The 209,675-nt window shown below is 44.4% G+C and overlaps 2 protein-coding genes and 1 pseudogene across 5 annotated transcripts; 2 read left to right on the forward strand and 1 right to left on the reverse strand.

Annotated features, from left to right (window-relative positions):
* Nucleotides 1-1,734: 1,734 nt before the first annotated feature.
* On the forward strand, nucleotides 1,735-147,362 carry NRF1 (nuclear respiratory factor 1). 4 transcript variants are annotated; one of them, XM_039243645.1, is made up of 12 exons: nucleotides 1,735-1,838; nucleotides 52,783-53,014; nucleotides 59,502-59,616; nucleotides 63,373-63,499; nucleotides 81,677-81,817; nucleotides 100,281-100,439; nucleotides 101,228-101,425; nucleotides 102,076-102,177; nucleotides 105,858-106,016; nucleotides 108,421-108,578; nucleotides 116,468-116,592; nucleotides 147,054-147,362. In XM_039243645.1, exons 2-12 carry the CDS (start codon nucleotides 52,792-52,794, stop codon nucleotides 147,215-147,217), a joined length of 1,671 nt encoding a protein of 556 aa, XP_039099576.1. In that variant the 5' UTR covers nucleotides 1,735-1,838; nucleotides 52,783-52,791; the 3' UTR covers nucleotides 147,218-147,362. The 4 variants fall into 4 exon arrangements, with proteins under 4 accessions (XP_039099576.1, XP_039099585.1, XP_039099593.1 ...); XM_039243654.1 differs by having other exon boundaries at nucleotides 105,858-106,004; XM_039243662.1 differs by lacking the exon at nucleotides 147,054-147,362 and adding an exon at nucleotides 122,560-122,881.
* Nucleotides 139,560-139,657, forward strand: LOC120239668 (annotated as a pseudogene).
* A 7,573-nt stretch (nucleotides 147,363-154,935) lies between the features above and the next one.
* Nucleotides 154,936-172,955, reverse strand: LOC120238970. The gene is made up of 5 exons (XM_039243042.1): nucleotides 172,944-172,955; nucleotides 172,701-172,771; nucleotides 171,703-172,229; nucleotides 155,214-155,271; nucleotides 154,936-154,966 (listed from the first exon to the last, which is right to left on the reverse strand). The coding sequence occupies exons 1-5, from the start codon at nucleotides 172,953-172,955 to the stop codon at nucleotides 154,954-154,956; spliced, it is 681 nt and encodes a 226-aa protein (XP_039098973.1). The 3' UTR covers nucleotides 154,936-154,953.
* Between the last annotated feature and the right edge of the window lie 36,720 nt (nucleotides 172,956-209,675).

Genomic DNA, 209,675 nt, shown 5'->3' on the forward strand with positions numbered 1-209,675 from the left:
ACATGGAAATCCTAAGAATGGTTAAGAGCATAACTCCGTTGTTATGCTGATGGCTTTCAGACCTGGCTTCACCTCTATCAGGATTTGAGTGAGTAATTTCTACAAGCCCTTGTTCTCTATCTGCAAAATGAGATAATAATGACAGTAATATCTGCCTTGTGGACTCTCCTTGGGAATTAAATGAGAAAGGAGATAATGTGTGTAAAGGACTAAAAACAGGGCCTGACACAGCATGGGTGCTCAATAAGCACGGGTGAGCACAGAATTTTCTGGGTATGATTATGGAAGAGTCAAAGCACTCAACTGGGGTGATGGGAGAATGCTTCTTGCAGGAAATGGCATTAATGTTGAGACCTTAAGAAGTAGCAGGAATTATTCAGGTTTGAGTAGGTGACTAGGAGTAAAGAGTGAGAAGAAAGTTCTGTGCAGAGACAGCAGCCCTTGCAAAAATTATGAGGTGGGAGAACTTCCTCCCTTGTATGAATTGAGAGCTTCCCAAGTTGGCTGCAGTCTCAGAGAAGTCTGTGGCAGATGAGGTCAAAGATGGCAGCAAGGGTGAGGTCTCCAAGGGCTCTGAAACCAACTCAAAAGAATTTTAGGCTTTAACTTATGTGCCCTGGGATCTTATTAAGCCTGTCAAGTAGGGAAATGACATGATTTACTTTTTTGAAAGACCACTCAAACTGTAGGGTGGAGAATGGATTAGAGAGGGCAATGCCTGCGGCAGGGAGATCATGAAGTCTTTTGCAGTATCTTGATTAGAGATGATAAGAATAGCCTGAACTAACCATGCATCCTAATGCAATGGTTCTTAAATTATGGTGTCCATAAGAATCATCAGGGCAACGTGTGAGTAGGCGGCTTTTAAAAATGCAGGTTCCTGGGCTACCTACCAAGTCAAGATTGTGGCGACCCAGGATTTAAGTAATCATTGCTAGTGGTTCTGATGCATGTAGTTTCCTGATCATACTTTTAAAAACCAAGAACACAAACTACCTCTCCTATGTCTCTAACATTAGATTGTTTTTCTGCTACCCACTCCTCTTTACTTCTCAGCACTTGCTTGGTGGTGGTGGTGGGGAGTCCCTATTGCTTCGGAGTCCCTGCACTCAACGTACAAACTCGAGAGAAAGGACTCCATCTTCCTAACAGGTGCATCTCCAGTGTGCCCAGAGCAAAACTGGCACAGAAAGGGCCCTCTAGAAATGTTCGCCCAAAGAATAAATGAGCAGATAAATTAATATATTGCTTTGTACAAAAATTTTTGCTTTTAAATACCTGAGCAGGGCTTGGAATCGGGAAACAAAGGTCATTCCATAAGAGGATGTAGCTACGACTAGCAAGGCTGAGGAAACTGTGGGAAAGCCCGTTACCGAATGACGAGGCTCATTCAGGAGCTGCTAATTCTTGGGGCTGGGGGGCGAGAAAGGTTACTATTTCCAGATTAGCAACCATCTTGGGCTGCTTGCGCCACTCTCCCGAGAGTCCACACTCGACTAATCCAGTTGCCTCCGTGGTTGCGGCCTCATCTAGTCCTTTGAAGGTAAATGTGGACTCGAGGAGGCCGAGGGGACCGGCCGGGACCCTAGCCCAGAAGCCCCTCCAGGGCAGACCCGCCGAGGCAGCTCCGACCTCCCCATCATGGCGGCCGCCGGGCGGGGAAGCCGAGCCCGTGCGTCGCGTGCGTGCCTCCTCTCCCTCCCCTCCCCCTCCTCGGCGGCGGCGGCGGCGGCAGAGGCGGCAGCGCTCGCCATTGCCGCTGGTGGCAGGAGGCTGCGAGGAGCCGGCGCGGTCGCAGTCTCCACGGCGCAGGCCCACGGTAGCGCAGCCGCTCTGAGGTGAGTGCCCTACCGCGCAATCTCCAGCTATTTCAGCCCCGGCGCAGCCGCAACACGCCGCCCGCCCGCCGGCCGGCCGGCCCGCCCCGCAGCCTGCACCCTGCCGCCCCCGGCTCCGGGCCTGGGCCCCCGCTGGATTCGGCCCGCCTCGGGCGGGGGGCCCCGGCCCGGCCCAGTCAAACCGCCACCCCGAGGATGCGCAGGCCGCACTAGGCCCCAGGCGTCCTGGCGGGCTCGGGAGGGAGGCGCTGCCCTCCCGAGAGCCCCAGGGTTCCGGCCTCCCCCGCCGCCTGAGGCTCTAGGGGCCGCGGCCTCCTCTCCACCGTGGAACCCGGGGCCCGGGCCAGGCCTTCCCGCGGGCTCGGGAGCGGGAGGCCCTGGAGAGCGCGCCGGGCCCGGGAGCGGGAGGTGGGCGGGCTGCGCGGGACCGGAGCCGCGGCTCCCCGCTCGCCCCCTCGGCCCTTCCCGGGGCTGGTCTGCGGGCGGCGCGGCGGGCTGGGCCGGGGCGCGGGAGCTGCTGTCTCCTGCGGGAGAGGAGGCTGGCTCCTGGGCGGCTTCCGAAGCTTCCCTCCCGCCGGGGTGGCGTGGGCTTGTTACCCAGGTAGACCGGGGGACGCTGGAATATGGCGCGTTGCCCACCTTCTTGCAAGTTAGGAGGCGGCCCGGGCAGCAGCGGCGGCAGTTCGAGGAGGAGGGCGCAAAGTCCTTTTGTACGCAGAAATAAGGAGCGACATTGTGTTATCTTCCCCAGCTGAGATGCTGCCCGTGGCGGGGCCTCGGTTCTTCCTGTGCCTGGGGTGCTGGGTCCCCTGGGTGAGGAGAGGGGGAGTGGCGCGACCCTCGGAAGGAACAGAACTGTTGCCACTGTAAAGACCGGGTCTTGGCCTTGTGCATGGGAATTATCTCACGTCCCCAGCCTTACGGGGGAACTCAAGGGTTTGCCCCTGCATGTTGTCCACCTCCCTGTGCAGTGATGTCCACCGCCTCTCTCACCTGTTGTGTCGTTGCTGCTGGTCTCAAAGTTTTACAGTGCATCTGACTGTACCCATCAGAACTTGGAGTTGTTTAAAAAATCGTAATATTTTTAGGGCTTCAAATGATAATCTGCTCCAGCCAGTTGGAGGAGCTGTTGCCTGATCTCCATCCCTTCTTAAACGTTAGATTAGAATATATTAATTGCTTACTTTAAAGCTGGTGTCGGTTGTGCTTAATTCTTTCTGTGGTCAGAGCAAAATTCACATTTTCTTAAGTGTGGAGAGACGAGGTATTGGGAAACTTCTAAAGTGAAGATAGTGGAAGTGAAGCTGTCAGCTTGGACAGTGGTCACAGGAGAATGGGTATGCGCATCTCACCTTTTTCCCCAGGGCATCATCTGTGCCCACAGCGATCCTTTTCCTATTTCATCTTGGTCCAGGCTTTTAAAAAAAAGTCCTTTTACTCTGGCTTCTAACAGTAAGTTATTGGGCTGTTTTTCACTCAAGGAAAGAGAGGAGGAGGGACCTTGGAGATGCTGGGGTTTTTTTTTTTGTTTTTGTTTTTAAAATTTAGTAGTAGTATCCCGAATCCCTAGAATTGTGTTTGAAAGTAGTTGACGTGTTCTCTCATAAGGTAGTGAAAATATGACTAGTTCTATCTGCGCATGAGTGTAATTGCCTTGTTTTATGAGAGGGAGAGGAAACATACAGTTATCACATGTAGTGTAGTGTATTTATTCTTGGGTCCTAAATTGTGTGCAGAATTGTGTCAAGTGACTTTTTATTTTCTTCTGACGAGTTAGATGTGACTTTCAACTGGGTCCATGACAAAGACAAAAAATAATATAATGAGATTAAGAAATACTGCTTACTATATTTTGGCGCATCCTTATTTGAAGTCCTTTGATTTCATCCTATGTGCCTTTCCCCTCCCCCCATCTCAGACTCAACATATATGACAGAAAATGACTTTTTGCTTAGTAGTTGTCATTTTTCTCATTTAGCCAAGAAAGAAAAAAAATCTTATCCTCAAGCCAAGAGTTTTCATGGAAATAGATTTCTTACCAGGTTTTAAGGAAATTTAGCTCCTGGATTTAGGAAGTAACTATAAGAACAGGAAATAATGAGAGCCCTTGTCCAGATATACAAAGGACTTCAGGTTTCCCTTTCAATTCATGTATATTCCAGTGGAACCCAAAATTACAGGTTACTTGTTTTTATTAAGTCACAAAAGTATACATCCATCTCTAATTTTGTTAGGGAGCTGAAGACAAACTCCCTATGATTTAAATACCCAAATTTGCATTGCCTATATGCTGTGAATTCAACCAGACCCCTGGGTTGTCTTCAAGATGTATTTTATGTGAAGTAATCACAAATGGGTGACTGTTTTAAGGGGCATTTAAGCTCCTTGGGGGTCCGGGATTAAATTTTTTATGCCTCCTTCTTACATACAATGATAGTTAGTAAATAATTGGGGAATAATAATGATGAACAGTAATTTTTGAAATTAAACATTTTTTTCCACAAGTATTTGAAAAGACATCCTGACTTTTGGGTTTTGAAAGGGCTATGAATTGTCAGCCTATGGAAGCACACCCTCCAGTCCTCTGGATAACAGGAAGGTACTGCATATGTTCAGCTCCTGTCAGACCTCTTTAGGCAAGCCCAGAGTTTTGTGTGGCAGTGGCCTTGTTCATCCACTTAGTGCCACTGTGAGAAATTGGGAGTGTAAAGCCGGAACTCTGGGTTGTTGAGACTCAGGAGTGTCTACTCCAAACTCAAGAATTTCAGTGCACACTCTTGGGATGTAATTAGTCCAGGAAATGTGATATTTGAATTTAGATGTTTGTATGTGACTGTGTGATGCTTATTAATTATACAATTATATATGTGTCTGTGTGTATATATGTGTGTGTGTGTGTGTATACATATAGTGTAGATTGTATTTGGAAATTCAGTTTTAAAAGAAATACCAATCTTTTGTAAAAAAAAAAATATATATATATATATTAGAAAATTTTCTCTGTTCTTTCATGTTTTTCTTCAGAGTTAAAGCTAGTGTTTTCAGCCTGAGTTTACCCAAATATAATTCTCCATAAATGCTCAGTAAAACAGCAATGAAAAAGAAATCTACATGTTAGGCTTATTTTAGAAACATTTAGACCAAGCCCAATCATTGGTTGTTTTGTTTTGTTGTTTTTTTTTTTGAGGCTCCGATACATGTTAATTTTTGTACATTATGTATCATAGTTCCTTTCTTATTAGCCAGGGATAGATTATCCACTTTCTGGACTTTTCAGTTAGAACTTTTGTCCATCCGTATCCTCCTAAGGTGAACAGGCTGGAAGAGAAATAATAAAAGGAGGTGAAACAATCAATTTCAGGTGTTTCTAGATTATAATCACATTGAGCTATTGGAAACTTTTAATCCTGGAGCAACAAGAATGCTTTGTCTGAAGTTATTTTGATGTAATATGGACAAAACTTGGAAAATTAAAAGAATTTTTGACTGCTTAAGAAAAATAAGTGGATTTGGGGCACCTGGGTGGCTCAGTCAGTTAAGCGTCCAACTTCGGCTCAGGTCATGATCTCATGGTTCGTGGGTTTGAGCCCGGTGTCAGGCTCTGTGCTGACAGCCAGCTCAGACTGGAGCCTGTTTTGGATTCTGTCTCCTCCTCTCTCTGACCCTCCCCTGCTCACGCTGTCTCTCTCTCTCTCTCGCTCACTCTCAGAAATAAATAAAAATTAAAAAAAAAAAAAGAAAAATAAGTGAATTGTATATGCTTTGGAGTATATATTTTTTTCTGAAGTGCAGTTCAGAATTAGGCTAATGAGGTTTCTTTTTTTTTTTTTTTTTAAATGTTTATTCTTAAGAGAGAGCAACAGAGCATGAGCAGGGGAGGGGCAGAGGGAGAGGGAGATACAGAATCTGAAGCAGGCTTCAGGCTATCAACACAGAGCCTGATGCAGGACTCGAACCCATGAACCAAGAGATCATGACCTGAGGGCTGAAGTCAGATGCTTAACCGACTGAGAAACCCAGGCTCTCTCCCCCGCCCCCTCCTTTTTTTTTTTTTTTTTTTTTAAGGCTAATGAATTTTTGACCCTATTCAATGTAGTTTAGTTACCGAAGCTGCAAACACATTTCATTGTGTGGTGTTTGTTTGTTTGTTTTTGGCCTTTTCACCAGGTCTGTATGCCTAAAATGTGAACATTTTTATGACTTGAAGAAAAGACAGAAATACAACTTTAGAGAGAGATTCTAGTAGATTTTAAAAGACAACAAAAAAAGTAGGGGGCAGTTGTGGCGGGTCTACCATATTTGTGATCCCTTGAGGCAAATCTGTATTTCGTCACCAACAGCAGTCTCTTAGAAGATAATTGTATCATACAGAATCTTCTCCAGAATCTCAGACCTTGTAGCCTGCCTTATCAAACTGGTACTGAGCCATCAGATAATTTCTTGAGGAAACCAGGTCTATTAAGGGAGGTGTGTTTGTGTGTGTGTGTGTCTTGGGAAAGTTGGTGGGGAAAAGAGGGGAAAGAATGATATTGATAAAAGAATCTAGTTTTATAGGTTGGGATGATCACTGGAATTTTGGACATGTATTTTTAAAAGAAGCTAAAAGAGCTACTTATGTATGGGTCATCTGGTGATTTAAACTATTTATAGTGTATTTAGTATACAAGCATATTATTTAGATTAATTCATGCATGCTGATTGCTATGGTTATAAATGTGAAAATTTTGGCTGAGAGTTTAAGTGGACATATTCTTCAGAACTCTTAAATGGTATCTGTTGGATAAACTATGCCAAACCTTTTTAAGAGTCTTGAAGAATGAGGTTTGTATGCATAAACGTTAAGACTATTTTTAAAAAGGAGCTTGTATTTTACTATTGGTAATTGTGAAGTCTTTGCTTTTTAGAATTTGGAGAGTCTGTTTTGTTGCTGCTCCTGAATGCTAATGTGGTTAGGCTGGCAGCTAAACCTACAGAGAACAAGAGGAAGTGAGGAAATGTCCCCATGAAACATTGCGTAAAACTAAGCAGTAGACTAGAAATGGGGAGTGAGGGACTAGGGGGTTTAATTATTGTTTTATGTTCAAAAGGGGGCATACCCTCCATTGAGAAATAACTTGAACTATGTCCTAACTTTGGAAGTTTGCCATTCATTCACCAGACATTGATTAAAGACATACTATACTGCAGACATGTATTAAGTGCTGCGGTAACATATAAACCAGAGACAGGCCTTCTCCACTAGGGGAGAAAGATTAGGGCTCAACTGTCTAAAATATAGCATGTTGAGAAGTAAAATAAAGAAAAATTGGTGTGAAATTTATAGAGGGAGAGGGTGAGTGATGCGGGTAGAATAAGTGAGGTTAGGGAAGACTTTGTGTAGGAGATCTTTAAGTAGGACTTGGAAAGGTGAGTAGCTGTTTCACCTGGTGGAAGAGAAGAGGCTAGAGGAAGGCCATTGATAGTCTGAGAAATAGCAAGTAGACTTTTCTGTACTTGGGGAGTAGTGGAAAATGAAGCTGATGAGATTGTGACCTGATTGGGAAAAGCATGGGTGAGTTCAAAGACTATAGTTTGTTAATGAATGATGATGCCTTTAATTAAGATAGGGGATGTATTGGAAAAACAGAATTTGAGAAAGAAGCTAATAGGGTATGATTCTAGATGTGGGAATCAAGATAGGTCAAATAGGTCCCTATTGAGAAATTTGGGCTGGAGCAGAAAGGGAAGGGGGGATCGATGAAGAGATTTGTATTCGTTAGCACAATGTCTTATAGAAACTGCCAAAGAGTATAATATCAGGGCTGAAGAAAAGACTGAGGGCGACCTTGCCAAGCATCTATATTTGTAGGTCAAGTGGAAGAAGAGGGGCCTGTGAGGGAGGTTGAAAAAGAATGGCTAAAGAGATAAGATAAATGGTATGGGGTTGAAGAAGCTGAGGATGAGGGTAAGGGAATTTTAGAAGGGAATTTAGCAATCTGAAATACTACAGAGAGCTCGTTAGGATGAAAACTGGATTTGGCAATTAAGAGATAAAAGGAATTTCCTGTGTGTGTGTGTGTGCGCGCGCGTGCGCGCGTGCATATGCATGTGTGTTGCTATGCCAGGAATCAGGATAGTTGAAACACAATAGATTTCTGGAGCGTTATTGAATACAGAGGTAAGGCTCATAAAACCCAATTTAATACATGACCCATGCTTAGAAATAGGTCCTATTCTTCCCCTTCTCTTATGGGAATTACAGTATAAAAGCTTTGGGAGAAGAGTTAAATTATAACAATTAGAGTTTATAGATTTGGGTCACCTGAGTGGCTCAGTCGGTTAAGCATCCAGCTTTGGCTCTTGTGGTTCATGAGTTCGAGCCCCATGTGGGTTCTGTGTTGACAGCTCAGAGACTGGAGCCTGCTTTGGATTCTGTGTCTCCCTCTCTCTCTGCCCCCCCCCCCCCCGCCTCCCACGGTGTATCTGTCTGTCTCTCATAAATAAACATTAAAAAATAATAGATTTTATAGATTTGAGTGTATATAGTATAGCATGTTTTTTTAAAAAAAAATTTTTTTTTAATTTCTAGGAGAGAGAGAGAGAGTGAGCGTGAGCAGGGGAGGGTCAGAGAGAGAGGGAGTCACAGACTGAAACAGGCTCCACGCTCTGAGCTGGCAGTCAGCACAGAGCCCGACGCAGGGCTCGAACCCACGAACAGCGAGATCATGACCTAAGCGAAAGTCGGATGCTCAACCGACTAAGCCACCCAGGCGCCCCGTATAGCATGTTTGAGTTTATAGTATGTTCAAGTTTACAGTCTCTTAAAATGCAAATTCCTCTTGAAGGGTTTTGAGGTTTTATAATATTTAAATGTTAAGTGCAGAGGTGTTTTAACCTGGCTTTTATAGTTCTGAGACTCATGGATATATTTTGGCCATGTAACCCTGACCTCTTGAAATTATATGAAAAATTTTGTATGTGTGTGTGATTTTTCCGGGGAGAGAGTCTATAACTTTTCTGAGATTCTCAAAGCATTCTTGACACACAGAAAAGTCAAAGGCCTTTTCAGTATTGGTAATTCAGTCAGATACTGATTGTGTTGTCTGAAATCAGTTAACCGTATTGAATGGGACAGGCCAAGGGGAAGAAATTTTGAGTATTTCAAGTGAGGAACTTTGGGAAGATCTGAGGCACCTCTAGGAGATAGGACTATGAGCACCAGAAGGAAGGTGGGAGGAATGTCAAAGCAAAGCTTAACCAGTTTCAGAATCTTGCCGTGTCTTCTGAATTCCTTGTTTGTTTTCTGTTTTTTGTTTTTTATACTCCAGGATTCACACTAGTAAATGACTCTTCAGGCACTATATACAGTGAAGTGGGTGGGCTTTGTGGGCGATCAAATTATTATTTTAAAGAGAAAGTAAATTTTGAAAGAAATCTAATGGGTTCATAGATTGCACTCAGAATTTTTTAAGTTGGGAGCTGCTTGTACTTTGGAAATTTTCTAAAATGTACAAATGTTTTAGTCTAGTCATTTGGGTCAAGAAATTCTTTCCTTGCTTAATCTTTCTGACCATGAATTGAAAATACCATTAGCCTATTTTATAGGGTCTTTCATAAGTATGACAGTTATGGCGTGCTTTGAGATTTATGATGATTTAATGCTAACAGATTGCTAGTGTTCAAATTTCTTAAGTTATTAATCTAGAAACTTAAACAATTTTTTTAAATGTCTGTTTTTGAGAGATAGAGACAGAGAGAGAGAGAGAATATGAGTGGGAGAGGGGCAGAGAAAAGGGGACAGAGCATCTGAAGCAAATTCTGTGCTGACAGCAGTGAGCCCCATGTGGGCTCGACTCACAAACCAATCATGACCTGAGCCAAAGTTGGACGCTCAACTGACTGAGTCACTCAGCACCGCAGAAATTTAAGCAAATTAAAAAAAAAAATTTTTTTTTTTAATGTTTATTTACTTTTGAGAGAGACAGAGCATGAACAGGAGAGGAGCAGAGAGAGACAGGGAGACAGAATCCAAAGCAGGCTTCAGGCTCCAAGCTGTCAGCACAGAGCCTGACGCGGGGCTTGAACTCACGAACAGTGAGATCATGACCTGAGCCGAAGTCAGACGCTTAACCAACTGAGCCATTCAGGTGCCCCAGTCATGTTTTTTCTATAAGTAATGCCAGTAATGTTTTTCTAAAATGCTTGTTTATTTATTTATTTTAAAAGATATGTTTATTTTTGAGAGAGAGAGTACACACACACACCTGGGGTAAGGGCAGAAAGAGAGGGAGACAGGATCCAAGGCTGGCTCCATGCTGACAGCACAGAGTCCGATGCTGGGCTTGAACTCCTGAACCATGAGATCAGGACCTAAGCTGAAGTTGGATGCTTAACTGACTGAGCCACTTAGGCAACCCAATGCCAGCAATGTTTTATAGAACACCCTATAAAAGTATTGGTAAATACAAGAAAGCAATGAATAAATACATTGTGTAATCTTAAACATTGAAAATTCGTGTTTATATAACTCATAATTAGCTTGTGTTTGTGGATTATCTCTATGTTCACTAAGTCTACAAAGAAGATCCCTAAATAGAATTGAAGTATTTTATCTTTTTCCTTTGTTCACTACTTTTTGGTCCTTTGTCTTTTTTTTTTTTTAAACAGACTTTTTAAAAATGTTTATTTGCTTTTGGGAGAGTGGAAAGGCAGGAGGAGGGGCAGGCGCCTGGGTGGCTCAGTCGGTTAAGCATCTGACTTTCGCTTAGGTCATGATCTCGTGGTTCGTGGGTTCGATCCCCGCGTCGGGCTCTGTGCTGACTGCCATCTCGGAACCTGGAGCCTGTTTCAGAGTCTGTGTCTCCCTCTCTCTCTGACCCTCCCCTGCTCACGCTGTCTCTCTCTCTCTCCTAGAAATAAATAAAACATTAAAAAAAATTAAAAAAAAAAAAAAAAGGAAAGGCAGGAGGAGCAGACAGAGGGGATAGAGGATCGGAAGCAGGCTTTGTGCTGACAGACTTACAGCAGGGAGCCCGGTGTGGGGCTTGATGCTCAACCGACTGAGCCACCAGGTGCCCCCCGTCCTTTGTCTTTTTTAAACAACAATGAAATAAAATTCCTACTAAGTGATCTCCTACATAAAAATAAACCACCAGTTAAAGAACCCAAGGTTTGCTAAATAAAAATGCCATCATAGAACTTGTCTTTTGATCCCAAACTGGCTTCAGGTACTAAGCCTAAGAGAGCAATAATTCTGACATCACTAGTTACATGACTGAATGTTAAAATTTTTATCTTTACTTCCTTAATTTTTGCTTCTGTATCTTAAAAGTTTTCCTACATTGAAAATAATTTTTGTAGTGAGCGATTTAAGGAAGAAAAACCAAAAAATCCTCCAAACTAAATGATTATCTTTGATTTATAAGCAAATAGGTGATTTTCATTTTCTTTCTTGTAACTTCCAAACTATCTTTAGTGAAAATGCATTAACTTTTATAGACACCCCCCCTCCCCCGCCCCGCAACACACACACAAGCATGGATGATATAATTATGGACCTAAGGACTCACTGTGAGACTTGGGGCAGGCAAGTCACTTATCCTCACTGGGCCTGTTGTCCCACTTGAAAAATGAAGAGGAGAGAAATGGCATCTAAAATTTCTTCTGAATAAAAATTTCTTTTAAAATTAATTCTGAGTCTGTGTCCTTCATGTTAATGAATATGGTATTCTTAAAGTAAAAAGGTATGTATATGTGTTTATTGTAGGATAGCAAAAAGAAGAAAATTTTGAATATAATTATACAAAAATAGTAATATTTTAGTTTTAGAAGTATATATGCATGTGCATGCACACATACACTGTGCATGCGTGTACTGTTTATGATAAATGGAATTCTACTCTGCATGTCGTTTTGAACCAAAAATGTCTAAGGATATTTAATTCATCTGTTTATTTTTGCCCTGAAAATTCTTAGTGGGGCAGTTGTAAATCCGTTTGTTTTAATGAAATATAAAAGATACTTAAGAGTTTCTCTCCAAATCCAAATGTGTTCAGGAAATGATTGCTGTCTGTTTGGTGCTGTGTGTGGTTTTGCTGAGGTAAGGATAACTTGGAGTAAGGGCGAAAGGGCTTGCCTGTGAGAGTGTACTTAGTGAAGAATGAAAACTAAATCCTGGGTTAACCTCAATTTCATTCACATAATAATTGGTTTTTTCTCCACTCTGCTCTCATACTTCCTGAGCTAAGATTTCTCTTTGCAGGAAAGTTTCTGAAGTGAACAAGTTTATCTCATTATTGGTTTTTATTTTATACACTGGGACCTTCTGAGTTGTTCTGTTCCTATTGAGAGAAAATTAGATATTAGTAGCATCAGTAGTAGAATACAGAAGTATTAAAAATAATTGGGTTTTTAAGCATTATCTATGGGGATTTCAAAAGATTTTATATATGTAAAATACAAATATATGTACAAATATAAAATGTTATGTAATCTCATTTGTGCTTTCCCTCAGTGCTGTACGTGGTATATATACTTCTAATTTTATGTAAAAATAACGATTTTTATCAAAGTTAACTTCTTAAAGATTTTTATACAGTGTATTCTCTTTGCAGTTGGTAATATAACCCAGTTTTCCTGCCTTCTCATTTAGGTCTGTCTTTACTCCCTCTGGTAGTTTGCTTTTTGTTTTTTATACAAAATGGAAAACAAATCTAGGGTAAATGGTTCCTTAGTTACGGCGACTAATATCCAAAGCAATTTAGTCCTTTTTAGAGCAAGTATAGTATAGAGCCTATGGAAGTGTGTGTCAGAAGAAAAAAGTCTGATTTGTTTATTCTCTTCCCTTTTACTTTGAAGATTAGGATCTTTTCAAGGAGAAAAACGATACCTGACAGTTAAGATGCTTAAGTCAGGGGACCCTGGATGTCTCAGCTGGTTAAAGCATCCAACTTTGGCTCAGGTCATGATCTCACGATTTGTGGGTTTGAGCCGCGCATTGGGCTCTGTGCTGACATCTCAGAGCCTGGAGCCTGCTTGGTATTCTGTGTCTCCCTCTCTCTCTCTGCCTCTCCCCTGCTCAGGCTCTGTCTCTATCTCACATGTAAACATTAAAAGAAAAAAAAAGTTTTTTAAAGATGCTTAAATCAATGTCTTCCAGACAGCAAGAGGTAGAAAATCTGGGAATAATACAAACTTCTTGCCTCTTAAACTCATTTTCAGTTTTTGTGTCCAAAACAGTTGAGAACAGTAATTTTTTTTTAAGAAATGCTTTTTTTTTTTTTAATGTTTATTTATTTTTGAGACAGAGACAGAGTGTGAGCAGGGGAGGGTCAGAGAGAGAGGGAGGCACAGAATCCGAAGCAGGCTCCAGGCTCCTAGCTGTCAGCACAAAGTCTGACATGTGGTTCAAACCCACAGACGGCGAGATCATAACCTGAGCTGAAGTCGGACACTTAACCGACTAAGCCACCCAGGCACCCCAGAGAACAGTAGCTAATTCAAAGTTGAGAGTCCACCAGGATGACTTGTCTTTATTCTGAAGAAATCGTTTTGTAGCCAGAGAGTGGTATATATCCAAATATCCAGTGCCCTTTATAATCTTTGTTTAGTATTAATTTAGGGCTTTGGGTATAGTAGTGATTCTTGTCTTTTAGATTAGCATGATTTTGAAGTTATCTTTTTTTTTTTTTAAGAATAATGATTACTTTGTAACAGTAATTGGTTTTCCTTAATGATAAAAGTCTGTTCAGTTTTTCATGTAAATATGCATGCTCAGATTTGGCCCACGATAAGGCTTCAGAACCCTGTTTCCAGGGTCCCAGTTGGCATTTCTCGGGTGCTTCAACGCACTTCTCAAAATGAAATTCCCTTATCAAACTTGGTCCTGTTCAGCTCTGGCTCACCTCAGTGAATGGTATCACCATTTCATCTGGTTTCTTAGAGCAGAAACTTTTGTCTTCAGTGCCACCACATCCTTTAGAAAGTTTATTTAACTTTTTAAACTCAACTTGCCCTCTTCATTTCACCATTATGACTTATGTCTGAGTTGCTATTGTTTCCTTCTTGGACTGTCGGAATAACTTCTCACTGGTCCACCTGCATCCACTCTGGCTAAGCCCTAGTCCGTTCTCCTCAGTGCAGCCAGAATGAATTGATTTTTTTCTAAATACACACCCCTGGTCGTTTTCCCCTTTGAATTCAGGACAAAGACAAAGCTCTTCAATGTGGCACCTAATAACTCTTGGACTCATTTTGTATCAGCCATGCTCCCCTAACCATAAGGTCTTTCCTGTTGGTGTTCCTTCTGCCTGGAAAGCGTTTCCCTTTCTTCTCTAGTAAAATCATATATACATTTTATTCAGGTCTCTCCTCAAGCATAATTTCCTCGGGAAATTTTCTTAGATCACCCTCATTTTTGCACTTTACCATATGTGTTATACATGTCATTTTACCCTTGTTTGTATGTAACTTGATAAGTATCTTCACACCAGATTGTAAAGCTTTATAATTGTAGATACAAACACAGTGTTTATTATCAACCATGGTGCCTGACACATAGCACGCAGTTAGTATTTATTTGAATGATGGTGGATACCTTGCAAAATTCATTTCATATATTCCCTTATTACCACACTTTGTGGTGCCATCTAATACTTTATAATTTCTAGGAAATCAGGGTGGAACCAGATTCTGAGTCATCTAAGCCACCCTTCTTCCCCAAAGTTACATGATCATCAGTGTCTCCTTGAACACATCCAATAATAGGAAATTTACTACTTACCCAAAATCTGTCTAATCTTTAAGACATCCAGATGGTTAGCTTAATTTCAACTGAAATTTCTCCCTGTAAGTTTTACCTACTGGTCTTACCTTCTGTTCTCTAGGACTTCCCAAATCAACATTTTATATTTTCTTTATAAAGTCCTCTGAATTGTCTTTTTTTTTAAAAAAAAGTTTATTTTTGAGAGAGACAGAGAGAGGGGGAGAGAGCATGAGTGCAAGTAGGAGAGGGGCAGAGAGAGAGAGAGAGAGAGAGAGAATCCCAAGCAGGCTCTGCACGGTCAGTGTGGAGCCTGATGCCATGGGGCTGGATCCCACGAAACTGACATCATGACCTGACCTGAAATCAAGAATCGGATGCTTAACCTACTGAGTCATCCAGGTACCCCTTCTGAGTTGTCTCTTGTTTAAATGTCCCTGGGACCTTCAGCCTTCTCTGAAAGGTAATGGGGTATGCTGGAAAGAGAGAGAGTTGAGGGGGCTGTTTCCTAGGCCTACCATAACAAATTGCCGTAAATTAAGTGCCTTAAAATAACGGGAATTTATTTTCTCATAATTCTGGAGCCCAGAAGTCCGGAATCAGGTGTTTGTAAGGCCACAATCGCTCTGGAGGCTCTAGGGAGGAATCTTTTCTTTATCACTTCCTGCTTTTGGTGGCTGCTAGTGTTCCTTGACTTGTCACTATATGCCTCTGTGAGCACATTGTCTCTATATAATCTCTGTTGGCCTCACTCCTATAAGGGTACTTGTCATTGGATTTTGGACCAACCTGGATAATCCAGGGTTATCTCCTCATCTCAAGATGCTTAGTTTAGTTGTAACTGAAAGACCCTTTTTAAAATTTTTTTTCCAAATAAGGTAACATTTGCAGTTCCAGGAATTAGGATGTGGACTTATCTTTTGGGGAGCCACCATTCAACCCATTTCAGGGGCTCTGGGGTTAAATCCTGATAATGCAAAGTTGCATGCAAATTTGAGCATGTTACTTGCCCTTTCTTAGTATGATTCTCCCTAATTTTAAGACAGGGATAGTAATGCCTGTATCATTGATAATGTGAAGATTTAAGAAAAATTCATGTGAAGGAGGGTGCCTGAGTAGCGTAGTTGGTTAAGTGTCCCAGCTTCAATTCAGGTCATGATCTCGTAGTTCATGAGTGTGAGCCCCACATCAGGCTCTGTGCAGACAGCTCAGAACCTGGAGCCTGCTTCAGATTCTCTCTCTCTGTCCCTCCCCTGCTTCCACTCTGTCTCTTAAAAATAAATAAACATTAAAAAGTTTTAAAAATTCATGTGAAGTACTTTACACATAATAGCTAACTCATTAAATGTTGCCTTCCACATGTCAAACTTTTCTGACCCTACTGTGCTTTGTTAGGGTCTCTAGATGTTATGTGTGGCCTAGAACCCAGCACAAGTTGTAAGATTGGCCTGATCAGTACAAACTACAGTGGGCATTTATATTCTGGGCACTGTGTAGCCACTATGATTAATATAGCCCTTGTTTGAATTATGTATATTATAGCTACATCATAAGATTGGCTTGTTAAACTGGGAATTAGTTAAAACCCCCATTGTTTTTCATTGGCAATGGTGTAACTATTAAATCTATACTGTGTAGTTAGGTTTTAGATCCAGGTGTACATTGTCACATGTTACATTGTGTGTTACAAGTGTTACATTATCAAATCATAGTGCCTAGTGCATAGTAGTAGCTATATTCTGAATTTTTATGTTACTGCATGGTTTAAAGGAATCTTTAAACTGACCTAGTTTGGTGGTATTCCAAGAATATTTCTTAAGCAAATGCTGTAGTGAATATAAAAAAGAAAAAAGTTACCATTGAAGTAGCAACTATATCAATACTGAGCAGATGGATAGCATTGTTAGGTACTCCTGTAATCAGGTAATCAGTGACTGATCACTTCTTGGTTGCTAGACAGGTTGCTTTTGATTCTTCTGTTGGGTATATGAAATATATGTTTATGCATTTAATGATCTAAATATCTACTAGTATTTGGAATGTGCATTTGAGATAAAAGACTAGAGGAATGGATGATGTAGATGCGATGTTTTAAAAATAATTGTTTTGGGGCGACTGGGTGGCTTAGTCGGTTAAGGATCCGACTTTCGCCTAGGTCATGATCTCGCGGTTCGTGGGTTCGAGCCCCGCGTCGGGCTCTGTGCTGACTGCCAGCTCAGAGCCTGGAGCCTGTTTCAGTCTGTGACTCCCTCTCTCTCTGACCCTCCCCTGCTCACGCACTCTCTCTCTCTCTCTCCTAGAAATAAATAAAAATTAAAAAAATAAAATAAATAAAAAAATAAAAATATTTGTTTTGGGGGCACCTGGGTGGTTCAGTCGGTTGGGTATCAGACTTTGATTCAAGTCATGATCTCGTGGTCCCTTGTGTTCGAGCCCCATGTCAAGCTCTTTGCTGACAACTCAGAGCTGGAGCTTGCTTCACATTCTCTCTCACGCGCTCGCTCGCTCTGTCAAAAATGCATAAACATTAAAAAATTAAAAATATTTATTTTTGAATAAGTTTTATATGCATATGGCTAAAAGGTCAAGCAATATAAAAGGAATACAAGTGAAAAGTGAGTTTCTCTTCCAGTCTCCCTCTCCAGAAATCACCACCACTGCCAGTTTCTTGTGTAACCTCTAAGGTAGGCTGAGTAAAAAGTATGTTTGTATCTCCCTTTTTAAAAATACAAATGATTGCTTATGTGCACATGGTCCTTTAGAACGTGCTTCCCTTCCACCCCCTTTTTGGAGTGACATCTTTTGTGTCCTGATCTCCAGCACCAGTGTAGGATTTCTAGGGGTCCCCCCCTTATTGTTGAGAGGCAGAGAACCAAATTCCATAGCTTTCCATTACTAATTTGATTGTGTGGGATGCATTTCCAATGGAGTTGTATATTATATAGTCCTTTGTGAAAGACTTTTCTTTATAGGCTAAGTTTATACCAGGGAAATAAAACCAATTTAATTCAGGCCATTTGTTTAGAAAACTAGTAAAGAAAAAACTATCATTTCAAATTGGTTTAACGTATTATCTTGGTATTGCTTAAGCCCTTTTTATGCTTGCTTAAAGACTTACTCATTTTGATTATATTGCCAGCAGGACCAAATACTTTCAAGAGCCTGGTAGGTAGTACAGGCCTAGTTTAGGAAGAGCTGGGCTGCCCAAGAACAGAAGGGCTATGACGGTCATCACACTTTCGACCTTGGGTTATGATTTGTGTTTTCTCTTTTTCTCTCCTATTATACAGATTCTTAATCTTTGGTCTCAGGACCCTTTTATATCCTTAAAAATTACTGAGGACTCAAGGGCTTTTGTTTATGTGGGTTATAACTTTTGATATTTATAAGAAATTAAAACAATACTTTAATGTTTATTCATTCAAAAATAATAGTACACTCACTACATGTTATAGAAATAACTATATTTCCCAAAACAAAAGTTTAATGATGAGTATTGTTTAACAGTTTGCAAATCTTTTCAATATCTGGCTTAATGGAAGACAGCTGGATTCTCTGTTTTTGCATTCAGTCTGCTGAGTATGTTGCTTTAGTAGAAGTATATGGAAAAGATTTCATTTCATACCATATATGTAGTTGGAAAAGGAAAGAGCATTTTAAGAGCCTTTTAGGATAATTGTGGATACTCTTCATTGATATTATACCAAAACCCAGCAGTATTAATTTCTTAAAGGTGAGTTGCCATGTAGATTCAGAAACCATAATTATACTTTGTTTGGTTCCAGTCTATTGGCGTATCATAGACTTTGAATGAATCTTTTAACCCATGAATGATCTTACAACATCATACATTGGTCATTTTGGAAAATATCAGTTTACTGAGTTAGGCATATCTTCCAAATATTGACACGAAAGTCATGTTCATTAACACTACCACTGATCTCCTCCAAAAAGGCTTTTTAAAAGTAAGGGAAAGCTGTCAGGTTCACTGTGGCAAATACAAGTTTTCTGAAATCCTTATTATCACTTGAAATACCAAATTTTATCATTGGCAACAAATACTGTCAGTTATTTTCCTTGAAGTAAGAGGCTCACTTTGTTATTTTTGAAAAAAATATCTGTCCTTTATCCAGGTCTGAATAACCATATAGTTTGTCTGTTAGCTGCCCTTAGAAATGATGTTTTTTGGGAAAAATGACTAATTGAGTTTGCAGGTCAAAGCATGATACGTCTGCTTTCGAAACAGCACATTTCTGAATGCAGAATTGCGTTATGAATATTTTCCATTTGGTTATCCAGAAGAGTAAAAAGACGAACTCAAGAGTGAAGATTTAATAAAATTAGTAATTTTTACTTTTTCATCAACACATTCTTCAATAAAATTGACCGTTTTACTCTGGGCACATGAAGATGCAGTGTATGTTGTGCTAAGGCAACAGTAGTTTTACCTACCATTGCTCTTGCACTGTAAGTGCAAATATAAGCACAGTGTCTGTTAAATTGTTCTGAAACCAATTTTTTTAAATGTTTTTATTTATTTTTGAGGGGGGCGGGGTAACAGAAGATCTGAAGTTAGCTTCACACTGACAGCAGAGAGCCCAATATGGGCACAAACTCACAAGCCACGAGATCATGACCTAAGCTGAAGTCGGAAGCTTCAACTGACTGAACCACCCAGGTACCACGAGACCGGTTCTGATGTATGGTGTGTGTGTGTGTGTGTGTGTGTGTGTGTGAGAGAGAGAGAGAGAGAGAGAGAGAGAGAGAGAGAGAGAGAGAGGTGGTTTCCTACACATAGAACCAAGCTGTTTTGGGCACCAGCAGGGTATCCAAGAATTCAAGTCAATTCTGACACTTTTGACCCTTGACCTGGAGAGAGCATCAGATCCCATAGGTTAAGGGCTCAGTCCCATAAGACTGTCTCCTGACTGCCTACTTCAGACACCAATCACAACCCAACTGGCTGCAGACTGGAGGTTGCAATGACTCCCTCCCACTCAGAATGGTAATCACAAGATCAGCTTGTTACCTATTCTTCTAACTGGCTGGCTGTAAATCAGTCCCACAACCTCCTTAGGTTTTATTAATTTGTTAGAGAGGCTTGCAGAACTGAGGGAAACACTTAATTTTACCAGTTTATTAAAAGATATGGTAAAGGAAATGAATCAACAGCCAGGTAAAGAGACGTATCAGACAAGGGATGGGGAGAGGGTGGAGAGGGCACGGGGTTTCTGAGCCCTCTACAGGCGTGCCACTCTCCCAGCATTTCTGTATGTTCACCAACCTAGAAACTGGACCCAGTCCTGTGGGTTGTTATGGAAGCTTAGTCATGATTGACTAAGTCACTGGCCACTGGTTGATTCAACCTTCAGCCCTTCTCCCCTCCCTGGAGGTGGAGGGTGGGGCCAAAAGTTCCACCCTGCCTGTTTGCAGGCTCCCAAGCTGCCTTCATTAACATAACACAAGAGACAGTATGGTTGGTTGACCTTATCACCAGAAATTGCAAGGGTTTTAGGAGCTGTGAGCCAGGAACTGTGCATGGAGATCAAAATATAAATGGTTCCTTCAAAAGTTAAAACTCGAATTACCCTATCATACAGTAATCTCACTACTGGGCATTTACCCCCATAATACAGAAACACTAATTTATGGGGTTCCTGGGTAGCTCAGTCCAGCACTGAGCTGACAGGTAGCTCGGAGCCTGAAGCCTGCTTCAGATTTTGTCTCCCTCTCTCTCTGTCCCTCCCCTGCTTATATTCTCTTTCTCAAAAATAAATAAGTAAACATTAAACACACACATTCAAACTGGTTTTTTGTTTTTGAGGGAGAGCGTGGGGGAGGGGCAGAAGGAGAGGGAGAGAGAACCATAAGCAGACTCCACCCTCAGCACAGCTCTGCCCTACCTGGGGCTTAATCTCATGACTGAGATCATGAAATCAAGAGTCACATGCTTAGCCATCTGAGCCACTCAGGCACCCCCAGAAACACTAATTCAAAAAGATATATGCATTCCTATGTTTATTGCAGCATTATGTACAATAGTCAAGATATGGAAGTAGCCCAAGTGTCCATCTATAGATAAATGGATAATGAAGATGTGGTATATACACACAATGGAATATTATCCAGCCGTGAAAGAAAATGAAATCTTAACCATTTGCAACAACATGGGTAGAGCTAGAGAATATAATGCTAACGAAAATAAGTCATTCAGAGAAAGGCAAATACCGTATGATTGCATTCATATGTGAACTTTAAGAAACAAATGAACAAAAAAAGAAGAGACAAATCAAGAAATAGACTCTTAACTGGAGAACAAATTGATGGCTACAGAGGGGGGATGGATGAAACAGGTGACAGGGATCACTTACTGTGATGAGCACTCAGTAATGTATAGAATTATTGAATCACTATATTGTATACCTGAAACTAATATAACACTGTATGTTAACTCTAGTGGAACTAAAGTAAAAACCTGTAAAAGTATATATGTGGATGTATGCCCCCACCCAATTATCTGGATGACTAAATATATATTTCTTATAAATCACAATATCACAGTTACTACACAAATAGATTTATCTCATGGATCCCTTGAAAAAGTCTCAGGGGCCATAGGGTTCATTCCACTGTTCACTTTGAGAACTGCTATAAACTAATTATTCAGAGGTCCTTCAGTTTCTGCTCCAGGATTTTACACAGAAAAGGTGCTTAAAGAATATTTGTTTAGTGAATAGGATATAACATTTAAACAAGACAGAACTTGGTGAGTAAAATAATGTAGGCAGTCTTGAATAGGCAGCTTTTCCACAGACTGTTCTTGAGGATAAGAAGGTCAAATGAAGCATGGATGATAATATATTTGGCAAATGCAAATTATGAAGTAACTAAATATAAGGTGATATTGAAATCAGAATTAGCAGGTTTCAGAGAAGCACAGGGAACGGACACACATGTACAAGTACCTGTGGAGCCAACAATTCCAGTCTTGTTAGGCTTCTAATAAGGAGTCTTCTAGTTGTTGGGTCTTTACATTTGTAGTGGTCTAAGAGAGGATCCTCAAGTCCAGTGGATATGATCTGAAAAGCAAAAGTGTCATTTAAATTTCAATAGGTCACTGCTTGATCTAGTAAAATCTTTCCAAAAAGGGTCACATAAGGTGAATGTTAAAAACAAATCACTTTTTATGAAGAATGGCCAACAAAAGCCTTGTGTTCCTATAAACTGCAGATCCAGGTAGGTGGTTTTAACTGAGTCATTCTCCCCGTTAGGGAGCCTGTCTGATGCATACCCTAACTGTGATTATGGACTATTGTTTTCTCCTTTTGTTTGGGGCAAAGAATTGGGTTCTAAAAATGGCATGGTATATCCTTTTCTTTTAGTATGGAAGCCTCAATCGATCTTGCTACGTTTTGAGTAATTCAGTTTGCTAAATAGTACTCCTTTTGTTTTCTGGTGATTTGTTTGTAACAGTCTGTTTCTGGTTTAGGTCGTAGGAATGGGCAGTGACATTAAAGTTGGAAATAGGGAGGAGCAGTGCTAGGTCTTCTTAAACCATGCAGGTCTTTCCCTATCCCCACCCCCATCCTTACTTTTGAAACCTTTTACTCCTATCCCAAGTGGAGAGTGTAAGAGATAAGCAAGGCATTTCTAATGATCAAAACAGTACACTTTTTGGTTTCACGTTAAAAGTTACTGGATCTTCTTTAAGGAGGTTTTGTTTTGTTTTGTTTTGTTTTGTTTTTTAAGATCTTGTGAATTTACCTTTTGTCCTTGAAAGTCTCTGCTTCAAATTATAGTGGATACCACGGAAAACTTGAGTAGGATAGGCATTACCTAAACTTTGGTCATTATCATAGCTATGTAACCATGTGAGAGGATGTAGCTAATATAGGGGTTGTGTTACTATGTGAGCCACTTCTGTGGCCTTTCTTGTGATAAATGTCATGTCCTGGTTAGAATCCATTTTAAATCCACCAAGTTGGAAAATACCAGTTCAGAAATTAATCTTATTTTTACAACATCTTTAAAAGTCTACTGTTTTTAAACTGGCTAAAGGAAAAAGTCTGCTTTCAAATAGGGTTGTAAGTGGAAATGTAAATTCCTCATGTAAATATAAATTCCTCATGTAAAATGAGGCCATACCCAAAATAATTTATATATTACATTGGACAGATATAATTTTGAGTTTATGTGCAAAGTACAGATTAGAATGTTTGCTACAGATATTTTATGGAATATAGATTTCAGATTGTTATTTACTTGTAAGTATACACATGAAAACCTACCTTAAGGACCCCTGCTTTAAAATTGCCAAAGAATTTTCTCAATTATAAAGGATACATTTCTCTCTTTTATCCTCCAGTACCATATTCCATTTAAGTAGTTTGAAGAGATCGGGGTTAAGTACTACTGCTTTGGCCTGACTTCTGTAGCTGCTGCTTTAAAAAAATTTTGAAATACTCCAGGCATAAAGAAGGATATAGAACAATATAATGAATACCATGTATGTACTACCCAGCTTAAGAAATAAAGCATCGTAGGTTTTATTGAAGCCTCCTGAACACTCCTTCTCCTACCTAGTCCCTGTCCTTCCCAGCACGACCATTATTCTGAATTTGGTGTTTATCATTCTCCTGCATTAAAAAAATTTTTTTTAACATTTATTTTTGAGACAGAGAGAGACATACTATAAGCGGGAAAGGGGCAGAGAGAGAGGGAGACAGAATCCGAAGCTGGCTCCAGGTTCCGAGCTATCAGCACAGAGCCCGACATGGGGCTCGAACTCACAAACCGTGAGATCAAGACCTAAGACGAATTTGGACACCCAACTGACTGAGCCACCCAGGCATTTTAAAAAACTTTTTCTCCCGATTTAAAAAAACTTTCTCTTTATGTGTTGTATCTGTGGAAAAGACATAATATTTATATGTTTTCACATTTTACACAAGGGATTAATCTTTATTGATCTATGTAGTTATAGTTTGCTCATTTAACATGCTGTAAATATTTGATTTAATGGAGTTGTGAAAATAATATGTGATCTTTGTAGAGAATTTTTAAAATAAAGTACTAAAATGAAAATATTTGTAACCCTGCCATCCAGAGATGCTGCAGTTACTATTTGGGTATGTTTGTTTGTTTGTTGCCTTCCCCCTTCTTACTTAAGTTTATGTATTTTTTCGTACCTTTTAATATTTAAGAAATAGAGTTTTATGAATTAAACAGAATTGCAAAACAGCCATATAAGGGCTGTAGCCCCATTTTAGTTGATTCTTTGTTGGGAATAGAAAATGAGTGAGCATTATATGTTAGACATATACCTGGTAAATTTACTATCTATACCAAATATTGTGGGATATTTTTTAGTATAGAAACACTGTATACATTGCATCTGACGGCACCTGGGTGGCTCAGTCAGTTAGGCTAAGCATCTGATTCTTTGTTCCAGCTCAGGTCATGATCTCACAGTTCTTGAGTTCGAGCCCACATCAGGCTCTGTATTAATAAGCCTGTTTAGGATTCTCTCTCTCTCTCTCTCGCTCTCTCTCTCTCTCTCTCTCCCCCCATCCCTCCCCTGCCTGCTCTGTCTCTGTCTCTCTCAAAAATAAACTTATTAGAAAAAATAAATGGCATCTGAAAAGAGTAGTATCATTTAACATATTTTTAAACTTACATGAGAAATTTTTTTTAATAATTTGTATTTTATTATTTATTTATTTTTTTTTTTACAAATAGTTTATTGTCAAATTAGTTTCCACATAACACTCAGTGCTCATCCCCACAAGTGTCCTCCTCCATGCCCATCCCCCCCTCCCCCCCACATCCATCAGTCCTCAGTTTTTGTCAGCATTCAAGAGTCTCTCATGGTTTGCCTTACATGAGAAATTTTTATACTGAACAGATTTACTAGGTAAGTGATGCTTGTCTCTAAACCTAAGAACTATTTTGGTTTTAACCATTTTTTATTAAAAAAATGAAAAAGATGAAATACTTAGGTATACATATAACAAAATAAGGACAGAATCTATATGAGAAAAATTTTTAAACTGATGAAAGAAATCCAAGAAGAACTAGAGATTCCATAGTCATGGATGGGAAGACTCAATATTGTCAGGATGTCATAACTTGATCCCATGGGTTCTGTCCCCATGCCTTAGTTAAAACACCTTTTGATCTATAGATTCAGTGCAATCCCAGTCAAAGTCCTAGTAAGTTATTTTATGGATACTGACAATCTGATTCTAAAGTTTATATGGAGAGGCAAAAGACCCAAAATAAGTAACACAGAATTGAAAGATAAGAACAAAGCTGGAAGACTGATACTACTTGACTGAGTGTAAAGCTATAGTGGCAGTGTGGTATTGAAGGAATAGATAGACAAATCAATGGAACAGAATAGAGATCCCAGAAATAGATCCCTATAAATACAGTCAACTGATCTTTGACAGAGGAGCAAAGGCAATACACTGGAGCAAAGAGAACCTCTTCAACAAATGGTGCTAGAACAATTGGATATCCACATGCCAAAATATGAACCTAAACACAGACTTTACGCTCTTCCCCCAAATTAACTCAAAGTGGATCATAGTCCTAAATGTAAAATATAAAACTACAAAACCCCTGTAAGATGACATAGAAAATCTAGATGATCGGGGTGCCTGGGTGGCTCAGTCAGTTAAGTGTCTGCCTTCAGCTCAGGTCATAATCTTGTACCTTGTGGGTTCGAGCCCCACATTAGGCTCTGTGCTGACAGCTCAAAGCCTGGAGTCTGCTTTGGATTCTGTGTTTCCCTCTCTCTCTCCCCCTCCCTTGCTCATGCTCTCTCTCTCTCTCTCTCTCTCTCAAAAATGAATAAAAATTAAAACAAAATTTTAAAAAGAAAGAAAATCTAGATGATCAAGGGTATGGTGAAGACTTTTTAGGGACAACACCAAAGGCAAGATCTGTGAAAGAAAGAATCAATAACGAGTACATCCATACAATGGAATATTAATCAGCACTCAAAAGAAATGAGCTATCAAGCCATGAAAAGACATGGAAGAACCTTAAATGCGTATTATTAAGCAAAAGAAGTCAATCTGAAAAGGCTACATGCTATATGATTCTAACTATATGAGATTCTAGAAAAGGCAGAACTATGAAAAAAAGAAAAAGATTAGTGGTGGCCAGTGGTGGACTTAGGGGGAATGAATAGGCAGAACACAGAAGGCTTTTAGGGTAGTGAACTCTATCATATAGTGATGAATGTGTCATTTGTTTAAACCCAGACAATATAAGAGTAAACACTAAGTTAAAAAAAAAAAAAAACCTTTTTTAAGTAGCTCCATGCCCAACATGAGACTTGAAGTCATGACCCTAAGATTCACAGTTGCATGCTATACTGACTGAGCCAGCCAGGTGCCCCCCAAAAAAGTCTTAAAATGAGAAAAGCCTGCAATGTGTATTTCTGTACAGTTTCAACAAGAATACTGTGTACTTTTTATAATTTTATCTTTTCTTGGCAACTTGATTTCGCTGTGGAAAGCACTGATTACTGAACTGTTTTGGAACTCCTTTTGGCCTCAGTGCCTCTGAACTCTTGTGCACTTCTTAGTTGAACTTTATTGGCAGTGTTGGGAAAGCTTTAACAGCAACCCCTGATTGCTCTTAAATCATCTCTTCATTAGGGGCGCCTGGGTGGCTTAGTCGGTTAAGCGTCCGACTTTCGCTTAGGTCATGATCTCGCGGTTCGTGGGTTCGAGCCCCGCGTCGGGCTCTGTGCTGACTGCCAGCTCGGAGCCTGGAGCCTGTTTCAGTCTGTGACTCCCTCTCTCTCTGACCCTCCCCTGCTCACGCTATCTCTCTCTCTCCTAGAAATAAATAAAAAATATTAAAAAAAAAATCATCTCTTCATTAGATGAAGCTGCCTCAACCCCTGATTTCTCTAGTCTTTACTACCACCATATATTCCATATATTCAAATGTAGCACTGTGTAATTATTATAAATGATAAGCTATGTATACATTTTACATATAAGCCATATTTTAAGGATATATATTATATGTAAGCTATGAAAATAAATATCACACATAAGTAATATATTGGTATTCAGCATTATGTGACTATAGGCTATGGTGATTTAGATTAGAGGAACTCCTGGCTGTGCCTGAAAGTTCCTGTCCCCCACCTCTACCATGATTTCTTATGGGAACTGATTTTTGACATATAGTTAAAAAATGGATATACTTCATTTTATAGAGCAGTTTTAGTAGAAAAATAGTAAGTTCCTGTCTACTCCCTCGCCACCCCATCCTTCTATTAACATCTTGCTTAAGTGTGGTAAATTTCTTATAGTTGATGACCAACATTAACTAAAGGCCATAGTTTACATTAGGATTCACTACAATGTACAGCTTGTGGGTTTTGACAAGTTTTGACAAGTGTATTATGATGTGTCATCCATTATGGTAACATACAGAATGGTTTTAGTGCCCCCCAAACCTCCTCTGGTCCTTTCTTCCCTTTTTTCAAACCATAATCTTTTTACTATGTGCCTAGTTTTGCCTTTTACAGACTGTCATATAGTTGGAATTATTATAGTATGTAAGCTTTTTCAGATTGGTTTCTTTCACTTAGCAATGCGCACTTAAGTTTCCTCCATGATAGCCCATTTCTTTTTACAGCTAAATAACATCCCATTTTCTGGGTGCACCACAATTTGTTTAGTAATTCACCTATTGAAGGACATCCTGGTTTGGCAATTATGAATAAAGCTACTATAAACATTAATGTGCCAGTGTTTGCGTCTATGTAAGCTTTCAACTTACTTCACTAAATACCAAGTGTAATTGCTAGATCTATAGTAAGAGTGCGTTTAGTTTTGTAATAAAGCTAAACTGTCTCCCAGAGTGACTGCCATATGTATTTTAGGTTGCTCATGCATTGTGAAAAACACATTACTCAGATATGTAAAGGAATGCTTATCCTGTGATAGAATTATGCCCTTATAAGCAGTTGAGGTCTGTAGGGCCAGCTGTCCCTCCATAATACCAGCTTGTGGTACCTTGTTCTTGTCCATTTGTTTTTTGTTCTTACCCGCTTTACCTCGCTTTATCACTTCTCCTGCGTTAGCCTGGGGAATCAGAACTACACTTGTTAGAATAGCATACAAATTTAAAAGGCAAAGTAAGTCAAAACTAAAATCCTTTCCCAGGCTCTCTTGACTATATTATGGGTGACTGAGATTACAGCATTCAGTAAAAGTGTTGTTACATTATCATTTTCATTGTACATAATCTTCAGAGATGAAGCAATGCATTAATAAATTAAATTAAAGCAATGCTTTCCTTAGCAATTTGTTAATAAGGAAGTTATATAAAATGTTTTAAGCCTATGACAGCAGAAGGATTTTGGTGTTTTCCTACAGTTCTCTAGTAAAGCCTTTCAGCTTCTCCTGTTACAGTTCTCAGAGAAGACTCACCCTTTGGTTAAAGCTAGTTTTATACAACGTGCATGATTCTGTTTGCGTGTACATTTGCACACACCCCCAAATGCAGTGGAATTATAGATCAAAAGATTATATGCTCCCAATAAGTGAAGGGCAGGGACTGAATCACATTTTATTTGGGGTATGGATCCATTTTGCCTGAGGCAGCCTCCCAGATATATACTCCATGATGGACCCCATGGTGCAGAATCTGAGTTTTTTGCTCCCTTAGTTTCTGCATACATAGTTTGAGTCAGGGTATGCACAAGCCCACCTCTCCAGTGTCCCCAAGTGGTTATGTGTGCTTTGCATGCCAGTGTCTAGTGATGGGAGAACTTCTGTTTTCTGACAACTCACTGTCTTCATACCCCTGTTAGGTAAGTGATCTGTTGGCCAGAATTCTGCCCTTCCTACCCTAATACCTAATACCTAATACCTAATACCTTCTGGCCTATTTTTTCTTATTGGGGCCATACGTTGTTTATAATTCCTCTTCCTTATGATAGCCCTTTAATATTTGGGAGGTCATTTTCCTAAAGTCCTTTCTTCTCTAGGCTTAGACATCTCTATTTTTTCCAACTGTTTCTTATAATATTGGGGGTTTTCTACATCCTTAAAAAGTAAAGTGCCTACTTGATGGGAGGAGCACTGGGTGTTACATATAAGTGATGAATCACTAAATTCTACTCCTGAAATCAATACCACACTATGTGTTAACTAACTTGTGGTCAAGCTGATGCAGAAGCCACCTTTGATTATCCACATTTACATGTGTTGCTTGTCATATGCTCATTTACATACTAAATTTAGTGTGAACCAAACCCTTGAATCTTTTTTTTTAAGGTTGGTTTGTTTGTTTGTTTTGAGAGAAAGATAGAGAATCCCAAGCAGGCTCCACGCTATCAGTGCAGAGCCCAACACAAACCGTGAGATCATGACCTGAGCCAAGATTGAGTTGGACACTTAACCAATCGCCACCCAGGCGCTCCAACCCCCTGAATGTTTTGTGTGTGTGTTGTGATAGTGATACAAATCTTTATCACCCTATGTTTTTCTGCAATGATTTTTTTTTTATGTTTTATTTATTTCTGAGAGAGAGAGAGAGCATGAGCAAGGGAGGGTCAGAGAGGGAGATAACAGAACCTGAAAAAGGCTCCAGGCTCTGAGCTAGCTGTCAGCACAGAGCCCGAAGCGGGCCTCAAACCCATGAACCGTGAGATCATGACCTGAGCCAAAGTCGGATGCCTAACCAACTGAGCCAACCAGTCGCCCCAGCAATGATTGTTTTTTTAGACCAAAGTTCAGAGTGGTATGTTTATTCTTAAAATTTATCCTATGAGATTTTATTATTTTTAGACCGTTTAGAGTCTTTATGGAATTCAATTTTACCCTTCAGGGATGGACTCTACTATCTTTTGCGTCTTTAGAGATGCTACTTGACCTTCATACTTTTCTGACACTTTAGTCTCAAACTGTCCCATTGCTGCCTTGTTTCCAATCCCGTTTTCTCAGTGACAGATTCCAGCTTCCATTACTTTGATGGATATGTATGGCTAAACATGAGAAAAACATACAGTTGCAAAGCTACTACGAAGTTGTGGTGTCTTGAATCATGTCGAATACCAAGAACCTCTATGTTTCTTCTTCCTTTTTTGGACATTTATACATTAATTTTAATTATGTGCTGTTCTTTTGGTATTTTGGAGCCAATGCATCTGTCTTTTCTGCTTTCTGTAAACTATTCTGTATGTATTTTAAAAAGATATGGCTCAGGGACTATGCCTATCATGACTAGCAGATAAAATGACCCTGGGGCCAGTCTGTAAGGCAGTGGCCTTAACAGGAAACTAATCCTTGGGCCTCAATTTCCCAACTGCACAATAGAAGACTTGCATTAATCAGGAGTTTCCACTTGTGCTCTCTGGAGTCCTAAGGAGCCTCAGAAGGCCTTGCAAGAGAGGAGGAGGATGAATGGGTATAGCTGTCTATGTTTCCCAGCTCTCTCAATAAGAGGAGTTCTACTTTATCTTAGGTTTTCAGGTTCCAGGTAGGATTCTGCTTAAAGAATTCCCACAGAACATGCAGCCTTGAAAGCGTCTCTGCGATTCCATGAGCTTGGAGGCCATCCTCAGATTGTCCATTTGGTAAAGGGAGAGAGAAAGTCTTATTGTGGTATTTGTCCTTTCTTTCCTAGGCCTAAAAATCACCACCTTCACCCCCATTATAAAAGTAATTACATACTTATTATTTTAAAGGGAAAAATTATATTAAAAAATAAAGTCTTCAAAATTCCATTATGCACAGAAGGATTCTTAATAGTTTCTGTATATCTTTCTAGATTATTTTGTTTGCTCATAACCATATCCAAACCTTTTTTTCTTTTTAATGAGACCACACTCATTTTGGTAGATTTTATCATCTATTTTTTTTTTTCCAATTTCAAACATATATTGTGGACGTTTTCTAGGTCAAGACATATCTGTCCACCTCACACTTTACTACTTCCGTAGTATTCCTCCTATACTAAGTCGGAGTGAATATTCCTTGTTGCATAACACATGGGATCAGTTGTAAAGTATAACCCTAGTTGTATTTACATATTGCTACTGGCATAGTTTTTTTTTTTTTAATGGTTTACTCTTTATTCACTCTTCCTTTTTTTTTTTCTTTTTTTTCCCAATTAGTTCACTTTCCTCTGGTCTGATTACCGATCAAGACCTCAGAAATACTATTCCAATTAAGCTACAGATGTAGATAGTCCTTTTCTTTTAAGCAATAGCTCTAATTTAATGTCCCCTTTAATAGTTACAAGTCTGTTCTTAAGAACAAAATCTTGGCAGCCAGAATTATACTTGACACTTCTATTCCAGTATATTACTGCTGGTGAGAAAGGCAGTTGACTTGTTTTGACCTCAGTGAGTTTAGTTCTAAGAGATTAGGAAGGTGGGTGACAAGCAGCTTTTAGTGGTTTGACAGCCAGCTGCAGGGTGTCTATTGTGGCCAGGGCCAAGTGGCTGCTCATAAATGTATATGGTAAATTACATTTGACGGTCCCTTTTCCCCTTCTGATTTTTAGAATGTTATCAAAGATCACATTGGGAAACTGGTAGTGAAAAAAAATTATTTATTCTTACAGGATGATTATTATCTTCTTTGTACAGCGCTCTGTAATCCTTCAAATACTTAGTCTAAATGGATGCAACATTTGATAGTCATGGAAAAAATTGTTTTTTTTTTTAATAGAGAATATAGTATAAGTGTTATTTACGGAGCTTTTGTTCCTTCAGAAACTTAGGGTAGCATTCCCCTCCCCCTGTCAGCTTAGGGATATCCTGTACAGGTTAAACATATTCTAAAAGGGAAGTGTTATTCCTAATTTTAAGTGAAGGCATTTTAATTTTACATTCAACCACTTTCTAAATTTCATTTATTTCAGTCCTGAAACATATGTGCCTTTTTACTTTTCTCTAACTTCCTTTTCTAATCTAGGATTCTAAGATGATTTTTTTCCTTCTTACTACAGTTTGTAACTTTGATTATACGTGATCCTAAATTTAATTTTGTAAGTAATTCAAAATATAATTTAGTTTAATGGATGGATTACTCACAAAGCAAATATGGGGATTTTTATTTCTGAATGGGTAGTATTCAACATTTAGACATCTGACACTTCTTGAAATGTTTATGGGTAGAAACTGTTACTATCTTATACCATTCAGAAAGGTGGTTTTATTTGCTATTGTTTACATTACAAAGTCTCTGGATACTATTTATCTGTGTGTTAAAATGTGTTTCATGTATTCTTGTCCAAGTAATTTAAGAAGTTCTAATTTCTCAAGTTTTCAGCAAATGAATTTGAATGATTACTGTGAGCTTTGGATAGTTTCTAGGTGCTGAGGATACAGCACTGAATAAAACAGAAAACTTTGCCCTCGTGAGCTTACTTTCTATGGGCTGAGAAAATATTACATCAGATGGTGATCAGTGCTATGGGGGAAAATGATGTCTGCTTGAGATTGTCTCCGTAACTTTCAGAAGATTAAGCCTCGAAATAGCAAGGCTGCAAATAGAAACGTGGGATATTTATAATGGACATATATATAATGGACTTTTTGTTGACTCTTGATTATTAATTGATATATAGTTTGAGTGGATTCCTGTATATATAGTCTGATTCCTTTAATACTTTGAGTATCACAGTTGTATTAGTAATTCATTTTTCTTTTTTAAAGTTTGTTTATTTTTGAGAAAGAGAGAGAGAATCCAGGAGGAGCAGACAGAGAGGGAGCGGGAGAGAATCCCAATCTACAGTGCAGAGCCCAACACAGGGCTCGAACTTGGTAACTGTGAGATCATGACCTGAGCTGAAACCAAGTCAGACACTTAACTGACTGAGCCACCCAGGCGCCCTGTATTAAGAATTGTTAGTGTGGTTCTATTTGTTCTTGCCTAAGATAATATCTTCCATAGTGTCTTACAGTTTAAAAAAATTTCATATTTTCATTTTTTAAGGTGGCTAGAACATAATAAAGTCGAACCATATGAAATTGATTTGACTGTTTTGGACCCACAGAAGGCAATTTCATTTTTTCTAATACTGTGCTATACCTATTTAAAAATAATAAGATGTGAACACGCATTGTAAACTATAAAGCAGTATGCATATTGTCAAGATTTAAATTTTGTTTCTGCTACTCCCTATTTGCCCTAGAACAATTACTTAATCTTATTGTGCTTCATTTCATCTTATATCATTGAGGATAATAATTAACAATACCTAATTGAGTTGAGCATTACATGAGATTATATATGTAAAAGTCTTAGAAGAGCATCCAGCATATAGTTGTAAGGACTCAATAAATGTTAGCTATTACTACCATGTGAGGTGGGCATTATTATTCTCAGTTTTGCAGATGGTAAAACAGAAGCTCATGGAAATTTTAGGATTTTCCCACCCAAGGTTATGCAACTAGAAGTCAAAACCAAGCATTTCTGGTTCTGCTCCAAATCTCCAGGTTCTGCTTTCTTTCTGTTTACACTACAGCAGCTCTTAGGGAAAGAAAGAAAAGAGAATAAAGAAAGAATACTTATATAGTAATTTATAGAGCACATTCCCGAGTCTCTCCAGTGGTTGCTTTAACTTATTTATGGATACATAGATAGCTTTTGTTGATTGTTTATCTCCCTCTGGTAGGATGTAAAATCCAAGAAGGCAGGGATTTGTTTTGTTCATTGCTGTCTCTTCTGTCTGCATCAGTGTTTCACGTAGTAGGTGGTAATCATGCATGTATTGAATGAATGAAATGTCTTGAATCTTTTGCATTGTCTTGGTAATTTAAAATAAGTAACGCTGGGTAGTTAAAGAATGGTTTGAGTGAACTGAGGCTAGGAGGCAGTCCAGCCAGTCAGGTAGCTAATTCAGGGGTCCCTGAGGAAGCACCCATGGGCACCTGAGCTAAGACAGTGGGGAGGCAAAGAATGTGGTAAATATTGAGGTGGTGAAAATGGAAGGACTTCGTGAACAACTGGGTGTGAACGGTGAGAGTAAAGGCAGTCCAGGGTGATGCCCACGTTTCTGGCAGCGTTAGCGAGTGGCTCGTTAACAAGGCGAGGAGCAGTAAGAGAGCAGAATGGCAGAGGAAACAGTTCATGACAACAGTCACATGAGCTATCCCCACAGACACCCAGAGCTGGAGCCGTGATGCATAGCTACTGTGTTCTTCAATTGCTCAAGCCCCAAAAACCTTGGAGTCATTCTGGACTCACTCTCTTTCACTCTACCCTGCATCAAATCATCCCAAAATCCAAGGAGCTCTGCCCTCAACACATGCAAAACTTAACTACATCTCACTGCCTCCACAGCTGCTCCTCTGGTCCAGCCATGATTATCTTTCAGTAGTCTTCTAATTGGTCTTCAAGCTTCCACCCTTTCCCCTCACGTCAGTCTGCTCTCATAGAGCAGGCCAAGTGAGCCTTTAAAAACATAAATCAGAAAATCAGACTCCATCTCTGCCTGCTCAAAACCTTCCAGACAGCCCATCGCATTCAGAGTAAAATCCAAGGATCTTATGTAGCCCTTAAAGCCCCACAAGCCTGACCCTGGCAAACCTCTCTGACCTCATCGGCCCCTTCTCCCCGAATTTGAGGGCACTTTAGGCATATGGGCCATTTTGCTAGTCCTCCATCACACCAGGCATGCTCCTCCTTCGGCATATTTGCATTAGCTGTTCTCACTGCCTGGGATCATCTTCCCTCAAGTATTCAATGCTACCTCCCTCATTTCCTGCAAATCTGAGCTCAGATATCTGGTCAGAAAGGCATTCCTTAACCAGCACCCTCCCCTGCCCACTTCTATTCTTTCTGAAATATTTCGTGAGTGTGTGTGTGTGTGTGTGTGTGTGTGTGTGTGTGTGTGTGTATGTGTATGGCTTTTGTTGATTGTTTATCTCCCTCTGGTAGGGTGTAAAATCCAAGAACGCAGGGATTTGTTTTGTTCATTGCTGTCTCCTCTGTCTGCATCAGTGTTTCACGTACTAGGTGATAATCACTCATGTGTTGAATGAATGAAATGTCTTAAATCTCTAGGCAAGTTGTTATCTCAACTCTTCTTTCACTGTATTCGGTATCATTGACTTCTCCCTTCATTTGGCTACCCTGGCACTTATGTCTTCTGATTCTCATTTTTTCTTCTAACCTTCTCATTCTTCTTTGTATGTTACTGGTTTTTCCCCTTTATATACCCTTTGATTATTCCCCAAGTTTCCCTGCTTCTTTTGTTGTCCAACTTTACATATTTACAACTGTTACATTCATGTCCTGGTCAGTTTTATTCATGCTGTCTGCTTTCTCTGCCATCTCCTTGTGGAATCCCAAACTTACATCTGCATCACGGCTCCAGCTCTGGGTGTCTGTGGGGATAGCTCATGTGACTGTTGTCATGAACTGTTTCCTCTGCCATTCTGCTCTCTTACTGCTCCTCGCCTTGTTAACGAGCCACTCGCTAACGCTGCCAGAAACGTGGGCATCACCCTGGACTGCCTTTACTCTCACCGTTCACACCCAGTTGTTCACGAAGTCCTTCCATTTTCACCACCTCAATATTTACCACATTCTTTGCCTCCCCACTGTCTTAGCTCAGGTGCCCATGGGTGCTTCCTCAGGGACCCCTGAATTAGCTACCTGACTGGCTGGACTGCCTCCTAGCCTCAGTTCACTCAAACCATTCTTTAACTACCCAGCGTTACTTATTTTAAATTACCAAGACAATGAATACACAAATTGTACACAATTTATGGAAAATACAGTAGAAACTGGGGTTTTGGTTATTAGCTCTTGACCATTCTGCATATACTTGATTTCCAGTGATTAGTCTGATCCCCATTTTTACATGTGTTTTATTTTCTTGTTTCCATAATCTATATAAATAAGAGGGACTTTCATACCAATTTAAAAAAATTTTTTAATGTTTTATTCATTTCTGAGAGAAAGAGAGAGAGAGACAGCATGAGCAGGGGAGAGGGAGACACAGGCCAGGCTCTGAGCTGACAGCACAGAGCCTGACGCGGCGCTCAAACTCACGAACCAAGAGATCATGCCCTGAGCTGAAGTCCAATGCTTAACTGACTGAGCCTCCTAGGTGCCCCCAACATGCATATTTATAACACAAATTTATTATAATACAAATTCACTGTACCCTGAGTAAAAGCCAAATTTTGGCTTGAAGATATACACATAATAGTGTAGGATAGCAGTTAAGGAGCCCACGCCAATAATAGATTGTACGCCAGGACAAAGGGTAGGTCTCTGCTGGAAGGAAAGGAGCACTTGATTGGAAGGCAAGAGATGTGGGTTTGAATTTTGGTTTTGCCACTAACTAGAGAAGGGACTTTGAGTACCTCATGTCACTTTTCTGGGTCTCAACTAAATCCATAAAATGAGAAAAGTCAGACTAGATGGTCTCAAAGATCTTAAGTATTTTTAAGTTTGCCTCTGGTTAAAGGAAAGTACTGTGAGCAGTTGAGTCTGACTATCAAGATAGAGGGATATGGGGGCTCCTGGGTGGCTCAGTCAGTTAAGCATCCAACTGTTGATTTGGTCTCAGATGGGATGGGATCCAGCCCTGCATTGGGCTCCATGCTGATCTTGGAGCCGGCTTAAGATAATCTTTCACTCCTATTCTCTCTGCCCCTCTTTCCCACTCGCATGCTCTCTCTCAAAAAAATAAAGTAACATAAAATAAAAAAGGATAGAAGGATATAGTTAATGGGAGTCGAAGTGAATAGTTACAGATTTTTTTTAAGTTTATGTATTTATTTTGAGAGAGAGAGCATGAGCCTATAGGGGCATAAAAGGGGGGCAGGGCCAGACAGAGGTGGAGAGAGAGAGAATCCCAAGCAGACTTCTGCACTGCCAACATGGAGCCCGATATGAGGCTTGAGTCCACAAACCATGAGATCATGGTGTCAGCAGAGCTGAAATCCAGAGTCAGATGCTCAACCAACTGAGCCACCCAGCCACCCCAATAGTTACAGATTCTTTAACCAGCCTTCATCTGGATGTTAAAAAATCGAAAAGAGGGAGAAGCTAATGATGAAAAAAACATGTCTCCTGCCTCATCTCTTTTATTCCCACCCCCAGCCTTTCCATCTAAAGACAATGTTTAAAAACTATTTCACTGGGACACCTGGATGGCTAGTCGGTTAAGTTAACTGAATTCAGCTCAGGTCATCATCTCACTATTCATGAGTTTGAGCCCTGCATCAGGCTCTCTGCTGTCAGCCCAGGAGTCCACTTTAGATCATCTGCCCCCCCCTGCCCCCACTTCCCCTGCTCGTTCATGCTCTCTCTCTCTCAAAAATAAATATTTAAAAAAACATTTCACTATTTCTGTTTTTTTAAAAAAAAATTTAACATTTATTTATTTTCGAGAGAGTGCATGTACAAAGGAGGGGCAGAGAAAAGGGGACAGAGGATCTGAAGCGGGCTCTGCACTGACAGCCTGATGTAACCAATTAACTCACTTTTACTGCCTCTTCCTGTCTCCATCTCCTATTCATTGAGATGAATTCATTGTATTATTTTTAGACTCTGATTATCTTTCAACTTTTAGGAGATAAATTTTTATTTTTTGATCTGTCAACTTTCAGTATGGTCTCAACTTGTCATTCTGTAACATGGTGTGAGTACCCCTGCACTTACTTCCCTCTTGCTATGTTCCACCTTCTGGGGGCCCTGCCTTCCTTTTTCATTGTCAAGGTTAATATTTTCATTCTGGCCTCCATCCATTGCCAGGTATGTGCTTACTTTTATGTCTAGATTGCTGTTTTTACTGCGTTACCTTTCCATGCTTGTTATGATCGCAAGTCCAGAATTATAACTGTGTGATTAAACAAAGTTTCATGTCCTTTAGAAGCTAAGGACATAATCAGGTATATGCAAAGACTTAGCTTAGTAAATCACTCGTTTGCTCATTTATTCAGCAGATATTTATTGAATATCAGAATTGTCATCACAGTGCTGTTTATATAGTGAAAATTTGGAAACAACCTAAATGATTGACTCTAGGGAATTAGTAAAATAACTACTGTACAATTTTACAGGGAAATGCTCTGTAAACATTAAAAAAGAATGTGAAAATGTTAAAAACATGAGCAATTTTATTATATAATAAATTTTAAAATATTTTTAAAATGGTGCGTGCACTTAGGATGCCTGACTGGCTCAGTCATGGAGCATGTGACCCTTAATCTCAGGGTTGTGAGTTCAAACCCCATGTTGACTGTAGAGATTACTTAAAAATAAAATCTTAAATAGTATGTACACTGTAGCCCCACTTTTGTTTTTAAAATAAAGAAAACAAAACCAACCACATAAGAAACTTGGCAGCAGGGGGAAGAGGGATGCTAGAAACATACACCAAATGGTTAACTTGGTAACGTGGTCATCTCAGGTTGTAGTGACTCCTGTTTCTTTTTTGTTTTTCTCACCTGTGTTTTCTCAATTACCCAAACAATCGCTTCTATAATAAGACTTTTTTTTAACTAAAAATAAAAAGTTAAGAGCTTCCAGTCATAGTTTTTCTTGGAATGCTATTGCTAAAATAACCTAGGAGTACCCAATAAGAATTCAGTGAATATTTCTTTTTTAAAAATCTTTAATGTTTTTATTTATTATTGAGAGACAGAGAGAGACAGAGCATGAGCAGGGAAGGGTCAGAAAGAGGGGGTGACACAGAATCTGAAGGAGGCTCCAGGCTCTGAGCCGTCAGCACAGAGCCTGACATAGGGCTCAAACTCACAAACCGCGAGATCATGAGCTGAAGTCTTTTTTTTTTATAATTTTTTTTAATGTTTTATTTATTTCTAGGAGAGAGAGAGAGACAGCGTGAGGAGGGGAGGGTCAGAGAGAGAGGGAGTCACAGACTGAAACAGGCTCCAGGCTCTGAGCTGGCAGTCAGCACAGAGCCCGACGCGGGGCTCGAACCCACGAACCGTGAGATCATGACCTAAGCGAAGGTCGGACGCTTAACCGACTAAGCCACCCAGGCACCCCTTCAGTGAATATTTCCAAAACGAGTGAGAGGATGACTGAATTGCTAATTCCTAGATTTGTAGTACTGACACTTCTTCCTTCATTATTTTATCCGGAGCCTGGTGTTAGTATAGTTATCTCAAGAGAAAAATGATGGGTTGAACTGTCCGCCGGGATCTAAGAGAACACTTTCGCTGGATGTTGGCTGTGTAAAGGCAGGTCCAGCAGGACTCGGCCCACCACAGAAGCAGCCAGGCAACAAGGCCATGTTTCATGGAAAATAGGGTCTGAACTAAAAGTGTCCTTTGTGCTTGTCTGAGATGGAGGGATGGGACTTCTAGCAATTTAACGTATTTCTCCTTCATGGAAATCGAGGCAGCCTCTGATCTTGCTATCACATGACAAGTACTTATTTGATTTTTGGTGATTTGGGGAACAGCTGTGGACAAACGATTTTTCTGCTAAAAAGAGCCAGCTGCGTTCTGACGCGTTAGCGAATGCTGGGGCATACTAAACTCCCCCATCCACCATGTTTCTAATCCGGGGAGAGCTTCAGCAACTCACCTGCTTTTTATTGATATTCGTGGCAGATAAAAGCATCTGAGGGGTGCCTGGGTGGCTCGGTCGGTTGAATGTCCGACTTCGGCTCAGGTCATGATCTCGCGGGTCGCGGGTTCGAGCCCCACATCGGGCTCTCTGCTGACAGCTAGCTCAGAGCCTAGAGCCTGCTTCTGATTCTGTGTTTCCCTCTCTCTCTGACCCTCCCCTGCTCACGCTGTCTGTCTTTCTCTCTCAAAAAAATAAATAAAACATTAAAAAAAACATCTGAATAGTTGCAAATGCATTTTCTAATCTTTTTTTTTTTTTTTTTTTTTTTAAATCATTGTCATCAGCATTCAGTTAGGTACCTTTTCCATTCAGGGCACTGTGATTGACACAAGGTTGTGAGATGTTTTACGATGTGGATAGACTACTTTTCTCCGGTGGGTCAGCATTAGCTTTATTTTTAGCAGATGAAATCACTGTAGAAAGAATGTGAAGTGAAGGCAGCCGAGAGCTGTGCTCCTTAGGTCCTCCAACTTTTCGGAGTTTGCTATCTGGGTGGTCATGGATGCCCCTTCTTATGCCATGTGATTCACAGGCTGTTGCCTCTGCCTTCTTTCATTCTGGCACCTGACGAACTCCTGGCTGAAGACTTCTTCGTGACAGCCACTTGATGTCCTCGCAGCTTGTCTTCTCTGTGCTTCCTTAGCCCCTTGGTGTGTTTTTCACTAGAATGTGGTTTTGCTTTTTTAAATGGCAAATGACTTCTTACTTAACTTTATTAATTTGTGCTTCTATCGTTCAGCTCTTATAACTCGGAGGATTAAGAAACACACTAGGGGAATTGGGTAGGTAGGGTCTTCTATAATGGGTAAAAAAAAAAAAAAGCTTTACTTTTGGTTGTGAACATCTGTAGGGCAGCTGAGAGAGTCTTTTCTACCATTGCAGTGTTGAATTTTCACGAGGGACAGTTGGGTCTGAATTCTTGTATAAGCCTACTCTATTAGCAGTTTCTTTAACAATGCTGTATAATGCCTGTGAGTAGAAGCAAGCCATTTCAAAACGTAAAAATAGAACATAGAGCTGCACTCTTCAGTGTGGTAGCCACAGCCACATGTGGTTATTAAAGTTAAAATCAATTAAAACTAAATAAAATTTTAATTTTAATGCCTTAGTCATAGTTGTCACATTTTCGTGTGGTTGATAGCCACACGTAGTTAGTGGCTTCTGTTTTGGACAGTGCAAATTTAGAATATTTCCATCACAGAAATTTCTGTTGGATGGTGCCCATCTAGATCCTATAGAAAAGTTCATGTATTTTAAAGCATTGGGTGAAGTAGATTCACCCAGTTCTTCTTTTCTGTGGAAGGATGTTTCTTTCAGTTGAAGAATTTGAAGCAATCTGAAATTCCCTCTGCTTTCTTTACATTTTTCTTTGGTTGTGGCACCCTCTAGTGTTTCAGCTTTGGTGTAGATGCATTATCATGAAATAATCTGTGATTTGAGTCCAAGAGCACTGAAATATTTTGGAAAATTCTGTGTATGTATGCGTTTTTATAGGGAGGAGGTCTGTAGCTTTCACCTATCCTCAGAAGGGTTCATAATCCAAAAAAGGCCAAGAACTACTCTGAATAGAGGTGCTTATAAGGCCCGAACTTGTTTTTTTTTTTAAAGATTTTATTTTTAAGTAATCTCTACACCCAATGTGGGACTCGAACGCACATCCCCAAGATCAAGAGTCACATGTTCCACTGACTGAGCCAGCCAGGTGCCCCTGGCCAAAACCTTTTGGTTTGTGATCTATAAGCATTTTTTCCCCCAATATAAAAATAAATCCTGTAACTTTCCTTTTGACATTTCTATGCTTTGCTTATATTTCTATGTAGAATTAATAATAATAATAGGTAACACTTAAACAGGACTTGTTATACACCATGTCCTGTTTTAAGCCCTTGTACCTATTAACTTACTTGGTCCCCAGTAATTCTAGTAAGTAGGTTCTATTAATCTCCCCATTTGAGAGCTGGTGAAACAAAAGCATAGAAGTCAAGTGGAACTTGTCTAAGGCGCTAGTGAATGGCAGGGCAAAGACGTGAATCCAGTAATACTTCAGCTTCAGACTCTGTACTCTTTGACCACCTCGCTCTAGGAGTGAGGTTAAGCCTTTAAGCAGGTATGAGATAGAAAGGAGTGGAGACTTCGCACACCCTGTACACTTTGTGTCCAGTTCTATTGTAAGAAAAAATAACAACTCTAAATTGCTGCAAGCCACACTGGAAATTATAGATAGTACCCTCTGTTGATTTCCAATAGGTATGCAGAGATCTGTGCAGCCTGCCAAGAACTTAGAGCAGTAGATGAAGGTCAAAACTTTGCTGCCACATTTTCTTTGATTGGTCCAGACCCTTAAACTAGTCTATTAATTGAATATGACAAATATTTTCGTGAATAATAGTTTGTCACTATTATTTCCATAAAAATACATTTATTGTATTACCGTGATGTTGATTTTAAGGTTTCTGGAATATTAGACTTATTATAGGTGCACGCGGCTGGTTCAGTTGGTAGAGCATGCAACTCTTGATCTCAGGGTCCTGAGTTTAAGCCCCATATTGGGTGTAGAGCTTATTAAAAATAAAAAAAAAAGAGTAGGTAAGATATATTCAAATAGATACAAGTTTATATTTATATCTCCTACCTCCCTTACTGTCTGTATCCTCTTCTTAACTTGTAAGTGTTACATTTCTCTCTTCATGAGTCATATTATACTCTCTAACTTGGCCTTGTTTTAATGACTCATTAGACCCAAGATTTTGAATTCAACTTCCATCAGTGTATGGAAACAAACCCTAGTTGTGGTCTTACCAGAAAATGTCCTTAGCATCTACTTTATTGACAGTATAAGATGTCAGTACCTTTTGTTATATTGACTTATACAAGGCAATATATAAAGTTTTGCTGCTTACCAGCACCCTATGAGTTATTTCTGATGAGGGTACATAGTTTCTTCCCTTTGTATCAATCCAGGCCTAGTAAATCATAGGAGGTATTTCAGGGCATTTAATTCTGGGAGGGGGGGTTACCCAGGGCCTGGAAGACTGAAGGGGCAAAAAGTAGACACCGAGGTAATCCAGATACTAAGATCTACGGGAGGCAGCTACCACCCCTAGGGCTAGAGGAACAGAAGAGAAGACTCTAGGAGTTCAGAGCCTCCCCTCCCCCCCTTCAGCTGGTAATTGGATCTCTGACTAGGATGCCAGGCAGCTGGTACTCACCCACCAGGGGAGAAGGGGCGCGGCTGGAGTTGGGAGATGGAGCTGTCCTCGCTGGAGCAACATTGATAGGAATGAGAACTGCAAGGAAATCCCCTTTCCCTCCCTCCTCCTAGTTGACACTTTTGTCTCCCCTTGGGGAAACCTAACAGGAAGCTGGCTGGTAAGCTTGGTAAAGGGTGGCTGACCCAGCCCAAAGCTGGGTACACAGCACTTCAGCACAGGAATAGAAGGGCTTAGGAGTGAAGGACAAGCAATGAATAGCCATCACAACCTTATAGGGACAGGACGGAAACTGTAATGCTGGGCTTCTGCTTTAGTAATTAAAACATGCAATCAATTATACACCCAAACATTTATTAAAGAGCAAATTATGACAGCTGCTATTCCTAGAGACTTGATGGACCCAAGCGCTGCCTTCAGTGAGCTTACAGTGCTGTTTTGACAATACTGTGGGTGGATACTCATCCTTAAGTCATTATGACGTTGTGTACGGAGCTTGTTTTTCGCACTTATTATGTTAACCGTGCTATTATTAACTGGATTCTTGGGTAAATAATTAATGAATATTTACAAAGTTTATCAACATATCAGAATGAAAAATATTATGATTGCAGTCATACAAAATTTTGTTACTTTCAAATGCTCCAAACTAAGATAAGAAGTTGCTCTTATGCAAGGCAAGATAGTTTCTAAACTTAATCTGTGCTGCTCTCTTGATTCTTAGTGTAAGATAGGAATTTGATTTTTCTTTTTTAAAAAAAAATTTTAGTATCTATTTATTTATTTCTGAGAGAGAGAGAGACAGAGTAGAAGCAGGGGAGGGGCAGAAAGAGAGGGAGATACAGAATCTGAAGCAGGCTCCAGGCTCTGAGCTGTCTGCACGGAGCCCGATGTGGGGCTCAAACTTACGAACCATGGGATCATGACCTGAGCCGAAGTTGGACACTTAACCGACTGAGCCACCCAGGTGCCGTTGGAATTTGATTCTTCTAGTGACATTTGCTATGGTATGTCACTTAAATTTCAAAAGGCTCAATTTGGAAGGCCATCTTCTAGTTATTTGTTTTAAAAGTTTATTTTGGTGGAAGTCAAAGTATATACTCATATGATAAAAAATCAAGTAGAAGGATTTATAATAAAAACCTGTGGCCTTTGCCACACTCTTCCCTACCCCCTGAAAAGTACTACTTTTCATAGATAATTATTCATTTTTGTTTATAATTTAACTATTTTGTTTATGGTATTGTCAAACAATAATTACTGCATAACTCTAAATAATATGTGAATACCATTTCCTGGCTTATCAAATGTGGACATTTTTTATTTCCTTTTGTGTAAGGAGGGGAGCACAGGGAAGACAGTGCTAGTCTAGTTTTGATGGTTACATTGTCATACTGAGTTCTTCCATCAGCTTTTTTTTTGTTTTTAGAGAGAGAGAGAGACTGTGTGTATGTGTGTGTGAATGCGGCAGAGGGACAGAGAGAAAGAGAAAGAGAGAATCTTAAGCAGACTTCACACTCAGCACAGAGCCCCATGTGGGGCTTGATCCCATGACCCTGGGATCATGACCTGAGCTAAAATAGAGAGTCCGGTTGAGCCACTGAGGTGCCCCTTCCATTAGCTCTTGATAGCATCTCCTGACTCCCTCACTGCATGAAGATAGGATGTCAGTGCTTCTAGCCATTCCTCCACTTCCCCACCCTTAACCTCATTTCTCTCAGCTTTATCTGTGCTTTTACATGGTCATGGTTCATAACCCTTACATTCTATTTTGTACTATATTTAATTTTCTGCATTTTTACCTATAGTTGAAGTCTGAAAATGGAAAACAGTGAACTGCCTACACGACTGTGGCTTCATTTTTCCCCCCTCTTTGGAGAGCCCAGTGGTGTGGGAGGATGTTTTTTTTTTTTCAAGTCCAGTATCCCCCTGGGCTATTTGAAAGAGACTATTCCTAGGAAGGTCAAATGGATTCTTCTTGTCTTAAGCTACATTTATTACTCAGAATTAAGCTATATTTTTACCCTTACTTCTCTTTTCACCTTGACTTTCTTGTGCAGTTTTTTTTTTTCCTGCTGTGTTGAGATTTTGATCCATTTCTTTACATTCTCCCAAGAATCAAATCCTACTGTTAACTTTAGGCTTTTTTGAGAAAGGCTCTTCTGTTGTGCAAAATTTCTCTCCCAGTTATGGAGTTTAGATTCTGGCCATGTCTGAGATAAGTTGAACCTCTTGGTTTTCCTGTGCCTGGTTTGGACTTTCCCTTCAGCAGTTCTTGCAGTTTTTCTTTTGATATGATAATGCTATTGATTAGACTGTGCTTTCCTTTACATTGAGTTATACCTTGATTAGATTTCCTGGCCTGCTCTTTATACTTTGATTTTTTTTTTTAATACTCTACACTTAATCTTTTCCATTGTGTGTGGATTAGATTAAATTGAACTCTGTTGGACATGTCATCCAAATTCCAGTAGCTTCCTAGGCATTATTGACTTCAAATACCAGGGTGCTTGGAGACAGGCCAATCCGGTTTTTTGTGCCCTTTTCATTACCTTTCAGTCTTGCCCTTCCTGGCCCAGAATGGCAAGAGGAGGAACTCCTCCATTCCAGGCCACTTCCTCCCTAGCCCCATGATGATCCAGCTAAGGAGGAAGTTTTAGTAAACATATTAAATGCCATGTTATCGTTTTGGGGAATGACTTTCTTGAATGGAGTGTTGACTAATCTGTTGGACATCATTGGCTCCACGTGTGCCTTTGTTTGGATGCGGTAGTTAGAGTGACACGTTGCTTTCACCTTGCTTCTCATGTCTGTTTGGAGGAATCACTGATAGACTCATCTCCTGGCTCTTCATTTTGTGCACTCTCATGAAATTATGCAGGAGCTGTGGGTTCTCAACAGTTTCCTTATGTATAGGAGGACAGTATCTCAGTTGCTAGAGTTAGGATAATAAGGAAGAGCTTTTTAGATGCCCGACTCTGAGTCTTTTGCCCACAACTAAGAAACCCGTATTCTCAGAGGTGGATGTCTCCTGTAAAGATGAAGAAACTGAGGCCCGATCCTTGCAAGACTAGTCAGGGATTGAGTCAAGAAGTGTATGACCGTAAAGGGTATGAGGAAATCTGATGTCATCATCATAATTAATATTGAGCATTTATATGCCAGGCACTGTGTTTCTTTCTCACTTTATCTAGATGATATCGTTTAATCTCATATCCTTTGAGGACAGGTACTGTCGTTTTCTTTTCATTTAAAAACAAATATTGAATTTTATTGAACAAATTGAACAAATATTTCTTTTATTTAAAAACAAATCAGTAACTTGTCCCAAGCGTCTGATAATAGCCTGTTTTTAAAAATTCTTACTCTTCTGTTTTCATTTATTAGCATTTCCTATCAGTTTTGCTGTCCACGGAATCTGACTCTGAGTGGATGAAAGCTAAAATGCTTTACTAGAAACGATGCCCTCCAGCAGTGTGTATATGCCGGTCATATCTGGCTTGAAACACCCCATTTTAAGTATTATTTTATGAAAACATCGAAAGCGTCATATGCAAGTAACTCTCTCTGGTTCAGAGAAGTCTGAAATATCTTTGCCTTCGGTTTTTACAGAGTGCTGAATAAAAATGGTTAGAGAGGCTGCAGGGTGGGATGGGGAGAGAGGTGAGAAGAGATGCGGCCCTGGGCACAAGTGACAGGCCTGTGAAACAGGCCTGTTGATTTATGCCTGAACCGCATTCTGCAGGAGAGAATGGAAATCCATTCCACCAAGTGCACAGCAGACAAATCCCTTTGAAAAGCAGTTAGATTGCCATCTAATCCCAAATCATTTAAAAACAATTTTGAACAACCCAGAATTTTAAAATGCCCTAAGTAGTTTGTCTCTCACACTAGAAGAACACTGAAATGGATGGAAAAACAGTACTTTCATGGTGTTTTCTTCTCATATATTGTGTTTCATTGTGCAACTTAAATAGTGTGTTCAAGTTGCATTTTGGAAATGTGCAAACCTGGTGGGTAGAATATAGTGCCTTGAATATTTCTGAAACACACCAAACTTAAAGGATAGGGAAGAAACCTTACTAGATACCCTTCTTTAAATAAAGAAAAAAGAAAGAAAGAAAAAAATTTATTTCAACATTATTTTAGACTTTTAGAAAAGTTGCAAAAATAGTATAAAGATCTCTCATTACTCACATTTCCCAAATGTTAACATTTTACCTTGTTTTATTTATTTATTTTTCTCACTCTTATTAAACACATACTGTTTTACCAGGTACCTTCCAAAGCTCTGTTTGAAGGAACAATCCTGAAGGCATTATGCCTCACAGAGCTACAGGCCTGGGAAGATGACCTCGAGCAGAAAGAACGTGTGGAAAGAGGGGGTCAGATGATAGCCAACTGATTCCTAACCATTTCGGATTTGAGGCCTCGTGTGGCGGTTTTATTTTGTAATTAAGGGAATTTTTTTTAAATATTTTTATTTATTTCTAGGAGAGAGAGAGAGAAAGACAGCATGATCATGGGAGGGACAGAGAGAGAGGGAGATACAGACTCCGAAATAGGCTCCAGGCTCTGAGCTGGCAGTCAGCACAGAGCCCGACGCGGGGCTCGAACTCACGAACTGCGAGATCATGACCTAAGCGAAAGTCGGTCGCTTAACCGACTAAGCCACCCAGGCGCCCCAAAGCGCCTGTATTTTAGGAAATACAGAATACTCTTGGAGGTAACGGAATGTTCCCAAAGAATCAAGATTAGAAGGATGAGTTGTTACATGTATAGTGGTGTGAGAATGACAGAAGGTAATTAAAAGTTAGAGCAAAAAAAAAATTTTTTTTGGACACAGCACAAGAATATGAAACAAATCAAGAGCCTCTGAAAGGTGAAAACCTGGTCATCTACATGGAACCTATTGACCTGAAGAAGAAAGACATAACAAAATGGAGCTTAAGAAAACTCTCTGGAGGGGTAAGGGCAGGCATAGGCGTCTAGGGAAAAGAAAGAAAGAAAGCAATCACTCAGAGAACCCAAGGATTTCAGAAGTCTTCAAAGAAGGAAAAGGAAAGTTTTACAGTAGAGTGGAATAAAAATGGTAGAAGAATTTTGCATGAGTAGATAAGTGTGTCCTTCTTACTTGTAGCCGTAAGGGTTATATCTGTCTGGCCGCCTTTCTTTTTTTTACTGGTAAACTCTAGATAGGCAGTGCTATATCCTGTTGCATGCTGGTTGAATTCCAGACTGGGGGTGAATGGGTGGATGGGTTATACAAGTAGAGATTAAACACTCAGCTTGTCAGTAAGCATCAATTTCAAATATGTATACTCTTGATTGAGAAATTTTACCTTTAAGAATTTTGTTTTAATTAGAATTATTTTTAAATTTTAATTACAATATAGTTAGCATATAGTGTTATATTAGTTTCAGATGTACAATAAAGTGTTTTAACAACTCCATACATTATTCAGTGACTCTTATCCCCTTCATGTATTCCACCCATCTCCCCCCCCCCCCCCCTTCTGGTAATCATCTGTTTGTTCTCTGTAGTTAAGAGTCTGTTTCTTGATTTGTCTCTTTTTTCTTTGTTCATTTGTTTCTTAAATTCCACATATAAGTGAAATCATGGCATTTGTCTTTTTCTGACTGACTTATTTCAGAGTATTGTACTCTTTTTTTTTTAAGTTTATTTATTTTGAGAGAGACAGAGACAATACGAGCAGGGGAAAGACAGAGAAACAGAGAGGGAGAGAATCCCAAGCAGGTTCCCCACTCACAGTGCAGAGCCTGATGCAGGGCTTGATCCCACAAACCATGAGATCCTGACCTGAACCAAAACCGAGAGTTGGATACTTAACCAACTAAGCCACTGAGGTACCCCTGTACCCCACCTTTTTTAAATCAAACAATATGCAGGATTTTTTTTTTTTTTTAAAGATAATGGCTAGTTTTATTATTCTGATGTCATCTATCCTTCACACAGTAGTTACACTGGTGTCAGGCATGATTTTTTTTAATTGTGGGAAAATATACATAACATAAAATGTACTTACCACCTTAACCATTTCGTAGTGTACAGTTCAGTAGTGTCAAGTACATTCACATTGTTATGTAATCTCCAGGACTCTTTTCATCTTGCAAAACTGAAACTCCTGTGAGGCAGTCCCTCTGTTTTCCCTCTCCTCTCAGCCCCTTGCAGCTACCCTTCTACTTTCTATGAATTTGAGACTACTTTAGAGACTTCATCTAAGTGGAATCATACAGTATTTGTCCTTTTTAACTACCTTATTTCCCTTAGCAGAGTATCTTCAAGTTCATCTATGTGGTAGCATGTGTCGGAATTTCTTTTCTTCTTTAACCTTTATTAAGGTATAATTGACAAATAGAGGGGAGAGCATAGTTTTCCCATGTACCCCCCCTCTCATCCCCACACTGGCCCAGCCTCCAGTACCAACACCCCCCATAGCAGAGTGGTGCATTTGTTCTAATAGATCAGCCTACATGGACATACTATTATCATCCTGTAATTCACATTATGGCTTGCTCTTTGTGTTTTACATTTTATGGGTTTGGATAAATGCTTGATGACATACTTTCTACCATTATGGTATCACACACAGTAGTTTTTTCCCCCTATAATATTTGTGCTTCACCTGTTGATTCTTACCCTCATCCCTGGCAACCACTGATTCTTTTACTGTCTTCATAGTTTTGCCTTTTCCAGACCCTTCGTCCAGTTGCAATCATACACTATGTAGCCTTTTAACATTGACTTCTTTCACTTAGCTGTGCATTTAAGGTTCCTCCATGTCTTTTCATAGCTTAATAACCCATATCTTTGTAGTGCTGAATAATATCCCATTATCTGAATATTCCACAGTTAGTTTATCCATTCACCTGTTGGAGGATATTTCAGTTACTTCCCAGGTGTAGCAGTTAGGAATATGCTATGACATCTCTTTACAGGTTTTTTTCGTGAACATAAGTTTTTAACTTCTTAGGTAAATACCAAAGAGCACAATTACTGGATTGTGTGGTAAGAAAATATTTAGTTTTGTAATAAACTTCCAAACCACCTCCCAAAGTATCTGTACCATTTTGCATTTCCACTATTAATAAATGAGAATTCCTGTTGCTTCCCATCCTAACAAGCATTTGGTAGTATTGGTAATTTGGATTTTAGTCATTCCAGTAGATGTATGGTATTATCTCGTTTTAATTTGCAGTTCCCTAATGACATGATTGAACATCTTTTCACGTGCTTATCTGCTATCTGTATAACTTTTTGGTGAGGTGTCCAGGTCTTTTGCCATTTTTTAATCAGATGGTTCATTTTCTCATGGTTTAAAGAGTTCTTTGTACATTTTGGAAAATAGTCCTTTATCCGATGACTTTTACAAATATCTTCTCCCAGTCTGTGACTCGTCTTCTCATTATCTTCATAGAAGGCACTTTCCATAGAGCAGAAATTTTTAATGATGTCTGGCTTCTCAATTATTTCTTTCATGGATCAAGCACTTGATGTTGTCTCTAAAAAGACATCACCAGAGCAAAGGTTATCTAAATTCTCTCCTATGTTATCTTCTAGGAGTCTTATAGTTTTGCATGTTACATTTAGGTCTGTGATCCATTTTGAGTTCATTTTTGGAAGGGTGTAAAGTTTGTCCAGATTCAGTTTTGACATGTGATGCCCATTTGTTCTAGCACCGTTTGTTGAGGAGACTCTTTTTGGCTCCATTATATTGCCTTTGCCTCAGTCAAAGATCAGCAGACTGTATTTATGGGGATCAATTTCTGGTCTCTCTATTCTGTTGATTTGTTTGTTCTTTCACCAATTCCACACTGTTGATTACTGTAGCTTTATAATAAGTCTTGAAGCAGATTATCATGAGTCTTCCATATAAACGTTAGAGTCAGTTTATTGATATCCATCAGATAATTTGCTGGGATTTCAGTTAGGATTGCATTGAATCCGTGGATGAATTTAGGACCTCTTGACAATATTGAGTCTTCCTATCCATGAACATGGAATCTGTTTTCTATTATTTAGTTCTTCTTTGATTTCCTTCATCAGAGTTTTATAGTTTTCCTCAAATGGATCTTGTCCATATTTTGTTAGATTTATACCTAAGTATTCTGTTTTTTGTCTTTTGGGGTTTTCATTTGTTTGTTTGCCTGCTAGTGTAAATGGCATTGTGTTTTAAATTCAAATTCTATTTGTTTATTGCTGGAATATAGGAAAGCAATTGACTTTTGTATATGAACTTTGTATCCTGCAACGTTACTGTAATTACTGATTAGTTTCAGGAGGTTTTTTGCTTCTTTTGGATTTCCTGCATTAGACAATCATATCATCTTGAACAATCACATTTATTTTTCCTTCCCACTCAATAAACCGTTTATTTCTTTTCCTTGTCTTACTGGACTAGTCTAGGACTTTGAGTTCAATGTTGAAAAAGAGGGGTGAGAGGGAACATCCTTATTCCTGTTATTAGCAGGAAAGCTTCTAGTTTCTCAGCATTAAATATGATGCTGGCTGTAGATTTTTTATATATTTTAAGAGTTAAGGAAGTTCTTTCTCTTTTTAGTTTGCATTCCTTTTTGAAGGCTGAATACCATTCTAGTGTGTGTATGTGTGTATGTATGTATGTATGTATATACACACATATTTTGTTTATCCATTCATCCATCAGGGGATAGTTGGGTTGCTTCTATCTTTCTAGCTATTGTGAATAATTGTGCTGTGAAAATGGGTGTACAAATAGCTCTTTGAGACCCTGTGTTCAGTTCTTCTAGGTATATACCCAGAAGTGGAATTGCTGGATCATATGGTAATATTTTTCAGTTTATTGAGGATCCAGTATGCAAAATTTTATATGCATGGATATTCACTGCCCTGATGTGTATAATAGAAACATTTGGAAGCAGCCTTGCTATGCATCAGTAGGTGTTCGATTACATAATGATGGCACATCCATACAATGAAGTATGTACTGCAGCTGTTTAGAAAGATCTGTAAGTTTTGACATGTCAAAATGTCTAAATAGATTGTAATATGAAACAACAGACGATAAAATAATATATATAACATGAACCTGTTTTTATTTAAAATCATATATATATATATATATGTATGTATGTATGCTTCAAAAACATTTTTTTAAGGATAACACACTTCTGTAGGTTAAAAGGGAAGAGGGGACAGATTAAAATTGCCGTAGAAGTATAAACCTTTATCTTGTGACTGCATCATGGGGCGCCTGGGTAGCTGAGTCCATTGAGCATTGGACTCTTGATTTTGGCTCAGGTCATGATCTCACAGTTCATGAGATTGAGCCCCAAGTTGGGCCCTGTGCTGATAGTGCAGAGCCTGCTTGGGATTCTCTCCCTCTCTTTCCGTCCCCTGTTCTCTCTCTCTTTCTCTCTCTCTCAAAATAAATGAATAAACTTAAAGAAAATTACTACATCACATCAAGGTTTATAAGAAGCAATTTTATAAGCAGAAAAACCAATTTAAGTGATAGTATTTTTGGAAAAAATAAAGCTTAACTTCTGTTTGTCTGAAATACAAAGAAAATGTTTAAGTGTTCATTTACTTATTAAGTGGTTTTTCTTAAAGTTCATTTATTTATTTTGAGAGAGAAAGAGAGAGCAAATGGGAGAGGGGCAGAAAGAGAGGGAGAGAGAATCCCAAGCAGCTGTGTTATCAGCACAGAGCCCAATACACGGCTCAATTCCACAAACTGAACCACGAGATCATGACCTGAGCTGAAATCAACAGTTGGATGCTTTATCAAATGAGCCACCCACATGCCCCATGGGTGATTTTATGTCTACAATTTCTTTTTTTTAATTTTTTTAATTTTTTTTAAATTTATTTCTAGGAGAGAGAGAAAGAGACAGCATGAGCAGGGGAGGGTCAGAGAGAGAGGGAGTCACAGACTGAAACAGGCTCCAGGCTCTGAGCTGGCAGTCAGCACAGAGCCCGACGTGGGGCCCGAACCCACGAACCGTGAGATCATGACCTAAACGAAAGTCGGACGCTCAACCGACTAAGCCACCCAGGCGCCCCAATGTCTACAATTTCAAATGCAAGTCATTGAGATCTTTAAATATCTTTTTACTGTTATATGTAATATCAAGAGTACTTCCTATTTTGTGACCTGAGGCATAAAATTAGCACAATGAATTTCTGTCAAAATTGTTTTAAACAAGGAAAATGTTCTACCATTTTTAGGTTATATTTGAATGGTGCTTTCCATTTCCTATGACTTGGTGTAGTGAAGTAGGTAGTGAAATTGTAGGCTTCCTCTGCTCTTGAGGAAAATATTGCTAGTATAAGTGTTGTGTTACATTGCACCCTGAATTCTGTTCTTTGCCTTTGCTTCTGAAAGTAAATCTTCATGGAGGAACACGGAGTGACCCAAACTGAACACATGGCTACCATAGAAGCCCATGCAGTTGCCCAGCAAGTGCAGCAGGTCCATGTGGCCACCTACACTGAGCACAGTATGCTGAGTGCTGATGAGGACTCTCCCTCCTCTCCAGAGGACACTTCTTACGATGATTCAGACATCCTCAACTCCACGGCAGCTGATGAGGTCACAGCTCATCTGGCTGCTGCAGGTAATGTTGTTTAGATTGAATGCTCTTCACATGTTGCTTACCTTCAGTACTGTGCATGTCTGCGAGGGCCTAGGGTGCAGGTACTTTCACATACATCTTCATATTGTACCCACATGCTGTTTTTTTAAGCCTTGCATTTACAATTTGTGCCTGTATTATACTGAAACCAAAGCTCTAGAATCATATCCTATTAATGATATGACTTTGGTTTTGTTTTTTCATTCATTCCAACAATCTTTTGACTTTTTAACTAAAGCATTTAGTCCATTTACATTAAATGTAGTCACTATATTTAGATTTAAATGTATCATGTTTACTATATGCTTTCTCTTCATCCCGCTTACTCTTTGTTTATATTCCCTTCATGTTTTAGAGGGCCTGGAAAATTTTTAATTTTTTTTCTTGTTAGTTTGAAAGTTATACATACTTTTACAATTAGTGGTACCCCAGAAATGATAATACATCCTTAATTTATTTCAGAGTCTTCTGTAATTGGTACTTTTGTCCTCTTTAGGGATAATGCAATTTTCTTGGAACACTGGATTTTATTCCTCTGCCCCTGACCTGTATGCTGTTGTTGTTCTGTATATTAATTCTTTGTATATTTTAAGCCATACAAGACATTTTTTATACATAGTTAGTGTTCATTTTTTCCCTTTATATCCAAGTTGCCTCCTGAGAATTTTTCTTCTACTTAAAGATGCCATTTAGTATTTCCTTCATCATAGAAGTCTCTCAGTTTTCACTTCTCTGAGAATGTTCTTATTTAACCTTTAATCTCAAAGGATATTCTCACTGGGTATAGAATCCTAGGTAGGTACTTTCCCCTTCATATTGAAGACACTGTTCCCACTGTCCTGGTTTTCATCCTTGCTTTTCGGAATTCAACTGTTTCATTCTAACAGCTACTCCTTTGAAGGTTATCTCCGTCATAGGCCCTACCTCCAGCTGTTCTTAAGATCTTCTCTGTCTTCAGTTTTGTTTTGTTTTGTTTTCCCGGTGTTCAGTTTTTGTGATATATGTGGACTTCTCATTTAATTCTCTTTAGGATTCTTTGAACATCTTGAATCTGTGGATTGATGTCTTTCATCATTTCCAGAAAATCTTAGTCACGATTTTGCTTTGGTTTTGCTTTTGCTCCATTCTGTCTCTTCCTTCTCTGACTCCAGTGAAATATGTTTTCCTCATCAAGTCCTTTGTGTCTCTTACCTTCTATTCTGTATTGCTATCATTTTGTTTCTCTCTGCTTTGGTCTATGGAGTTTCTTCAGACTGTCTTCCAGTTTATTAATTTTCCTCTCCATCTAAGGTGCTTTTAAATCTGTCCACTGAGCTACTAATTTTAGTAATAGTTAATAGTTTTATTTATTTTTTTGTTTTAGAATTTCTAGTATGTTTTTTAGTTCCCAAATTTGTACTATTATTGTTTCTAGTTATAATAGGAAAAAAAGTCTTTTTACTTTCCATGAGTGAAGTAGCATCATGATTTTAAAGTAAATTTGGTAATTCTACTCTCTCAAGTGCCTGTGGGTCTTTTTCTGTTATATGTTGTTAGTGCTATTTCTTGTTTACATTGGTTTTCTCTTCATGTATTGGTTATATTTAAATGAATGCCGGATGGTATGTTTGAAAATTTATTTTTAGAAATAATTTGGAGTCTAGAATATTATTGTCCTCTAGAGAGGATTTTTGTTTGCTTCTGCCAGCTGCCCGAGGACAGTAGCAATCCTGGATTATCTTAATCCAGTTTAAGGTTTTGAGATTTTCTGGGCCACTAACTGACTTAAAGCTGGGCTATATTTTGTACCATTCTCTTTGCTATTTACATTGTATATTTAGCACTATGTAGAAGACTCCAGTGTAAGCCATACCTGGATGGATTTGATATTGTATAGGAACACTGATCTTAGAAGATATTTGGGGAAAGCTGAACAGTAAATCAATTATTGGGAATAGCCAACATATTTCATCTTTTTAATATTTGCTATGTTTAAAGGGAAGAAGACAAGTGTAATGAAAAAGAACCCAGTGACTCTCAGTTATCATCCACTGTGTATTTCTGGAATTGTGAATTTAAAATAAAATTTAGTGGCAGAACACATATAAAATGTTTGTAAAATATATTTTGAAATTTTTATACTTCCCAGAAGAGGGCATCCTAACATAATGAATCCAGGTCAACTTCTTTCCTAGGAAGGAAGATGCTTTTGAGACCTAGTTTTGCTGTATTATCATATGTACTGCATTGCCATAGTGCTAAAATTAGGAAAGGACTTTAATCTAACATTTTCATGTGGCAAATGTGGAAACTGAGGCCTAGCTAGTAGAAATGATTTACCATTTAACCATTCAACAATTACTGAGGAATTACTATATACTCTCTGTCACTATATATAGATACTACAAACAAGACAGGGAAAACCTTGCTCTTATAGTAGCTTACAGACCAGTGGTGGAGAGAAGGGTACAAATAATAAAGTAAAATAAAAAGCACTGAGTACTCTAGAGGAAATAATAGGGTAAGGTGAATGGAGAGGGTTACTGCTTTTTTTTTAAATTCTATTCTTTTCTCTCCCTCCACTGAGGTAACCACTATTCTAAATTTGATCTTTGTCATTCTCATGCATTTCTTTTATACTTCTGCTATATATGTATGTATCAATAAACAATACTTAGCATTGTTGGCATGTTTTAAATTTTATATAAATGATATCATTTCTTATCCTCTCTGTAACATTGTTTATTTTATTCGGTATTCTTTTTTTGAGATTTCATTCATACTGATGATGTCGCAGTTTTATTTTGACTGTTATTTGATATTCCATTGGTCATCTAAATATGTCATATATCATTATAACAGTTAAGTTGTTTATAAGTTTTTGCTATTACAATAACTCCAAATGAAAATCATTTTATGTTTTCTTGTATAAATTGTGAAGAATTTCTTTTGGCATTGGTTTTCAAACTCTGGACATTTCCCACACTGATACATTTTACCATGTGATCTAGGAGAAATGAATACACATATAACTGGAATAACAGTTTCTCGTGGCATAATACTTATCCCTCTGCAAGTGACACACCCTCTGATATGTTCTAGTATCTTTCACTTTATTCCATTTTATTTAAAAAACAAACAATTACTCATGAACCACCAAAGAACAGAAACTTGCAGTTTGAAAACAATGCTGAAGGGCATACCCACACAGAGAATTAGAGGGCAAAGATGGGCACATTTTCAAATTTACTAAATGTTTCAAATGTCTTTCCAGAACATTGTATGGACTTACATTCCCAAAAGCAATATGCTGGAGTGCCTCTCACTTCCAGTCCCTACCAGATTTCATATGGTCAATCGTTTTCTGTTTTTGCCAGTCGGATGAATATGAAATAACATCTCACTGTTGGTTAAATTTACTTATGTCTGAGCAAGAGGTTCCAGACAGTACAGGAAGACAAGTTAGAGCACCATTTCAGATCTTTATTCACTGTTCATTTTTCTTCTTTTGCACATTTCCTGTTTATGCCTTAGTCCATTTGGGTTATCATTTCTTTCTTACCGATTTGTCAGAGTTATTGATATATTTTTAATACTGTTCTTTTCTTAATAATATGTATTGCATTTATTATCTTCTCCCAATTTGTTGACCACTCCTTTCCCTAAGTTTTTATTATTTCTTTTTGTCCATAAAGGTTTTAATTTATATTATTATGAAATTTATTAGCTTCATCAGGTCATGATCTCACGGCTCATGGGTTTGAACCCCATGTCGGGCTCTGTGCTGACAGCCAGCTCAGAGCCTGGAGCCTGCTTCAGATTCTGTATCTCCCTCTCTCTCTGACCCTCCCCTGCTCATGCTGTCTCTCTTTCTCTCAGAAATAAATAAAACATTAAAAAAAATTTTAACGGTTTTTGCTATGTTGGGTTTAAAAATTTTGTTTTCTAATGTTTATCTTTTTTTTTTTTTTTTGAAAGAGAGAGAGAACACAAGCGGGGGAGGAGCAGAGAGAGGGGGAGACACAGAATGTGAAGAGTATCTAGACTCAGAGCTGTCAGCACAGAGCCCAGTGCAGGGCTTTTACTGTGAGATCATGGCTTGAGCCAAAATCAAGAGTCAGACACTCAACTGACTGAGCCACACAGGTGCCCTTGTCCCAGTACTATTTTTTTTTTTTTTTAATTTTAAAAAATGTTTGTTTATTTTTGAGAGAGGGACAGCATGCAAGAAGGGGAGGGGCAGAGAGAGGGCGAAACAGAATCTAAAGCAGGCTCCAGGCTCTGAGCTGTCAGCACAAATCCCGACGCGGGGCTCAAGCCCATGAACTGTGAGATTATGACCTGAGCTGAAGTCAGATGCTTAACCAACTGAGTCACCCATGTGCACTCCAGTACCATATTTTTAATAATTGATCTTTTTCCCACTTTGGTCTTCTGACACAAGAAGATGTTTGTGAACTCTTAATTCAGTTGCACTGGTGTGTCTATCCTTCAGGCAGTTCCACAGTGTCTTAATGACTATAGCTTTATAGTAACTACTGATATTTGGTAGGAGGACACCTTTTAAAATTCTTAAAAATTGTTTTGTGTTTAATGTTTTATTTATTTCTGAGAGAGAGACAGTATGAACAGGGGAGGGTCAGAGAGAAAGGGAGACACAAAAATCTGAAGCAGGCTCCAGGCTCTGAGCTAGCGGTCAGCACAGAGCCCGACGTGGGGCTTGAACCCACGAACCGTGAGATCATCACCTGAGCCAAAGTTGGATGCCCAACTGACTGAGCCACCCAGACACCCCTAAAATTCTTAAAATTCTTTTTATTTTATTTTATTTTACAAATAGTTTATTGTCAAATTAGTTTCCACATAACACCCAGTGCTCATCCCCACAAGTGCCCTCCTCCATGCCGATCCCTCCCTTCCCCCCACATCCATCAGTCCTCAGTTTTTGTCAGCATTCAAGAGTCTCTCATGGTTTGCCTCTCTCCCTATCCCCCACCATTTCCCCCCTTCTTCTCCCCTTTGTTCCTCAGTTAAGTCCCTCCTAATCCTCTTATACGTGCAAACATATGATATTTGTCCTTCTCTGCCTTATTTCACTCAGCATAACACCCTCAAGGTCCATCCATGTTGCTACACATGGCCAGATTTCACTGTTTCTCATTGCCATGTAGTATTCCATGGTATAGATAGACCACATCTTCTTGATCCATTCATCCGTGGATGGACACTTAGGCTCTTTCCATGTTTTAGCTATTGTTGAGAGTGCTGCTATGAACTAAAATTCTTAAAATTCTTAACAATTATTCTGGCGGTTCTTGACCTTTTGTGTTTCCATTTAAATTTTAAGATCAATTTCTCAATTTCCACAAAAACTTATACCAGGACTTTTATTTGAATTGTATTGAATTCATAAATTAATTAAGCATTTTTTTTAACATTTATTCATTTTTGGAGAGAGAGTGCGAGTAGGGGAGGGGCAGAGAGAAGGAGACACAGAATCTGAAGCAGGCTCCATGCTCTGAGCTGTCAGCACAGAGCCCTACACAAGGCTTGAACCCATGAGCGGTGAGATCACGACCTGAGCCGAAGTCGGATGCTTAACAGACAGCCATCTAGGTGCCAGCAGAGAGGCTTATTTTAGTTGAGCCACTTAGAACATATATAATACATATGCGAGTATAAATGTGATTAGTTAAATATAATTTTCATTTTAGTTTTTTACAGCGTTTACAAAAAAGAATAAAAGTGTTTAAAAAAGAAAAAAAAATGGAATGTCCTTGATATGTTGAGATTCCATGGATCAGAGACTCCAATAATTCCTTAGGGCCTACGCTTCATTTTAATAATTATTTTCACAGCAAGCGAGACCAACTTTTATTATTATGTTTCCCTTAGAATGGGATAGTTTTCATCTCTTTCCTGCCACCATCAATTTTTTTTGTGATCCACAACTCCATTTTAGGCACATTTCTCAGATATTTAAAAAAAAAATTCTGATTGAGATAATATTCTTCCCGATATTCCTCTTATGGGCGTTGTTGTTACTATTTGAGTCCCAAGTACAAGTGATTGTCTCTGACTTCTTTAACTTGGGGTCATGGAAAGAGGGGCACAGGGGATGGAAATAAAATTTGAATCTGTGATTTTGTTTTCTTTTGTCAAGCTCTTCTCAGTGCTGTAGTCTCATCTAGCGCCTCTGAGACTATTGCCTCCACAGGAAAGGCACGCTGGCAAAGCAAAACATGAAGTAAAACTGAGCTAGAGTATGGTGGGGAGGTGTTTCAGTCCATCCCCCTTTCAGAGTCATGGTACGTTTCATTGGTAAACGAAAATATGATCGTGTTGAACAGTAGTGAAGTATGTTGATCCTGTCAGGAACACTCTGTGTTGAGGGGATATGAGGAAATAAGTGCTGCCTTTTCTGTACCTGTTTTCTGTCTTGTACGGTTCACGGGCCTTGCCTGATCTCATGCACACGTTGTTATTTCAGGTCCTGTGGGAATGGCAGCGGCGGCTGCTGTAGCAACAGGAAAGAAGCGGAAACGGCCTCATGTGTTTGAGTCTAATCCATCTATCCGGAAGAGACAGCAAACACGTTTGCTTCGGTGAGGCCTCCCCTATCCATACCGTTGCTGGTCCTCAAGCACTTCATGGTGCAGGCGACAGAGATAGAACCTACGATACTAGGTGCATCGAGGATCCAAAGTTAGACCCCTCAATGGCAGAGTTAGACTTCAGAGTACTCCTGGGGAATTAGGTACATGAAACTAGAAATGATGAACCGATGTATAATATCACATCAGTGCCTTCAGAGAAAATTTTTAGGCCTGCTCTGTGCAGACATTGTTCTGGGCCTTGGGAATATCAGAGTGAGCAAAACAGCATCCCTTAAGGAGCTCTTAGTCTAGCGGCGGGAAAAGAAAAATGTCAAATGAAGATAAGTACTTTGGGAAAAAATGAAGTGGAGTAAGGAAAAGAGATTGGGGCTTGGGGAGATACAGAGGTCTGGGAAGTCCTCTTTGATAGGTAGACTTTGAACAGAGACCTGAAGTAAGTGAAAGGACATTGTTGTGTCTGGGGGAAGAGCTTTTCAGACAGAGGGAATAGCAAAAGCAAAGTTTCTGAAGTCGGATGGAACATGATCGTCTTGTTTGGGGAACAGCCAGGGAGAGAATAAGAGGAGACTGAGACAGAGTAGGAGTATATATGATAAGGGGTGCTGGGGTGGCTCAGTCGTTTGAGAGTCTAGCTCTTGATTTTGGCTCAGGTCATGATCTCAGGGTTATGTGATCAAACCCTGCATCAGCTCCGTGCTAGATGTGGAGGCTGCTTAAAATTTTCTCTCTCCCCCCCCACCCCCCTCACTTTCTATCTTAAAAAAAAAAAAAAAAAAGAAGAAGTAGTATGTCATGGGGTCTTTGGTTCAGTATAAGGGCTTTGACTCTTGTTCTGAGTGGAAGGGGCAATCAGTGAAAGCTTTTTTTTTTTAAGTTTATTTATTTATTTTGAGAGAGAGTGAGAGTGGAGAAGAGGCAGAGAAAGAGAGGGAAAGAGAGAAAATCCCAGTCAAGCCCCACACTGTCAACATGGAGCCCATTGTGGGGTTCAAGCCCACAAACTGTGAGATCATGGCTAAGGCAAAATCAAGTGGGACGCTTAACTGACTGAGCCACCCAGGTGCCCCAAGAAGTCAGTGAAGGCTTTTGACTAAAGCGGTGATATGGTCTGATTTATATTTTATTTTAATTATTTTAAATGTTTATTTATTTTGAGAGAGAGAGTGTGAGTAGAGAAAGAGCAGAGGGAGAGGGGGAAAGAGAGTATGGGAAAGGGGAGTGGTAGAGGGGTACAGGAAGAGAAAGAGAATCCCAAGCAGGCTCTGAGCTGTCAGTGCAGAACCCGACAAGGGGCTTGATCTCATAAACTGTGAGATCCCCTAATTTATATATATATATATATATTTTAATTTTTTACATTTATTTATTTTTAAGAGACAGAGTAAGCCAGAGAGTGAGTGGGGGAGGGGCAAAGAGAGAAGGAGACACAGAATCTGAAACAGGCTCCAGGCTCTGAGCAAGCATTCAGAACAGAACCTGATGCGGGGCTCGAACCCATGAACTGCGAGATCATGACCTAAGCCGAAGTCGGATGCTCAACTGACTGAACCACTAGGCGCCCCCCCCCCCAATTTATATTTTAAAAGGATCCCTCAGGCTGTGATGTTGAGAATAGAATTTAGGTGTTTGAGAAAGGAACCAGGGAGAGTAATTAGGAGGTTATTGTAATAATCCAGGACAGAAATTATAGTGTCTTAAAACTAATATAGCAACAGCAAAGGAAGTAATACATCAAGTCCTGAATGTATTTCGGAAGCCAACTCCAGCACGAATAATTAATGGGTTGGATGTGGGGTGTGAGAGCAAAAAAAAAAAAAAAGGAGTGAAGGGTGACCTCAAGACTTTTGGTCCGATTACTAGAAAGACTGAGATGACACTGGAAGAGGAACGTATAGGAAGAAGGGTAGGGAAGACTCAGGAATTTGGTTTTAGGCACAGGAGATTTGTGATACATCTTAAACATTAAGTGGAGGTACAGAAAAGTAGTTGATGCATGAGTCTGGAATTCAAAGGAGGGATCTCTGCTGAAGAAAGAAGCATGTAGGCAGTATCTAAGACTGTGAGACTGGAAGAGCTCACCTAGGGAGTGAGTGCAGACTGAGGCCTGAACTACCCGGTAGAGGCTGGAGAGTGGAAAGGAACGAACAGAGGAGTCCAAGAAGCTACCAGCAAATCCGAAGGAAAACTAAAAGAGCAGTATCCTGGAAACCAAGTGCAGAAAGAGTTTTAAGAAGGAAGGCATGTGATTGGCTGTGTCAAATGCTGCTGACAGGTTGAGCAAGATGCAAACTGACCATTAGATTTAGCGACATGGAGGTCATGATTGAAGTTGACAAGAGCTTTTTCAAAGGAGCGTAAGGATGAAAGAATTGGGAGTGTCTGCAAGAAAGAATGGGAAGAGAAGAATTGGAGACCGTGAATATAGACCATTCCTTTGTGAATATAGACCATTCCTTTAAGGAGTGCTGCCAAGTTTCTTGTTTGGTGTATGTTCCTTTGCTCATTTCTGTTTTCTCTGAAGAGTTTGTAGGTTGCAAAGAAAGATTACCACCCAAGCACGGTACACAGAGGACTTAATATTTTTGGTTGCACAACATCCATACATACTGGATTAGAAATTTCATCTACAAAATGTTCTAGATGGTTTTGTTCTTGTAGTATTTTAAATATTATATCCAAATTCTCTAGGTGTCTATTGGAATGTTGAATCCAAATGGAGGGCCAGCACATGTAAATGATATGTGATAAAAGCTAGAAAACACAGTTTATACTAAGGACAGAAGAAGAAGACTATAAGAAACTGACGGAAAAACCCAAAAAGTACTGAACAGTAGCTTTCAACAAACAAAGATTTTATATACCACTAGACAGGCAATTTTTCTCATTTCCTTTCATGATGGTAAAGGCAGGAGTAATTAGAATGTAGTCTATAGAGAAATATCTTTGCTATAAGGGACATAGACATGACAGTACATGCTTTTGGATAAAAATGGAAAACGAGATAGGCTCATTTTGTTTCACTTGAATTGCCATTACTCGCCAGTGCGTTGAAAGAATAGATTGTGTTCCCAGAAGAATTACGGAATGTAGAACTTTAAAATAATCTCCCGTGATTTCAATGGCAAAGGACAGCGTTTGTGTTTCATACAGTGTTGATATTTGAAAAAGCTCTTTTACTTCTTCCTCATTTGTAAAATACTGCAGGACCAAGAATTATTGTTTATCTGCAGTGAAAATCTGGAAATGACAACATTTTTGAAGTAGTACTTTTGGGTAAAATTATGTCAGTGGGAAATAAACAGTGACTAATCAAAGAAATTAGAAGCAGCTCATTTAAGCCCCTTTCATTAAGCATGAAGATGATATGGTAAGTCTAGAAGAAAACTTCTCAGCAGTAATCTTTATTATTATTATAAGTAGCAGTAAGAGAAAACCCCTTTGGTGTTGCTGAGATCAGGAAGAATTATACGCTCCATGTTCAACATTGTGTCATGTCTGTATCCTGAAGCAAACTTGTAGCTGACCAGTATGTCAGTGGGCTGTCGTTGGTCTTTAGGACAGAGGTATGCACATATTTTTAATGAGCAACCATTATAATATCCAACCTCACACTCCCCTTTTCACATTTCAGGTAAAAAAAAAAAACTGTATCAGAATAAATCGTCAGAGTAAGTTTTGTTTCCATGTCACTGTAATCTCTATCTTCTTTAACTGTTTTTAATCTTTTTTCACTCTCTAATTCAGGAAACTTCGAGCCACATTGGATGAATATACTACTCGAGTGGGACAACAAGCTATTGTCCTCTGTATCTCACCCTCCAAACCCAACCCTGTCTTTAAAGTGTTTGGTGCAGCACCTTTGGAGAATGTGGTAAGAAGACTCAGATGTGTTCTTAGATACTCTTTGCTTTCTGTGGGTGGTTGTTCATTCTTTTGATCCTCCGTCTAATACAATAGTTAGTACTCCTATCCTCCCCTCATCCAGGGGTGGGAGTGGGACTCGTTTTCAGGCTACTTTATGTAGATCAAAATAAAAAGGATTATTTCTGTTTTGTTTTGTTGTGTTTTAAAGTAATCTCTACACCCAACATGGGGCTCGAACTCACAACCTCAAGATCAAGAGTCACATGTTCCATCAGCTGAGCCAGCCAGGAGCCCCTATTTCTATTTCTATTTATTATAACAACATATTCTACCCTTTCAGACATTCTGTGTGATACATATGTTGCCATCTATCAGACGCAAGTGGGGAAATGTTATTATGTTTGTTAAGAAACCAATGCAGGTTTTGTAAGAAAATTACTGATGTATGTCAGAAACAAAGTGGGAGATAATTCCAAGATATAAACTTTGTGAGACAAATCTCAGGAAGCATTTTACTGATTGCCCTTATTTGAGTTGCATGTTTAAAATCTCTTGTGTTTCTTCAGAGAATCGATTTAGCATTCTGCTTCAATTTTGAAATAGAGTTGAGCATTTTGGTTGCCTAACTATCCATAGCTAATTTGATAAAGATAATATTTTACCCTTGCATACTTATGCTATGTGAACTGCTTTTCTCTGGCCAAAATAACTTTGAATGATGAGGAGAATAATGGTCATGCATTTAAATTGCATTTTGTTTTTATGAGGGTAACATTTATTAGCTAAAGGGATATTTATTAGATTTCTCCCATATCGAATATAGATATTTTGGGAGTTTATGACTGATTAGTAATCAGTTGAAATTTTGTTTATTGGTTGTTTTTTTTTTTCACGTACAAATGTTGTGGTTCCTTTTCAACATTTTTGAGTTTTCCCAAAAATTCCTGAGGCCCTAGAATGGGATGCATATTAGGACCTTTCCTTAGAAGAGTATAGTAGAAGGCTTCTACTTCAAAATGGCCCATGATAAGCACTCATAAGTGTCATGATGTTCACAAACATGAAATCTGGGCATGTCTTCTTTTCTTCAGTATTGAAAATTTTAAATAATTTTACTACTACTAATAGTAATGTGATCGATGAAAAAGACTCATCTAGGCAACTCTCTAGCTGACTCAATCAGTGGAGCGTGTGTGACTCTTGACCTCAGGATTGAAGTTTGAGCCCCATGTTGGGTGTAGAGATTACTTAAAATCTTTAAAAGAACATAAAAAAGACAGTTCTAGGAAACTGTTGGAGTCCTCCATAGCATATAAAAAGATATAGACTATGAAACAGAAACAAATCATGGTATAATACACTAGACTAAGATAAAAAGCAGTAGCTATTTTTTCATGACTGACATTTAATAAATACAAACTAAAGAATAAATACCAGTAGAAATAGAAGCAGCATATGTCTTCCAGAACACTAAAGAGGAAAAAAAAAAAAAAGCCAAGTCCTTGTAAAAGACAAAAAACAAAGGAATTAAAAAACAAAACAAAATATGTAGAACAAAGTAGTTTAAGTGAGGTCAACTAAGTCTGTTATAAATCATAAATATAAATGAGTTAACTTCCTTGAGAAAGATTTTCTTTCAGATGGAACAACAGTAATCCAAACCAAAACCCAACCCCATTTAATTTATATGATATACTTATATTGACCACTAATGTTCAAAGTGACTGTAAATGATACCATTAAGAAAGTGAAAAGACAGTTCACAGAATGGGAGAAAATATTTGCAAATTATGTATCTGATAAATAACTTGAATCCAGAATATATAAAGAACTTTCAGAATTCAACAATAAAAAGACAGCCCAATTTTAAAATGGCAAAGAATCTGTCACTGTTTGCAGATGACATAATACTGTACTTAGAATATCCTAAAAACTCCACCAAAAATCTATTAGAACTCATAAATGAATTCAGTAAAGTTGGATGCAAAATTAATATACAGAAATTTGATGCACTTTATACACTAATAACAAAGTAGCAGAAAAAGAAATGAAGAAAACAATTCCATTTACAGTTGCACCAAAAAGAATCAAATGCTTAGGAATAAACTTAACCAAGGAGGTGAAAGACCTGTACTCTGAAAAGTATACAACAATGATGAAGGAAATTGATGACAATGCAAACAAAAAGAAGATTTTTGTTCATGGATTGGAAAAATTAATATTGTTAAAATGTCCTTACTACCCAAAGTAATCTACAGATTCAATGCAATCCCAATCAAAATACCAATAGCATTTTTCGTAGAAGCAGAACAAAAATCCTGAAATTTGTGTGAATCCACAAAAGACCTCAAATAGCCAACGCAGTCTTGAAAAATAAGAACACAGGTGGAGGTATCACAATCCCAGATTTCATAATGTATTACAAAGCTTTAATAGTCAAAACAGTATGGTACTAGCACAAAAAATAGACACATAGATCAATGGAGAAGAATAGAAAGCCCAGAAATGAACTGACTGTTATATGGTCAATTAATCTATGACCATGGAGGCAAGAATATACAATGAAGGTATGAAAGTCTCTTCAAAAAATGGTGCTGAGAGGGGCTCCTGGGTGGCTTAGTCGGTTAAGCGTCCGACTTTCGCTTAGGTCATGATCTCGCAGTTCGTGGGTTCGAGCCCCGTGTCGGGCTCTGTGCTGACTGCCAGCTCAGAGCCTGGAGCCTGTTTCAGAGTCTGTAACTCCCTCTCTCTCTGACCCTCCCCTGCTCACGCTGTCTCTCTCTCTCTCTCCTAGAAATAAATAAAACATTAAAATAAATAAATAAAAGTTTTTAAAAAATGGTGCTGAGAACACTAGATAGCTACATGCAAAAGAATGAAACTAGACCATGTCTTACACCATTCACAAAAATAAACTCAAAATGAATTAAAGACCTAAATGTGAGACCTGGAATCTATAAAACTCTTAGAAGAAAACATGGGCAGTAATCTCTTGTACGTTGGCCTCAGCAAGATATTTATGGATGTGTCTCCTCAGGCAAGGGAAATAAAATAAAAGTAAATAAAAGTAAAAATAAATTATTAATACTACACCAAAATAAAAGGCTTTTTGCACAACAGAGGAAGCCATCAACATAATGAAAAGCCAACCTACTGAATGTGATTCAGAGGATACTTGTAAATGATATATTTGTTAAGGAGTTAATATTCCAAAATATATAACGAAGTTATATAACTCAACACCAAAAAAACCAAACAATCCAATTAAAAAAGGGGCAGAGGACCTGAAAAGACATTTTTCCAAAAAGAACTACAGGTAGCCAACAGATACATTAGAAGATGCTCAGCTTCATTCATCATCAAGGAAATGCAAATCAAAACCACAGTGAGGTATCACCTCATACCTGTCAGAATGGCTAGTATCAAAATGACAAGAAATAACAAGTGTTGGTCGGGATGTGGAAAAAAACAGAACACTTGTGCCCTGTTGGTAGAAATACACTTTGGTGCAGCCACTGTGGAATACAGTACGGAGATTTCTTAAAAAGTAAAAATAAAGGGGCACCTGGGTGGCTCAGTTGGTTAAGCATCCAACTTTGGCTCAGGTCGTCATCTCATGGTTCATGGCTTCAAGCTTTGCACTGGCAGTGTGGAGCCTGCTTGGGATTCTCTGCCCCTCCCCCACTTATTCTCTCACTCACTCACTCTCTCTCTCTCAAAAATAAATAAAACTTTAAAAAAAATTTTTTTTTAAATAGAAATACCAGGGGCACCTGGATGGCTCGCTCAACTCTTGTTTCAGCTCAGGTCATGAACTTACCATCTGTGGGTTCAAGCCCCACATCAGGCTCTGTGCTGACAGTGTGGGATTCTCTCTCTCTCCCTCTTTCTATGTCACTAAACTGCTCGCTCTCTCTGTCTCTCTCTCTCTCAAAATAAATAAATAAACTTAAAAAAAAATACTATACAATTCAGTAATTCCACTCCTGGGTATTTACAGAAGAACATGAAAACACTAAATCAAAAAGATATATGTACCCCTATGTTTACTGCAGCATTATTTATAGTTGCCAAGATATGGAAGCAACCTAAGTGTCCCATCATTGATAAATGGGTAAAGAAGAGGTACTGTATGTCTACAATGGAATATTACTCAGCCATAAAAAAGAATGAAATCTTGCCATTTGTGACAACAAATATGTACCTAGGGGGTATTATGCTAAGTGAAATAAATCAGACAGAGAAAGACAAGTATCATATGATTTCACTTATATGTGGACTCTAAAGAACAAAACAAACCAAGTGGAAACAGACTCTTAAATACAGAGAACAAATTGGTGATTGCCAGAAGGGAGTGGTGGGGGATGGGCAAATGGGTAAAGAGGAGTGGGAGGTACAAGTTTCCTATGGAATGAATAAGTCACGGGGATGAAAGGTACAGTATAGGGCATATATTCAGTGGAATCATAATAGCGTTGTATGGTGAAATAGCTACACTTGTGAGCATAACATAATATATAGAGTTGTCAAATCACTATGTTGTAATAGCTGAAACTAGCGTAAATTGCCTTTACGCTATACTAAAAGTTTTTTTAAAAATGGCAACAAACCTGAGTACATTTTTCTCCAAATAGATAGGTAGATAGATAGATAGATAGGGAAATGGCCAGCAAGTATATGAGCACTAATGATGAATAGTCATTAGGGAAATGAAAACCAAAACCAGAATTAGACACCACTTGACATTCACTAGGATTATTATAATCAAAAAGATGGACAACAATAAGTGTTGTTGAGAATATGCAGAAGTTGGAATCCTCCATACATTGCTACTGGGAATATAAAATGATATAGCTGCTTCAGAAAACAGTTTGGCAATTTCTTAAAATATTAAAAGAAAAGTTACCACATAACCCGGCAATTCTGCTCCTAGGTTTACCCAAGAGAACTGAAAACAAATCTTATACACACCGTGTCAATAGCAGCAAGACTTAACACATAAAACTTACACATGTTATTTTTAGCAGCATTATTCATAATAGCCACAAAGTAGAAACAACCCGAAAGTTCATCAACTGATGAACGGATAAATAAAATGTGTTATTCTCCATACATGGACTGTTATTCAGCAGTAAGAAGGAATAAAATACTGATAAAAAGCTATAGCAGGGATGAACCTTGAAAACATTGCACTAAGTGAAAGAGGCCAGTCACAAAAGACTGTGTGTTGTGTGATTCGAAGTATGTGCAACATCCAGAACAGGCAAATCTATAGAGATGGAGAGTAGTTTAGTCATTGCCAGGTTGGAGGGGTGGGAGGGAGGAATTGAAAGTGACAGCCAATGAGTATGGAGTTTATTTTAAAGGGGATAAAAGTGTTCTAAAATTAGATTATGATGATGCTTGCACAAGCCTACATACATACTTAAAAAGGTTGAATTGTACACTTTAAATGGTGAATTGTGTGGTCTGATAGGCTGAATAATGACCCCCAAGGATATCCAGGTCTGAATCCCTGGAACTTTTTGTGTTACCTTGTATGGCAAAAAGGGCTTTATAATGTGATTAGGTTAACAATTTTGAGATGGGGAGATGCCCTGGATTATCCAGGTAGGCCCTAAGCCTAACCATACTCTCTTTATAACAGGGAGACAAAGGGAGATTGGTAAAGAAATAGAAGATGTCTTGGTAGGAGTAAAAGGTTGGATGGAAGGGAAGGGGTCAGGGGCCAAAGAATACTGGCGAGGAGCAGCTAGACAAGACAAGGAAATGGACTCTCCCTAGAGCCTCCAGAAGAACCAGCCTTGCCAATAACTTGACAAGTTCACTTAGCCCAGTGAAAAACTAAGAAAATGAATTTCTGTTGTTTTAAGCCACTAAGTTAGTGATACTTGTGTCAGTCATATGAAACTAGTAGGTAAGGTATATGAATTATAATCTCAATAAAGCTGTTAAAGATGTTAAAAGTAAAATAATAGGCAAAGGCATGTCAGACAAATGCCTACAAAAATAAATCACAGATTGCAGCATTAATATCAGACAAAGCCAAATTCTCAAGACAAATGAGTATTAACTGAGAACCAGAGGTAATTTGGTATTGATAAACAGCATAAATTTATATCAAACCTTTTATGCCTCAACTACCATTATAGGAAAGTGTGTAGAACAGAAAATTACAAATATAAGAAAAAATAAAAAACAAATGATAATGGCAGGAGGCCTTAATAATCTTTGTCAGGTTAAGGAAAAAAACTGTAAATAAGAATATAGGAATCTGAATAAAAGAATCAATGAGGTTAATATAGAAGATATATATGCTAGTCTTGTTACTGCAGAAGGAGATAATATGCCATATTTGAAAAAAATAACACGAATGAATTATAAGAATTGACCATATATTATTATTAGGCCCCCCAAAATCTTAATAAATTATAAAATGTAGAAATTGTACAGCCATGTTTTTTTATTCAAGTAACTACTTTAATTTTGTTTTTCACCTAAAACTACAAATCTCTCTTTTTTTAAAACAAGTATAATTAACATGCAGTATTAAATTAGTTCTGGGTACAGAATTCAATGGTTCAGTGATTCTGTAAATTGCACAGTGCTCAAAAGAAGTGTACTTTTGAATCCCCTTTATCTATTTTATTCATCCCTCAGCCCTGGCAGCTAACTGTTCTCTGTATTTAAGAGTCTGTTTGTTTAGTTTCTTAAATTCCGCATATGAATTTGTCTTTCTCTCTGACTTATTTCACTTAGCATTTTACCTTTTACATACATCCATGTTGTTGCAAATATTAAGATTTCAGTCTTTTTTTTATGATGGAGAAATATTGCATTATGTATATACACCACCTCTTCTTTATTCATCTATCTGTGGATGGACACTTGGGTTGCTTTTGTATCTTGACTATTGTAAATAATGCTGCAGTAAACATTAAAGGGTACGTATATCTTTTCAAATTAGTGTTTTCATTTTCTTTGGGTAAATGCCCAGTAGTGGAATTATACAGACCATATTTTTTTTAATTAAAAAAAAATTTTTTTTAATGTTTTATTTATTTGAAAGAGAGAGAGAGACAGTGTGAGGAGGGGAGGGTCAGAGAGAGAGGGAGATACAGAATCTGAAACAGGCTCCAGGCTCTGAGCTGGCTGTCAGCAGAGTCTGACGCGGGACTCGAACCCACGAACCGTGAGATCATGACCTGAGCCGAAGTCGGACGCTTAACTGACTGAGCCACCCAGGCGCCCCATACAGACCATATTTTTGACCATAGTACAGGAAATTTTGAACTTAATATTAAAAGATGGATAGGAAAAAATGTTCGGCCACATGGAAATTTTAAGATACTAATAAATACATACATACATACTTCTTAAAAGAAAAACTTAATTGGCAAACTGTTTCAACAAACATAAAGCACTCTTCCTCTCTCTCTCAAAATAAATAAACTTTAAAAAAATTGGGGGTGTGTGGCACCTGGGTAGCTCAGTCAGTTAAGCATCTGACTCTTGATTTCAGCTCAGGTCATGATCTCACAGCTTGTGAAATTGGGCCCCGAGTTGTCCTGTGTTCTGACAGTGTGGAACCTACTTGGGATTCTCTCTCTCCTTCTCTCTCTGTGTCACCCCCCTCCACTCGCCCTCAGTCTCACTATCAAAAATAAATAAAATTTTAAAAATGTAAAGCAAAACTTAAAAATTATGATTCAAAATGGTACTCAAAGGAGTATTCACTGCCTTAAATTTGTTTATATACACAAGAAAGATGGAAAAGAAATAAACTATCGAATTCAAGAAGCTGGAAAAGGAATACTAAAATGAGTCTAAGAAAAAAATAGGATAGACATGTAGAAGAAAGGAATGAGCCTGTGAGCAGAGAAAGTAGAATTGTTACATTCCATAAATGATACTATGAAAAATCCAATGAAATAGAAAAATGTGTAGCATGCTAGTTGAGGAAAAGGGAGAAGAAAGCAAATATATAGTCTTAAAAATTAGATAAGAGTTATAATTGCAGATATGAATAGATTGAAAATTGTAAGGAAATGCTGTGCATTAATTCTTTTCTTATAAATTAAAAATCTCAACTAAGTGGGGAAGTTAGTAGGAAAGTAAAATAACTAAAATATACCTAAACCTCAATAGAACAATAAACATGTACAAAATTGAAAAAGTAATTAAACTATATCCCTCAAAGGGAACACTATGCTTTGATCACTTTGGATGACCTCTGTTAACTTTCAAGGTACAGGATATTCCTTAATCTTCCTATACACTGGTGTACAAAGTGATATTAAATAATCAGAGCCATTATTTACCATAATAAGTATGTAATGTATTACACATAATCTCTTGTTAATAACCGTTAAGGAAACTATTTAGATTTTATAATGTCTAACATTCATTGAGTGCTTACTGTGGTATATATACTGTAGGTATAACTATACAATAGGTATAATCTCATTTAATAATTTTTAAAACTGATATTTGCATTTTGTCCTCCTGCCTGAAGGCATCCTTAATCTTCCTTTTTGCTTTTCTAGCTAGAAGCTGCTGAGAACTCTAGAAAAATTAAAATTCAGTAGGGCTGTTCAGTTTTGGAATATGGATTTCAGATTCAAGATTGTCTGTTATTTTAAGAGCTTGTTAAAAGGGGTTAGAAATTTTACTAAGGCTTTTAATAGTTGATGTTAAAATGTTTTTAAATATTTTTCAGAGTTCTGCTCATATCACCTCCTTGGCCACAATTGGGGTATATAGCAAGACACTGTAAATAAAATTCAATGACTCACAACAAACTGGAGTTTTCAAATTAATAATTTGAATAAATTAATAACAGCAATTACAGTTTATTGAGTATTTTTAACGTGCCTGTTTTCTGCTAAGTACTTTATATTTATGATTTTTACGTAATCATGACAATAACACTATTTTATATATATATATGTATGTTGTTATTTGTGCTTTACAGATGTAGAAATTTGAGGGTTTGAGAGCTTAAGTAGTTTGCTCAAGATTACATAGTAAGCAGTGAACTAATGATTAATATTCTTAATATATAAAGAGCTCTCAAAAATCAATAAAAACATGAACAGATGAAGGACAAAGACCCAAAGATATGATTGAATACGGATTCACTATTAGGTGATATTAAGGAATTGTGTTATTTTTGTAGGATGTGATAATTGTATTGTAGTTATATATGAGAATGCCCTTATCTTTCCAGGATGCATGCTAAAGTATTTAGAAGTGGTGTGGTCTAAAATATACCTTAAGTGGTTAGCCCAAAAAATATTGCATATGTGTGTATGTGTACAGATGGCAGAAGTAATTATGCCAAAATATTGACAATTGAATCTAAGTGGTGAGGGTAGAAGTATTTATTTACTGTTCTTTACATTTAAATTTTTCATTTAAAATTATGTTTTCAAATGCCCAAAGACAAAAGAGAAAAAGACATAAACAGAAGGAAGAAATACAAATGTCTAACAAACACAATATTTTCAAAGAAATGAGAATTAAAACAGAAAGCCGTTTTACATGGCTTGGGATGGCAAACATGCAAAAGATGTACAGTTTGCAATGTTGGCATGTCAGGCAGTTTAAATTGATGTAATTTTCTACAAGGCAGATTGGCAGCTGGCATAAAAAGTGCCCAAATGTACACTTTTTAACCCAGCTTTCTTTTGAAATTTATCTAAAGGAAATAATTGGTTAAAAGGGCAAATAAGTATATATATTAGTCACTATACTCTTTATAGTATTTTTTAAAAATTAAGAATAACCCAAATGTTTAAAGATAAGGGATTAGTTAAATTGATGGGTCATCCAGAGACAGGACTGCTATCCCGCCCGATGACATAGATCTTTCTGTTAACATTTTCAGATGGTGATGACGTATTAAGTGAACAAAGCAGACTATAGAACCATACAAAGAGTTTGGTCCTACTTTAAAAGTAAATCTACATTGTATATGTGTTTATGGAACTGTTGAATGCAAAGGATTCTGCATTTGTGTAGTATTGCAAAAAAAAAAATAGTATAGTAACTAACAGATTTATAAAACTTTGAAGTCTACATATTCTCAATCATTCTGGCAATAACCTGGAGATGTAGGGATATTATTATTTTCATTTTGCAAGAGAACACTGGACCAGAGAGGCTAAGTGATTTGCCTAAGATTCTCCAGCTTCTGAATAGTAGAGCCACTGTTGGGATTTGGGTTCAAGATTATGGAGTTTTACGTCTCCCATAGGTTTGTCTAGGGCATTAAATATGGGGTTTCACATTTAATCTCATTTTTTTAGTCCTTGCCTTCTCTTCTAAAATAGAACTACCTTTCAGTTCTCCACAGTCCTATGAAAGAAAGGTCAGGATGGTTGTTATAAAACAATGCATTATAGCTACTGCTAGCTTCTCTCTGGGGAGGAAAGGAGGCAGTTTAAAGGGCATTACTCTGGTGATGATGAACACCAGAAGGCACTCCTCCTTTCCCTTTTCTTGGTCAGACCCGCAGAAACAACAGGAGAGGCCATCAGGGCACCTTGGGGGTGAGTGAGTGATGGAGTAAAAGATAGTAGGACATAGAAGTGAAATTTTGGGGGTTCACTGGTTGAGTAGGTAAAGCATGTGACTCTTCATCTCAGGGTTGTGGGTTCAAGCTACACGTTGAATATAGAGATTACTTAAAATAATCTTTTTTTAAAAAAAGTGAAATTCCATCTATATGTTCATATGTTTGAATGCAGTTTTAAAAAAGAAAGAAAAGTTATTTCTATACATTGAAGACACAAATAACAGAAAACAGACATTATCAAAAATACTTCCAAAAGATTGTCACTGAAATAGAACAGAAAAGAGAAAAATCCCCTAGGTATCTTAATAGCCCCTCAACTTGAGCAAAACTATAAACTTAAATCTTCTCCTCCACCAAAAAACAAACAAAAAAATCTAATGTCTGTTTCAGTGTCTGTCTCTCCCTCATCCGGTTATGCAAGGCAGAAGCGTAGAACCATTTCTGGCACCTCCCTCTCTCCTTTCCTCCCCACACCCATTATTTTGTTCTCCATTTCCTAAATAGCTCTCAAATTTGCCCAATTTTCTCTATTTCCATTGCCACAAGCCTGGCTCCCAACTCTGGTGTCCATCCACTTCCCTTTCAGCAGGAGGCCTCTGTGTGACTCTCCTCAGCCCCAGCCATGCCTTCCCCCTCCTCAGCTTCTCTCCACTCCAGCCACAAGAGTCTCCGCTCATTCCTTTGCACAAACTCTGCTTCATCCCTCCACAGAGCTTTTGTGTATGCTCTTAACTCCAATTTGCTCTCTTTCTGACCTCCTTCCTCACCTTATACTTAAGAATTCAGTTCAGTTGACACTTCCTCTGTGAAGCCTTCTCTCACCTCCTGCACAAGTCATAGCTTCTTGTTCTAGCCAAGGCTCTCACCGCATCTCTGTCTACTTACTACAGATGCACTCTTATTTGTGTGATTATTTGATCACTGTCTGTCCCCAGCTAGATTGTGAGCCCCAAGACAGGAGGACTGGATCTACTTTGTTGTCCATTATGCTCCCAGTGCCGCACATTCCCCCTGCCACGAGTAGTTGCTCAGTAATATTTGTTGAATGAATGAAGCACCTTAAACATCGGCAGCACTCAGCAATGCAGATTTGGTCTCTGGGCTCTAATGCTACATTGGATCTCAACTGAGACCTTGAGAAGTAAAGAACAATGAAATTAGCTTCTGTTCTTCTTTATAGTACTTGTCCCGGTTTGTATTTATACATTTATTTTTGTGGTAATACTTGTTTGTCCTATCCACTAAATAGGAATATACACAATAATGGGACACTGTGACTGATAAATTTGCTTTCCGTTTTGTCCTCAGCCCTTCCTTAGCACAGTGCCTAGTATACAGGAGATGAATAATAAATATTCATCATTATGATGGTTGGCTGGCTGGAGGAGCTACCGGGTTCAGAGATCGCATATGCCATGTCTATATTTGTAATGTGGGATAGTGAAATAAAACCAGCTGAACTCTCAGAAAGAGCCTTCAACCCTGACATAGAACAAGATATCCTTCTCCAGAAGCTCAGGGTTTCTCTACATTGCTTGGGATCTAGACTTTCAGATCTAACGTTCTCTGCAGTGTAAAACCTTTGTCTTCTTAAGCCTCAGGTTTTAAAACAAAAAACAAGTTAAAAGACTTCCAGAGCAACTCCATTGAGTGTTTTGACCCTTTCTGATATCTTTCTTAAGTAAACATGTGGCTCCCATAGTAAAACATAGCATTACTAACATTTAGACAAGCAAATTCAGTATTCTCAATGGGCTGGTATTAAACTAGAGTGGGCATATATAACTAAAACTCCACATTCGTGAAAACTGTTTATAAGCTTTGATTTTTTGTGTACTTCTCCACATGGATTTTTCCTACATGTTGCTCAGTGTCCTCATGTGTAAAATAAGGGTAATACCTACCTCACTGGGGAGCAGTAGAAATTAATTAAAGTTGATTATCATCCCCCTATATATGTTTATAGAGAGCTAGCATGAAAAGCATTGGCAAATGGTAGTTTTTTTAAGTTGCCGTGCCCTGAGGGCATTCTCTTGGCTCACTGCCATGTCCCATACTTTTATAGGCATGGTAGAAATAGGCCTAGAAATACTTTGCTGAGGAACAGAGAGAGAATTTCTCTCCTTTTTCAGAAGAACTTGAGACGGAGCTCTCTCCTCAGAGTTAATAATCCATAGCGTTTAGATGGGGATACACTGGAAATGACTAACCAGTTCTACAGGTACAGAAATTAGTCAGTCATAGAGGCAAGAGGTAGCTCTGGGGCTGTCACCAGCTTCTTTGAAATATCATCCTTATGTCTTCAATTCCTCTTTCCCAGTAGATGGGTAGACTCTGGAGTTGGTCGTGATTTCTTGTTCTAAGTCATTCACTTTTTTATATAAATTTTTAAAAATAGCTTTGAGTTGGAAATGTGGCAGCATATTTAAAAAATAGTAAAGAATACCATATGGTTTCCCTCATGTATGGACTCTAAGAAACAAAACAAATGAACAAAGAAAAAAAAAGAGAAACCGAAAAGCAGACTCTTAACTTTAGAGAAAAACTGATGGTTACCAGAGGGGAGGGAGAGAGGGGGGAATGGGTAAAGCAAGTGAGGGTGATTAAGAGTACACTTATCATGATGAGCACTGAGTAAAGTATAGAATTGTTGACTCACTATATTGTACACCCCAAAATAATATAGCACTGTATGTTGCTGGAATTAAAATTTTTAACAATAATAAAGTAAAAAATCTTGATTTATCTACATACCTAACAAATAACTAACACTGTTAGATACACAGTATGAGATAAGAATTCCATCCAAGTCCTTTGAGGTTTCAAGGTCCAAAACTAGGGATCCAGGAAGCAAGGGGGAAAATTAGGGATCTGGACTGAGGCAGGGGAGGAAAGAGGCTAACATTGGGGCTGGACAGAATAGGGTGAGGCCAACATAACTTCCCGGGCCAGAGCCTGTGGCGTAGCTCCGCGCCGGGTGTGCTTGAGGATCATGGGTCTGCGGGCAGCTCTGCACTGGGGCCTCTTTTTGTTACATACCTCAGATGACAATATATTTTTCATTTCCGAGGAGCTCATAGGTTAAAAAAAAAATTTTTTTTTAATCTTCCATGAGACCTTCCTGAAAACTTGTCTTTTCTCCAGAAAAGCTTCAGGTATACAAAAGAACTATGATATCTTGTCTGGGACTATCTTTGCTACCAGACTAAAAGCCCATTGATATTATGGTTGTAGCAGCCAATTCTTAAATCCTCAACAAGCACTTTCTGTGCCCAGAACTCTAATGGCTCTTATAAATACCCTAAACACTTTCCATCTCTGGCAATTATAAGAATGTTTGTTAATATATCATCTGCACGTGTTTGAATATGTCAACTATTTCATAATATATGTTAAACAAAAGACCCAGTCCCTGTGCTCAGCGATGTCACACACTAGTTGAATATGGGATATACAACAATCTAAGTGACCATTTGAGTTTTTATGAATTTAAAAAGGACTAAGAATTGTGGCTAGAACACTTAGGGATTTTTCTTAAAGGAAGTAGAAATTGAGTTGGGCCTTGAAAGATGGATAATGTTTGGATAGGAAGCAGAATTAAAGACCCAGAGGTAGAAAAGAACTTGCTAGATGCAAAAGTTAGTGAGGAAACTGGCCATCTAAGAGGGTGCCGTTACCATAGTCTACAGAGCTGGGCAGGCACAACTGTATCTGGTGGCCCCGGTGGAAAAGTAGGGAATGATTAGAAAGGTTGGAACACTGGACTGAGAGTTTGGACTTCATCCTGTGAGAAGTGGCGAGCTGTAGAAGTGGTTTTGAGAAAAAAAGAAATGATAGCTAAGTGGCTGAACATACAGGCTTTGGAGCTAGATAAAAATTAGCATGGTTTTGGGGCGCCTGGGTGGCTTAGTCGGTTAAGCATCCGACTTTCGCTTAGGTCATGATCTCGCGGTTCGTGGGTTCGAGCCCCGCGTCGGGCTCTGTGCTGACTGCCAGCTCAGAGCCTGGAGCCTGTTTCAGTCTGTCACTCCCTCTCTCTCTGACCCTCCCCTGCTCACGCTGTCTCTCTCTCTCTCTCTCCTAGAAATAAATAAAAAACATTAAAAAATTTAAAAAAAAAATTAGCGTGGTTTGCACCTGTATTGCTGTTAAACTAGCCATATGATTCAGGGAAGTTACTTAAGTTTATTAAGCCTTGTTTTTCTTAGCTGTACAATGGGTATACTAGAATTTTCCTTCTAGAATTATGGGAAGATTAATTGACATAATATATGCAGTACTTGACACCTAGTAAGTGATCAATAAATCATATTCAATGTTTCAGAAACTTATTTTCACATAGTCCCAAAAGGGCTGAGGTTTTTTTTGTTTTCCTCTCTAATAAGCTTTTTAATTTTTTTAATAGTAAAAATTTGTTTTCAAGCAACTCTTATGTTCAAACAAACAAAATGTAGGATTCCAAGAATTAAAAGTGAGTGGGCTGAGTTTTTTTTTAATACTTTTTTTTTTTTTAAAGTAATCTCTATACCCAACGTAAGCTTGAACTCACAACTTTGAGATCAAGAGTCACATGCTCTACTGACTGAGCCAGCCTGGCACCCTGGGCTCAGATATTTTAAATGGCATTGGTCTATAGGATGAATCGAGGGAAGAGAGATTGGTAGATGGACTAGCTGCTTTTGTTTCTAAGTGGTTTTTAACTCTGTAAAAACCAGTTAGTTGACAGTAACATTGGTATGAAGTAATAAGTAGAAGTTCGTTTTTAAAATAGAAGTTGGTTTTTAAAATAGAAGTTGGAAAAAACTCTATTTCCTCATATCTGTGACATCAGCGTTAGAAGATGCACCATTATGTATGCACCATGAAGAAAGAGAAAACATTGACAAACTCTGGCAGTGCTTATCACTTAAGACTTCTTATTTTGTATGTATTGAAAGAACTTTTTCAAGCTTATTTAGGCATAGATTTTAATCACATTGCATTTTTATATAATACGTAAAAAGGAAAAGGAAAGTGAAATAAATTGATACTCCTAAAACTTCCTCACTTTCACAGCTCAGCGCTTCCGAATGACTTCTTGTTTCAAAGACATCATTGGCTGTGGCATTTCATTAATACTGCCCTCTGTGCCATCAAGAGCATGGGTGGTGCTACGTGTCTCTAGAAAGTGCTCTGCTATTGTCTCCAACTGCAACACGCTGGATGCTGGGGCTTCTTGATCTTACCGTAAATATCACTGGGGAGACTATCCAACTATAACAAGACTCCCATTCTTTTCTCAAATGGTGCTCAATGGTTTGTTGATTGAAAAGGCAAGGGATTGCATTGCTCCCAGAGATAACAGCCATGTCCATATGTGCAGGAAGTGACAGCTGTGCCCCAGGTTGCCTCATCCACAGCAGTTTAAAGATGTATCCCAGTTTCAGGGGCACCTGGGCGACTCAGTTGGTTAAGCGTCTGACTTGGGTTCAGGTGATGATCTTGCAGTTCGTGGGTTCGAGCCCCATGGTGGGCTCGGTGTTGGCAGCTCAGAGCCTGGAGCCTGCTTCAGATTCTTTGTCCCTCTTTCCGTCCCTTGCCTGCTCACACTCTGTCTGTCTGTCTCTCTCTCTCTCAAATTAAAAAAAATTTATAAAAGAGGTATCCCAATTTCAGAGGACTGATAAATATGAAAAAAAATATCAGAGTTGATAAATCAGATAGAATTAAGGCACTAGCTTGAGAATTCTGGGAAACTTGACTGAGCAACCTTAAAAATACTGTGGTCACAGCTGAAGTTTTGTTGTAAATTACTCAGGAATGCTCTACCAGCAGTTTTTTTTTTTTTTGATACTCAAGATATTTTTAAGGACTTAACATGGCACTGATAAGTTTAGCAAATGCCTGGGTGTGAATTCCTAGAATTTTTCCAATCCATAAAAAATGACCAAAATTGTTTGAAACTGGCTGATAATGTATTCGTAATAATCTAATGATTTCCTGTCTTTGAATACCAAGTGTTTCCAGTACAATGAAATTTATTTTTATACTATGATCATTCACTCTTAGTGTGGGCCTACATACTAATATAATGATTTGACCTAATACATTAAAGTTCAAAGACCAGAACTTAGGCTTATAAGATTGAGTTTTTCGTCGGCTGGTAGTGTAAAAACTCTGTATAGGATACAGAAACCTAGAGCACAGAAAATATAAATCCTTAAGTTGGCATGGCAACACCAGCTGCTTATGTTATAATAAATACGCTGGCAATGATTTTTCAAACTTTCTTTTTTTGTTAGAAACCAGGATAAAACTGAATCTCTAGGATGATAACAGTTCTACACATTTGTATTATTTTTCTTTTATCCCCTTCATTGTTGACCTATTTGGAAGGTTCTACAACTGCAAAAGTTGTACTTCATAGCCAACAATAATTTATAGTTTTCCACATGCATGAGGGGGCGTATGGGAATCTTTCTTTTTTAACCTTCATAATGAGATACTTTATAAGGAAGTTTGTCCTGATCAGGGTCCAGTCTGGAGCAGAAAACCCGGGACCCAAACATTGCTGTAATTTCTGGGATCCCTCATTTTCTCTTCCCTTATTTCCTAAGATAATGGCTGAGCCCTAAAAGCAAGTCAGAGCCCTGAAAGCAAGTTAATTTCCTACCCCATCTTGTCACATTTCCAAAATTCCGTGGCTTCCTGGTTATCCCCAAAGGTGTCCTTATCCCCTCGTGTGTTCTTGTAAGTGAATGCACCCATTATTGGTGGTTGTCGGACCCTATGTCTGCCTGCTGTTTCTGCTCATCATGGAGGAATGTGTGTATGTACAATGCGCTGCTGTTAAGTCTCTGTCTTTGGAGAAACCTTTCACTGGTAGTAGAAGGAAAGGAGTCAGAACAATGACACCTGGTTCAGACCTACATGTCTGAGCTACAGAGGTATCATGGGTTTGAAGTTGACCTCTGTCACCAAGGAGTACCAGAAAGGAGGAAGGCGTGACCTGCGGGGCTCTCCCTTGGCCTTGGACCTTATACCGATAGTGGTACCTTTGACGCACAGCTACAGTATATGCTTCTTGTTGTTTCCTCCAGTGCATTCAGCCCAGCCTCTCGAGCACTGAATCACCTGTTGGGTAGTCTGGCCTTGCAGGAAAGTAGCAGCAGTTTCAGATAGGTTGCTTAGAGTTTTAGAGATGCAAGTCCTTAATGATCTTGGAAGTGATTTTGGTGATGAACTGCCACAGCCAGGTCTTAATCAGATGGCCTGGGAAACACAGAATAAGGAATTCCATTCCTATTAGGTCTGCAACAGGTGATGGGGCCAGTGTTGACGGAGACAACGTGATTTTAACTGAGAAGCAGTGTTTCTGTTAAGCTTTTTCCACTGGCTCCTTTCTACTGATATTACCTGTAATTTCATCATCTTTTTACTTAACTCTGTACGGTGTGATGTCTTTGGGGCCATCGGGTATTTTTATCTGCTCTTTGTAGAAGTGTTTGTTCTTAGGGCTCTGCTTAGGGTTGAGGGGGGGCGGCCCCACCCACCCTCCGGTTGCTTGGCACCAACCCTCCCTGGCTGTGGGGCGTCTTGTTTACTTCTGTCCTTAATTCCCTGCAGGTGCGCAAGTACAAGAGCATGATCCTGGAAGACCTGGAGTCGGCCCTGGCAGAACACGCCCCTGCACCACAGGAGGTTAACTCAGAGCTGCCCCCTCTCACCATCGACGGAATTCCAGTCTCTGTGGACAAAATGACCCAGGTAAGGGGCGGGCCGGGAGGAGGAGACAGAAAGGCAAGTGGCCCGGGTGTGGGCGGGCCTCGGATCACATTTCTCAGTTTTGTGCTCAGGTGACACCAGCGGGGAGAGAGAGATACATAGGCTGGAGTCTGACAGTGAGGCGGTGACAGCCTTGGGAAAGAGAATGTAGTGTTCGAAGAATGCTCCCACCCAAAGAACATGGATATGGTCTCCTCCTTGGTTGGCAGCTCTTTCCTTTCACTTGGGCTGTTGGGTTAGATAAAGAAACTCTTGGCTTGGAGTTGGTTTGAACAGGTAACTGTTAGGACTTTGATGAATCACCATCAAGCAGGGCAGATAAACTGTTAGTCTGAGTTGCTCCTCTTTTCTATGTGAATTCTGAAAGCCACCACGCTGTCGCCAAGGCTCCCCTCTCTGGGGAGTAAGTATGCAAAACTCACAAGGACGCCCCCCCCCCCCCCCCCCCCCCCCCCCCCCCCCCCCCCGAGTCATTGCTTCCCTCCTCTTTCTTTGACAAGGGAAGTCCAAGTATACTTAGCCTGATAAGTCAGCATACCTCAGGAATTTTGCTGAGATGGTCCGTTTTAAATGTCTCAGCTTTGAAAGTGATAGCTTGATTCAAGATCAAATGCCCTTTTGTGACATTTTCCCACCGTATTTCTTTATTAATATACAGCTTTCTTGTTAAATCCAGTTGTGAGTTTTCTTTCCTTTTCTTATTCAGTGTCTTCCAGCAACAGTTAACCCAGTTGATTATTCCTTCCTTCCTTTTTTTCTTTTTGCCCCACCCCCAATTATTCCTTCCTTCTTAAAATGCTTTCTGCTCTGTTTCTGACCCCACACCCTCCTGAACACCTTCCTACCTCACGGTGCTCTCGCTCAGCTCTTCTGCTGGCTCTTCTTCCTGTTCTCAATTGATCAATATTGGCATGTCCCTATCTTTAGTTTCTTTCCAAGGGTCTTATCTTGTCCTGTGGGCTTTATGTCTCCTCTATATGCCGTTTACAACCTGGCTTATACCCCATGTTCGACTCCAGTGCCCCGTGTTCCCCACGACCTTTGATCGCCCCACCCTCCATTCCCCCTCCTGCCTGCTGTATCAGTTAACAGCACCGCCATCTGTCTGGTTCCTCAAGTGCTAGAAGGAGCAACCCTTCCTTTCCCTGTTTTGCCTCACTCGCCACGTGATTTCATTAGCAAGTCATGTGAGTTCAGCTCTGAGATGTACCCTAAGTCTGCCCGCTCTTCTTAGTTCCCATCACCACCCTTGCCCAAGCCAAGCATCCCTCCCATGGAGACTATTTCAGCGCTTCAGGTCTGTCGCTCTCCTGGTTGTGGGTCTTGCTCGGCTGCAGGCTGTGCTTCACAGAGCCACCAGGGGTTTTTTTTAAAGACTTAAGTCGGCTCGGGGCGCCTGGGTGGCTTAGTCGGTTGGGCGTCCAACTTTCGCTTAGGTCATGATCTCGCGGTTCGTGGGTTCGAGCCCCGCGTCGGGCTCTGTGCTGACTGCCAGCTCAGAGCCTGGAGCCTGTTTCAGAGTCTGTGACTCCCTCTCTCTCGGACCCTCCCCTGCTCATGGTGTCTCTCTCTCTCTCCTAGAAATAAATAAAAAACATTCATTTAAAAAAAAAAACAAAACTTAAGTCGGCTCTTATCACTGTCTTATTTAAGCCTTTTCATGGCTTTTCATTATTCCTAGAATCAAACTCAGACGCTGCTATGGCCTCTGAAGCCCTGTATAGTCTGAGAATCCAGCTTCATTCTCCCTCTCAGTCACTGTGCTCTCGCCACACTGGCCTTTTTGTCAAACGCTCCAGGCCTGTTCTTTCAGTTTTGCTGTTTCCTCTGCCTGCAACACTGTTTTCCTGGATCATTGCATGCTTAACCTTATGTTACTCAACGCCTGGCTTAGACATCACCTCCTGAGACAAGCCTTTCTTGATTATCCCACCTAATGGGGCTTTCTCCTTGCTACCAAGTCATATCCTAATGCATCCCCTATTTTACTGTTTTGTAACACTGATTACCCTGGAACTAGCATATTCATTAGCATTCATATTTGTCTGCGGTCTGTCCTTCCAGCTAGAGTTTGAGAGAGATTTAGCTCTGTCCTTTACTGCTGTCCACTACCGTTCCCAGCACCTAAATAACCTCTAAATTCTAAATAATAGGATCTGTTCAGTAAGTGACTCAGGGTCAGGGTAAAACGAGGCCAGTATGATAGGTGCCCAGATTGCAGGTCTCCTACTGGGGTGTTCACTGGCTCTAGACATCGATGCTGCTACTCAAGAGGTGGCACTTCTTTTCCTTGCTAAGTCTGAACCTGCAACATAGCCTACAGCAATACAACATTTTGTAAAGCCAAATTGTGATCTTCTGCTTGTTGGGTTCATAGATCTTTCTTCGGACATTTGGAGACTATCTAAATAATGGTTCAAAAAGGAAAGCATTATCTAATCTTTTTTTCTGTCAATTCATACCTGTTATTTTGTCCTGAGGACCATTCTTATTCATAAAAGAAAACAGGTGAATTTTTTTTACCTGGTTGACATAGAGTCTACTCGGGGGGCACCTGGTGGCTCAGTCAGTTAAGCATCCGACTCTTGATTTTGGCTCAGGTCATGATCTCACAGACCATGAGATCAAGCCCTGAGTCAGGCTCTTCACTGACAGAGGGGAGCCTGCTTGAGATATTTTCTCTCCCCCTCTCTCTGCTCCTCCCCTGCTTGCTCTCTCTCAAAATAAATAAATAAACATTAAAAAGAAAAGAATCTATGCTGTATCTCAGATATAAAGTATATCTAAAGCTGACGAAGCTTCTGATTAAGAATACTCTATCATGAGGCACCTGGGTGGCTCAGTAGGTTGGGCATCCGGCTTCGGCTCCGGTCATGATCTCACAGTTTGTGAGTTTGAGCCCCGTGTCAGGTTCTGTGCTGACGGCTCAGAGCCTGGAACCTGCTTTGAATTCTGTGTCTCACTCTGTCTCTGCCCCTTATCTGCTCACAATCTGTCTGTTTCTCTCTGTCTCGAGAATAAATAAACATTAAAAAAAATTTTTTTAAATGCTCTGTCAGGAAGCACCTGGATGTCTCTGTCAGTTAAGTATCCAAATCTTGATTTCAGCCCAGGTCATGGTGTCATGGTTTTGAGACTGAGCCCCACATTGGGCTATGCCCTGACCGTGTAGAACCTGCTTGTAATTCTCTCCTTCTCTCTTTGCCCCTCCCCTGCTTGCACTTGCTGCATGTGTTCTCTCTTTCTCAAAATAAATAAACTTTAAAAAAAGAGTACTGTGTTAGGTATGTGAGGCACTATTCCCTCTCCCGTGATGGGCATTTTTTCCTTCTTTGTCATGTTTGGTGTGTGAGGTTGAAATAATCTGAGGATTTGATTATATTAAATCATCATTTATATTACATTAAATAATCTGAGGTTTTGATTGTATTAAATGATTAATTCAAATCATCATTAAATCATATCACTGGTAGTTATGAAACTTGGCTGATGGCCTCAGAAGTCAGAACAAACAGTTTAATTTTCATGTTGGAGGTAAAACATTTGAAACTGTCGTTTTCCATTTTTGTGAAATATTCACTCAGGAGAGCTTTGTGTAATGAAGGATCCAAGGGAAGCTGGTACTTTGTTGGGGGCATACATTTTCTTCATCGTCCTCCATTCCTTTCTTTCCCTTCTCATCATAGATCATGACTAAAAAGCACTACGTAACAAAACAAAACAAACAGATGGTGAAGTGTAAGCACCAGCTCCTAAGTGAATGGGAATTTCTGAGTAGTTGGATGCTAGGTTTTTACCCTGGAACCTTTTTTTCTCTCAGATACTTATCCTTAATGTGAGCCAGTTACCTTTTTTCCTAATTGATCCTAAGGCTTTTCACTATTAATGGCAGTAAAAGCAGGTGTTACTTCAAACCAAAGCTCGACAAGAAAAGGAATGGGAATATGAGCATTTTAACACACTGTCAATAGAAATAAGCAGTGGTATGATCTTTCCAGAAAGCAGGTTGGCAGTGCGTATCAAAACGTGTATGTCCTGCCCTCTAAGTGAGCAAAGATGTTATGTTCATGGCATTGTTTATAATAGGAAAATCTGGGAACAATGTGCTTAATAAATTATAGTAGTGATGTTTAATGTTTACATTCAAGAACAGCAGCTCCCAGAAGAGACTAGAAGTTTACTTTCCAACAAAAAATTAGACACTAAAAATGCTGACTTGCTGTCTGTTGCAGTGGGATAGAGAGTTCCAGTAGTTTGAACTGCTTGTAAAATAACATTTCTTATGTACTCTAATTTGAGTGCTCTATTTAGTACTTTGTTTAGCACTTCATTTTATGTTTCTTTGGTAGGGGGCTAGTTGTTTTTTGTTTTTTTTTCCAGGAAATATATAATTGAGTTAATCAATTTCATTTGTGTAAATATGCACATAAAACTTGCCTCTGTGTGTGTGTGTGTGTGTGTGTGTGTGTGTGTGTGTGTATAACTTAAGAGAGATATAAATCTATTTACTGTAGGACCAAAATATTAACAGTGATTATCTATGCATTGTGGCATTATGGGCGATTTTCATTTTCTTTGTCTAATAAGCATGAGTTACTTTTTTTTTTTTAATTAAAAACTTTTTTAACATTTATTTATTTTTGAGAGAGAGAAAACAAAAGTTAGGGAGGGGCTGAGAAAAGGAGACAGAGGATCAGAAGCAGGCTCTCCACTGTGAGCATAGAGCCTGATGTGAGGCTCAAACTCATGAACAGTGAGATCATGACCTAAGCTGAAATCAAAAGTTGGCCGCTTAACCAACTGAGCCGCCCAGGCACCCCAAACATGACATTACTTTTATAACCATAGAAAAATATACTTTCATATTTATATTAAACTTGAATTTTTTAAAGTACAGTTTGTTGAAGTTTTGTTTGATTTTTGTGTTTAAATGAAGATGTTAACAACTCTTTTTCTTTCTCTTATTTTTCTTCTCTGTAGCTACTGTGTTTTGGAAGGCATACTACGAAGTTATGTACAGGGGTATCTCATTTAATCCTTGCCATCCAGAGTGTGTGTGTGTGTATGTAATCCCTATTTTGTAGTCAAGGAAGCAAAGCTCATATATGGTCAGTAGCCATAAAGGACAAAGTAAATTTAATTGGATGCCAATTCTAGAATTCAGACCATATGGGCAATCCACGACTTCCTTGAAGTGATAAAATTCTAGAATTGTAAAAATGCACTGTAACAGAGATGGCCTTAGGTTGACCAGACCCTCTATTAATTATCTCTACTGAATGCTGTAGAGATGACTAATGTTTATATTGATGATCCTTCCTCACAAATATAATTCTATATGGAATCCTAAAATGAGTTCTGAATCATCCAGAGTCGGTAAATTATGTTTGATATTGCTCTGATGTTATGTGTTCCATTATTTTAATTCTTTACAAATTTGAGAGTTAGCATGGTTTATTAGAATTGGAAGGTCTGGACTCTAGTCCGAATCCTACCACATAGAGCACATCTTCTGAAAGTGAGAATTGTCTATCCCCTCCTACTTTATGGAGTCCAAGGAAGAAAAAATGAGGTATTACAGGGAAGGCACTCTGAAAACTAAGGCATGACACAAAGATTTTATTACCAGTTAGTAATACTAACTATATGAACTTTTGAATAACCTAAACATACCATTTCTCACCCATTTTTCACCTACACAAAGTTAGTGAATCTGGAATTTTTATTTGGATCAGCAATAAAGTAGGACAATACAGGTGACAATATATTTTAAAAATGAGGCATAAAGAGAGGAAACAACTTATGAAGCAAGCTAATGACAAACAGAAATGGAATTGAATGGTTGAGTCCATATTGCTCGTGCTTTTTCTGTCTTTCTTTCTGTAAAACTATATTGTAATCATCACTCAGGCTGAGTATTTCAGCTCATATGCACTAAACATTTACTGTTTTAAAAGAATTTCTTGGGGCACCTGGTTGGTTCAGTCGGTTAAGCGTTGACTTTGGCTCAGGTCATGATCTCACAGTTCATGAGTTGGAGCCCCGTGTCGGGCTCTGTGCTGACAGCTCAGAGAATCTGGAGCCTGCTTTGGATTCTGTGTCTCCCTCTCTCTCTGCCCTTCCCCAACCTTTGTTCTGTCTCTCTCTCTCTCTCTCAAAAATAAGTAAACATTAGAACAAATTTTAATAAAATAAAAATAAAGGAATTTCTTGACTTGCTCTAACTATTGAAATTGTCTCCTACACAAATTGAAATTACATATGATAGGGTATTTTAACTTCTGTGTGAACTGAATGCCATGGTTCTTTTAGGAAGCAGCTCTGTAGTTTTGGTTCTTGTTTTTTTACTTATTTTTGTTTTATATCTTGATCCTGATAAAGTATTTTGTGTGTACGTGTGGTTAAAAAAAAAAAAAACACATACTTTTGTAATATTTTTAGTGCTAAAATAAAAACTTGCATTTCTGGCACCTTTAAGAATGGTAACTAGAACTTATCCCATATCTGCCTGCCTCCTTGCATAAGACTTGAAGGAGGTTGAGATAAGGCTGAAAAGAAGAAATCGTTAATTCGGTGGAGATTCTACAACCCCAGAATTCATTTGCAATGAAGTAATGGAGTCACCTTTTTCAGAGATTTTGAAAGTCAGGTTAGCAAAATTTTATAGGATACTCCAAACCAGGGGCCACAGGATGTACTAAATCATGCTTCTCAAACTTCATTGTGCATAAGAGCTCCCTGAGTGAATCAGTAGGTCTTGAGTGGGACCTGAGGTTCTGCCTTCTAGCAAGCTCCCAGGTGATGACAGTGCCGCTGCTGATTCCCAGACTATACTTTGAATTTAGGAATTATGTCATTGCTTGAAGAGTCTCTAAGCAATCATTGTGATATTGTTAGTGGAAAATCAGTTCTTCTCTTTACCACACTTGAGTCCAGTAAGATTCTCTTGTTCTTGGGAGGTTGTAAATCTTCTTGGAATTTGGCTAGAAGAGATCCAAGCAAAGATCATAATTACAGGAGAAACATCTCTGGAAAAAGCAGTCCAGAGTTATTGGTTAAAATTTAGTCCTTTTTGAGACAAAGAAGGGCACTACATAATCATAAAAGGATAAAATCAGAAATTAAGAGAAGTAACAACCAACACCATAGAAATACAAAGGATTATAAGAGCATATTGCAAAACATTATAATCCAATAAATTGGACAACCTAGAAGAAATGGATAATTCCTAGAAACATACACCCTTCCAAAACCAAATCAGGAAGAAATTGAAAATTTGAACAGACTGAAATTACTAGTCATGAAATTGAGTCCATAATTTTTTAAAAAAACCCAACTTCCAACAAACAAAAGTCTAGGACCAGGTGGCTTCACAGGTGAATTCTACCAAATATTTAAAGAAGATGAAGGGGTGACCTCAGTGGCTCAGTCAATTAAGTGTCCGACTTGAGTTCAGGTCATGATCTTGCCATCTGTGAATTCGAGCCCTATATGGAGCTGTCAGCACAGAGCCTAGAGCCTGCTTCAGACTCTGTGTCTCCCTCTCTCTCTCTCTGCCCCTCCCCTACTCACTCTCTGTCTCTCAAAAATGAATAAACATTAAAAAAAAAAAAAAAGAATTAAAGAAGAGGGTTGCCTGGATGGCTCAGTCAGTTAAGTATCCAACTTTAGCTCAGGTCATGATCTCAGGGTTCATTAGTTCAAGCCCCGTGTTGGGCTTTGTACTGACAGTGCAGAGCCTGCTTAGGATTCTGTCTCCTTCTCTCTCTGCCACTATCTCTCTCTCTCAAAATAAATAAATAAAAATTTTAATAAAACAACAAAGAGTTAATACCTATTCTTCTCAAACTATTCCAGAAAAAGAGAAGTGAAATTTTCAAATTAGTTCTACAAGGCCATGATTTCAAAGCCAGGAAAAGACACTACAAACAAAGAAAACTACAAGCCAATAGCTCTGATGCACATAGGTGCAAAAATTCTGAACAGCATATTAGCAAATTTAATTCAACAATACATTTTTAAAAAATCATTCCCTGGGATCAAATGAGATTTATTCAGGGGATGCAAGAGTGGTTCAGTATTGACAAATCAATTCGTGTGATACATCACATTAACAAGAGGAAGGTTAAAAACCATATGGTCATCTCATGAGATACAGAAAATGTATTTGACAAAATACAACATCCATTCGTGATTTAAAAAAAAAGAAAACTCTCAACAAAGTGGCTTTAGAGGGAACATGCCTCAACATAATAAAGCCCATCTATGGGCTTTATTCCCCACATTATACTGAGTGGGGAAAAACTGAGAGCTTTTTCTCTAAGATCAAGAAGACAGGGATGTCCATTCTCGCTGCTTTTACTCAGCATGATACTGGAAGTCTTAATCACAGCACTCAGATAAGAAAAAGAAATAAAAGGCATCCAAATTGGTAAGGAAGAAGAATAAAGCTGTTAATATTTGCAGATGACATGATACTATATATAGAAACCCTAAATACTCCAGCAAAAATCTATGAGAACTGATAAATTCAGTAAAGTTGCAGGATACAAAATTAATATACAGAAATTTGTTGCATTTCTATGCACTAATAACAAAGTAGCAGAAAGAGAAATGAAGAAAACAATTCCATTTACGATTGCACCAAAAAGAATAAAATACTTAGGAATAAATTTAAGCAAAGAGTAAACGACCTGTACTCTTAAAACTGTAAAACATTGATGAAAGAAATTGAAGAAGACACAAGCAAATGGAAAGATACTCTGCTCATGGATTGGAATAATTAATAATGTTAAAATATCCATACTACCCAAAGCAATCCATAGATTCACTGTAATCCTTATCAAAATTCCAATAGCATTTCTTCACAGAATTAGAACAAATAATCCTAAAATTTCTGTAGAACCACAAAAGATCTCAAGTAGCCAAAGCAATCTTGAGAAAGAAGAACACAGCTAGAGGTATCATAATCCTGGATTTCAGATATACTACAAAACTGTAGTAATCAGAATAATCTGGTACTGGCACGAAAATAGGTACATAGATCAATAGAACAGAATAAACAGCCCAGAGATAAACCCACCTTTATATGGTCAATTAATCTATGACCACAGAGGTAAGAATATAAAATGTACACTCTCTTCAAAAAATGGTGCTGGGAAAATTGGACGGCCACATGTAAAAGAATGAAACTGGACCAGTTTCTTTCACCATTACACAAAAATAAACGCAAAATGGATTAAAGACCTAAATCTGAGACCTGAAACCAGAAAACTCTTAGAAGAAAACATAGGCAGTAATCTCTTGGACATCACCTTAGCAACATATTTATGGATATTTCTTTTTAAGCAAGGGAAACAAAACAAAAATAAACTACTCAGACTATGCCAGAATAAAAATATTTTTTTTAATGTTTTATTTCTGAGAGAGAGAGAGAGAGACAGTGTGAGCAGGGGAGGGTCAGAGAGAGAGGGAGACACAGAATCTGAAGCAGGCTCCAGGCTCTGAGCTGGCTGTCAGCAGAGTCCAACACGGGGCTCGAACCCATGAACCGTGAGATCATGACCGGAGCTGAAGTCGGACGCTTAACCAACTGAGCCACACAGGTGCTCCCGGAATAAAAATATTTTGCCCAGCAAAGGAAATCATAAAAAAACAAAAAGGCAACCTACTGAATGTGAGAAGATATTTGGATATGATGTATGTGTTAAAGGGTTGGTATCTGAAATATATAATTAAGTTACACAGCTCAATACCAAAAAACCCAAACAATGCAATTAAAAAATGGGCAGAGGGCCTGAATAGACATTTTTCCAAAGAAGACATATAAGTGGCCAACAGACATTTGAAAGGATGCTCAACATCACTCATCATCAGGGAAATGCAAATCGAAACCCCAATGAGATATCCCCTCACACCTCTCAGAATGGCTAGAAAGAAATAGACAAGAAATAACAAGTGTTGGTGGGGATGTGGAGAAAACAGAACACTTGTGCACTGCTGGTGGAAATGTACATTGCCACCAGTGTGGAAAACAACAGGGATTTCTCAAAAAATTAAAAATAGAAATATGTGATCCAGTAATTCTGCTATTGGGTATTTACCCAAAGAAAACAAAAACACTAAATCAAAAAGGTATATGCGTCTCTGTGTTTATTGCAGCATTGTTTATAATAGCCAGATTATGGAAGCAGCCCAAGTGTCCATCCATAGATGAATGGATAAAGAAGAGGCGGTATATGTATACAGTGGAATATTACTCAGCCGTAAAAAAGAATGAGATCTTGTCTTTTGCAACAACTTGGATGCGCCTACAGGTGCATCCCTTATTACGCTAAGTGAAACAAGTCAGACTGAGAAAGAAAAATACCATGTGATTTCACTTATATGTGGAATCTAAAAAAAAAATAGGCTAAATACGGAGAACAAACGGGTGGTTGTTAGAGGGGAGGAGAGTGTGGGGATGGGCAACATAGATAAGGGGCATCAGGAGGTATAAACTTCTAGTTATAAAATAAGTCACAGAGATGAAACAGCATAGGGAATATAGTCAATAATGTTGCAGTAACATTTTGTGGTGACTACAGTAATTTTGGTGAGCACTGAGTAATATATAGAATTGTCGAGCCAATATGTTGTATACTGAAATTAACAAAAATATTGTAATTATGCTTTTTAAAAATCCACTGCTTTTTCCCTTGTCCCTTCCCTTTCTTCACTTGAACTTACTAGCCTCCTCTTACTCTCACTGGGGTAGTATGTTGCTTTAATATTCCCTTGGAGTGATGATGCAATGGAATAGTAATTCTTCACCAGTTTTCAGGAAAAAGCTTCAGAAACATTCAGCATAGTGATTGCGTCATTAGGAAGAAGTTATTCACAGGGTTTGACATGCTTTACTTAAGAAATATTCATCAGTGTAGGTTTTTTGAGTGTGGTTTTGAAAAGCATAGGTTTGGTCTCTTCTACCCAAAGAATGGAAACATTATGCTTTGTGAAATAAGCCAGACACAAATGACAAATACCGTATGTGATTCTGCCGATAGGACGTATCTAGACTGGGCAAATTCATAGAGACAGAAAGTAGAATAGAGTAGCTGGGGAGTTAGTGCTTAATGCATACAGAGTTTCTGTTTGGGATGATGATGAGTAAATTCTGCAAATAGTACAACATTCTGAATGTACTTAATGGCCCTGAATTGTATATATTTAAATGATAAATTTTGTTATGTATATTTTATGACCAAAAAAATTATTTTAGTAGAGTGGTCTTTAAACTTGGCCACATAGTAGAATCACCTAGAGAACTTAAATCCTAGTGCCCGGACCATACTCCAGACCAATTAAATCGGAATCTTTAGGGATGAGATCCAGGCATGTACCGTGTTTAAACCCCCAGGCAATTCCACTGGGCAGCCTATGTTGAGAACCACTGTTGTAGATAATGGTTGCGAACTGCTGCTCCTTCCTGTAATGTCAAAACCTATATGCAGAGTGGGCTTTTCCTACTACATTATCAAAAAATGTTTATGTATATGATGCCACTCCACATTTGGTAAATGTTAGGTAAGCAGGATGAAATTAAGAGAATAACAAAATTATTGGTAACAAAAATATTGAATTCTTGGGGCACCTGGGTGGTCAGTTGGTTAAGCGTCTGACTTTGGCTCAGGTCATAATCTCGCAGTTTGGGGGTCTGAGCCCCATGTTGGGCTCTGTGCTGACAGCTCAGAGCGTGGAGCCTGCTTCAGATTCTGTGTCTCCCTCTCTCTCTGCCCCTCCCCTGCTCTCTGACTCTATCTCAAAAAATAAATAAACAGTAAAATAGATATTGAATTCTTAAGTGGAACATAGCATTTTTTTTAAACATTTATTTATTTTTGAGAGACAGAGCATGAGCAGGGCAGGGGCAGAGAGAGAGGGAGTCACAGAATCCCAAGCAGACTCCAGGCTCTGCGCAAGCATTCAGCACAGCCTGACGCGGGGCTCAAACCCACAAACTATGAGATCATGACCTGAGCCAGAGTCAGACACTTAACTGACTGAGCCACCCAGGCCCCCCAACATATTTTGAGTAGAGTAAAAGAATAGTGGTATAATTGGGAATTCTCATAAAAGGGAATTGGCATATAAATTCCATTTGCAAGATACAACTAGACTAGTGAAAAATATTTTCAAATTACATGGCAAAGTATTAATATGCAGAACAGATTAACATTTCTTTCAGATTAATAAGAAAGAGATGATTTGAAAAATAAACAAAGCATCCTAAACAGTTCACAAAAAGAGAATGTGATCAGTAAATGTATGAAAAGATTCTCAACCTCACTAGTAATGAAAATTGAAATAATTACCATTTCCCCCACATTCGATGAGTCAAAATAAGAAAGCTTGGTAATAAAAAAATGTGAAGGAGGGTGTGACAAAATGGGTACTGTCATGAACTGTTGATGGGAGTGGGATTGGCAGACTTTTTTGGAGGACAGTTTGGCAGTGTCTATTAAAATGTTAAATGCATGTACCTTCTAAGCAGAATTTCACTTTGCTACTAGAGAAATACACATGTGCACAAAGAAACATTTTACAAGCACTATAAATAATCTAAATGTTCATCAGCAGGAGAATGGTTAAATAAAACGGCAAAGACTATATCACGGATGCGAGGCAACTACTTTCTGAGAATGAGATTATTCTAGTTATACTACCATGAGATCTCTGTGACAGCATGTTGAGGGCAGAAAGTGAGTTGCCATAAACTATGTACACTATGGTACTGTTTGTGTTTTATTTTGTCACATAAAACTGTTCTCTTCCATCATATATTCATGTAAAGGCATAGATTGACCTATAAGGAAGGACATTCTGCTGCTGATAGGTGACTGGATCGGGGAAGGTGGATGGAAAAGAGGACTGTGTTATTTTGATTTTTTTGTACAAAAGAGTACAGCTGAGATGAGGTGGCAGAAACAGACCAAGGTGAGACTCCTTCAAAGGGAAAGTAGAATTGTGAGAGCATTTTGCTTAATGGGAGGGAGACAGTTTGGTAGGTTGATGGCATGTAGAGACAGACCAGAAGGATTGGCCTGAAAGAAGAGACTGAAAGAAATGAGTGTCTTCATTGTCTTGTATTCTCTGAACTTCCTCTTCCTTCCAAACTTGTTTTTGCCATGTTTCTAAGGGACTGTGTTTTATGGGGAAATGAGATTAAAAGGAGCCACTGTTGGTGCTGGTGCTCCTAGGGAATAAGGATATAGGACTGGCATTTCTAATAAGGAAATCCACTTCTACGATCTCTGTGAACAGAGGTTAGTGGTACAAATAATTTCAGATAGTGAGCAAAAATGTTTGCTTTTGCTTTCTAATGCCCTTTAAATATCCATTCGAATATAATTGACCCTGTCAACCTGGAAGATCATAATTTTAAATTAAAATATTGAAGGCAACAGTTTGAAAATTCTCCAGTTTCCCTTCTTTGCCACATCCCTGTTCTCTTGTACGCTATAGAAAACATCACCTTCAAAACTGTTGGATTTCAACAGCCTTATCCCGAAACCTATTATGTATACTCTCATCGTTTCGGTAGAGGGGGAGTTGGCAAACTGTTTGGTTTGAGCAGTCTTTTCTTGGTAACGGAATCAAAATAGACACCAGGTGCCTCAAAAATCGTAGACTCGGGTACAAGCTGAGCAGAGAGAAGACAGGCATTTGGGAATGCGCAAGGGGAATGCGTGGTTGGACAGCAGATTTACGAGTGGAAAATTTCTAACATAGTAAGGATTATTATTTCATTTTGGATAGATTAACCTTTTTAGAAGTTTACAAAATCTTTTTAAAAACATGTGTGGTTCCCACATAATCTTTACTTTTGACTGCCACTGGCAGGAGTTTGGTATGGTTTCTCTTTGCCGAGTATGCCCTGGAAGGAGTGGTACTTTCCACTCTTCACCGGTTTGGGGTGGGTTCACTGACCAAGCTGGGCACTTTAAGTCCATTAAGAACCCCAAATTAGAATGGGAGGCTGGGAAAGCTTGCTGTGGCCCAATTAAAGGACAGCCTGGGAGGGTAGGCTTTACCTTTGCTGATCCTATTGATTGTCTCCTCTGGGGATTAATGACAAACCTTCCTTAACAAGCACACTGAGTAGCTTGGGATTCCAAAACTCTCCAGGACCAGTAATTAATCCAACTAGTAATGAGAACACAGTGCTGAATTCTGGAAAGAAATCATTTAACTCTTTCTATACTGAGTAGTTCATTTTCTCTTACTGATAATCCCTTTAGCCTTAGCACTGTTTATTTGGGACAGTATAAAAATAGTCTGATGGGGGTGCCTGGGTGGCTTAGTTAGGAGTCAGACTCTTGATTTCGACTCAGGTCATGGTCTCACGGTTCATGAGTTCAAACCCAGCATAGGGCTCTGCACTGACAGTGCAGAGCCTGCTAGGGATTCTCTCTCTCCCCCCTCTGTCTGCCCCTTCCCCGAGTGCGTGTGCTCTTGCTTGCTCACTCTCTCTCTTTCTCAAAATAAACTTTAAAAAAAAGCCTGATGAAAAATTGCCATTTTCAGTGAAGCTATATTATTTCTGTGCATTTAAAAGCAAGAACAGTCTTTACCCCCCACGTGTACAGAGTTGACAAGTGAACTTTTATTTGTAGAAAGTGCTTTTTGCCTCTTGTTTTGATATGAAGGCAGATTTATACAGTTGATAATTAATAAAAACCTAAAATCTGCCTCTGAATTGGAACTTGTATACCAGCAGTTAAATTTCACTCTGGTCCCATTTTTTTAATGTTTAATGGAATTTTTACCTATGGATGTAACCATCCCCCTGCCCCCCAACACCGTGTTGCTTTTTTCTCCTACTTTCTTCTTCCCAGGACTTTGAGACATTTCCCATCCAGAGGTTTCTGACACAGAACATCTTTGACAGGCTTCCTAAGTCTAGTTCTCTCACTAGTAATCTGCTTGTATACTTTTAAAAAAAATGTTTAGGGGCACCTGGCTGGCTTAGTCAGTTAAATGTCCGACTTCAGCTCAGGTCGTGATCTCATGGTTCATGAGTTTGAGCCCTACGTCGGGCTCTGTGCTGTCAGCTCAGAACCTGGAGCCTGTTTCAGATTCTGTCTCCCTCTCTCTCTCTGCCCCTCCCCCGCTCACACTCAAAGATCCCGCAGAACAAATCACCTGCACTATCTATGTATTGGGGCATGTGGGTAACAGCTCTCTTCCTCAAGGCACAAAATTGGCCTAGATTCACTTTTTGATTCTAGCATTCTTTATTTCTCTTCTTCAACCATGTTTACACAGATACTTATTCACTCATTCTTCTGCCTCCTTCTGCATTTTTGCACCATACCACCCTGAAGAACTAAGGATAAATGTCTTTCCATATGTCAGTGTGTTTAGTATTAGAAAACCATTTCGGAACATTGGCTTTTTCATTCATTTTGGGTGTCTGACTCTTGGTTTTGGCTCAGGTCATGATCTCACCATTTGTGGGTTCGACCCCCACGTTGTACTCTGTGCAACAATGAGCCTGCTTGGGATCCTCTCTCTCCCTCTCTCTCTGTCCCTTCCCAGCACACACTCTAGCCCTCTCTCAAAATGAATAAACTTCAAAAAAAATAGAGGACTGATGACTGAAGTAATAATAGTAAAACTCCTGTTCATTCAATGCAGCTATGTATATCTACCCACTATCTGATCCATTGAATTGACCCTGTATACTTGCCATTTTTATTACTGCTTTGCGGTTGAGGAAATTAAGATTCAGAGAGCGAGCTAGGGTTCTGGGCCAACTCTTAGTCTAGAGCTTGTGTTCTTATTGACTGACTGAGAACAAACTGACTGAAGAAGGAGTCAAGATATATTTCACAAAGAATGTGGAATCTGGTGGGCAATAAGGAACATGTGTCGGCTTGAGAAGGTGCTCCCACTGGGGGAACAAATCCAAAGGCATAGAAGCAGAAGTGAGTTCAGTTTATAAGACAGTGCAGAGACTCACCTAATGAGGACCAAGGCGGCCTGTTGGCAATTAGCAGGAATAGTGGTGGGAGGCTGGGCTGTGGCAGGTGGAAAAGCTGGACAGAGGAGTCTGGTTTAGTTCCTAGTAGTGAGAGGCCATTTAAAAGTTTTTGAGCATTGGAGCTGTGCAGCATTTAGGGAAAGCTGTCTGTTAAGGACACATGGGATGAGGAAGAGAGGGGAGAACGTGAAGTTACACTAGAAGGTCAGCTGGAAGGATGCACTGGCCTTGGACTAGGAAGTGGGGACACAGGTGGGACAGGAGAAGAAGGGACGGAGAGCACAGGCATTTCAAAGAAGAAGGAATTGAACCTGCAAGAAGTAGCTAGATGGGTATTGAAGGAAAGAGGTAAACCTGACCGAGACTTTGAGCTTGGCTGTCTAGGGAAAGAAGGTGGGGTTCTCCTGGCAAAGAGTAAGACTCCAAGAAGACAGGTGGGTGGAGAGAGGGCAGAGGAGGCTTTTAAGTGAGTAGGCTGGTGCTCTGCCCACACTTCCCGCAACCTGTGAGTCCCGGAAGCCCAGGGGAAAGCCTGATAGGACAGAGCCAAAAAGCAAGACAGGATGAAAGGTGTAGGTGTCCGTCGCCAAGTGCCAGGGTGACCCAGGACTGGGGAGTGTGGGAGACTGTGGTGCAAACGGGTGGGGCGTCAGAAGCTGGAGAGTCAGAATCAGAGAATGTATGGGGGTCCAGGCGGGATCTGAGCAGACTCTGACAGCGAGTTCTTTCTGAACACTGTCGTCTTGTGTTAATTTAAAGCTATTTAGCCTTCTTATTTCATTATCTCCAGACTCTGCTAGGTATGGATATAAAGAACTCTACTTTTGGAGAATGTTCCTGGGATTAGAACAAAAGAGATAGACGAAAGCCATGTGTTTTTTATATGAAGAAACACAAATATTGCAGGATTAAGCCTTTTCCTTCTCTATGTATCTGAGGCTAGAAAAAGACACACTCCCAGGAAATCAGGATAAAGGGAAAAATGACTTTGAGATGTACTTTCTTAAAATAACTGAAGAAATGACCTCATGAGCCAGCTGATAGCCTGGGTTTGCAAATGGATACATTTCTATTAGCCTGCTGCTTGATGCCGCAGAGCCAAATATATACCGAGTGTATTATATCATATCCTGTAGGCAGGAGACTATCTGGGAGAGGCAGCCTCAGGGAGGTGAAATGGCAGCCTGGGCGCAAGGAATGGCCACGTAAATATCGTCAGCCAGAGCTCTATTTATTAGGGAAGCATGATTCCCTGTTATTATGTGATATAATAATTATATTATATAATAATTGGTATCATCTTCTGGTAAAATAATATTCAGATAAGAACACCTGATATTTAAATAGGCTCTTCAGTATTAAAGTAGTGTTGCACTCATTCTCTCATTAATACTTCAGTATTCCCATTTCTAGGTTTTTTTTTCTCTCACTCTCTTTTACACCTACAAGCCCATGTCCTTGGGTCTGACTCATTGCCAAAATTGTCTTATCCTTTTGGTCTTAAGCTGTGGAGGCAACCTGGATGTGTCCTTAGTTGGAGGAGAATGCTTATCTCTGGAGTGTTGCAGAGGTTACAAGGAAAGCAGTAGGTCTGGGGAGGGACGTTAGAACTTCATAAATTGCTTCTCTTGCCAAAAATCATTGTAGGCAATTAAGAATATTCACAAAGCAGGCTTCCCTCCTCCTCCAACACACACACTCAGTGTGACTGCTGTGCCAGGAGATGAAGAAAGGCAGCTGTCTCTGGTTTAACACCTGCTCGGTCTGGATTCGATTTGTAAAATAAATCTGAATGAACTCCATAATGTGTTTAAGATGACATATGCTTCACTGATTGTATGTCAGAGCCACAGACATTGGCCTAGCATACAAGAAACTTTCAGGGAAAGCTTTAGGGTTATTTTCCCTTCTTATTAAGTAAAGCCTATTTGTAACCAACCACCTTCCTGAATTCTCTTGCTGTTTATAGTAGTTTTTCCTTTGACTCTCTGGGGTTTTCCAGATGCACAGTCATATCAGCTACAAACAATGATGATTCTACCTGCTCCTCACCTCTTACTTCCCTTATCTAATGGCCAGGTTACTGCCTCCAGAACAATACTGAAAACATGTCAACTTTGTTAGACACCTTGAATCCGTGGGAAGCTGTAGAAGGGAAATGAGGGAAATGGCATCAGGAACATCTTAGGCAGAAATCAAACTTGAGGGCAGGTATTCTTGATCTTCCAGGGCCAGTTCTGTGAAATACAGCTTGATGTATACTTGACCAACATACGTATATATAATTCTCAGTCACATCTTGGAATTCTCTGGGACCATCCAGGAGGGCTATCTGTTTTATTATCGTAGAACTTGGTGGAAGGCGCAAAGACATCCCAGATGTCTTTCATGACTGCTGATGACCACACTCTTGTCTTCTAGGCCCAGCTTCGGGCATTTATTCCAGAGATGCTCAAGTACTCCACAGGTCGGGGAAAACCAGGCTGGGGCAAAGAAAGCTGCAAGCCCATCTGGTGGCCTGAAGATATCCCATGGGCAAATGTCCGGAGCGACGTCCGCACAGAAGAGCAAAAGCAGAGGGTGAGGGTTTCTCAGAGCTGAGTAGCCTGTTGCTTTTCCATTCAGAATCAGCTATGCTAAAAAGTCTGAAAACATTTGTGCGATAGCCAAACCTGTCTCCCAAAAGAAGTTTGATATTCTCTGATTTATAGCCTTCCCCATTCATCATATCGTCACTGTGGACTCGGGACGGGTCCATGAATTTACACTTCCTTCCCCCTAGTTGCCTTTTGGAGCAGTTTTAATATTATGAGGTGCTTGGAAAAACTGAAGAAACTTCAGGAAAAAGCATTAATCACTTCGAAGACTTAGAGATGTCCTTATTTCTGGTTAGCAAGAACCACCGTTGAAAAATGTAAATAATAGAATTAGATGTGAAGTTGGTGAAGGCTGCTGCTAATGACACTTCTTTTTAAAAAGGTGGACTCAACTAATTGTCGTCCCTTGCTCTTTCTGCATATGTGTTTCTTAGCTTGGAAGTTTATTGAGAATTGTAACATAAAATTCTTGTCAAAAGAGTAACCTTCTTTTGTGAGAAGTTTAAGAGTTGGCCTCAGGTTAGTTTGGGGTATAAAACCCAAAAGCAAAACCAGACTTTGCTCAGGAAGGAAACCAGTGGGAGATCTTTGGTGCTTGGTGCCGAGTTTCTTTGCGCCACAATCGGCCTCCGGGAAATAAACCTACGGAGCTTACTCTGTGCAGGTTTGGTTTGGTTTGTTAGCTAAGCAGCTGCTTATCCCATGGTGGGACTGAATAGCCACGCTTCTTTGTGACTTTTTAAATGTGCTTTTCTGGTCTTTTGGTGACAGGTTTCATGGACCCAAGCACTACGGACCATAGTTAAAAACTGTTATAAACAGCATGGGCGGGAGGACCTTTTGTATGCTTTTGAAGATCAGCAAACACAAACACAGGCCACAACCACACACAGTATAGCCCATCTTGTACCATCACAGACCGTAGTCCAGACCTTTAGTAACCCTGACGGCACTGTCTCACTCATCCAGGTGAGTAAACCTATGGCCACCAAACTATGGTTTCTGAGGTGGACTGGTGGGCACCTCACCTCACACTGGAGAAAGTTTGCTTCATGTGACCCTTATGTAACTTTTTGAAACTCCTCAAGATCTTTCTATCTGAAATTTATTTTTAAATAATATTTTAAATTGTTTGCAGTATGTTAAATATGGAGCTGTAGATGGCTTTTCCAGACATTTCCCAAACAAAGCACTGTAAAAATGGCTTCTTTTTTATGGTTTCATTCTGTCAGGGGCTAGGAGCTATTCCTTCTAAATTACCTGTGGTAAAACACAGTGTGTTGGTAAATAGGGAGTGTCTAAAATTCAGATTGGAAACAAAAAATAAAAATAAAAATAAACAAGATTCAGATTGGAGTGAGAGTAGAAAGTTGGTTGACCAATACTAGGCACTGATGGTGAAACATGATAGCTTCTAATATTGATTTTTTCGGTTGAAATAAAATACTAGTGCTCCTGTAAGTGTCTGAGATACGATTTTAGGAACTCATTTCACATTACAAAGCCTGTTAATCAGCACCTGAGCTGAATTTTGGATTAAATGAATCTTGACTTCTGACAAAAGGAAAGGTAGACAGATCCATCTACTGACACTTCTCACCTTCTGTATTTTTCTTTAGGTTGGTACAGGGGCAACAGTAGCCACATTGGCTGATGCTTCAGAATTGCCAACCACAGTCACTGTTGCCCAAGTGAATTATTCTGCTGTGGCCGATGGAGAGGTAAGAAAGAGGATTTGGTCTGCATCTGCTTAAATACTTAAAGGCATAGGCGAGGGAGTAGTTAGGGTTCAGAAAATAGCGAGGCCGAGTAGCCTACACATTGGTAGCATTAGACCATGACAGTTTTGCAGACTATCTCATGTTGTGTATATTAATTGTAATCATTGAAATTCCTAGATCTTTATGATTTAGACCTGTCACTTATAATTTTACATTTGCAATATAGCATTTTTGTATAATACATAACAAAAAAAGATGATCTGTGTAATACTTTTATGCTGTGAATCCCAAAGAATTTAATCATTAGGCTTAATGTTTAAAAATTAGATCATTAAGACTGGAGCTGACCAAAGAATTCTTTGAAGGGATAAATATATTTGTAAAGCAGTAGTCATCATTTATTACATTTTAAATATGCCTTTGAAAAGACTATGAGAAAATCCTCCTCTCCCAAAATCGAAGTAACTATAGGATGTTAACCTAAAGGTAGCTAACTTTAATTGAGCACTTGATAAACTAAGTGCTCAACCCTATATTAAGAATAGGTTCTGTTACCATCTTCACTTTATAGATGAGAAAACAGAAACACGTAGAGGTTAGGTGACGTGCCCAAAGTCACAGAATAAGTGTCGAAGCTATGTAACATGTTTGGAAAACTGTCATCTAAACTCTGAGCCGTCGGTGAAGGTCAGGAAAGGGTTCGTTGAGGCAGTGCGGGCTTTTCCCCGAAAGGTACCAGGGTGGTGTACCCCTGACATTTGAAGAACGGCTAACAACTGTCAAAAGAGCAGTATTAGAAATAAAGCTAAAAGTGTTCTCTCACCCTTGCTTAAAACCATGAAGCACTTCTGCTCAGGACACCACAAAGTCATATTCATGTGTGCAACTCAGGAAAGGGAGAGAACTAATAAAGCTCTCATGGCTAGTGAGATGAAGAGAAACAGTGGGCTACCCAGTCAGCCAGCGTGAACCGAGCCCCTGCCATAACGCAATGACGTGTTAGATGTGTGGCGTTGATTTACACAGGAACCCTGCTCTCAAGAAGCTCCTGTCTGGAGGGAGAGAGAAATGTCTGCAGAAATGAATCACGGTCCCTGCCCAGTGGTCTCTGCCTCCAGGAGAGGTGGTTTCCAGCTAGGGAGTCTGAGATGTGGGAGGCAGGAGCCAGCATTTGGTTGTGCAGTATAGAAAGGTTAATAGTCCACAGGATATTCACTTTTAGAAGTATATAAACATGTAAGAGTGTGGATTAGCTGAGGGAAAAACTCGTCAGTCCCCAAACACTAAAAGTGGAGGACTGTCCTTGAAGTGTGAGATAGATAGAAAAGACAGCGGTGGGTGTATTTACTCTTTGACTTATTCAAAGTTATCAACCGTATCTCCCTACTGAATGTTTCTGGTACTGTGTGAAGCAAGTGACTGTGTTTCTTAAACACTTCTCTAGAGACTAATTCTTTGAAGCCCGTGTAGCTAAATAACTTTATATGTATATATATATATATATATATGGTGGTAATTAACACATTCAGAAGTTCACAGAAAAATATAAAGAATTTAAAAAATCGTAGTTACTTAGGGCTTTTTCAGCACACTAACATCATTTTTAAGTCATCTGTTGTAGGAGTGAGTGAATGACAGAAATAGCCTGCTGCTACACACCCAAATTTCAGATTTAAAAACAAACTGTAACTCTTCCCACACTTCCAATGAAACACAACAAAGAGAAGCAGCACAGGTTATCTCAGAAAGTGACAAAATGTTTTCCATGTAATAGTATGATTTATTTTACTTCTCATTGGTCCTAGATGTTGACGTGGTCGTTAGCCTCTCAGTTTTGAGCCGTAAGAACTATAATTACTCAAAATACCTCACTGCTTATGGGCAGATAAGACCACATCAAGTTAATGAAACATTATATCAGATGACTCAGCAAAAACATCCTACTACCTTGTGTTTAGCATCTCTTTTCCCAAGGAGTAGAAAGTACTCTACAAAAGCAAACGAAAACTATACTTTTAGAAGTTGTGAGGTCACTTGGTGCTCCCAGCCTTGCCAGTGAGCGCTGTTACCAATAGGCCAAGCTGCCTTCAAAATCCAGTTAGTTCCATTTAGTTACGTTTATTAGAAGGACCACTGGGAGCCTGTTCCTTGTGGTAATATATGGTCTCCCAAATCTTTTGGAGTATTCTGTGTGGTCGGAATACCCAATAATTCTTGAACAGCTGGCCACCCTCCCGTGCAGTCAAATTCACATATAACTTTAAGTCCTTCAAAACTTAATAGCCTACGATCAAGCAGAAGCCTTACTGATAACATAAACAGTCGATTAGCACGTATTTTGTAATGTTATATCAATTGTATCCTGTATTCTTACAATAAAGCAAGCTAAAGAAAATGTTATTAAGAAAATTATAAGGAAAACACGTTTCTAGTCTGTACTGTATTTATTGAAAAACAAATCCACTTATAAACGGATCCAAACAGTTCAAACCTGTGTTGTTGAAGGGTTGACTGTAGTTTGAAAGAAACAAAAAAAACCTCTCACCTTAGACAGCTTTAAACTAATTAAAGACACAAAACAAGTTACGTAGACATTTAGAAATGAACAAGGAAAGACTTCAAAATATGTGAAATAAACTATGTTGATTTCAAAGTATTTGTACAATTTCAGTTTTGATGGCATATTTACAAATATGCACATGGATTTGAGAGTTTATTCTGTTGTGTGAAAAGACCACCAATTGGTAGTGGTGGTGTTAATTGCATTTAAGTGGCAGGAAGGTCAAATGTTGAAATAAAATGGTATCTGACTATCATGGTACATAAGGTTCTGTTAGAAGAAACCAAAGTACAAAGACATTGGAGACATGAATTTTAAAGTTTGGTTTTTTTTAAGTTTATTTATTTTGAGAGAGAGAGTGCAAATGGGGTAGGGGCAGAGAGAGATGAGAGAGAATGCCAGAATGTGGAGCTCAAGCTCATGAACCATAAGACCATGACCTGAGCTGAAATAGGAGTTGGACGATTAACCGACTGAGCCCCCAGACGTCCCGGAAACATGAATTTTAAATTGAGCCATCAACATGTAACAATAACAGTAGCATGACTTGTTTTAGATGGGTTTTTTTTATGAATATCAGTTTATCTGAGATCCAGGTAGGCTGAAGAACAAATAGGGAAACATGAATAAAGGAATACGTTCTCCATCCTGCCCTTCAGTAAATACTTTCTGAGCCCTGTGCCAGGTACTATAGATTCTATAGATACAGGAAATTAAAGGCTTCTCTTGCTCTTAAGGAGCACACAGGTAGGTGGTAGAGAAAAACTCATCAAAGCACAATGGCAATGAGGTAAGAATTTAGTAGAAGCAAGCCCAGGGTGCTGTGGAACACAGAGGAGAGGTCCCAAGCCTCAGACCATAGGGAAGTGGAGTTGTCTGGGCTCCTTCAGGCCCACCTGAACTCAGACTAGTAGGGTGAACAGGAAGCAGAGGTAGGAGTTGTGTTCCTATCAAAAGGAGCACCGTCAGCGCACTGCGCTGGGAAAGTGGGAAAGGGCCTCGGGGTTCACTGTAGCTAGAGGGATAAGAGTAACCACAGTTTGAAGGGCCTCGTTGGAGTGGGTCTCTCAGAAAAGCATTGATGCTAACTGTACATCCTCTGAATATCTTTCCCTCCTAGGGCTTGGGGCCCTTTCTCTGGGACATGGTGACATCCGGCATAGATAACCACACAGTGGCTCCCAACAGATGGAAAGGGAGAGCAACAAGAGCTCAAGCAAATACAACTAAAGCACTGAGGCTGAAGAATAGGAAATTCCAAAGAAATGTTAACACCCAAGTGATTTATTTATCACCTGCCATTATTCTGAATAGAAATCTCTTCGTCTGCTTCTTCTTCCTACTTCCTCTCTACCCTTTGCCACCATCCATTAATCTTTCATGCCATATAATTTAACTTCCTTAAAGTATACTGTATATGGCAACTTTCTAATACCATTTTTGCTGCAAATACAGTTGTAACTAAATGTGTATACATTAAATTGCTGCCATTGGAGTCTGAGTCTTGGGAGAGCTGCACTAGGCCGAGCTCTGCAGTGGGATGGGCAAAAACCTAGAGGGGCAGACCTGGAAAGAGGAAGACTGTTTAATGGCAAAAGGTGACTGAGTTGGCCAGCTTCGGCTGATGTGTCGAGCGCAATCACAGACCATCTACAGACTGGCGGTGTAGCTTGCCATTTAAAGTGGCAGTATTTACACTGACACTCACTGGAGTAAATGAAATCAAAGAGAGATTAACTCTCAGGAAGCAAGAGTTTTGTGAGTTCCCGAGTAGGCAGCTTTGCCGCTCTGAGGGAAGGAAGTGGGATGTCTCTGCTGCTTAGTGATGGGCCCTGAAGGTTTGCCTATGAGAACTCAGGGCAGAAACTAGGGTAGTTCCAAGGAGTGTCCCATTTTCTGGGAGGTTTTTGACAAACATTCTGAGAAGCACTGTCATAATCTAAGTGTGGTCATAGAGCCAAAGCAGGAGGCATTTTAAATATCTGCCTCTCCCGAGCTTGTGGCACTTTCTTTGGGATACAGTAAACATGCAGGAGACACAGGTCTCCACTCATTGGGCCCAAGCAGTGTGAATCAGGAACAGCAAGAGCCCCAGTAAGCACAGCTAATGTCCTGAGACCCGAGTCCATAGAAATATTGGACCTGAGCTAATTGATTTATCACCTACCATATTGTCAAATAGAAATTGCTTTCACACTGCCCCTGCTGCTTTTTGTTTTTGAGGAGGAATAATTCATCAACTAACATTTATTGAGCAAAACAGACTGAAGTAGCTAGATATAGGCATCCAGGACTAAGAAGTCCCTAAATGCAAAGCATTTTACTAAAATCAATGGTTCTCAGTTAGGGTACCCCCCGCCACACACCCAGGACATTTGGTACTATCTGGAGATGTCTTGGATTGTCATGACCGAGGAGGGTGCTATTAGCATCTAGTATTAGGTAGAAGCCAGGGATGCTGCTAAACGTCCTTCATGGCACAGGACAGCCCTCCACAGAAAGACTTGTCTGGCTTTAAATGTGAATAGTGCCGACACCAAGAACCCCTGAGCTAAATCTTGCACAACTGAATTATCATCTATCCTGTCACCAGATAGAGTTTTTTTGTTTTATTTTGTTTCTTCATAATTCCACCCCCCCACTAAAAGGCAAGCAGTTTTTTATACATTAAAAAAAATGTTTCCTGCATTTGGCAGTTTCCATCGATAATTAAAATACAAAGTAAATGATAGATAATCCCACTTCTAGGAATTTACTCTATAAATAGACTTCCATAAAATCTACAACATAGTATGTAAAGATATTCATCGCAGTACTGCTTGTAATAGCAAAAGACTAAAAATGACCTAAATGTCCATTAAAAGATGGCTGGTTAAATAAATCATGGTGTACCTCTATAATACAGTGCTTTCCAGCCATTATTATGAATCATGAATGGATGAAGCAGTTTTATACATTCTAAAATAGAATCACTTCAGAGATGTATTGTTTGTGAAACAAGCAAGGTACAAAAAGATGACATAGAATATGCTGCCATTTATATTTTTTAGGAGGGAGTAGATAGAGGGAAATAGGAGTGAGTAAATAAGCTTGCATATAGAGGGAATATCCCTGCAAAGCTACACAAGAAATAGGAACCAGTGGTCACCTCTCTACCCAAGGTCTGGAGTACTGGCGTTATATACTTTTTGGTACCATTTGAATGTTTTCAAGATTATATTTACTGTCTGTTCAAAAATTCTAATTTTTAAATTTTATGGTTTAGTCAAAATTTTCGTTCTGAGCCTTATCAATATACTACCTATTCAAAAGAACTCAAAAAAATAGGTAACCTATTCATAGGGCTCAGATATTTTTAAAAGTATATGTTGGAAAATCTTGCTTTCTGTCTCCTGTCCAACCTGTCCCCACAACTCCCTTCCCCCCACACACACCAAGGAAAATATTTTCAATGGTTTCTTTTGTGTCCTTCCAGAATTTCTTTATGCAAATATAAGTAAATTCAAATATATATTCTAATACCCCCCTTTCCATACACAAAAGATAGCATACTAAAAACCCTGTTCTGTACATTGTAGGTCATGCTAATTTAAAAATGTGTATGTATTTGGCTGAGCACATAGCAATTTATTATAATCCTTCTGTGACTTTGATTCTTTACTGTCATGTCCTTTCTGCCTCAGGTGGAACAAAATTGGGCCACGTTACAAGGAGGTGAGATGACCATCCAGACGACGCAAGCATCAGAGGCCACCCAGGCCGTGGCGTCGTTGGCAGAGGCCGCAGTGGCAGCTTCTCAGGAGATGCAACAGGGAGCCACAGTCACCATGGCGCTCAACAGGTGGAGGCAGGGGTGGGGGGACAGATGACGATCGTGGGTCGGTCCCTACCTACAGGTTGTAAAGATAAACGCTGTACTTCAATTTGTCACAATTGGCAGTGGGAGCTTAATACTCTTAGCCCACAGGGTATTGTAATTTGACTTATGACCAGCCTTACCCAACCCGTTCCCACCCTCCGCCACCCACCCCCACAACCAGTCCTGCCTTCAGACTTCCAGCTCAAGCCTGCTGGTCAAGAGACCTTGATCCCTTTTGCTTTCTCCTATTCTGTGCCCTTTAACAAACCAAAAAGCAGCAAGGTTTTCGAGTACTTTGTGTTTTTAACAGGGCCAAAGAATATAATAAAGCAAGAAGCTTCAGGATTGATTTTCTATTTACCCTACAAAACAAATTGCTTTTAGTCATTCTTTCACTTCTACAAAAGAAACAATTTTTTTTTAACTTTCGGAGAGAGAGAGACAGAGTGTGAGGGGGAAGGGGGGGAGAGAGAAAGGGAGACACACAGCATCTGAAGCAGGCTTCAGGCTCTGAGCTCTCAGCACAGAACCCAATGCAGGGCTCGAACCCACAAACTGTGAGATCATTATCTGAGCCAAAGTCAGATGTTTAACCAACTGAGCCACCCAGGTGTCCCTAAACTACTTTTTGTTAGGGATGTTAATCCATGTCTTAGCTATTTGATAGCTGATTTTACTCACTTTTCAGGAAATCTGTTTCCCTTACTTTGCTTATCAGTGACTTTGAAATCAGTTTTGGCTTACTGGGAAAAATAATTGAAATATTTCTTTTCAGGTGTGCTTAGGAAGGGTGCTGCAGAATGGGATACTCCAGTGATGAGGGTTTCCAAAACTAGACCATATTGTTCCCGCTTGGTTTCCTTCTGTTGATCTGTTGACAGAAAAGATCATCCCCATGTCATTCTTTTTCTTCTTCATTGCCAACATCATTCTATTTTCCAGTGGACCCAGGCATTTTAAGAGTGTGGGCCTTGAAGCCAGACAATCTGGGTTTAAACTGCAGCTCCGTCACCCACCTAGCTGTTCAACCTTGGATAATTTACTTGAACTCAATGCCCAGGCTTTCCTCTTCTGTAAAATGAGGGTAAAAACAGCAGCTACCTCATAGGGATGTTGTGAGAACTGAGAAAGCCACTGCCTGCAAGGTCCTTAGATCAGTGGCTGGCATACGATAAGGCCGCTGTCACCATTATGTGCAGCTGCTATTGTTAGTCTCAGTCACTGAACTCTTATGACAGAGTGCCTGCACTCTGCCAGGTAAGTTTGTAAATAAAGAGCACTCTAAGATACCATGTCTGTCCTCAAAGAAATCATACTGTTCTCACTGGGGAAATTAATTTAAGTAAAACAGTGAACACTATTGCTCAGAATGTAATGCAGTGTTGAATCGTGCCGTACAAACCATGAACATTGCAGAAATTCAGAGGAAGGGGATCACCTCCTCCAAAGCTTAAGTTTAGATTGGTTGTGATAAATAACTAGAAATCCTCCATAAGCTGATGCAGAAATGACTTCTGTGTGGCTGTATAGTATGGGGGCTGAGAAGAAGGTTCCGCGGTCACGTAGATTCAGGTTGGAATTCTAGCTCTGCCACTTACTAGGCATTTGATCTTGAGAAATTTAACCCCTAGGCCTCGGTTTCCTCATCATCATAAGGATAATTTTTTTTTAATGTTTTTATTTATTTCTGAGAGAGAGAGACAGCGTGAGCAGGGGAGGGTCAGAGAGAGAGAGGGAGACACAGAATCTGAAGACAGGCTCCAAGCTCTGAGCTAGCTGTCAGCACAGAGCCCGACGGCAGGGCTCGAACCCAGGAACTGTGAGATCATGACCTGAGCCGAAGTCGGACGGTCAACCGACTGAGCCACCCAGGTGCCCCAAGGATAATTTTCATCATATAGAATTAAAAAAGATTCACCAAGACTCTCATCAAAGTACCCAGCCCCTAGTTAGCACTTCAAGAATTAGACTTATCATTTTTACTTTTATTTTTTTAAGGTTTTATTTTAAAGTAATCGCTGCACCCAATACGGGGCACAGACTCACAGCCCCAAGACCAAGAGTCGCATGCTCTACTGACTGAGCCAGCCGGGCACTCCAAGAGTTATCATTTAAATGTATTTTCAATTTTGTATATTCAGTATTGCTTAAAAGGAGACCAAATAGAAGGTCAGTTAGGAAGAGGCGGACCAGGTGTGATTTGTTAAAGGGTTGAGTGGAGATAAAGTGACTAAGTTTGAAGGTGGTTGATTAGGTATGGAGCACGCACACACACACCCCTTTCCTAGGGGTATTCTGAGTGACCTGAGATTGAAACTCACACACACACCCCTCCCTCTCCTAGGGGTACTCTGAGTGACCTGAGATTGAAACACACACACACACACACACACACACATCCCTCCCTCTCCTAGGGGTACTCTGAGTGACCTGAGATTGAAACACACACACACACACACACACACCCCTCCCTCTCCTAGGGGTACTCTGAGTGACCTGAGATTGAAACACACACACACACACACACACACACACACACACACACCCACCCACCCCTCCCTCTCCTAGGGGTACTCTGAGTGACCTGAGATTGAAACTCTTTTCCTAGCCCATTGAACCATGTGGCTTTTCAATAACATGAAAGTCTTATTTGACCCCTTACACTTTGGCCCAACCCCACTCCTTCCTTTGAGAAAGGACGTACAGATAAACTTCCTAAAAGCCATGGCCAGGGTGAGAACCTCCCTCTGGCCTGGTAACCCTTTACTGTGGCCTGGGGCCTAATAGGCCACCATGAAAGACCATCAGAACTTGATATCATCGAGCCAGCACCTTGGATATTCCAGTGAAGTGCGAGTGTCCTGGGAACCCTATACCTAGTGGAAAATATGAGGCACATTCTGGCTCCCTTTAGTGTAAGGAGCAGGGCTTATTTCTAAAGGCAAAGAGGGTAATGGTTTCCCCTGAGGGCTTGTTAACTAAGTCAGATGCAGCTGAGGTGGCTGTAGTGTTTACTCCAAAGGAAGGAGAACATGGTTCACTGTGGCACGTAGGAGGGTAGAGATGTTGAAATCTGTTTGCAATCAGATAGTTCAGCACCCGATGCGTGTTGGGGGATGGTGTGTTGCAGCCTCTGCTGCAGGGGGAGAAACCAAGCCTGGCAATGAAGACTAGACGATAGCAGGCTGCTAGGGGCATTCTGATTCCAAGAAAGGTAACCCACTGCCTGACGGCAGGAGGTTTGGACTTTTAAGACACGCACCCTTGGTGTTTGCTTCTTTGTGGGATGAGATGATACTCCAGCCCCTCCACAGAATTTGTCACTGGAAATTACCTTAGTGAGAACTGCCCTGAGAAAGCCGGTCTTTGTTCCCATGGTAACAGTGATTTCTTAGCGCTGCTTCTTTCTCGCCTGTTTCAGGTGCAGATGGAATAAGTGCGGTGCTTGGTTAATACCCTGCCCCTCCGCCGCGCCGTGGGCTCAGAGTGAGGGGAGAGGCGGAAGCTGTGTGGCGTGGCTGGTGGGGAATAAGGCAGGGGAGCTCTTTCACCTGTCCGAGGGGAAAGGGGGATAAGGACAGATGCAGGACAAACCTGTTCTTCGACCACGCTGTGTAAGAGTTTTGTGTAACAAGTCAGAACAAGGGCCCTGGGCTCGAACAGCCTCCAGCCCACCCTGGCATTATAAATCATCCAAAGAGGTTATGGAGAAATTGTCACTGAAAAATTTGGAAACTAGTTAATTTTTAATTATTTTCAAAATACATATAAATCAGCATCTTTAGAAAAGAGATGGGGAGAGAATCCAAATGAACAAATGAAGTGAAGAGCATTACAGCTCAAAACGAAATAAAACAAAAGTATTGAGCCAAACTACTGGAGGAGAAAGGAAGTGAAATCATCATGTAATTTGTTGTGATAAAAACATTAATTTAATGTTTCAGTTTGTGGGTTAAGCTGTCCTTGTGGATTATATTCCTTCTTCCACAAGTAAACTTAAGTCAGTACAGCCCTTGCGTATACAGATGGATGATAAGTATTTGTAGACGGAGTCTACATTTGCCCTACTAGAAATTTACACTGTGTTGTCAGCACCGAGACCGTTTTCACGGTCTGTCTACTGTGCATAGTGCCGCAACTCAGCGCTATGGGAAAGCAAAGGCTCGCATTGAGTCCTCTTCTCCAGGAACTTAGAGTTGCTTTTCTTTTGCTGTGAAGACACTTGGCTTAAAAAAAAAAAAAAAGCGAATCATATTTTTGAGGAAAATTTACTGTTTTTTTAAATGAAAGTATTATTGACTTAAAATAAGACTTGTTATTAAAATAAAATATACTTTACTTTATGGACTGGTATTTATTTATTGAGTAAAATGGAATGGACAGCCAAGACTAGAAATCTCTCGAGATGAAGGGCAGGAATAGCGTACCTGCTGCTCTTTCTTGTAAAGGTTGAACACTTGCAGATAAGAAGCTGATGGAAACTTCTCATGTGTAACTCTGGTTAAGAAATTACTTTTGGCAAAAACTTGTGAAGTGGTAACTTAAAGACCTTTGCATCCCTCTTCATCCTATAAGTAAAGGCCATCTTTTTCTAGCAGTCAGTTTGCTCATTCTCCATGAAATCTAGTGTCAGTGGTCAGTATAGATTTAGAAATGAATGCCTGCTGACCACAGGAGTCACAGTTGTCTTTATGCCCCATGGAAAAGATCCTTCCCTTGATGCTTTGCTTCTGGCTCCTGACAGCGGATAAGATAACTAACCTCACCGGCCTGTGGGCCTGTCATCCCCCTCAGACTCCTGGTCCCAGATTGTACCCAGATTGTGCTTCTTCACAGCCTTTCTTCTACCAAACATATTTTAGAAAGATATTAAAGAAAATGACCTCGGGGCGCCTGGGTGGCTCAGATCATGATCTCACAGTTTGTGTTAGAGCCCTGCGTTGGGCTCTGTGCTGACAGCTCAGAGCCTGGAGGCTGCTTTGGATTCTGTGTCTCCCTCCCTCTCTGCCACTCCCCCACTTACTCACGTGCACTTGTGCTCTCTCTCTTCTCAAAAAATATTTAAAAAATATGACCTCAAATGTTTAGAGCTTCAGGCATGATACAGTAGGTGTGATTGGGCATAGGTGCCCCTCACGTCAGGGTAGCTGCCCTCCCTTCATCGCCTGCACAATTCCACACCGAAAGCATGTGTCCAGGTGCTCCAGGTCTGGCAGGACATCGCCTTTGATGGTCACAGAAATAAAATTATACAAATTGTGATAAAAACTGGGTATGAGCAGTCGCTGAGGTAACCTGTAAACAAAGATAGTATTTCCATAGAAACAATTTTCATATACAGCTTCCTTCTCCAAAGTACCACACCGCTGCAGCTTTTTCCGAAGAACAGACTTCAGCTTTCTGTAATGTCTCAGGTCAGAGTAGGAAATATGTTTGTCATTAACCAGTGACAGCTGGGTACTGTAAACTTGGCTGGTAGTGTTATTTGACAATAAGTTTCTTAGAAAAATATTAGAGATGAAGGATCTAGACACTAATCACTCATTTTACTAGCTCTAATAACTCTTGAAGGACTTTAAAATTAAACTCTGCCATGTAAAATGTAAAGAATAGCCTTGGTAGGAATTCCAGATCAAAGGTCCCCAGATATCAGATCTGGCTATAGATACTATGAAATGACTGGCGTTGGGCAGCAGATCACCAAGAAGTGTGTGTCAGCCGAGGCTGATCTCAGCTTTTACATGGACCACACATGCACTCCATGATTGTTGAGCCTTTTGCTCCGGCTCAATTAGTCCCCAAATGTTTATGAACGGGGGCGCCTGTCTGGCTCAGTCAATGGAGCATGCAACTATCACTCTTGGGGTTGTGAGTTTGAGCCCCACATTGGGTACAGAGATTACTTAAAAATAAAAAATATATATAGAAAAAGTTTATGAAGGCAGCAAATGCATTTGAAATATATAACTTTGAACTAAGTCAAAGGAAGCCACAGATAAATGACTAGAAAAAAAAGCAGGGGGATCGTCAATTTTCATTTATTATCTTGAATAAATGTCAGAGTATTTACATGGGGAAATACAACATTAGGTGAAAAAAGCAGGGTATAAAACTATTATACCTAACTATTAGCTGTTTAAAGCTGTATTTAAGATTAGAAGGAAATAAACTTATGTCTGTATATTTTTAAGGTTTCTTTTATACTTAATGAAACTTTTACAAGCCTTCTGCATGTATTTTATTATCAGAAAAAAATAACTTGAACACAGACATAAATATTAAAAATTAAATCAAGTTAGTAAGAGAGGGAGAATATTCTATTTAATGAGACTTTTCTATCCATTGGGTTTCTTTTACTGCTTCCTAGAATCCGTATATTCCCTTAGGGAGATGATAATGTCAGTTGCTTTACTTGTCCGCTGGCTTTCTTAAATGGAAGTAGCACTACAGAGTGTGGTATATGTTGCTTGGCCCACAGTCAGGACATGTCTGCCCCAACCAGTCCACAGCCCTTCACCCAAACCCACCTACAGCTTGTGACCACGAGGTATGCGTGCTAGAGTTAGGCAATCGGCAGCTTCAGAGCAAAGCTTATTCACCTGGCTTATTCGGTGTCAAACCCAGGCCTTTGTCACCACCCCCCCTTCACTCTCCCAATATACTATGTGACACCACCTCCTCTACTCCAGTGCCCACGTTTGATACTCCTTCAGTAACTATGCGGAGTGGGAGCTGACACTTTCCCAGGAGAGGTGCTGGATTTCTGCTGCTTTCACATTTTACCATCTCTTAAATTTGAATTGTAAACTACAATACTGCAATTATCAAGCAGTTTTTTTTTTCTTTCTTTCTGGCACATAAAATAATGGTCCCTTTTTAGTTGATAGCATCATAGAATCAATAAAAATGGGTATTTGTGCATTTGGGACAAGCAAAGGCAAAGCACAAGGAGAAGAAAGAAAAATAGGATACAGACTGCTAGAATAGTGCTCACTATAAACAGATAGTTAATATCTTTCTATTGTGCAAAGTGTTTGCAGGGAAGGGAGATTTTATTATTTCATTGTGTTTCTAGAGGCTAGGAGTTTGGGCTTATGGTGATCATTTAAAATTTCAAGCCTTAATTTAGCACTGCCCACATGTACAGTGAGGCAAAGGGAAGACCTAGATATTGCAGGATGTTAGGGTGTTAGTCAGCCATTACTTTGTATTTGAAGTCATACATATAAACCGCATTGTTATTATTTAATATTAATTGAATAGCAAGTCCACATTGTTACTTCTCATATTGTCATCCTCCACTACGAAAGGGCAGTTTTTGTTTTGTTTGTTTGAGTTTTTGTTTTGTTTTTGTTTTTGAGCAGCAGGCACAAGTTTATTGGAGTATAAGATCAGAAAGGAAGAATAATATGAAAGCTCTCTTTACAGAGAGAGGACATTCGAAAGTAATGTAACTGTCCCCAAAAGGGCAGTTTTAGATAATCGGCCTCGTGTTACCATAAAGAGAAAAGAGAACAAGAAAACCTTGAGTTACCAACCAGAAAGGCTTTCCCACTGTCACTATGGATCAGACCTTCCACTGACAGTGAGCGCCTTCCGTCCTCACACACCCATTTCCTAGATTTAAAGAAAATCTCACATTAGCTCCTTAAATCTCTAAGACTTGGGGTTTCTCTAGCTATTTACTGTTACCATTTAAAAATTCCCCCAGCTCTCCCCAGCAGCGGCGGACTCCTGTATGCGCCGGGAGGCTCACACCCCTGGAGTCGGTAGAGAGAGCCAAGGAGGGGTTGGAAGCACGGCGTGTCTTGCCGCAGTGCTGTACCTTTATTCAATTCACACGTCCCCCTCTCCTGTTCCTGTGCCCACAGCGAAGCCGCCGCCCATGCTGTCGCCACACTGGCCGAGGCCACCTTGCAAGGAGGGGGACAGATCGTCCTGTCCGGGGAAACCGCAGCAGCTGTCGGAGCACTTACTGGAGTCCAAGATGCTAATGGTAAGAGAGCATAAATATTTTATTGAATGTCTTCCCTGTCCCCACTTAAACCTTCATGACATGACTGACAGCAGACCCTTCAGAAAGCGGTTAAGCTTTGATTTGAGTTTTTCTTTATTGATAGGCAATTGATGCCTAGGAAAATTCGAGGAGCCCCTGATTCCTTTCACTAGGAGGAGACTTGGGGTTTTCTGAGGGGGAAAATTGCCATGATAATGGCTATCTAACTGAAATGCTTATTTGAACACTGTTTTTGCTGTGACAGGACTTACTGAGAGGTACTTTAAAATTTGCTGCAGGGCACATTTTGTCCTCTACCCTCCCTTGGGGTAGATCAATGTCCTCTGCTATAGCAGAGCCCCTCCCATGGTGGGGGGGGGGTGCATTGTAGTAGAGTAGAATGTTCTATCTTGAGAAAGGCACCACCATCTCGCACAGGATCAGCCAGCAGGCTGTGACAAGGTACTTTTCTGGTTGGTGCTTTGAATCTGCATCCTGTTACATGTGTCCTCACCAAGGACCTCTGGATTTAGCCAGTAACACACCACCACCCTGCCCTTCTTTCTCAGCTCTTTGACTTCCTGGATATTGGTGATTTCCTGAATAAACAAAAGGGATAAAGTTCATAGAAATATGGTGGCAAAAATTCACAATTCCGGCCCAGCTCTTTGGATCCACTTCGGCAGGCTCCGGAAGTCAGTTACCAAGACTTGGGCTGCATGGGGAAGTGCCTCAGAAGTCTGGGTCAAAAAGGAGGACCAGCCCCATTCAGCGAGACTCTGATTGTTTATTACATTTTTTAAATATATATACAACTTGGTTAAGTAGGACAAATTAAGTACTCTATGGTTTTTGGAGATTTCTTGTTAGTCTTGAAAAGATGATGAACAATAACATACTTTTATTTAGGCAGAAGGTTCCTTAATGACATTAGTGGCTGAAAGAAAAGTTCCTGGAACTTTTTAAAGGATAGGTCCCTTATCAGTGAATAAAGTTAGTTGGAAAAGTCTTTGAAGAAAGACCCCAAGCTGTTCCTCCTTAGGAAGTGGGAGAAGGAAAGTTCTTGTGTCTGTCACCCAGAGAAGAGTAACACAAGAAATGTAAAGAGCCACCATGGCTTCTGAGAATCATTTTCCTAGAACAGACAAATAAAATACTACAACTACAGCCTGTTTTTTCTGTAGGGTTAGGGTCTTCCATGAACTAACCCTAACAAGGATAGACTTGATCTTAGCCAGAACACTGCAGGATAAACATACATGCAGCCATGTATGTTCAGGGTGAAATGACCTAGAGGTAGAAGTAAGGAAAACCTCCCTATTTAGCTAGACTCCTACCCCTACTTCCTTACCGTATACTGTTCCTCATCTGAGTCCTAATCTGCCTTGAATAGATAGGATATCTGGCTCCATAACATTCTTCTGAAGTGCAAATTGCTGTTATTTATATGGAACTGCTGCAGATACTTCTCTGCCTGAGTTTGGTAGGAGACTGTTATCCTTTCTAATGGTCTTGACCTGTCTGGGCAAGGTAGAACAGACCACTTTATCATTCTGGCTCCTCCTCAGCCTCACCTTTTCAGATGAATTTATATGTAAGTATTTGGACCCTGTGCCAAGTAGATCCATTCAGCCATAAGTAAAGCTGAGCCACACCCACTATTGATTCCTGGAAGCCGCCTCTTTTCAGTAGCCTTGGGGTTATGTGAATCCGTGGTGTTGATTTCATGTTGTTGGCTGTTTGTTTGCAACAAGAGAAAATACTGGTCTACATCATAAAAGCCAAAGAAGACCATCCCCACGTTGTGCTGAACTAAGCCTTGAGAGTTGGAATTAGCACTTTCTCGGCACAACTTTTTTGTGTCAGATCAGGTCATTGAGTTGCGCCTTACTCCAGGAATTTTAGGCAAAGGCCTAGCATTTCATCTCTCCCTTGGGAATCCAGAGAATGAATCTAATATTGAATAAGATCCAAATAATTCTGATACTCCTTCTGTCTTCTGACACTTTACCCGGAGTGCTATAGGATTTGCTATGGGACTAGAACCAGATTTTTCCCATGTAACTGGCTAATGTGGTTTCTGGGTAGGCTTTTAGGGATTCTCTTTTCATTCTTTCAGACAGTGTCCTGTTGCCAGAGTTTGTCACTTCTGTGATGGCAGCCTTAAGGGGTTAGCCAGTAGACCAAGTTGGTTATCACGGAAGAGTTTATTATCAGGAAGAACCACATGGTAGCAGAACAGGAAACGCCACTACTAGGGAAAAAGAAATAACATCCCAGATTCCAGAGTATGGTTTAAATAAAAATCCTGCTAGCAGACAACTCTTCTAAGAACAATCTGGATACTGTTTAGGCCTGAAGCAGAGAAAGGTTTTGCGCCTTCTGAGATGGAGAACCATTGCATGTGGAGATTGATAGGGTACAGTAACTGGTAAGAAATGGCCGGGCAGCGCAAGGATAACCCCCGTGTGCATGGCAGAAGTTTAATTCCTGGGTCACCAAGGCAGATGGGACAGAGACCTTGCACCCTGTAGATGTCTCCTATTTTCTGGACTCTACCCGCCCCCAACACTAGGGAACTACTCAGGCACTAGTATTACTTTATTTCATTTACGCTCCTTCTTTTTTCTATAGCACTAAATGAGTCTTTGGTCTCTTAGGATGGAATTTTATGGTTTAGTTCCAATTAAAGTTTTTCACAGGTGGCTTTCTTTTCATTGAAATGCAGATAGAGTGCCTTCCTTCACCTCTCACAGTTGTTCCTTGGCCCTCCCACCCACATGCATCTTAAATAAAAGGTTGTACAACCTTTAAAGCAGCCCCACACAGGGATTGAGGAGCTCTCTGAGTGATAATCACCTCCCACTTGACCTTCCACTCACTGATAGTAAATCTTCAGGGAATCAGATCTGCACATCTTTTTTCTACCTTCCTAGTTCAGCCAAAATAATTAAAAATAGGAATTATATTGGGACCCAGGCGCCTCTTCTGAGGTGCTGTTATGTCTGAGATCTTATTGCATATTCATGCAATAAGCAGTCTTTTCTTCCTAAAAGCTAGATGGGGGCAGGGGGAATGAAACAGATAGTTCATAGTTAATCAATAAATGTAATGGGGATCATCTGCTTCACTATTGTCCCATTAAGACTCTCACCAGAGCTGCTAAGAAAGTATCCTATAATCAAGGTATAACCCCTTTAATTGTATACGTTGCAAATAGGGTTTTTTTCAGTTTATTTTTATTTTATTTCTGTTAATTTCATTTTTATTTCCTTAATTATTTCTCGTTTGCCTTTACATTTGCATAGGCCCCAAATCAGATAAATATCTATATGGCAGTTCTTCTATGGTCTCATTTTTTATTTTAAATCCTGTAAAATATCTGAAGTTTATTTTGGTATATGGCATTAGGTAGGAATCTGAATTGATTTTTCCCCCTATATAATCTATTCCAGCACGATTTATTCCATAAAAAGGTTGAAATTCATCCTTTCTAAACTGATTTGAAATGTCATTTTTATCATGCAGAGTTTTGGTTTTTGGTTTAATTCCAGTGTAGTTAACATACAGTATTTTATTAGTTTCAGGTGTACAATATAATGATTCGACAGCTCTGTACATTACGCAGTGCTCATCACGATAAATGTACTCTTAATCCACTTTACCTATTTCACCCATCCTCTGACCCATATCCCTTCTGGTAACCACCAGTTTGTTCTCTATAGCTAAGAGTCTCTTTCTTGGTTTGTCTCTCCTTTTTTTTCCCCTTTATTTACTTCTTTTGTTTATTAAATTCCACAGATAAGTGAAAACATAAGGTATTTGTCTTTCTGACTTACTTCACATAGTATTACACTCTCTAGGCCCATCCATGTTGTTGCAAATGGCAAGATTTCATTCTTTTTAGTGTTTTTTTTATTTATTTTGAGAGAGAGAAAGAGCACATACACAAGTAGGGGAAGAACAGTGAAAGACAGAGAATCCTAAACAGGCTCTGCATTGTCAGCACAGAGCCTGACATGGGGCTCAATCTCATGATATCATGATCTGAGCCAAATCAAGAATCCGACACTTAATGGATTGAGCCACCCAGATGCCCCAAGTTCTCATTCTTTTTTATGGCTCAATAATATTCCCTTATGTATATACCGCATCTTTTTTACCCATTCATCAATTGATGGATACTTAGACCACTTCCATACTTTGGTTATTACAAATAATGCTGCAGTTAACACAGGGATGCAAATATCCTTTTGAATCAGTGCTTTTGTATTCTTTGGATAAATACCCAGTAATGCGATTATTGGATCATAGGGTATTTCTGTTTTTAACTTTTTGAGGAACCTCCATACTGTTTTCCACAGTGGCTGCATCAGTTTGCATTCCCACCAACAGTGCAAGAAACTTCCTTTTTCTCCACATCTCATCAACACTTGTTTCTTAGTCATTCTGAGGGGTGTGAGGTAGTATCTCATTATAGTTTTGATTTACACTTGCCTGATGATGAGTGATGTTGAGCATATTTTACATACTTTTATATCTTCCCCGTTTAGCAGGTTGTCTTTTAGTTTTGTTTCATTCACTGTGTAGAAGCTTTGTATTACAATGTAGTGCCAGTAGTTTATTTTTGCTTTTATTCTCCTTGCCTCAGGAGATATATCTAGAAAAATACTGCTATGGACGGGGCACATGGTTGGCTCAGTCGGGTCAGCGTCTGACTTTGGTTTGGGTCATGATCTCACAGTTTGTGGGTTTGAACCCCATGTCGGACTCTGTGCTGACAGTTCAAGCCTGGAGCCTGCATTGGATTCTGTGTCTTCCCCTCTCTCTGCCCCTCCCCCTCTCATGCTCTGTCCCTCTCTCAAAAATAAACAAACTTTTTTTTTTTAATTTATTTTTTAAAAAAAAGAAAAATACTGCTATGACCAGTGTCAGAGATATTCCAGCCTGTCCTCTTTTCTAGAATTTTTATGGTTTCAGGTCTCACATGAAGGTCTCTAATCCATTTTGAGTTCATTTTTGTGTATGCTGAAAGAAAGTGGTCCAGGTTCATTTTTATGCATGTAGCTGTCCAGTTTTCCTAACACCGTTTGTGGAAGAGACTCTCTTTTTCCCATTGGATATTCTTGTCTCTTTAGATGAAGATTAATTGACCATATAATTGTAGGTTTGTTTCTGGCTTTCTATCCTATTTCATTGATCTTTGTGTCTATTTTTATGCCAGTACCATACCATTTTGATTACTATAGTTTTGTAGTATAACTTGAAATCTGGAATTGTGATACCTCCGGCTTTGTTTTTCTCTTTTAAGATTTGTTTTAGCTATTCAGGGTCTTTTGTGGTTCCATACAAATTTTAGGATTATTTGTCCTAGTTCTATGAAAAATGCTGTTGGTATTTATATGGAGAATTCTTTTTTTTTTTAATGTTTGTTTATTTTGAGAGAGAGCAAGAACAGAGAAGCAGAGAGAAAGGGGGAGGGGGAGAGAGGCAGAGAGGGAGAGAATCCTAAGCAAGCTCCATGCTCAGCGCAGAGCCCAACATGGGGCTCTATCTCACAAACTGTGAGATCATGACTTGAGCCAGAATGAAGGGTCAGACGCTTAACTGACTGAGCCACCCAGGCGCCCCCATATGCAGAATTCTTAAATAGACTGTGTGGTGAATCTTCTGTTTCCATTAATCTATTTATTTTGTTCTTTCTACTATGATATTTTATTATTGTGGTGTTACCATTAGCAGTTAGTGAAAGGCCTGTCTCCAGATTTGAAAAAAAAATTCAATCAAAATTCCAAAAAGGTTTCTGAGGGGAGTGACCTTTACAGTAATTCTAAAGTTCATCCAGAAGAACTAAGCCAGTTTTCCCCTTAATTTTAACTCCAGTGTAGTTAACATTCAGTGTTAAAGCTTTCTTTTAATTTAACTAACTTAAGTGTTCTCCTCTCCTTCTGCCCCATCTTTCCCTAGGGCAGGGGAAGTGGGGAGTGTTCATTATCACAGAGATGGACCAGGAGTGGGAAGCCCGTGCTCTTAATACTGCCCCAGTGAATTGAATGAGACACTAATTGTTGCTGGAGGAGACACTGTCCCTGTAGTCGGGCTTATTTTCTTAAGACCAAACCAGGTGCGTCTTTCTAGATTAAGAAATTGTGCCTGTCCGTCCTGTGTGTGGAGAGTTCTCTAGAGGTTCAGTTCGTGCACTTTGAAATTTTAATTTCCCTCTTTTCCCCCAACGTCTTCAATTTCATTTTTTGTACGAAGGTGAGGGTGAGGCACACCCCACTTACAGAGGACTCCAAGCTAGGAATCTGCGTTCCCACTATTGACCTTGTATTCTGTATCTCAATTCCATTGTCTTATTAACTTTATTTATTTAATAAACATTTGATAATGCTTGCTATGTGCAAGTCTTCTGCTAAGTGTTTTACATGCATGAGCTTATTGAAAACTCAGAATAACCCTGTTCTGAGGTAAACACTATTATCTCCATTTAACATATGGGGAAACTGAGATGCAGAAAGTTTCGGTAACTTGGCCAGGTTCACAGAGAGTGTGGCAGAAGTGGACTTTGCATTCAGGCAGTTTGTCTCCACACCACTCAGCTATGCTGCATCCCTGTGATGTGAGCCAGCTTCTGTCTGGAATCCACAAATACAAAGTGATGACTGTGTCCCGGTGTTGAACAAATAATTTGGGGAATGTTGGGCCTCTCTCCCCGTCCCTGGTAAAAGCTACGTGCCTTTGTCTGGTGTAGCCACAGTGCCCGCCTGCCCCAGCCTGTTCCCGGCTATAGGGATGCTCTGCACTTTCTAATGCCAGGTGCTCCACTGTCCAGCAGTCCTCCCCTGTGTGCGTGAGTGCTCGCACACTTCCCTTTGCTCACCTGGGGGAGCCCATAGGTCTGTGTTTCTCCAGTTGCAGAAATTATAGAAGTGTTCAGCTGTCGAATTGTAGTACTTTCAGTGAGCAGGTCACTTTGCAATTAGTGAACATGTCTTACTTTCATTTGATGGGGGGAGGCGTATGTGCTATTTATACCAGGAGACATTGTTTTGGGGGGAAGTAAGTACATGATGTTCCCAAAGAGGTAAACCCAGCTTAAGAGTTGTTTCCTCACCCCCTAGAAGCTTCTGTCCACACTCTCCTGCCACCATTCAATTTATGCCAGCACTCTTGCAACGTCCCCACCTGTCTAGGGAAATAAAGACCAAGGTGGTAGAAAGTGCTGGCGACAATGTGCACCTCCACCCGAAGCTAGCTGGTGGCCAGTTTGGTTCCCCTGCCCCTCTCTGTGCCTTCCCTGTGGCTCTGCCTCCAGCCCTTCATTGGGTTCCACCAGAGAGTTGGAAATTGCATTTTTCTCCATTGCCTGACATCCAGAGGCCATCCACTGCCTGTGCTGTCCTGGCTCAGACCTGCGGCCAGCTACTTGCCTCACCCCCTCAGCGGGGAGGAGTGGGCTAGAAGACTAGGTCTGTTTAAAAATTAAAGCTGATTATAAGGCATTAACATTATACTTACAGAAAGAGCAGCCCTTCTCGTTTCTCTGCGGTGCAATATGTCCCTCTTTGTCCTGACCCGGCCGTGGCGACAGCCCTGCTGCTGAGGATCCCCCTTAAGACCCATCAGCACGAATGTCCTACATCTAAGAGACCGCACTCCGCCCTGCTGCACTGAGTGCACATTCTGCTCCCCATATCGGCTGCCAAACAAGCGGAATCAAGTTTTGAATTCCTTTAGAAAGAAAATTCGGTCTTCTCTTCACATTGACTATGTCTTCACCTTTCCACCTTGCTACTTTTCTTTGACCCTGTGAAAAATTTTTCAAGATATATGTGTCCCCAGTTTAACTTAATCTCAACTGTGCTCATTGGAATACCTTTGTTGTTGTTGTTATTTTTTAATTGATCTTTTTAGCAAGGGGGATAAGAAAGTAGATACATGAGGACAGAAATAAGGCCATGAAGTTCAGATAAGAGAGCAGGATTCCGGGGTGGGGTCCTTGCGTGAGAGATCGGAACACACATTCCTATTCCGCAAGACCTCCCAAGTGAGAGGACACCGCAGAGGTGTGTTCTGTACTGGTTATGACAAGGTAATGTGGCTGGATCTGTAGGAGAAAACGTGTGTGCCTTAATTCTCTGAGGAAACCAACCTTATGTGCATTATAAGGACATAAGGGCATCCTTAGCCTGCGGTCTTGGACCCTGAGAAATTCTATACAAGTTCTTTTTTCTTTTATCTATATATATATTTTTTTCTAATTTAAATTCAATTAGTTAACATACAACATAGTCTTGGCTTCAGAAGTAGAACCCAGTGATTCATCTCTTACAGATGACACCAAGTGCTCATCCCAACAAGTGCCCTCCTCAGTGCCCATCACCCATTTACTCCATCCCCCCACCCGCCTGCCCTCCAGCAACCCCCAGTTTGTCCTCTGTATTTAAGAGTCCCTAATGGGTTGCCTCCCTCTCTGTCTTTATCCTGTTTTTCCTTCTCTTCCCCTATGTTCATCTGTTGTGTTTCTCAAATTCCACATGTGAGTGAAATCTTATGATATCTGTCTTTTTTCTTAGCATAATACACTCTAGTTCCATCCACGTCTCTATACAAATTTTTTATAGTTTTCCAGGACCCATAGCTTTGATCAGATATGCAAATGAATTAGAGAATGGCCCCTTCCTCAGCCCCCCACCAAAGGATTAAGAGCCACTGCCATAGAAAGTGGTGGCTGGGGTCATGGAACTTTGTGGAGACCTGGTCTGGTGCTGAGAGTAAGAGGGGCAAGGGAAATGGGAGGGTCTGAAAGGCCTAGCTGCTTGTTCTAAAAGCTGCACTACCAGGCTCTGTGATCTTGGTCAAGCAAATTAGCCTCTCTGAGCCTTCACTGTAAAATTAGGCTAATGACAGTTCCATGCTAATGGGTTTGCTGTGAGCATTAAACAGAATGATTCCTGTAGAGTGCTTAGCATAAGTGCTTGGCGCATAGGTACACTATGAACAGAAAACTCTGACTAGCTGTCTCCATAATTTCATCTCCCCTTCGTTCCCCAGAATATGTTCAGTTGTACTCAGAATACAGAGTACTGTTGTGCTCTCCTGACTTTAGGACGGATCCAAATGCTTACCTTATGCAGTTGAAGTATTTATGTTCCACAGGTAAACACTGCAGAGAAATGGAAGTCCAGAAGCTCTTTCTGTATAGCCTCAAGTGAAGGAAATTGAAAGAACTTTGAAGGTGATGTTGTTTAATGGCTCCTGGATTTGGTCACATCACTGTCATCAGGCAGGGCTGCCGTTCTCATCCAGCTGTATTTGCCGTGGCCTTCATTATCCTAGGGTCATAATCCCTCTTCACATCTCACAACTGTATTGTATTTTACTCTCCATCATCAAGGGGGACTTTTTTCACTTCTCCCTTCTTCTCACCACCCCCTTCATCCATTATTACCCAGTAGATGTCCCTCTGTTCCAACTCTTCTTTAAAAATAAGAGCTAAAATGCCAGTCCTCATCTTGATAAAATGTAAAATACATCTCTCATTCTCCCTGTCTCTGTGCTCCTCATTCTCTGGACCCATTAGTCTATGGACTTGTTCCTGGAAGAGTCAATGGAGATGTCCGTATTTTTAAATTAATTTAGGAAATATGTCAGTGTTATTCCTCCCAAAAGGTACTAATATGCTATTCTAGTGTAGTAAATGTGTTAAATAAAGTTTTATTGTAAAGGTACATTTTCATTCACCATAAAGCATGATAGTAGCTTTGAAAAGAGCTGTTGCATTCTTTGCTACTGTATTATTTGTACCTTTAATCCCCAGATGATGAGCTCAGTGCCCCCAGCACTTGAAGCAGGGAGCCCCTGAGCAAACAATTTTAAATTTTTTAAAGCTTACTTATTTATTCAGAGAAGAGAGAGCGAGTGAGCTGGGGGCGGGAAGGGCAAAAAAGAGAGAGAGAGAGAATCCCAAGCTGACAGCACAGAGCCTGATGTGGGGCCCAAACTCACAAACCGCGAGATCATGACCTGAGCTGAAAGCAAGAGCAAACAGTGGGTGTTCAGGCTGCCCCACTGGAGCGTATAGGGCCCTCTTCTCCACCGACAGGAACTCCTGAGGGGAAGGTCTCAGTCAGACCAAGCTGAGGTGTTACCTATTCTGTCAGAAAAAGCAAATGAAGATTCATCTGTCATACAGCTCCTTTCCCTTCAGAAATATAGTAGGTCTTTTTAAAATGGAGATGAGGGTAGAGCACACTCCAAACCTGAATGTGATGAGGAGGGCTCTGAGCTGTGGTTCAGAAAGAAGAGGATGAGGAATGAGCCCGTGAGCCGCCTGCCGCTGGGCCGGCTGAGAAGTGGGCGCCAAGCAGCAGCCAGCGCCTGGGACATGGAGGCTTCTGGACAGCACTTCTTTGCAGACAGTGTTTCCCTATTTAACTCAGCTGACTTTTTTGTTAAAAGGAATAGTTTTCATTCTGGAAAACATGTTGGTAGGTATCATACCAGGAAAATAACTTTCAGTTTTGCTGTACTTTTGATTTACTATAAGCATTGACCATCATTATTTAGGCCCTTCATCATTTTCTTTTCTTTCTTTCTTTCCTTTTCTGTTTGTTTGGGATTTTTTTTTTTAAGTTTATTTTTTATTTATTTTGAGAGAGAGAGCAAGCAAGGGAGGGGCAGAGAGAGAGAATCCCAAGTCAGCTCCCCTCTGTCAACGCAGAGCCCAATGTGGGGCTCAAACTCACCAATTGTGGGATCATGCCCTGAGCCAAAATCGAGAGTTGGGACATTTAACTCACTGAGCCACCCAGGACCCCCATCCCTTTTCTGTTTTTACTACTATGACTGCCACTGTCACCATAACCCCCTTACCAGTCACTAAGCAAACACCCCTTGTATTATTCTACCTTCACCCAGTAAGGTGGTAGAACAGCGCTTCTGAGCCCTACTTGGCAGAGGCAGCTAAAGCTAGGCCTTGCCTGTCACTCAGCAACTAACCAGTGAAACTGGAAACCAAACCCAGTTTTCCAGCACTCTCTACTGATGGCTGTGGGCCCCCTTCTTTCCTCTTCACTCCCTCTTGCCAACCCAACCAACCGAGGAAGTCAAGGGGATCTAAAGCAAGTGAAAAATCATTGTCTTTATCGTTCATCTGATTCATCTGTTCCTTTGTGTGGGTCGCTCTTTTGCAGGATTGTTTTAAGGAGTGGCTATAGCATATTTGACTCACTTTACAAGTCACTGTCATGGGGTGTCTGGATGGCTCAGTCGGTTAAGCGTCCGACTCTTGGTCTCCACTCAGGTCATGATCTCAGGGTTCATGAGATCGAGCCCCGCATCAGGCTTTGCACCGAGGGCGTGGCGCCTGCTTGGGATTCTCTCTCCCTCCGCCCCACCCTGCTCTCTGCACAGTTGCATGCACTCTCTCAAAATAAATTGATTCTTTTTTTTTTTAGTTTGTGTCATGATAAATTTTAGCAGAGGCAAATAAAATAAATGGCATTAGAACCCAAGATCTAAAGGGGGGCTAATACAGTAGCTACCATTTGTGGCTGTTTGAATTTAAATGTAAATTAAGTAAAACAAGGAGAGCCTGGGTGGCTCAGTCGGTTAAGTGTCCTACTCTTGATTTCAGCTCAGGTCACCATCTCACAGTTTGTGAGTTCAAGCCCCATGTTGGGCTCTGGCTGACAGTGCAGTCTGCACTCCCTTGGTCTCCGTCCCTCCTCTGCTCATTCTCTCTCAAAATAAATAAACTGGAGCACTGGGGTGACTCAGTCAGTTAACCATCCGACTTTTGCCCAGCTCATGATCTCATGGTTCGTGGGTTCCAGCCCCACATCAGGCTCTGTGCTGACAGCTCAGAGCCTGGGCCTGCTTCGGATTCCGTGTCTCCCTCTATCGCTGCCCCTCTCCTGCTCACGCTCTGCCTCTCTCTGTCTCTCTCAAAAATAAACAAACATTAAAAATTTTTTTTTTAATTTTAAGTAAAATAAATTCAGTTAATGGGTTACATTAGCCACACTTCAAGTGCTCAACAGCCATGTGTGGCCTGAGTAACTGAATTTTTTACTCTTAATTTATTCACATTTTTAAAAATATTTATTATTTATTTAATAAGAGAGCATGAGTGGGGGAGAGCGGCAAAGGGAGAGAGGGACATAATGCAGGGCTCTATCCCAGGACCCTGGGATCATGACCTGAGCCAAAATCAAGAGTCAGATGCTCAACCAATTGTACCACCCAGGCGCCCTATTCACATTTAAATTTAAATAGCCCCAGGTAGGTGGTAGCTAGTGTAAGGAACCGCACAGATACTGAACATTTCCGTCGTGGCCGAGAGGTGTATTGGACGGTGTATTGGACGGCACTGATCTAAAGGCTGTAGCAAGAAGACCGCTCTTCTGACAAGCTGTGCCCCCGCTGCACCAGCACTTCCGGAGCCTTGCCTCCCAGTGACCTTCTCAGCTCACAGACAGCATGGCTTTGCTTAAAAAAGAAAAAAAAAAAAAAACCTACCATGTGACTGACATAATCCACAACGGGCGAACAGCTGGGCAGGAGGGTTGCAAGAAGAACTGGCCTATTTTTGTGACCACAGAGCCTCATAGGAAAACCTGAGACAAGAGGAAGCACAGACACTCTAGACCCGCTTCTCTCTTTACGCACAACCCGGGCCACTCACACACTTCCACCCAGAAGCCTTCCAGATGCAGATTTCCCTTCTTGGCTATAGGCATCTTGAGGCAAGGCGCATAAATGATTTAGAGTGACTCCAGAAAGGATCAAATATCCAGAGCCTGGAGGGTCACAGGCCGAAAGTAGCCATTACTATTGGATGAATTACAGATTTCACAGTGAAAACGTGGCTGCTTCTGAAATAGGAACGTGAAGCTTTATGCTGGGGCTCTCAATTCTAGAATACCCAGAGGGGTTGACAGTTTCCTGCCTCAGATATGTTACTTCCCGGCCCTTTTCTAGCACTGAAGCCTGTCCTCCTTCCGGACTCCCTTCACAGTTACCTACTGTCACAGGGAAATGGCAAGTTTTCTGACTCCCCACCCTTCCCCATCCAGGGAGATAAGTCAATTGCACTAATTTTAGGGGCAGTAGAGAATTTTTTTAATGTTTATTTATTTTTGAGAGAGAGGGACAGAGTGCAAGTGGGGGAGGTGCAGAGAGAGGGGAAGGTGAAGCAGGCTCCAGGCTCTGAGCTGTCGTCATAGACCCTGACGTGGGGCTTGAACTCACAAATTTCGAGATCATGACCTGAGCCAAAGTCAGATGCTTAACCAACTGAACCGCTCAGGTGCCCTGGGAATATTTAGTCCGAATCTTTTTAGTGTCTGGAGCATTGTAAGCATGCAATAACCCAACTGCTATTGCTACTACTACTACTATTTTGCTGCTGCTGCTGCTGCTGCTGCTGCTGCTGCTGCTGCTGCTGCTGCTGTTGTTGTTAAACACTCACACTGAATGAGAAGGAAATTAATCTTCAGGGGGTTCACCCTTAGCTCTTCCAGGACACATTCTTAGGATCTGGTCCAGTGAGCCTCCATTTGGAGGAAGAAAGTAGTGCTTACGCTGAGAATCCCAGCTTTAGAAAGCCTCTGTTACTAATGAAAACGTATTGTGTCCCTCAAGAGTGCTATGGGGACAGAATTACTAGGTCTTTCCTGGCACTCATCAGACATAGCTCCCACAGTTGGAGAGGCTTCTGGTTGTCAGAATTCTTGGTGCCTTTGTCTGCCCCCTACAAAAATGCTAAGCTCTGGGTACCTTCAGAAGGACCAGGACTGCCTCGTGAAAGTGCCAGTGTGATGTTTTGATTCGTCTTTCTCCTTGCAGAGTCTGCAAGTCCAGAGGGGGATGTATCGTCTCCCTTATGCCATTATAGACTAGGGTGGCCTCAGGCATTCATCATTTTTACACCAGGAGTTACTAATCTAGGCTCTGCTACTTGAAGACTGCAGAAAGAAAGAGCCATACAGTGAAATGACGGGCCGCTACTCCTTGATCTCCATTCTTAATACTCATCTGAGCCACAGACCTGTCCTTCCGATGTAGCTTTTAGATACTCCCCATATTAAAAGCTGAATGCCTCCAGAGTTGGCCCCTCGAGGCCCCAGAGGGAATAGCACGTGTTTTCCAGCCAGGTTAGCACACCGTCATCTTTCCCTCAGTCTGACTGTGTCGGGTATTCTCAGCTTGGGGACCTTGGTGAGCCGAAGTATTCTGACCAGAGGACTCAGACCAGAGCTTCAGGGCAGAGTTCCCCAGAAAGGTGCCTGGCACCTGGCAGGTGGGCTGACCAGTCTCCTCTCCATCCCCGATGTTAGGAGGGCCAAGTTACATGTTTCCTTATCTCATTCTCCTTCCCTTTAGGTTCCCACATCTTTCTGAGTCTTTGTATTCGAAAGGCAGATTCTGGTCTTAGATGATTCCAGCAGAATCTTGGTGCCTGTCATTGCAGGTAATATTCTGTAAAGGGAAAAATAAAATTTTTTTTTTTGGCATACCAAATCCAGAGCCGTGGTTGGACAACTTTCATTGGAGTCATTTCTGTTTAATCTGTGGATGAAAAAGTAGGTTTTAACTGAGCATGTGAAAAGGGGATTGATGACTGTTAACACAAGAGCCAGAATATTGTGACAGGAAAAATTCCTACAGATCGAAGTCTTTAAGGTTCTCGGAGCCTCGGACTTTCCTCTTTTCATTGATGCTTCCATTAGGATTTTGAAGGAACATCAGCACACTGTTATTAACCCTGCTGGCCTGTGCATCGCAGCCAGTATGGTTTGGGGCCCTCTGGCTCTCAGGTTACCTGTGTAAATACGGGGATTCACTTCCCAGCTCTACCATTTGCTTAATAAAGAGCAAATGTGCAGAACCCAGCAGCACCAGCAGCAGCCCGGCAGAGCCGTAATCTGAACGGGATAAACATGCTTCCTTTTTGTAAGATGCTCTCTCCCCATCCTCCTGCCAAGAGCAGGATATCAAATGAAGGGGAGGTTGCGGTTGGAGTCAGTAAAGTGAATGTCTAAGTGGCACCTGCTCCATTCAGCAGATCTGCTTTCCCGGGGCCCCCACTGCACATCTGCTCCTGACAAAGCCTCTTTTCTCCTCCTGTTGGTCAGACCGAGAGCAAAGGCCTAGCAAGGAGACATGCTGGTTTTGCTCTGTCAGTACAATTGCCTGTGACATTATAATTACACCAAATCTTCATTATTAGAAAGGCCCCAATTGAGAGATTTTCAGAGCCTAAATGGGGTTTTCGAAGTGAAATTGATAAACACAACTTTTCCATTGTAAAGCTAGCAATTGGATCTGCAAATCATTGAAGGGGTCTATATATGGAAACGGAGACACTGCTCTGAGTGAGACTACAAAAACCCTGCTATCAGATTGGCGCATGAAAGAGGCGTCCAGCAATACTGATTTTACCCAGCCCAGCCTTTCCATACTGCTGGTAGTACTCTCGTGTAGGGCTATATTATATTGTTCTCAAATGCTGATAGAGTTTCTCACCTAGGGGCCCTGGAGGGTGGGAGGTGTTAGAAGAAGTTGATGGGGTAGAGCAGCAAAGGAGAAAACCCGATGATCTAAGAGAAATGCCAGGAAAATATATTTTAGGTGAATGCAGGGCATCCAGTTTCAGATTGAGTTTCCATTTAACAAAGGCACCTCTTATCATGTTCTACGGTGTGTGTATGATCGAAGCATGTTTATGATGTGGAGTTGGCTCACTGGGAGCTCTGGAAAGGTTTTAGAGCTGCACTCTGGCTATGCACACTTTAAGTAAAGTCAAAGTAAAGATGGCGTTCCTCAGTCCTACTAGCTACGCTTCACGTGCTCTCTAGCCGCCATATTGGCCAGTGCACAAATAGAACATGGCCCTCTTTACAGTGGGTTCTGGTGGACAGCAATGTTGTAGAGATTAGTCTCAACCCTTCAAAATGGGTTGACTGCTTCAGCAAGCCTTGGAGTTTCTGTTTCAGCCTTGTTTGGAGGTGGGGAAGAGAATTTGCCTGGATGTTTTTGGAACAACTCCTTCCAGCCATGTTACTTTATCTTTCCACCTTAAAAAATTGTTTTCCTCCAGGAGTCTGTCCTTTCCCCACCCCTCCCACACACCCAAAATAATAATAATGAATTATACCCATCAGAAAGGACTTTAATTCTAAGAAGGTCTGCTTTCAGCTGACCTACTCCCTGATCTACCCTTCCTAAACCTTTCACAGCCCTGCTGTCTGCCTGGAGGGTTTTCTCATTAAACAGAGCTTCTGACTAACAAGAGCGCACTGGATGCTCAGGGGCCAAGAGTGTGTATGTGAATTGTTCATTTTGTTTACACCGTGGAATGTGGACAACACACTGGAGTGGACCATTGAGCTGGCGGCACCTTCCATTTCCAGCAGCTCTGGGGAACCAAGGGCAGGATCTTTCCTCCCTCACTTGTCTCCCTCTAGAAGCCCCTGCATGGTTGCTTTGACTCCTGAGAGGAAACCTATGTGAAATAACAAAACTACCTTGAATTTAGATATTCTTTTTCTCAAGAACTTAAGTCCTGTAAATATAATGTTCCTTATCCTCATAGCAGCCCTATGAGACAGAAGTAGCCTTTGTTTTATAAATGTAAATATAGTCAACACTCAGTTGCCACATACAGATTATCTGTCATGCAGATTACTTGTGACACATTTTAAATCCTTGGACAGTTTCTCTCAACAAGCCAGCATAAGGCTGGACCATCTCCTCCACCCCCCACCCAGCTGCCAGGTACTTAAGGAACACAAATTAGCTTTCATATTAGCTTAAGGAAGACATAATTAGGAAAGTAAGTCTGCTGCAAGAAAAGTGCATCATAAATTCCAGTTTATGGGAGAAATGGCTGACCCACCCTTCGGCTCAACTAAGAGCCAACTGTAAGATCTACTTTTACAAACATGCACACCATTAGCGCTCAGTGTGCTGGCATGTTTACTGAAGGATTCGTAGAGCCCTCCATGGGAGGTTGTCAGAGATGGCTTTGTACCCTGGGCATTGGGGCGTACAGGGGAGACAGTGTCCTGTGGCTGCTCCTCCGTGCCACGCCCTGGTGGCCCATCTTGCTCAGTGCTTTCTAAAAGTTCTGTGTTGTCAGACTCTGTCTGGCCAACCGCCCGTTGCAAGCAGAGGCTGACCAAGCATCGCAGGGGGCTCACCTTTGGGAAAGAAGGCAGCAGCCACAGTTTAAGTTACCAGAGGCACCACATCCACACAGATGGCAGACCGCTCCGTTCTCTGGCCCATCCACCGGCCACCAAATGGTCTTAGCCACTGATGATTTTGTGCAGAGATAACAACATGGAGATTCCTCTACTGTTATTCCTTCTGGCTTCGGGCAGAAGCTGGAACTCTTTTATAAAGAACTTGTTGGGGTGCCTGGGTGGCTCAGTCGGCTAAGCGTCTGACTTCAGCTCAGGTCATGATCTTGCAGTTCGTGGGTTTGAGCCCCACGTCGGGCTCTGTGCTGACAGCTAGCTCAGAGCCTAGAGGCTATTTCAGATTCTGTGTCTCCCTCTCTCTGATCCTTCCCTGCTTGTGCTCTCTCTCTCTCTCTCTCTCTCTCAGAAATAAACATTAAAAATTTTTAATAAAAAAAAGAACTTGTCCCCATTATCAATTTGATTATGGTAAATACAGTCCAGATAGGAAAGGCAGGATAAATAGTTGAACAAAGTGAAGTTTATTGAGATAGAGTTCTTCCTTTGACTATTAAACCCCATAACTATTTATTTCTACTTTCCAGTGTACTGTCTTCAGGTGTCTTACTGCCTAAAGCCAACTTAATTCTGCTCTTTATGTGCTCTTAGAATGTTCTAGTGTTTGTTTTATAAATGGTACTCTACAGATTGTGCTTAGTCAGGGATTGATAAATAATAGAACATCTTTGGAAGCTTTTTTGCCCCAACCTATCCATGTTCAGTTAGAAGAGGCAAGGGCTGGGGCACCTGGGTGGCTCAGTCAGTTGAGCATCCACCTTCAGCTCAGGTCATGATCTCGCGGTCAAAGGGTTCAAGCCCGGCATCAGGCTGACAGCTCAGAGCCTGGAGCCTGCTTCAGATTCTGTCTCCCCCTTGCTCTTTGCCCCTCCCCCACTCATGCTCTGTCTCTGTCTCAAAAATAAATGTTTAAAAAAATTTTTTTAAAGAGGCAAGGGCTGGACAGTGGGCACATTTGGAATGTAGTAGGGGTAGGGTTTCTTGTGCTAATCTCTCTCCTCTTGTACCTGTTTGAAATTTTTCATAATAAAAAAATAGAAAGTAATAACAGAAAAATAAATAAATCTCCATACCCAACTCTTAGATAGCTCCTGATTGGCTCTTGTATTCATTTCCACACCTGACTGTTGCAGAGCCTTAGTGTGGTAACTTTCCCCAGAGCTTTCCATCGTCTTGGTACCATGGGGCACCTGGCTGGCTCAGTCAGTGGAGCATGGGACTCTTGATCTCGGGGTTGTAAGTTTGAGCCCCACAGTGGGTGTAGAGATTACTTAAAATCTTTAAAATATATATATCAACACTTTCTATATTGCTAATACCCTTCTATTAATATATAGACTTTAGGGACCTTGAGTGTCCCCCTTCCTCCCAGTGATTTCTTCTGGATATTACTAAGCACCTCTTCTCTGTACAGTCAGATCAGATGTCCTCCTAATAAACACATATGTGTCCCACAGACTTTAGTTGAACACTTCTCTCCTGCCATTTTCAGTTTGAAGCCCTATTGGTCAGATCAGCAGGCCTTGAAGTCAGCTCGTTCAGCCCCACGCTGGGAGCCCAGCCTGTAGGATAACACACCACAGCAGTTCTGAAGCACAAAACCCTGGCTTGGTGAATGTTCCTGGACACCACTAGTTTCAAACAGAAACTGTAAAATTGTACCTCTTACTAACAGAGTCAAAATGAATTTATTTTTAACATTTGGCTTAAGGGAGGAAGGCAAGAGGAATTCCCTCGTGGTCTGAAAAATTAGGCAAAGGACAGAGTCTCTGCTATGAAAGATATCGCAGAAAGTGGCTTTTCCAAGAGAGGGCTCATGCTCTCTAGCAAGAGGGGAGAAGCCCCTGTGTGCCACAAGCGCCTGGGACCCCAAGGCACCGCGAGGCTGCTGTCGGCTTCATGAGAATACTCAGTACGCCAAGTGTAATACATATTTTAATCCATAAATCCTTCAAATGCACCCAAAAGCCACGGACTTAGAAAACACGGAAAAGGAAGATTAAATGTCCCAGAAGCAGCTAATATAACAACCGATGATTGGGAGAGAAATACTTTTTCTGTTTCCTACTTGCCTCAGTGTCTGAGGGATACCTGGGTCTCCTTTTCATTTGCTACTGACATTCTTTTCGTGACCTTGCCCTGAGACTGTCCTCTTTCTTTCTGGTCCCTGTTTGTCATTCCCGGCTTCTTTATCTGCCGCCCGCCTACTGGACTAGCCTCTCTCCCTGACTTCCTTTCACATTCTCCCAACGCTATACCATGCCTGTTTTTCTTCATACAATAGTGGCTTGTCTTAGACTTTGGTCACTGGTGTAAATTCTTTCTCAAGCCCGCAAATACGATTTTAAAGGACTTCCCTCCTGCCTGTCACCCCTAGAAACCCCTGAAGATAACCCTCGATGGCTCTTTAAAAACTGCAGAGTATTACTTAGGGAATATAATTTATGATTTTATCTCTTATTTATTCCTATCTGTTCCACAGTCTTCTGGATCCCTGTTTAAACCAGCATTTTCCTGGTACCTGTAGCTTAGCTTTCACATCCATAAGCTACAGACATTACATTGTAAATTTTTCCTTTGAGTTTTAAGAATCCTTTCTCTTCCACCACATGTGTTTATTTGATAAATGTATGTGTTTAGCTCTCTATTTTTCTCTCACAACCATCAACATTTTTCTCCCAATGAAAGAGATTTCCATGACCAACTTGGAAGGCCTTTGGGCTGAAAGATTCAGTTACAGCAAACAACAATTCCCAAAGGTTTCCCAGATTGTGAGGGCAAATGAAAGGCCCATTCTTCCCCAGGCCGTCTGTCCTGCTCTATCTTGTCACGGGCTGCGGTGGGGTGGGGGGAGGGCAGTCTGGTTCCGGGTGACCGTGGCCAGGCCTGTAACTCTGCTCTGCTAGGCTTGAGCCCATGTTGTTATTATCTGGAGGAGTTTACACGCTTATCAGAGTGATGACATCATATCATACTGCCCCTGACTATATATTTAACATCCTTGCTATTGATCAGTGGTTTAGCCTGGATTATTTATTTACCAATGCGCTGAGTCAGCAGCTATGTCCTAGATGTCAGGGTGCAATTCCAGTGCCAGTTCTGACCATCGCTGCATTTCAGAAAGGAAGCTGCCCGCCAGTCCATCTGCCCTGATTTCATGGCTTTTATCTCTAATCTTTACATCTTTGAAGTCCTTTGGCAAATGATGTGCTTCCTGGCAGGAGCAAATCACTGCTGAAAGGAGATCTGTGCTGTCTCTGCTTTCCTTTATGTTTTCCGAGAGCTTTAGTCTAACGTCTGTGACCCCACCGGACTGCATCAAACCTCTCATTCAAAGTCATCTTCGAAAAGTAGCTGACATTCATTGTACACCTACTGTGTGCCAGGCACTGTGCCAGACTTCACTGATGTCAGCACATCTAGTCCTCGACAGCCCTGTGAGATTAGTAACTGCCATTTTACATTTGAAGAGAGTAAGGTTCACAAGCCATTCTATGGCAGACCTGGGAGTCACATGTAGTCCTTCTGATCGGCAAACCTTTAAAGGAAATAAAGCGGCCTATTTAACCGTCACACAGAGTGCACGGGAACTACCATACAGCATGTGGTCACCCTACCTTAAGAGTCTTGTGAAAATCCTGCTGCCCCTGGGAACAGAGTGAAAGGCTTCAGGGTTCTCAGTGGAGGCCAAGGCTAATAGGAATGTAAACAAGTTTCTGAAAATCACGAAGAATGTGATCTGTAGTCATATTTAATTAGTAAGCATCTACTGTGTTGAAGCTGCCCAGTATTTTAAAGACACTGTCCCATCAACGGTCTAAGCAAGTGGATTATACAGAGAACAACAACTAACAGGTTAGCAAAGAGCCGGTGCTAAATGGTGGAGGGAAGGTAAATCACAGGAAGGAAAGAACCTGATGGGCCATTCTATCTATGATAACTCCATGAAAGATTTGGAAATTGTTAGAAGAATGGGACCCACGTTGGCAGGGGATGATTCTAGGCAGAGGGATCTGCCCGAGCAAATATATATGATGGTTAGGGTACCCTAAGGGGACAGGTATGGTTGTAATGAAGAGAAAACATAGAGTGTTTGTGGGAAAGGCTGATGTAATCCTTCAAACTAATAGCTCTTTGGATGTTATTTTTCCCATAGTAGACAGCCGTCAAAACTCATTTGGGGGGTTGGGGAGCAGGGTTGGGATGACCATTGCCAAACAGTATTTCAAGAAGATTTAGCTAACTGTGATATGTAGACGTACTCCTCAAATCACAGAATACCAAAAGAGTTTGTGCTGAGGAAAGTAAATGAATTCCCCTAAGTAAATAAATTGCATACATATGCATACACACACGTACACGTGTGTGTTCCATTATGCAGTAGGTGAGTGATGGGACTCATTACCTCAGGAGAGGTCAAGAATAGAGTAGATCAGCTCATGAATGATAAATTCAGAGTGTGCAAGGCTGTGACCCTAACCTTTAACGTTACTCTCGTTGGCGCCCGTGGTCTACCACAAAGCATCCCCTCGTTCCCCCATCAGAGACAGACTGCTACAAACCTCATGGCCCCCTGTTTTACAGGAAACAAGGTCAAGTCCCTTAACGTGAGCAAATGGTCACTTATATGACAAGACCAGACCAGGCTTATGAGTAGGTAGTATTAGCTGCCACCAATGTCATATGATTTGAGAGGCTCGAAAACAAATGTCTGTCCAAAAGTATATTCCCCTGTCACTTGTCCTTCCTTAATCTTAAATCCCACTGTGAGGTAGAATTTTTTTGTTTGTTTGTCTTATTTATTTTTGAGACAGAGAGAGACAGAGTGTGAGTGGGGGAGGGGCAGAGAGAGAGGGAGACACAGAATCTGAAGCAGGCTCCAGGCTCTGAGCTCTTAACACAGAACCCGATGCGGGGCTCGAACCCACGAACTGTGAGATTGTGACCCGAGCCAAAGTTGGACACTTAACCAACTGAGCCACTTAGGCGCCCCGTGAGAGGTAGATTATTTTGAGTCTTGAAAGGAAGTGGGCTGAGCAGAACAGTTAGGAGTCCCCCCATTACTGCACCTATGAAATTTTAAAACAAAAAAAATTTTTTAATGTTTAATATAAAGAGACAGCACAAGCTGAGGAGGGACAGAGCGAGAGGAAAACAGAATCTGAAGCAGGCTCCAACCTCCAAGCTGCCAGCAGAGAGCCCAATGTAGGGCCCAAACTCACAAGCCACGAGCTCATGACCTGAGCCAAAGTTGGACGCTTAAACGACTGAGCCACCTAGGTGCCCCTGTACCTATGAAATTCTGAAGTATAAATATCCTCTTAAGCCGTCGTACTCTTTGATATTTATCCTTTTTTTTTTTTTTTTTAATGTTTTTTATTTATTTCTAGGAGAGAGAGAAAGAGAGACAGCGTGAGCAGGGGAGGGTCAGAGAGAGAGGGAGTCACAGACTGAAACAGGCTCCAGGCTCTGAGCTGGCAGTCAACACAGAGCCCGACGCAGGGCTCGAACTCACGAACCGCGAGATCATGACCTAAGTGAAAGTCGGACGCTTAACCGACTAAGCCACCCAGGCGCCCCTGATATTTATCCTTGTATATGTGAGAAATTGCAACACATTAAGCACAATAGCAAAAGATTGAAAAGCCAGGATGTGAGTCATCAGAGCACCGGTTAATAAAAATCAAGCACCTCCAGTTCCTTTCGTAGTACGTGAGCATGATGATCGGGTGTTCACACTGTCCTGTGACGCGTCTCAAACCTTGCTATGACATTGGCATGCTGCCTGTCTGACGTGAAACAAAACTTAAGCACCTCCATACAAATGGAATACTCTGCAGCCGTTTGCTCTGTGTTGTAAGTAAAGATCTCCAAAAAAGCAAGGTGCAGAAGAGCATGAATATATGCATTGTTGGAATGGGGAAAATAAGCAGTGTACGCATTTCCAAATGCACAGTCTTGGGTAGGGGAGGGAGACTGACTCTTTTCAATCCTGTGTCCTTTCTGTACCTTTTTTACTATGTCCTTGGTGTGTTACCTGTTTTTCAAAATTAAGTTTCTGTTTAAAAATAGAGATTCCCCTGAAAAGGGGAAACTTAAGAGACAGATGATCACCTGGTGAGAAATGATGGCCCTGATGAGAGGAACAAACTTGGAGCCCTCTGAGTGGAAGCCTGGCCGCCTTGGAGGTCAGTCTTCTTGCATGTCCTCCCCCAGAAGGTCACCTGACTTTGAAGGGTGTCAGGTGGAAAGTGTGTGAGCTGTGTCAGAGCTAGCCTCGCCCAGGGATCTGAATTTCTGGAGCCTGTGCTGATACCCATTGTGTCATGAAAGTTTTAGCAGGTCCCTCTGGCTACGGTGGAGCAATGGCTGGAGCAGGGCGATTACAAAGGAAGAGAAAACGTAGTCCTGGCAAGAGAGGATAGGAGTTTGTCCAGGGAGGCAGCAGAGAGAAGTGGCTGAAGTCTGGGTTTATATTTGAAGGGCGAGTGGACAGGATTTGCCAATGGATCGTATGTGAAGTCAGAGGTGGCTGCAGTTTGGGCCTGGGCGACCGAGGGGTGTGGTTGGGCAGGACGGGGAGGGGTGTGTCTGACCACGTGGGCTCAAGTGCGTGATACCCAGGGGGGAGGGAGGGGAGCAGGGTCAGGTCTTATTGTCTTTTGCAGGGAAATGTGGTCCTGGAGCCAGCAGCTCCCCCAGAGATTTTAGTCTGGCTGCTGCTTGACAAGGAAATCCTTGTGCCGGGACCATAGCTCCTGAGACTCCTTTGGCCTCTTCCCAGTTTGGCCAGTTCTGTAAGCCTCGCCTGGAAGCCTGAGGGGAAAGGCAGCAGTGAGCCCAAAGAGGGAAGCCCCCTGCCTCCCAGGTCCCTGCTGGCATGTCGTTCAGTGCCAAGGGCAGCTGGGCCCACGGAAGGACTCCCAGATCGACAGCCGGGATGCCTGGCTTTGCCAAACTCCATCATCTTGGGGGGAAATCACTCTGCTGTGTTTACTTTTTTTATAATAAACTTTTTATCGTGTTCCTTTTGAGCTTAAAGAAAAAGAAAAAGAAAGGGATTTGCTAAACCAAATGAATGCTAAGGTTTCTTATGGCTTTGAAACCTGGGGGTACTCGAGACTGGGGAGCTAAATCTTCAGTATGTGCCCTCTAGGATAAGTTCGTGGTGGGGCGTCTGGGTGGCTCAGTCGGCTAAGCGTCCGACTTTGGCTCAGGTCATGATCTCACAGTTCGTGAGCTCAAGCCCCGCGTCGGGCTCTGTGCTGACAGCCAGCTCAGAGACTGGAGCCTGCTTCAGATTCTGTGTCTCCCTCTCTCTGACCCTCCCCTGCTCACGCTGTCTCTCTCTCTCTCTCAGAAGTAAATTTTCAAAAAAACATTTAAAAAATTTTTTAAAAAGGATAAGTTCGTGGTTCTGCCAAAGGAACTTGCTTGTGAGGGAGGCACACCTGCCCTGCCCGCGTCTCTAGGGTCTTAGCAGAAACCAGATGATCCACACAGGAGGTTAAGAGGGGTTTGAAAAGTGCCACACAGATGCCCGGAGGCTTACTGCTAGGATTGTACAGGGCCTCTCCGACAAACAAGACGGAGAACTTCAAACTCCAAAAGTAGAATGTGAAGGGCTTCCTGTTGCTTAATCAAACAAAATGACCCAGAATATAAACTGAGATTAACAAACACCTTCCAGATTAGGGCTAATCAGGGCCAGGCCGAGCAGATGCAGGGACAATCCCAGCCTGATTACTGTGCCTCAGCATTTAATCATCTCTCCTCCAAGGGCAGCCGACTTAGCTCGCGCTGGCCTGCAAGCCGCCAGTCCCCTCCCCCTTCCCCTTGGGTGGACAGAAAGGGTCAGAGCCACTGAGACGGTTTAATCTAATCCCATGCCAAAATGGCTGTGTGTGTGAGAGAGAGAGATTCTGAAATTCTAAAATCCCCACAGTAGGATGGTAATGCACTGATTTAAGGTGGAGGTAGTCTGAAATCGCACGTAGAAAATAATGGAATTGGGATTTCGAGGCATTTGGGGTTATGAAATGGCCCTGCCTGTGGGACCTGCCCTCTGCAAAGCTTTGCGGTACGTGGTTGCTGTTCCCACTCATTCATTCCCCAGACAGCTTTGTGGAGGGGGCATTTCATCACGCAGTTGCAGAGGCCAAATTTATTCTGTTTCCGATTGTGAGGTGAAGTACAGAAGATGAAATCTTTAAACGAGTCCCTCTTTGGATGAGTCCTGAATGTATTCATTTTTACATTACTGTTCTGTCGACTGGGAGCTCCCGGCTCCAAAACCGCCTGATCACCCTATGACGGGGCCACTCCAGTCACCCCATCTCCAGGAGGGACACCTGTGCAAACTTCGGAGGCAGGTTTCCTCCACAAGTGCAGAAAACATTCGTTGAGCCCCTGCTGATCGCTGAGGACTCGAAGTCCCTTGCAGAGTTGACCATCTTCTTGAAGACATGCACACAGTGCCAGTGAACTCGAGAGCTGCCTCCATGGGGCCCTGTCCAGAGTGCTTAGGACTTTGGGAGAGAGGCTGAGGCCAAGGAGGAGAGATTGCGGCTGCTTTGGAAGGGAGAATAGGAGCCCGTTCAAGAACAAGGCCAGGGCCTTCATTCCCAGCAGAAGTCAGGGTGCTATGCAGCTCGTGGAGGCTTGGTCAAGTAGTTCACCTGATTGGAGTGTAAAGACGAGGGGTTCGTGGTCACTCAGCCGGATGGAACAACGGGAGCTAACATGAAGGATTTAAATTCTGCAAAGAGATTTGGACCTTATGTCCCTCGGGCTAGTGAAGAATTGTGTAAGACGGCAATAAGATCTGTTTGTGTTCAAAAGATTGTTCTAGTTGTAACAGTGGCGGCCATTATATACTTTTGCGTTTGCACCTTTCTCCGTTTTATTCTGGAGCCAATCTCCCACGATACTAAAACTTTTAACAACAGTGTTGGACATGGATCCATGTCGTAGAAAACAAAAACATATCATAAATCAGAGACTTAACTCTGACAATTCTTTAAGTCTACCCCCGCCCCCCGCCTTCTGATCCTAGCATGGTGGTTCCCAGTGAGGAGGTCTCCTTACTCAAAGTGACCCCTGCGTTTATAAAGCGTGCGCCTTGTTCCCAAGGTTTGCAGCTTTTGGAACTGACTCAAGCTCGGAAGCAAGAGTAAAGAAATAAGACTGATCTTTGCTTCTAGTTTCAGTTGCTATTTGCCAGCATGTGGCTTCTTTGCAGGATGACACAGGAGTCCTGGCTTGGCCAGTGCGCCTTTTGGGTTACTTCATTAGTTTTGCCTGTCGTGAGCAGAGGAGAGGATGAAGGCGATGATGATCGTGAATACACTGGAGCGATGGAAGGGGCCGTATGGGCTTCACACATACTCAGGCCAGGCCTGGAGCCTAGAGGCCAAGGGCGGAGGGCCCAGATGCACACTGCTGAGGCCAGTAATAGACTCCCTTGGCCTGTTGCCCTTCTGGCACATCTAATACCTCATACCGTGGGAAACAGAACATGAACCAGAGCCAGCCATGCCTTGAAGGAGCCCTCTGTCAAACAGTGAGGTCTCCCCACACGCACTGGCCGGGCCACGCCAGAATATGCACTACTTGCCCGGTGCTCACCGAGAATCCAGAGGAGGCCACTCAGTATCAGCTGGGGCTGGGATGGGGCCAGCCTCCAAGAGGAGAGACCGCTGAGCTGGTTTTTAAAGGGGAAGGAGGAGCGGGGAGTGAGGGACTTCCCGGTAGTGAACGACTTGAGCAAAGGCCTAGAGGAAGGAGCGTGCCGCTGGGTCAGGAGGCGAGTGTAGCCGGGAGGAACTGGAGCCTGCAGAGCTCGGCCAGGGCAGAGCCTGAGATGTCCTGAACGCCATGTCCATCGGGAGCATTTCTTTAATAGGCTTTGGGAGACTTTTATGGAGTTTGAAGAGTTAGAGGTAGAGGACTGACGTGGGGTGGAAGGCTGTCTCAGGTGGCAGGGAGGGGGAACTGAAAGAGGATTGGGGAGAGACGATTTTTTTTTTAGTTTTTAGTTAGCCTACAGTGCGATATTGGTTTCAGAAGTAGAGTTTAGTGATTCATCGTTACATACAATACCAGTGCTCATCACAAGTGCCCTGCTTCGTACCCGTCATCCATCTAGTCCATCCCCCTGCCCATCTCCATCAAACCCATAGTTTCCTCTGTCAGTAAAAGTCTCTTGTGGCTTGTTTCCGCCTCTTGTCCTTCCCCCCCTTCCTGTTTATTCATCTGTGTTTCTTAAATTCCACATGTGAGTGAAATCACATGGTATCTGTCTTTCTCAGATTGGCTTATTTCACTTAGCATAATACATTCTAGCTTCACCCGCATCATTGCAAGTGGCTGATTGGACACACTGAAGAGCTGTACGCAAAGTCTAGCTGAGGAAAATTGAGCCCCACAGCCTTCCGGGGTCGGTGTCCAGCCCTGGGACTGCTCTCAATTTCCGCCTTGCGTGCGAGCACGGGCTGGCCACCTCTGTGTGCGCCCCATTCCTGTTAACGCGCAGCAGCCTGAGCCCAGACTTACTTAGATGACTGTCACCAGACAAAACATCAAGCCCGTCTCATGCTGCATCGTCAAATACAGATCCCTAACCTGGCAAGATTTTCCTCTAGAAAACAGAATTGAACAATGTAAGATAACATTTTATTTTGGGGTTTTGGTGGGTTTTTTTGTTTTTGTTTTTTTTTTGCATTAGAAAATATTCTGATAAAACATCCCTTTTTAAAATTAATTTTTATTTTCAACAAAGTGATAGATAAGGTTTAAATGTCAATAAAAGGACTAAAAGCCCTTTTTTTTTTTTTTTTTTTTTTAAAGCCTATCCCTTGGAGGCGACCCTCCATGCTTCTTCGGGAATGTGTCTTTACTGCTCTAAATAATAGTCGTATCATTAGTTCCTGAGTTGAGACATGATTGCAATTTCCTGGTAACCCAGTTTGTATGTTTATGTTTCTGTAACTACATCAAAACTGTCCACTGCTGCTAAGACAAGTGTATTATTACGGTTACTGCTTGGTTTTATTCCTTCTGCTTTTTAGGCAGTAATCACCAGTTCTACCCACTTCTGAAAAACCCCTCTGAGTGCTCGGCCCCATGTGGTGGTGCCAGTCCTGCCTGTGTGTCCGCCCAGGTGTGCCGCCCAGCCTGGTCCTGGGTCCCTCGTCCTGCCCCAGAGCTCTTCGCGGTGGATTCTCGGTTCTTCTCTCTCCCTGCTGTGCAGCCCCTCCTTCAGAGCCTCCCGAGAGAGCGTGCAGGGGGCCAGCTTCCAGACCCCCCTCACAGTTGGAGATGTCTTTCTCCTGCCCACACACTCAGTCGAAAGGGGTGTCATTTCATGGGCCAGGAACAGAGTTCTCCCAGAAGCCATTTTCTCTCAGACACTTGAAGGCATTGAGAAGCCCCATGATATTCCGACTCCCAGCTCCTTGCATAGGACTTATTTTCCCCTTCTGGAATCCTTCAGGATCTTTGCTTTATCCCTCATATTCTGAAATTTTGCAAAGATGTTTCTTAGTGTGTCCATCTTTTGTTATCTTTTCTGCTGGGCATCTAGGGGGCCTTTGCAATCTGAAAGTCACAGCTTTCAGTTCTAGAAATTTTTTTACAATGTATCTGATAATTTCCTACCTTCTTTTTTTTTTACCCTCTGGAATCCTGTTTTATCAGAGGTTGGACCCCTTCACCCTCCTATTTTTCTCTCCTCCTTCCCACCTTGTAACCTTTCCTACTTTCTGAAAAATGCCCTTGACTTTTTCATCTTTTGCTTTCTTTGGGATGTATTTCATCTATTAGATTTTTCATCCTAAAATGTCTTTCACGTTCCTTTTTAAGAAAAGCACCCCATTTTTATGATACAAATCTCTTCTCTCTCTGAAGATACTAGAGTTTGGGGGCTTTTGTTTTCTTCTAACCCGGGCATTGGGCATTGTCTGCCACCTTGCCTTCCTGAAGAGCAAGTACAGGGCAGAGCCAGGTGATCTGTAGGCCCGGGGTATGTTTTCGGAGTCCTGCCCCCACCCTCACCAACATATCACTGTGGTCTTTTCCAGGGCCTCTCCAGGTCCATTTCTCCACACAGTGGAGGAAGTTCACATGTCCTGTCAACGAGGTCTGGGTGTTGGAATTGGCAGGAGCTACTGATCCAGTCCAGTTGAATACACACTTTTAATTCCCATTTTCAGCCTCCTCTGTCTCTACAGTAGCAAGACCGACATGTCCCGCGCCCTCCGTGAACACGGGACTTTCCGCTTCCGCATCACTGAGAAGTCAGAACCACTTTACATTTGCTTTTCATCTTCCAAAAACATGTTGACATCCTTCATTTATATCCTTTCCCCTCCCCTTAATTATAAGTTTAGTTTTAAAAGGAAGAGGGGCTTGATATGTACATTTATTCTGCCTCATTTAACTGGAAATCCGTGTTTGTTTGTTTTTAATATGTCCTATAAAACTATCAACTTTTCTTATGAAGGACTGCCCTTTTCTGAGATCATGTGCTTCTTCCTTTCTTTGTGTTCAGCCATCCTTTCTACTGTGAAATAATAGTGATACTAGGAGACAGTTGGGTCTTTTCAAGTTGGCCCAAAATTATATTTTAAAATTTTACTGGTCTGTGGATCTAAAATCAAGAAAACCATGCCCTAAACATTTTTTTTTTTAAATAAGCGAACCCTGAAGGGTGGGGGCAGGGGCCAGAAAACAGGATAGGATGGAGGGAGACATTTCTTCAAGCTGAGAGAAGCTTGAGCATAGGCAGGCAGACAATTGAAGAAGTCAGTAACAGAACATCAAAGAAAATTAATGGCAGCCTCTCCCAGAGGAAGGAGGCAGTCAGCAGGGATGGGCTGGGGAGGAGGGTTCACACCTGACTGGCCTGCTTCCTAAAAATGGGGGTGGGCAGGGTCATCTCCCAGCAGGATGGGGAAGACGCTGCCCTGGGGCGTGTTTCCCCAATGTCTTCAAACGTCCCCTTCCTGACAGTCTATTTTAAGGAATTAAAATGACTAAGAAGAGGGCTGTGTTTTTGCCTGTGCCATCGGTGTGCAGCTACAGGGGGCTGGACAGCGGCGCCCTGAAGGGCCGGGGTGGGCTGCCCTGTCCAGCCGGCATCCGGGAAGCTGAGCCCAATCCCCACCAACAATGTCCCCGTTGTCTCCCCAGGACTGGTCCAGATCCCTGTGAGCATGTACCAGACTGTGGTAACCAGCCTCGCCCAGGGCAATGGGCCGGTGCAGGTGGCCATGGCCCCTGTGACCACCAGGATATCGGACAGCACAGTTACCATGGACGGCCAGGCTGTGGAGGTGGTGACCCTGGAACAGTGACACGCAGCCACACCACGGCATCGTTTTCTAGTCTACTTCAACATTTTTTACACGTTTGCAGAGGTGCAATCAAATGGAATTAAGTCTCTCGACTTTGGAAGAAAAGTTTTGTTAACCTTTTTTTTAAAAAGGAAGAAAGGCAGTGGGTTTTGGAATTGCATTTTTTAAAGCACCACTCTTGATTTTCTGGGATTGGTGGAATAAGATACTGTGTTGTCAGATTCACTGTCCCGAAAAAGCCAAATTGTGGCAGGACCTCTTTCTGCAGAAACATGTGTGTATACTTATGTGTGTGTATGTGCGAGTGTGAATATATGTATATGTGTACATATGGATATACACATTTACATATATATAAAGTATATATATATGTATGTATGTAGATATATATATATATATATATATGTATGAAACCCGCATGGAATTATCTGTATGAAATCAAGGTGAGCTGTGGAAAAATATAATTCACCCAGTTTAGTGGGTGTAGGGTACGTGGCCAGACACAGTCACCCGGTTTTTGTTCATACCAGGGTCATGCGTTGAGCTACTGACAAACTCAGGCGGAGGTGACCATGCCCTTCACCAAAGCTGCCTCCCAGTGGCCACCCAGAACTCTCCCTGCTGGACTCACCTGAGGAAGGAGGTTCCAGAATGGGGTGGGGTCCAGAAATTGTGTTTGCAAGGTCCAAGGGCCTCGCGGTCTGGCAGCTGAGACGCTCCTCGGGCTGGCCCAGGTGCTGACCTTGCCACGGGCAGGTGAATGTCCTTAAAGCTCCAGGCAGGAACGAGGGACGAGAGGGTTTCCCTCAGCCTCCCATCTCCCCTTCCCAGGAAGTCGTCTTGATCTCATGACTATTAAAATGTTGCTCTGGTTTTAAGGTCGGTCTCCTGAAGTGGTCATGTATATGAACTGAAGGTAACAGAAGTATTAAGGGTTTTTTTGGAGCGCGTGTGCGTCAAGTGTGCGTGTGGGTGTGTGCTTGGAGGGGAGAGAGTGGGAGGGGGAGGGGAGGGGTTGGAAGGGGAAAGGAAGGAGGGAGAGGAAAATCTTCAAAGACAAGGGCACACCAATGGGAGCAATTTTTTCCCTTCCAGTACCTTTCTGTAGCTCCGCAGAGGACACTGGAACTGACGGGGCCACCTGGCTCCTCCTACCGCGGGGCCTCGGAGAGAAAGGGACCTAGGGTGTTTCCTGCAAACCCCCACCGCCCCCCTCCTCAGGCCCTGATTCAGAAGGGACCCTGCAGTTTTCCCAGGTTCCTCCTGGCGGGTCAGGCCCCACAGCTTCCTCCTCACAGGTGCTGACTGGCCTGGGTGTTCTCTGTAACTGTTAAATTCTGTGATTTCTCAGCTGCAAGCCCTGAGTCTCCAGTGGCTAAATTCACCTGACTTCTCGACAGGCCAAATCTCTGCTCCTTGAGTACAGGGACAACTCTTCCTCCCTCCTCCCGGGCCCCCATGTGTGATAGTGTATTTAAATGTGGTTTTTTTTAATACGACATTAAAAGATTCTTCACGTCTTGCTCAGCCTTTGAGAAAAGTTTCAAATTCTTGTATTTGCTTGTTTTATATAAAACTATCTAATGTTCTTTGTATGTTTTTTTCTGTACGTAATAGGGGGAGGGAAGGGAAATTTACATATAAACAAACAGTCCTAGTTCTACAACTTGTTATTTTTTTAATTATTATTTTTTATTGTCATTGTGAAGCTGTTCAGGGGCTTTAAAGCCCGTATTCCATTGTGGTGAAATAACCTCCTAATAGTTTGAGAAATTGCCAAGAAGAAGACAAGCAAAACCCAAGTAGCAGAGCATGGATTCTGTGTTGTTTCCCATTCTGTCTATTACTGCCTCATTCAATAAATAGTTTAAAATGTGGCAACAGGAAGTGGAATGTTCATCTCTATAGGAGCGCTTGGCTTCTTAGAACTCTTGTGGGGTGGCCTGTTCTTTGTCAAAGGTGCTTGTAACTCAGGCTCGGTGGTCCTCGAGTGGTGCTCTGTGGCATTGTGGAGCCCTGTGAGGAGAGTGCTACCCCCCTCCAGAGCAGCTCTGCTGAGTTAGTTTTACAAACTGCTGTCCTGGGGGTGCAGGGCAGGGAGGGGGGTTGGGATCTAGCTTGAAAAACCCTAAGGATGGTTTGAAAACTCTACTCTGAAGTCCTTTGAGGGTTCATTGCATCCCACATTAAAAATCAGGATGCGTGATGGCACCTGCCCATCAGGGTTCCCTCCACATGGGTGTCATTCACTGTTGCAGTGGATTATCCTTCTTGAAGCAGAGGCCTCCAGCCATTAATCGTTTTCCTTAAGTCCTCGCTCCTTGGGTTCCGTCACGGCTCACTGCTTTAACGTGGCGACCGTCATCTTTCCAGCAGCGCCTCCTGCCACACCCCCAGTGTTAGGTCCTTCGTAACCAACCCCCCCCCAGTGGTTCTGCACCTCTGTGTTTGTGCCCACTCTGCCTCAGCCTAGAACGATGCCCTCCTTGCTGTTGCCACCACCCCTTTCTTTGTTGCTGGATGTGGAGGTCAGTTTCCTAGTGATAATGATTTAAATAGATGAATGGAGGGGCGCCTGGGTGGCTCAGTCAGTTAAGCGTCCCACTTCGGCTCAGGTCATGATCTCACGGTTCGTGGGTTCGAGCCCCGCATTGGACTCTGTGCTGACAGCTAGCTCAGGGCCTGGAGCCTGCTTCAGATTCTGTGTCTCCCTCTCTCTCTGCCCCTCCCCCGCTCACACTGTGTCTCTCTCTGTCTCATAAATAAACAAAAAACATTAAAATAAATAAATAGACGAATGGAGAAGACGAGATGTTTTCCTTGGTGACTGACAGCAGCTCAATAAAGCTAGCGCCACCTCTCCCTCTTCCTCAACAAATGGCACACTGTCGGCTGTTTGCACTAGAGGGTGGACAGAGAGGATTGATTGCAGCCAGACTGACCAAACGTCATTGCCATTGGCCACCCAGGAACAGCTGGGCTATCTAGAATATCTCCTTATGCGGCCGGCATCTCTGGAGGTGCCTTACCGCACAGTGCATTCTGTTTGCCTGGCAAGACCCAGGTGCTGCCTTTTCAACAAGCATGTGTTGAAAACTTTCTTTGGTGGAGCTGATGGAGACCTTTGCTTTCATCGCTGCCTGAGTTACCACCAGCAACTGCTGCAGGGACCAGGTAGGTAAAACCACTACGTGAAGTGGGAGCTGCGTGAAGTGGGCAGAGGGGATTGCGGAGTGGAGAGACTCTGTCTAAAGGGAGTAGCCTCTCCTGAGTGCCCGTAGATTTGCCACCAAGCGGGAGGAATATGGGCCCTAGAGCCCCATCTTCATAATTTTCCAGAGACGATGGGGAATCCAGATTGGTGTATGAATCTCCTGATTTCAACATCAAAAATCCTTTACATATTCTGTGGACCAGATCTGGCCCATGGGTCAGTTTTGTTTAACTTGGTGAAAGCCTGCCATGTGCTGTGACTGCAGCCTGGCAGGTGCCCGTGGGAAAGATGAGAGGACACCTTTCGTATGAACGGACCGCTGCAGCCCAGGGTGATCTGGATGAAGTGCCATTAACAGAGCGAGTTCCCTTGTCTCCTCTTACCTCCTTGAGGGTCCTCTGCCGAAGGTAGTTTATCACCCAGGCGGCAAAGCTCCGGTGCTCACAGAAACTGACACTGGGCTAGGAATTCCTGGCTCTGAGTCTTACATCTGAGAAGATACTGGTGATGCTGGTGACCACTGGAATTTTCTGAACTCGGATGAGTGAGCTGAGAACCAGAGGGCCGGGAAGAGAAGGGGCTCCTCACTCTAAGCTCAGGCTGCCAGTACACCCTGGACCTCACTCAGACCCAAGCCTCATCTTCAATCACTTCACATGTGGAAAAGAACCTACCCATGCACTCACCTTCCTCCCTAACTGCAGCCAGTCCCCTTCGCTCCCCCATAATTGCCTCCATTATGTGGGTGTGGCTGCGGGTACTGGCCTTGGTGGGTCTCCTTGGTGTCAGCACCAAAACTGAAGCTTAATTATTGGCAGGAGAGCCCACAATTCCTCTCTCATCCCCACCTCAGTGGGCTGTACATCAGGCGATCAGCCCAAGCCAGCCTGTGGCCCCAGCACAGCTCACCCTCCGAGGCCAGTCAAGGACACCCCTCAGTGCGCTGGGGATGGTGGAGGGAGCACAGAGGGGCAGGTAAGACTCTGAAGTAGCTAGACAGGGTAGGTTTCCCCCACTTGCCATCCCACTGTCAGTGCTGCTGGGCCCGAGTGAGTCCCCAACTCATCCTGAATTTGATTTGCTCCCTCCTGAGAATTGTCGGGATATTAGCAGGTATTTGTCAACTCCTGGTGTCTTGGGAGCGTATTTCTATGGAACAGGGGTAATACCCATCTGCAGAGGGGAGCAAGGCTCCCCCTGAGAACCTAGGACTTACCCAGGGCCATCTTGGGAGGCAAGGACAAGCCCATGTCACCAGCCCTGTCCAGAAGCTTTCCTAGCTCTTGTTTAAGACAACTATGGCTTGTCTGCAGCTGAGAGTATTTATATGGTAGCAATAATAATAGTTAACACACAGCCCTTACAATGTGCCTTGTTCTGTTCTAGAGATTTACCTGTAGATGACCTTAATCTTTACAAAGTACTGTCATTTTCCCCACTTTACAGATGAGCTGGCAGGCTCAGAGGTTAAGTTTAAAGTAGCTTATTTAATATTTGGGAGGAAAGGCTAGAAACTGTCGTCCCAAATTTAAGGCCCTTGTAATTAAAGTATGATTTTTTTTTTTTTTTTTTTAAGTAAGCTCCACGCCCAATGTGGGGTTGAACTCAGGACAGTGAGCTCAAGGGTCGCACACTCTACCAACCAAGTCAGCCAGGTGCCCCGAAGGCACTTGTTAAAATGGTTGGTGCAACTAAAATTGATTGGGTCTCAACTCAGATTTCTTCTGAACTTATCTATCCTTTAAGAAACTAGTATTCTAGGGGCGCCTGGGTGGCTTAGTCGGTTAAGCGTCCGACTTTCGCTTAGGTCATGATCTCGCAGTTCATGGGTTCGAGCCCCGCGTCGGGCTCTGTGCTGACTGCCAGCTCAGAGCCTGGAGCCTGTTTCAGAGTCTGTGACTCCTTCTCTCTCTGACCCTCCCCTGCTCACGCTGTCTCTCTCTCTCTCCTAGAAATAAAAAAAATAATAAATAAATAAATAACTAAAAAGAAAAACAACTAGTATTCTAACTAGCAGTAACTAAACGGCGGCTCTGAGCAGGACCCTGGAAAACGCTATCCACCTTTACTTCTAATCCTCTCCACAACCCTCTACAGAGGTGATACTCCATTTTATAGGTGCGGGAATGGAGACTCGGCAACTTCACAAGGCAAATGCAGAACTAGATGTGTCCATCTCTAGAAGTTCCGCTGTTGGCACCAACCGTTCAGAGGGCAGGCGTCGGAAAACAAGCTGCACATCTGGATTCTCATTTTTTAAAGAAACCTGCAGGTGAGTCCTGAACTTAGCCCACGTGCAGCCTCAGTGGTCCGGGCTTTCTGACTGCCCTGGTCACTGTCCAGGGCTTGCTGCACGGAGGAGGGGCCTCCCAGCCCCCGGGCCTTTTCATCACGCGCTCTCACACAGGTGAACACACACATGAACTTGAACACAGCAGGCACTTGAAACATCTCATCAGATGAGTGACCCTAGTTTCCAGTGGCTCCTTAATCAGAAAATTCAAGGAACCCAAAACATCCATTCCCACGCATTCTCATTACACGAATATTTTCTGCGAAAACCCAGTGTTAACACTGTTAAATAATTTGATGTGAAAATCATGTTCATGTTATTCCCAATTAAAATCTGGCCCTGTGAGATCCTGCCAAAGGTGAAGGGTAATGAAGATGCTGGTGCCCGAATACATTCTCGGGCACAAGAAGTTACATTACACGGTCTTCATTAAAAGCCTCAGGGCCCAAACCCTAGAGAGAGATCAGTTGCTGTTAAAACCAAGCTCTGAACAAGGAGGCCAAGCTAAACATTGGCAAAGTGGTTGGATTGTGAAGTCGTCAGTTGGGCCTCAGCCCCATACAGTCTTTGGACTCCTCAGTGGCCTTCCATGGAAGAAAATTTTAAAGTTGGAAGGGACATTAACCACCACCCCTCATTTAGGTTATGAAGATTAAAGCCTAAAGGCATAGAGGGACTCAGGACCACATGAGTGTAGCATCCAGACTTCTGACTCTTGGCCGGGATCCTACTACCCACACTGTGCTCTGAGCTCCTCCTGCCCTGCCCTTGCCATCTCAAGTCTTTGGGGGCACCTGGCTGGCTCAGTCAGTTAAGCATGCAACTCTTCATCTTGGGGTTGTGAGTTCAAGCCCCGCCCTGGGTGTAGAGATTACTTTACAAAATTTTAAGGTTAAAGGGGCACCTGGGTGGTTCAGTTAAGAGTCTGACTTTGGCTCAGGTCATGATCTCACGGTTCATGGGTTCGAGCCACACGTCAGGCTCTACGCTGACAGCTAACTCACAGCCTGGAGCCTGTTTCAGATTCTGTGTCTCCATCTCCCTCTCTATCTGACCCTCCCCTGCTCTCTCTCTCTCTCTCTTTCCCTCTCTCTCAGAAATAAATAAAAATATTTTTTTACTTTGTTAAGGTAAAAATAAAACCTGAAAATAATTTATGCCTATGTATTTCCCTTGCCAGAACTATTTTCATAGATAACAGTATTTAAGCCAAATAAATGACTCTGAGTCTGAAATTTGCCAGAATTTACCAAAATTATTACAGAAAACAGCCACAAAGGGATACTTTTTTTGGGAGGGGGCAAAAAATATGGTTTTAATTCACAAGAGAAGAGAAAGACTAATCACATAATAGGATTCTTTACCCTAGCCTTCAGGGTTCTCATCTGTGCCAACAGTGGGTAATGAACAATTCAGGGAACCCCATCACCAACAAGGTGTAGTGGCCCAGGTGACGTCCCTGCTTCTTCCAGTGAATTAGCTCAGTCGAGTACAGATGAGCAGCACGGATGGTCCAGGCTGTGAGTCCTGGCCTCAGTTTCCTCCTGTGCTCGCTGGTCCCAACTCCTCTGGCAGGGCCCAGCCCACCTACCCAGACTGCAAGAGGTGACGCTGGAAGGAGCCTGGCAGCCACTAGGCACCAAAACCTTTCACGTTGGAACACCAGAAACCCAGAGGTGACAGCGCAAAGATGGGATGCAAATATAGCCAAGGATTTGTGTCTTCCAGGCCCCACCCTGAGCCATGGTGTCAGGAGGCCACAACTGACGTCACATGTCTGCCTCTAGGCCAGTCAGCAATGGCCAGCAGCATTGGGGGCGGTCTACTTCACAGGTAGAGAAGTGAGTGGGATGCTAGTGCACCTAGTGTTGACTGCCATCATTTCTACCCAAGCTGTGACAACCAAGGGACAGTGAAGCTGGGATCCTAACATCCTCCCTGCTGCCTCACGCTGCATCTACCAAAGAACCCTCTTAGGTCTTTGAATGTCTTGAGTCAGTAAACTAGGAGGTCACTGAGGTAACAGTATGCCCCATCTGCCCAATTCCACTGTCCCAATAACCTCACAGTGTTTGAAAGCAACTTTATTGAGATAATTTACATGCCAGTCAGGTAATCCATTTTAAAGTGAGCATCTTGGGGCACCTAGGTGGCTCAGAAAGTTGGGCATCGGACTCTTGATCTCTCAGCTCAGGTCTTGATCTCAAGGTCCTGAGTTCAATCCCCACCTTAGGTGTGGAGCCTATTTGGGGAGAGAAAAAAAAAAAGTGAGCAGCTCAACAGTCTTTAGTATATTTACAAAGTTGTGGGATCATCACATAATCTAATTTCAGAACACTCTCATCATCACCCCCAAAAAGGTTATTTTTAATACCCCAAAAAAGAACCTGAAGGTTATATAAAAGATACATGTGATGAAATAAGAAAATGGGAATGAGAAATCAAGACCAAAGAAAAGGAAGCGACACATTTGCCAGGGTGGAGCCGACCTTGGTGATTTGATGAAGGCTCCCATGTAGCTCTGCTCTTGACCAAGAAGTTCTGTTACTAGAAGAAAGGAACACATCATCAGTTACTCAAAAGAAACAAAGCACTAAGTACTTTTTTTTAAGTTTGAGGGAACCCCCAAGTTATTTTACATTCAACATCTGCTACATTTTTATACCCAACACAATAGCTTTGATTACTTCCTTAGGCTTTTAAAGCCTTGAGCATTATTTCAAAACACCTCAATTTTGAAGGTATTCTGGGAGAAGCTAAACTAATGTGGCATTTAAGTGTTTATTCACAGATCATTAACTACCCAAGGAAAGGGCAGGCAAGAGATGAGTACAGTGAGCTGAGAGGTAAGTACAGTGAGCTGTGGTCAATCAGTGAGCCACATGAAATGGCCCCTTCCCAGTTCTTGAAGACCTGCAGGGAGTGGGAGGAGCATTAAGGTCATTGGTCTTAAGGAAAGTGCTTTGCTATTATGAATTCTGCCTTCCCTTTCCCGTCTTCCCTGCCTGCCCATCACCATCCACCACCACCCCCACCACCCCAATCTTGGAGGATCTGGATTAAGAGGACAGAAGGTAGTTAGCTGTCTACAAGGCAGACCATACCGCCACCTCAAACACTGTGGGTCCTGGAGCTTGGAAGAAGGTGGAGTTGAACTCAAGTTTGAGATCAAAGCTTCAAGGAAGTCTGGACTTAATGATGAACCATGTTCATACAATTATGGAATTCACTCAATATGTAATTAAGGAACCAAAACAGAGTCAACAGAACGTGGTCAAGGTAGTGACTGCCGAAAATAAGCACACACCATGTTCAGACTCGCCAGGGCGAGATGCCTTTGCCTTTGTAAAGAGAGAAGATACTTGAAACTTGTGGATTTGGGGCGCCTGGGTGGCATTCGACTCTTGATCTTGCCTCAGGTCATGGTTTCATGGTTTGTGAGATCAAGCCCGTGTCAGGCTCTGTGCTGACAGTGCAGAGACTGCATGAGATTCTCTCTCTGCCCCTGTCCCCCCCCCCACCACTCCCCACTTTTGAAATAAACTGGATGGCTTAGTTGGTTAAGCATCTGACTTAGGCTCAGATCATGATCTTGCAATTCATGAGTTGGAGCCCTGCATCAGGCTCTGTGCTGACAACTCAGAGCCCAGAGCCTGCTTTGGATTCTGTGTCTCCCTCTTTCTCTGCCCCTCCTCACTGGTTCTCTCTCTCTCTCTCTCTCAAAAAGTAAACATTAAAAACAAAATTATAAACTTTTTTAAAAAGTCTGTTTCTTGATTTAAAAAAAAAATAACTTGTGGGTTCATCAGTGGCAGTAAAGGGATGGATCTGTTTCCCCACAAGGGGCACCTCTGTCTGCCTCTCCCCTCCCCCATAACTTCCACAGGAAGTTGTCCTTGCTCCCCTGGTCGTAAAGGTTTCTGGCCCCCATTCAACCTTCCCAGAATTGCTGAGGAGGCAGAAGACTGGCTCCCAGAAGCTGGGGACCTCCAGCACAGGGCAGGGAGGATGCCGCTGGGGGATAGAGGACACATACAGGAGACACTCCAGAAGTATCTGTTGATGGGCTAGGCAGGGGCCATGGGTGAGAAAAAGGGGCCTTCACTGCCACATCCATCACTATCCCCAACACCTGCTGCCTTTTCTTCCACCCAGCATCTCACCCTGAGAAACCCGTGGAACCAGTGCGGGGGGAGGCCTGGAAGGTTCCGGTCAAGCTTCAGCCAACACTTAATAGCATAGCTTTGAGAACCCTTGCTTGCATGGGACAGATCCACCAAAAAAACCCCACAGCCCACCAGCCCTACCCCTAGTTTTAGCTTTCCAGTATTTGCTGTTTGAGAAGAGACACATCCCCTATGAATCCAAAGTTCTTCAATTAATTTGCAGTTTGTTCACAACAGCCTTTACAGGTATTTAAGAAGCTGTGTGCACGTGATCTGAACAATGCCTAGGTCACAGCTCAGGAGCTGAGGGAGATGCAAGCCACCCACGCTGGGGCAAGGAAGCAGCTTCAGCATAAAGTGACTTCACACAGTGACAAGGCATCTGGTCCAGCCCCCATCTAAGGCTGCCACCCACCCCAACACCTTTGCTGGAACATCTCTGGGGACGGAGAGCTTGCCCATCCTAAGTCACAGCCTGACTGACCAGTAAGGAAGTTCTGGGAGACAATCTGCCTCTCTGTAAAGCCTGCCCTGGGCCTCTGTGGTCACAGAATTGTGAAGGTCCCCATTCCTCCAGGAATGGAAAACAGCCTTCAAGTTCCCACCCAAAACTTTTCACAACCAAAATCTCGGGTTCCAACTTTTCCTGGAGATCGGTTGGCTGTTTCCAAATATAAAGTGGACAAGATTTCCTGAATGACCCTCCCAGTGAAAATCAAAAGAGCTGAATTTTAAAATCCTTTAGTTTATTTTTTTGTAATCTCTACACCCAACATGGGGCTTGAACTCATGATCCTGATATCAGGAGTCACATGTTCTTCCAACTGAGCCAGCCAGGCCCTCCTAAAATACCTCTTTATTTTTTTAATATTTATTTTTGACAGTGAGAGAGACAGAGGTGAGCAGGGGAGGGATAGAGACAGAGGGAGACACAGAATCCGAAGCAGCCCCCAGGCTCTGAGCTGTCAGCACAGAGCCTGATGCGGGGCTCAAACTCACGAACCCTGAGATCATGACCTGAACTGAAGTCAGGACACTTAACCGACTGAGCCACAGAGCAATTATGTAATCCACAGAACATGTGGGTACCCGAAATTTCATTGGTCCCAACTCTGATGCAGACCCTCTGAAGATGGTACCAGACCCTGACCAAGGCACAGACAGCCTACTCACCTCCCGTGACTGGCTGCTGTCCCTCCCTCAGTGCCATCTCAGGTGAACGTGCAGTCAACCAAAGTCACCAGATCTTTCTCCCTTCATTTCAGTAGTCTGGTCTCCTCCATTCTTACCCTAGTACAACTGAGGTTTTTTCCTCACCTAAGCACAGGGCTTTCACCTCTCCAGATACCAGCTTGCTGCTTCTAACTGATCACTCTACCCTGGGAGCTCTTGGCCTCCGCTCTATTGACACTTGAGGTCCATTACTCTGTTGTGTCCTATGCATTGCAGGCTCTTGAACAGCATCCCTGACCCCCACCTACTGGAGACCAGAAGCAACCCCCACCTCCAGTTATGAAAATCAGGTGTCTCCAGATATTGCCAGATGTTCCCTAGAGGGGCAAACCTCACCCCCCCTCATTGAGCTTGATGAGGAACCATCAGGCAAGCTAAGGGTAAAGCACAAGTCAGTGTGCATGCACACACACACACACACACACACACGCGCGCGCGCGCGCGCCAAGGTGGGATATTTGTGATATTCCTCAGGCACTCCTAGCTGCCCAATAACAAAGGAAAGATATCAAATGGTTAACTGAGAGATCACAGTCATACAGGACAAGAGTCTCCACCAGTTTACAAACATCTAAGTAAATTACCAGAAAAAGGCAATCTTCTCAATAGCTTAATCTCCAGGAACCTGTAGACCCAGTTTCCTGGAGTCCCTGACATCACCCCTCCATAGTGACATAGTGACGTAGGGAAAAGGCAAGAAGGAAATGGCAGGGAAAATTCAATCTCTTTAGAACCTGCAGCCCATTGACAAGCTTGAGGCAAATACAGAGTGTAATGTTTCTCCAGGAACCCCCTGCCATCCTAATGTTAATGCCTTACTAGAGGAAAAACCACCTTAGCTTGACAATAGCAAGGCCTCCGGTATCTTAGGAGTCCTCTTTAGCAGATCAAAGTCCCTCTGGAGGCCTCCCTTTTGCCTTTACCTCCTCCCAGTCCCATAGTATATAACCAGTCACTCTTCACAGCCTCAGCACAGCTCTTCCTGCCCACAGGTCCCGTCCCCATGCTTTAATGAAATCACCATTTTGCACCAAAGATGTCTTCAACAATTCCTTCTTGGCCATCGGCTTTGGACCCCACGAACCCCACCATCACCCCAAAACCACTGTTCTGTACAGACCTGGTTGTATCAGCCACATGCCGTATCCTGGTGGCAAATGGCCACAGAGAGAACAGGATCCTACCTTGGCACTGACATCCTTCAGCCCGAACACAGACCGAGGGGCACGTCCCAGGCTTCTCCATCTCCCCTACTCTTGCCGTCACATGACTCTGGCTTGTTCCTTCTCCAGGAGAGGCAGCTGCCTGCTTCTCTCCCAGACCCTCTCTAAGACTCAGCTCAGGCGCTGCCTTGAAAGCCCACAGGCTCCCGGCTGCCCCCGGGGGCCACTCCTTGCTCCAGGCCCCGCACCTCGCACCATCTGACTGCTTGTGCCTGCCTCCTGTCCACACTGCCCCACCGAGGTCTCCATCAGCCCGTGTGCCTCCAGCAAGCCCAGGCCTGCCCCATTAGCATCCAACGGGGTGATCAGTCAATTCATAACACCTGACTTTTCTCTGCATTAAGGCTGGTTTTCACCAGAAACCTGTCACACATGGTTTCCATGGACATTGTGCTCTGAAAGCTGTCAGACCTAGAAGAGGTGGGGTCCCTGCCATCTCAGTCAGTCCTCAGGGCCCTGATCCCAGGGCAATACGTCCCTTTGACCTTGGGGGGGTGGGGGCCCTAGGGCAGGGATGGGGCATCATGAGGATCTTTTTACGTTTGTGGGGAACTGGGGCTCTGGAGGTGACCAGGATGGTAGAGGTGTCCAATATCACACAGAGCTTGATCGCACACGGATCAGTCCCTACAGGATTCCAGGACCCCTCCCTGTCCCATGCCAGGCACCTACCATGTGGTCCCAGGCACACAAGTATGAGTGAGACAGCCTGGCCCTCAAACAGCTTTCGGCTGATGAGGAAACAGACCCACCAGCAGATGCTTCCAAGGCAGAAGACAGCCAGGGTCAGGCCCAGGAAAGACTGTGCCCTGGGCACTGAGGCAAAGGGCTAGACATGGACTCCACTGAATCTCCTAGTGGAGCATGAGAAGGGGGCAGACAGCCTGGTAGAACCAGTCACACGAGGTCCCAAAAACCAGGTAAGGGGCTTGGCTTTACCCTGGTGGTGTTGCAGGGAGGGTTTGTCACGGTCAGATTAATGCAGGGGACAGCCAGGAGAGAACAGGGAGCCGGGCCAGGAGCCAGCAGTGATGGTACGCAGGCCTTCTCTGCCGGCCCTGGTTCTGCCTTCACCTCCCTCAGCATCCACAGCCCCCAGGCTGGGGCAAGAACCCTGCAAAGGTTAACAGGACCCCCATGGACAAGGCCAGTGTCCCAGCCAGCTCCCCGCCCCTAGTTCAGAGCAGCGACCACAGCCAGGGCTCAAATTCCCTGCTTCTCACCAAGGTCAAGGTGCTTCATGTCCTAACCCTAGTTGGCCCACAGTTGTGAGGATTCATCGAAGTCATGAAAATATTGCACACAGGAGGTGCTAAAAGATCAGTAGCTTTAACCACGACTAAATCTGTCCAAAGCCCCCCAATTTCTTTTAATTCCCCTCCCCATGAAGGCCCAGGAATAATCTCACTCCCACCCGCACGTCCAAGACCCAGAGTAGCCAGCCCGAGGCAGAGGAGAGGCGTGGAGGAGGACCTCGGCCCAGCCTGGCCACCGGCTCTGCTCACCTCCGCTGGCTTTGGCTCTAAATCCCTTCTAATTATGTCACTTACCTGACAGTTTACCATTCAGCAGCCACACAGGGCGCTGTGATGGCACAGACCTTTGGCTGCACATGATCTGCCTGCTGGTGTGGACACTGGCCTCCTGTGCCCCTGACCACCACCCCCAATCCCTCCATCCATTTCACCAGATCACATCCCCCTCTGCCTTCCAAAGCTCCCACTCCTCTCTGAGCCTGCTTCCCATACAAAACCTGCTCCTTCTCAGACTGTTCCTCTTCCTCCCCTAGTCCCAGGTCTCACTCCTCCAGGAACCCCTCATCCCCGATCCCTGCAGGTGCCCCTCACACCCTTCCTCCCACTGCCCATTCTGGCCACACAACCGCCTCATATGGTTGGTGCTTAATAAGTCCATGGCAACAAGGAACAAACCCTCGCCCTCCTCATGTCTGGTACATTAATTTATCAGGTTTTTAAAATCAATTGCAGGGGTGCCTGGGTGGCTCAGCTGGTTGAGTGTCCAACTTCAACTCAGGTCATGATCTCATAGTCTGTGGGTTCAAGCCCAGCATTGGGCTCTGTGCCAACAGCTCAGAGCCTGGAGCCTGCTTCAGATCCTGTGTCTCCCTCTCTCTGACCCTCTCCCACTTTACTCTGTCTCTTGCTTTCTCTCAAGGATAAGTAAACATTAAAAAAAATTTTTTTAAATAAAAAAATAAAATCAATTGCAGCCTGTGAGAGGACAGTGTTTCTTCCTTCCTGTCTTTCAAGAGCCATGAGTTCAGATGGTCTCTTCTGGGGACGCACCCCCACCTGCCTGTCTTCCCTGCCCCGCACCCCACCTTCCTTATTCAGCTCATCTCTTCCCAAAAACTTTGCAGCTGCGTGGAGTCCAGAGCTCAGAATGAGCCAAGGGAGGTCTGCCTGGCCCTGCCCACCTATCAGCCCCAGTGGCCAAAACCACTCTCCTCCTCTGAGGGCAGGTGTGGGGGACTTGGCTAGATTTGCAGGGGTTGGGGGTCTCCCACGAAGTGCAGGGCTGGGGAACAGGGCAAAGGCCTTTGCATTGCTATTTGTACTGTTCACCTCAGTTCAGAACACTCTCTTCCCCTCCCCACACTCCCCACGCTCTTCTCCTGGGATCCAGGGGGTCGGTGCACCACCCATCCCAAGCCACGCTGGATCCCTGACCCTCTGGCCTGTCTTGGAGCCCCCGCTGCACCCCAGGCTCTGAGACATTAGCAGCCTGACACTGAGGTCCAGCCCACAGGCCACCCACTCCCCAGGGAGCCAGTCCTGCATTTATAGAAGTGGCCTAAACGCACCCACCGTCACATCTCCAGGGTGGTCCCATCCATCTGTCACTGCTTTGGCAACATTACATAGATGCCCACGGCCGGATGGCCTGCCCTCACCCCCTCTCAGTGTGGAAGGGAAGGAGACCCCCCTCGAGGCATCAGAGCCCACCCTGAATGCAAGAATTGGGTGAGGGTTCCTAACCCCAAATGTTCCCTCCTTCCTCCTTCCCAACAAGCCACCCCCCCCAACCTTCACTTTGGGCAGGACCTCAACCCTCTTGGTAAAACCCTCAAAGGCTGGAGGACAGCTTCCCAGCTGACTCGGAGACCTGTGACCTCAGGGGGATGCAGGGAGACACGAGTGTCACTTCCAGCTGCACCCGCCCTCTGCCACTGCTCGGGGACCGGAGTCCCTCCCTCCTTCCCTGTGGGGCGGCAGGCCCGGTGGCGGTGCGCGTGGCGTGGCCCCTCCACTGGCTGCAGAGTTGCCCCGCTGAGCCCTCGCACCATAGTTGGCAAGTCTAGAACCACCGGATCCCATTACCTCACCAGTGTGAGTTCTACCATTGCCAAACACGGTGGGAGGCGAGCTGCGGCAGGCAGCGGAGCGGCGGGCCGGGGAGCTGAGGGGGCCGAGGGGGCTGCAGAGGCCGCCGCCTATGCTAAGGAAGAGACAGAGACCGGGAGAGTTAGCAGGGCCGCTGGTCCAGGACAGTGGAGCTGGAGGCACCCCCCACCGCGAGAGAACAAGGTCACGTCCTTCTGTCCTTCCCGATGGCTCCTCAGCTGCTCCCTGCGTGGGGACTGTGCTGGCAGGGAGGGAGGGAACACACTGGCAGCACCTATCAGCTCCCAGGACCCAGCTCAGGACCAGACCTGTCCCCACCTGCTCTCAGGGGGACCCTAGAGGGTACCTCCACTCCACGTGGTCCTCTGCCTGGACCCTGGACGCTAGGGGAGAGATAGCTCAAGTGGGCCCTGACCTGCCGCTGGTAAGCGCTCCATGTCACTGTCTCATTTGACCCAGGAAGACAACCTCCCCCCCCCCATGTCATTCCCCAGGGCCTGAAGCTCCCCACCTGCCCTGCCCCACAGGGAGGAAGCTGACTTTCTGTACCTGAAACGCTTTGGTACCAAGCCTCAGAGAGGCAAACCCCTTGCTGTGGTCTCTTCCCAGAGAACAGCGGGCTCACTCCTGGGCCAGTGCCATTCCTCCAGGCCCCACAGCCTCTGGGCCCAGTGACATCATTCATCTTGGCCAGTCCATGGCAGAAATGAGCGAGGCCATGTCCCGTGGCACATCCCATCCACGCAGCATTCTCCTGACCATGAAACCCACCATATACACTCATGCTCTACCTGCCCATCCTCACACCCCCAGGGGGGTGGCTTCCACCTTATTCCCCAAAGTGCCACCTCCCCAGGCCTCAGGTAACTCACCCCAAGGACAGTGCACTTCTGTGCCCCACAGCCCCCAGATGCAGTCAGGCCCTTTCCTAAGGGGTGTTTGAAGCCACCTAAGGTCACCTCAAGTCTTCAGCCAGCGAGGAGTCCCAGCCCTCTAAGGTTTGGAAGGATGTTTGCCTAAAGCCTCCTGGGCAGAAAGACCAAATCACAAGAGGACCGCTTTCCAACCCAGAAGCCCACGCTGGAAAAGCAGCTGCCAGGAGACAGCGGCCACCGCCCCTCCTGGGGTGGAGAGAGGCCACCGGGGAGATGGGGTGGAAGAGAGAAGGTGCGGGATGCTGGCGGAGGCCATCCTCAGGCTCCCAAGGGGGGCCGGGGCAGCTACAGCACCGGGAGCTGCAGTCTCCCCAGGGGGTGGGGAGACTGTTCCGTGGAGAGAAATCTGCTTGGTGCTGAAGGTTCACAGAGCTGAGCAAGGGCGAGGCTGTGGGGTGCATGGGCCTGTTTGGGAACCCCTGCAGGAACCGGGTCCTTGGTCCCAGGGTTCTCCTGAGAGCCAGTGACAAAGCTCCTCCAACTCCCTGCACAGCCTCGGAGGTGGGCAGGGTGGATCCCTTGTCCCCACCCCCTGGGGTGGCTGGAGCACCGGGCTGGCTGGACACCTTGGGGAGGGAGCCTTCTCCCGCACCCGGGGCCAGGCTTCGCGAACCGAGCTGTGCAGCTGTGCAGCCCCTGCCCTCGATCAATGGAGCTGGATCGCATTTCGCAGAGCCCAGGCTGGGAGCAGGATAATGGCTGGGATTGAATAAGCAAATGGAGCAGAGGGGGAGGGGCAGGGAGTCTGGAAAATCCACTTCACACAGTCCCTCCAGGGGCTGGCATCTTCAGAAGCCCCAAGCACCACAGACAAGCAGGGGCCCTGCCTGGGGGAGGTGGACACCCTGGACTGACTGCTCTTGAAATACACCGAAAACTCAGAGCCAAGTGCTTCCCACTCCGACAAGAAAATGCTTTCAGCTGCAGCGGGAGGGACTTCAGTCAGACTACAGGAATCCCTGCGGGGCACAGGGCACTGGATAGATCAAACATCTCCATAGCCCAGCTGCCTGTTGAGTGGGTAAAACCTTCTGCTTATTTCCCTGGGGACACACAAACGAGGATTCAGGCCCAGGGTACAGGGTGGTGAGGAACAAAGGCTGGAGGGGTAGGAGGAGGCAAAGGGAAGGCAGGCCTCCCACCCCAACTGACAGGAAACTGACCCCTGGATAGGGAGCTGGATACATGGTCCCCCAGCCTGGCGTAGCAGTTACTATTGTGGGTGAGCTCCCCACCCAGGCCAGGAGCTGGGGCCTGATCTGGGACTGACTAAATTACAAGGAGGTGAAACTAAGTTAGGGCCTAAGGTCTTTCCCAGGGAGCACTGGAGCTGGGCCCCAGAGATAGCCAGGCACGGGGGCGGGAGGGGGGGTGGCTGCAGGGACAGAACTGGCTCCTCTACACCCCGCCCCCCCACTAACACCTGTGACTCAGGGCTCAGCAAAGGCACCCACCTGGGCAGGTGTTGAGACACAGAAGCAAAGCCACAGGAAGAATGGAGCCCAGCTGCAGACCACCCAGGGGGTGAGGGGCGGCTGCTCTACTCTGAGGCCGGAAGGGCGAGGCAGGAAGGTACAGAAATGTGGCCAGACATTTCGCAAGGCCCAAGGATGCTCTAGAAACGACCATGCCCAGGGGCCTTCCAACCCCCCTTGTTGGGTCTCTGTGGCCACCCCCACCCCCAGGGGTCACTCTGATCCGGGCCGTGGACACCCTTCTTCCCTGCCCCTCACATCTGTGGCACGGAGCCCCGGAGGGAAGCTCTCAGGCAGATCAGCCATTTTAGCCCTGAAGGAAAGGGCCAGAGCAGAGAGACGGGATGAGCCAGGCCCTGTGGGGAGAATGGACCATCAGAGGAGAGATCAAAGCTTCAGAGGCTGAAGTGTCCTTCTTAGGATAAGTAGCAAATGATTAATATCCCTCCTTTTTCTACAGCACTTAAAAGAGCTTCTGCACAAGGACTCCATCACCACATCCAGTAGGGACTATGATTGGACACCCAGGGAACCAGCATAGAGAAATGGTCTGACCTCCCAAGGCAGTCCCTGGGGCCCTACGCAGGAGGAGTTGGTAGCTCACTGGATCCCACCCTCCTCCAACAGACAGCCTGAACAACACACTACCCCCTCCCTCTCCACACCAGGCCTGAGGCTCACCCCCCAAGGAGAAACAGCTCCATCAGGAACTGGGGCCCATGACTTCAGGCTCCACAGCCCCTAGCTGGTCAGTGTCCCAGGCCAGCCAGCTGGCCTCTTGCTGAGTGCGAGTGACCTGGGCCTCGCACCGGGCCAGCCTGGCTGTGTCCTGGCCCCTCAGCATCAGTAGGTTGTCTGGGGCATCCGAACCCAGGCCTGCGGGTTCAGAGCGGAGACGCCTCCAAGCCCTGGGGGCCAGGAGTGCCCAAAACACAAAACCAATGAAGCTGACCCCACGCAAGGTGTGGTTGGTGACTAAAAAACGACACTGGCCTGGCCCCACTCCTCACTGACTGACCTCTTCAGCCAGAACGTTCCTCTCAGAAAGATCTAGAAGATGACTGAAAAAACTTCCACACCCCACAGGGCCGTGGTGGGGCATCGGGGAGATGACATTATGTGATGTGGTCCAATACACAAATGGACAGGGCAGTTTCCACACCACCGCCCAAGTCCAGGGATCCAGGGGGCCACATCCCAGCATGTGGTATGGGAAGAAGACCACTGGTCCTTGCCCCGGAAGCTACCAAAAGCAGGGCCTGAACCACACACTCCAACGCCAAGCTCACCAAGCACCCCAGTGCCCATGAAACACCTCGCCTGACCACGAGGAGCTGCCTCCCTCAGTTCCTGCAGCAGAAGGCCGGGCCCCCGTGCTGCCAGCCAAGGTCTCACCCCAAGGGTGTGTTGGGAGCCAAGCTGGGCCTTCCTGATCCATGGCACCGCCCAGGCTGGCCCTACAGATGGTGACCACCCCCCCTCCACTGCTGCAGGCGGCCCCATCTGCTGGCCCAGCTCGGATTGCCCGGCCTCACGCTCCGCTGTGGCCCGAGGCAGTGTAAGGCGATCTGGCTGCCCACGGGGCTGCAGCTCTCACAGCAGCTGAGCCAGATGGGCCAGGGAGTGGCGAGGGGACGCTGGGGCCCAGACACAAGACGCAGGGGAGGTGTACACGGCTGTGGCGACCCGCTTTTCCCATATTGGCACTGCACATGATTGCTCAGAGCGGAGAGACACAAGCAAAAATGTGCTAGTGCCAAAATCGGCCAAGCAGACTGGAAGTGTTGTGGGCCCTGGGTGGGGGGGACATGCTGGAGGGGGCATCCATGCACACACCCACCCCCCACCGAAAACAGTCCATTTCCGACGTCCAGGCCCACGGGGGCCAGAGGGGGTGAAGAGTGCTCCCGAGACACTCGCGGATCTGTCTCTGCTCTGTTTATGGCCCTTCGGTAATTCACTGACCGAGACTGTTCACAGTGAATTCTACCAGTGCCATACACAGAACAGGAGTGGCGCTCTCGAGGCTGCCGACCCTGCAGAGAGACCCCCGCGCCCCGCAACCCTGGGCTGAAGCGCCAGCCTCCCACCAACTGCTCAGCAGCCCTCCTCACCCCACACCCTCACAAACTTGACATGCCTAGTCTTAGCCCCAAATGACCTTCCAAGGAGGCAGTGACAGTGGAGAAGGGCTGAGCACTCAAGGCTTGGGAGAGGGTGGGGCGATATGTCCAAATCGTCGGGGCGTTTCCTGTCTCAACCTGAACGCCCACCCAAAGTCCCTCCACCCTCACTCAGCCCACCCTTGCTCAGGCTGGGGCAGGAGTAAATCCAGTCCAGAAGAGCAGACAGCTGGCCAGATCCTCCTCTCTGGCCGTCGCACTGGGTCCCAAAGGGGCAGTGGCCAATGGGACATCCAAAGTGCCTCCCCTGACCTCTGAGCACAGAACCCTCCCATTCCAAGACGTCTGGGTCTCCACCACCCTCCAGCCCCCAGCCTTTGCTGTGGCAGAAATAGAGCCCTCGGGGCAAACCAAAACTGCCGCTACCCGGACTCCCATTCCAAACCAGACCAGATCCTGAACTGCCCTGGTTGGGCATCTCTGCTGCCGGCCTGTGGCCAGAACAGCCGGGCAGGTGGGCAGGAAGTCCCTTGGCCAAAGAGGCAGCATGGAGGGAGCTGGAGGCACAGCTGCCCTCCAGCAACGGGAGCAGCTTCTGGCTGGCTCGGAGGGGACTGCAGAGGAAGGCGGAGGCGAGGGAGGGGCCGGGAAGGTTGCATCAGTGGTTGCCAGAGTGGCTGCCTCGAGAGAAGTCACCGTGGCAGCTCCTGCCTCTGGTGCCGGGCGCCCTGGGGAAGGAGAGGGGGGAAGGGGAGAAAGGGTCGGTCTCAGAGGAGCTGGCGTCCAGGCAGGAGGTCTGGGGACTCTGCAGAGTGGCAGTCTCAGCCTGCTCCAGGCCCAAGTAGGGAGGGACCAAGGGGCAGAGCGGCTAGAAAAGCAGCCTGGAAGGGCTAGAGAGCAAGTCCCCTGGCCCAGAAACTATCAAAACCCCTTGGCGATGCTTCTCCCAGCGACCTCAAGGCTGCCAGGACCCACGCTGCTTCCCATGAGCAGCTATGTTAAATCCTCACCCACTCTGGCCCCCGACACTTGCGTCCAAGGGAGCCCAAATCACTGTTCAATGCTCCCCCCCTTTCCCCAGCCCCCCAGGGACTCCTCACCCTGCTTCAACACAGGCCCACTGCTGGTCTTCCAGAGGCCGACCCAGCTTGCTAGGATGGAGGTCTTCGGAAGTCACTCCCGGGCACTCCGTCCCAGTTCTTCCCCCCACTAAATCAGTGCACTCAGCTAGGGAAGAGTAGGGACAGGCTACGTCCTACCCCGGGGAAGGGGGAGGGGTGGGGGTGGGAATGTTAGTACAGACTGTGGGTCACGTGAAGGTAGTTATCAAAGGAGCTCAGGGTGTGACCAGCAGACTCACCCAAGGAGCCCCAGAAATGCAGATTAGTAGGCCCCTCAGAAATCTGCATTTTAAAAGGTACCCAGGCAATTCTGCCACAGGGGATGCCAACCTTCGCGAAGGTCTGGGAACTCTTTCCTGAGGCCGCCACTCTAAACTATCAGAAGCCTAACTAACCCCGGGGTACTTAAAACCAACAACCCCAAATTCTTTTTTTTCTTTCTTTGCGGAGCTAGGGGTAGGGAGAGGCGGGTGTTGGAGGAGACTGGCCTGGCACCAGGCAGCCAAAGAGCAGGCAGAGGAGAGCAGTTATGACTCCTGCTCGCCCTGGTCCAGGAAACGGAAGGTAAAGGGCGCTGAGCCGGCCTCGAGGGCTGCACGGGCTCTTTCTAATTGTGGCACCCGCGGACATACTTGGTCTGTTTTCCTCCTCACCTTTGCAGCTGCCTTGGGTCTCTGTAAGCAGAGAATAGCTTAAAGGCCAAATCCCCTTCCAGCTTTCAGTTGGAGTGGCAAAGCTGGGCCAGGCTCCTCCCCTGCGCCTGCCTCGCCCCTGCTAAGCCCAATGCGGCAGTGCCGCAGTGCTGGGGCGGCGCCATACCGGCCGCCCCAGCCTCCGGGGTCAACCCCTAGAGCCCTGCGGTACCTCTCTGCTCTCCGTTGGGGCAGGCTCAGGCCTGGGTCCTAAGGGAGCACGGTCTCCCCACTCTCCTGAAACGAGGGCCAAGGGGAGCTGGGAGGGTATAAGCAGCGAAAGCCTCATTTGAAGGGTCAAAAGGGAAAACTGAGGCCTGTAGTTGAAGGAGAATTCTCAGAGCAACTTCGTCTGCTCTGGTGGGAGAAAGGGGGGGTAACATGACACAGCCCTGACCTTGAGATCCAAAGGCACAGAAATCCACTTCTGGGAGTGGGAAGATGAAGAGAAGGTGTGGGAGCCAGCTGGTCCCGGCTCCCACCCTGGCCAGAGGGAGATGGAGAGATACTGACAAAGAAGAGCTTGGGAGCTGGTGTATCCTAATGGGGACCCAACCTGCGGGCCAGGTGGGAAGGCCGCTGACACTAAAGCCACCAAAGTGTCCACAGAATACTTGAGGGTCACACTGTATGTGTACCCTACTCTACAAGGTCTCTGCTGACCTCACCCCACATCTGCTCCACCCTCCAGAACTCAGCTAGGACCATCTTCAGACATCTCCGTTGGGTCCTGCCTCCTCTAGGTTTCTCTCCCTCGGGGCACAGAGCAGGGCCCAGGCTCCCTTTCAAATTCTAACAGCTCCCAGGAGGAGAGGGTCGCTGGGACACAATGCCATGAGTACTCCAAGATCGTGGGCCATCAGAAGTCCCCCTGTAGCTCTGCCCTCGCCGTGTACGCAACGATTCCGGAGTGCCGTATCTGAGCTGCACCACCCACCGCGGGCCTGGGCCTCCTCCCTCTGGTCTCCAACGAATGCCCCCAGGCCCAAGAGGCTGGAGGCTAGGGGCAGCTGGGGCCCTCGGACACACCCAGGGCCCAGCGCCGGCCCTTCTGTCTCCCCAGAAGCCCCAGGGGAGAGACCCAAAGCTGTCTTCGTCGCAGCCCTGGTCGCCAGAGCTCCCACCATTGATGCGGGCGGCTGGAGCTGTGCGAGCTCAAGCCAGGAGCCACTGCACGGATTTAACCCGCCTGGTAGGGGTTAAGAAATAAACGAAATTCTCACATTCATTACCTCGGGATTCTTTCTCCTTTACATAAAGCCAACTCCAGAGGTCCCCCGACTCCCCAAGGAGCGGGCCAAGGCCTCAAGTACACGAAGGGGCAGCCATGATTGGTAAAGAAACCGGCAGCTAGGATGCAGCTCAGAGGCCGAGATCCGAACCCACAGCCTCCTGGCGCGCCGGCCAGTCTCAGCTGAGATGTGGGGCCACGTTCCTTTGGGTGCACTCGGTCCGCGATCAGGACAGATTTCTGGGAAGGCTCAATCTCGGCTCGGAGACCTGACGACTCGGCGCCCACGGGGCTCACTGCGGGAGATGGTGCGCACCGGGTGGAGCCCGGTGACCCCGCCAGAGGGCCAGGGGCACAGCGCAGACATCCGCCACCTGGCCCCCAGGAGGAAAATCGGGCTTTTAATCCTCTAGAGCTTTACGAAGCCCGACAGAATGCTCCCGACAGGGAGGCTCCGTCCTCACCTAACGAATGGGGGTGGGGAGGTTGATTAGGGCACCGCCGGCTCCCGGATCCTAATCGCTCTGAGCCTGTATTAGCGCCCCCAGCCCCCCAGCGAGTACGTCTATACACAGGGTAGGGATGCCAGGGCTGGGGGAAGGGACAGCGAATGGCTGAGCTTAGAGGGCTCGGCAGAATTGGGCGACCCTTGACTCGGAGGCGGCTCCCTCACATCCAGCTCCTAGGATGCGCGCACCGGTGAAGTACCCGGCACGCCGTCCAGCTGCCGACCCCGAGGCAGAGCTCTGGGGCCTCGGGTGCTCGGTGGCGCTAACAAGGATATGGGGGCAGGCGCAGGGCGACAGGGTGTCTCGGCCGCGTGCTCCAAGGCTCCCAGGACCGGTGGCCCCGAAGCAGAGGCAAGCTGGAGGTCGGAGACTACCTTCCCCTAGAGACTGGGCGGGGCCGTCCCGGGGCCACAGAAATGGTAACGACCCGTCGAGAAGCCCGGAGTGGGGGCTGGAGAAACTAGCTCTTGGAGCAGGAGGAACCCTCCCTCAGCCCAGGTCGGCGCCTGCCTCCCAGCCCTGCGCTTCCTCCTGAGCCCACCAGGGCGGCGAAACGCCGGCGCGACCCCCGATCGGTTCCCCAAGGAGGTGCCTGGGCCGGCGCCGATACGCACCTCGCCAAACACAATCCGCACCCAAACCGCGCGGCCGCCGCGGGTCCGGGTGGCAGCAGGGATGGGGGGTGGGGCACAGGCCAACTCCACCGGGGGACCCAGGACCACGGAGCCGCGTGCGCACCTCTGCCGGAAGGCGCGGGAGAGCAGGGAGGCCGCACTGCCGCGTCATCCCCGAGGGCCGGCCGCCCGCCCAAACCGGGTTCTAGCACTGCTCGCCCCGGGGCGCCCGCCTCCACCTTCTCTCCCTCGCGGGCGCTGGCCCTTCCCGGCCCCGCCCCGGACACTCACCTGCGCCGGCTCCGGGCTGGGCGCACCTCCGCCTCCCAGCTCCAGCTCCGTGCGGAGTCCACATGGGAAAAACAAGACAAAAAAGGGCTCTGGTTCGGAGCGGCCCAGATGGACGGAACCTGAGGCGCGGCCCGGCCAAGGGCGGCGCCCCGAACCTCCACAGCGCTACGCGGGAGGAGGCGGCGCCCGAGCGCGGAGTCCGGCGGGGGAACAAAGAGGAGCCGGGATGGGGCCGCGCGCTTCCTGGGTGTCGGGTGACAGGTCTGCTGGGGGAGGCCCCGGCCCTGCCACCTGAGGAGGAGCCGCCTCCGCGCGGCAGGCGGGGCGGGCCAGGAGAGGTACGGGGGCCCCGAAGGCCGAGGAAAAGGGTGAGCTGGGTGCCCCGGACTACGCGGCAAGAGAGAGGCCCGCTGGCTGCGGCGCAGAGGTGCAGGGACTCGACGGGAGTGCAAAGATAATGACTCAGGGAGGGTTTACCGCCCCCTGAGCCCCGCCCGCCCCCCGCTCTGCGCCATTGGTCCAGGTGCCTTGAGGCGGGGAGGGGCAGGGGGCGGGCCGGGGATGATTCACCTTGAATGTGGCTCGGGTTGGTGCACAGCGCAGGGCACGCCCGACCGGGACTGCGGAGACTCTGGGAGCCCCGCCTGCTTGCCCAACCTGGCCCCTCGGGGTCTCGCCGCCCATCTTCAATCCCTGCCTCCTGCCCTCAGGCTAGGGGGCCGCAGGCCAAGGCGCGCCCCGACGCCCTGCTACCCCACCGCCTTCTTAAGCCCGGAGCTAGCCGAGGTGTGTGTAGAGTAGCGTGCTCGGAAATATGACCCCGTGCTGGGGGAGGGGAAGTGCATTTGAAGCTGGGACGCACTGTGGGGCCACTGGACGGATCTCCGCAGTCTCCCCAGCCGAAAGGTGCGCAAGGCTGAGCTGTGTCAGTGGGCCCACCCGGACCCAGGGCTGCAGGGCTGGAGTGGAGACGAGGAGGCTCCCCGCTACCTTCTCACCAACCTAGAGGCTTGCCCAACTCTGCGGCCTCACAGGTGTCTGGCCACTGCGCCGCGGGAACAAAGGCTGCCTGTCCCAGAAGGGGGAGGGGGAGAGGAGACGCCCCCAGACCCGTTCCCCCTCCCTTTCTTACCCCCAGCCCCCCTCCTGCGGCAGTGGCTCCCCCGGGAGGGGGCGGGGCGGGCCTGGGTTGGCGCGCGGACGCTGATTAGATACTTCACTGCGGTCCTTTGCTCCGATACCATTCGGAGCATTCCGAGGGGCGGGGCAGGGGCCAGAAGACAACCAGGCTGTCAGCGTTGGGGTGGCCTCTTCCTACTCCCCCAGCATCCTGGGCACCCGAACGCCTCCGCCCGCTCCCGCTGCTTAGGGCGCCCTTCACAGTACCAGCCCCTCCTGGCCTCCCCCAGACGGCAAGCACAGTTCAAAACCAGATTAAAATAAAACGTTAATCCGTCCTCCCTTTTAGCTCCTATTTTCCCTATCGAACCTCGCAAGTTAGGTCTGGCGGCTAAGAAGCCCCTAAAAAGGAGAGTGCTTAGCCAATGTCCCCCACCAAATCTAAAGCTCTCTTGTATTAAAATTGAAGAACGTTAGCACGCTGTTCTGGGCTCCAGAGAAGGGAGAAAGTAGGCATGGTGATGGGGGGGTGGGTGGCAGGGTCCATGGTCCCCACTATCCCAGGCCCTGCCCAGCAGGGAGGGGCAGAGGGTTGAAGTGCTGATACGAACCGTTAAATAGATCCGACTCCTGGGCGGGGCCTGCTCAAGCCCTGCGTGTCTCAGCCAAGGGAGGAGGCCAGATCACCACCCCAGGCAGCTCGTCGCCCGGCTAGTCGCGGGGCCTCGGTGTCCCTCTTAAAGAGTAGCCCGAGATGAGGCGTGGTGAGCCAGGACCCGGACAGGGGAGACCTTGAGCAAAGCGCGGGGCCCAACGGGCCAAGAAAGGGGAGGGGGGTCGTTCCACATTAACCTTTCCCCGGCCGGCACGCATTCCCCTGCCTAGCCGAGTCGCCCTGAATGACCCTGGCTCTGTCCCCAACCGCTCCCTACCTGCTCCCCGAGAGCCGTGGGATGCTGGGGCGCGGTGTGTTAGGAACCGCAAAGCCAAAGCGCAGGCAGTGCCGGCTGCGAGTGGCCCCCGCGACCTGTCGCGCCCTCTTTATAGCGCGCGCCCCTCCCCCCCGTGCCCGGCGCGCCCCGCCCGCGCCCATTCACCTGCTGTTGAGAACCAGACACCGCTCAACGCAAAGCGAGCCACCCGGCAGCGCGATCCGGCCGTCGGGGCTGGCGAGCTGGGGGCGCCGCCGAGATGGATCCGGTTTCCACCTTTTCTTAAATGCGCTGCTGAAAACTGAGACGGCCCCGGCCTCAGGAGCCAGCGTTGCTTTCTCCCCCCGTGGCTCCCCGCGCACCCCAAGGCCCCCAACCCCATTCCGGGAGGGGGCGTGAAACTGCACCCTCAGGGGCCTCATACATATTTTAGGGAGCAGGACAGGCCGGTAACTGGAGCTAGACCCGGACGGTGAGGGGGTGGCCCCCGGGGACTCGATACCATGTATCCCTTTCGGGCCGGGGCGCAGGCAGGGGAGGAGGTGGCTCCGGACGACCTCGGGTCCTCACTTTGCTGCCCTGCCCTGCGTACCCTGTGCCCTCCCTCAGCAGGCCGAACACTTGTCTGCCCGGCGGGGCATCCTCCTCCTTCTAGAGACCTTTTCCGCCTCTCTCCACCAACATCCCACTCTGCCCAGGACGCGTAGGGTTGGATCCCTCGACCCTCGGGTCAGGCTTAGGAAGGACCACTAAACCGCGCCTCGTCCAATCTGGAAGTCAGCTTCCCACCCACCCACCCACTCCGGTCCCGGCCCTGGTCACAGTCCTTTCTTTCTCGCTCCAGGTGTTTCCGCGAGTCTCTGGCCAACATAGTTCTTTCCCGCCCCCTGCCCCACTCTGCTTCCCTAATTTTGTCCTCTCTTTGGCGGTCACCGTTGTGCTGAAGATGTTAAGCGAAGAGCTTATCAACCCTCAGTCTCCCCTCCCTTCTCCCTCTACGGGGCAGGATGCCTGGGCTGCAGTCGCCTCCTTCCCTCACCTAGACCCTCCTGGGGAGTGGCAGTTCTGCCTTCGGCCTCGCTCAGATTGGTCCAGACCCCGCGCTGACCCGGCCTCTAGGTCCACGGTATGCGTGAACGAGCATTCCCTAAGGAAACGGAGTCCCAGGTTCGGGTCCTCCGGCGCTCCAGTTACCAATTGCGTGATCTCCAGCGATTCACTTCACCTCTCAGAGCCTCAGTTTCCCCATTTGCGCAATGGGCATAATGACTCCCACCTCTCAGGAGGAAAAGGAAAATGCACCTGTGGGCACGGGCGCGTACTTCGTGACCCGTAGGTCTATGCAAACTACGGAACCCAAATGATCACCGCCACGGACCACGTACGCTGGCCTGCGCGAAGCCTTCCGAATGCGCGCCGCCTGCGGACGGATCCTAGATTCTTAGTGCTGCCCCCTCGAGTTGTCGCCACTACCGCCCCATGCCCCGCCAGAGCCTCGTGCTTGGGGGTCCGGTCCGCTGGGGGAAGCCGAAGCACTGTCTTTCTGTCTTGGCCCAGGCCCCAGCCCTCGGGCCTTTGTTCTAGACTCTAAACGTGCGTTGGTCGACGCTTGCAGGTGTCTTTGAAAAACAACGAATCCCCCGTTTTTCGAAAAACTGTGTGCGTCTGTGCGTTTTTTCTTCAGCGGCGCGCTGTCTCTCTACCATTTCAAAGGGCCCCGACACCCAGAGATTTAGCTCCCTGGTGCAGGGGGCCGCCAGTGCAGGGGTTGATAGGGAAAGAACGAGAAAACCAGAGGCACAGACAAGTGAAAGGCGATCCCGTCATAGAAATCTGCTCGGCTGTTAGAAACAGTGAGGAAGATATAGATGGTCCTTAATATGTCCTGGGAAATGTCCTGGACCTTAGATGAAAAGCGCAAATGACACGATGTCCGTTTGTGTAAAAATATAAATGGGGGGTGGGGCAGTGTCTAGGTGTCAGGCTTTCTCCCACAGGCCACCCAAGACACAGACAAGGGTGGCTTCCCTGTGGGAAAACTGGGGGTCAGGGGACAGGAGACTTTTCTTTTTGCTGTACGTCTTTCTGAACTGTTTGAAGTGTATGCATTTATTTACCAGATGCTCGTATTAAATTTTCAATTAAAAAAAGAAGCTGCATAAATTACTTTTTTAAAAATCTGATTTGGGATGCTGAAACCTGAAGGAGTCGAATCAGAGAGGGTGAGCCAGAGGCTAAGCCAGAGACCATGAGCTGTGGCGAAGGGCAGGGTGGTGGTTTGGGGTGGGGGACGCCAGAGGTCCTCGGCTCCTGGTGGATCAAGTCCTGTGCAGGGGCCATCCGGGAGGGAAGCAAGCTTCCGTGGCCCCTGTGTCTGTGCAACATTCTATCTCCTACCTTCCCCCAGCAGGTGACACTCCAGCTGAGTTTGGCCCTGGCCAAAGCTGAGACTCGAGCACTATCCAGAGCACCACCCCAGAGATGTCCTTGACCAGAGTCATCGGAGAAGGTGGCATTGAGGAAGAGGAGACCAGGCACTGGGTGGGTGCTCAGGGTGTGGGATTTGAGTCTAGTCTCCGTTTCTTCCTCCGGAGAAAAAAGGAAGAGCACCCGTGCACTTCCTTCTAGAGGATAAGGACAGGGAACAGGCGCATGGCCCCTGGAAAAGCAATGTCGGCCAGGGATCAACCTCGGTTGCCTCCAGGGCCAGAAACCTACCATCCTCACCCCCACTTAGGAGCCCGGCAAGGCAGCCCCCACCTTCCGGCATCCATTGTACCCAGGAGAGCTGGCCAGCCTATGATGTACCCAAGGACATGGAGCCCAGGTCCCAGCCCCAAGGCCCGGGGATGGCTTCAGGGCTCCAGGGCTCCAGGGCATGAAGCCGGGAGGTTCTAAGGAGAGCTTGTGTCTGTCGTTGGTGGGGAAGGCGGTTTGCCGCCTTCAGCAGGTTATCCAGGGGTCGGTGACCAGGTAAGATTTCGGCCACGGTCCATGTTTCTTTCACTTTCTGTGTTCAAATCTGAATTTAGCTGAATAATTCAGCCCCCAACCAGGCAAACGCTTTTATTTGTTTTGGGATGCTGAGAGTTAGGATTTAATTGTCTCAAATTAGAATAATCTGCCTTTTTAATCACCTAACATGTATTTGTTGGGCACCTGCCTGAACTTTCAGAGCCTCAATTTCTTCATTGGAAAATTGGGAGCTGACCCAAGTCAGAGAGGACTGTTTGGGGAATCGAGGAACAAAATGTTTTTGCAAGCGCTTTGGAAACTGCAGAACGTTTGTCCAGGGGACAGTTCACTGTAGTCCCGCAGTCACCACCAAATCCAAGTCATCCGCCTATCTTGAATTAGGATGCACAGCTCCTACGTGCGCATGGAACGGTCTTTTCGCCTGCGCGGAGGCGGCTGCAGAGCAGGTGATGCGTTCTGTTGGGGGGCGGAGGGGGGGGCTCGGTTCCCTTCCTCGCTCCTAGCTGGGGGCATCTCTGAGCGCGCACCCCGCTGTGCCTTGAGGACGCCCCATCGATGCCGTGCACCCCGCCGGCCGGCCCCGCGTTCGCCTCGGGTTCCTCTCAGTCTCGCGTCTTCGCGAGTGTCCTCTCTTGCTCGTCTGCCTTGGGGCACGTTCGGTTGGCCTCCCTTCGGTCTCACCCTCCCAGGGCTCCAGGGAATGTGTGATCCCACCCCTCATTTTTTTCACGGGAGGGATCAGAAGCCCAGCTAGGCCCTGAATTCGTGCCTGAGCCTGGACCAGAGCCCAGTTCTCTGGACCCCAGCTGGAGTCTTTTCCACCCAGTTGGGTAGGGAAGGTCCTTAGAGAGCTGGAACTGGCGATTAAAAAAAAAATGCTGAGGGACGCCTCCCTCCCCACCCCCCACCCGGAGCAGGGCCCTTAGGAGCTCCAGGACTCAGAGTTGACCCAGTCCCCTGAGCGAACGTCGCCTCTAGCCTAGTGGGGCTGGAGGGGCTCCAGGAACTTGAGATTTTCTAGGGTCACCTCTCAGGAGCAGGTGCGAAGCAAATCTAGAAGGAAGATTCCCTCAGTCCCAGGTTGCCAGCAGACAGACACCCCCACCCCCATCAGGAGAAGGTACCTGGGGAGGAGGGGATGGGGAGAGAACTAGCAAAGGTAGAAGAGAGGCGGGGCAAAGGGACGTGAAGAACCAGCAGTTTGGGTGGGGGTTGGGAGGACTGGGCCCATCTTGAACTCCTGAATCCCGTTGACTGCTCTTGGTCTGCTCTTTGCAAAGTTCCACCCAGAACCTGCTCCAGAGACTGGTGGCAGCTGAGAGAGGGACTGCCCCGGGGGAGGGGAGGGGGGATGCAGCTTGGACAGGGACCGGTAGCTCTGCCCCGCAGGTGGTGAGGTCCCTCTTAAGAAGCCGACTTTGGCCTTTGTCGCGGAGTCGGAGGCGCTAGGAGCACCCTGTAGAGCCGGATACGGATGGCCCGGCTCGGGGAGGGGGGTTACCTGCCCCGGCTTTAGGCAGTGATCCTGGTAACACAAAATGCAAGCTCCAGGAAAGGAAGGACTACATCTGTCTTGTTCACTGCTGTATCCCTGTGCCCAACTCTCAGAAAGTGCTCCACAAATATATGTTTGAGTGAATAAATCAGCAAGGGTTCAGAGTGCAGCCTATCAGAGTCCCCCGGGATTCCCCCTGCAGCGCATCTAGAGCCATTTTGCAAAGGAGCCAGGCAGCAGAACAGGGGCCAGAACGAGCCCACACCTTCTCTCCGTTGCTGCTGCCTGCTGGACTTTTGCCCTCTTAGCAATGACCGAGGCCTGTCTCCAGGGAGGCAGAAACTGCTCAGCGTGACTTCTGAGGACTTTTCATCTCCTCATTGTCCCATCTCATGGACAGGGCTTTGGACGCGTCAGTTCGGCCTCTAGATTTCGGTTTCCTCATCTGTAGTGAGAGAACTGGAAAGAAATGTGAGCTGTGTCTGCTTTTCCAAAGCTGGTCTGGAAATGCCTTCCCTTTCTTCCTTCATCCCTTCATTTCCGGAGGAAGTGTGCCGTAGTCATTCAAATGGAAGCAGATGAGCCGGGCTAGACTTGGACCAGAAGAGCTCCACTGAGCGGGATCTGAGGCTCCCACTGTAGCTTTGTGCTGCGGGGGCGCAGAAGTCCCAGGATGCTTCTGATGTCACCGGCCCCCGCTGGTTAAATTAGCACATGGTACCCCAGGAGCCGAATCACCAAGTTCTGGAATTGTCTGCATCATCAAACAGACTGGGCTCACACTCTCTTTGAGACAAGAGGTGAATGCTGGGTAATGCTCCAGCTTCCGCTTCGGAGAAACCAAAGCCAAAGCCATCCTGAACTCCTCCTCCGCCAGAGACTGGCTGGGATGGGATGGTCCAATATTGGAGCGCCAACAGACTCAGCAAACGTTGCAGAATCCCTGTGGGTATGGGCACAGGAACCCCCAGGGGTGACAGGAGGAGTGGGTGGGCCAGAGCTGGCTATCCAGGAGCCGCGCCCCCCACCCCCCTCCCGCCAGAGTGCTGAGAATCTGCCTTCACTTTGGACCTTCCCTTGGCTGCAGATCCTGGGCTCCCTCCCATCCTCTGTTTTGGAACTGGACAGCTGCCCCCACCTGGTCCCACTTCACTGGGTCCCCATCACATGCCCAAGCCTCAGCCTCAGCCTCAGGCCACTTGCCAGCGAATGGGGTCTCTTTAAAGAATTGATTTCCGCGAGTCCCTAAAGTGATTCCTCGGCAGTAAATCTCCTGCCACCGGGGCTCTCTACCCCATGAATGATTTAGCGCCTCGGAGGGGTTGGAACAGTCTTCCTGTGCACTCGGAGGCCTGAAGCTGTGACATCACCATCCCTGCTGGCGATGATGCTCTCTTCTGTCCTAATGGGAGGAGAGTGCACAGGGCCGTCTGGGAGCGGGTCAGGCCGTGGAAGTAAGTACCCATCTGGCTCCACAGCCCTCTGGTTTGGGGGTCTTACTGATGGACCAGGCAGCTAATTGCCCTCCAAGGTACCTAGAGAAAAGCCCTGAGTCCATCTCTGTCCCCAGCCCAGAGGGACCAGGCTCATTTCAGAGTGGGGGTTGTCTTTCCAGTTCCTAAAGTGCTCCAGAGAGAGGAATCCTACATACCAAGGGCCCTTTTGCCCTGCTCTGACTCGACAGCATACGCACACTCCCACACACACATGCACCTACATGGGTGTGCACACACATGTCCACTTTCTCATGAGTGTTCTCAGGAAAGGCATCATTATGTCCCACCTAAATCTTTCCTGCTACCGATAAAGGCTATTTTTCTCTGAATGCATCTGGAAGCGACAGAGAACAGCTGCTTGTTACCTGTCATATGCTAATCCCCCCAGCACACGTGGCGAACGATGACATGGTCCCTGAACCCCATTCTACCCTCAGCCCCCTCCCATCTTCTTTCCTCCAAGCTTCCATGACCCCAGACCTCTCGGGCCACCAGCCTTCTCGGGAAAGGGCAAGGTTTTGTCAGGCAGCAACCATGGGTTACAAGCTTCTTCAGGCAGAGGGCAGGTGGAAAAGACGGCCCCTGAATGGGACAGAAGCTTCTGCCCAATCTAGCAACCCTGACCCCAGCAGGCCCCACCTCCTTGGAAGGGGTGTTACTTGAGGTGCCACCTCCTGCTTCCAAATCGCTTCCCCATTGGTCTATCCTGCAGTCAATCATTAGGTGGAGATATTTTTCTCCCTAAGGCTGGTACCTGGTGGTGTACCAGGCGTGTCCACCAGGATCCCATATGTATTAGCAAAGACCCAAAGGAATGCAATGCAGAATGGATACGTTTTGGGGTTTGTTTTGCTTGGACGGTTGTGTTGAGATATAATTTGCCTATGGTAAAGTTAATTCAATTTAAGCCTACAATTAGATGAGCTTTGACAAATATATACACCCATGTGACCATCATCACAATCAGGATATAGAACATTTCCACCACCCCTAAAATTTTCCTCATGCCCTTTCCAGGCCAGTCTTCTTTCTCCACCACCCTACCCTCTACCTCACCTCCAGCCCCTCATCTGCTCTCTATCACTATAGTTTTGCCTTCTCTAGAATTTCTTTCTTTCTTTTTAAAAAAATTTATGTATCTATTTTGAGAGAGAGAGAGAGAGCGAGTGAGCAGGGGAGGGGCGGAGAGAGAGGGAAAGAAAGAATCCCAAGCAGGTTCTGTGCTGTCAGCACAGAGCCCGACAAGGGGCTTAAACTCACGAATCGTGAGATCATGATCTGAGCAGAAACCAAGAGCAGGATGCTTAACCGACTGAGCCACCCAGGCCCTGAGAATTTCACATAAATGGGATCATGTAGTATGGTAACCATTTGAACCCAGCCGCTTTCACTCAGTACAATGTCTTTGAGATTCCTCCACATTACGTGTATTGATAGCTCACTCCTTATTACTGACGTGTTTCATTGTATGGATGCACCGCAGTTTACCCATCCCTCCTTTACCCTCTGGTTGTTGGCCATTTGAGTTGCTTTCACTTTGTGTCCATCCTGGATAAAGCTACTAGGAACGTTCACATGCAAGTCTCTCTGTGAACACATTTCCATCAGCATCCGTGCTGGTGCTGCGTGGTTAACAACCAGCTCTCTGGGTGGGAGAAAGCCCTGATTCGTAGCATTTGCTGGTTTCTGAGGTATAAATACTCCCATCAGGGCAATTTGAAGCTTTCAACATGCTACCACCGATTCTCATTTCCCTGGTCAAATGAGAGAAATGAGAGATCTGGCTACTCCACATCCCTGCCAACACTTGATAGGCCAGTCTTTTTCCTTTTAGCATTCTGTACAGAGTGTGCCACTACATCTCGCTGGTGGTTTACTTGGCATTTTCTTGGTGACTTACAATGCTAAAACTTGTTTTCACGTGCCTTTGTGCCTGTATGGGTATCTTTTTGTGTGTTTTGTTTTGCTTTAGGTAGGCTCCGTGCCCAACGTGGGGCTTGAACTCAGGACCCTGAGATCAAGAGTCATGCACTCTACTGACTGATGGGTAAGTGTTGAGGGGGCTGGGAGGAGGGCCTGACTCTGGAGCGTCATGGGGAAATGTGGTGGAGTGAGAGCTCCTGATGAAGGGCTGCCTGGGGCACCCAGGCCAAGGAGGGGCCAAGGAAGCCAGCAGCCTTGACTGTGGCCCACAGAGAGATCACAATTACAGAGGCCCTCCTCCAACCCTTTCCTTTTCCCCTCAGATCTCCATGGCGTAGGAAGATCTGAGGTTTGGTGGGGTGTGTGTTTTTCAGGTTCCCTCAGATAATGAAGGCTCAGACCCCGCCTGCCTGTTTCCAGCTGTGGTAACACCACTCTGAAGTTTACAAGAAGTTTTCACCTACGTCACCTCATCGGGTTGTCAGGACAACCCCATTCCATGAGTGAGGACATGGCGGCTCTGAGGACTGAGTGACTTGTTCAAGCCCCACAGCGCATGAGTAGCAGAGCCGAGACTTGAACCCTATGGAGTTTCTTGGCTCTCTGGCTTCACTCTACGTCTTTGTGGGGCTCCTCTGTCCTCAACTTGTACTGAGATCCAAGGAGTCCCCTCCAACCTGCTTAATCAATAGGGGGCCACCGTAGGATACCCCGGCCACCTGCCCCTAGGCCTCAGCTAGATCCAGCTAGTTTGAGCTCAGAGACCTTCAAAGAACTATTTTCTCAGTTGGTAGAGCGTGCAATTTTGATCTTGGGGTCGTAAGTTCAGCCCCATGCCGGGCTTAAAAAAGAAGCGCTGAAAAAGAAAACAAGAACTATTTTCTTAACATGGTGGCTTTGACCTTGCCTGAAGCCCCCTGGAAACCTTGCTTTGGGCTGCCTTCAGTCGTGAGATGAGAAAACTGGGATCCTCTTCCTGAAGACTGCCCACGTTGGCTGCACTTCCTGTCTTCAGCGCGAAAACCCAGCCACAGATGCCTTGTGTCCCTGGGTGCGTTCCCCACTGGCGGGCCCAGACCCCCACTTCTGTCCAAGAGCTCTGATGTCAACGGTACCTTTCTGGCACATCATAGGCACTTGTTAGAGTTTGTTACATAAAGGAGTGGCATCTGTCCATGAACACGGCTTCAGGAGGAGGGAGATCACCTTTACTCAGTGGGTGCTTTGTACTCCTCACCACAACTGTGTGAGATGATCATTATCATACCCACTTTATGGATGAGAAAACTGAGGCTTACTAGGTTTAAGAATTTGGCTGAGGATGGGGTAGAATCAGGACTCAAATTCAGCCTGAGTGTCATGCTGACCCTCTGCCTGTTCTATGCGTGGACAGTGCGTGCTGATGTCCCCAAATGGGCCTGGGGCCTCCGGTGGGCAGTGGGCAGCCTGAGATCCTGAGCTCCAGACGGGCCTTGGCCCCATCTGGCAGACGATGCCAGTGAAGGTAGGTGAGATGTCAGTCACAGAGCTGAATTTCAAACTGTCCTCTGTCCTGTAGAGCTAAGTCTCCAAATCCAGTGTCAGCCACAACCTCGGAGCTCATCACTCTGCTCCCAAGTATAAAATCCAGGAGACTTTCCGTCCATTTTGAAATCAAACGGGTGGGCTCCAGACATCTCAGCCTATGCAGGCCTCAGGCCACATCCAGAAGCCATTCGCAGCCTATGGCTTCGGCTGGCTGAGGCCACAGGAGGCCTGAGTATCAGTATCATGGTCTCTTGCCACTCTCTCTTGGGAGGCAGGGGGGTGGCGGGCATGGTGCGGATGGTGATGCTACTCCGTTAATATCTGGCTTCCTGAAAACCACGAGACACATTTCATTTACGTACTTGTTTATTTGAGGCCTGTTTCCAGAAGGAGCAGACACTGAAAGATCATCTACAGAAGAGCTGTTCACAGAAGAAAACCCCCCACAAAACCCCCTCAGAGGATGAGGACAAAAGTCTGCAGAACCACTAACTAATGCAGCAGGGTGACTGGGCGCTTAGCAGGTGCTGACCTCCAGGGCCCAGGGAGCCCTTGCCACTTGCATTGCAAGAAACAGGCTAAGGGCAGCCTTTCTGTGTGCGGTGGCTTCCTCTGTGGCAGCTCCTACTTTCTCTCCACCTGAATGTCCAGGGGACCTGAGGGGCCCACGCCGTGGTCAGAAGTCAAATCTGAGATTGTGTCACACGGGATTCTCTTGCAAGGTAACGGGTTCCAGCAAAAGTGCCCAGTGTGAGTCTGGTTTGGGGTGGGGTGCTGAAGCCAGGTGACCGGGCACCTGAGCAGCCCCATGGACTCTGCAGGGACCCTGGCCCTCTGGTCTGGAGCCCACTGTCAAGGCTGTGACGGCAGAGACCAGTTCCCAGCCTGGAAGGAGCGGCCGTGAACTGGGGCCCCGCCCAGGCGGCCAGTCCCCGCTGGTTCTTCCTGAGCCCTCAGCGAGAATGAACAGCACAGTGATACCTCAGGGCACCAGGAGGAACCGATCATCTTTCTCTCTTTCCTTCCCGGCCCTTTCCATGGGGACGTGAGGGGAGGGGCAGGGAAGCTCGTGAAAAGCCACCTGAGGCTGCTTTTCAACGAAACTATCCATGTAAAGGATAGAGTTACCTGTATCAAGTACACAAGACTTTTAATCCACTTTGTAATCAAACGGGGCATCGCTCTGGGCTGCTGGGAGCCTGAGATCACAGCATATTTCCACCCACTTCACAGGTGGGGAAACTGAGGTCCTGGGGAGCATGAGAAGTAATCCATTCAAGCCAGCCCGCACCTTTGCAGAGGTCAGGGTGGGGGCGGGGCTTAGCTTCCAGGGTGGTGGCTACTTCGGGCACCTCTGCTATCTTTAAAGTTTCCAGAATCCCTTTCAACACAAATTGGGATCTACCAAGACCATGGGGGCAGGGGAGAGGCGCTGGTTGTATGCAGATCCAAATATTTCATCATCCAAGCATGCCCGTGGACTTGAGTCTGTGTCTGTGTCTGTGGAAGCTAGGTACTTTCTCTGGATCCCAACTCACACTGGCTGAAGAATTAGCAGCACATTGCCCCGGGGTTCTTCATTCTGCCTCCGGCCAAGACAGCCTGCATTCTGGTTGGAGCTCTACCAATTGTAGAGCTTTGGGCTGTTCCTTACACACGCCTCAGACCCTGCACAGGTGAAAACAGGGGCAGTGCTGGTGGCTCCTGGTCGGGAGTAGCTGTGCACCTCAAATGGCACGAAGGAGGGACGAGAACTTTGCTAAGTAGAAAATGCTAAGCGGCCATAAGCTGTCATGGCCAAAAGCCAGAATGGTGAGATGGGAGCATGTCACATGGCTGAGAGGAGCCCCTTCCTGGCTGCGTGAAGATGGGTGCCGTCTGGGTGGCCCCCACAGCTGAGGAAAACATAGGCCCTGGGCCTAGGGTTGCCAGATACGGCACAGGACGCCAGTTGGACTGGAATTTTCGGAAACAACAACAAATCATTCTTTTAGTATAAATGTGTCCCAAATATTGCACAGGAGTGCAGTCCGTGGGTTCGAGCCCCACGTCAGGCTCTGTGCTGATAGCTCAGAGCCGAGATCCTGCTTCAGATTCTGTGTCTCCCTCTCTCTGTCCCTTCTTCACTCAAGTTCTGTCTCTCTCTCTCTGTCTCTCTGTCTCAAAAATAAACAAACATTAAAAAGATATTTTTACCCCATGCCACCCCAACTGCCTGCTGACTGCAATGTCTGACCAGCCAGTGGGCCCAGTGGGTGGCCTCCTGGGCTCTCCATGAGTCTCTGAAGCTGTCTGTTGTCTGCTCCGCTGCCTGTGTTCCCATCTCTCTGTCTTGTCTCCTCCTGCTCATCTCTTATACTCCAGCCTCCTTCACTCTCTTCGACAGCCCTTCCTCGGCCTCCCTCCCATATACCCTGCGGCCCTACAGGTGACACTGGTCAGCAGGACTGAGAATGCCTGGTGCTGAGGACTCAGACCCACCCCCAGGGGACCAGCCTGCACAGCCATGAAGGGGAGACCCCCGAGGGAGGGGAGAGTTGGGGATTAGGCCCTGCTCAAAGTCAGGTGAGGAACACAAGGTGACAGCCCTTCCCACCCCAGCCTTTCAGGAGACCTTTTTTTGGGCTGGGAATGGGTTGGGGCCCACCCATAGGACACTTGGGACATGACCTTTATGAAGGGGTAAACACTGGCCCTCCGTACCAGGGGAGGGGTGCAGGGCAGCAGGACCGGCCTGTCCGTGGCTCCCAGGCCCCGCCCACCTGAGGCAGGGCTGCCCGGGCCTCGGGCCTTGGAGCAGAGGGCCTCACCGGACCTTTCCACCCAGGGGCCCGGCCGAGCACCAGCAGAAGGGACCCAGGAAAGGAGCCAGCCTGGGAGAAGAGAGCAGAGCCCCACCTGCAGCTAGCATCCGCCGGCTAGTGTTACCTTACACCAACTAACCTCTGTGAGCCTCAGTTTCCTCATCCACCTCATGGGCCCATCAGGCTCAATGTTGATAATTTATGTAGAGCTATGAGCGCGGTGCAGGGTAATGGGAGACCCTTAGTACTTGTTTCTTCTCTGTCTCCGCAGGTCAGGAGCCCGCTCCGGTATCTTATTACAGGATAATTAACCCTAGAGGAGGAAGCCCTGGGCAGACAGGACCACCACACGGCCTCAGGGGGCCCTACAGACCCACTCCACTGCCCCTGCCACAGAACTTTCCCGTCAGCCACGCAAGCCTTCCTGTACGGCCCGAGGAGGCCTCTCTCTCATCTGGGCTTGAGCCCTGAGCCCAGGAAACACAGCTGCCACAGGAACAAGAGCCCAGGAGGTGGAGACCCTCCTCACTGGCCCACTGGGAGGCTCACGTTACCTGAGTGACGGAGAGGCCATGGAAAGAGGGGAGGGGAGTGTGGCCATGGAGGTGCGGGGCCTACGCAGCTCTGTGTGCCATGGGCGTGCCACCCAGCCAAATGTGTTTGGGTGCTTTCGATTTTTATTTTTCCTTTTCCTCTAATTTTCTTTTAAAACTGACATTTGGTGGGGCACCTGGGTGGCTCAGTCAGTTGAACATCCGACTTCGGCCCAGGTCATGATCTCACAGTTCGTGGGTTCGAGCCCCGTGTCGTGCTCTGTGCTGACTGCCAGCTCAGAGCCTGGAGCCTGTTTCAGATCCTGTGTCTCCCTCTCTCTCTGACCTTCCCCTGCTCACACTGCAGTGTGTCTGTCTCTCTCTCTCAGAAATAAATAAAACATTAAAAAAAACCATTTAAGAGTAAATAAATTAAAAAAACTGACGTTTGGTGACCCTCACATTCCCAGACTGCAGATAGAGAAGACCAAACAGCACGAACCCCAGAAAGCCACTGACCACACCCCTACATCAGGCTTTTCTAGTCTTTTTTTTTCCATGTGCATTTTATCTTAGTAAAAAATAAGAGCATTTTGTATAAACTGTTTTGTGCCTTATTTTTGTCATTGAATTATCTTTTCTTATCGGGGAATATTGTGTTCTGTGATCATCAATAACTGTGGTATTTCATCCTATGGTTATTCCTTAATTTATGAAGCTCATCTTAAGGACATTTGGGTAATTTCCAATTATAATACAAACTCTGATTTTTTTTTAGGATATATTTTGAGAAGTGGTATCTCTGGGTCAAAGAGTGTGAAAATTTTTTTTTTTTTTTTTTTTACTTATTTCTAGGAGAGCGAGAGAGACAGCGTGAGCAGGAGAGGGTCAGAGAGAGAGGGAGTCACAGACTGAAACAGGCTCCAGGCTCTGAGCTGGCAGTCAACACAGAGCCCGACGCGGGGCTCGAACCCACGAACCGCGAGATCATGACCTAAGTGAAAGTCGGACGCTTAACCGACCAAGCCACCCAGGCGCCCCGAGAGTGTGAAAATTTTAAATATTAATTTTTAAAGTTTTTTTTTTAAGTAAACTGTACCTCCGCTGTGGGGTACAGACAACCCTGAGATCTCACAACCAAATTCACAACCCTGAGATCAAGAGTCACATGCTCCACCGACTGAACCAACCAGGTGCCCCAAATCTAAAACATAACTGGTTCAGGGCACTCGGGGGGCTCAGTCGATTAATCGACTTTGGCATCTGACTTTGGCTCAGGTCACAATCTCATTGTTCGTGAGTTCGAGCCCCATGTGGGGCTGCCTGCTGTCGCACAGAGCCTGCTTCAGATCTTCCGTCTCCCTCTCTCTGCCCTCTCCCCACTTTCACACACTCTCTCTCTCTCAAAATAAATAAATAAACTTTTAAAAATATTTTTAAAAACCCACTATCGCTCCATATCACAGAAGCCACATAGGCACTTAGGCCCTGTCATAAATTCCAACAAGCAGGTGGTATATGAAGTAGGTGCTGGCCCAGGCCCTGGGTGATCTGGACAGCAATCCCTGGGACCCCACCACCCCTCCACACCCACAAGAACGCCCAGATGCTACGACAATGAGCAGCGCTAAGGGGCAGGTCGAGTTCCCTTGTCCTCTGTCCCCAGGGCCATCCTCCTCTTCGCTCTGGACCCAGAGGCTCCAGATGCACAGGAATTTGGACAATATTGATGCCTGGGGATTCAAGATTGTGTGGCCACCAGTCTGGGCTGGCTCCTCCTTTTTTCCAGGGCTGGGGCTCTGGGCATTTGTTCCTCTCCCAAAGCCAATGACAGCCGAGGAGGGGCCAGCATGAACCAGCTTGACCTGGGGACGGGTGGTGAGCGGCAGGGGATTATTATGGGCTGGGGTCAGGACATAGGAGTTGCTGTCAAAAGCGATTCCAAACCCAGTGATTGTCAAGCAGTCTCACCGCAGACACGAGAGGGGAGGCTAGTCCACTCCTGAGCTCCCTCCCTCCACCTACTTGCATGGATCTATTTTTACCCATCGTCCTTCGGACTTCCAACAAAAGGAAAAGCATTCAGGCTCTAATGCTAAGAAAACATTAGGAAAAATGACTACTGGTTTAATTTGCACCCCCCCCCACCCCTCATTTACAGGTGAGCACAATGAGACTGAGTGTCAGGAGTGACTTGGCTAAGGTAACAGCAGGTCAGCAACACACAGGGATGGAACTAGATCGACCCCAGGTCCCGTTAACCCTTCAGGTCTTTTGAAAACCCCACCTGCAGGAAGATTGCTAGCATTGCACCCCTCAAATCGCCCCCTACTCATCTGCCATTCCAGGGCTTCCAGGCCCCTCCCGAAGTTTTTAGGGATTGGCGGTGCAGTTTCCTGTGCTCTGAGGGGCTGTTCTCACTGACTCCCCTCCTGGGCAACACCTCTAGACCCGACCTTCTTGCCTCAGCTTTGCCCAGCGATAACTCATCTGCCCTAATGCCCCTGACCCACCCTGGCCCCCCCATCCTCCAGCACCCACCTTAAAAAGCTGCTTCCTCCTGGTGGGTCTTGGAGGTTGAGAACTTTCCATGTGCTTCTGTCAGCCATGACAGGGCCTTGGCATAAAGAGGGCACTGCTGTGGCAGAAGGTAGAGGGTGGACTGGAGAGAGAGAGCGGGAGGGAAGGGGTCGGCTAGAATCCCAGGGAGCTGGTCATGAAGGTCCCAGAGGATGCTGGCTGTGGGCATGGGTGGAGGGAGCACCCAGGGATCTGTGGAAGGAGGACTCCCATGGCCATGTGTCCCAGGCTGGACACATCAAGTTCAAGTCTGGCTCTTCCATGACTGGCCATGAGTCTGAGGGCCAGGCAGCATGGCACCACGGTGGCCAGGGCAGGGGCAGGCTCGGGGCTCAGACTTCTCCAGTTCAAACCAGCCCAGGTCCTGGCTGGCTGACCTCATGCAAAGCACCCTATTTCCTGACCTCGCTTGGGGGATTACAAGATTTTAAGAGGCCATGTAGGGTCAAATGAAGCAAAGAGTAGGAAGTTCAGGGGACCACTCACTGCCTGTGAGCTCAGCCCAGCTCTCTCTACATCCCTGTGTCCTTCCTCGAGGTAACTAGGGACCGCAGTGCACACCTTGCAGGGCTGTGGCCGTGAGAGTGACAGCAGTCTGAGTATGTGAGGCATTCAGCACACACATTGTAGAGGTTCAAAAGCAGAGTAACTGGGCTTCTGCCTGCTCTGGGCCCTCCAGCTGGTCAACCTTGGATGCTGCCGGGCGCCCAACGAGGGGCTCCGCCCTGCCAGTCCCTAGAAGGGCCTGCTGAATGATCACAGTGTCCTGTCCTCAGAGCTATGGGCAGGAGAGGGGTCCAGGAGAGGCCTGGGAAGGGCTGTAGGGGGAGGGTGGGGTAAACAGCCGCAGGAGCCTGCACACAGGCCAGCACACAAGGAAGCAGGAGCGCCCTCTGTTCAGTGGACGTGGGGGGAGTCAGAGCTGGGCCACCCAGGTGTCTCTGTCCCGCTGGAGGCAGGTGTCTCTGTCTGACCTGGAGGCCTCAGTGTCACAAGAGCCTCACAGCAACTGCAGCACAACAGGACATCCTGTGCAGGGGGCGGTGAGAGACAGGAGCAGGGGAGGGGCTGGGAGAGCAGCAGGGAGAGCCCTTCTGGCAGAGCTGTCGTCTGGGGCATCCTGGAGTCCTGTGATCCCAGACAGGACGCCTGCATCTCAGCAGAGTCCAAGAAAGTCCCTGGGGCGGGGATGGGGGTGGGGATTAGAACAAACACGCACATCACAGACCACCTGCTGAATGAGACGGGCTGCTGGGGTCCAGCGTGGGCACCAGTCTGGAACTGACTGCTTAGACTCTGGGTTCTCTCTGTTTACCGGTATTCACTGTGCCACCCGCTTCCAGCATTAATTTGCTCCCCCGGGGTTCCAGCCAATGGCGCCAGCAGTAAGAGAAATTGCTTTTGAAGTTGACAGAGGCTGATAATGGAGCTCTGAGGCTGGCCCCCTCTCCTCCAGGTGGCAGCTGGGTCCCTCCCCTGCCGCCTGCCCCCCAAAACCAAGGGCTTGTGGTTGTCACCATGGAGCTGGACAGGAGCCTTCAATCCTGATGTGTGTGGTTTTTCCCCCAAAGCACCTCTGCCTGTGTCTCCCAGCCCAACGCCGGCCACCTGCCAGGCCTCCAGCAAGAGACTGTTAGGAGAGGTACCCAGTCCAACGCCCCGATGACAGGCATCTTGAACACGAGTGAGGGCGTGGCATCTCTTGCCTCCGTTCTTTGGGAAAGCACTCTCCGGCCTGGGGAGTCCAAATTCAACAAGGGGGCCTTCCTGGCTGGGGGCACTTCTAGTCTCCATGATGCTCCGCATGACCTGAAGAGTGAGATTCATGAAGATATTCCTCTTTCAAGGGGTTGCTCTGCTGAACTCCCACCTTCCTAGGTGGGAGGACCTCAGGGAGATGGATCACCGCCCCAATACCTCTGTAAAAGTCTACAGGGGTGCTGGGCTTTCCAGCCACGTCAGTCTGCTTCCTCCTCCTCGTGTTCAAGATGATTTACCGGATGATTTACCACTGTTAGTGACCACTTAGCACGTGGGTGAGAAAAACTTCACAGCAATAGCCCGCTTTACCTCCCACACAACTGCCCTCAAGGTGGGCACTCTTACCATCTTTTTTTTTTTTTTTTTTAATTAGAGAACTGCGATTCTGGGGGCCTTTCTGGAGGGTGGTCTGTCAGCATCAGCAACTTCCCCACCTGCCACTTCCAGCTAAGAGTGAGCCTTGGCTCAGTCTGGCTCTGGATATCTCCTTCCTCAGCACCACCCTGGACCAGTTCTGTTTATTTTAAGTAGGCTCCATGCCCAACGTGGGGCTTGAACTCATGACCCTGAGATTAAGAGTCATGCGCTCTACTGACTAAGCCAGCCAGGCATCCCTGGACCAGTTCTTTCTTTGCACAGGCGCGCATTTGCCCAGGGCCCGGTGAGCCCCAGGGATGTGGAGGTGTGAGCCAGGAGCCGCTCCCAGCCTTCCAGGTGGCTCATGCCTAGAAGGGGCTTCCCTGGGCAAAGGAGGCACCCAGAACTTGCAGGCCCTGGACTCCATCTCTCTGCCTTCTCCGCCCCACTCCACCCCTACCCCTTGCCATCTCCCCTCTCCCCGCTTTATTTCTGCACCAGCACCAGTACCTTCCAAAGGTACCACAGGCAGGAAGCCTTGGGTAAAACACAGGACCTTCCTTGATGGAACAGAACCCCGACTCTCCAATGCTTGGCCTGAGAGGAAGCTTCCAGCAGGGCAGGACTCACGGCCTCACCGCACTGACTGTGCTCCCGCCTTCCCCTTTTCTCAGTCTCTCACTCTGATGGCTGCTGACTGCCTTGGGCCCACGTGAGCTGAACTCCCGCTGTTACTTTGGCCCACGAACCAGGTTCTTCACAGCCAAGACCGACTAGAACTTTCAAAGCAGACTTTGCTAAATCACAGAGGAAGGAAACCTGAGGAGTCGAAGTAGCATCCAAACACAGGAGAGATAACCTGCTCCCACCTTGCTCATCCCCGAGAGGGGCCATCTGTGGTCCTGTGGCATCAGCAGCCCAGCCCCATGGGGTGACTGACTCCTATTCTGAGTTCTTGCCCGTTTCTTCTTAAAGGTGGGGGTAGTTGGTTGAATGGTGGCCCCCCCAAAGCTATGTCGGTGTTCTAATCCCCAAGACCTGTGAATGTTACTTTATTTGGAAAAAGGGTCTTTGCAGATGTAATCAAGTTAAGGATTTTGAGACAAGAAGATCATCCTGGATTATCCTGGTGGGTCCTAAATCCAGCGACAAGTGTCCTTACAAGAGACACACAGAGGAGACAGACACTGCAGAGAAGGAAGCAATGTGACAGTGGAGGCAGGGATTGGAGTGACCTTGTACAAGCCAAGGAGCACGGAGGGTGGCCAGCAGCCACCGCGAGCTGGGAGAGAAGCATATCTCTCCTGGAGTCTCAGGAACAAGCTGGGTTTTTTGTTTTGTTTTGTTTTAAGTTTATTTATTTATTTTGAGAGAGACAGAGACAGTGCAAGTGGGGAGGGGCAGAGAGAAAGGAGGACAGAGAATCCTACTGTCAGTGCAGAGCCAGCGGGGGGTCTCGAACTCATGAAACCATGAGACCATGACCTGAGCCGAAGCCAAGAGTCAGAAGCTCAACCGACTGAGCCACCCAGGGGCTTCTTGAGAGAATTGTTTAAAGAAACATTTTAATGTTTATTTACTTTTGAGAGAGAGAGAGAGTTCGAGGAGGGGAGGGGCAGAGACAGAGAGGGACGCCAAATCCTAAGCAGGCTCCAAGCTGTCAGCACAGAGCTTGATGCGGCCTCGAACCAGGAGTCCTGAAGTCATGACCTGAGCTGAAGTCGGACGCTTAACCGTCTGAGCCCCCCAGGCACCGCGAGATGGTGTTCAGCTGTCCACTTGTAGCCATTTGTTACAACCGCCTCAGGAAAGAAATACAGTTGATGTTCTGGGGTATCACAGCCCGACTTCCACTAATACCACAAACCATGGGCCCTTAACGGCTTTTCCAGGCCGGCCTCCTCCTCGAAGTTCAGATCCCTGTTCCCCGGAGCCCCATGGGCGCCTTCGCCCCCACATCCCGCAGACACCCTGAAGCCAACATGTTAAAAAGCCTGTAAGCTGCTCCTTCTCTCATGCTCCCCCCTCCCCCCTCCCCCTCCCCCCTCCCGAGAGGCCTCCTGGCCCCATGTTCAAGTCTTTCCCAGCCCCACCTGCCGCGTCCAGGACCGCACCTAGCTGCCTCGCCATTTACACCCCACCCTTTTGAGTGTGTCCTGCAACACTGAGGATCTGTGGACACGTCACCACCCACACTTCTTCCTCATGTAAGTTACTGTGTCCAGTGGGAAGGATGCATTTTCCACTAAAGATTCCAGAGGATTTCTGCTGGGAAGACGTGGCTCCTCCAGGCTCCTTCCCTGGCTCTTGGAGAACATGGTCCAGTCGCTGGCCTCCATAGTCAGCCTGAACCAAGTGAGGCTCTACAGGAACCCCCGAGGGGGCTTATCAAGCGTCTAGCCCCTCCGTACGTCAGTCGTCCCAGCGTAAGCATCTTACACAATTCCAAACACACTGCGTCACTTGTCCCAGAGGTCAGGATCCCCGGCACAATTGTTAGCCTCCCACAATTGTTGCCATGCTGTCTGAAGGTTCTGGAAGAATGGCCAGATGTCCCGTGGGTACGGTCCCCTGTGGCCAGTGACGGTGACCTGCTGGGAACCTGGCTGTCCTCATCTCCTGGATCCATAGATGAAAGCACGTACATGTGTAGACCTAAATGTATTTCTGTGTTGAAGTACACATGGCAAAAAACCACAAGCTTTCTGACTTCACGGTTTCTTCTAGTTTTCCTCTGTACATGTTTGCATCCTCCTTGTCCACAGTGAGAAGTCTGGCTCCTGGTATTCTTAAAATATTGACTTATTTGATGACTCCCTGTATATAACTAATCGCACGTGGCAGCCACTCTTCCCCCCAGGGCTGCCTCGGTGGAACAGAAGCCCTGTCACCTCTGCTAGGCTCCAACATCTCATTCGAGTCCTCTGACACTCCAGAGTGGGCGGGCCTCCCCTGGGGATGCCCATCTCATCCCATTCAGGCTCTGACACCCAAGTGGGTGAACAACCAGCTATATGGACGCCCTCCTTCGCTGCTCCTGTCCGACACCCCAGGCCACACCCCTCCCGCACCAGCGCCTTCCTCACCCGGCGCAGGCTCCTGCCCCATCGCAGCGCACACACCCGCCTTGCTCAGCCCACTTCAGGGCTTTTGGAGTAAACTGTTCTGGGAGGGAAGGGAAAAGAAAGAAGAGGAAGAGAAAGAGCTTACCTTAAAACTTTTTGTTTTAAAATTTAGTTACTATCTGGGAGGTCATTCCATAGAAGTAGATAGAGAAACTTTTCATTTCTTTTATTTAAACATTTAAAAATGTTTATTTATTTATTTTTGAGACACACACACACACACACAGAAACACACACACACACATAGTGTGTATGCAGAGGAGGGGCAGAGAGAGAGGGAGACAGAAGACGGAATCCCAGGCTGGCTCCATACTGTCAGCACAGAGCCTGATGTGGGGCTTGAACCCATGAACTGTGAGATCATGATCTGAACTGAAACCAAGAGTCAGACGCTTAACCAACTGAGCCACCCAGGGCCCCCTTCATTTCTTTTATTTTTTAACAGATGCATAACATTGCATTAGGTAAACATAGTTCATTCAGCGGCCATTTGAGTTGTTTGTCACATTTTGCTATTTCAAGTGACTGTCAGGTATATTTCTGAAGCACCTAGAAACAAGTGAGTCTGGTATTTTAGAGATTCTGTACCCACAGCCCTGTTGTATATAAGACACCAGATGTTCCTTTCAGAACATGTCCTGGATTTCAGAAAATCCTGGCCACCAGCCCGTCAATGACTGGCCGTGCCAAGGATCAATGCTTGAACCAGACATTGAACCACAGCCTGGACTTTAGGGAGGCCAGCTGTACGAGGAGGTTTGGAGACAAACCGCCCATTGGGGGTCTCCATATTGGAAGGAGACCAAGGATCAGATCAGAGCCTCTGTTTTAGGAGATATGAATTCCTTTAGCATAAATGGAGGAAGGTCACAAGTACTCTGACTGTACCCAAATGGCCCTGAGATCTGTCCCATCACAGGAGTCTGGGGACCCAGGGCTCAGCTGAGAGGGAGGCAACCTTCTGTCCTCAGGTCTCCCCACTACAAGCTCCAAAGACAACCTTGAATATGATTTTTGTGGGATATTAACTAAGTTTTTTTCTCAATCATGCTATTTATTTACTTACACTTTTTTGCATAGAGGGTGCAAAGGTACATTTCCTCCTACTGTTGCTATCACAAATGTCAACTCATGAATTAAAGATGTCTTAGGGGCGCCTGGGTGGCTCAGTTGGTTGAGCGGCTGACTCTTGATTTCGTCTTGGGTCATGATCTCGCGGTTGGTGCGTTCAAGCCCCGCATCGGGCTCTGCACTGGCAGCACAGAGCCTGCTTGGGATTCTCGGTCTCCCTCTCTCTCTGCCCCTCCCCCACTGCATGCGCAGTGCTCTCTCCCTCCCTCCCTCCCTCTTTCTCTCTCTCTCTCTCCCTCCCTCTCAAAAATAAATAAACTTTTAAAAAAAAAAGGATGTTTTATTGTAGGGGCTCTTACAGTGTGAATGAGTGTGTGTGTGTGTGTGTGTGTGTGTGTGTGTGCACGCACGTGGGCATGGGCATGAATATCTCATATCTGCATTTGGGTCAGACCCAAATGAATGAATTTATGAATGTGACTCTGATCAGGATGACACAGGATGAAATGCCTGCCCGACAAGGTCAGTGACGTTATTTGACTGTCTTCCTTCCAGGAGGGGAAAGAACTGACCATGAAGTTTGAACACACAGGTCCTCCGGCTTGGCAGATGGGTGGGAGAGCTGCCCAAGAGGGAGAGCAGAGAGGCTGGTGTTGGCATTCCAGAAAAGTGAGAAGAGGGACGTGGTCAGTGACTGTCCTGCCAGGCTGGTGCGAATTATTCATGGGGAGGTATGGGCGCCCCGTGGAAAGAATCCTGGGCTGGTGATAAGGAGGTTGGTGTTATGACCTTGGATGAGCTCGGTTTGGCCTTGAACAAGTCCCTTAAAGTCCATGCTGGAGGCCCCGTGACTGCACGCTGTATCTCCCCAGGACCGAGGGGGCTCCTGGGTGCAAAACTTTAATGCCTAAGACCCTTCCTGCAACAAGGCCGCGTACAGAGACACAGACATACCAATCAGACCAAACACATCGGGATCAGTGAGGACACTGAGGCCAGCCCAGGAAAGCCACGTACCCGAGGAGCCCGGGAGCATCTCGATCCCGGCGCTGGAGGTACTGGACACGTCTGGAAGAGCAAGGAGACCGGCCAGGGTGGAGGCCCTGGCAGGAACACAGGTCATTTCATTTCCCTTGCAAAACTGAAATTCAAATCTGAGATGGGATCAGTGCAAGGGGAGGCAGCTGGCACAGATGTGTCCCGGGAGGCTCTGAGGGGCCAGGGTGTCCCATCACACGGAGCTCTCCACCAGGATGCTGCCTGACCCCTCCTTTGCCGGCCTGAGCCCTCAGCCCGAGGCGGGTGGCTGTCCACTCAGGCCAGCCTTGGCGTTTCCCCAGGGCTGGGGTGAATGTGGGCCCCGCCACCCTCCCCGCCCCCGCCCCGGCCCCACCGGGCCCCAGCTGGGGAGGCTGACATGGCCACAGCCAGCACATGCATTAGTAATGGCCACCGATCCCGCTGGCCCTGGTCCCTGTTTCCAGAGGGGGGCAGAAACCCGAGCCTGGGGGCCCCCTGCCCTCCAGACTCCCCCCCATCGTGGAGCCATTGGACACCTTCTCTTTCCTTCGTCCTTAGTGTCTGCATCGAGTGGAAAAGAAATGCAAACAGGTTCTCTCTCTTCCGACATCCTGAGCACTCGTTGTCCGCACTGTCACTTCTTTCAGAGGTCCCCTAGTAAGGAAGTGTCAGGAAATGACACGAGGAGCCTCTAAGAACCAATTTGCTCGGGTGCGAAGCCTTCCTGGGCTGGGCCTCAGTTTCCTCATCTGGAGTGAGCCGGTCCGTTCCGAGGCCACCTCTGGCCCTGGTGTTCTGGGGCCCTGGGACTTGGTCTCTGCCCTTGTGGGTGGTCACAGTGGGCAGTGGGGGACACCCAGAACCACAGCGAGACCCTGGCTAGACTCATTGTGCCAAGGACCAGCAGCGGCCCAGCTGCGGGGGCTCCTGAGGGGATGTCCTGGGTCAAGTAGGCCTGGACGACTGTGGGTTTGGGGGAGAACAGGACAGGGGACAGGCGTGAGGGCAGGGGGCGCTGCTCGCACCCCAGGCCCGGGTGGAAGGAGGGAGCTGGCCGTGGGAAGCTCATATCCCCCTGGGACTGCGTGTGGCAAGCTGCCCGTCATTTCCAAGGGCAGAGGTTCGGGCCCTGCCTCTCCCCTGTGCCGCCTGGCGGCCCCTTCACTGCCGCTGAGGCTCTGACACATCTCTGAGGAACTCAGGCTCTGTCCTGGCGCCTGTGACCTGTCTCCAGCAGCTGCCCTGGCCCGGGGAGGTCCTGGAAGTCCCCAAATGCCTCTCCTAGGAGCCCTGCAATTCTCCTCCTGAGAGATAAGGCATCGAAACCCGAACGGACATGACACTGGAGGAAAAAGCTCCCCAGGAGTTAGGGCATCAGCTATGGGATGGATAAGCCTGTGTGGGAAGGGGAACTTCAGTGGGGGAGCCCATCTTAGGTGGAGCAGGTTGGGGTTTGAGCGGCTCGGGGGCACGGAGGAAGAGTGGTACTAAAGGGAAGTGGGACAGACCAGCTCCTCACGGGAGGGGGACTGGGCCGGGCCCTGTAGGTGACCGGCCTTGGGATCTCAAAGACACCATGCCCCTCAGAAAGGAAGATGCTCGTGCACCCACGGTCCGGAGTGTGCCCCAAGATTGCTCTGCCCAGAGCCACAGTAGAGGCTGGTTTCTGGGTTCACGATGGATAAAGGCCAGGGTGGGGGGTGGAGACAGGGGTCTCAGAGGCCGGATGACCAGAGTGGTCTTCTCTGGCGGAGGCTTTTACTGGGGGCCAGGATGTCAATCCGTTGCCAAGCTCTGGGCCCCAAAGGTTGGGACCAGAGGGTCCTGCACCTGGTCGGCCTGGCCCGCGCTGCTGACCTTGCCCTGGGGCGACCCAGCACCTCCATCCTGAGCCCGGTGGGAGACCTGGTCCCCAGGGTGACAAGCAGACGATGGTGGGAGCTGAGACCCTGGACTAGGGTAAGGGCACAACCTCTGTTCCCATCAGCCCTCCCAGGGCGCCAGGCCCCACCAGGCAGAGCCAGTGGGCCAGGTTTCAGGCCTCCAGGAATGGGCAGGAGGGAGGATGTCAGGGACACCGTGTCTCCCCCAGCCCAGCGCAGAGGCCCAGCGGCGAGTGAGGGGGGCTCTCTCCCTGGGGGCTCAGGGCTCCCCTGGCCCCAGGCAGCCAGCAGAGCAGTACTGGGTTTCCAGTACCTGCCAGGGCCCCGCTAATGCAGCCACAGAGGAGAGCCAGCGGTTGAATAATTCAGCAGGTCCGGGGATCTTGACTCCAGCGGGAGGCCAAGTGCTGGCCGCAGTCTTCCACCTGGGCAGCAAAGCAAACGCGCCCAGCACCCACAAGGCCTCTCCACACCCCGGGGGGTCTCACAGGCTGCCTCCCCAGGCCCAGACCTGCTCCCTCAACCCCGCTATCCCTAGGGCTGTGCCCCTGCCCGAGCTGGCCCCTCCCCCATGGCCCCCACCACCAAGCCTTTCCAATTCCACCTTGTACGTAGACTCTGAATCCCTCTGCCTGGCCTCTAGCCTGGTCCAAGCCAACACCCCCCTCTCCCAGATGAGGCGACAGCCCCCACCAAAGCTCCCTGCCTGCACAATAGCCTCCCCCCTCCCCCCGCCCGTTCACTCTGCACATGACCTATCGTCTCCTGCCTCAGGCCCATTCATGGTTACTACGTGTCTCAGGATCAAGTCCCTGGGCCTGCCTGCCCCTCACCATCCAGAATCGGGCACAGAGTGCTGCGTGGTTCCCCTCATGCTGTTCCATCCTCTCTGCTTTCACTTAGGCCTCTCCCTCAGCCTGGAATGTCAACCGCCCCCTCCCCACACCCTCACCCCCCCCCCCCCCCCCCCCCCCCCCCCCCCCCCCCCCCCCCCCGCCCCAGCTGCTGCTCGCTTCATATGTAAGACTCAGCTCAGGCCTCGCTCCTCTCAGCACACTTCTCTGAGCACCAGGGTCCCATTGTGCCCTGTTTGTGTCCCCAGCATAGCCCTTTCTGCGAAGTTCATAAACGTTCAGTCCTGGGTATGTCTTTCCCACCAAGATATGTATTTTTTTTTTACTCTTTATTATGCATTTATCAGGTGTTCTATATACATATACAGACATAGTAGATATGAAAAAGAACCAACTAGAACTTCTAGAACTTTGATACAATAAAGAACTGATTAAACATAGTGTCGATGCAATGGAATATTATACAGATATTAAAAAGAACAAAGCAGGGGTGCCTGGGTGGCTCAGTCGATTAAGCTTCCGACTTTGGCTCAGGTCATGATCTCATGGTTCGTGAATTTGAGCCCCATGACAGGCTCTGTGCTGACAGCTCAGAGTGTGGAGCCTGCTTCAGATGCTGTGTCTCCCTCTCTCTCTGCCCTGCTCTGCTCATGCTCTGTTTAAATAAACATTAAAAAAATGTTTGTTTTCACTCGTATGTGGAACAGGGGGAACTTAACAGAGGACCGTAGGGGAGGGGAAGGGGAAAAAATAGTTAAGGAGAGGGAGGGAGGCAAGCCACAAAAGACTCAGTTCTTAAGTACTGAGAACAAACAGTGTTGATGGGGGAGGGGGAGGGGAAGGGGGGGTGATGGGCATGGAGCACTGAGTGTTATATGGAAACCAACTTGACAATAAACTATATTTTAATAAAAAGAACAAAGCAGCTCTAAATGTACCGATATGGAATTATTACTATGAAAAGCAAAGCAAGATGTATAGCAGTGTGTATAATTGGCTTCCGTGTCTGTAGCAAGAATCTGTTACTTCATGCTTATGAACACAGGAGTCATGCGGGGCAGGTACTCACGAAGCTTCAGATACTGGTTACCTCTGGGAGAGGAAACTGAGTGGGGAAAAAGTAAGAATGACAAAAAGATTTACCTTAAAAATTAAATTAATTTTTAAAAATCAAGGCTATATTTTGGACCAAAGGGAATTTAAAAAAAAATTTTTTTTAAATAGTTTGTCAAGTTGGTTTCCATATAACACCCCACAAGTGCCTTCCTCCATGCCAATTCCCCCCCTTCCCCCCCCATGAGCCCTCAGTTTGTTCTCAGCATTCAAGAGTCTCTCATGGTTTGCTTCCCTCCCTCTCCCCAACTATTTTTCCACTTCTTCTCCCCCATGGTCCTCCGTTAAGTTCCTCGTAATCCACCTATACGTGCAAACATATGGTATCTGTCCTTCTCTGCCTGACTTATTTCGCTCAACATAACACCTTCAAGTTCCATCCATGTTGCTACACATGGCCAGATTTCATTCTTTCTCATTGCCATGTAGTATTCCATCGTATAGCTAAACCACATCTTCTTGATCAAGGCTATTTTTTAGAGCAGTTTTAGCTTCATAGCAAAACTGAGGGGGTGCTACAGAGATTTCCCATGTGTCCCCTCCCACCCCACTCCCTCCACACACAGGCACAGCCTCCCTTTTTAGCAGCAACCGCACCGGAGTGGAGCGTTTGTCACAGTGGTCGGGCCTACAGTGCCACGTCATTCTTGCCCAGATCCATAGTTTACATCAGGGTTTACTCTCCGTGTGGTATGTTCCATGGGTTTGGACAAATGTATAATGACAGGCACTCATCATTCATGCAGCATTTGCAGTATTTTCACTCCCCAAAAAATCCTCTGTGTGCCGCCTATTCATCCCGCCCCCCCAGTACCCCTGGCAACCACTGATCTTAGTGTCTTCCTAATTTTACCTTTTCTGTGATGTCATGTAGTTGGAATCATATGGTGTATAGACTTTCACATTGGCTTCTTTCACTTAACGATAATGCATTTAAGGTTCTGCCATGTCTTTATACACTTCAATAGCTCATTTCTTTTCAGTGCAGAATAATACTCCATTGTCTACTGTTTGTTTATCCATTTACCTCCTGAAGGACACCTTGGTCGTTTTCAAGATTTGGCAATTACGAATAAAGCTGCTATAAACATCAGTATGCAGGTATTTTTGTGGATACAAGTTTTCAACTTCTTTGGGTAAATGCCAAGGAGCACAATTGCTAGTAATATATTCATTTTATATTATTTTAATTGTATCTGCCTTTATAATTTATTTTACAAGCTGTATGTCATAATTTATTTCCCAATGGTTATTTCCCTCAAAGCATATTAAAGCATTTATTTGAATTGAAAAGTGACATCAGGCTTCTTCAGACAGAAATTAAACCTGCTTTGGTTGATTGATTTGATGACCGAATCACGTTATATAGTAAATATTTTCTATAAATTGAAGAGTCATGTCTGCTGTTTTAAGGTTTTGGCAAAAAAAAATAGGTGTGCATGTGTGTGTGTTACACACATATATGTGTGTATCTGTATTTATGTCTATATCTATAAAATGTGTGACAAAGGCATTTTATAAAAAATTATGTTAATTAAATTATTAAAATTAACAATGTTTTCACTCTCCCAAACCTTCTGAGATGATCAGTGAAGCAAGGTCCTAAAAGTGAAAAATATAACAAGTATAATTAACATATTTGATAAGTCTTTGATATAGTTGATAACTTATCCACTAAATCTTGGCAAAGTTTTCTTGGTATACTTGCCAGAATTGACAAAAAGAATAACTTTAGCAATGGAATAAAAACAAACAAACAAACAAACAATGGGGCATCTGGGTGGCTGAGTCAGTTAAACGTCCAACTTTGGCTCAGTTCATGATCTTACAGTTCGTGAGTTTGAGCTCCGCATGGGGCTCTGTGCTAACAACTCAGAGCCTGGAGCCTATTTCCGATTCTATGTCTCCCTCTCTCTCTGCAACTCCTCCACTCGTGTTCTGTCTCTTTCTGTTTCTAAAAAAATAAACATTAAAAAAATTTTTTTAAACAAAAAATTGTTTTGTAAGTCAAGTGACTGCCAATTCTTTGCTTTCAGCAAATTAGAGAATGCAATAGATTTGACAGCAGGTAGATCATTAAAAATAATTTGTGATGATAGATTACAATTGTGGCTATTATTCAGAAAGAATTCAAAGAACTGATAAAAGTTGCTATATCTAAATGTTTTCCATTCTCATCTCCTTATATATGTGAACAAGATTTCTTGGTGCTTACCTGTCTAAAATTGAAAACTAGGATTAAAATTATTCCTGAATTCTGTCCTAAAACCACAGATACACAAAATAACCGCAAAAAAACACCAAACCCCTTAATCTCATTAGGAGAGCTATTTCCAATAACATTTTGTAACAACTTTTTTGAGATATAATTCCCATCCTGTAAAACTCACCCTTTTAAAGCAAACAAACCTGTGACTTAAAAAAAAATAGCCACTTGCTTCTTTTTAATGTTTAATTTTTCCTTTTTGTTTTTTATAGAGAGAGAGATAGCGTGCACTCACATGTGCAAGCCAGGGAGAGGCAGAGAGAACAGAGGATCTGAAGTGGGCTCTGTGCTGACAGCAGAGAACTGATGCAGGGCATGAACTCACAAACTGTGAGACCATGACTTGAGCCGAAGTCTAGGACGCTTAAGCACCTGAGCCACCCATGAGCCCCAACAATTCAGAAATTTTTAGTATATTCACAAAATCATGCAGTTGTGACCAGTATCTAGTTTTATTTTTAAAAAATTTTAAAGTAGGCTCCATGCCCAATATAGGGCCGGAACTCACGACCCCAAGATCAAGAGTCACAGGCTCCACTATCTGAGCCAACGAGGTGCCCTTGACCAGTATCTAGTTATAGAACATTCTCATTCCCCTGGAAAACACCTGTTATCCATTGGTAGTCCTCTCCCACTGCCCCATCACCCCCTGGTGACCACCACCCTACTTTCTGTCTCTATGGATCTGCCTGTTCTGGACATTTCGTTTTAATATGTGGCCTTTTGTGTCTGGCTTCTTTCCCTTAGCAGGATGTTTGCAAGCTTCATGCATGTCGTACCGTGTGGCAATATCTCATTCTTTTTCACATCCTAATACTAGTCCACTGCATGAATATACATCACATTTGGTCCTTCCTTTCAGCAGCTGATGGAGATTGAGTTGCTTCTGCTTATGGGCTATTATAAATAACGCTGCTGCGAACATTCCTTCTGAGTTTTTACATGAACACGATTTCATTTCTCCTGGTTATACAGCTAGGAGTGGACTCGCTAGAACATAACTCTATGGGTAACCTTTTGAGAAACTGCCAGACTGTTTTCCAAAGTGGTTACAACATTTTACATTCCCCCCAATCAGTGCATGAGGGCTCTCTCTGCTCCACATTCTGGCCAACACTAGTTATTGCCCTCCTTCCTTCCTTCCTTCCTTCCTTCCTTCCTTCCTTTCTTCCTTCCTTCCTTCCTTCCTTCCCTCCCTCCCTCCCTCCCTCCCTCCCTCCCTCCCTCCCTCCCTTCTTTCTTTTTAATATTTATTCATTTTGGGGAGAACACAAGCTGGGGAGGGGCAGAGGTGGAGGACAGAAGATCCAAAGTCAAAGTTGAAGTCTGAAACTCAAAGACTAAGCCACGCAGCTGCCCCGCCCACTTGTTCTATTAGAGCCTCTGGCCCTTCTCCTAGTAATGAGTGGTATCTCCTGATGGTTTTCATCTGCATGTCCCTAATGACTAATGTCCCTAATATGTTGCGCATATTTTCATGTGCTTATTGGTCATTTGCATGTCTTTGGAGAAATGTCTAATCAAGTCTTTGCCCATTTTAAAATTAGGTTATTTATCTTCTTTTTAAAATAATATCTATTTTTGAGAGAGAGCATGAGCAGGAGAAGGGCAGAGAGAGAGGGGGACAGAAGATCCAGAGCAGCACTGTGATGACAGCAGCAAGCTCGATGCAGGGCTGGAACTCACAAACTGCAAGATGATGACCTGAGCTGAAGTTGGACGCTTAACCAACTGAGCCACCCAGGCGCCCCAGAGTATTTGTTTTTTATTGTCAAGTTATAATAGTTCTTCACATATTCTGGGCACTAAACCCCTATCAGATACATGATTTGCAACTATTCCTCTCATTCGGTGAGTTGTCTGTTCACTTTTGTAAAAACCTCTTATTGAGATATAATTGACATGTAAAAGTTGTGAAGTGTCATTTTTTTTCTTGTGATGTCTTTGTCTGGTTTTGGTATCATGACAAGATTGGCCTCATCAAATGAGTCAAGAAGTATTTCCTTTCTTTAGTATTTTTTGGTAAGAAGTTTAAAAATTGGTATTAATTTCTTTTTTAAAAAAAGTTTATTTTGAGAGAGAGAGAGCATGTGCGCATGAGAGAGACTGAGTCAAGAAGGGGCAGAGAGCGAGGAGAGAAAGAATCCCAAGGCAGGCTGTTGCACAGAGCCTGACAGACGGCTCCATCTCTGGAACCATGAGATAAGACCTGAACCAAAATCAAGAGTTGGATATGGGGCACCTGGGTGGCTTAGTCGGTTAAATAGTGGACTTCAGTTCAGATCATGATCTCGGGGTTCACGGGTCCGAGCCCCACATTGGGCTCTGTGCTGACAGCTCAGAGCCTGGAGCCTGCTTCGAATTCTGTGTCTCCCTCTGTCTCTGCCCCTCCCCTGCTCGTGCTCTGTCTCTCAAAAAATGAATAAACATTAAAAAATTTTTAAAAAAGAAAGAGTTGGATCCTTAACCAACTGAGTCACCCAGGCACCTTATGTATTAATTTCTCTTTAAATGCTTTATAGAGTTCACCAGTGAGGCTGGTTGGACCTGAGCTTTACTTTGTGGGTGCCTTTTTGTTGCTGTTGTTTTTAATATTTATCTATTTATGAGAGAGAGAGCATAAACGGGAGGGGCAGAGAGAGAGGGAGACACAGAATGTGAAGCAGGCTCCAGGCTTTGAGCTGTCAGCACAGAGGCCGACTCAGAGCCGGAACCCACGAACTGGATCATTACCTGAGCCAAGTCAGATGCTTAACCGACTAGGCCACCCAGGCACCCCTTGTGGGTGATTTTAAAATGACCAACTCAAGTCTTTTGTTACAGGCCTGTTCAGATTTTTATTTCTTCTTGAGTCAATAGTTTGTCTTTTCAGGATTTTTTTCACTTCATCTAATTATATAATTTGTTGTTGATAGTATTCCTTTTAAATCTGTTTTATTTCTCTGAAGTCAATAGTAATGTTCCCTCTTTCATTTCTGATTTTAGTAATTTGACTCTTCTCAATTTTGTTCAGTTAATCTAGCTGAAACTGTGTGGGTTTTGTTAATCTTTCAAAGAACCAACTTTTATTTTTAAGATTTTATTTTCAAGTAATCTCTACACCCAACATGGGGCTCAAAGCCCTGAGATCAAGAGTCACACACTTTTCCTACTGAGCTGGCCAGGTGCCCCAAAAGAACCAACCTGTGATGTGGGTGATTTTCTCTACTATTTTCCCATTGTCTATATCATTAATTTCTGCCCTAATCTTCTTCTGTTTGCTTAGAGTTTAGCTCATTCTTCTTTCTCAGCGTCTTATGGTGGAAGCTCAGATTACTGATTTGAGATCTTTCTTCCTTTTTAATGTAGACATTTACAGCTATAATTTTTCCTCTGAGTACTGCTTTACCACTTCCCTTAAGTTCCAATGTGTTGTATCATCGTGTTCTTTCATCTTGAAGCATTTCCTAATTTCCCTTGTTATTTATTCTTTGACCCATTGGTTAGTTAGGACAGTATTGTTTAATTTTCACATATGTATCAATTTCCCAAATTTCTTTCTATTATTAATTTTTAATTATTGTTTTTATTTTTTAAACGTTTACTTATTTTTTGAGAGAGAGACAGAGAGTGAGCAGGGTAGGGGCAGAGAGAGAGAGACAGGATTTGGAGCAGGCTCCAGGCTCCGAGCTGTCAGCACAGAGCCCAATGCAGGGCTCAAACTCACAAACCGCGAGATTGTGATCTGAGCCTAAGTCAGATGCTTAATCAACTGAGCCACCCGGGTGCGCTTCTGTCCTACCCTTTATTGAAAGTGGGGTATTGAAGTCACCAACTGTTACTGTTGAATCGTCTCTTTCCCCCTTCGGTTCTGTCCATTTTTTCCCTTCATGTTATAGCCTTCTGATGGACTGACCCTTTGATCATTACAAATGTCCCTCATTATCTCTAGTAACGTATTTGTTTTAGAGTCTATTTTGCTTACAAAGGGACAGGGCACCTGGGTGGCTCTGTCATGTAAGTGACTGACTCTTGATTTCAGCTCAGGTCATGATCTCGTGGTTCATGGGATCAAGCCCCACATCAGACTCTGTGCTGACAGTGTGGAGCCTGCTTAGGATTCTCTCTCCCTCTCTCTCTCTGCCCCTCCCCTGCTCACATGCTCACCCTCCCTCTCTCAAAATAAATAAATAAATGAATAAACATGAAAAAAAAAAAGCAAGCAAAGGGGAAAAAATAAGAGAGAGATAGAGAGAGAGAAACCAAGAAACAGACTCTTAATTACAGAAAACAAACTGATGGTGGCCAGAGGGGAGGTGGGAGGGGGAAGCAGGCGATGGGGATTACGGAGAGCATGAAGGATGAGCCTCGGGTGATGTCCGAAAGTGCTCTGTCACTATCCTGAATACCCGAAACGTACTCAGCACTGTATGTTAACCAACTGGAATGAAAATAAGAACTTAACAAAAATAAAGTCTGTTTTGTCTCATGTTAATACAGTCACTCTAGTTTTCTTATAGTTGCTGTTTGCACAATGTATCTTTTTCCTTTCTTTTCAACCTATTTGTATCTTTGTATCTTAGTGTGTCTCCCGTCGATAGCGTATAGTTGGACTTCGTTCAATTTGTGTTTAAAGAGGGGCATTAAGCTGGTTAGAAGCCCCAGGGGCATGGGTAAGCTTGCGACTGGTGCCCTTTCCCACTCGTGCTCTAACGGGGCCGTTTCACTGGGAGGCTCCCAGTATTAGTGTCTCTGGGGCGCTTCCTCTTGAGAGTGTTCATGGAGGAATCCTCCCATTTCTTGCCTGGACCCAACGCGCTGCTGTGCTTCTGGGGGCTGAGCTGAGCAGGGAAGGAGGTTGAGGTTCAGTTCCATATGTTAACTTTCACTTACACCCTGGTTTTCAGAACAGTAATTTCCCCTCCTCTGTGCTTATAACCTGCTGGTTTGCTCTTTCCCTTAGCACAATCCTCTGATCTGTCCAGTCGAAAGGGCCAGCGGCCTGGGGAGACAGAGCTAGGGATGAGATCTCGAGATCTCGGTGTCCAGCTCTTCCAACCCCATCTCCTTTTATAGCCTTCAGTCACCCCCAGGATCAAAGGGACCTGGAGCCACCAGCCATGGAGGGGGAGTCGGGGATGGGAGGATCCTACACGGTAGGATTCTGCCGTGTAAATTGGGTCACGTGTTCATGTCCCTCCCTCCTGGCTCAGGAATAGGGTCTTGATGAGACAAGTTCCATCTTGCTGTTTTGTTTAGCTTTTCATCTGTCATATTAGTTACTACGCCTACACGTCTCTTCCAGTTTCCAGCAATGTGGCCTTATTGTTTGTTGTGGTCTACTCTTCCTTTTTTCTGTTCCTGTGGTTATGGCCCTTGCCCCTTCTGTGACCCTATACTGTCATTTTAGGGGCTTTGGGAGGAAGGTTAACTTTTATGGCCACTTGGTCACCTTAATTGGATGACCTTCGTGGAAGTCTTTGGCTTAAACCTATCCTTTTTGCTGCATTTCCAGAATTCAGCCTTCTTTTTTTTTTTTAAATTTTTTTAATGTTTTTTATTTCTAGGAGAGAGAGAGAGACAGCGTGAGCAGGGGAGGGTCAGAGAGAGAGGGAGTCACAGACTGAAACAGGCGCCAGGCTCTGAGCTGGCAGTCAGCACAGGGCCCGACGCGGGGCTCGAACCCACGAACCGCGAGATCATAACCCAAGTGAAAGTCGGACGCTTAACCAACTAAGCCACCCAGGCGCCCTCAGAATTCGGTCTTCTCAGACTCAGGGAATGGCTTCTAAGGGAATGGTTTCTCAGCAGACCTGGTAACCTCGGGCTTGTAACTGCACCTTCTAGTTTCCTCACCTGAACAATGGAGGTGCGTATTAGGATTCTCAAGTGCAAATGACAGAAAGCCAGCATGACCTGGCTTCGATAAAAAAAAGGGGCTTTGTGTTCTCATCTAAAGGAAAAGTCTAGAGGCACCTTGGTGATGCTGTCAGTTAAGTTTTCCGACTTCAGCTCAGGTCATGATCTCACAGTTCATGGGTTCAAGCCCTGCATTGGGCTCCGTGCTGACAGATCAGAGCCTGGAGCCTGCTTCAGATTCTGTGTCTCCCTCTCTGCCCCTCCCTTGCTTGGGCTCTGTCTCTCGCTCAAAAATAAACATTAAATTTTTATAAATGAATGAATGAATGAATGAATGAATGAATGAATGAAAATTCCAAGGAGGAGGTTCTTAGGCAAGCTGTCCAGTCTTGTTCCAGGCTCACCTGCTACCAGCTCAGCAACCCCAGAGGGAAACACATCTGTTCAGCAGTGGTCTCTGCAGAAATTGCAGCCCTGGGTGCCTCTCGGAACTCAGAGCAGGATGCCTGACTGGCAGCAGGGTCAAAGGGGCCCGCGTTGGAGGGACGGGGAAAAGGGAGTTAGCCTCCAGAAACCACATGGAAGAGTGAGCAAGGAGGGATAGGCCCTGCCAAAGAGCATGGTGGGACTGATTCCAGAAGAAGAAGGAACAGATGCTGGGCAGGTGAATGTAACAGGCGTCCACTGCAGGGAGAGCACACCAGCCTCACAGGCTTGACGTAAATGAGACCCTCAGCTCAATGCCGGGGACCTTCAAACATTAACTGTTGCTGTTGCTGTTATTACTGTCACTGTGCACAGGTAGGCTTTGTAACTTGTCTTTTTATCCTTAAGAATCAATTGCTGGGTGACCTGGGTGGCTCAGTTGGTTAAGCATCCGACTCTTGGTTTCAGCTCAGGTCATGATCTCTCGGTTCATGAGTTCAAGCCCCATGTCAGGCTCTGCGCTGACAGTGCTGAGCCTACTTGGGATTCTCTTCTTCTCTCTGCCCCTCCCCCACTGGTGCTGTCTGTTTCTCAAAATAAATAAATAAACCAAAAAAAAAAAAAAGATTTCTTTTGCCAGGGCCAGGAAGAGGCACAGAGTTGTAGTTTCCCTCCAGCCCCTGAGGCAGGCAGTGTCTCCTCTCGCCAGATGCACCTCATCCCCTCATCGAGACAAGCCGAGGCCCTGTTCATCCGCGCCTCCTGCGTGCCGCCTTCCTGCACACGGTGGCCTCCCCCTTCTTGCTGAAGGAACACACCTGAAACAAACAGCCACCCACGTGTCTCCTGTGTTGGCAGGATTACATGGAGTGCG

The sequence above is a fragment of the Hyaena hyaena genome, unplaced genomic scaffold, assembly GCF_003009895.1.
Source record: "Hyaena hyaena isolate Hyena2069 unplaced genomic scaffold, ASM300989v1 scaffold_8, whole genome shotgun sequence".
NCBI lineage: Eukaryota > Metazoa > Chordata > Mammalia > Carnivora > Hyaenidae > Hyaena > Hyaena hyaena.

Coding starts and splice junctions, on each gene's coding strand:
- NRF1 (XM_039243645.1), top strand. CDS start 52,792: ATGGAGGAACACGGAGTGACCCAAACTGAACACATGGCTACCATAGAA. Junction 102,178..105,857: donor CTGCTGTGGCCGATGGAGAG/GTAAGAAAGAGG, acceptor TTTCCCTCCTAG/GGCTTGGGGCCCTTTCTCTG. Junction 106,017..108,420: donor AAAGAAATGTTAACACCCAA/GTGATTTATTTA, acceptor TTTCTGCCTCAG/GTGGAACAAAATTGGGCCAC.
- LOC120238970 (XM_039243042.1), bottom strand. Junction 172,230..172,700: donor TTGGGCAAGCCTCTAGGTTG/GTGAGAAGGTAG, acceptor CCCCGCCTCAAG/GCACCTGGACCAATGGCGCA. Junction 155,272..171,702: donor CCAGCCCGGAGCCGGCGCAG/GTGAGTGTCCGG, acceptor CCTTTCTTCTAG/TAACAGAACTTCTTGGTCAA.